At 38.9% G+C, this 288358-nt stretch overlaps 1 protein-coding gene across 2 annotated transcripts; it reads right to left on the reverse strand.

Annotated features, from left to right (window-relative positions):
* Window positions 1-19007: 19007 nt before the first annotated feature.
* Window positions 19008-224147, reverse strand: ANGPT1 (angiopoietin 1). 2 transcript variants are annotated; one of them, XM_016224274.2, is made up of 9 exons: window positions 223519-224147; window positions 107571-107726; window positions 97589-97710; window positions 87105-87334; window positions 67996-68117; window positions 59554-59655; window positions 50751-50917; window positions 30928-31058; window positions 19008-20184 (listed from the first exon to the last, which is right to left on the reverse strand). In XM_016224274.2, exons 1-9 carry the CDS (start codon window positions 223813-223815, stop codon window positions 20024-20026), a joined length of 1488 nt encoding a protein of 495 aa, XP_016079760.1. In that variant the 5' UTR covers window positions 223816-224147; the 3' UTR covers window positions 19008-20023. The 2 variants fall into 2 exon arrangements, with proteins under 2 accessions (XP_016079760.1, XP_016079759.1); XM_016224273.2 differs by having other exon boundaries at window positions 87102-87334.
* Window positions 224148-288358: the final 64211 nt, after the last annotated feature.

Genomic DNA, 288358 nt, shown 5'->3' on the forward strand with positions numbered 1-288358 from the left:
ATTGTCCTATAGAGTATTTTGCATTGGAAGATAAAAAATATATGTATAGCTTCTGTTGAGACATAGTATTGAAAAGTATAAAAAAGTTCCTTTTTTTCAAATTTTGAGACAGCATCATTGCTTTAGCATAGTAATTCAAGTCATCAGGTGGCAGGAAAACTAGGAGAAATTTTTAAAATAAGATTTTTTTCAAATTAATGATAGAATTCGAATGTTGTAAATTATAATATTATCTAATTTTTAAAAACATGTCTTTATTGACTTCAGAGAGAAGAAGGGAGAAGGAGAGAGAGAGATAGAAACATCAGTGATGAGAGAGTCACTGACTGGCGGCCTCCTGCAGGCCCCCGACTGGGGATGGAGCCCACACCCGGGCCTGTGCCCTGGCCCAGGATCAAACCTCGATCTCCTGGCTCCTAGGTCAATGCTTGACCGCTGAGCCACGCCGGCCGGGCAATATTACCTAATTTTTGAGTGCCCCCTTTGTGCCAGGCCCTGGGTGTATAGTGGGAAACAACCAGATTGGGTTCTTATCCTCATGCAGCTTCGCCTTGTGAAACAATCTTGTTCATTGCTCACAAACAAATAAATCAAGAATCAACGTGTTGAAGAAAAGAAATCTAACGTGTATTGAATACTCCCTGCACCAGGACTGAGCTAGGATTCTTTCCCTCTTATTTCAGCCTCCCGGGGACCTTGCAAGGTAGTCACCATTATCCTCACTTTGTCGCCAGGGAAACAGGCTCATGGAGGTGAGGCAACTTGTTTGGGTAAATTAGTAAGTGGCGCGGTGAGCACTTGAGCGCAGGTGTGGCTCCGCAGGTGGACACGAGCTAGTGCCATCTCTGCTTGATAGGATTTTCATTCAATAGGACAAATTGCTCTTTATTCTGCCCCACTAGGTGATTTAACTTTATCCAGAGAATTAATATATCGCAGATCACAAAATGCCAGCTGAAAAGATGGAAGTCCGCACTCCCAATATTGTTATTGGCCAGTGGAGCTCTGGTATTTTTTTCTTTGACTCTCCTCACAGGGCTGACGAAATGAACTGAGTAAATGCACCTAAAAGCTTTCAAAATTGGAAGTCCTTATAAATAGGATGCTTTTTTTAAGTTTAGGAAGGAGACCAATATTTAATAATTGCATTTCGATTGTCTTGGTTATTTGATGGTGCCACGAGGCTGAGGTCTTTGCTGGGTAAGGCGGGACTTTGTGAAAGCTGGTTTGCACTTAATTTTCTTATTTCCTCCAGACAGATACCTTCCATGGAGGCTCAAGGTCTTCCAGGCCAACTAACATAGAACTTGAAACTTATTTTTTTTCATACAATTCCTGTATTCTCTCTGTAGCCTACTTGCCAAGTGTCTTCCAGCTTTTCTTTTGAATATCTACGACGATAGAAACCTCACGACATTTTGAAAGAGCTCATTCCATCTTTGCTTAGTTGTAATAATCAGGTGATTTTCCTGCAAAATTTGACAATGCACATGTAGTTCCAGAACATATTTAATTCCTATCCTGTGGGACAATCATTCAGATCCACCCCATACAGAACACATCTTATGTCTTCTATGTGGCAGCCATTCAAATTGATAACTACTTAAAGGTAAGTATCATGATCTCTCTGTTATCTTTGTTAAATATCCCCAATTCCTTCACCTGCTCCAGAATAACAGAACTTGGAGTTTCATCACTTGAAATAAAGATGGGAACTAGAATGAAGGCCCATAGTCCTACTGTAATTTTACAAATAGTATTTCAATTTGAAACCATTTTCCCTTATGCTAATATTTCTATAAGTAAGGTCTAAGTTCACACTAGTTTATTTTGGAAGTCACTTCTTAATTTTGGCTGAAACTGAGTTTACTCACAACTCAAAACATTTTTGTTTTTTAAACGCATGCTGAGTTTCAATTCTCAGCATTATCTTGTATTGCTCTTTGGGTGTTTTCTGTCGGTCTAAGTTTCCTTCCTTTCATATTCTCTGTCTTTTCTCTCTACTTGTTTTTAAAACACATTTCTAATGTTTTGTAGTTTTATTATGATATCCATAGTTGCAGGTTGGTTGTCCTTCCTGGAGGTAAGCATTTATATCTTTCATTGGTTTTGGAACTTTCTCCGCCACTTTTCTTCACATTTTGCCTCTCCCATATTCTCGGAATTTTCTGCTTCTGACTCCAGTATGACATGTTAGACCGTTTTATCATATCCTCTGTGTATCATTACCGCTCTGTTATGTTTGTATTTTATTGTGTTCTGGGAAACTATTCAGATCTACATTTGTTTCATTGAAATTTTCCTGTTTAGCTGAGTTCAAATATGCATATTCTTAGGAATTTTCCAGTAGTTTACAGGTATTTTTATTCTTTGGTCCCAAAGTTCTACTTTTGAAAGTTCACACAATGCATAAAGAGCTGTGTATAAGGATGTTCATTTCAACATGATATATAAACCTGAATTCCAATCTATCAAAAACTAATTAAATAAATACTACTTAACATAATAGATTGTGCATATATGTGTATATATACATACACGTATGCATATATATGTATCTAATATGTATCCTTACATTCACATAGAAAATGTCTGGAAGAACAGTAAGAAGCCTTGAAGAGCGATTATATCTGAGAAGTGAGTAGGAGTCTGAAAGGATGGGAAAGAATCTTATAAATTTTATTTTATAGCCTTCAGTTTTCTCTGATATTTTAATAAAACTGGTTTTTATAATGACCATGCCCTTCTATAATTAAAATATAATTTTAAAGCATCCTATTAAATTCATCTCCTCACCTCATTTATCTTATTTTCTTTTGTGGGAGGCATACATCTGGCAGATGGTCAATAGGTTAGATAGCCTCCTCTACTTCATGCCGTCTGAAATTGCTTAAACATGAGTTCTAGAACATCATCAGTCACTGGGGAAAGTTTGGAATGCCTTTCAGAAACCTCCTTCCAGGGAGGTCTTATCAACTGGTAACCCTGGCACAAATGAAAATGATCCGAATCTATATTTCTTCTTTCCTTCCCTCTCTCTCTCTCTCTCTCTCTTTCTCTCTCTCTCTCTCTCTCTCATATGTATGTGTGTGTGTGTGTGTATGTGTGTATGAAACAGTTCACTGTCAAGCATATTTATTTCTTTTAGACAAATTTAATATAAAATATCGACACATTCATTCCTTGTGTATAAGAAAATGTACCGTCATCTTTCCTATAGTATCAAAATTACTTGGGATTACTGAATTGTAAAATCCATATTTTGGTCATTTTCCAAATCTTTTAAGCATCTCATTTTATTGTGTCAAACTACAAAAGCATTCTTGACCTACGTTTCCTTCTTGACACTCATAAACTTCAAGGTATAAGTCTACGGGAGGAGACCATCTTGAATTAAGAAGAGTTGTGGCTACAGGCCACATAAAACCTTTGGTTTGAGTCCGTGTCATAGTTCTTCAGTGTGTCATCAAGTTAAGAGTTCAAACTAAAGACAAAACCTGAACTAAATTTTGCAAAATCTGAAGGGAGAAATGAAACTGCTTGCTAAGAAACAAGAGTTTTCCGTAGGGATTTAGTTGGCCTTCCCCTTGAGCGACACTGATTCTGAATGCGCAGGGTGTCCCCCCGAAATGTAGACACACACACTGCCTTTTAATTATTCAGAGTGTGTGTATGCATTCTTGGGGGACACCCTATGTTCCTGCGAGTTAACAGGGTCGAGAAGGTGACAGTGCTCCTTTAATTACTGTCTTTTGCAGCTCTGCAGTGTCTTTTCCCAAACTCCCAAGCCCCGTGGGCCAGCGCTGAGACCGCGGGAAGGCCATGCACCCAGGAGCTCCGGGCCGCCAAGCTCTTCTATTAAATTCCTGGAGCAAAATGGGACGATTCCTCCCGGTCACTGCTCCGATTCGGCCCACTCCTAGGAGCTCCGCGAGACGTCGGCTGGAAGCCACGCATCTTTATGACATCGTAACCTCTGGGGTCCCTTCCACTCCTTCTCCACGTTTCATGAAGATTAATCATTTCGCTCATCCCAGTTGGGCTCAACTATTCTGGAAAGTCTGGTGTGAGGACACCGGACGTTGGAGTCCCCTGGATGACCTTCAGGGAACAACGAGCGTATCATTTTAGGTCACCTGTCCCGAGGAAGTCCAGGGAACTGGACTATTTTTTACAAGTGTGGTTTTATTTGCTTCATGCCTTTTAATATATATAAATTCCATAAGACATGGAAACACCTCACAAATCAAAATCACTTTTTAGGTGGGGTTAGCCAACCTGAATAGATAGGATTAGTAGAGGGCCTAAGTAAAAATTAATTTGGTATTATTTTTCTTGTAGTGATTCGAGCGTTGAAACTAAATTCAAAGTCATACCACAAATTAGAGGTCACCAATGTTTGCCAGAAGGGACCAGTTTTTTTCAGGAATACTATCTTGTGAAGTAATGAAAATTGTTGATCTGGTTATAGATCTGACCCAGTGTGTATAAATAAAACCAGCTTTCTTTTTCTTCTATAAACTGATGAGGCTGTAAAACTTATATAGTTATGTCCACTGTGTTTAAACGCTTTACAAGATTTGTTTTATTTTATCCTTGCTATGGCCGCAAGTTAGAGAAATTAATATTGCTAACTCCATTTTGCAGACGAGAAACTGAGGCTTGAAAAGGTTAACTAAGTCCCAAGGTCACCCAGCCACTAAGTGGAACATTTGTTATTCAAATCGAGGCGCTAGAGTCCAAGTTCAGAGCCATCACACCAAGTAACTTTTCCGTGTTCTTGCCTTTCACACATCACGTGAGTATTTCATCTACTGGTCTGTAAACTCCACACTAAGAAAAGTGTGTTCAATTCAATTCTAATCTATCCGATGCAGGAATTTTTTAAAAGTTAAGTGGCTGCATAACAGTGGCCCACAGCAGAACTCGCACGGGCGTGACAGGTCAGCAGTGACCGAGGAGAATTTCAGAGGTGCTTGTACGAGCTCTGGTTCTCATTAGCAGTTCATTGAGAAGCATCCTAAACACAGACAGGCACTCGGGACTAAATGGAAAAAGCAAAGGCCACTCTCTCCAATGGAAACCGTCTAAAAATCGTCCTGAATAAATTGTTGCATACCTAACAATTTTCTCCTGGTGTTTATTACAGGATGTTGCCAAAGGATGCCTAGTTGGTGCACAGCCAAAAGTTCTGCAATTTCCCTCTGATCTGAAAACATGCTTGTCAGATTTTCTTTTGCGTCATCAACTTTTCCAGACATCACACACTTGAGTCAATTAAAAGAAAGTTAATTGGTATTTTTTTCCTTTGTCAAATTAAATCATTCCATATGGAGGGGTCTGCAGATTGCTGGAGATATCTTTCGGGAAGGTGAAAGTTCAAAGGTGAAGGCCAAGAAACTATTTTACTCCTTTGGAATAAAATAAGTGATCACTTTCTAAAAATAAGGAATGTCATTTTAAAATAATCTAGATGCCAACCCTTGGAAAAATAATCTTTTGAGTTGCCTAGGGCTTTATTTCAACATGCCCAGAGAGGAAATAAGTAGAAGTGATCATCATAGAGAAGTCATCCTGAGAGCTTGCTCTCTTTCTTAACTGTTTAATCATGTTATTTTACACATTACTTTACATCCTTTATTTAACTCTTAAAATACGGGCTGGGAAATTGGGCTATTTTGTGGTGAACTTATGTAAATTTCAGTTAAAAAATATTCAAGTGTTCAAATAACTTTTTAACCTTTCTTACGAGCCCTCTCATAAGAGGGTTCTCTGCATTTCTTTAGGTGGTTCAGGGACAGAAATGGTTATAGGTTCACTATGTTGTTGTTTTTTACATCAAAATACTAGGTTGCACTGGTAATTGTTATTTTAAAGACTTATTACTAATAAAAACTACTATTTATTTTATTTACCATGTATATTTTGCTGGAATGTGAAATAAGATTATACATTTCCCCCTTAACACTTATAATAGTCTTATGAGGTAAAAATTAGTCCCATTAGGAAACTGAGGTCTAGACAGGTTAGGAAATTTGCTCAACGTCACACAGCTTTAACTGGCAGGGACTCAACCCTTTCTCTGTATGTGAAACAACTGTCTCCCAAAGCTCATCTATTTATGCTGAATATAGTTCTTAGTGTAGGCACAGAAATGATAAAAAAGTTATATTTACTGGGAATGAGAATTGGCTTGAAGTTTTGACAATTTAGAGACACAGCCAAACTACTGACCTGAATGGAAAGGAAAGAGTATGTAGAACGGGAGTTTTTAAAGGTTATTGTGCCTGTCCTGATGCAGAAGAGAGGGGTCCCTGGCTTCAGGAGGAAATGTGCATAGGAAATGTGCCCGAAAGAAGGTTCCTGAGAGAACACTGAGGAGCAGATCCTGAACCGGGAAGCGTCCTCCTCTCGCCAGAATTCTGTTCCAATGTATTATTTGGACTCTGATCATCATGTAGGAATTTTTGGCACCATTTGTTTAAAAAAAGAGAGAAGTGTACTCCACTGTTACTAGATTCTGCACCAACGGAAGAACTTGACTATCTTTGGGAAAAAAGATTTTATGCCTTGAAATTTTTTGTTCATGGAATTTATCTTTAAAATTATTTTTATTCATTTCTGTCCTAAAATTTTCCTCGGTGCAGATATCCTCTAACGAAGGTAAACCTCTGACTGGTAGAGATTTCTGGAATATTTTTGGAATATTCTTGGAATACTTAGGATATTTTTGGCACATGCTTGTGCCATAGTGGCAGCAGTGACGATAAAGGGATGTGGAGTGTCATGGACCCAGCTGTAGCTCTCATCACAATGCAAAAAAGTTAAGATCATGTTAAAGGATTAAATCAGATCACATTGCCCCCTGTTCAAAACTCTCCCCTGCTTCCCACAGGCCTAGAGCAAAACCTAAATCCTTAAAACACACCTTAAGGACCTACAGGCCGTGGCTGCCGCCAACTTCTGCAGAGTCCTGGGTCGCTCCTGGCACTGGCCCTGCCACCCGGTTCCTCTCTCCCTCCCTGGCACGCCACACACACGCCTGCTCCCTGCTGTGGGACACTGTCCCAGAGCTGCTGCCTAGCTCACGTCGTCATATGAAAGTCCCCTCACGGTCCCCTTCTCGCTGCTGTCTGACCATGTTCCCTAGGACGGCCCTCACCCCCTGCCCTTTTGCTCTCACATCCCACCCTGCTTTATTGCCTTAATAGCATCTTTAGTTATCTGAAACGAAATTAAATGATTAGATAACCATTAAATTACTGATGCATTAGGCCTTTCACAGAAAAATACAGAGTTAGCGATGCAGAGACTGTCATTCTTGTTTCCAGCCTCACGTTTACTCACTGCGTTCATTAACAAGCAAACACACACATTTCGGAAGCGGCCTCTAACCCCCTCTCCACGCTCCCAGCAGGGCTCTGGGGCTCCGTGTGTCAGGGTGAAAGGCTCAGAGAAGGGAAGAGTTGCTCCCTTATCAACCTAATCCTTGCCCCCTAAATCAGTATTTCCTCTCCAGGGTTGTTGACATGAGAACATCCTCTGCCTGCGGGAGAAACATCATCTCCAATGGGCCTTATTTATTATCCATGACATATTTTTTCTATCTTATTGCCGGGCTCCCACAGCCTCACCCTCCCCTCTGCCCTGCACTGGGCTTTGCTGTTGTTCTGCCTCGTTTATGGTCAGATTTCCAAAAATAATCCTGGGTAGTCTGCTGTTTGCCTCAGCTCCTACTAAAATGTAAATAGGATTCCCTCCTTCCCCCAGGCCGCAGATGGGAGCTCCCAGATACACACTCGCATGCAACGCCTTCTTGTAACACTGGTGCAATTATTGGCTGCGCTTTTTAGACGCACGTTTAATTGGTGCCTGGTCGCTGACGATCTTGTCTTCCTAAACCGAGCCTTCCACGACTCCTGGCACACTTGTAATAGTTGCTGCTCAGGGGGGCTTACTGGCCTCTAGCTGGGGATGACACTCTCACTTCCTCCATTTAGGGAAGCAAGAGTCAAAGAGTGGGTATCGCTGGTTATTTTCTTGATTTTTGAGGAGCCCTTCAACAAACGTTGGAAGAGTTTTCCTTTCTCCTTCCTTTTTTGGAAAATTTCAGCCTGCTCTTTGGGAACCAAGCCCCAATTCCCACTTACTGATTTATGAAGGAGAGCTAAGAGCTTCATGCAAGAGAACCCAGGGAACTTGCCTCACTGTCCCAGCAACCTGGGGTGTTAACGATGAATAAATTCGGTCCAGATGTTCGGGATGTTGCAATCAGCATTCAGGGTGGGACGGAGTCATGGACAAGACCTTAGTATTGTAGAAAAATAAAAATACTTGAGTGTGTTCACCTCTCACTGTTCATTCAATTTCATATCAGAGTGACTCGCGTGAAACTGAGGGTTTGACACCATGTTGTCCCAACCGAACTGTTCATTCCTTGTGACAAAATGCTGACTTTGTTCTCAGCTCTCCATGGCACCACCACAGCATTTTCCACACGCTCGGTGCTCCATAAATATTGACTGGTTGGAATTTCAAGTGTCATAACTTAGGGGGCTACTGGCTCCTTATAATTACATCTGTGAACTACAAATGTATCTAAAATTGGATTTCCACCCTGAAACATTTCCATTCAGCGTCTGGTCCCAGTTACACAGCAAACTCTTAAGGTAGAAATTATCCTTTTTTTTTTTTTTTAATAGCTCCAACTCTATTATTTAAGGCCAATAAATAGTGGTTAATAATGGAGAAGTCTTAAATTTCAGGCATGTTTCTACAGACTAAACCTAATAATATTATTAAGTGGACGGAAGGAGATATTTGTTTTAGCCATAGCCATTGAGTAGCCAAGAGAAGCACACATACCATGCCCAGCAATGGTTTTGTGGTTGAATTCTTGCTTCCTTTAACATAGGAAGTGGTACTTAGAATAATAATTTTTTTTCTATGGTTATAGTCTACCTTTTAAATAACAGATATTTGTAATATTTTAAATCAGGTTACAGATACTTGGGGATAGACTGTTTTTAAGAATGATGATAAATTAAAGCTCTCCTTAATGAAACTGGTACTATTGTTAAACACTGATATATCTATAATCAGTTCATTAAAAGGTGAGTGAAATGAACCTTAGACAATAAACTAAGTACAGTAAACTAGACAAATTTCTTCCTCTGAAACAATCAGAATATATATGATTTCATCAAGATATAATATTTCAGTTCCACTCAGTTCCCTAAACAGTCACTTAGCTTGTGCCAAATACTGAATTTGGATCTATGTTTACAAATATAAATAAAACCTAGTTCTTACTAGGGGGGCCTACAAGAGAAAAGTGGTTTCAGAGCGGGGTTTCTATACCAGAGGGGGTTGGTCTGCAAGACAAGCCTTTGATTATAGAAAGAAATATTGAAACTTCTGTGTCTGTTTATAAAAGAAATTAAAAAATTAAATAATAAAGAAGAAATTAGTAAAATATAAAAGTTAACCCTGGCAGGTGTGGCTCAGTTGGCTGGACATCTTCCCAAGAACCAAAAGGTTGCCAGTTTGATTCCTGGTCAGGGCACATGCCTGGGTTGCAGGCTCGATCCTGGCTGGGGGTGTGCAGGAGGCAGCCGATCAATGTTCTGCTCTCACATCAATGTTTGTTTCTCTCTCTCCCTCTTCCTTCCTCTCTCCCTCTAAAAATCAATTATAAATCTTTAAAAAATAAACCAAAGTTGTCCAATGCAAAGACATTAAGATTTGCTAACCATCCACAGGAGCCCTGGTACCTTGACTCACATGCAGCACGAGGAATTTTAAAGAAAGTGGTCAGGACATAAAAACAAATGTCTGTACCTTAGTGTAATGTTTCAAGTCCTAGGACACTCAACCAGACCTTACAAAATTTCATTAAATAAAACAATTGATGTTCAAGACACTCTTTTGAGGTTTGTTACTTAAAGATGAAAACCAGGAAGACAAGTACTTTTAGGGATAGGCTTATTCTACCTGCCACAATAAAATGGCTAAAGTAATATTCAGAAAATAATATAAAAACATTGTTACATATTTAAATGCCTTCTTTTGTCATAAAATCATTGAAAGCAGCGCAAGATTGATACAGATGAATAGACACGAGTACTAGACAGAAGCCACCCAACTTGGAAATTTCACAGTGTGGTTGGAAAAAGGCACAAATGTTATTAACATGTCTCAGCCGATGGCATTTTCTCCATTCTATCTCAGTAATGAAATACATAAAGAATTCCCTATTTTATAAACCACCACAGGAAAGATGTAGCAGAGATGATGCTTTCTCAGCAGAAAGTCATTTTGTTAATACAAACAATGTTTTGTGGAAATAACTGTGAAGTGTAACCACTGATGAAGCAGCTGCTCTTTACTGGAATATTTCACAAAGGTTCCAAAGAAATATTGAGCTGAGAACATAATTTCCTGAATCCTTCATAGGTAAGCTATTTATAAAAAAGGGTGCATAGGTCTAGAAATGCTTAGAGCGCATAAGCTCTTAAAGAATATCCTGTGTATTAAAGCAAGGCTGCTAAAGATAGTGTAGAATTTTAAAAATACTCTGAATTGAGATAATGAGAGTTATGAAAATCTTTTGTATAAACATGTCACCATTAGAGAGAGAAAACACTTTAAAGAAACTTTTAATAGTGTTGTTGGACTTGAAGCTAATCTACATACTTACGCTTCCACATAAAAGAGTATTCTAAGTTTGTTGAGGAGAAATGGATATTGCTTATATAACAAATGGATACATTTTTTTAAATTGGATAAATTTTAAACAAAATTGATATTCAAAGAGATATTTGTTATGAAAAAAATAAGTTTGAAAAAGGAAGTTAAAAGATTTTTCCAGGTTAAATTATTTTGTTTCTGAAAGTAAGTGTTTACTTTGAAACATTAATCTCAACACATTTTTAAAAGTTGGAAATATTTTTTTCACTTGTAAAAAAATCTTACAGCCCTGGCTGGGTGGCTTAGTTGGTTGGAGTGTTGTAGTTGTCCTGTATAATCTCCTGGACTGTGCATGTCATGGATTTCACTCCTGTCTCTGATCTCTCGACCCAGATTTAAAGGGCTCATGTGATTAGGTAAAGCCCATACCGACAATCTGCCCTGAGAACGGCCAGGAGCTGAATATGGTCCCCAGCTTACATCAAGCCAGAAAAAAGAACTTCAGTCCTACAACCTCAAGAACTTAATTCTACTAACAATGAGCTTGGAAGTGGATCCTGAACCCCAGGTGAGAATGAGGTCTGCTGAAGCCTTTGTTTCGGCCTTGTGAGACACTGAGCAGAAAGCTCGGTGCAATAATACAAAAGGCTAGGACAGTTTGATAAAATGTTTTTGGAACAAACAAATAAGGCTTTAATGCTAGAAAACAATAAAACACTGAAATATTTAAAGCCAAATATGTGTTTCCCACTGAAATAGTAATGCTGAGAACCAGCTTGAGTTTGCATTTAATCACTCTTAAGAACACGTGAGACTGAGTTACATGGTTTACAGGACTAAGAATGTGGTGAGTCTATATAATCGGGAGGGAGGGAGTTTGGAGTGTAGAAGGGCAGCAGGGAGAAGGGGCTGAAGCAGTGAGAGGAATGTTGAAATGGAAGCGTAGAGGGATAGTGGAGCAGCAGGGAACAGGGTCTAGGCAAATGCAACCACTCCATACAGGGTCCATGTAAGTTGTGGGGACTCTAGAAAAATCGGATGACTTTGTTAATCTGAGCTATTCTGAGGTTACGGTGTGGAAGCACCCTCTCACGCGGAAGAGCAGTATGAGTTGGCTGCTCTAATTCATTTCACTGCAGGTTTATCAGCTGCCCCTGCCCCCCAGAAAATGTCCTAGTCCCTGGGTCATCCCCAAAATCGCCCCTCAGAGAATGGTAATATTTTAACTACTCTTCTCTAGCACAGAGTGGGCACAGATCCTTCTCTCAATTATCCGTAGTATATTTGATTCTAGCCGGGCCCATTCAACAAAACTTTATAAAGGGAAGCATATTGATAACAAAAATGAACTGCAACCCACCGCTGGTATTTAGAGGACGGCTTTGAGAGACCACCAGTTCCATCGGTCCTCGCAGAGGCTTCTCTGTGACTGTTCGTATGCCACTGGCCTTCATCTTAGTGGAGACATCTCTCTTTCTTAAGGATATATCTTGATATCAGTAGCCTTATGTGGGTCTGGGTGCTGCCAGAAGTAGAGTGTGAGAAAATGACTTCAAGGCAAGAAGTTTATTTGGGAGGGGATTCCAGGAAACACTAAGTGATGAGAGATAAGACACGGAGGAGACTAAGACGATGGTGTGCTACGGAGCTCGCTGCCAACGTGAGCAACTGGAGCTCATTTCTGCTGGGAAATCTGAAAGATAGTATGGGATGCGCCTCAGGGTTACCTTGACTAAGGGGGAAAGAAGCTGAGGTATTTGTCTACAAACACCAATCATCTGTTGAAGCCTGTTTCTCGAGACATTAACTATACGGCACTTCTAGCTCACCCCACACAGATGCTGAGCTTGCTCTCCTGGCCAGAAACAAACAAACCAAACAACCAACCAACCAACAGGCACACAAAAGCCTCCTCTTGTTTGAGAATGGCAGGTTTTCCCAGTCAGTGGCCTTTGCTGTGTAGAGATAAATGCTGAGAGGCACCAATGCTGTCCCCTGTGCGACGTCTCAGAGCCTCGTGGCCTAGAGACAGCCAATCAACGCAATTTCACGGATCCCTGTCCATACACCAGGCACCCTCTTCAGGTAGCTCATCCCCCGTCTTAACCTACAGTCCCACAAAAGCAATAATATAGAAACGTTAATAGCTCAAGAGAGACTACAGTGGGGGCTTTTGTCTTTTTGCACAATAGTGGAAATTCCCAGGTGTCCCTTTCCCCATTCCACCGTCCGAAGACATGCTGTCACCCTGCCCTCTGGGTCTCAGGCCCCTCCTGGGGTGAGCTCAGGCCAGTGCTGCTGCTCTCTGAACACTTGAGTCACTGCGCTAATCACTAGTTTGGACATAGGCCACTCAAATATTATCAAACGGGTTTGTCATGCTAGGATCCAGTGCTTGTTTCTGTTTTTCCTTATACTTTACACAAAAATCTTTAATTTTGAAGAAATGTAATCCACATGATTCTCATTAGTATATAATCTGATGTTCCTTTTACATGAACTCTTTGATGTTTAAAAAATATGCCTTTGTAATCTTTCTGTTGAAAGCAGGAAGGCATTTTTCTTAAAACATAAACTCTCAGGGGGAAAAAATGACTTGGGAGATCATTTTGAGCTTCTCCTGTTTTCATTCATGTGTCATGGATCCATCCATCCATCCACCCACCCAACCAAACCTGACTTACCACCTAAGCGATCTCAGTATTATGTTGGGTCCTAGAAACATAGAGTAAAATAACACACAATAAAAACTCAAGGAGTTTATAGTCTGGAACAGAAAAAGACAGAGCAAATCACTGAGATTCAGGAATGTTATGGGCACAATATTTGGTTCTAGTAACACAAAACTAATTAAATTTGATACCTGCTCAAAATGTTCATTATCTTGAGAGGGAACAAGTATGTTAACAGTTGACTAGAATGCAAGTCAAGCTGTGAAAACCCTGTAATACAAGTAGAAGTAAAATGCTGTGGGGGGCACAGAAGAAGGGTGAGTAATTGAGTTTGGGGAAATTCGGGTGGACTTCAAAGAGGAAGCACTTTTTCCTTGGTGTGAACATTCACAGGCACACATGTTGTGGATTGAACTAGGCCCTGGATGTTGTAAAGTGACCTAGGTGTGGCAGAGGGAAGCTGCTAACCTGTGATGCTATTAATTATTCTGACACATGAAAATCACTGGAAAAAGTGGATCCGTCCATTCACATTCGTGATTTCCAATCTCAATCAAATGTTTAATAGCACTTGGTAAAGTTGGAACTCCTCTGGTCAGTCAGTTCTCCGATTACCTTAAGTGGCTATTCTGAGCCTATTTTCAAACACTATTTAATGGAACTGCCTATGGTCTCATAAAGTTCCCTTCCCTTCCACTTCCTCTATAAAATAGAGGCCCTTAGGTGGCTGCTCTTCCTATGGCAATTCATTCCCTCTTAGGTTTTTTTTTTCTTAGAGGAAGAGACGTTTCTCCTGTTCAAACGAAGGCTCCTCTCACTCCCCCCACTCTGAGTCCCGGGCCCCCAGCCACCTCAAATGCTTGCTTTGCTCCCTCATGGCCTTTCTGGCCCTGTTTTCGACCTCGGCTCTTCTAAAGGCTCATTTTCCTCAGCCTGGGGATACACTCACGCATCTCTCACCCTGCAAACCGTCCTATCCTGTCCCTGTCCCTGTCCCTCTAGGGTGCAATCTCTGCCCATTCTCAGCCACATTCTTGAAAGTATCATCTTAAACCAAAGCTTCTCAAGCTGTGATGTTCATACGAGTCATTCGAGGGTCGTGTTAAAATGAAGATTCTAATTCGACAGCCTGTCGGGGGCCCCGAGATGCTGCAGTGCTCACCAGCCCCCAGCCTAGGACGCTGTTCGAGGAATTCTCCCTAGCAAGGGCCCGTCTAACTCTCTTCATCTACTTGCTTCCCACTTACTCAGAACCCTTTTTTTATCTGGCCTCTAACACTACACCCCGAATGCTGCCTTATAAAAATCACCCATTTCCCCTTCACTTCAAAATCGGATGGCCACTCTCACCCTCTGGGCGAGTTCCCGGGCCGGTTCCTGGGCGGCCGAGGCCTACCTGTCGCCTCCGTCCTGAATTCTCCTGCTGGCCCACTCCTGACATTTTTTATGCTCCCAAGCTCTACCCACTTCTATTGCACTGTATGCTCTCCTGAAACGATCTCACCCAGTGGCTCTCATTTCTGCCCAGACGCTGCAGAGCCCAGAGCCTCCCACTCCGGTCCTGCTTGAGCGCAGGCCCACGCGTCCGATGCCACCCCGAGTCCGAGCACCTCAGGCCCAGCGTGTAAGACCGCGCTCCCCAGCCACTCCCTTCAACCTGTGCCACCTTCCAGCTAATCCGCCAAGACCCAGAAACACGGAACGACCTTGACCTCGCCCCCACCTTCCGCCCGATCATTAGGTTCCTCTGATTCTTTCTCCTTAGCCTCTCTCCAAACCCCACCATCACTGCACAGGTCAGGTCCTCGTCGTAAGGGCTTGTCAACGGCACCCCGCCGGGCTGACCCTCCCCAGCCTCGCCCCGCCGCGCAGGCTGATGGCAGCGAGCACAGCCGTTCTAAAGGGCGCACAGCCCCGCGCTGTCTCCCTCCAGCAAGAAGCTAAGGCCTGAGCTCGGGAGCGCGACCTGAAGTCCTTCGCCACCTCCAGCCTCATCTCCTGCTGCCCCTCCCTCAAATAAACTTTACGGTCCACGCGCGGGGAACGACTCGGAGGTCCCCGCAACGCCACGACTTCTGACATCTTTATGCCTTTACAGGTCCTCGTCTGTCTCCCTGCGAAGTGCCAGTAAACTTCCAAAACGAAGCTTAGATCTCATCTTCTTTGAGGTGCATGATGTAAACTGAGGGAGGCCTACATGTTTCTTTTAAATTTAAAAACGTGTATATGTAAAATGTGCTATTGGGTGGTATTACTCATCTTGACACACACCATTGTCACACACAACTACACACAACACGGCCTTCGGGGGGCTTCCTCCCTCGTCTCACGGCTCCTGCTGCAACTTCCACAGACGCACGTCAACTCCAGTAATTTAAAACTTTTCTACTGCTCATTAACATCTACTTGTTTTTCTCACGAATTGCGCATTTCTTATGCCCTAAATCATCTGCATCCCTCGTACCTTCCTAACGCTTCATCTGGATGCCAGTAATTGTTCAGTATATTCGTTAAATATAATTCACACTCTGCCATTAAAGCTATAAAAGAGTTTCCTAAAGGAAAGGCTTCTGGGACCAGAATCCCGCATCCTTTCTCCTAATGGGAACATGCGAATTAACCTGGAGCCTTAACGATGCCCCTCCCCTCTCTAACCTTTTACATTGTTTTTTGGTGTTTAGATATTGCATGAAAGTGCACACAAATGAATATTTGTTGCTTACAATATTTTATGTTAAATCCATGTTTAACTTACAACGGTTTAGCCCTTTTTAAAGTTGATTCTGGTTCCTTACACATATCTAGAAAAAAGATGCATTTAAAAATTTTTGATTTATGTAAGAGAAACTTAGGTGGAGTAGTCACAGCTCTGGTGCCCTCTAGCTCCCACCATCACATGCCCATGGACTGCCCCTGAGGGCCAAGGTAGAGCGGATGGGCGGGCGGAGGCAAACTGGTCTTATGAGTGGATGAAGCAGGAGCGGGCCTGTTACCCTTTCACATTCCGATGAGTTAATATGTCTGATTTTGAGATTGTTTTTCCTGGGTTAAAAGGCAAAGCCCTGGGAGTTAGTGAACCTCCACCATCATCCATCATTTGGGATGAGTCTGTTGCTTTCTTTTTTGAATGATGCAAGAGATGCAATGACTTGTTTAATGTCAGTTCCTAGGAATCCTTTTATTATGTTCACTGTCACAACCTCGATGGATAATTTAAAGTAAATAACCAATAAAGTCGGGAACAGAGGAATACATGAGAAAATACTGACCTTGAGTTTGAGAAAACAACTTTTATTAAAAGAGCCAAATCAATTAAAAAAAAAAAAAAAAGGCTTCAGTAGAAACTAAACACTAAAGCTGAATATAAGCTAGCCAAATATATATATATATATCTCTAGAATCAAAATCTTTCTCTTACATAATAACTGCATAATAAAATGAGTGCTATTTAATAGTACATTTCCTATATTGACATAACAACTCCCTCACTCTACACAATATATATATATGTTCCAGCAAAGTTGGTGAGGAGGTGGATTTCTGGGGTGACTGAAGTGATAAATTTGGGCACCTTTTTTTCTGGAGAATGGACTAGTTTTAAAGTGTGAAAATAAATGGTTTAAGACAGTGCTCCAATCTGTGAATGTTGGATTTACATCAACAGAAGGGAGCACTGAGGCCTCCTCGCGCGGGCGGGACCGCGAGCAGGCGGGGGGAGCTGCCTGGCGACGCGGCCGAGGCTGGCCTGGCACACTTATTTCCAGCGCAGGCGGCGGTGGGGAAACACTGAAGGGTCTCGAGCAAGGAAGACGCGTCTTCAGGAGCCTGGCTTCAAGGATCAGCTGGTGGGGACATGGGGCGAGCTGGAGCAGAGCCAACAGCAGAAAGAGCAGCTTTCCCAGCCCTGCAGGTGGGAGTCAGTGTCCGATGGGTGGCGGTGGGCGCAGAAGCAAGCCAACGGTAAGGAATGTCCTGGTAAGGACTGAGCGGCGAGGACAGGGGGCTGAGGGGCGAGTGGCACCTCCTCTCTGTTCTTTCCCTTCCATACCCAACGCAGACACTCAGCGCTCATCCTGGCCCTGGCAGGACCTAATCGCACAGTGGAGATGCGGGGCTCAGGCCCATTGCCTTGCTCCACCATCCCAATGAAGCTAAGCTTTCTTATCACATCCCACACGCAAAGTGTTTCAAAAATTGACGCTTTAGTTCATTTAGCAGGTGGTGTTTTCTTCCCCCCCAGTGATTCCATACTTCCATAGGTCTCTGATTTTAAAACATTTATTTAAAATGATATGAGGCTGCACCAATACGTTTTCAATCTTAGTTAAACCAAATAAAGCTGTGATCGATGTGAAGAAATTTGCATAGAAACCACATGAATTTTATTGAAATAAAAATTTAAAGACAAAATCCTAATACCTAATTATCCTGAAATAATTAAATGCAAAGGATATACATGTTAAACGGCCAAAACCATGTCGGCATTACATAATGCTCATAATGAAGTCATAAAACATTTTATACTGCTTTATTATAAATAATTGGAAACAATAGTTCATTTTTCAAACCCAGATAACAAAACAGTAAATAACATGCTTAATTTTTTTTTTTTGTTATTTCATTTTATTTTTGTAGTATGAATTGGGAAATAGTATTTCTTATCAAAAGACTGGTAAAAAAAAATGTGTAGAAACACAAAAGAATTAAACACTCGCTTTCAGTCTTTCAAATGAAAACAATCAAGAAGGTTTTTAGAGGGAGGGACTAAACAGTACTATGGAGGAGTCACCAAGAATAAAAAACTGTGAAATACCTGCAAATAACACGTGTAAGGCAAAACCAGGTTGTATACAGATGCATAAATATAAAGACTTGATGGTAAATTTTAAAAAATACTTTCTTAAAACTGTGAGCATCTCTTCTCTCAAATAGAGAAAAGCCAATAGGCATAATAGATCAAGTTACCAGGTTTGAAATAGGTACTGTTGCCTTGAAAAAAACATTCATTTTTCTAAAAGGACACCCAATATGTATTTCAATTTTCTTATGTTTTGATAAAACCTGTTCACTATTGTAAACTTGAACACTTAAAGACAGTAGTAACTTCAAACTGCAACAAAAATCTATGTCCCCAAATTCACTTAAGATAGATTTATACCGTAGGCATAGTTCCATGAAGAGATTTACAGCAACTAGCAGTCAGAATTTTCTTATTCGATAGGTGACTATGATTAATTTTTCTGTGTTTCCCTTATGCATAATACAGAGTTTTGCCAATTTTTATCACTAGTAATAATTTTTAAAAATCCCAAACTGCTTAAGGAAACAGAGCCTGAGGGAGAAAAATATTAAGAAATATGTATTTCATAAAGGAGTTTAGTAGATTTCTTTGAAAACTTGTGTTTATTTGCATCAATTAAGAACAATGTTGCATATTCCAGATTAAAACAGCTATCGGGTTTAGGGTGGATATAAACACACTATATACAATATAATTCTTTTATTTTTCATAGACTTCAAAGTGTATCTTTTCTAGAAACTGGAACATGGTAAATCTGGAAAGCATGTTTCAGTTAGTTAGCAAAAATTAAATTAGCATGAAATAACAGGGTGAGTGTAACTCCATTATTTTGAAAATAATGGAGTTACACTCACATGTACACATGCAAGAAAATACTGTAAAATAAACTGTTCCAGTTTACTTGGTTTGACTTCAATTTAATACACTCTAAAAAACTGCTTTCATGTATAATATCATGGGAAATATTAAATGCATGTATATTATTTTAAGAGCTTGATGATATATTTCACATTCTTTAAACTTTACTCAGGCTATAAATATATTTATATATCCGTCAGTCAGTTTTTAAAGTAAATGAAAACTGTAGCATGGGGGAATAATTTTTTACCTTAGAGGTCCATACTTGATTATGCCCTTTTTTGCTGAGAACTGTATCAGAAAAATCAGAGTAATGGAGCACGCTCCGACATCATGTTTATTCTTCACGCACTACAATTCATTATGACTTAACAAAATGGAATTTACACTTGAAGATGGGTTAACTGGAATCGATGAGTTAAGTATGATTTAGGAATTAGGCCTCTGAAACTCATTAACACTTAACCAACTCAGAGAGCAAAGCTGCTCTTCCTGAACTTATTAAAACTGTGCAACAGTATAAACTTATTGTTAGTAGGTTTGCATAGAAATAACACCACTTCCCTGGTGTGATACATCTTTTCCAAAGGATCACGGCGGGCCTGCTTCTACTTTCCATGTAATTCTGGTTGTTCACTTTCTTCTTCAGTGTTACATGAAATAAACTGTATTTATCATCCGGCTACCATAGTTCCAAAATAAGATCCAGTAGTAGTCTGAAGCGCAGTGAGCTGAGCAGTTGCTTCCCTTTTTAAAGCAGGACAGCGAGTGGCGTCCTCTACAGTCGAGCCACATGAACACAGTCACCCCAGGTAGAGACTTGCGTGAACTCAACAGGCTGCACATCCACAGTCGAGAACCCCGGTGATTTCACTTAACTGCCGCTTGTTGCTGGAAAGGGGACAGATTGTTTGACTCTAGAAGATTTCAAGCAGTTTCTCATCATCTGGGAGCTTCTCCAGCTTTCTCGGTTGCTTTTATAACTGCTGCTGACACTGTGCCTTCAAAAATCCAAAGGCCGGATCATCATGGTTGCGGAGTGTAAGGAGTAGCTGGGCCCTTTGAAGTAATGCCACTTGATCCCATTCAGTTTCCCCAGGTTCTGCCCCGCGGTGTAGAACATTCCATTTAGATTGGACGGGCCACAGGCATCAAACCACCAGCCTGAAGGATCGGTTAAAAATGAAAGAAAGAAGAAACAATTACAAAGAAATCGAACATTTGGACTTTAAGGGCATTAACTGAGGGGAAATGTATCCATACTTGTTACGACCATTTGAAAACAGGAGGCATTCAATAAATTATCTTGTCAGTAGTAGAAGTGTTTTAAGGACATCCGACTTAGGCAGTGTGTGAACAACCAGAGAGAGGAATGCTCTCAGGGAAATCAAGTCTCGGTGTCGCTCCACTGGGGCATGTTTCCCACTGAAATGATGGGAAGCTTCTAGGCTTCATGAAATGATCTCAGACAGGCCTGGATTTATTTGCAGGGCAAGTAAAATGCAGACACCCTTAAGAGGCATTCCATCTTAAGCCTATTATTGGGAATAGAACAATGAATTATTAGTGAAGAATTCCTGATGTTTAGACAACTGACATCTAAATAGAGAGAAAGAGATGTTTTCCATCTACTTTATAATCTTGCCAAGAACTGGCCCTCAGCTGCTTCTGAACACTGGGCAATGGCTATGATGCTCAATTGAATTTGAATTTCTAGCCCTCTCTGCATTTAACAGCAATATGGGGGGTGTTCGTCAATAGTGGTCATGCAGTTCCTATGTAGCAGGATTTTCCTGAGACTGAGTTCTTTCAAAACTTAGTAAGAGGAAAAACAAACAACTTGATCAGTGCCATGGGGATCCTATGCTTGCCTAGCTCTCTGGAAGGATAATTCAGTGCTTTATTTTCTTAATGAATGAAGTTCTCAGATTTTTAGATAAAACACAGTACTTTCTCTTCCTCTCCTGAAGTGACACTGCTGAAATCTTCAGGGAGAGATGGATGCCAGAGATATTCTGGCATATTTTTATTTGGATACAGCTGACCCCCCTTTGGTTGTGGAGTTATACCTAAGGGACTAATCGCTGCACAGCTGATGTTTAACAGTAACATGAGCATCGTCTTCCAGAAACTTTAGAAAAAGTTAAATGGAGAAAAGCTAGCTCTCAAGTTTTCAGTGTTGGAAGATGAATACAAAGGGGTTGTGTTTACCAGAGACATAAGAGGCTGCACTAATGACCAGTTCGACTGGGGACCAGTGAGGCATGTCGGTGAACCTGGGAGGCCGCTGTATTCAATGCTGTTCTACCAACTGTGTACAAATAACACGGATGCTACTGTGGTGAAAACACAAGTGACAAGAAGGCCCTTTGACAAGGAAGGTGAAATTCCACCTTCTTAAGAGGGATTCCCTTGGATAAGTACGAGTGGAAATATGTTATTTATATTACAAAAGACATTCTAACATTATGGGGCCTATTTACCCCGAAGGCTCGCAAAGGGGAAGGTGAAACCCAACCTGGCCGCTTGGGAGCTGTAACCTTCACCTCCTTCCCTGTGGCCTCGAGGCCCTCCCCCGTCCCGCCAACGAGCCTTTCAGTTTCTCAAATCCCCGCCACAGGCTCTGGAGCAATGCAGTCACTCTACTGTTGGGAACTAAAAGTCACAGGCCGACCCTCCAAGTTACATTAGGATACTCAGGGTAAAAGGGTGGTTTTGTTTGGTTTAGAGAACGTGGTAAGAATTCTGGAAGGTTGTGGGAAGGCAGAGATCTGTTGCAACAGCAGCCTGGCGATCGAGGGCACAGGCCAAAGGATACACGTGTTAGGAAATTTTGGATGAGCTTAAGAAAATGACAAGAAACAGTAGGGGACCATGAGAGAATCGGCTAAGCTGATCCTGCGTATCTTTCCTAATGAGTCAAGGGGGGAAATGTTTGTAGTGGGAGGAGGGCATTTAGACACTGAAAGAGGGCCGTTCCTCTCCTCTTTCAATGCCTCTAAAAAAGTAAGCAATTAAGTAAATGCAAATCATGAACAAAGAAAGAAGAAAAAAGCATTAGGGAGCCACAAAGGAGGCTGGCAGGAGATCTACTTGACTTTGCATGGTCCTGGGAGAAGCTGATGTTTACCGAGGCCTGAAGGAGAGGGGGAGGCAGCCACGTGGAGGCAGGAAAGGCTCCTGGAAGGAGGGTGCAGCACATGCCAACACCGGGGGGGGGGGGGGGGGGGGGGGGCGGGGGGGGGAGAAAGCTGCCCGCGCGCAGGGACTGAGAGCCCGTCAGCGCGGCTGGGAGGCTGAACCCGGGAGGCCCGCAGGGGAGACAGGGGAGAAGCGGGCGCTCCTGGAAGAAAGGGGAATACTGCTCACGGAGAAATTTATAGCTGATTCCGTCTACTTGTCTATCATCAGGTGAGCCAGTAAAACATTCTCTAGGAATGGGACTCAGCATTTCACCAGGGAAACTAGATCTGTCAGGTTAAATGTTTAACAAAATATTGTGCGGAGCCCTCACTCTGTAACTACAGTCTTCCAAAGTCACCCTGCGGGAAAGCGGCAGCACAGGAAGGGGGGAGAGTAAATCTAGGATCAATTAGACAAATACCAACCAGTGGGCAGACACAGGGCTCCCAGCTAAGTAAAACAAAATTCCAGACATTGGGGAGTGCACAGTTTTGTGTGGGAAAGAGACTATCAGCTGTTAAAAAATGAGATGATAGCCATCAAACAGGTTTTTGAAAAATCTTATAAACAGGCAGAAAGTCCTATTTGTGGGTCCATAAGGTCCACTCATTTACCAACCGAGCTGGGTCCTGAAGGATGAGTGTCTTTGGGCAGAAAGACTTGAAAGGTAACATCTACGTACTCTGGGAGAGCCGGAGAGGGTGGCTGCCAACAGCCTGGGTTGGCTGCAGTGCCAGTGGGTGAGGGGTTGGAGGAGAAATCGGGTTAGCAGCAAAATAAACAGGAGTGAAAACACGAAGATTTATATTATATTTTTATTTAAAAATGTTCTTGTGGGCAATGTGGAGCCTGTGAGCACCAGACCAGAAATTAGAAGACCCAGACTTTGACGCTGATTTCATCAGCTAATAACCAAGAGATGGTAGGCAATAAAATCAGTAATATGTGTCGGGGACTCTGCTAAAATATTTATATGCATTTTCACATTTTATTCCCCAAATAGCCTATGTGGTGCGGCTAGTACCACAGTGAAGGAGCTGATGCTCAGGTAGTTTAAGGAACTTTTCCAAGGACACAAACCTACTTCGCTTTTCATTCATAAGATGTGATTTATAAATGTCTGATTAACATTTTCCCCGGCACAGTTGCAGGGATCCAATAAGACAATGCACTACGAGGGCCTGTAAGATCCTCTCTCAGTGCTCTGTGGAAGTTATCTAGGAAGCAGGCCGGAAGGTTGAGAGCAGGAGCAAAAGATTCAGTTTTGTGGGGTGTCATAGTGACTCAATAATGAAGACCAGGTCGTCAGTGCCAACATAGCTCCTTATTTGTATGGTAGGGTTTATTACAGAAATATGAAAATAACTTAGGCTCAAGTGAGTATAGTTGTACAATGTTTACACTGTAAAGACATGGTATTTAATTTCCCAATATGGGTTTTGTTCAACTGTTTGTGTGATTTCATGAGGAAATCAAAGAGCTTAAGGTGTTTATCTCTTAAGACCGGCAGCCATGCACACTATGGACTATCAGGCGATAATAAAGACGATGAATCACGATGGCAGAAAGCAAAATGAAAGGGCATTATCTCTCATGACGATTTCGGTTGTAGTGTCCTTTAGAAAATACTCTGAACTTCAAGGGATCAAAAATAATTATTTCTGTGTTAAGTATTTTGTTTTTTCAGACACATGAATTTTATAAAAACATTCTTTGTATCAAATATTTCAGTTTTCCCACTTTCTACCTGTCTGAAAAAAATTAAGCATGATCAGGTCTTTCAAGCAAACCCTGAAAAGACATGGTTTTAAAGCATATTTATAGGAAACAGACAAAAGGAACAGCAGACTGCTGGTGACTCAGATGCACTTCTTGGCATCTGTAGATAATCATCAGTACTCGTGGCACCCAGGGCTCAGGTAAGTCTGCACGGAATGAAGCCGTGAACTTACAGAGGAGTATGCCTGGGCTCACGGCTCCTCTCTGATAAGGTAACAGACAGCTCGATTATATATCCTCTAGAATCCTGGGGAAATGTTCACTTTCAACTTTGATCTTTATGTGTCTGGAGTAACAAACAAGCAATATGCTAAACAAGTTAATCTAGAAAAGGCCCTTTGAGTTTGAAAGAACTCGGTGATGTAAGCGAAGGACAGACGAAAGCAGCAGCTCCCATCTGCTGCTGGGACGACTGATAAAATGTCTCGAATGTTTTAAAATTGGCAACTGCTGAGATGTACTTTGCCAAGCATTTTTCTTCATAACCTGTAACCTCATGTATATTTTAATAAGAAATCTGAGATGCATGTTTCTAATTCATTTACACTTAACTCATTAAAATTTAGTTTTGTAATAACTATCCTGGGCTTCCTAGGCCTTTAAAAATCATTCAAGTCTTTCATCTTTGAGGCAGAAAATTCACATTTTATCACCAATAAATGAAAGTTTGCCCAGAAAATAGGAATTTGATTCTAAACTTTGTACTCAGGAAGTTCACATTTATTTAAAAGTCAGGAAACCTAACTCTCAAATTCTGACCTAAACAAAATGTCTCTCAACACTTCTTTTCTAAGGTAAGAAGTATAGCAAAACAGAAAGATATATCTGTTTTTATAGATTTCGTTCATTCATTTTCAATGCATATATTCTAATCAGCAATATGCAAAAGAACTTGCACAGAAAATAAGATTTTCCTCTTTTATCGCTAAGGACGAAGCCGAACTAAACTGACTGGTACCATTGTTATCAATGGGATCCTCACCAAAAAACACCACCACAAAGAACATTTGCTGAGTTCACGTGCACAACTATGGCCCTAGGCCAAGCACTTGGCCTTTTCCCCCTGTCTTTTCTTTTTGTTCCAAAGATGAAAAGTTGTTTATCCTGGCGAGTAATCTTGAATTCATTTAAAAACCTCTAGGTATTCTCTTACTGTCTCTTCCCTCCCTTGGAGTTCAAACAGTAAAACAGAGTTAAGCTCTTGCTTTTGAATGCCATTGCTATAAACAGAGGTCGTGGACGGAGTGGACACGGTAGTGGCTTACATGAGGATTGTGCTCCAGTCCTATGTCCGACACAAATTCTGTGACCTTTGGCAAATTATCTAACTTTTCTGTATCTCAGTTCTTGCCAAGGGCATTACTTCGGTCCCTGTTTCAAAGGGCTTTTAGAAGCATCGTGTAAGTTATTAAACACAAATCACTTAGGATAATGCAAAAATGCCTCTTAGACAGTAAGACTGCAATAAATATTCACTATACCATTATTAGAGTAAAATACAAACAAAATTAGGTGTTTGATGATTTCTCATCGACAGTCAGTTACTAACCTTGCTAACAGCTTCGTGCTATAGGGCTATCAGTTCAGGTTTAACTTTTCCAAACTTATCTTTCGAAAGACATTTTCTTATATTTTTTGCTCTTTTCCAAGAAGTGAAAATTTCGCCCAGAGAAAACAAGAATATAATTCTAAACTTTGCACTTAGGATGTTAAAATTTATTTGAAAGTCAGGAACCTAACAGTCAAATTTTTCCAGTTCTGGGGTTTAGTTATTCCTAATATTTAGTTCCAATCTTCGATATTCCTCCCTTTGTTCCACATGTGCATGCAAATACTGTATGTATAAATATATTTATATTTATGTAGCTTTATGTTCACGCAAAGTTACATTCATACCCATGTTGACTTATTTTTATGTTTTCTCATCAGGATTATTTGTAATTTTGCTATGTCTTTTCAGATTCAGTGAAAACATATTCATTCATTTAACCAATATTTATTGAGCACATACTATGTGCCCAGCACTATGCCAGGCATGGGGGATCCAGTGGCAGATAGCATGAAGTCCCTGACGTCCAGTTTTGTGGCATAGGCTTACAGATTATGTGCTAAATAAGAAAGTGCCTTGAAATGAAGTAGTACAATGTAGATTTCTATGGTCAACCTTAAATTATCCACGTGGATCTTTCCTCTCAACGTTTTTGCCTTAACATTGAGGGAATGCCAGTTATCTGACAATGCTTAGCACATTCTTCCTGGGTTATTAAAAACTCTAAGATCATTCTATTTTCTCCCAAATCTTGTCACTTCAACCAGCTGGAGAAGCTACTAATTTCCTTCATTTTCTTTGTCTTCTTCAAGATTATATAGGAGGCAAGACAAGCATTTGTCAACTCTCTGCTGCTGGCATCTGCTAAGTCCTAGGGTGTACTAAGAAATGTATGTTGTATGGCTTCATCCCTTTTAGGAATGAACTGAGATATCCTTTGTTAGCTTTAGCAAAGTCTTGTCTGTCGACTGACATAGTTTATGCGTGGGAAAAGATACCGAAGTTTCTACCACGATGGATTTCTCTCTGCAGAAGATTAGGCCACATTTCCACAGAGCTTTTATATTATACGCTAAATACGGAAATTGTGTTGAAAGAAAAGTAAGGTAAGGGAAAGAATTTAAAACAATACCATGTTCTGTTTTTGTCAGCAACCTTTAGTAACTGTAGTTTCTAAGAGACTTTTAGAAAGACTTATTTTGAAGAATGCTGATGTAGTACCAAAGACCACGTTTCCTTTGAATGTACGTTTACTTTGCATGGAACAATCCAGTGATAAAAGGTTTCATTTTCATAATTTGAAAGTCAGAGGTTTTTTGTGTATTTATTTTTATATACAATAAATCGATATAAAAAGGAGTGTGTTGAATGAGATTACATTTTCCTTTCCTTAGTGTTAAGTAGTAGATAAAATGTAAGTTTATAAGAAACTGATCCCTTTCTTTGGGCTCAGGAGGGCACAATAGGCACTTTCTTGTGGGACCGAAAAATTATTTCCTAAGTCGTCTTTTAAACGTATCCTTCCTTCTACTTAAATATGCAGGTTTGTCATAATATGCTCTATAAAGGAAGAAACCTGTGGGGAAAACTTACAAACTTTCCTAAGGACGGTGGAATCACTGAGCACAGATGATTCCTGGCTTATAAATCTATGTTGACAAATCATCTCTATTCAATGGAGGGGTCACATCCACAGAAAATATGTGTGGTAATTTTGACCTCAAAGTATATAGTTCAATTCCATAAGAAATGTGTAATGAAACATAAAAATCATTTAAAATTTCAGTTGGATGGAAGGATTGCTGGCTTTCCGGTAAGGCAATAAGAACATATGTGTCTGTGAAAGGAGGGGTAAAACACTTGCTACCGTATCTATTTCTACTGATGCAAAGGTGCCTTCTCGGCCGACTCCACCGCCTCTCTGCTCAGCAACGCGCTATGAATTACAGCCCATGCACTGAACTATTACTGCAGCCACAGTGAGGACACGCGTAAGGCAATCAGAGAACCAGAAGAAAATGTAAGAGACAATCCTTTCTCGATCCACAACTACAGGGTGACGCGAAAGTAAACCTTTCAGATGAACAGCTTTATGTTCTCTTCGAGAACGTGTCTGTAACTAGAGATACACAATCCTCCCTGGCAATTCCTTCTAATCTTTGATCTCTGGACACTCCACCTAAAGTGTCCCCATTCCTCTCATAGCTCTGTCACATTATATTGTGTCCCTAGCCCTTGTGTGATTTTAAATTGTGTTATTTCTTACTTTTTGTGTGGATGGTTTCCTCAATAGAGGCGAACTCTAGTCTATCTCGCTCATTTCTCTAATAGTAGTTGACCCTTTATACTCATTAAAATCTGTTAAATTGATAGGAGAAAGTTAAGAAGTTAGGATGTTAGGAAAGAAGAAAGGTCAAAATGTTCTACCGCATGTCTAGCTGAGATACCTTCTGCTTTCAATTAAGCCCATCTCCTGTTGTTCGGTCTTGGACAGATAAGGGTAAACAACGATACCACATTCTCCAGCTAAAATCCCTCCACGGACTTGAAGAAAACTATTGAAGACAGTTAGTGGGCAATAAATCTTACTTTACCCTTAATTCCTTTTAGAAGAAACAAAGCAAAAACATAAACAAGATAAAAAAGCTTTAATTGATGATGACAGAGAACTATAAATTATTAGTTTCAAAGAGTATGGAATCTCGCTGCTTAAAAGAGACTATTTTAAATAGACAACAAGTATAAATACAAATGAAAAGAAAAAGGGAATCTTGTTAGATAAAGAAAGGGAGAGTGTGACAGAATATATAGCGGTGGTGGGGAACAGGCGTACACTCCAGGCAATGCTCACGTTACAGGGACTGTCACCGACATTCCTCCTAATGCTCTCCAGTCCTAAGCTATCTGAATTCCACACATGAGCTTTGTGGAGTGAATAGCTTTGCAAGACCTGGATTCTTTCACAAGGATATTTGATAGGGTAATGGCGTTTATTACAAAAGCATATTTACTTAGACTATTCCAGCCCAAGCAATGGAAATTTTTTCTCCCCAACACATGTGTTTATTGGTGAGTAGGAAGCAGGTCCAGGAATGATTATGGATGAAAGAACATGACAAAGTACAATCATTTGAAGCAGAAATAAAATCATAAATCTGAGCAATGAAGTTTTCACATCGACAACCAAGAGGTGCACTATCCTCTTTGCTCTATGTTTTCATTATTATGACAGAAATATGAACATATTGGATGTTCTTCTAAGGAAACATTTGAAAGGCTTTACTGTTGGTCTTTCATGTGTTGTATTTATTTGGTAAGAAAAAATTATCTGTAAAAATAGACATGAAGAAAATGAGTGTATTTCAATATTAAAACGGGCAGGAAAGTGGACAATCAAAGTCCTTTTGTCTTTGTATCAAGTTTCTGACAATTCCGTTCATGGGATCAGGAAGGTAATAAAAAGAAAAATTTTCCCTCTGGAAAAAAGTTTAAAGCCTAATCTGTCTGTGCTCGCTTTGGCAGCACATACACTAAAACCTACGATTGAAAAAAATCTAAATTTCTAACAACTGTTTGGGGGAAGGGGTCATAAAATTACATACAAAGCACTTTTAACTATGTGATGAGCTTAAATGTGATGCCAAGTGGCATGCTTCAAGCTTAAGGAGAAGGCTACGGCAGAGGCCGGATCCTAGCAGGTCGGCATTGACAGCACTAGGCCTGGTCTCACGTTGGAAAATGTTAGGATAAATGGACAGGGTGGGGCCAACGGGATGTGATTTGGTGGTGGCATTAATGGGGAGTTTGGAGGTGGGGATGAGGTAGAAAGATTTCTCCAAAACCTTGTTAATCAATGAGAATAATCGAACTAATGATTCCCTTCATTAGCTTCAAAAGTTGCAAGTGCTTTCAAGGGCTACGGATGGTGTTCATTCATTTGCGCACCGTATTTTTTACTGAGCTCCTATGTGCAACAGTCTACTGTGATGTTAAGGGCAAATGCTGAGCATTAATTTACTTTTGTTTTCCTTACGTACAAAGTGGAGATCAGACTTCCTCGCCCTGCTTATCTCGCTGAGTTGGGCTGGAGTTCAAGTAAGACAGTACAACAAATACAGTAAGACGTAATAGTAACGGTAATACTATCACATTTGGGGAAGACAGATGTTAGATTTAAACGCTTTTTTTTTTCTTACTGGAATGTAAAGGTGTTCTGTTGTAGAACAACAAGGAGAGAGAATCAGAACAGGTGCAGGCGAGAGCGAGAGCTATTCCATTAAGAGAGGGAAACAACACTAAAACCGAGGAGAAACACTGGAGAAAAAGCTTCCTTTACAACCTTGTTCGGTGCCAACTCCTACGTTGCCAGAGCCCATAACGTTCTTGAGCCACACCATTTGCTGTTGGGGTTTAGCTCAGTGCTCCACAAACTTCAGTCAATCACCTATCAACTTTGCAGTTTTTGTTGTATCCACTTAGAACTTTTATTAATACTTAATTAATAAAAATAAAAATAGGTTTTTTTAAAATCAATGATTTGTAAAATATCATGAATACATTTAAAAATGCAAAGTTTATATCAATCCTTGAAATAGAAAATCAGTACCACTTGCTATAATAAACCACTTGATATAAAGCTCAACATAATTAAAACAAAATCACTTAATTTACTTCTAGGCGGGTGACATGGCCTATTCAAGGCCTGGAGCCTGCAGACACAGCTTTTGCTCTTTCCTTGCTAAGGACAGTGGCTATTGAGAATGTGCTGAGAAGTGTTACAGGTATGCTAGCATCACACTGAAAATTTCCCTTTTACACAACCAGAATGCTGGAAAAATACTGAAAACACGCAAAAAGGATGGGCTTTCTTACTCGGAGATACAATATTATTTAATGGTATCTCTTGCACCAGCTCCAATGTCTTGCAGAGGTCAGCAGCATATGATGCAAAGTCCCAGGACGGCTGGTCTGAATCCTAGGACTTTAGATCTAACCCTTTATTCTTCTTACTCCATGTCAAGAGAGTGTCAATGAGCCCTGCCACACAGTGGGAAAACATTTGGTAACACCTTTCCCCCCAGTATGCTGAATTATCAGAATGTTGTTCGTTCTGCTATGGGTATCATCATGATTATTTGGAAAGTACAGTAACTGGGTCTTTGAGAGGCTAAGGGGTTTATTCAGGACCAAGCTTAGCACGCCCCCTCTTAGATGCTGGTGGAGGCGGCAAATGTCTTGCAGCAGACACCTGGGAAATTAGCCGGCAGAACGACTGATCTCTAGGGACTTGCTCTTACGTTTCCTGCCCAGAAGATCATAGTTCCTTCTCGTAGATAAGAAACCTCAAGCCTCAAGCCACTGAAACACGACTTAGAGAAAGGCCGCCTAGGACTCACCTCCTGTGAGCATGAGGGCGCATTTGCAGAGACAGTTGTCGTTGTCGGCATCTTTCGTGCTGAAATCGGCACCGGGGATGACCAGGCTGCTCTGTTGTCCTGCTGTCCCCGTGTGACCCTTTAAGTACAACCTGGAGTTAAAAAGAGAGAAAAAGAAAGATGAGCCCCTCAACAGAATAAGAAACCCCCGGGGACTGGTTGTTGAATGTACACATTTTCCATTATTTCCTCCCTTCTTTTCTTTCAGGGAACACATTTATTTTGATTTTTCAGAAAATATCAGGAACTATAAAAACAAAGCTCAATATTCGGCTGTACCAAAAGAAAATACAAGTAAAAATAACATTTAGACATCATGTTGAAGGTGTTTTAAAACACCAGGTTCAACACTCTTTCCTCCATAGTGCAAAACAAGTTGACTAAACCACAACGTCGAGGTGGGCTTTTTAAAACTGACATAACCTTTTAAGATAATTTTTTAAAAAAGCACTCAATTCTAATCCTGGAATCTCATCGTTTATAAAATGACATGCTCATATGTCAGGAAAATAAACAGCTGGTAAACCTGAAAACACATCTTTCACTGAATGAATTCAGATTCGGACAGAATACAGGGCTTGAGAGCTGGGGAAGGGCAGCTCTGGTCACGCTCAGGTCTCACCAGATACAAATAAATACAAAAGGAGATTAAAACAAACTACTAAACCAAAATCCTTCTGTAGAGCAGCAGCTTTCACAAAGTGAAAGGAACCCAGTTCCACGAGGTTGTATGTTCTGGAAGCATACAGGTCATTTTATTCCCAGGATCCCAGAGTCTTGCACTATGGAAATAAAAGTAATTTTCATCTTGGAGCAAGTCTAAGGAAGGCACCAAAACCCGACTCTCCATGTTCCCCCAAATGATACTTACACTGCTCTTATCACCTTTTCAAGGTGACTTCCACTTATCAAGAGTTAACATTCTAAATACGTAAAGATATGTAAGGTAGTTCCCGTTCATCTGCATTAGCAAGGCCCTGTCCGCTCTCTTAGTCCCTCCCAAATCCTTCTAGTCAGCTTTTCCAAGCAGGACCCCGAGCTGGAGGGTACAAATATACTCCCATGCTCACTAGTCGTTAGGTAAACAGCCATCGGTGCGGCAAGACTTAACATTTACGATACGGCACTTCCAAACGTTTTATAATTTAAGAATAAACCCATCTCCAAAAGCCAATGTCACAGCCCCTTCATATTATCAGTCTGGACATTTTATTTTGCAACTCTCTTTGGTGTCTGTCTTTTCTGGCTTTTTCGGTAGTTCTGCCCTGGAGGAACCCTTGAGAAAACCTTCACATTAAGGGAACTCTCACGGTATGTGAGCTGTGAGCCCTAAGTTGAAGGATGCTATTATTTCACGGAAAGCAGGACTGTCAGCCTGGGACTCTCAGAGTTCTGTCTCTTCTCTTGGACAAAATCTCAGGCTGAAGATTTAGAGACGGGGTTTCTCTCCCAGCCAAACACACGGAGGGAAATGCTGTTTAATTTGGTTTTGCAGTTCTTCAAGGACAGCTTTAGTTAAGGAGTCCATTCTTTTTTTTTAAACTTTACTTTTATTGTTGACACTATTACAGATGTCTCCAATCCCCCTGCCGTTTGTCTCCTCTCCTCCTAGCCATCACCACACTGGTCTGTGTCCAAGGATTATGCATATATGTTCTTTGGCTACTCCCTTCAGAGTCCATTTCTTTTAATCTAAGAATCTTGTCACCTTTAAGAAAAACATTTTCTCCAGGACCTTGCAGAAACTTCAGTTGTTCACAGAGTAAAACATGTCTGCAAAGCCGACCTCTTTCTGTAGTCATTCAGCAAACTTCACGGATTCAGCAAAATCTGGCCTCGCATCTTCTTGTAAGTACTCTGGTAACTCGCCTTCCAACTCAAGGATCCTGCTGAGGACTCTCCCTCTGATAAGTCACTGGGTTTCTGTGTGTAGAAAAGCTATGCGCTCTTTGTTCAGGTTTTAATTTGGCTTTTGTTTTGGGAGGCTCCGAGCAGCAGAAACACTTTCTTGAATTTCATCATCATTTGCAAATCTTGCCAACCCTATAGCATGTCAAATGTTGGTGAAATCTCTTGTCAACCCAGATAGAGAAGCTGCTGCTTTTCAGTTAATTACACAAAACTTCTTTAGCGTGATATTGACGTCAGTTTATTAAACTGGAGTAAAGTCTTTTCAATTTCTTGTACCTCTTGCCTTAGCATTTTAATGTTGCTATTACTAGATTCTTACCAATGATCTGAAATTTTCTTTTCTGGAGTAAGTTCTGTAACTAGATGATTTATTTCCTAAACCTTCTCAGTGAATGTGATTTTAAAAAAAACAAAAACAAAAGCTTTGCTGTTTTGATATTCCAAAAGCCATTTAAAATAATACACATCTCCAGTCATCCAATGGCTCTATGATTTATAGCTACAACTGCTGGACCAAATGCTAGGTTTGTAACTGCATCCCCCAGACAGAGTACAATGGAATAGGCCAGCTTGGATTATACATCCATGTGAAACCATTAGAAAGTAACTTTCGTTGTAAAGAAAGAGTTTCGCTCGGTTCCGTGTGGCACTATACAGAGGAAACTCAGAAACTGCTTCCCCATTACCCTTGCCACCAGAGCCTGCGCTCTGCCTAGCAAGGGCCTCCTCCACCGCACACCTCGCCTTCAAAGACCGCAGCACTGAGCTGTGAGATCTGCTTGTAACAAGCCAATGCTAATGAAATAGAAAAACGGGCATAATAGCCAAGTGAGAAATCACAAAACATACAAAAACGTCACAAAACAATTCACTTCTAACCTATATGACCCATGTGTTTTCAATGTTCACAACCATAGGGCAGGAGGCAGCTGAGTTACACAAAATTCCTTCCTTAGAATGAAAATTTCCCTCTGAGATTAGGTTTACACCTAGTGGGGCAGAGCACGTTTACACCTAGTTTGTATGGAAAAGAATACAATTAATAACTAATAATACAAGGATAAACTCTGCGTTTCGTGTACGCACAACCGTAAACCTACTCTGCCGAGCCCTGTAGTTGAGAGCGCTCCCGCAAGTCGGCTGGCTGTGCAGAAGGACAGGCTGGGGAAGGTAAGCAGGAGGCGGAGGCCAGCGCCACGCCCCTGCCACACTCCCCTCTGTGGGACAGCGTCACCACTGTCCACAGCTTCTCCTAGCTCAACCCCTGCACACGGCCACACAGGGCCGCGGAGTCACTGGTCCCTGCTCTGAGTACACGAAAAGTTCACAAACAGTATTTTCAGTCACGATGTTATATGGAATCCCAGCAACACCCCCCAGAATCCCAGTCGAGACGCTCACCTCCAACACAAATGATTTTTTCCCCCTAGGAGAGGTCATTTCCATTTGACTCAGACCCTCTGACTTGACCCTGCAAGTTCAAGTTTAGCCCCGCCCCCACTCGCCACCTGTGTCGGGGGTGCTGGTTCGCAGGCCCCAGCTCCTCACTACTCTCTGGTACCACCTGCTGGGCGCTTCTCCCTTCTGCTGGGTCACTGTGATCCCATCTATCACCAGAGTCCAATTTAGCCCCTTTGCCATTTCCTGCGTGCGCCGCCCGCTTCGGGTTAAGCTGTGGCAGGTCCTTAGTGCTCTTCACCACCTCCTGGAGACTATTTTTTCTGAACAACGTGTAACCTTTCACAACGCTCAGGCAACAGGCAGGTCTGATGATTTCTACTACCCTTGTGTACAGGTGTAGAAATATTCCCTGAAGGTCCTGCCCAGATTTAGGAATCCTTAAAACAAGAAGCAGAAGCAGAGGAGAGTCCCAAGATAGTACAATGTAAACATTGGCTTATGTTTGAATTGCTATGATTTGAAAGCAGAAGAAACAACATTTTGAAAACTGAGTGGAACTTGCAATCTATATATAATAGAATTCATCTTCCCCGTATCTGTGGCCTTAGCATGTCCCAGAGGAGCTGCTATGCTATTCTAGGGAACAGGCACCCCTCTGAACAGTTATTTTCCTGCACTGGGAAACAGAGATGGCGTATCGTAAAAATAGTTTTTCTTGACATTATTTTAAGAAGCTTGCAAATGAGGACAACTATGCTTCCGTGGAATCCCACAAGAATTCTGGGAGCAAGTATGCAGTCAAGGATAAATCCTCCGCACATTTCGGGGCTCAGTCTTCCAGAGCAGCTATCTAGCTAGCACAGAATTTCAATTACTGACTCAGAGCGAACACCCATGTCTGGTTATTTGATAAAGGCAAACTGGGGGCTGGCGTTTCATGGATGCCAAGTATTTTTTTTAATTAGATAAGCAGCATTTAAATTGAGGCTGGAACAGTATTATTTAGGTGGTTCTTTTTAATAGTGGCTCTGGCTCGTTTCTAAAGTCCTTATGAATATTTAACTAGCCACAGCCTTCTCTGTCTTGCTAATAGTTGTTCCAAATGGACCTTCACTTCACAAAAGAAAAGTCAATAGATAGAAAGGCCAAAGTTAGCTTTGCATCTGACTTTAGTGAAAGGGAATTTGGAGTGTGAGTCATTACAGAGAGTACGTGCCCCAAAATAATAACATGGAGGTCCTGGGCATTTATTTCTTGTCTTTAGCCAATGCAGACGTGGCTTCCATGAGGGATGATACAGAAGGAAATAAAAACCAAATGTGAGTCCAGAGCAAGTATTTGACTTAGGAACAGAAATACAGAAGACGCCAAAACACAAAAACAAAATAACAACAAAACTGTTATTAAACGTGACCAAAAGGCAGCCACCAAAAAAAAAAAAAAAAAAAAAATTACGGTTCACCCTTTTAAACCCATTTTCTCCTCATTAAGGGGGAAAACATTTACGCGTACCATCTGATCGACGCCTGTAAAGGATGTCAGGATTGTGATTTTTTTCATTAGCATCGTAAGTGGAAATGAAACAGATAAATGTGCACTGAAATTGGTCACGATTCTCCACTCATCCTCCATGAAACTATAGCTACTTCTTTTCTCTCACTTACAGAAATCCCATGAACACGGGGGTGCATGTATCTTTTTGAGTTTGTGGTCTCATTTTCTTCAGACAAACACCCAGGAGTAAACTGCTGGATCGTATGGCAGTTCTTTTTTTAATTTTTTGAGAAACCTCCATACTGGTTTCCTAGTGGCTACGTCAGTTTCTTACCCCACCAGCAGCGCTTAAGGCTTCCCTCTCAGCCACATCTCCCTGTTCCCTGCAGCTCTATTTAAAAGTCAACACATGGAAACAACAAGTATCCATCAATGAATAAACAGGTAAAGAAGATGTGGTACAAACATACAATTCATTATTATTCAGACATAAAAAAGAATAAAATCTTGCCATTTGCAACAACATGCCTAGGCCTTGAAGGTACTGTGCTAGTGAAATAAGTCAGGAAAAGACAAATACTCTATGATCTTTCTTGTATGTGGAATATTAGAACAAAACAATCCAAGATCAAGCTCGCAGATACAGAGAAGAGACCAGTGGTTGCCAGAGGTGGAACGGGGTCAGAGGTGAGAGAAATGGGTGAAGGGGGTCAAACGATTACAAAAAATAAACTTAAAAGTAAAACGTAGTTTCATATTTCTTAATAAATGTAGGATAAGAGTTTTATCATGCAAGAGCAGACTTCAAACTACACCACGTTAGTAATTCTACAGTTCTGTAGCTTTCTTTTCTTTAAAATTGGCAGCCCAATCTCATGCATCCGATTTCTCACTAATTTTGTCTGCGTAAGAGGCCGCCATGCTTCTCACATTTTTAGTCTCCACTGGATTCAGGGGAGCAAGAGTCCCTTTCATTATCCAAGGCAGTGGGAGTTGCATGTATGACAAATTGAAGTTTGGCCTCAGCTCTTTTAAACAGTAGACAGACGTTCAGATATGTGAACTTTAAGGTCTTACGTACTGACAAGCTGAGCAGATTTTATTTTGGCTCTGAGCTCTCTCCCTGCCACCATATGGAACTCGTTTGTCTTCCTAACAATCACTTGAAGAAAATGCAAAATGACCCCCTGGTTCTCTTTCAGAGCCTGGTAGTAATGACTCAATCTGACAGAGTTTCCCAAAACTGCTCTCTTTGGGATGCGGCTCCAGGGCTCTCTCTGCTTTACCCACCCACCCCTGCCCTGCCCCTGAAAAAGCTGGGCACCATTAGCAAAGATGGGTATCATAGCATGTCTTTCTGAACTAATGTAAAAGATACAGGTGGCATCTTCTGATAAAAAATAAAGACAATACTTCTCTTGTCCATCTATATTTAGAGAAAACAGTGTTTGTTTTACTGTAGACCTGGCCATATTATCATTTGTTTGGCAATATGAAGACGTCATTGGGAGGTATACAAGTAATTAGTATTCTAGGAAAAAGGTATGTATTCATGTCTTAGCCACCTCTGGAAACTACATATACTATATACATAACAGGCATTCAATAAACAGTTATTGAGTCAGTTAAGAACTAAGAATTTAAATTGCTTAGAATTTAAATTTTGGTCACGCAAGAGATGGTTTATACGTAGTAACAGTTAAACTCTAATAATATTTTACAATTCAAGTCCCATGAATAATTTTTTTCTGATTTGAAGTATTAGTGACTTAATGATCTGCTCAAATCATACTGGGGCACTGCCATAATGAGGCCACCAACAGACATATGAAGAACTAGCTCATGGAATAACCCATTAAAATAAATACTAGAGAGTTCATGTGAGAAATAAGACCATCTAGTTTTACAGAGGGACCTGTGTCTATAAATGTGTCCATTCTATTGCATAATTCCATCTGGAGCCTGGGCATTCATTAAAAAAAATGTTTCAAAAGTTTTATCTTCTTTGTTAGAGGAGAGAGGCTTTATTGCCCAATGTTGAGTCTTAGGACTGTGATCTCTGTTGGAGGAGCCTCTATTAAGTCTGTGTCATTATGTGCAACACTGCTTTTCACATGTTGTAGATATAGTCTGTTACTCTAAAGTCAGTGTGCCTATGAAAAAAATGAATGAATAAATGCCTAACAGAGATCGTTGAATGACAATGATCTATACTCATAGATATAAATCTATAAGTAGAAAAAAAAAGTTCAAAAGAAGTTAAAAAGAAGGTGTAAGTAGGAAGATTAAAAGACCTATTAATGCACAATTGACTAGTCAAGAGTTGAGGGTATGAGATTTATAAATACCTAAAAAAGACATAAAGATCAGCAGGTATAGGTGGTTTGGTACAAAATAAGAATGAAGGAAGGAAATAACTGACAATAGAGTCACTACCCAAAATGCTTCTCTTTTTCTCTCCTCTCCCCACTCCCCACAAAATAAACTAATAAGCAAAACTAGCTTCTGAAGAGTCCGGCTGAGTCTTGAGAGAAACACTAGCTTCTGAAGAGTTCGGCTGTGTGTGGAGAGGTGGTAGAACAGCACAGAGTCTGCAGCTGAGATGTCTGGGTTTGAAACCCGGCTCTTATCCTTTCTGATCCTCAGCTGCCTCATCTGTAAAATGGTTATAATAAGAGTAATGTCTTTCTGTCGTTACTGGGAAGGTTAAATGAGGCAATACATATGAAGTCTTTAAAAAGATTGTCACATATAAATACTTGATAAATATTAATAATAAACTAAAGAAACTACAGCTCCCTAACCAATAATCATAAAATATACCACAGTTCAGTAAACATGATTTATATGAACGACAATGTAAATTAAACCAGTATCAATATATATGACATTGATAGACATATGTAAACATACTGAGAGTTGATAAAAATGAGAGAAATGTAGCTAATTAAGACATACATGTAGGCAATAATCTGGAAAAATTAAATATGACAAGGACTGATTTTCTCAAATCCAGAAGGTCGCATTTCATTAGAAAATTTTTTCATTTTATATAGAGCAAGCAAATACCAAGTACAAAGAGCAAGAAACCAAAGAGCTGTTTTTGTTGCCTACTTAGATTAAGGTCTACTTTATTTTGAACCCAAGTTCCTGAATATTGTTCTTTTAATTCAAATGTTTCTTCTTTAATAAGTTAAAATTCCAATCTTTCGAGAATGCAAGTTTTTCTTGCCATACAATAGGGTGCATTACTGACTGGACCCCATATGTGTTTTTTTCCCTTTCTTTACCCATAATCGATACTGAGAAAAATCCCTGAGAAGATCACTGATGCTGACCTACCTTTAACTCTCATCTCTATTTCCTGAAAGCTTTATCACATTCCTGCTTCCTTAACTGGTGTCATTTGTTCTCAGATGAAACTGGATCATTGGGGAATCACCAGAATTTGTGTATATTAACCTAAGCATTATGCTAAGTAGGGCTACATTATCTTATTAGCTTTGTAAGTCTCAGATGCCCTGAGGCAGACATGTTATATATCTCTGAACATGTTCAGAACTTGTGCAAATGTGAAAAAAGTGCTTAGGGTAGTGACGGTCATGGAAATCTGTGCTGCTATTAAGAAAGATAAATTTTCAGAGTTACAGAAAGCATCAGTCCAAACAATAAGAAACTTCAGAAAATCCAGTTTCATTTTTTCTCTGATTCTATTATGATTATTTTATATATTACCTTTCATTATACATGCATAAATTGTACACTAATTTTTCATCCATTTAAGTTTTGAAGGTATAAACTTTAGTGTCTCTCTCTTGACTTACAAATATTAATACAATGCAGAACTTTGATAAAAATTTGGTTATCAACTACCCAGTTCTTCTTAAACTCTTGGCACTGGGAACAATGTCTCCTATTTTAAAACCCCAGTAAAATAGAGTTCTCAGTGTTTCTCAATGACATGAAGATTGCATATGTTCAAAACTCATGATACATTCTTTCTCCAAAGAAAACAGAGAACTCACATACTGCTATCTCTGAGTTCCCATTTGCATAGTGATGACAGAGTACACTCTATTCGGCAAATTAAACAAACAAACAAAAAAAACACAAAAAAACTAACCTATTGTCATGAAATCTGTGACAATGAAACCATATTTCCCAAAGTTTAGAAATACAATGTAGTGATTCTCTGTCTTTAGTTCTAAATAAAATAAAGTTCTTTCAGTCTTCCTCTCCTTTCTAAGAATACAATAAAAAAGTTAGTGCCAAAATGAATTATGTGGTACTAAGACCCTTGCAAAAAATACAAACAGTCCCTAAAACGCATTTCAATTCCCTTGGCGTCATGAGTGGCTGACAGTCAACTCGAAGTGAGTGGCTCATGGACTGGGCTCTCCTCTGGTGCCTAAAAGACCAGGCCAATGGCCATCTCAGAGAGTTTATGGGTTTGCTCTTTTACCAAAAATTAAGTCAAGACCTTGTAAAACTTGTGATCGAAATTGGTGATTTTTTTTTTTTTTTTTTTTTAGTATAAACAAGTTCAAGGGAGGAAGGCTTGTTCTCATTTTTATTTCTGTTTAAAGAGCAGCAAGAAACTTTCTTTCCAGCATCCCCGAGGGGAAGAGACAGAGAGGAAACGGTGAGTAGAATGCTGAAAACCATTGAGAGACATTGTCTGAGGTTTTGTTTTGCAAAGAGGAAATACTTTCTCTTGTTATACTTGGACAATGTGTTGCTATAAGTTCTATAAATAAGGCTCCAGCATGCATAAGCAGATTCTTCTGTTGACCAAAGTCCTCAATGTGCTTCTTTCTCTCCACGATTAGTGTTAGATAAGAGTCCAAGCTCCCTATCACGGAAAATGGCCCTCTGTTTCCTGCAGCCACGGGACCCCTACAGAACAAGATACTTGCTATTCTCTAAGGCAGGCTCTCTCCCACTTCTGGGTCTTTGTTCACATGATGCCTTCTGGCTGGAATGAGTCCTTCTTCCTTTGCCACCATCCTCCATACGAACAAACACTCCTCAAGAATACTTACTCGTATTTCACAAATCTCCAAGTTCCTCTATGAAGCCTTTCCCAGTCCCTTCAATCTGTTCCAATGTACCCTACCCCATTCAACCTCAACCCCAGTCGACTGACAACTTTTCTTTAGAGCCCAACTACAGCCTAATTACAAGGGTTCTTACCCAGGGGCTCTGAGTGTGGAGCTGAATCACACATAAATGTAAGCAAAATTTTGTATCTCTCTATTTTTTCTGGAGAGAAGACCTGTAGCTCCATTAAATTTTTTAAAAGGTCTGTGATTCCTTGATAAAAACAAAACAAAACAGGACAAAACAAAAACAACCAACCAGACATGCTAAAATATGTTGCAGCTAGAAGTTTTGTTTCAAGCCAACTATCCCGTGTTTTCTCCCTCTCCTTAACTATTAGCCCAACGAGACGACAAACATGGTGTCTCCTTTTAGTGGCATCAAAGTGTTATTTCTACATTAGCATCACCTGGGAGTACTTGGTAGGCCTGAGATATCTGGGTCCTACCCTGAGATTAGAACACCTGCATATGGGAGTCAGAAATACACACTTTAAAGAAACACTCTAGGTGACTATATGAACGCTCAAATTTGGAAATGACTGAATAGTACCAAGAAGATAGTAGCCAGGTGATGAATGAATGGCTGCTGGCTGGCTAATGAACGAACGCAGAGTATGGTTTCAAAAAAATTATAACAACTTTCAAAGAAGTAATTTTAGTGACATTATGTAGACCAAAGCAAAACTATATCCAGTTACAAGAGTTATTGTTTTATTGAACTCTGGATATTGGACAGCTACATATTTAATGATTAGTTTATTAACAAGCACAGGAAATAGTGACGTAAAGTCTCTAATCTTCAGCATATCTTCTAGGTTAGGGGTAATTAAAGAAGCCTACAATATTCAGATGTAATTCTTCTGCTAAGGACACTGTGTACTTTAAAAATCAAATTATAAATAGGTACAACTATTTGTTTGATCTTTAATCACATCTATTATTTTTAAAGCATAGTTCAGTAAAATAATTATTTTATAGCAATGATGTGACCTCTAATTGCTTATATAATGACTTATGATCTTCAGATCTAGAAAATTTTCTCTAGAATTGTTCATGTGAGAAAAACAAAGTTGTTTTTTATTTGCAGCTAAAAATGAGTAAGACTAAAATTATTCCCTATGCAGCTGTTTGAGCTTCTAACTCAGGCAGGTAATAAAACATCACTTTTAATTATTTTAATAGAGAATGCGCAGACCAGTGTAAGTACTGGCATTTGTAATGTTAATGCCACAGGAGGCATATCTGAGCACTTTGTAAATATCTGGAATGGAGTAAATGCTCAATTAATATTAGTTAAAGTTGAATGTTATGATACTGCTATCAACACAGGGTTTGCAGTTGATGCATTTAATGCTGCTACTTGTTGGTGACATAATTACTTAAAATGGTTTTATGATGTTTATGGTTGAAATGAGTAAAGGCTCTTGTAAAATAAACAAACCATCTAGAGAGGAAAAAGATTGTATTGTTTATAGAATAATCAATATTTTATATTGTTATTTTCATAACTTTACTCAAAATATATAAAACACTAATTTGAAAAAATATATGCACCCCCACATTATTTACAATAGCCAAGACATGGAAGCAACCCAAGTGCCCATCAATAGACAAGTAGATAAAAAAGTTGTGGTACATCTATACAATGGAATACTACTTGGCCATAAAATGAATGAAATCCTCCTATTTGTGACAGCATGGGTGAACTTAGAGGGTATTATGCCAAGTGAAATTAGCCAGATACAGAAAGACAAATACCATATGATTTCACTTACATGTGGACTCTAAAGAACAAAATGAACAAACTAACCAAACAGAAAGAGGCACAGAAACAGAGAACAGTCTGATGGATGCCAGAGGGCAGAGGTGTTGGGAGGCTGTGTGAAAAAGATGAAGAGATACTAATTGGTACTTACAAAACAGTCATGAGGATATAAAGTAAAGCATAGGGAATATATTCAATAATATTCTAATAACTACTCGTGGTGCTAGGAGGATACTTAAAATGTCGGGAGGAAGAACACTTTGTGAAGTATATGATTGTCTAGCCTGAAACTAATACAAAATAATGTTGAATGTAAACTATAATTGAAAAATAAAATTTAAAAATATGTAATGAACTAAATTTTGTGCTTTCTGAGAAGCTCTCAATTATTCACCCTCAGTGAGTTCTATAAAAGTCAAAGTTCGCTGTCACCTGGTGGCAGCTACCAAAATTGCAGGCAGAATACCTAGACCCTGTAACCCACAAATTACTTATCAGCGACAGTAACGAGGCATCCTTTCCCAGGATCAGTTGACCAACAGAATGAGGTATGTTGTGTGTCTATCTTATTAACATTTTACTTCATTCGCTTGTCCCCATAAAATGTAGAAATTCTTACATATCTTTTGTGAGTGAAGAAAAGGAACTGAAGAGCCAGCCGTTGAATACATTAGGGAAATGAGTTCCATCCAAGCAACAATCCAAGCAACTAAAGGCCACTATTAGAAACCTCACATGGAAACTATAATATGCTGCCATTCTATACCATAAACCTCTGGGGACAAATTTTTGACTTGCTGGCCTCTGAATTTCTGGCATCTAGATCAAAATCAGCTGTGTTTGTTGAATGCATAAAAATGACTTTGTTGATATGCCTTCACATCTTTATTAGAAAGTGCTTCCTCTCCAGACATGTGCCAAACCTTGCGGAGAGATTCCTGGGCTCCTGGATGTGGCATTCTAACAACAAGGACTAGCCTGTCAGAGCCCAGGGGGAGAGGTGAGGCCTCCACTGGAGATACGCGCAGAGCCCAGGCGGAGCGCACGGAAGGGGCTCCTTGGCCAATCTAAAAAGCAGAGCTCTCCTCTGAGGGAAGACTTAAAAGACAAAGAAAATCAAGTCAGGCAAAGAAGTTAAACTCTGAAAGGGTGGAGGCTAAATTCTGCGGGGTTTGGTTTCACACACAATGCCTTGAGCATTTGTTGTTGCTCATATTTAATGAAGAGAGTAATCAAAACACTGAGAAAAAACCTGAATGTGGTAACAGACCATTTCAGATGGGCTCTCTTCAGAGGCTACCACTAGCTGCCAGTCCAAAGTCTTCCACATATTACTAGTTGTCTGGCTCTCCTTTGCTCTTAGCATCATGCATAGTCATTACCCCCTTCCACTCTATGCTTGAAGTATTGCTTAAGAGTCCCTATAGATATATAGATATATTTTTTTTTACCTTGATCAGTCCAGGGATGCTGTAAAGAATAACTTTCCTGGTAAGACATGCTGGGTCTCATTTATAAGCCTATACATGTGCTAGTCCCAATTCTACCTCCAACTCTGAACCATTTCTCCAGCTAATTCCAATTTGCCATTTTTATGTCAATTTAGGTCACTCCTTGGAGGCCCTCCCAACTTCTCCAGATTGGTCAGATCCCCCTATTCATTAGTAAGCTGACTATGTTCGTGACATTGTAATTACCTGCCTGCCTGTGTACTATCCCACCACACATGTGTATGCACATGCATGAACATACACATACATGACTATACTGAAATCTTGTAGGATAGCACATAATTTAAAATGACGGATCTTTCATTCATTGAAGATACAGCCGTCGTCTCTTCAGTGGTGAACAGCACTGGGAAGTCCTGGGGCAAGGGATCATATGACATCTCCCTGGACTGTTTCTTGGAGGCAGTGCTAGCTGGTTCTAGCAGCCTTTGCCAACCTATAAGTTTCCAGGACAGCACTTGTCTGAGTCCCACCCAGCATTACTCATTTTGGAGAAGGAATCCTTAGACCTAAAAGCACTGGGGCATTTGTTTTTGTCAGCTTGGAAAAATAAAAGACTCTAGAGATTGACATTAATCTGCATTAATGTCAAGAGGTTTTTCTGACCCTCAGAAGACCTGAAGAAAGTACAAAGTGACTTTGTAAGACCACGCCTTTTTCCTCTTGACTATATCATTTCAGTCAAGGACTATAAATTATAACTTTGTTGAATAAGACAATTCCTTCTATGTTTTACGAAGTAACCACCACAAAAATTATAGTCTAAATAAAAATAATACACCTCCCAATTTGTATTTTATTTGAAAATACAAATAAAACTACTTAAAACTTTTGAGTTTTATATCTGGGCTAAATATTCAAAAGTGCAGAAACTGCCAGGAGATTCCCTATGTATTTTTTCTACTTTGATCAGTCCAAGAATGTTGTAAGAAATAACTTTCTTCTTAGAATTTCAACACATCTGCTACTGGTTCCAGCCAGGACCATGTAACCCAGAGGATCGCAGAAATGAAAAACATTTCACTAAAAAGAGTGAAACAAGTTTTGCAATACTTATAAAAATGCAAGTTTAAATTTACATGGGAGGCTCTAGAGAATTCTTTTCAGTCCACACTAATTTGTTTTGTCCTTGAAATACATAAATGGCATGGAACTACTTTAATAAATTTTTTTCAAAAGGATTCTGGAATTGGAAAGACTGAATCCTTACCTCCTCATTTTACTTCTGAAGACTTGGGACTTGTAAAAGTGAAGTAACTTGTCCAATGTCATTCAGAAAAGTATCTACAGATCCAAGTCTAGAGTCTGTGTCTCTTGATTCCCAATACAATGCTTTACTCATTACATCTAACTTATTCCCAGTAAAGATCTTGGCCTAAAATAAACTTTGTACAAAAATATATTTAATGGCCAAATTTTGGCAATTTTGTTTCAAACATTCTATTAATCTCTTCATGTGGAATCTCCTCCAGAACAAAGCTTTAACAGAACCATAGTCAGTTCTAACCTGAAGGTAGCCCAACAAATGATAGAGATAAAATATAAAAAATATACCAAAATTATGCAGAAATATTAAAGGAAGACTATAATTATAATATAAGATGTTCATTATAAATGGTTAAACATTATCATTCAGACTATACTAATACAAATTTTCTTTTGGCTCAAAGAAGGTGTTATCTTTAAGCCTGTCATCGTACGAAGTGTGATAAAGAATTTACTCATCAAGTTAATGCAATAAAAACATAAAGGAGTTAACTGTAGGGAAAAACCTGTAACCAAGATCTGACGGTGCAAAATCACTTTAATGAAATACATTCACTAAAACTTCCTTTCTAATGAGGCTAAACATTTTTTATATTCCTTTTCTTTTTACGCTTCAAAGTGGTACATAGTGAGCAGTTATGAGATCAAAGCTCAAATCTTGATTTCACATGAGCATCTGTGACCTTGTGGCCAAGTACAATGCCTCAGTTTTCTCATGTGAGAGCAAGGTTCTGGCACATAGTATGTATTCACCAAATACTTAGCTATTAACTATCAGTCAATAATTTGGCTAATTTAGGTATATGTCTTAAATTTTGATAAAAATGGTCCCTAACCATTTTTAGAAGCTTAGACATAGTGGAAAAAAACAGAAACACGTGCACAGACACACAGTTATTTAAAAACAAAAACAAAACACTTGTTAATGAGTTTATGATAGAATGTGGCTACTGAGTAGTTAGCGATGGACTGTTATGGATATATGAGAGCACAGAGAATCCAAATTAGCCTGAGGGTGACGGTCATGCATTGTTTGGCAAATCAGAGTAGGGACACGTACAGGGGAGTGCTCTTGGGACCAACCCACATGGCAAAGGGAAGCAAGCACACTGAGCAGAGGGAGGAGTGGGGCCCATATACAGCTACAGCGAAGACCTCAGCTAATCTCAGGTGCAATTCTCGACCTCGGATGGTCTTTCAGAACTGCCCCAAACTGGGGCAAGGGGATCTTTATAGACTCCTGTATTGACCAGTGGTTGAGTGTAATCTCTGCAGGAAAGAGCAGTGACTTTGGGTGCTGAGACTTACTTCGGCCACCAGCAATGCCCAGGTAGGGGGCCTTGGCTCTATACGCTGTTAGTCAGCAACCCAGCAAGTGGGAGGAGGGCTTCAGTTCTGAGGAGAGGCAATGGGCTAGCACATCAGTCCCTGCCATGGTAGGTATCAGGGAGGACTTCCTGGAATAAGGGAGGATCCTAAAGATTTAAAAGATGTGTCTAAAGCTGGGTTTATGCATATAGGGCAAGGTCATAGCATAAACAAAGGCATGGAAGGAAGGTTTAAGGAAATTGCAGGTAGTTGCTGGAACATAATCATAATGAAGGAGTGTCTGGGTGGGTGAGGCTGGCGGAGAGCGTGGCAGCAATAGCTGAATAAGCAGGGAGTGGCCAGGTCATGAAGAGTTTTAAATGGCAGACTATAAGCTGTAGATATTTGAACTTGCTGAAATATATGAAGGAGAGCGAAGGCCCAGTCAGACTGTTTCTTAGAAAAAACATCCCATGATAGTGTGGAAGATACATCTGAGAGAATCAAAACTGGAGGCAGGCAGGCTCTGCAACAGTCTGGGTGTTAGACAACGCGGACCTGGAAAACACTACCTCTCTAGAGGAAGTATTAATAATTTCACATTGGCCACGTGTTATTTCACACGGTGTGTTCATCGTGACACTCTTACATTACTGGTTTTTTCTTATTTACATTCTTCCAGGTTCTACAGATTTTATTTTCTATCTGAGGAAACCATTTGACATTTCCTTAGAGGGTAAAAGGAAACTGTGCACGTTTGTAAGCTTCTCTATCCACTCACAACACTTATTTTTAATCAGTATTTGCCTAGAGCATGAGATTTTTTCAAATTAGATTTATATATACGGCTAGAGTTTTTAAAATATAATTTATGTTAAGATATAAATATTAAAAAATAAAACTCTCAAAGAACTTTTGAATTTAATTTGAAAGAGGGAACAATACAGAAAATTCCAAAATATAAAATAAAAAACTTAGCATAAATTCCAGAGTTCTGATTTCAGTTGAATTTCAGCAGGTCAATTGGCCCAAAGGCTCAGTTTCTTCATCTTTAAAATGTGTCTAATAATAACTACCTCAACAAGTCATTTACAGGATTAAATGCTAAAGTGCTAAAAATCATTTCATAAATTACAAAAGACTATACAAACGTCAGTATTAATACTTTAATAATTCGTCTCAACGAGGCATCCTAATTCGGAGAGAAAAGCAGTGAGTGGGGGAGAAGCACAGGGAGGCGCGGCTGGACATCGGGAGCCCTAACTTCGGGCCACACGTGACTCACTGAGCCCGGAGAACCAGACCTGGGCACGAGTGAGTGATGATACACGTGGCGGGGGGGTCACAGGGTGCAGCTTCCCTTTCCAAGCTTCTGTCTGATTTTCTTAGTGTGCTTATTTTAACTAAGCTTATTTTAACTAAGCTTTCACCAGAAGAGGCATTATGTTTTAATGAGTTCTAATTTCCCATTTGATGCCAACATGAATCTTAATACTTAATTACATGAGAAGGTGATGATTACAGACCTATTTTCTGCTGAGTCTTGGCAGGAAAGGGGACCGGAGCCACCAGCTTCATTACAGCACCATAATAAAGTGGAACCCACGCTGAACGAGGTCGGAGTCACACATCCCACAGTGGAGTCTTTCTCCCTCCTCGGGAAAAATATTGCGTATTTCTGAACCTCAGCTTCCTTTTCATTAAGACCAGAGGTTTGGAATTAAATTATTAAGCTCCTTCTGGATTTATAGCGCTGATTCTCAAAGTTCATAATACTCTCAAGGAAAAGAACGGGGGTCCCAGAGCGTACGCCTCACTCTACCTGGGAAGGCTTATTTTTTAAAACAATTTTTATTAAATTTATTGAGATGCCATTGGTTACTAAAAGAAGATAGGTTTCAAGTATACAATTCTACAATACATCATCTGTACATTGCATTGCGTATTTACTGTCCAAAGTCAAATCTCCTTCCATAACCATATATTTGACCCCTTTTACCCATTACCTCCCCCCAACCCCTTTCCCTCTGGCAACCGCATAATGTTGTCTATGAATTCTTGTTTGTTTGTCTTGTGTGTTCATTCGTTGCTTTCAGTTTTATACCCCACACAGGAGAGAAATCATAAGGTTCTTGACTTTTTCCATCTTTTTAATAATAGAGCTGCATCATATGGGAAAAAATCAGAATCACAGTGTTGAAGGAATAAGAAATGGTCAACGAGAGCAGTGGGCACTCAAAGAGGAGCTCAATATTCTTTCCTCATGCAGATGCAGGAACGACACCCACACCACGCACCTAAGGCCGACGTCAGATGCCCACAGTCCTCCTAAACCTGCCCAAAGACTCTGTCCCCTTGATATCGCTCCAGCCTCACAAGCACACGCACGCATGGGTACCCCCCGCCACACACGAGAACTGAGAGACATTTTGGAAAGGAACCAAAGAAAATTCTTCAGGAGCCTAGAAAAAGACTACACTAATTATTTGCTAGTCCTATTGTCAGGCTGTCTGACATTAGCCAAGTTTCATATAGTTTCAAGTTTCAGGTCAAAACATTTACATAAGAGTACCCCTGATGTTTTACAGTGGTTTTCCTTGTTATGAAAATCTCGAAATATTGACCTCCTTGGAAACATTTCTTCTTACACCCCATTGCATTTTATAAATGTCTCCTCTTCGGTTTCTTGAGTTGCCGTTATGTGCACCCTCGCTCGCTCCCCCCAGGAGACGATGAACTCTTTAGATCTATTTCTCATTCTCTGTTGATGTGGTGACATCATCACTGTTTGTTAAGAAAATGATTATTATGTCTCCAAGGATCCAACCCCATACATAATCCATTAAAATAAAATGAGATGTGTGCATGAAAATGTTGTAGATTCAAAGTCCATGATATGTCTCAAGAAGACAAATAAGCAGCAGAAACAGTTGGACTACAAGGAGGGGGCCACACAAGTTGGAAAAAAGGCAGAAGGCTCTGGTTGCTTTCATTGTGCATTCTGCTTGCAGCAATGTGCCAACACTTAAATGCACACAGTCATGTTTCCCTGACCGATGCAGCACAGCCACAATATTGAGAGTTCAAATCACTGCAACTTTAATTTACTGGTTACAAAACTGAGGCGCACTCACTGGTTAAATGACCTGCTGTGTGCCAGGCATGGCATCAATGGGCAGTGATATAAAATTAATTAAAATGTATTCCCAAATGCTTAGTGATCTAGTTAGTAACAAAGCTGGATGAGGTCTGGGAGACTAGAGATCTCATTCCTGAGAGTTCCTGGAACATAGAAGTAACATGGTGAGTGTTTGTGAAATGAATTTACCACATAACATTACCTGCTTAACCATTTGAAATGTTTTTTTCTAGTATATGAGATGTTCATTGAAAAAAAAAATCAGAAATGCTAACAAGTATATAGATTGTCTATTTTTACATCTGCAATGATGGGCTGTGTATATTAATGCCGTTATTTGGATTTATTTTTGCCTTTTACATTATTTACCCCCCAAAATCTAAATTATGCCTCACCTCAATTTTTATGTCAATCATGCAAAACCATAAAATTTTACTCCTCCTCTATCACCTTCAAAATATGAAAATGATAATAATTTAAGAAAGTAAATAAACAACATATAAGTAGAAAACCTTTTGATAGAAGGGAGTATGTATTTCAAGCCACCGCATTTGAGTCAATACTCTGTCATCAGCTTTACATGTATGAATCTACTGAAACTTTATAACAGTAACGACAATAATAATAATATTGTGCTTGACTTAATTCCCTATCTTCAAAAATGTGAGCCAACATCAAGACAATCCATCTGTGAAAACTGAAATTTCAAGCTTTTAAGAAGTCTTTACAGGGTGTTTTTTGAACCTTTTTGTCCGAGGCTCAGACAAACCACCCGATTTTCAGTCTGAAGGATAACTTTCATCATTTCTTTGTTTCCCACTTTCCCGCTAAAACCAGTAAGTGGGCTGGGCCAAGGCAGTTGAACACTGCAGGGAAGGAGGGCTTACCTATAGTTTTGCTTTTCGTTTCCTATGTGGAATCTGTCGTACTGCGAGTAGGCTTGGTTTCCCTCCCAGTCCATTAACTGGATCCTTAGTGTGTACTGCCTCTGACTGGTCATGGCAAAAATAAACTCATTCCCCAGCCAGTATTCACCGGAGGGATTTCCAAAACCCTGTGAAAGAAGACCGAAATGCAGTTGTTACTTCAGAAGGAAAGATTTTTCACGTCCATTATTTAGCTATGTTCTAAATAATAATTAATATTTTTTAAAGTAAAACTTTTTTTCCACATTTTTACACACTTTTTTCAATTACTGACTCAATATTTCTCTGCTGTGTTTCCTTCCCTCCAGCAAGGGTTACATCTAATTCTTATTAGAGTAAAGCCTTATATTCATATCTCTATACATTAGATGTTTCTGGATAAATCTGATTAATAGGTTTAACCAGTAAATAGTTCTCTATCATAACTTGCTTTTGAATATGTTTATGAAATTCTAGTTAATGGAATACTTTTCACAGAAATATTTCCAATGAATTATCAGGGTACTATGAGACAATTATTTAACAATATTGTTATTGTGTTTTCATGATTGTTCAGGAGTCAAATCATGCTTAAATAATAACTTAAACAGATTATTAGAACTTTGACTTTTCTAGCTTTAACATTCTCATTTTTTTAAATTTAATTTTCAATTACAGTTGACATACAATATTATATCAGTTTCAGATGTATCACACAGTGATTAGACATTTATATACCTTACAAAGTGATCCCCCAATAAGTCGAATAGCCATCTGACACCATACATAGTTATTACAATATTACCTATACTATACTTTACATCCCCATGATAACTGGCAATTTGTATTTCTTAATCCCACACCTTTTCATCCCCCAACCCCCACTTTCATGGGGGTACTATCAATTTATTCTCTGTATCTATGAGTTTGTTCCTATTTTGTTTGTTCATTTATTTTATTTTTTAGATTCCACACATAAGGGAGATCATATAGTATTTGTCTTTCTCTGTCTGACTTATTTCAGAAGAATATTTGCCAATGATACATTCAATAGGGGAGTTAATATCCAAAATATATAAGGAAGTCATACAACTTAACTCCAAAAACTAACAATCTGATTAAAAAATGAGCCAAGGACCTGAATAGACATTTCTCCAAAGAGGACATACAGATGCCCAACAGACACATGAAAAGATGCTCCAGGTTGCTAACCATCAAGGAAATGCAAATTAAAATTAGGAAAATAAAGAGCCCTAAGTGACCGCCGGCATTCTAGTCTGTGCAGTCACAACTGTCTCCGAGGGTGCTCCTTGGTAATGCCTGAGGTTCAAGGTAATTTTTGATCTCCACGTTTGTCTTCTGACCAGACTACGGGCTCCTTGAGGACAAAGTTCTGTTGCATTTGTGGATCCTCAAAGGCTAGTGAAATGCTGGCGTACCCAGGCACACTTTGAAAGCTATTCTCCCATCTAACTCTGTTTTTCTTAGCTGAACGTCCTTCGTCGGAATGCACTGGGTATATGGTCCCCTGAAGGCCACCTGTCCACAGCTGAGTAAGGACAGAGGACCGGCTGATGTCAGCTTCCAGCGGCTCCTTTCTGCTCTGTTCTTTTTTTGTTGTTTAAAACATTACAGGTGTCCCTTTTTCTCCCCGGTGACCCCTTCCACCCCTTCTTCTCTGTTCTTACGAAGCACAAGTCACACCTGGCGAAAGTTCCAGAGAGGCAGGAGATATCAGAGCAAATTAGGACGTGCTAAGTATTTTACACATTCTTTGGACAGCTGGTGCCACACACCAGGGAGAGCGGGGGAGCTCACCTTTCCCAATGAACCAGCAAAGCGGACAGTTACAGGGAACTGAAGTCACACTTAGCATGAGCCCAGCTGCGGCAGCCCCGGGGAGGGACAGGCGGGGACGGCCCCTGCCTTTCTCAGCTCAGGCCTGTCAGACCCCCCCAGCCGCCAGGGATTGAGCAGCATGCCTGGCCCCCCCCCATCCAGGCAGGCCGGCTTGCGCCTCCCTAACCCCTTCCTCAACAGTCTGCTTTGTCCTCACTGAAAACAGAAAGAAGCAGCTGAGAAGTAAGCAACAAAATTTGTTCTGAGAAACCAAAATTCTATTTCACGCACCTTCCCGAAAAGCTATCTACACGTGCTCCATGGTGGGAGCAGAACGTTGGGCCACAATGAATCAAAGTGGCTTTGAGAGGGAGAGTGTAGGGGGGAAACTTTCCAACAGCTCAAAGTGCAGCGATGCAGAAACACTGTTTCATCATAAAGATGAAAAATAAATGAACGAAGGGGAAATGGGTTCCCACGTTAGTAAACTGTCTATTGGCTCATTTATCAGGCAGACCGAGAATCTGAGGCCCAGCAACAAAGGCTTGGCTTTGATTAAGTAACTTCTACTCCCCGTGTCTGTTCTAATTTGAAGCCTTTCTGCCACGTATTTGCTGTGGACTGTCGGACGTTATTTCTGAGCCTCAGTTTCCTTCTGCAAAATATAGATAAAAATGTTGTTTCCATATAGAGTGTTGTGAGAAGGAAATGAAATATACCCAAAGCATTTAGCTCGGTGTTGATACATGAGAAGCACTTAACAAAATTCTAGTTGTTGTTGATATAGTTGGAGGACACGTAGTAATTTTCTGTTTACTTGCCCCTCTCCCTTGAGACTGTGAGCTATTTGAGGGTAAGCAGGTTCCTTTTTACTTTGCATGAGAAAGGAAACAAAAATAATAATCCAGAGTCTTGTCTTAGCCTAAAAATTAATAAGGGGATACAGAAAAGGTTTTTAGATGTTAGGAACTGAAGTGTTCTTACAAGCTGAGCGTCGGTTTATACAACTGAGCACTATCATTTTAATCCTAGAAGCTAATTATAGAATAAGTTAAAACCAACAGGTTGTCCTGGCTGGGTGTGTCTCAGAGGTTGAGCGTTGACCTAGGATTCAGGAGATGGGGGTTCGAGTCCCGGTCAGGGCACATGCCCGAGTTGCTGGCTCCATCCAAGTGGGGGGGGCGTGCAGGAGGCAGCCGATCAATGACTCTCATCATTGATGTTTCTTTCTTTCTCTCCCTCTCCTGTCCTCTCTCTGAAATCAATAAAGGTATATTTAAAAAAACCCAACCCAACAGGTTGCATTCCGGGCTAGTGGGTGACATAAAGCAAAGCGCAGGCCGCTTTCTCATCCTTGCTGCTGCCTCCTAATGCTGAAGAGAAGCGGTTTCCTTCAGCTTTCCTCCGTTCCTGTTTATTCTAATCCGTTTCTCTTCACATCTCCTAAGTTTTAGGATCTAAAAAAGAGGTCTTGAGATGTTAAACCCATGCCAATAAGTGGGTAGTTCTGACAGCTGCTTTCAACCAGGGACGCAGCTGCGGGCTCTGTGCAAACAGGGGTGCCTGGGGGTGCCTGGGGGCTGACTCAGTGTGTGGGTGGGTTTGGAGACGCACACGAAGTGTCACAGCAGGGCCTGCTGTAGACCAAAGGTGCAGACACGCAATCCTAACGTGACAGCTATTCCGAGGGCCGAGCAGAAAGAGCACGTCAGCCAGATCCAGTGATCTGAGGGGTGCGCAGGGAAGAGAGGCACAGGACCTCATCTTCATCGCCGCGCCCACACTAGGAGGCCGGTCTTGATTCGCATTATGGACTGTCCTTTAAAACAGTCCTATTCATGCTTGAAATAGAGAGACGGCCGACGGACATTAAAAATAGGTTTACACACAACTGCATACATAACGGCTGACCACAGGTCTATATTTGACTCCAAATAGCTGATAATATCCAAACAAATAAAAACAGAAATAAAACCTTGAACAAAAATCAATGTTGATACTGAAAAGGCAGCAAGTCCTTAGTGAAGTAATAAACAATAGTGATAAAAATAGAATTTCTGCTTTTTCATAAATGAAATCTAAGAATGTAAGACCATCTTCTTTTATGAAAAATATTGCTTAGTTATGCCAATCACAATCACATGAAAGGTTTTCATACCGTCATTCAGATAGATTATTAATTCTATTTCTCCTTAGGTCTTTAATAAAAGGCAAAAAAGACACTGGAATTTAACCTAAACTAATGTTGACTTAAAATTGGCCTTAAAACCACATTTTGCTTAAAAAAAAAAAAAAAGGCACACAGAGGAAAGACCAGTATTCATTAATTTTTGCCAAAACTTGCAGAAATGTTCAGTTGTGGTTTGTATTTTTCCAAGTTGATAAAATAATTGTCTCAGATACTTGAGAGTTGTTTTGTCTGATGATGCTCATAGGAAGTATTGACTTTTTATAGCTGAACACAATTGAAACCAGACACAGTCCATGTATCCTAGGGGTTTCATCTCTTTCCATATAAATAATTAAAGAAAACAGACATGAAGTCAAGGTTACTGAGCTGTGACTTCCAAAGGTGCTTTAATTCACAATTCAATCATGTGTCTCCTCTAACTGCAGAGACACTGAGCCCAAGAAAGATCAAAAGAATGATTTCTTTCCACATTTTAAATTTCTTATAGGTTTTTTTCTTTGTAATGTGAAGATGTTAAAATGCAGTTGAAAATGTGCTCTTAATTTCTTTCCAGAAACAAAGAACCCCCAGAAGGTATGGTGCTCAGGCTGAAATATTTGTGTTAATAGGAAGCTCTGTTTATGGGGTAATTGTTTTCAATACAAAGCCAGGTTGTCTCCAAGGCATTAGTCACTACCTGCTATAAAGTTAGGCCACTAGGGTACTATTTGGAACTCCTAGCTTGATTGGGCTTTACGTGCAAAAGTACTGCTGATAAGTGTTATTGCTGGAGGCCACTAAATAGTATCCTCATGGCTTGAAGGAGTTAATATAGTTCCCTAAGTGCCTCATTAAAAGGGCCCACTGCAGACTTCCCTCTCAGCAAACATCTTTACAAATCCATAAACTACATTTTGCTGAATCTCCTCAAAAGGAAGGGTAAGTGAAAACAACGCTCAGGTAAAAGACCTTTGTAGGCTTAAAGCCAATGTTAAGAATCAAGTAAGTAGCAAATCTTCCACGATGAGAGGTTTAAAATAATAATAATTTATAATATATATTTGTAATTTCATGTGTTGATAATTTTAACATATATTTTTCTGGAAACCTTATGAGGCAAGAGGCAGCCCTTAGGTATCAGCCAGTATGAAGGGAAGGAGAGAGGAAAGGCAGGAAGAAACTTTCTCTCTACACACAGTGCAGAAGAAAAAGGTGAAGCCTCTAAGGTTGTATTACAGTAGATTAGAGAAGACTGAGAAGGAGGGAGGTGCAAGCCAAGAAGTCCTTCTTTTCCCTGAGGATGTACACACCCTGGCAGCCAGCTCTGAGCTGCAGGGTGTAGAAGCGGGTGTGACTGATAAGAACCGGTCTAAGGAGTCTACATCCATTCTTTGTGGAGTCATGTAATTTTGTCTGTAGGTGAAAGAAAAGCTCTGGAGGAAACAACTCAAACACTTTCTACCATGTGTTTTGGTGAAAGTTAACCAAGTGGTAACAGATGATGAATTCTTTTAATTAAAACCAAAAAAGTCCTCAGACTTGCCAAAATGTTTCAGAATTTTGAAGCTTATCTCACTTTCTGCCCATGCAGAATTGCCAGTCTGCTGATAAACTGTTCTAGTTTGAATAAAAAATGAGAGTCTTGCTATTTTAAAAAGGGAGAGGGGACATGTCATAAAAGCTGTGATTAGAAAATAATTCATTTTTATTTCAATGAAAAAATGCATAATATAAAATGTATATATATATATATTTAGTATATACTTATAAGACATAAATCAATACCAGACCTTATATGTCAGACTCTTACTTAATGTGACTAGTTTGTCATGGCAGCAGAGGCTTACAGCTAATAACTCACTATTCTGTAAAGTCACCATGATGGTAACTTTATATTCATTTTTCTATTATCATAAATATTCATAATAATGTATATTGCAGGTTTGCCTAAGTCTGTATGTATAGTTTGATTTTCAGATGACTGCTTTACATCCCATTCTAGTCGAGAAAGTAAGCATGAATTAAGGCTGGTTCGCGAAATAATATTTTTCGCCTAGTTAAGTAAAAATTGTGCAGTTTTGGGGTAATAATAATAACTACTGTTTAGTGAACATTTGGTGCTCCAAGTGCTTTACTTGTATCTAATCCTCCCAACATCCCTGCAAGGCAGGTGAGGTATTATTAGTACTGTTCCCTTTTAATGAGTGAGAAAGTTAGGGATGTGTCAACTGATTTGCCAGAAATCACTTCATTCATAAATGACAGAGTGGAGGCTCCAACAGTTAATATAATGCAAGGTCCGCTTTTAGAACTTTGTTCCTTGCCCGCCTATCTGCTCTTAGAATCACAGGGGCAGTAAGAAACCTTAGAATCCAACCAACATTCCAGTTCTCCACAACGATCCTGAAACTTGGTGATTTACCTTCCTCTGGGATGTTGCCGCTGATGAGGGGTCCTCGCCACTTAACAGACTGTCCATTCATGTTGGAAAGAACCATTAGAGAGTTTTGTTCTCACTTAGTCTAATTTTGCCTCTCCGTGAAGTTCCTCCATTCAGTATGGAGATTCCTTCTTTAGAACACTGTTGAAATGCAGATTCTAATTTAGGAGGTCTGGGGTGGAGCTTCAAATTCTGCATTTCTAAAAACTCCCAGACAATGCTTGTGCAGCTAGTCCCTGGACCACACTTTGAGTAGCTCAGCACCACATTCCTCTAGCCAGTCAACTGAAACAACTATCAGACAGGTTTATACCTAATTCTTTTTTCTCTAGGTTAGACACACCCAACTATTTACCTGCTCTAAATATGGTTTCTAGATTCCTCCCATCCTGCTTATACCCTCTGGGATACATTCATTTGTTGGAAAACCACCAGAATTGAAAGCACACTCTTGATGTAAGCAGACCATGGCAGACACCAGTCAGTTCTACATTTTTGCAAATAAAGACTATTATTAAGTAGAATGTATACATAAGTCTTTGTTTTTTAGTAGCCAGCAAGATAAAATGAGCTTAAGAAAATCTCTGCATATTTCAAATACTAGGTTTTTAAGCTAGTCAGTCACCTTTATCCCATATTCTCACAGTTAATTTCAAATAATTTTGGTCTAGGTAAAAAGACTTTACATTTATCTCTGTAGAATTCTATTTTGTTAGCTTCCTACCTTTCTATCTTGAGTTTATTGTTTGTTGAAGACATCAAGATTCCAAACTTTGTATAACTCCATTCAAAATGTTCAACTGAGTACCTGATAAAAATGTTGTAGACACAGAGCCACCACTAGAGACTTCCATTTATTTATTAAAATCCTTTTTTTTACTGTCACTCAACCAACTACGAACCTACTGATGAATGAACTGGGATGCTAACCAACCAGTTTTTATTTCCTCACCTGAGGAAATTTTCCATTGATTTTTTTTTTTTTAGAGAGAATGGAGGGGGGTGGAAGGGAAGAGAGAGAGAAACACATTGACGTGAGAGAGACACATCGACTGGTTTCCTCCCACACGCACCCTGGTTGGGGATCGAGCCTACAACAGAGGTACATGCCCTTGATCGGGAATCAGACCCAAGACCCTCTGGTCTGCAGGCCATGCTCTGACCACTGAGCCAAAGTGGCCAGGGCCCAACCACAGTTTTTACACATTGTTTACAAGACAGAACTTAGGCTGGTAGAGCATTTCTCTTCACCTTTTTCTTTACCTTCTTTCTGAGAGAGTAATTTGTCAAAAATTGGTCGAGAAGAATTATCCAGAAGATGTAAAAAAATGAGAATTAGTCCATAAATGAAAATCCCCTTCCATTACGGTGCTTTGACATTCTGTCAACAGATTTTAATACTTAATATTAAAGGCATTGGGTATGTGATTATTGTATTATGAATTATTTCAACCATCTACTATATTACTTTGGAAAAGTTCATCTCCCAACTTGTTCGTTTCCCTCTTAAAATGGAGACAGTATTAGCTATAATTAGCTATAGGTCTGATATAAAGAATTAGGTAAGAGTTTATGTATAGGGCTGGTCCATGTTAAGCACTGAAAGGGTAGCTGTAAACATGGTGATGATGACGATGTCTGCTGTTATTACACAGACCCCACTGAACCATGCCTCACAGTTCACACCCTTGTTACTCCTCGCACCTTGAATGTGGACTAGCCCTGTCATCAACTTTAACCAAAAAAATAAAAGAAAAAGAAAAAAACGCAGTGAAAGTGAAACCATGCTATTTCTGGGTCTAATAAACCTTTAAAAGGCCTGGAAGCTTCTATTTTTGCGCTTGAGGGATGCCAACTGCCACATAAAACGCCCGATGACCCTGGATTCCCGTACGCGGAGAAGGCCACCCCAGCCACGCGCAGGAGCTCAGCCAGCAGCCAGCACCAGCTGGCCAGCCCCGTGAGGGCGACACCGGCAGTAGCCGTCCTGCCCCGCAACCCACGGCCCGCACAGCTCCCTCGTCCTGGCTCCTGTGCCCAGCCGGGGTCTGAGTTCTAGCTTCCCCCACCCTCAGTCAACCAGGAACAAGTCCAGGCAATACATAACAGCTCACCAAAGAATTTCAGTAACACATTTTTCTTTCTAATGCACACATGGAAACAATTTACTGAAAATGATTTATGAGTGCCTTGTGTTTAATGAAAATAATGTCACTAATTTATCATTTTATTCTTAAAATAACGAAAAAATCTAAAAATACAAGAGTTTATCACATAGTGTGGTAAAGATAACCTCATGATAAAACATCAAAAACTACTAAATTCTTCCATCTTACCATTTTATATTCTTTCCAACCTCTTTGGAAATCCACACTTCCATCTTCACGATGTTGTATTATAGTCCAACCACCCCCATTAAGTTCCATATTGCAAAATACCTGACAGAAAAGGGGAAAATTAAGTCAAGTAAAAAATTATGTCTGCTTAAAAGAAACATGTATCAGATATGTATTAAAATAGAAATAGAATGGATAAACCTATAGATCAAAAAAAAATTACTATGTTAAAAAATGTTAATTTAGACATACAATTTGTTATTTGTATATATTTGAGTTACTTCTGATTAAGTTCAAAGATGCATTAGTTACTTATAAACATTTAAATCCATCACCTGAAAATTGTCTGTTTCAGACTATAAAACATTTTTTAAATCTTTGTTTTAAATGGTAATAGGTACTTGCGTATGTTCAATTTTTAAAAGTACTACTAAAGTTTCCAAAAGTACAGACCATTCTATCACCAAAACGTAAGACTTGAGATTTTTAAATCTTTAGCTAATTGAAATGGCAATATAATCATAATAAAGGTTTTAGAAAAACAATTTTTAAAAAATCATTTGTAGTTAGCTATTACATATTTCATGGCATATTAACTTCTATACATTTACATACTACAATAATTATTCTTGATGGTTCAGTGTTACATTAGAGGCAAAATTTTGTCCTTGGCATATGGAGCACACATTACTTGCATGAATTTTCATCATGAACAATAAGAGGAGAACATGACATACTGTATTCCTTCTGACTGCAACAAGCATTTCTTTCCCATGTGGAAAAGTTAACCAACTCTTTCAAAGCCTTATGCTTATTTCAGTTATTCTAAATACAATAGTATTTCCTTAGAAACCGATTCCTCTCCCTCGGAGTCCACCCACGGAGGGAAGCATCTCTGTAATGGGATCATCTTTGGAAAGCCATCACTGCAACTGATGCAGCACAAAATGTGGCAGTGTGATTACTCAAGGGCCCAGCTATAGGGAACACCATTCCCCTGGCAATTCACGATTAAAGCATTTGGAGGCTGGCGAAAGGTGTAGATATGCAGCAGCGGCAGGCAGGCTGTGTGGGCACAGAGCTCAACTCTGATTAAGGGAAAAACCTCAAGCATTTTCCCTGAGGCATTCAATTTGGGGCACAAATAGCTAAAGGGTAGGAAAAAAATGGCAAAAACTGTCATTCAAAGGACAAGTTATCCATGTACTTCTTCAGAGTGAAAGGAACTAAGAGATACATGCCTATCTGTGAGCATACAAATAGGTAAACTGCTCTCCCGAGGGCTGGCGGTCCCTCTAATTAGACAAAAGCCACCCATCAGTATGATGTCCTCATAATCCCTAGGAAGTGACTCACCTTCAAATTATAAATGTGAAATTCCCCCTCCTGGTTCCCCCTCAACAAAGCCCTCAACCCTCCTGTACCTATTTATTGTCCTTAACATAGCCTCTAGCTGGTCGTCCTTGATTCTAATTCATTCATTCAATTATTTTTCACTCAACAGGCATTTTTGGCATTGATTCTGTGTTACAAATGGAGATACTAATGACAAAATATGATTCATGTCCTGAAAAATGTCTACAATTTCAATAGTGACGACTCCTGTGGGATTAAGGAGATGCAGGAGTCCACAACCGTCAACCCCGTGGCCTGCACCTCCCGAAGGCCCACCAAGGACAGCACATGGGTAAGAAAGTAAAGGAAAGGAGGAATCGCCAATGACAACGGCTTGCTTGTCAAGTGTCAGATGACTTAAACTCTTTACATGCACTTTCTAACTTCTCTCACAACAACCCTACGATGTAGGTATGATGATTAGCCCAATTTTACAGGTAAAAAACTGAAGCTTAGAGTACTTCAATAATTTAGCAATGGTTATTATTAGTAACAAGCACTGGATCCGAGATTTGAACCCCAGGTCTACCTAATTCAAAATGGTATTGGGAGTGATATGCTTGAAAGTAGCAGCTGATAGTTTGAAGATGGATTATCTACAGATGAAAAGAAAAAAGTGGAGAGAGATGGGTGTGGGTGTGGGTGTGGGTGTGGGGAGGATCCACAGGTGGGCTTTGTAAAGCAACTGATGGAGAAAAAATACGTCAATGACCTTTAAGAGGGCAGGGACTTCATTTTATCTGCTACTGTCCCCAGTCCCTAGAGCAGTGCCTAGCCTACAGTGAGTATTAAATGAATATTTGTTGAATAAACAGAGATGAGGGGAGGAAAAAAAGAAAAACTTGATTAATGTAATGTAATACAAGAAGGGGGTGGATTTTGACATGGGGAAGTGATCAAGTTAATCAAATATTTCAGAGAAGTCAAGACAAATAAAGATTGAGAAAATATACACTCAGATTTAAAACGAAGGAGCTGTTAGTGACCTTGGGGAGAGAGAGCACAGGATTCCTGTGACAATAAAATCCAGATGGAACGGTTTAAAGAGGGCACAGGTGGTGATTCAAGACACGTGGCCAAGGTGGAACTTTCCTGGTGAAACTTAAGAGTGAGTGAGAAAGTCAAGAAAACATTTTGCTAGGGGAAACTGATGTCACCGTTTCTTAATTGAATTTTACCCTGCCTTGACTGGCTAATCCAGATTTTTCTATTCTAAAAGGACACTGATTGCCTGAGATTTTGTCAAACTATGTTTGCAAACCTATAAAGTCCACTTTACCTACTCAGGGAAATAAATAACTACACTTATAAATACGGAGTGTGTAGAGAAAACTATTCTTTATAAGTTTTTTATTACTGTTATCTATGTTGTTAAAATTCTATGCAAAGTTTTAGAATCATTCACAAAACTTAGAAAAAGACAGCTTTCCTTTTAAACATAGGTATTTAGTGACTTAAAAATGTTAAGATGTTTCGAGAGCCCTTCTTAGATAAAAAGCCAGAGCAAGTCAGAGCTGCACGGGGGATCGAAGTTACCCAGGAAGATTCCTGTGTTGGGAGCGGAGGTGCAGAGGAGTTAACAGGCTGGACACATACTCCACAGTTCCCACTAGGACTCAATGATACCAGAACTAACAGCTGCCATTTGTGGAATATGGGCATAATAAAACCAAATGGCACCTTGTTTAGGGGCATGGACTCAGATGCTAGATTACCTGTGTTCAATTCCCACCTCTGCTTTCTCTATCTCTTAGGTCTTTTGCAAGGACTAAATGAGCGAATGTATACAGAGTTTTTAGAATAGTGTTTGGGACATGTTAGTTTTTGTTATTACTCACATCACTTAAATGTATGTAACAGATGAGATAATATGTATTTATTTTATCCATTATATACTCTATTATATATCTCATATATTATAGTACAGTTTACTATTCTATAACTGCATATAATTTATTATTTATAACTTATTATAAATAACATGGAATGCACAAAGCCAAAATATGTATAAACTCAATAAATGGTCCTTATGATTACAACTACCAGCTTCTTGTTAATAATACTGGCATTACTCTTCTTTGCAAATGCTACTTTTTATTATTCAACATGTATTTAAAAAGTCAGATTCACTCTAGGAAAGAAAAAAAAAAGAGACCATGTTATTTCTAGTCAGAAGGAAAATTAAAGGCCTATGCTTAACAGATGAAGGAAGTGCAAGATAAAAGGTGGTAGGTTTAAAAAAATTTGAGACATGAAAGGACTTGAGAAGTTCATTTGCCAGTATCATGTGGTCTGTGCTATCTTCCTGCAGACCAGGGCCCGGCTACATTTACTATGCCAGTTGCATTTATTGGTCATATGACTTGGGCTTAACTCTATCCAAGAAAAGATTGAACTGGCTCCTATCCCAGGCAAGGTCAAAGCTTTCAAGCATTAAATACCTTTTAACATAATACGGAGATTTAAACCCAAACAAAAAGGGGAAATTTGATTCACATAGTTCTTATGTTTTTATGCTCCATACAAGTTGGAATGATTAGGCTCGTGGATGTTAATTATTTTTCCACAACCTTAAATAAAAAAGGCTCAAAATATTTGTTATAGTATTTTCCTAAGGATTAGGGAAATTATGAATTTAGAAACAAATTTTTAATATTTTACAATAAGGAGAGTTATTAATTTAAAGGTTTGCTTTTTTGGATGAAACTAAGCTAGGAATAGGGCATTTGGTTTTAGAAACTTACGAAATGAAAGAAAAAATCTTGTTTCCTTCTACTATGCATGGAAGGGAATCCAGGGAGGAAAATAACCACCAGCTATTAATAATATAAAAGTAAAAAAGAAATATATAAATAATCTAATTCTCATTTTCTATGTAATAGAAAAATTAAATAGTCCTAGGAAACGGCCTTTGGCTTCCACATTACATGTGAAAAGATAGCACTTTTCTAGCTTTCGCAGACGTTCTTTCTTGGCCAGGAATGATGGCAGTAAAAACGGCCACTGCAGAACAATTCTGTATGCTTGCAATTCTCACTCTGCCTAAAAGATGAATAATTCCTATTAATAGTTTTCGTCAATTGCCTACATAGCCCAATTTTACTGATTGGCCCATATTCCATATCGTACATATTTGAACTTTTTGTTTTCTTTTGTTTTTATATAGGTTTGCCTTGAGTTTCTGGCCCTTGCTAGAACTTCCGAAAGCATTACAATGAGCAAAGATTTGCTAAATATATCCCAAAGTATCACCAAACTTTATGTCTACAGAGCACAATCTACTTGGGAGGGTGAAGGCCCTATGGATGAATTTTCTAAGCACTTTTTATAGGATTGAGAGAATACCAATGATTTATATAAAAATAGAGGAATAAAATGGATTATAGGGTGAAAGGGAGAGAGGCTTATAATCAGAGCATAAATCGATTTTACATAGTTTTCTGATGATAAACTCTTTCCTTGAGTCACTCTCATGGGTTCAAATTATGAACGGTGCAGCTTCAGTCATGACTTAATCTGTAATTATCATACTAGGCCCCTGCTAAGATAGCACAATGTGCAGTTGAGTCCTTTGTTACGAAGTCTGTGTTCAATATCTACTAACTATGGGATTTGGGCAAGTTATTTTTCTAAAACAGCGATCATAGGAGCACCTACTTTGTAGGGTTATTGAAGAGCAAACAAGTGACTATCACATATAAAGTCCTTAGAACAGGACCTGGCAAACTGAAAATGATGAATGCATTTGAATGACTATATTAATCAGCTCCTAAATGACACTGGGGGAATTCACATCCTGTTTGCTCTTACTCATGCCAAGATATGTGAATATAATAAGGGATTTAAAACAAAATTTTCTACCCACAAAAAAGTGCAGATATGTCAATCTAAAATACTCATCTCCACAACAGAACACTGCTACTTGTGAGAGGATTCAGGACCACAGAGGGGCACAAAGAGAAAAAGGGAATGCACCCCTAAGTCAAGGAGTTAGCCAGAGTCTTTCTCCCTTCTCTCAGTCCATACTCTGCTACTATTTCCAATAAAACCAAATCTAGTAACAGTCCTGACCAGATGACGAGTGACAAAATCGCCTGTTCCAGGCCTGTGCTAATTTCACTGCTAATCTGTTCAGGCTACTATGTTTCCCTAGGCCCGAACCTCCGAAGTTTAATCCAGCAGATATTTGACATTCGTGGATTTAATACTTCAGGTTTTGTTTATCTAACAACACTGAAGCTCCATAATATGCAAAATTCATCACTTTTCAGAGGTGTAAATTGAAATCATGCTATCCTGGCAAAACCAACATAGGAGTCAGGCACTGAACAAATGAACTGGATCTTCCAACCTGCTCCTTTACATAAATATGAAAAGCACATTTATTCAGGTCTATGAGTTATTATTCACATTTATGAGTTGGAGCTATTCAAGATGAGTTAAGACTGGCTATTTTTCTTCCACCCTAAAAGGAGCATGGCTCTGCAATGGCCTATGCATCATTTGTGTCTCAAAACATTCTGAACTAGAAGAGAGTTGTGGTTATACATGAATTAAAGTCATGGAATGATCAAACTATATTTGTACTGTTTGTACCAAGGCCACGTGGTAGTATTGGTAATGGAGTGAAAAAATTCTAAAACTATGAATGTTAATCTAAAAACTTTTAAAATTGTTTTATTTTTATATTCATATATATCAGAATCATTAGGAGTCTAAAAGGAGGGTCACTCAATATTTTTAGTTAACTTTATTGTTATAATCAAGTTATGTTATAGCAGAGCTGACAGTACTTTAGGGGTTCCTTCAGGTCTTGGGCAGGACTGTGGGTGAGCTACAGAGAGTATTTACGTTTTACATTAGCCCCACGACTCTCCCAGAACAGTTTCTGAGCACTTTGCATGCTCTGCGTATGATGTGGGAGTGTGTGCTGTGTTTACATGCCTGCGCGTGTGTCGGAATTGAATGTAAGCTTAAGTATGACTTTAAGATAATCAGCAAGCAGAAGAGGAAGGCTTCAGGTCATACAGCCAAAGGACTGTAAAGGCTCCTCCTATATGTTTCCCTTTTTTCAGCTTTTTTTTTTTTTTTTTTAAAGCCATGGAGCACTTGATTCAGTGAAATCCTTCACTGACACCCAAAATGAAAAACAGGTGAAACCAAATTTCCCTGTAGGTCGCCCAGGTAGCAATGCACAAACCTGTGCCTGCCACCTCTTCCCTAACCCCGTCCTGCTATAGAACTACATGGAAGTCCTCTCTTTAGGGTAAAATTCTGTCCCAACAAAGGAAAAAAACCAACACTGAGCTAACTTAAACCACTATTCCTTACCGATATCAGGGTAGAGAGAACACTAATAGAGACTCTCCCCCTTAACAATTGTGGGACACCTGACTCACTGGTTTCTAAGATTCATTTCCCTCACCAATCAAAGGAACCTAACAGCAAGAAGACTAAATAAGTTAGGCTTACTGCAACACACTACATGGAAGTGTTAATATTATCATCAGAAGGCCACTCATTCATTCATTTCAGCATGTATTTATTGAAGACCTATGATGTGCCAGAAACTGTGCTGGGGCCCAGGAAATCAAAGATAGAAAGGGACATACAGTGGAATACTACTTGGCCATAAAAAAAAGAAATTTTGCCACCTGCACCATTGGATGGACCTTGAAGATACTATGCTAACTGAAGTAAGTCAGACAAATTCTTATGATTTCACTTATTTGTGGAATCTAAACAACGAAACAAACAAACAAAACTCATAGGTACAGAGAACAGATTGGTTATCAGAGGGGAAGGGGGTTAGAGGGTGGGAAAATGGGTGGAGGGGGTCAACCGTGTGGTGCTGGATGGTAAGCAGACATTGCGGAGGTAAGTTTGTACTATATACAAATATCAAATTACTGTGTTATACACCTGAAATTAATATGTTATATACCAATTTTCTCTCAATTAAAAAAGGAAAACGAAAGATTTAAAGGTACAATTCTTGGCCTCGCAGGATTGTGGTATGAGAAAGTCATGCAAGTCGTTGGAGGGAACCCGGGAAGGCCTTGCAGGAGCATCTGGAAAGTACCCAGAGGAAAGAGGGACGCGGCTGGCAGTGTAGGGGGAAGGGGTGCGGGAAGCTGGTCCCCCCGTGGATGAAGCCTTGCAGGGGCAGGCAGTCTTCCTGGGCGCCAGGGCAGCTAGCTAACCCTTTATGTTGAAGAGCAGAGCTCTCCTCAAGAGCTCCCGAAGACCCTGCTTCGGACAGACTGTCTCTATCACTACACTTCTGCGGTCCGTTATAATGATCTGTGTAACGGCCTGTCTTCAGCACACACTGGGAACTGGTGGTTCTGTATTATGTCCCTAGTCAGTGACTGAAAAATGAGTGACATACACTCACTATGTACTGAATGAGGGAAGGGACTGATGATTTAACGAATAGGGAGAAAGCGTATGTAAAAGAGATGTGACAGCCGGAAGATAGTGTTTTCCTCCAAGTTTACTTTGGATCCTGTTCAATATACTGATGAGTCCTATCCTCCAACCCATTCTTTTAGGTAAATACAAAAAGCAAATCCTTTCGCATTTAAGACAGAATATGTTTCTCTCACCTTTCGTATTTAAGACAGACTATGTTTCAACAGAAGCAGTGACTCTGGAAATCTGTCCCTAGCTTCCTCTGTAGTGTCTGGACTGTGGGTGATGTGTGCCATCTGGGTCCTTGGGACTTTCCCCCATGCACTTGAAGTATGTGTGACTTCAACATGTAATAGGAATAAGGCCAGCATTTATAAGCCATGGGGCATCCCAGAAATGAGACAGAATAAATAGAAAACTTTGTATAAAAGAGGGATGGTAGGTGTGGGAGTTGGGGGAGGTCTGTACAATAGGTTTTCATCTTTTATGGACCTGGGAAACAGAGTATTTTTGGAGAGAAAAGAGCTCAGGCATATATATTTTCAGTTTAACAAGCTCACAAATCAATCTGATTATTCAGCAATTCAACTAGGATCTGCTTTACATCTCGTAAACAAACACTTCTGGTTTTACCTTTTTGGGTTCTGGCATATTATTAATATAAATAGTGTAGATTCCACTTTTATTAAAACCAGCTTGATATACATCTGCACAGTCTCTAAATGGTTCCTCTTTTTTTCCTCCCTTTAGTAAAACTGCAAAAAAAAAAAAAAGATTGCAATATGTGAATAAAAGTATCAGTACCATTAGAACCCAAATGGACTTTAAATATAACTAAGCAAACTTTCATTTCCTCCAAACAAATGTCAATATTGCATTTACTGAAAAATCTATCATAAAGACAATACTAGATTTTGAGGTGACTCGCAAATTACAAAGCTTAAGAAATAATCTGTAGAGCAATTTTCAACTGAATACTTTTTTATATTTTGCTTAATTTCTTAAATCTTGTTTTTCTCTAAAGGTTTTCCAGATCAACTCAACTGATGTGATTATGCAATACCTCTCAGTAACAATTACATCAATATTCCTGCAAAATTTCTAAAAAGTTCTTACCTACATTTCATAGGAAAGTTTTTTAAAATGCTGCCACATTTTTAACTTTTTTTTGGAGGAGGAAAAGATGAAGATACAAATTGGAACATACAAACATAGTTTGGAGAGTTAAAACGCTAAAAGCAGGTAGTACTGTTTCTTCCATGGCTTTACACTGAAGAGGTCCTAGAGTTTTTTAATTAAAAAAAACAACTCTCAAAATAATTAGATTAGACATTAGAAAAGAATCTCTCACACAACTATCTAGAAAGACAAGGAAACTGAACTTTGTTTTTTACTTAATGTCCTAAAGTGAAACTGTTAGGTAGATGATACACAAATAAAAAAATGAAAGTAAATAAGGTTTGAATTAAGTTTTATAGGGGAAGAGCTCAGAAAAAGCTGTAAAATAAATTTAGTTAGAGAAAGTCTTCATTTTATTTACTAAGCTTCCTCTATTATTAAGTTCCTATTAAAATACAAAAATGACTCATATTTAGTAGTCTTCAGCTAAAGATATGGGTGGTATATTTATAAAACACCTATGATGCAGTATTTCCTAATAAATACAGATTATTTTAGTAATTGGTTTCATTAAACTTTTTTAGAAGATTAATAATATTTTATTATTTTACCCTTAAAGTCTCGTGTTATTTAATAAATATCTACTTTCAGCCACTTTGCATTATAATGGTCTTTTATAATAAAAATATAAGAGGTAACCTATAAATCGATGTCTTTAAATTGATTTTAAATTCTCTATCAGTCTAAACTACAAGCCTAATTTAAACTTAAGATACATGACATTACTAATTTATAGGCAATTAAAAATAAACAGTTTAATCTTGGTAGAAAAAAGGACTATCTCAATATAAACATTTCAAATTTTAAAAAATACTTATGTTCCAAGAAAATGAAATATTCACATCAGATATGTTGCCATTACAAAAATATAGAATTATTTAACAGTATCATGGCTTTTGCTAAAGCTCAAGTCTGCACTCATGGTTTTGCCCACTTGTATTAATAATTACATTTAAACACCACCACTGCAACTACAATATCAACGCAGAATAAGTAATCCCAGAATTACAGGTTTATATGATAGTGAAAATGATATTGCACAAAATGTGTGCAAATAGCAATTTAAAAATAAATAGACAAATGCATACGCGAAGCCATCTGAAATGTCACTGGGCACACCAATAAATGACATAAAGGTGTTGTTATGTCAAAAACATCTCTGCAGTTCACTCGCGCTTGCTTATTTTAAGCTAATGAGCTGTTATTTTCTTTAAAAAGAGTTTTAACTTCTAAATGCTTGATCTTCTGTTGAAAAGTTGAAAATAACCAAAGTAGATGCAAAAAGAGGGTTCTAAAGAAATACCAACTAAAATTTATGATCTCTTAAGGGGCTGAACAACACAGAGATGTGGTCAACAGAAATTCAATGGCAAACCCATTTTTCTTTCTGGGGCGAAAGACAGAGAAAGTCACTTATCTGAGGAGAAAATGCTTCTGGTGGCACATCCCCTTCCTGCCCTGCCTCAGTTAGGAAAGGGGCACACACGCCCTTCCCCCCTCCCCGCCGCCTCCCCCCTTCCTTCCCTCTTCAGGAAGGCCGGGTACAGGCCCGTGTGTGGGAGGAGGGAAGCTATTTCGCACACATGTTAAATCACCGAAAAAAAAGAGAAAGGGGTATTGTCCTGTTTTTCTGCAGACTCATTGTATAAAAATGAATGTAAGTCTTACAACTGGAAAAACGGTTTGAGGATTTTCTCCTATAAAAGGTACAACCAGTACTATGGTTATGCTAGGGATGTGTTGTTATGGCAACATATTTAATATAGATATTTCATTTTCTTGAAATGTAGCTTGGTATTTTTGAAAAACTGAAACACTTGCATTCTTCCCAGAAGTGTCTTTTCTTCTAAGAAAAATTGGGTTGCTTGTTTTTAATTAGTTATTAATTAGTAAACATTATGCTTGACAGTTAGATCCAGGCTACATTTTAGAGTACTGAAACATTTAAAATCAATTTAAAAGCTTCATTCACAGCTTACTTTTGATATTTGTATTATAGACTGTGGTTTGAAGAAGGCTCCCTCTATAAGGGTAAATTGACCTTCAGAGTTTTTCTTTCTTTTTTTAATCTATGTAGTGGGGCAGTAATATATGTATTTGGAGGCACGTGTGTAAATTATGTAACAGACCCTAGTGACTGAATTACAGTAAGTACTCAAGAAATGGTATTTATTATTGTTGTCGTTATGGTGATATAATAATATTATTAATGATAAAGTTATATTGTGTTCTCTTATGAAAGAACACTAGCAAGGTGTGGAAAGCCAGCCAGTCTAGTCAGTGGAGTGGTGCATGCTGTTCTCTTCTGCCCTCAAATACAAACACTGTAGCTGGCTAAATGCAGGGCAATTACAATTGACTGGTTACATGCAGGAGCAGAACTCTCCTTGCCAAAGCTGGCTAATTGGGTTATTTTATTCATTGACCACATCAGTTCATACCATCATGTTTAAGTCTAGAAAACCCCCACAAAAAACAGGTAATCTAATTTTGCTATATACTGTAAGCTTTTTCTGGATAGTTACGACTTGAGGATTATTTCAGTTGAAATGATATATGATGTATATACCAACATGTTGATTACAGAGGTTTTAATCTCATAACTTAAATTTGCAAGACTAATTATTTTCTTTGCAGAGTTCTGAAATTCAGTGTTATGATATTGTAAAACTGGACACATAATAAACATTTTAAAATATAGAGAGACAAGAACAAAGATGAATTCATTGAAGATTACAAGTGTCAGAACTAGGGACACATTTTTCTAGGTGATCTTGAGATTCCCTAAGATGGAAGATACACAAAATAGCATAAATGGAGCCGGAGCTGCCATCCCAGAGGAACTGCCTTGCGGGGCTCACGCCCCAAATCTTTGGAATGCTCAAACAGGGCAAAACCACCTTTGGACTGGGCCTAAAGCAACACTGTGTCCCCAACAACCGTTTGTAGAGATAACAGGAAAGCAGATGCTATGACTAGAGGAAGGGAAGGCTACCAGGCTGAAAATGAAAACATCGTTTAGAATCAGCGCCACGAGGCTGGCTTCTCTGCACCAACAGAAATTCCTCCTCCTACTGATGTAATTGTTCCCCTTTCCTTTCTCATAAATACTCTTTGCCTTTGTCTCCTAATCGGAACAGTATTTGGGTTTCTGCCTGAATCAGGGCTTCCCGAGTAGCTGCTCTTTTGGATCTCAGGTCACTGCTTATTGCCTGTCCTTTGAAAGCCTTTCAGTTTGAAGCTAACGCGGATGACGACTGGAGGGACGAATGGCAAATGACAGGGCAGACGCGAGAAACCTGACGGAGGACGCTGAAAGTGGCATCAACCGGACCCGGCTGGGGCCCTGATCTGGACCTGAGACGGTGCCTATCTGTCAAAACGGTTGGAACTCCTTGTACTAATAAACTGGGTCAAATGCATGAATGAAAACTTAGGTCTTTGCATCTGCAAGTTCCTTCTTTGACCTCACACTCTTCGCTTTCCCTCCCCACTCCCTAATTCTTAGTAAGCCTGCCTGCTCTTGAAGGGGCGGCTGCCCAGCGTTACCATCAGCCCCTCCTGCTCCACCTGCTTCTCTAACTCCGACCTCAGAGTCAGGGAGTCAGGGAGAGTCCAGAAGAGAGATCACCGAACGAGTAAAACAAGTGAAAGAGCACATACGAACTACAGTTTAAGAGTCTGGTATGCCGGCTCGAAGACTTGACCTACACCACCAGCAGCAAATAAGATCATTTTTTTCACTTAGTCTTATCTGCACCACAAACTATCCCTGATCTGAAGGGAAAGACACATGCAGGTGCATGTCTGTCTTTCACCTGCCAACATTCAGTCAATAAGCAACCTGAGACCCTGGGTCCAGCAGCTATTGACTTTATCAAACCCTTCCTTTCATTTGCCCAAACAGTTTCAATCCAGATGGCAAATCTGCCACCAGGCTGACTTCAGGGAAGAACCATGAGAGCTGAGGCAGAGGGTCACTTCAATTCAGATGAACCCTCCAGAGGAAACTTCCTGGAATGTAGGATTGGTAATTATGAGTCTCAGCAGGCCTCGCAGAAAACACAGATGGCAATTAGCCTTGCTATCGGAGACCATGCAAAAAGCCCAGGCCCCCGAATGCTACTCATTTCCTAATAGGATGCTAAAAGAAATCAATTCTTCAGGCATTCTTTTTAAACCTTAGATGTGGCTAATGGTTCATATCTCTCCGGTGTTTAGCAAACATCAGAATGGATGTGGATTGAGTTACTGGTTCAGGGGTAATTTCTGTGATACTTTTTGGCCTTCATCATCAAGGAGATCACAGTACTAGGAATTGCCCCAAATCTGTGATTTTCAGCAGGACAGGTCACTGGAGTTCATTGAGCATACGGATGGAAAAAAATGGCATATCTGACGAGGTGCAAACAAGCAAACGACTCATTAGATTCTGTACACTTGAGTCAGGTGTGTGGGCATTTCATGGAAAGCCCATTTAAAGATGCTTCCCAGAATGCTAATTTGTTGGAGAGGACTTTTAGAGGTGAAGGAAAGTAATACCTTGCATTTCAAGGGTGTGGGAAGATTAAAAGAAGGTTTGCAGGTAATATTCAATATTTCAATATTTTGTGGATAGGTGTGAGGGCGAGAGAGACTTACCAACGCTTTCATAAATACATATCACATATGTGTAGCAACACAAATACATAAAACCTTTATGCTTCTAAATTAAAAATTTCAAAGTTGATGTTTCATCTCAAATAATATATATGCATATGAACCTAAATATCTGTGGGTTGATATCTCAACATGATTGTTTTTAACCTACAAAAATGGCAATTGAATATGGTTTAATCTACTGTATATATTTTTCTCTTTTTAACTTCTTTTTTATTGAATTTATTAGGGTGACATTGTTTAATAAAATTACATAGGTTTCAGGTGTACAATTCTATAATATATCATCTTTTTAATATAACACATCATCTGTATAGCGCACTGTGTGTTCACCATCCCAAGTCAAGTCTCCTTCCATCATCATTTACCCACCTTTAACCCTCTCTCACATCCCCCTATTCCCCTTTCCCTCTGGTCATCACCATACTGTCTATCAGTTATTTTTACTTAATTCCTTCACCTTTTCACCTTGCCCCACAACCCCCTTCCCTCTGACAGCTGTCAGTCTGTTTTCTGTATCTATGAGTCTATTTTGTTTGTTTATTTTGTGCATTAGATTCCACATGTGAAATCATATACACACACACACTATCTTATGTCATAGTATAATACACACATAATATATTCTATTTGCAAATACTTTACATCTTATTTGCAAATTCTATTTGCAAATACTTACATCTGAAAATACTTTGGTTAAGTAATTAAAAACTTCCCTTTTTAAAAATCTTCTATTCCTTTTCCCAACCCTGGTACAAGGGAACACTCAAAGATCATTTACTGACTGCATTACTATTTTAATTAAATTTTTTTTTTGTAGTAAAAAAGGACTGTTTTACTTTCATTTAAATTCCTTGCGTGTTATTATTTTGCGGATAATCTGTCCAGTCCTAACTATCCACCATCTCCTTGGTGGAGCTATGATAAAAGCATGCGCATAACAAGATCAACCAGCATTAACTGAACACTAATGACGTGTGCTCAACTCTGATTTCATGTGCTAAGTATGTTTCCTACGCCTCATTGCATTTAACCCTCATAAAGACTTTTGAGGCAGGTTTGTCAATATGTTGTTTTATACATATGGAAAATGGGGCTCAGAGGTGCTCTCTGACCTCACAAAGACTTGTAAGCAGTGGACCTCTTCAGCTATGAAGCTGAGGATCTTAACTACTTCTTGCTCACGTCTGGAGAACTCAAAAAACCTCCAGTGAGTCATCGGTCACCAAGTTCCCAGCAGCACTTATCTGGGCTGACGATGTCACACCCGGAGTCGTGGGTGAATCGGGTCGGGCCTCAGTCCTGAATGGGTGCAGGCCCTTGACAGGGAAGCAGGGAGTAGGAGAGAGTAACAGGAAGCAGGCGGGACAAAGAAGAAAAATTCTGAAATGAGGGCAGAAGAGAGCCACGGGGAGCAGTTATCTGAGAGAATCACTCAGCAGAAATGGAAAATAGGACTCCAAAGGCCAACTGAGGGTTAGAAAGGAAAGGGTTCCTGAGAAGCCATCTACCGAGTTTCACAGGAGTTATGCTAGCCAGGATTTGCCTCGCTATTTTTAGATATATTTTCACAAGGTAATGATTTGATTTCCCAGCCTCTGGATGATTAGCCAGAAGCTACAAATGAAGAAAGAGGGCTGGAGGGAGGAGGCGCCAGTAGGGGTGTGTGCATCTGTGCGTGCTGATGCTCACCTGCTAGAATCAGCCTGAAAACAACCAACAACCGCTGTGAAAAGCTCTTCTGTGGGTGTGAGGAAAACACAGTTTTAAAATTTTTAAAGTAAGCAAAAATAAGAAATGATAACAGTTTGGGCACTAAGGGACAAACTATATACTCTTCCAAAGGCATTGTGGTATTATGATGCATATTATTAATTCATGCTGATAGTAAATTTTTAAAAAATTTTAAAGGTTTGATTTTATTCGATCTTCTCCTCTGAGGAAAAAGGGAAGAGAGAAAAAAAAAACAATGCAAAAAAGCTCCCCATCACTATGTTTTTACATTTTCTTAAAATTTCACTACTTAAAGCAATACACTTTACATAATTATACATTATGTATAATTATATATATTTAATAATACTGAACTATATGCATAAGGTACATAAACTGTTAGTCTATGTGGACATGCAAAGCACCCTATGTAGGTGGATTGCTAATTTAATGGTACCTTTTCTTTATTATAGAATAATGAAACATCAAGTAATTCTATACATTTATACTTTAGCTTGCTTAGTGTATTTAAATAAACTTTCTAATGTTCCTCTAATGTGAAATGACTCGTATATGACTGAAAGTATATTCGATGCATATTACACATAAAGCAAATAGATTGGAAAAGTCTGACAGTTGAAAATGGATTTGCATGCTTTGTTTAATCAAGTAATCATTCATTTTTCAGAAAATTTATCCCTGTGTTTTCCCTTTGGGCTCCCTGATGGTCAGTTATGAGTGCTCCATGACCCTTGTTACTTGTTCAGAAGGTCATTTCATTAACAAAGATGTTTCAGGTGTTTCAGGTGTGTTAATTTCTCTTGCAGTGTTTTTTGGCATGACTGGAGTATATTGATTTTGAACAAAAGATTTCCTAAGCATGTGGGAAAGCTTAAAGGGCATCTTTTGTGCCTTACTATGAGACAAATTGATTTCAGCAAGAGCCATTAAAAATGGAATGAAAGTCCTTGGGCAATGCTGTAAACGTTGAAAGTAGTTGCCAAATGCTTTTGAAAACTGACACTCATAAAAAACCTTCACTTTGAAGTTTTAAATAAAGGCTGTCACCATAGGTATGGAACTTTGTTTCTTATCCTTGTAGGGCAATACACTTGAAGGACAGTTCTTAACTATTAGCTGGGGTTCTACGTGGAGTTCTGCTCTCAGCTTAAGGTTTCCACAACCACCATGAGTGACAGAACACCGAGGGAAGATATGGAATGACTGATTCAAGCGGCAAAATGTGCAGGTCTGTCTAGGCCACCAGGCAAATTTCCAAGGTGTGTGGCACTTTCCTGCTAAGTAGCCTGGCGCAGTGCTAGGACTGGGACGCAGATGTCTTGATTCCTGGTCCTTCTAGACCACCATGCCCTGCCCTCCAAGTGACAGAGGCCATAGCTGTTCCAAATCCACCTCAAATCAAGTCCTAGTTTTAGAGATATGGGCTGAATTAATTATGGTTGAGATTTGCTTATTTGTAAGTGTGTACATAAGGCCTAAACAACTCGTAAAACCTTCTATTAGAACCAAATCTGCACTTAAAATTAAACCCAAGGTTCAAATTCATTGTTCTGAAGGAGTGCAAGCTGGTTGTGAAAACAGAATGTTCACACCTAAAAATAACTATGAGTACATGAAAGGTCACAATAAAATTAAAAGAGATCTGACTTAATTGGCATTACATTTAATAATAAATGTCATAAATTCATTGAAAAGGTAGGTTATTCTCGGTGGGTCATGTATCAACGTGATTTGCTACTGACATTGGTCCCACTCAGAATGTGAACACCTGAGCTAGCAGCAGGAGGAGACTACAGTGTACTTAGAATTAGTTGTGATGCTGGAATCTTCAGTTGAAAATAAATGATGAACTTCCATAGGAAGCTAAAAATGTTGTTTTTAATCAATAGTTTTAAAGGTTCTTTGCAGTTGACTTTAGAAAAATCTTATGCTAAAAACCAATATTTTGTTTATATGTACTTAAGCCTAACTATACAGTGGCAACATTTCTCAGGTTTTCTTTCTTTTTCTTCTCCCTCTTAAAACATAAGAAATTTCATGAGGGATTCACTCTATGGTTGATGCAATGCATATGTACTGAATGAGGCTAATAAAATGTTTTCTTACTTTCTCCCTAATTATAGGTGCCATTTGGCGTCGTGCAAAGTGCCATCACTTATCTGGAACTAATGTCCAATGTCCCATTACATGCCCGGACTTAGACAACATCTGCTGAATTTGACTTGCGTGAGGATGAGTCCAGGAGATGACTTAGTTGAAATTCTACTCAAAATATTTTGTGCTTCTTTGCTTTAGGCAACCAGGCCATGAAAGCATAAGAGAAGGAGGAATGGAGTTTACTCATAGCAATGTTGGAACATCAAGGCAACACTCTTCTGTGTGGCCTTTCACCCTGGTAACTTCCAGGCCCAGCTGGAACCAGGAGATATCCCTTTCCAGACAGTCTAGTTTCTGAAGTTGAAACTCTAATTCCAAAGGAGAATTAACCACAAAATTTCAAATCTCCCCCAAAAGATGTGGTTTAGAAATAGTTCATGGGAGAGGTCAAGGACTGTATTATTTTTTATTTTGTTATCATTCGTTTGGCTATGCACTATTCACACAATTTTTTTCCTACAAAAATGACTTTTCGAAAGGCAGATAACATGCTCCATCGAAAAAGGAGACATATACCATTTCCAAAAATAAACAGTCACTTTCCCCTTAAACCATTGGGTTTCATGAAAGGAAGTGCTAGAAAGCGTGGTTCATTTTAAGGAAATTGTAAATGTTTGACGTGTAATTTTCTGTCAAGATAAAGCATTTCCCTCATTAAATGGGAACAAGTGCTCAGTGTTGTGTTGAGCAGATGACTTCCTGTATTTTCCTTTCTCCCTCTACCTAACGCTAAATTGTGCACTGCAAGGAGTCAACGAGAAACCAAATATTTCACTCCGTCGACGAAAATGATACTTTCTAGTTTTATCAATGTTTATAGGAGTGACATTCAAAAACTTTTAATTTCCTCCCATCGTCTGTGATGTTTTTAGAGTCGTTCTTAACTCAAGGGACTTGCAGGAGGAGCTCAAACTGTCTTACCCATTGACTGCCTGATTTACTTCACAAAATCAATAGGCACTGCACAGGAGGTAAATTCCTTTCAGATGGGAGAATTATCCTGAGAACGGGCCAAATGTCTCCTCAGCACTGGGAAGGAAGCGAATGCCTCATTTCCCCCTTTCAGAGGGTGGGGGGCCTGAAATAACGATTAAACGGTCCATACACTGCAGTCGCCCCCGGGAAAGACGCTAACCAAATAACTCAGATCACTCCGTTTGCAGTCTCGGTCCCTTGTCTCTCAGATGATGTGGAAGGAGTTTTCAAAATGAACTTTGTGAGAAGCTCCTTGTGATTTTAAGTCTGAACTTCCTAACAGGGGACGAAGCATGTAAACATGCTCCTGTCTCAGTAGCTATTTTTAAGTTCCTTCAGTCGTCTGTACCTTGTGTGCCTTTCTAGCCAAAACTGTTATCTGTCCTTTCACATTTGGTGAATTATTTCAGGTTTCTGGACATTTCCTGCTTTTTCTTCCCCTTACTCATTCTAGTCTTCAACCTACGCAATGGAGCCTACACTTCACCCAAACGCTCCCTGCGGAAGGTCACCCAGCTTCCAAAATTCAGTTCTCACTCTGTTTTTTTTTTTACTTGACTTTGTTTATTTGCACTAAAAGAGACCTTCATGACAGCGTTTCCTACCTGCCGTAACACTGCTCACTACTAGTTTTTCCCCCTTGATTCTGTTTTCTTTTTGGTTCTGTTTTTATCTGTCCCTTACTGGTATTATTTTTAAATGGGTTCATAAATCTTAGTATGTCAATTCTCTGAAACTGTACATAAACCTGTGTGTGGGTACTTGCACTAGATGGAGAAGAAAGGTCGGCTAGTTTTTATCAGATTCTGAAATGGATCTATAACCCCCCAAATGGTGGCGTCATTGCTCAGACGCACCTTCAAGGACTTCACTTGCTGAATGGCTTTACCACCTGTCTCCTCTGGACACACCTATCCACATACGGCCATCCAGAAATTCACTCCTGAATTTCAAATTCCGGTTTCTCTACCTTACAGATTTCAACTGCCCTACAGTTACCTCAGTCATTGTGCCCTAAACTAAACTCATTGTCTTTTCCCCTTAAACTTATTTCTTTTCACATGTTGCTGATTTTAAGGATGTTACCAACATCCCCTCAGTTACTCAAACCTAAAACTTGGAAGCTATGTTTAACTCTACTTCGAATAAGTCATTATTCCGTATTGGTGCTTGGTTCACAAATTCCCCCTGCACCTGTCCTTCCATGTGCCCCTATTTACTCCTGGCCTCACTATCTCCCAGGAGAGCCCTCAGAGTCTGATGAAAACCACCATCAGTTCTACCTTTCCTCCCCATCACAGTACAGTGGACATGTGCAGACTCGTTCAACCCTCAGCTTGCCAGCACAGTATTGATAAATTATTTACCTCTCTGTGCTTAGGTTCCTTATCTGTCACACGAGGTTGGTAACAGCACCTAGCTTACAGAGTTGTTATTAGAATCCACAAGTTAACATATGCAAAGGGCTCAGAAGATTGGCTTCTACTCTCTAAATGCTTTTGTTAATATTGTGACAATGACAAAAACACCCTGCTCGTCTACTTTCTGATCCGTTCTTCCTACACTGTGAAGGGAATTTTTTTACAATCCAAATATCAATGACGATGACTCCTTATTGCTTCAAGGGGGAAACTCAGCTTCCCCATCCCCCTCGGGGCACCTCTTTAACTTCACCTTTCACTGCCGTCCTGCCTTTGGTTCTGAGATTTAGGCTACACCTACCTCCCCAACACCCACCCTGCTCCTGTAGCTTCTGGCAAATATCTGTGTTGCCTGAGCTCTGCGTATACTGTTTTCTTCATTTTGAAGACTCAGTCATTATCTCCCCATAAAAGCCACCCTGCCGATGTTTTAATACTCGATCAACCTTTTCCAGCCCTGTCACCTCACGCAAACTACTCAAGTTCCCTGTGAAGTTTATAAGACTGGACTAACCATAGTCGTCTCCTCATGCTGTGAGGACAAACTAAATTAACACACAACTTAACAAAATCTGTAAGAAGACCGAGATGCTGGACTGTGCCCTCACCCTCTGTCTCTGCCATGGTTTTAATGTTCCTCCTGTGATTTGCCAGGGCCCTGGCACCCTGGCCTCACCTCTAAACAGTCACAGAACATAACCGTTTGTTTACCTGTCTTTCCCCCCAACCAAACTCTAGTTTCCTTGAAACCAAAGCCTGAATTACATCCTTTCTCCCTTCCCAGTGTTCTGAACAGTATCTGGCACATTATAGGAACTCAGCAAATATCTGTTAAATAAAAATGGATGACGAATGGATGGATAAATGTATGAATCATATCTTGTACAGCAGGAGTATCCTCCAAGCTGATTTCGACAGTAAGATAATCAGCCCACATAATTTTATGGTGGGGCCGACATACCATTTTCTTTCTTAAAATGTTTCTTCCTTTTTTATGCTTCGCTAGTCATTAAATTCGTGATCACGTACTATGATGTTTGCCTTGTGTGCGCGTTATGTGATGATGTTTTAATCACCTTTGGAGATAGACAAGTGGTGATCGATAGTCACCCTCCGCGAAGACGTCCAAGCCTCGTTTCCATGCCATTATCAACGGGGACTGTTGAGTTCCCACATTAACTGTGAACTGCCAAAAGCATGAAGCAATCAGCTCAGCTCTGACGCTATGGTAACACCGAGGGCAATAGGCAATATTTCTTTAGTGGATAATGTTCCTAAGAATAAATGTGACCAAATGTTGGCAGTCAAAGGTTAGACAGAAATAAATGTGTTGCCCGAAGTCTTGCAAAGCGGATGTGATTCAGTTCAAAATGACTGTTTGCCTAAGACACGGCGATTGTCTGTTTGAAACAAGATGAAGGATCGGTGAATTATCTCAGAGAAAGTGCACATGAACTGTACTTAGCTTAAGTCTACGTGCAAGGATAGATTTATAGTTCCTGGACCGAACCCATGTTCGGGGGAAGAATAAACTTCCAGCCAACGCCTCCTAGGCAAGCTTTTATCACATAACGGTAATGAGTTATGAGCACTTCAGCGAGCATGAAAATAAAAACAACTACAGTTTTCTGAGCATTTACAGTCATACATCACTTAACGTCAGGGATGCATCCTGTGAAATGCATCCTCTAGGAGATCTTGTCACTGTGTGAACATCAGAGCGGCACTGACACAAGCCTACGTGGTAGAGCCTGCTGCACACCGAGGCTCTGTGGTCTGGCCTATCGGCCCTGGGCTACAAACCTGTACAGCATGTTACTGTACTGAATCCTGTAGCAACCAGAACACAGTGGTAAGTATTCACGTATCTAAACATATCTAAGCATGGAAAAGGTACAGTAACAATATGGTATAAAAGCTTTAGAATGGTCCCTGTACAGGGGACTTCCCGCGAATGGAGCTTGCATGACTGGGAGCGGTTCTGGGTGAGTCAGCGAGTGGTGGGTGAATGTGAAGGCCTCGGACACTACTATATACTACGGCAGACTTTATAAACACTGTACACTTAGGCTACCCTAAATTTATAAAAAAATACTTTTCGATCTTCAATAATAAATTAACCTTAGCTTACTGTAACTTTTTTACTTTATAAACTTTTAAATTTTTCTTAACTTTTCAACTCTTTTTGTAGTAACACTTAGCTGGAAACACAAACATATTGTACAGCTGAACAAAAATATTTTCTTTCTTTATACTCTTACTCTATAAGCTTTTTTCTATTTTTAAAGTTTTTTCTTCTTTTTACTTTTAAACTTTTTTTTTGTTGAAAACTAAGACACAAGCACACTGCGGTCTACACATGGTCAGGATCATCAATAGCCCTCAGTGTCTTCCAGCTCCACATCTCATCTCACTGGAAGGTCTTCAGGGGTTAGTAACATGCATGGAGCTGTCATCTACTGTGACGACAATGCCTTCCTCTGGAACACCTCCTGAAGGACCTGCCTGAGGCTCTTCTTGAGGAGGTGACACTCTTCAGAAAGACGTCTATGGAGTTTTGCTTGATCTGTTTCGTTTTTTCATCATAGATTTGTTTGTAAACAGATAATGTACCATGAACATTCCTCTCTATTAATAAAAATATTTCAGTGTTGGGTCCATTTTTTCAAACTTTTTAAGGAGCATGTTGAGGTCTGCAAAGGCTTCTGCTAAACCTTTCACTGTGAGTTTTCTTCTATTTCTTCTCCTGCAGTTTTCCTCCCCTCTTCCTCTCCCTCAGCTACTGCATTTCTGTTCCAGTTCCTACGACTCCTAATCAGCCACCTCCTCTGGAACCGCCCGCCTCTAGGAGATCCTTGATGCCACCCTCACGCACACCCAGGACAAAGTGTTTGCCATCTCAGCCACAGCCTTGTTGATTTTCACCACCTCTTCATCCATGGCAAATCCTTTGAAGTCATGGATGAATGTTTTGAGTGTCTTTTTCAGATGCCATTCATACGCTCTTTGGTGACATCACCCCGAGCCCGAGCAAGGTCCCTGATGCAGTCATAAATCCTTCCACAACTGCATCAGTGTCTTCTCAGGGTCTTCCTCAGTTGCATCAATAGCCTGGGCAAAGGTTCTTACAAGCTGCTTTAACTCCTTGATCCATTGGTTGGATCAAAGAGGTGGTGTGTAGAGGGATAAAAACCACTTTGATATTGGGGTAACAATCCTCAATAAAAGGAAAATATCTGGAAACGTTATCAGCAATAAGCGCAATCTTGAAAAGTATGTTATTCTACAAACAGTACTTCTCCATTTCCCTGGCACAGCAATCTAGGAGGACACCTTGGAAGAGGGACTAGGTCATGTATAACTTCTCATCCTCCTGTAGTAAAAGGGCAATATGTGCTTATTGATAAGCTTGGCAGCGCTGGGGCTCTCACGGTGCCTGATCACAAAGGGTGTCAATTTGTAGCCTGAAACACTATTCCCAATCAAGACTGTTAGCCTGTCCTTAGAAGCCTTGAAACCCGGCATTGGCTTGCCCTCCTTACGAATAAAAGTCCTTTTATACATCCATTTTCAGAGTAGGAAAGTTTCATCCATATTGAATATTTGCTCTGGCAAGTAATTTTCCTCCACAGTCAGCTTATCTGGAGTTTCCGAACATTCCTCAGCTGCCTTCACATCAGCACTCACAGACTCACCGCTCACTTCCACATTATTTAACAAATAATGAGTCCTGAACGATTTAAACTACCCAGAGTTAGCAGTAAATTCAATATCATAGTCAGGTCCAGCCTTTTCTTTCAACAAACTTCGTGCTTTGGCTGTGATCATCACGGTGCTTAAAGAGATGTGCTTCTGTGTCTGGTGTTCAATCCAGGTCATTAGAAGTCTCTCCATGTCTGATACAGACCCTTCTTGAATTTTTGTTAGTCTTGTTGCCTTCAATGAAGTAGATCCTTTGGTAACTTCATTTTATTCTACAATCTTCAAGATCGTAGCTACGGTGGAATCAGACGTGCCTGACTGGTGAGCATTAACTGTCACCAGTTCTCCATGTCTTTATTCACTAGCAATTTCATTTCATGTCAGTCACTCGATGTGGCCTCTTACTGGCAACACTGGCAGTGGATTTTGTAGGCTTAGAGGTTGTGATGAGCAAAACAACGTAAGATTATATCAGGCACAAAAGCAAACGATGCAATTAAGAGAATCCATAACCAAGAGATGTATGAGGCTGCTGCTGGCGTAACACGACACACTGTTTTATAGCAAACCTTTTTTATAAGTAAAAAGAGTGCACTTTAAAATAACAATAAAAAGTATAGTAGAGTAAATACATAAACCAGTAGCCTAGTCATTTATTATCATTATCAAGTATTAGGTAGTGTACATAATTGTATGCGGCATACTTTATATGACCAGTAGCACAGCAGTTTTCTTCACACCAGCATCACCACAAACATGAGTAATGGGCTGTGCTATGATGCTGCAATGGCTACACCATCACGTAGGGAACAGGAATTTCTCAGCTCCGTTATAACCTTGTATGACCACAGTCAGATACGGGGCCCACTGTTGACTGAAACATCATTATACAGCACATAACTATACCACAGATAGACACTATTCATGGATAGACAGTGTTTATACAAACCTCTTTTAACTCTTACTACAAATTCATCAGTTGTGTATTATGATCCCATTTTAGAGATAAGAAAACTGAGGTTAAAGAAGGTGCTTGGATGACAATAGTCTGACATGCTAGAGCATTGTATTCATACATTTTCCATGAAAAAAGTATACTTATAGATAGCATTTAGTAAATTTGTGTTTAATTTAATCTTGTCCCTTGGAGGGGAAGGAACTAAAGTTTAATACGTCTCTTTGCTTTTATATAGTTATCTAACTTAATCCTTTCCCTATCACTGTAAAGTAGGCCAATTTTCCTGACTATAAATGATGAAACAGCTTCATAATGGTTAAATTAGTTGCCAAGGGCAGAAAAAACTCCAAAAACATCTTCCCTTGCCTTGTATTACATTCGAGCTGTCTCCATAAATAACTGAGTCAAGTTGGAACTGAAGGACCCTTAGGGTCAATTAAAATTTTTGGCTTTTTGGATTAAAACATAGTTCATGATGTTTTTGGAAAAACTTTCAAAAGACTACTCTTTGAATTTTTAAAATACACATTTTGGAAAATTGATGCATTTATTGTGGTGTAATGATTTAGGCACACTTAACATATATTTAAATTTAAAAATAGAATATTTACATATAATCTTTTGATAAATAACAAATCCATTTGATAAATGAATTTTGGCTCATAAAGGTAGGGAAAGGTTTTACTTACGTGTTTTAGAATTAGAGTGAAATAGAAGTTAACTTTAGTAACCGATATTTAGCCAGTATTATGCTATTAGTCATTTAAAATTTTAAATTTACCATAACTAAAGACAACGGTGCCAGTGTAAACACAGATATACAGAGAATTAAAATCTCCGTGGAAACCTTAGTGAGAGACACTTTCCATTTTTGTGTCTCTTATGAGTCCTTAAATGACCAAATACTTAGTTAGAATACTTCACTGTGGGATTAAAGACAGAAAGATGAACAAGGAGCAGTAAAGCCTGTGACTATGAGAACTGGGAAGTCGGGCAGGAGGCTCACAGGGAGATCACAGTCCTGCAGCTAAATCAGAACTTATTTTAGGACTGTATCATGAAAAAGAAAATAAATATTTAGAGGCCTGAAGTCTTAGACAATTTCTGTCTCTATTATTATTATTTTTTTAACATGTTATGTCATAGAGTAGACACAGTTCCTCCTCTCACACCCTGAGTGGGCGTTATGGGTAGCATCTATCAGAAGTGCCATCATAATTGTTCAATAAATGTTTCTCGAATTGAACAGATGTTTGGTTGCCTGATTTGCATCCAAACGCCAAACCTAGCCAGGAATTTTAATTTTGAAGTCATCCCCCAGCTTCTAAAAGTTTAAAGTCACATTTATGAGACAAATACTCGGAGGAGAAGTAAAATTATGATAAGTAGGCAGACATATGAGCTCTGTGAGAATCGCCAGGGCTTGATATTTCTAACATCATGAAAAAAACAGAACTACTTAACTCCATGTGCTTTAAGTCTCAGGATGATAAGAGAAATATGTTTTCAATCTTTCCCCAAATGTATTCAGTTCAATATGAGAATAGATATGTCTCATATTAATACTTAATTTCTAAATACTCATGAGCTCTATTAAAATTCTCTGGCAAAATCCTACCATGCTTCCTTCCAGTGGACTCTAACCCAAGGTTTTGGCAGGCTTGGGCTCATTAGCAGGTTTTTTCCTTCCCAGTCTCATTTCTGAGCACACCCAAATGGAGCTCTGGGAACTCACTGTTTAAAAAATATTCTTTACAGAGAATATTAAGGGTTTGTTTTGACTATCTAAAGGGTACATAACTCAAGGTAATGGAGTATAATAGAGAAATGTGAAAAGTCTTTAAAACAAGATCACTTAATATGGAGTTATCCTCTATATTCATATCTATACATGAAAGTACAGAATTGAGCTAAAGTCCACTATTAAATTGGAGGAGCCTCCACTTTATGTCTAGTGCATACGCACACTGAACCACTACATGGATGATCACATAAGCCACAGCTTAAGGACAATCATAACTTTCAGATACAAGTGGTCCCTTTCACTCATCACCATTTACCATTCCATCTTCACCGAGAGACAGGCTGGTTAGCAAGCAAAGGACAGATGACCTTAAGCTCCAAATTTTGAAGAGCTCTCCTGAGGCTCAGGAGAGGTACTGCTTGAAGCAGATAAGCACACAGAGACACCGATTCAATAACTGTTGGGTGGATGGATGGGCAGATGGATAAATGTGTTCTCAGGAAACAAAGGCCTGCAATATTCCCACTGGTCAAATAGCTTCAGATATTCTAATGATATTAAAATTTTGTATTTTCACTGTTTCAAGACACCCCAGAATAAATATGCTTAGATGCCCTGGTTAGGTCTTTTCCACACAGAAGTAAGCATTAGTGATGTAGACTTTATAAAGTCTTAATAAAGACTTTTAATAACAATATTTATTTCCCCCTCATAATAGTTTTTGGGAACTTCTATATCTCATTTTCTTTGCAGGCAACTCTTCCCTCTCCCCCATCCATAAAAGAAACAATTAATATTAGGTTTAAAATGGGAGCCCTCCTGAAACTCTCCCGTCATTGTGAACTAATCTTTAATGCTGGCTAATTTCTGTCCTATATAATTAAGTCCCTAACACCACAACACCAAAATATTTGTCTATGGCAGTATCATAAATGTTATCTAAAGCTAAAAAGACGAAGAAAAAAATAAAGAACTGGAAGGTTCTTTTAGAAAGATATTGCAAATTCACAAATTTAAGCTTATGAAAAAATGCTCTGAAGTTAAAAATATGAGAAAACTGTCAAGTGCAAACTTCATAAGATGCTATTAAAAAAATTATTTTGCTGCTTTTACACAACAATTAATGCAGCATAGAAAGTTATAGCAAATATTTACTTGCTCCATATTAAATAAAATATTCACTACTTCAAAGTGAGAAAAAAATTCTTACCACCTTCTTTAGTGAAAAGGTTCACGAGGTTATGCACTGTATCCGTCAGCTCCAGCTGCTGCTTCTGAAGGACACTGTTGTTGGTGGTAGCTCTGTTCAGCTGCTTCCCCAGTTCCTGGATTATGTACGTCTGACGAGTAACCAAGCTTTGGAGAGTCTCTTTCTCTTCCTTCAAGGTGTCCAACTCTTCCTTGTGTTTTCCCTCCAACTCTAAGATTTTATGTTCTAATAAGCTACAAGGAAATGAAGACAAAGATTTAGTTTTTAAAAATGCCATACAAGAATTGTGATTCCACTGGTTCCTGAGTTTACTTAAAGTTAGAATTTTAGTTAGATACTTCAACATAGAAATATTTTGTGAGAGATTCAGAATATACGTGTGTGTGTGTGTGTGTGTGTATACATATATATATGTATATATGAAATAGAAGTGACAGATCACAAGTCAAATCAAGAATTATTAGACCCATTGTTGTCAGAGTGATTTTCGTTTCCTAAATATAATTTCTATTCTGGAGTGTATCTTATATCCAGGATAACTGACTTGGACCCAAACAATTACAGTCTGGACAGGTTGTAGTTTAACTATCATTAAGGCAATAGGTCTAATAAGAAGTAGAAAAAGTTCAGAAAGAAGTATGAACAAAATATAGAAACTATTTTTTATTTTCTTTGCTTCATTCATCTGGGATTCTGAAAACATTAACAGTGATTATGTTTCACAATAGTTCTTGGGGGTCAGGGAATAGTGTGTTGATGCAGAAACCCCACAACCCGAGCATAAATTGTCAAATCACAATGAATTAGATTTCTTGGGATTTTTGATGCCTGCTCCGCTATCAGTTTACTTTATCTTTCAACCTAAGCTTCACAAGGAGGCCTAAAAGCACCACAAATTCCAAAATCACTGCATAAATGGTTCCAAAAAGGAAGACCCCAGGGTGATGGCATGGTCTTACAAAAGGACTTGAGATGGTTTTGCTCAGGGCGATGCAGTCTTCAACCGAGAACCTTCTCTCAGGGCTCTTCAAAGCACACTCCCCTTGCAGATTGCACGTGAAAAATGACAGTGAATGCAGAAGCACTCCTGGATCCTAGCAACTGACTGGAAATAAAAAGCATTTACGTTTTATAGAGTGTATAATGTACTGTATTCCTTAGAGGAAAGCTTACTCAGTTTTCTCAGTTCTGTTTTCAGAAGGTTCCACCAGTTGTTAGTTTACAAGGTGCTATTCAAATGTAACATACCAGACCGGGCACTTAATTTACCTTGGAGAAATAGAGCACTGAATCATTTCTATATGTTTTCATAAAAGGGACACAAGGGAGTGTTTTAAATTTAATACTTAATAAAATAGAGCATGTTTGAAGAGCCGAATTTTCCAACTCTGTGTACTGGGAGATGAGCTGGAATATGTGATTATCTTTCACGCAGATTAAGTGTGAAGAGAACTGCTCACAGGCATTCCAGATCTCTGCCAACTAATCTGTCCTCGAAGAAAATGAGACCCAGGATATGGCAGGAAAGTTGCCTGTTGAACCAAGCCTGGAAAACACCTGGATGCTTCTGAGTGTAAGACCCCATTAATTTACAACACCTTTGGTACCATGCCCAGATTCACAGATGAAAATTCCACATTGGGCCCTGGTAAGGGCAGCTCCGTGACCTGTGCAAGATAAGCCAAGCCAAGCCTCTATTTTGAGTTGCTTCCTTCTACGGGACACCAACAGTGAAAGGAGCTCGGCCCTGTATGATCCTTAAACAAATTCAATATAGTGATCTGGGAAGAATGTGATGATCATTAAAATCTTTAAAAATGTTTTTTTTGGAAATGAAAAATTTAGGCACTGAAGTCAGAGTAAGATGAAAGACAGAATCTCTAAGGAGTAGGTGTGATTCAGCCTTGTATTTTCTTCTGCGTCAATAGCCTGCTGCTGGAGAACTTGTTGGTGAAAAAACAAAACAAAAACCTTTCTATCGGTTAAGTGATCAATGTACTTCTGTGGATGTCAGAAGAGGTTTTCTTTGTGCCCATTTATATTTTGCCTTCAGAGCTGATAATTAACCATAATTCATTCTCAGTTTATTTTTTAAATTATTTTCATTTCTCCTAGGGCAATGACAAGATACAAGGTGTCCACAATATAGAGTCAATTGACTTACATGAAAATTGTCTTTTAAATTAAAAAGTTATAGTATACTACCAAGAAGGCTCAGAATTAACTGTTCAAATGACAATACTGTAAACATCAAAATTTGGATGCTATAGTCATACAATGCTACATAAAAATTCTAAATTACTATTTTGTTCCTGAAACAAGATGAGCATTGGCCTTTGGTCTTCCTACTCAGTAGGTAACATTCTGGTTTGGAAAATAACATGCTATAGTCATAACTTGTATTTATTACTGAGTTCCAATAGTGCTCTCAGCACTATGTAAAGTGTAAAATGACACTATTATTCCTACTCTAAGGATTTATTTTTAGAGAGAAAACCTCAAATAAAACAACAGTGGCTATAAGAAGCTTCAATTTCAGACATAATACTCTAAAAAATATTTGCACCAATGTTTTCCACTTTCTACTTTGGGTGCATTCCTTGTTCATCAAGAAGACATATGGAGATGGCCACGATCTGAGATGTCAAGACAGGAGTTTTGTGTGTTTTGTTTTGTTTTCCAGGATAGTTTGGAAAGAGCTATGAGTAGAAAGTTCATCAAAGAAGTCCTGGTGCCAAAGAAAACAATTCTGGATACTGATTTGTGGAAGAAAACGCCCGCATTTCCTAAGTAAAAGGAATATACACTTGGCCTTTTGGAAGGAACATTAATTTCCATAATTCACTATACAGTCTTTAATGCACCATAACTACCAGGTATCAAAAGACATCAATGGAGCTGTCATCTTAAAACAGATATCCATGTAAAGAAGGGGGCTGCTCATCCAAGCAAGAAGCCTGCTCTGCATCATAGACATTGCACAGAATCTGGATTGAAATATATGCATAAAAAATAATATGCATGGAAACTACAAGCAAATTGGAAACCTATCACACTGTTTTCCATTTGGCAGGTCTTACCAGTTATGTATCTCTTCCCATCATTTTCTCATCTCGTCTCTTCACTTGGAATTCCTTTAGTAATTTTTGTACTCTAGTTATTCTCTACTAACCTTATTTATTAGGTATAAGCTTCGTATTAATGATAACCTTTTAGGGTTCTTCAAGCAAGACTCATCCCTTCTTGACCCTTCCATTTTCTTTGACACTACTCATCCCTCCCTCTGTCTTCACATGTGGCTCCCAAAAAACTATTCTCTTTTCTTTAATGTGTCTCATCCATTGGTTATCATCTGCTTGGGAGTCAGCCCTTCCCCTTCACTGTTTCCAAACTGGTCTGAATCCCAGACTTCCTTGCCAGAGAAATGCATATGCTCTGTCTACTTATTAATTACACTGTTGTAATATACCATTATAGTTGTGTAGCATTTTAAAACGCTTCTCTATTTTGATCCTTAAAGCAATATCGTGATATAGACTGAGCAGATATTACAAGTCCCAGTTTATTGGTAAGAATCTACACATCTTGTCCAAAGCTGTACACATATTGTGTCAGAACCAAAATAAAATGCCATGTCTTCTAACTCATCAAACAAGAAATCTACCCACAACATCCCAGTGCTGTGAAAACTAGCATTCGAGTCTCCTCTCTTTGTCTTAGGATAATATGATCTCTACCCATTTCCACCCATTTCCACTTTATGAGGAATCAAGGCATCACCTTAGCATCTCCTTAGTACTTGCTATTCTCCATTTGGTTATTCTGGGAGTTTGTCTTTCACAGTATGTCAACCTTTCTGTCTTTCACATGTCTAAGAAACAAATGTCTTAGCCAGTCAGGTTTCCTTTTTAATCTCAACTGATATTTTCTTAAACACCACTCTGCCGTAATAGCTCTACCATTAAATTTAATTTTCTTACTCAATATATCAGTCATATCCCATTTTGTCCTGAAGCCTTTTATTGGTTCCCTTACATTTTCCCTGTTCAGGTCAGTTGGGAGAGGTCACCTCACATAGGCATAAACACCTCTATATGTAAAGGTCGATCTGAAGGACATTACAGCTCCAGTGCCCTAAAATTAGATAAGCGGAGTAGGCATATTTTCCAGGATGATGGCCTTTAGCAAAAAGTTTTGTTTTGGTTTATACGCGTAATCCCAGACCTGATGCTGATTCTAAACTCCAGCGCACTGTTTTCTAGGGTGCGTCCCGTATTCTTATAGGTTAGGAAGGAGTTTCTGAGAAGCCTAGATTAAATACAGTTTTTATTAAGATGCACCTTTTCAAATCAGTGTGCCACAGGACAACATTTTAAGAAATTGTGCACGTACAACCTTAATAATCAAATTGAGCTAGAAATCCAGAGACAGTTTCTCACAGGATTCTCAGGACTTCCTGTTTCCCATCTTTCTGGAAACACTCTGAGAAGAGGCATATAGGAGACATATATAGAATTTTGGCACTCTGCTTCTAGTTTGAGGCAGAGGTACACTTTAATGAAGGATAAAATAAACAAAACGATCTCGGCCTTGGACCTCAGCAAAAGGTTCTGATTGAGTGTATACAAAGCCTTAAAGTTTTTGGTTAACTTTCCCTCCTCATTTCCACAGCCTGCCTCCTCCAACATATCTTATTGGAAATATTTCAAATCATTGAACACATCTTGAAGCTTTCACAGAAAAAGCTCCCCCTTTCCCATTGTTTCCCACAATAGAGTTCTCAACATAGCAGCTAGTGAATTCGCAGCGGTGACAGCTCCCTAAGCTCTGTGTGTGTAAATACAGCTCTCAGACAAGGAGGGAGATGTGAAAATATAGAAATCTGCTCATTTTATCTGTCTGAACCTACTTACAGATGTTCCCATTCTTAAATTTTATCTTTAATATGTAAAGTGTCAACTTGTGTTGCAAATATGGATTTTAAAAAGTGTTTTTATCCTCCCTTCATTCAAACAAGGATATATAGTAGATTTAGGTTAAATTTATACTTGTACAGAGCAAGTTTTCTCTCAGAATAAGAAGTTAAATATTTTTGTAATTCAAATGGGGACAGATAGGTAACGACAAGTGAACACTGGCAAACAAATGTTTTAAAGTTTGGGGTAAATAAGAATAAGCTAAATGTGTTGAGGCCAGAAACCAAGAAGAAAAAGGGGATACACTTCATGACGTAAAAATGTCATATGTCTATACACAGTAGGCTGGATAATAAATGACAGATTAGCGAAAATATTTGCAATATACATGAAAAACTTTTAATATTCATTTAAAAGTCTGTATGAGTTGATAAAGCAAAGATAAGGCTAGTCACAGACAAAGAGATGCGAATGGTCGTAACTGTGAAAAGATGCACAAGCTAACCACTCGGGTGGACAAGATTAATCAATGGCTAGCAAGGTCTGGGGACATCAAAGAGCCCACACACACCTGAGGAGAATTTAAAAGTATAGTACATCTACAGCAATGAATAAGGTATATCTACATATAGATACACGTGTAATAGAGCCATGATAAATTACTATGAAGTAGGAATAAACTCAGCATTTAAAAAATAGTTACAGTCTATACACATCATGTGTACATCATATAAACATGGATTTGTGTATGTGTGCAATTGCATAGTGTGTCTGTGAAAATATACACATAAATATGTACACTCTTTGTACATGTGTATATCTTAGTATTCATAGAAAAAAGTCCGCAAAGCACCAAACTGTTACTCTGTAGATGATCCTCTGCAGGGGGTAGTGGTGAAGGATATGGAGCTGGGGAGACTTTAATTTCCATTTGTTACACTTCCATCTAATTTAATGTTTCAATCGAGATTGTGCCACTTTTTTATCAAACAGAGATGTGATAAGCAGTCATGAATCGAGAATGGTCTGGGAAGAGGCTGTTTAGAGATTTTAAAACTGGACTGAATTAGTGAACCTCAGAATGTGGACTCTTAATTTTAGGTGCCATGCAATGGGCTTGTGGGGATGCAGGATAGTGGTTAAACCACCATCTCTAATTTATCTGTGCTAAGAACAATTAATATATTCATGGTGTTTAATGTAAACTATGTGATCTGTGTTTTCCATAAAAAATATTTTTTCAGCCGTGTGTGTGTGTGTGTGTACACAGAAAATGACACTGGTTGGGATAGAGCTACTGGGGCATTTACCAGTTCATCATTCATTCGACATTCAAAAAGCATTTACTACTATATATACTATCTGCAGAGAATTGTGCCTGAGAGCATGTGTTCCGGAAGTTCACATCCTAATAGCAGAGACATAGATAAACATGCACACACACGTGTTACAACGTGATGGGATAAGAGAAAGAATGGGGGAAAACAAGGCACAGCGTTATGACGTAAGTTGTCATGAATAAATTTATTTGGCAGAGTTAGAGAAGGGTTCTTAGAGGGGTAACATCTGCAATAACATCTGAGTTTTGAAGGGCGGGCAGAAATTTGTGAGTTAAATAAAGAGTTACAGGGCACTCCAGATAAGTGAGGCATCAAACGTTGAGCCTCCAGTGTGACACCAGCAACTTACTGTCGGGCACTGCCGTCAGTGCCTCACGCGCATCCACTCAATCTCTCACCAACTCCGTGCACTACTATTTTCACCACCCTATGTTACAAGCTAGGAAACTAAAGCACAGAGTTTAAGTGACTGGCTCAAAGTCACACAAATAATATGTGGCAGAGTTGGTTTTAACAGGATCAAGGAAAATTGGAATTCAGGCAGTCTGGCCTCCGAGCTCATGCTCTTAGCTACCAGACCGTACTTTGTAAAATTTAAGAAAGCCTGTGGAAGTAAGGCTGTAAAATCAGGAGCATAATGACCGTGGACTATGTTCCATGCTAAAGAACTTGAGCTCTCTTCAGTCAGGACAGAGACTCATTAGGGAGTTGGGCAGATGTTGTCTAGGGGTATAAGAGTTGGGTGGAATTAGAGTGGGGGTTACCTAAACAAGAGGGGAACGTACCGATTCGCATTTTGGAAAGAAGGTTGTGGCAGAGCCCGGGTGATAGGTTTGAGAGGCATTAAGCCTTGAGGCACAGAGGTCACTGCAGAGGCTAAGACAAGAATGAATAGGAGTTTGGCTTAAGACACAGTCAGTGGAAACAGAACAGGATAAATCGGAAAAATATTTAGGAGATGCAACTGACAGCATCAATAGTCGTTACTGAGTTGTGAGTAATCAGAGAAAGGAAAGAATTAAGAAGGCCCTTGGATTTCCAGTTTTACTGAGAATTGTTCCATTGCCACATCCCTAAGGTTAACAAAATTTAAATGAAAAAACAGTTATATGCATTAAATTCACTTTTAAAAACACAAGAGGAGAAAAACATGTTATATTCAATAGGTGTCTATAGGTGTTTCATGTACAACGTATAGAACAGAGTAGCATAAATTCAAATACTTTTCCTTGATCCCGTCTATATACAACTAACATAATTCAACCTAATTGAATGCTGGAAGTTAAAAGACTTTAGTATTTTGTAAAGAACCTATCAAATGAAAGATAGCTTTAATTAATAATACTGTGATTTAACTTTTCATTTCTTTGGTCAGATTAAGTACTAAAACAAAATCAATATTTTATTATGCCATTACAATATTTTGTTTGTAAGGTCTTATTCAGTATCTTGAAATTACACACACTTCAATCACTTAAAATTAATTAGCATAATAACTTTCCATAAACTCCAGCTAGAAGATAGATGAGGCTTGTCAAAGAAGTTCAGTAAATTCCCAAGGTAAAATAAATAGTTTATATTTCCTACTCCAGTATTAGGAGGAATAAATAATGATCTATATAGGAATAGGCCAAAAACAACTGGCCTACTCCTTTCCTCAAATTTATATTTGTTTGTGTTAAGAGGATAACTTGACAACCACATCAATTAATCTTGAAGCTGCATCACGTTGGAAAAATATTTTTATAATAATTAAGACAGAGAGTCATCATGTACTTGAACCCTAACGTTACCATACACTGGCTGTCTGGTCAAAAGCAAGTTACTTGACCTCTGTGAACCTCAGTTTCTTTAAATATAAAATGGAAATAATAATACGTACTTTGAAGAATTAGTTGGAGGATTAACACAGTGTAAAGCATGCTCTATGTTAACACACCTGGCCCAGATGTTCACCTGGTATTAGAAAGCCAGGCAATATCACATAGTTTTGCTAAAACTATGTCAGAATGACCATCACATCACAGAGTGGTGGCTTCACATCACTATGGATGGTCTTACTAGATATTTCCCTAACCTTCACTCTGCATATTCAACACAAGTATCCAGAAAACAAGTGCTCCATCTTCGCCTACATGGAATGTTGGTTTCCCTTCCTGTATATCCCAGTGAGGCGGAAGAATTTCTTCCGGAATATTTTTTCACCTGGCTGTGTTCCCACACTGGAAGAAGTTGGGGTTAAGATAGAGATGGACAGGTGACCAAACCTTTAGACCAAAATATCTATTTACATATTTGGTCCATCTGAAGGAATTTGCATTATGACATCTTTCCCTGTTCATTTCTACTGTTTTGAGCAGAAGTAGCAGGAAACACACTGGAGGAATTGAATAGAAGTTGACAATTACGTGTCACATCAACCCCCTATGTGCAAGGTAAATATTAATGTTTTCCATTTCTTGGGTTCTTGGTTGAATAATTTCAGTTATATGGGCCAGCTACTCATCTCTTACTTCCAAGTGCTGTTTCCTTGAGGTAAGAAACAAACCCAAGTTTTGAGATTAGGACAGCATCCAACAAAAGAAAAAATATCCTAAAGAAAACAAACTGGAAGCTTCTTGGTGTTACTCCCACTAGATTGTTAGGAAAACGAATATTAGAGAAAAATGTTGTTAAATGTATCCCTGCTTTGTGCCTTTTTTCATTTAGGGGATAAAGAAGTGAATCTAATGAGGCCAAAAACCCATTTTCAACCTTACAAGCGATGCATTTAATTTGTTACGATGCAAGTCAGCAGGCCCTCTCAGCATGAGTGTGCAGTATAACCTGTTCGTAAACTATCCCTCCTTGTTCTGCCAAGGCCATGGAGAACCTTCCTAACGGGCCCACTCACCCAAACGGCAGTAAGGCCCATCATACTCAAACTGGTAAGTCACACACCCAGACACAACCGGGAATTCCCTGGGGAGGAAGCGAAGCTTAATTTAGATAATCCCCTTCACAAAGTGTATTAGCTGATCCAAACCAGACCTGGCTGTCTAAAAGCGTGTTGTTCCTACATTTCAGAAATGCCTCAATGTACAAATAGCTTCTTTTTCATTTGGAGGATTAAACTTCATTTATGGAATAGGTAGGGATGATCAATAAGCTATTCTAAAATATAGAAAACAGCTTCATGGTTGACTTTGACCTTCTATCCACCTAAATGGGCTGGGGTCCCACATTTCTTTGTTGCTCTAGAAAGTGCTTGGCAGAGTTCCTCTAATTCTATGTCACATATGAAAATAAACAACAACAATAAACAGAATAGGGGAAGTCTGCCATGTATCACAAATGGGTACTTCATAGTTTCTACAAAGACAAACACTTTTTCTAAGGGGTTCACGGCAGAACATGCCTGGTTTAAGAACAGATGCCCCTCTCTCCCCCAGCACTCCATCACACACACCGAATCCCTCAACAGAAGACACGGCCAACCACAGAGACAGGGCGCTGTCGGGAGGTACAGCACACCGAAAGAGAGACACACACTCCCAGGAGCCCACGTGGGGCAATGTCATGACTGAGGGTCAAAACAGAGAGGGCTCAGAGCAGGAGTAAGAGATACATGTGTCTGTCAGCAGGAGCACAGGATTGAGTTTCAAATTAAAACACAAATCCCCAAATTTGTTGTGAAATACTTCTGTTGCTGGAAAATGGAATTGTTATAGTTCTGAGAAAATATCATTAGCAATAAATGGTGTGACTGATACGCGTAGGAAAACTTGAATTTTCCTTAGAAATTAGCTTTCAATGAAGGAAAAGGCTCATTGGCAGGAGCCAGGAGTGGGCTTGGGATGGGAGTCCCAGCGGAGCTGGCACCGAGACTTAGCTTTACTGATGGAACAGAAAACACTTGTAAGCAGCTGCCCTTAAAAAAGGGCATCCCACGGTGAGAATTCCCTAGTAGGAAAGGATACCAAGATGGAAAGACAAAAAGTCCAAAACCACCTACAATTAGGGTGGAAGGGATATATTTTTTTAAAAGAAGAAAAAAAAAGTATGAATATGAGGAGGAGGGAGGGAAGAGAGAGGCATCTCTCCTCTGATTCTATAGTCAAAATTAATCTGGCTCTACATTTTTCTTTTCTTTTTTTCCAAACCACTTCTTTTTTTTTTTTTTTTTTTAAGAGCAGAGAGGTAGATATAAAAAAGTCATGTTTAGATATTTCAGGGATACAGCAATCCTCACCTGTTTTTCTCGTGAATCTTTAGGATTTCGTTTGTCTGTTGAAGAAGCTGCTTCTCCAGCTTGTATGTTGATAATGAATTCTCCAGCAGTTGTATTTCAAGTCGAGATGTTTGATTTAGCATCTGAAGTTAAAAGATAAAAACATTTCAAACTTCCATCACATAGTATAAAAACAATTATTTTGTTTTTTTAATTTAGTTGTATTTTCTTTTAAATTTTGTCTTCCAGAATATTTTATTAAATGGCCTACAGTATAAATTAATGCTTTACTTGTCTCTTAAACATTACATTCCTTTGAGATGGAGGTTGCAACTGAATGAGAAAATTGGGCTGTTAAATCCATTTTTATATTTAAATTTTTGTGTCCTGAATCCCTAAGATATTTCACTGTGCTAGTTGCTTTATACGTGTTACCACCAATATTTACAAGTGAAAAGTATTAGTACAAGGTCTCAGACATTGTGTATAATTAAGAATCATTAAAAGCAATGTAATATATGCCTGCCTGGATCCATCACCTTACATAAACCAATTAGAAGTGATCTATGACCTTGTTTAGTCATGTTCTTGATCACATTTATTGCACACCTATGCCAGGTCATGTCAGCCCTTCCACATGTCATATCATTTCATACACATGTGCACCTGTAGGAAGAAGAGTTATTGTCACTTTACAAATGAGGAAACAGGTTCAGCAAGAGGCTAAAATCCACACAGGAACCAAGGGAAGAGCTGGGTTTCAAACCCAGATTGTGTGACTCTAATTCTAATGCTCTCTACAGAAAACTAAGAAGAGGGAGAGTCCGACTACCCTATGCTGGGGCTTAACCTGAAGAGACGAGGTGACCAGGAACCCAGATCACAATGAAGATAGATTGTAGTTTTCAACCCCACTATACTGGGTTCTCTAAAAACTAAATATTTGACTCATCTGAAATCATGAAGACTCATGTTGCTAGCTGAGCTTTACTATAACATGAGTCTGTGAGTCCTGAACCCAAACACATTCTCTGAGCATCACGTACTCCAGTCATAGAAGATGTCTTCAAACTGCCAATGTCCTTGTCCCTCCCCATCTCTGTCCTGCCCCTACCCTCTTCTTCCTTCAGGGGGGTAAAAAGGGCAAGGAGGAGGTAGAATTAGTTTTTAAATCTCTTATGTCACTTGAAAACTTTTGCAACCATCATATTTTTGCTACAGCTACTTATTGGAAAAGCACCTGGGAAATCTTCTGGAGGGTCAATATCAATTTAAAGGCTTTTCCTCTGAAAATGACACCATTAGAGCTTTCTTCTTTTTTGGTAGCAGATCTAAACCTATGTAAGATGCACACAGAAAACCTTTTAAAAATAGACTGAGATGACCAGGGCTGTACTTGAGCTACAGAAGTTGTCGAGGAAGGAGACATATTTTTAGGAGAGCAGGACAGAGACTAGGGTGATGAGAGGCAATACTTCAGTTGCAAAATTTAAGGAGGTGTCAAAAAACTCAGTAATCAAGATAAATAATATTTTAATACATTTTAAAAGAGCAAAATTAAAGCAAAAAAAAATCCATGTTGAACACAGTATAATTTTTAAATAAATATATGTTTATATAGTATCCTGAATGTTTGCCTCAGTTTTGCATAACTTGTTCTCACTCCCCTCACCCTAGTCCCAGTGCTGCTGGGTGCGGGGGCGCAGGATGAGGGTGGCGTGGGTGGAGAAGAGAACAGGGAGATGGGGCATTTGTGCTTTAAAAAAATTTTAAGGGCCATCATTCATTTACACAATTGTCATGAATATGAATCTGAAAGCCAATCTAAAAGTTACTACAACCTATCAAATTTATATTTGTGGGCTGTTTTAGAGTTTTTAAAAATATTTTACTATTCTGAGTCATTTCACTTGAGGGAAAACAGGAGCAAGAGGACCTGGGATCTGAAGACAGTTAGAAGCAGTCCAGAGGGGGGAAAATGGTAGAGACTATAAATATTGTGAATACACGATATATAACTTTCAACTGGTAAACGTATTTTTGTACAGGCAAGTTTTTTGTTTGTTTATTAACTAGAATGACAATTTATCAAATAATTAAATAGGGGATGAGACAGCTCTATCTTTTGGAGACGGTGCTTGGCACAGAGAAGACAGTATTTATTGAATAAACAAAAGGTTCATTGTCTCACTGCATCAGTGTATCTCAAGCCATTAAATATTTTTTCTCATATTCACCATACTCTCTCATCACACTTCCTGATACTCTGAAATACCCAAATTTTTATTTTACAAAGGACAGAATTGCTCTTCTCCATGTTTGAGAGCACGTGAGAACACTGAGAAAAGAATGGGACCATCCAAGTTCAAAATGAAGCTGCCTATATCTAAGTCTGAAGACTACTATGGCTCCTGATTTTTCTATACTTTGTCCTAACTCTAATTCATTTGCTACAGAGCAACCAGAGTGATATTTGTAAAAACATAAATCAGACCATGCCACGTCTTATGCTAAATCTGCTAATGGCTTCCCTTTGCAATCAGAATAAATTCCCAAGTTCTTAGGCTGGCCTACAAGGCTCTATATGATTGGGACCCTGCTCCCTTCTCAGATCCCTCTCCAACAGGCGAATTAATTTCCACCTCAGGCCCTTTGCGCTTGCAGTTTCGCCTGCCTGAACGCCCACCCTTCCCAGATGCATGTCCACTTTCTTCTCAGCATTCTGGTCTTGCTCAGGGAGGCCCTCCTGGCCACTCTCGGTGAAGCAACTCCCCCATCCTCATCAGGAGGCCGTTTCATTTTCTTTCTGGAATCACCACTATTTGAAATCATCCTGTCCATTCACTCATTCGTCGTCTTTCTTCCCATGAGGATGTCAGCTGTACAAAGGCAGGACTACTCTGCCTGGAGCCCTCCAAACATCCAGAGCCCAGCGTGGGCCTGGCACCCTGGGGGGCTCAGAGCTATTTGCTGAATGATATGCTAGACAACAGACAGTGAGTTGTTCAGGTTGGGTAATGGTCAAACAGTAGGTAACAGGGCACGTGAATATCGAGCTGGACTTCAATAACAACAGCCCAAATCTAAGGCAGCATCTGAATGGGAAGGAGGGGGAACAATCTCTGAAGTCCAGGCTCGGTGTCAGGTCACCTCAGGCCAGTTTTGAGCACAAACGCCACTCCCTTCTCTTCCTTCCCCATCACCTTGACCCAATAGCTGCGTTATTTCAGCTCTGTCCACTGATGTATTAAAACAGGCCTGAAGTTCAAAAGCGAGCAGCTGAGAGAACTGTACAGGAAACTATGATAAATTGACCACTTTCTCGCCATGTGTCTATGGAACTTGCTGCTTAGCAATAATCTAAGTGTTCCATTAAAATGACAAAAGACATTTCCTTCTTTAGCTTAAACACATTCCAAAAGCACAGCTCTGCAAAAGAGAATGAAGAAAGAACCGGAGGAAAGGAGGGGAAAAGAGATGAGTATGTGAAACAAGCCCTCACTAAACAATTTCAAAGCTTAAATATTCCAGAGTATACCAGACAGTAAGGAAGACTTAAGACTTAAAACTGAGGATTTATGGACCATAAAATTTTATTTCTTTTAAAAATAAACAGACATTTAAAATAAAAATTTCTAGTTCCTCAATGAAAGTGAACTAGAGAATTTCAGCCAGCTTCCATTTAACACTTTTAAAAGTCTTTCTTAAAAAGAAAATCTCCCCCACAAAAAAAAAAATTTCTTTCCCTAGCATATTAACTTTGAAATCAGCCGTGTTTGTAGGTTTGTGTTTTCTTTTACTTTAATGATGTTTTTCAAATGAAAAAATATAACACGTTAAATGCCTCGGAAATTAGATTTTTACAGAAGAATAAAGGCTGATACATGTACAAGGAATGAGAGTTAGTAGATCTCCGTTTTACAAAATCGATGATATAAATTTACTTGGTCAGTGATGGGCAATGTGACAAAGTACCATCCTATAGGTTATTTGTTCATTTCCAAGGGGAAACGGGACGATTGGGATGAAGGGATATGGAGGCGTCTACTCTAACTAACCAAGTTGGAATAGCATCACTGAGAGTGTGGCAAGCTAGTATGTGAGATGTAATAAGAAGTGACCGGCAATTCTATAGGGCACTCCCGCCACAATGTTCCACTCAATCTAACTGAGCCTATAGACTGAATTCCCAGCTTAAAGAAACCATGAGACATGGACAAGTAAATTAAAAACATCTTTAAGAAATATTCAGACAAATTCAGAATATGGGGCAGTTTAAAAAACACTTGACCCAGTTTCTTAAAAATCTCACAAAAAAAAGAAAAAAAATCAGAAGATTGCTCCAAAAGAAAACAGACTATTAAATCTTAAAAAATAAAATGCCTATAAATTTTTGGCAGAACTGAGGAAATCTGAATATGAAAATTTGTTAATTTTACAGAATAAGCATTAATTCTTGTCATGAAAATATAATAATATATAATTAATGCTATATATTATTTCATATATTTTATATTTTTATTTATATCATCAATAAGTATATATTATATTTATAACATAATGATAACCTCAGTGGGTAGTGAAGTTTAGTAGAGATAGTACTTACACTACTATCTTATATGCAGACATTGTGGGTAGAAGAAGCTTGCCCAGCAGTAGAGTAGGAATGTATTCCACCTCCAGGGTGTGAGTTCTCTGCCACAGGCTCAGGTAGCTATGCACAAGCAGCTTCCCTCTGGCTAAGAAAGGCACCTCTCCTCAGTCCATAACAACTGCTATCGAAATGGTTTCTTTCAAATTACCATGAGATCTTCTGCTTGTCTTAGCTGGTGGCATCTGATTTCTTCCCTCTCCCCACCCCACTAACTAGCACTTTTAAGGCAGGAAGGTGGACAAATCTGTCATGCTTCTCAGAGTACAGACAGAATATATTCATCCAACGTTCTCAGTTAAAACATCTTTGCAGTAGACTGCTTCTGTTAGAAGTCCTATGGTGACCTATCACCTATCTGTGAATATATCTCACTATCCACACACAACCCTGAGGACATTGCCTTTGGGCTTGGGAACACTGGGCTGAAATCTAGAGAAATTAAAGGACTAATATTAGTTAATATAAGCACTTGACAAATATTTATTGAGAGCCTACTGTGTACCAAGTACTGTTCTAAATCCTAAGAATAGAACAGTGAATAAGACAGACAAACTCCATGACCTCTAGGTGTTTGGATGCTAGTGCAGGGGTTGGCCAGCTTTTTCTGTAAAGAGTCAGATAGTAAAATATCTTAGTCTTGGAGAGCCAGATGTTCTCTGCTCCAACTATGCAACTCTGCAGTTGTGTTGAGGAAGCAGCCATATACAACACATAAAGGAACGAGTGTAGTTGTGTTCAATAAAACTTTATTTTAAAAAAAGAGATGGCCACTCGAATTTGATCTGTGCGTTATAGTTCACTGAGCCCACTCCTTTTCCAGACCTTGTGAGAAAATTGATTACCAGGATATTTTCCTTGGATGACCAACCATTAGCAAATTTATTTTATTGCCATTTCAGTTTGGCCAAAGCTAAATGTTTATTTGACTAGTCTCTCATCAAGTTAAAGAGATCCAGTGGTTCAATTCTGAAAGTTGCCCTTTCAAATCTATTTCTGCCTAGAGATTCATTCTCGTTGATTAAACTGTTCCCAAACTGTCTTAAATTTGTAACTATACAATTGAAGTCCAAACAACAGGTGCAACAGTTCGTGAATTCTGAGGAGCAAATGATAAAAGGAAATTAGGTACGCAGGAAATTTATTAGGGAAAATTGAGAGATGCCAGAGCTGTAGCAGTGCCTTCTGCCTGGGATGCAGGTGTAACCGCACTGAAGAGGAGAGAGAAAGAAGGGTTTCAGAGCACCGCCCCTCGAGCCACTGGGCAGTTCCACTGCTCGGAGTAGAAGGGTGTGTTTTTATGACTGTAAGGAAAGGCTCTGTAGCTAATTCATTCAATGCTAAGTTAAAAAAGAAACAGTTTAGAAAAGCTTGCCATATTAACTCAGTTAAACCCACTGAGGATAAGAACTGCTTTACTTGTTGGTGTATCCTACATAACACCTATTAAAATATTGTGCATCAAGGAGGTACTCAAAATATATCTCTGTAAATTTGGTTAAATTCTATTTCTAATACTATGGGTCCCCTACAAATCACTGGAAATTGGAGGAAACTTAGGCTCAGTATCTAAGGAACTTCCCTACGGTTACACAGCCAGCAAGGACACCACCGGCGCGGGACTGAGTGAGGTGTTCTGCAGTCCCACGGGGGAATGCCCGTCAGCAGCTGCAGAGAAGCAGGAGCATCTTCGTCACGTATAGAAAACACTCAGTGGCTACTATTAGGTTTACTCTAATTTTGCTCTATCTGATTCCCACCTTACCCTCTGCTTAAATCCATTTCGCGTCCACCACCTTAGAGAGGGAAAGGACTCACGGGTGAGAAGCAGTATCTGAGAGCTGATGAAGCATCTAGGCTCTGACGCCGGGCTTCTGGGTTCAAATCTCCGCTCTAACATTTACCACTTCTTTCATCTGGGGCAAGGTGCTTCACCTCCCTGGGTTCCAGTTTCCACATCTTTAAACAAGAGATGGTAATAGTACCTGCCTCATAGAATTTTTAAAAATTATTGAATAGGTAATATATATGTAAAGTTTCTTAGAACAGAGCTCAGCACAGATCATGAGAGGTGGATTTTAATATTGTTTGTCTTACTGTGCCTCTGATCAAAACTGGCCAAGTCAAAAACAGACTCTCGCTACAGGAAGGGACATAAGTAATGTTTGAAATAAACCCCTTCACATTGCAACTTGGAAAGAGGAACTGGAAGGAGAGGAGATATTGGTACAATCTGATAACAGAGTGAGAAAAACACTGCGAGCTAGAATAGAGAGGAGGAAGCGGGCATGGTGTTGGTTCCTGACTCTCACCACCGCGGCCAGCAGGGTTATTCAAATATGTTCATTATCTGTCTCCTTCCTGATCACGATGTTTATTGAGCACAAGGGTATTTTTAAAACCACTGCAGTAAAACCATGGCTCCAACACCTTTTGCTAAGTTCAAGCCTAGAAGGTCAGCAGAGGGCCGGGAAGCAATGTTATCTCTAGGACATCGTCAATGAAAGGCTAGGACACTAATATTTGCTGCAAAACCATTGGCGTGAGCTCCTGAAAGAACTGGGGACCTGAAGTCAGCTTAGGAAAAGCGGCATTCACCAACCATGAGACCAAGTAGTCATAATACGGGAGCAAAACCTGGGAGCACACCTGGAGAGCACAAAAGGATTCACTGGTTTATAGGTGCTTACTCTTAAATAATAGGGTATGTGGAGATTAGGGAATAATTCAGGATCCGTCGAGTAACACGGGCTGTGCATCAGGACGTGAGCACGCTTGAACAGTTAGGCCTAAGTAGAATATGCTGTGCCACAAAGGTTCAAATGAGCACCGCATAGCAGTACATTCACACGAAGAGGGCTTGGAGCCTCCCTCTCATTGCGAGTTGTGATGGATTTTAGGTTTTTGAGATGCTTTCAAGGTTTCAGCTATCCTAAAATTCTTGGTGTGTCTAAAACTTTCACTGGCCTTTAATAACTACTTAGTTTTAGCTGCTCAACATAGGAAGGAGGTTTTTACCCTATGAATTTTTTGTACTATTTTCCATAAAGTATATGTCCCTTAGCCTTAAGGATGTAGAACAAGTTGTTATTTCTTAAAATTTTACATAGTATGTATCTCAACAGTGATTGCTATGCTGACAATGGGAATTTCCCCCCAAAACTCCAATTCCTAGGTAGAAAGAGAAGAAAAACAATTCGAGATGGAAAAAATAAAAACAAAATCCTGCCATGTTTGTCATCAAACTTATTATAATATTATAACAGAAATGCACACAAATTTCAAATGTTCAGTCAAGTAGGGTAATATTACTTCCATTTTTCAATACATAGAATACTTTATAAGAGATGGTGAGCATCCTGCTCTAATGAAAATGGTGACAATATACTTACATTATTGATACAAGAAGCCCATGTTCATGGACCACCAAGCTTACTTCCTGCGATGATAAATGACTATATAAAGTCTCATACATTTTAGTTATAATATGTAGTGTTCCCTTCCCCATCCCCCATGGTTTTCTAACGGTAGTGTGTTATCATCAAAAATATTTCCCAAAGCCTATGTGACTTATTGCTCCAATGTAATCCACACTTAAGTTCTTATTCAGTTAGTTAATTGTGAGTATTACTAACCAAGGGAGACAGGAAAGGAAAGAAATGAGTATGCCTCAGTTGGAGTCCCGGATTTGATTCACTAGCTGTATCAATGTGAGAAAATCATTCAAACTTTCTGACCTCCTACCTGCTCTAAATGGTTTTCAAAAAAGTCATTTGTGGCCCTGGTTAGCATGGCTCAGTGGGTAGAGCGTCAGCCCATGCACAGAAGAGTTGAGGGTTCCACTCCAGGTCAAGGGCATGCATCTGGGTGGTGGGTTCACTCCCCACCCCAGGTCAGAGCAAGTGAGGAGGGCAGCCAGTAGCAACCAGTCCATGTGCCTCTCTCACATCAACGTTTCTCTCTCTTTTCCTCTCTCTCTTCCCCTTCCCCCCTCCCTTCCACTCTCTCTGAAAAGCCATGGAAAAAATAGCCTCAGGTGAAGATTAACAACAACAAAAGTCATCTGTGCATGGGAAATTGGTCTGTGTAATATAAAATGCTCTATCCGTATAAATTATTATTATTATTTCTCTTTAAATATCAACAATGTAATGCCATTAACACAAACGAAATAAAACAGAAATAAGGTTGCATCTTGCTTTTAAATTTATCTTGCTAAAATAATTAAGCAAGGAGGCCATTAGACTGGGGTGGCCCTGACGCTCTAAAACCTACAGAAGCAAACCAAAACCTGAGCCAGAGTCAACGCAACTGAATGCAAGAAAGTGAAATTTAAGAACAGCCGGCAAGGCTGTCCCAAATAAGGCAGATACTTAAGCTACAGCCAATCATATCATCGCTTTGCTTCCGCACCTTCTCTGTTAAAGCCTTTCCCTGGGGGCTCCGCGCTAGGGCACCCCCTAACGGCTTTCAGTCAGCCCTGCCCAATTCTAACCAGTGTCTGCTCAAACAAAGTCTTGAAACTTTTAATAGGCCTCAGTTTATCTTTTAATAGTATTATCTCAGCTTTGATTCCAGAAATGAATTATACCGGGTTTCGGAATGGTAACGGAAATAACTATTTTCATGGTTCAAGCAGACCAACAGATCATCTTCTAGTCATCAAAAGTGATATTTTCACTAAACTGTAATAAGAGGTTAGTGACAGTGATGATTAAAGGGTATTTTACTGATCTGGACATAGTTAAGTATGATTGTCCATAAATAGGTATGTCATTGCCCGTGGTAGGATAAATATATGTACATATGTATGTCCATGCACATATAAGTACATAAGTGTATCTATGGAGAAAGAGTTTTCATTGACTCCTCATTATAAAATCTTGCTGAATAAAAAAACCCAAAAAACTACACATTTCTGATTAGTTCATTTGGGGTTTTCCTTCTTACTCACTGAATGCCCAAAACCTCTTCAGAGCCATTATGGCTAAAGAACTACAAGAACAGGTAAAAAATGTACATAAAAGGTACAAATTTGACCCAAATGGTTATTTTGTTTGACACATATCATATCACAGTTGGTAGCTACAGTGTTTATTTGAACTGAAACACTGATTAAGTCCTTTGCCAGTCCTGTTTTTACAAACACATACAAAGCTAAATATACCAACCCTCATTTAATCAGGAGAAACATGCCTAGCATGTCAGGCAGTCATTGTTGTTATTACCAATAAACAAAAAAGTATATGTTTCCCCAGTCCCAGTGCTGAAATGTGCTCTGTGTTTATGGAGTAAGCTAGAGAAAAAAAACCCTTCCCGGTTAAGAGCTGGTCAAGTGGCCTAGGGATATACCTGGGTCTCCACATCTGTCAGCTTTCTGGTCTGCTCTGCGGTCTGAGAGAGGAGGCTGGTTCCTATCTCGAGCATGGTGGCCGTGTGGTTCTGAACTGCATTCTGCTGTATCTGGGCCATTTCCGACTTCATATTTTCCACAACGTAATTCTCAATCTGCAAAAGATAAAGGAGAAAATATACTCCATTATAAGCAAAGCCTCTCAGTTGGAGCAAGTAATATTTACAATGACAAAACGAGACACAGCTGGCAAATCAGCCATCTGGCGGGGACCCTCTGCATCTCTGGGAGTCAGGGAAATTGGAGCAGAGCACGCAGAAATCCAGTTGTTAACAAACTGCTAATAGACTGATACGTACATGTAATCATCACAGTCATAATGAAAATTTGCACTTGGATAGTGCTTTCTTGTTTTCAGCATCATCTCAACCCTCAGAGCAAAGATGTGAGAGTTAGGCAGGGATTGCCTCATTGTTATTTTTATTTTATACTTCAGAAAACAGAGTAAGAGAAACTCAATAATGAGCCCAAGGTCACCCAACAGGAGGAACGCAGCAGAGTTAGCGTTAGTTAGATCATTTAAACCTAGATCTTGGTTCTCCGGCCTTTCCACTACACCCTACTGACCACTCATCTCAGAAAAATTCAGCCTTCTTCCATTTCTGTAATGAAAAGTAAAGGCCATGCTGAGTTAGGGAAATGGAGCAAGGGGTGGGAAGAGGGCAGATGCCCAAAACACAGGCTTTTAAAGGAATATTAAAGTATAGGAAGCACATATGAAATGAGCTGCAGAGCCCCAGAGCTAGGCAAAATCACTCTCGTTGCTCCTTTGCAAGTTAAAAAAAAATAATAATAAGGCACTGAAAGTAGCCAATAAAGCTGCATTTGCCCTTCTCGCCTTGGGTAGTATTTAGTCCTATTTATGGTGCCATCTTAGAGAATACTATGGTTATAAAATAAATGGTATACCACCGGGGCCAAGAAGAATCACTAAGTGACTTACTATGAGGGAGTCTGGTAGGCATCTGGGAGAAATACAGCTAAGCAGATGCACTGCTCGAAAAACAGAGAGGAAGCCTGCGCCTCCCTGTCAGAGCACTTAATTCCCCCACCCCCACCCCGTGCGGTGACTACATTTTATTACCCAATTACACATATGGGGAAATTGCATCCCAGAGAAGTCAGGTCCAAGGCCACACACCACAAAAACAGCCAGACTTGGATGTGAGTGCTGAAGTCCTTAACTTTCATACCAACACTTTTAACCACTTGAGAGCTCTGCCAAGTCGTGCTTCACAATCTCGATTCCAAATCATTAGCAGCTACGTGACTTTTACTGATTTAGTGATCCATAACGCATCCGTTACTTTATAATCCATAGTGACGTTACTGTCATGTAACAGATATAGTCGAAAACTAAATTCCTCTTTGTGAAACTTTGGCAGTTTACTTTCTAACACCATCACTTGCTTATTTCTATTTATGAAATATGAATGAATCTGCCTCAAGCTAAAGAAAAGGCAAGGTAAGAACCAAACTCATATTGTTTTTAATAAATCCTTTGGTCCTTGGTCAATATAAGGTAACTGCCCTTCCCCTTTTATTCCCAAATTAGAAGTGGGGGGGTTCAATCTATAAAAATTGATTATAAAGCAAATAAAAAGTAGATTAAAATAAATATCTGGAAATCATCTTAACCAAATGTAAGGTCCCTAAGCCAAATCTTGGCATTATTCCAATTGAACTAACACATTTAAACAGCAATGGAAGGAACTGTAAAGGAGGGCAGGTCAGAGTATCAAACATCTGATGGTGTGGGTTCCGCATTGTATGCGCCCCTTTTCCTAATCACATTCCTTCCATTTCTTTTGGGACACAATCAGTTCCACCTTCAAAACAAATGCTTCAGGTGGAGTTGCCCCCCAACCCCCCCGAGTCAGGAGCAGGTACATGTTTGAGCCTGAAAACCAGAATGTCCTGCTCTTACTTAGAGAGAGTGAACAGTTCATGAATAGACAAATATTCTAAGCAAGGCCACTAAGGCTCTAGAATTTTGTCCAACAAATTGCCAAAAGAAATTTCCTTTACCTCTGTGGTTAGTAGGCTGGTGATACATATGCCTGAGACTTCACCACAAAACCAGAGCCAGCCTAAGAATGAAGCCAACTCAGAAAGACAGACAGACAGACACAGACAGAGAGACAGACAGACAGACAGAGAGATAGACACAGATAGGCAGACAGAGAGACAGACAGATAGATAATATTTTTTAAATACTTTTTTAATCCTCAGCTGAGGATACATTTTTATTGATTTTTAGAGAGTAGGGGAGAGAGAGAGACAGAGAGAAACATCAACGTGAGAGAGAAACATCAATGATGAGAGAGTCACTGATCGGATGCCTCCTGCACGGCCCCCGACTGGGGATCGAGCCCACAACCCGGGCATGTGCCCTGACCGGGAATCGAACCCCGATCGCCTGGGTCCTGGGTCGATGCTCAACCGCTGAACCACGCCCAGCCGGGCTATTGTGCTTTTTTAAACTGTAAAAGTTAATACCAGCAAAGCAAAATAACTGCTTTATGCCAGCATTCATCACAAGCAACTTCCCAATTCTGCTGGCTCTGTTGTACAAATCAAGTAGGTCTCCGACCTATACTGAAATCCTCATTTGGGCTGCCATGATGAGTAACATGAATATAACTCGAGTTAATTATTTTTTAATAAAACGGGGCTGCTTTCTTTAGCAGTAACTGCCTTTTAATGCAAAAGGTAATGGCACATGTAAGTAGCAGAACCCAGATGTAGCTGATTTAAAGGCTAAGGAGAGAGACAGAAGTCAAATAATACAACGTGTGATTAATAAGGAGCACTACTTCCACCTTATCTCCAAACATTCCTCCGTAGATGCATAACTATGAAATCCATCTTGATGTGCCCTATCAGCTGGGTTCAGGAAAGTTTTGCAAGAAATTTGTCTTCATGCATTACCTACTGGTTTTTAAAATGTTTACAGAATATGATGGCTCCATCAAGGTTCAATATTTTATAAATATCTAAGATGTGAATTTTAAGCTTTGAAGTTACAGAGCACAAGAGCCAATGGGTTATAAAGTAGGAGATGCCTAATCTGAATCATACAATTATCTGACTACACTGCCACTCTCAGTGTTTGACTACAGAGTCTTATAAGTATTGGCCAAAATACTTATCAATAATATGCAGGATGTGATCTGAAATGAGATAATGAATAAGTGATCGTTTTTAAGGAAATAATGTTACATTTCTAAAGTGATTTAGTGTTTACAAAGAGCTTTCACACACACTGACTCTTATACCAACCCTATGGGGGAGTATTGACTCCATTTCATGGTTTAAGAAATGGATGCTCAGAGACCTCACGTGATTTGATAGAGATGATCTATCTTCTGATGTTCCACCAACCTCAGAGCTGTGGGAAATGCTCTGTTGATGGACTGGTTGGCTGGTTGATTGACTGATTGGCTAATTTCATTTTTTAGCTAGCTGATTGAGAATTCACTGACTTATTCCTTTGAGAAAAACATGCATCATTAGAGGGTGATTCCTTCACTCTGCCTGACCATGTTGGAGGCTAAGTTAATTTGAGGTGAGGGGAGAGGCTCTAGGGCCAGGTATATGAAATTTACTTTGCCAGCATTTTTAATACCATGGGTCCTTTAAAATCCTCTCATTGGTTCCTACCTTTTTATCTTAGTATGTAGTTTTTAACGTTTTTTTATGTCTGCTGATTCTATTTCTATAAGCCGCTGTAAAATATAACAAAGGGATAACAACAACGACAATACACTCAGCCTCTACTAAGGCTGGTACATACCAGGTTTTACAAATGTGTAGCTTATTGACTCCTCATACCAACCTAGGCACTGAATTCACTTTCCTCATTTCACTGATAAGAAAACAGGCTCAGGGAAGTTAAACAAATTGTCTATGATCACACAGTGAGTCAGTGAAAGAGCTGGTATGTTACTTTGAAAGTAGCTAGATGGCCGCACAGGCTTGTACTCCATTCTAAAGGATAGTCACCCATCACACACAAGCACACTACCACCAATGTCACAGGCAAATTCTGGTAACACAATATTTATGCAGGAAATACATAAAATGAAGGCTACGGAACTGATGAGATAAAACTTGTTCAAAGATATAATTTCTCAGTTTTTTATTTAATCACTTTCACACTGATTGATAGCTATACTATCTTGGGAAATGGTATAGGTAATGAGAAAAAATATATACGGTCAACTGTATTACAAATAGCATTATTAATTAGACAAATAATATTTTTAAGATGTCAAGATGATCACCCATTCACAGTTTACTCATATATTGCCTGCCCATGTCTTTCTTTTGCCCACCAACTAATAGAGAATCAATGCTACCATTTTCTTTTATAAGAAAGTTTTTGAAGAACTCTCTTACTGGGCCCTCAAACTTTTTGCTGCTTCATGTTCCTGAGAACCAAAATCTGTGTGAGGTTATGACATGTCTTTGCCTGTGAAATGCATTCTCTATCATTTCACTTCAAGAGATAACTTCAAGGGATCTCTTAAATGAGAGCATATCTTAAAGCACAAAGAATAGAATTTCTCCATGTAATTCTTATGAAAATAACATTTTAAGCCCTATAAAAATTGACAAACATTGTTCACTTAAAATATGTTGTAGATTAAGTGGACTCTTGATGAATGTTGGCGCATATGGTATTACTCAGTTATGGCAAAACAGCCATGAAATAAAGTAAAAGGGTAAATATGGGAAAGCAATAAAAAGGTAAAACAATGCAAAAAATGCCTTATCATTGTTTCATAAATCAGTGGCAATATTGAAAAGCTAGGTTTATGGTTTTATAAAAATAAAATGGCTGAAGCCAAATATATTATTTGCAGGAATTTCTATTATTAGATTCCTCAGTATACTGCTTCTTTTACCAAAAGAAGTAGAATTGTCTCTTTAGACAACAGATCTATTGAACTGACATTAGAAATAGTTCCTGTACTGATATGTGTGACATGAATCCCATTTCTCATTTCCGTATCTGAAGGAACACTTGCTATTTATAGAAGAAAGAACCATCTGAATAAGTGAGCTGGAAGAGACATTAAATATTATGAGCTCTAAGGATCTTGTTTTCTAGACATGGAGACTGAGGTCAGAGCATATATGCTACAGAAAGCAAGGTGGAAAAACTAATTAATGTCAGATGTTGGGCTGCGGCCACTCAGTGTGTGGGGAACTCAGACTTACATCACGCAAGGCCAACACCAATGGCTGCCAGTATTGTTGGCCCACCCCCTGGTTCTTACCCAATTCCTTGCTTCTTACTACTTGCTTTACTTCTGCTGGCTCCTAATTTGAAGCTCTCCTTTCACAATACCAATTCACCACCATCAGTTTTGGGGGTGTTGACTTTGCTTCCTGCACTTGATCCTTGCTTCCTAGTCCTGATGCCCACCAACTGTTCCTCCAACACTGAGTCTCAGCATCCCCCTGATTTTATTCTTCCTATGTTTCACCCCACAAAGTGGCAACAAACCAGGACCAGACTCTAAAACTAGTTCAGGCTTACTAACCCTGCACCAGTTCAATTTACTCCTGGCAAATATGGGATAAATACATCCTACACCTAGTGCCAGATATTACAAGTACAAAGGGCTGTCTTGTAGAAAACAGACAATATATCCATGGGTCGTTTCAAAAGAATTGGTAAATACTCTGATGGAGTTTACCTCTAACTGCCTTTCTTCCTATAAATATACTTATCTCTGTTTGATAGGGAGAAGCTCTCAGCTACTGATATTAATAATGTGAGAGGACATTTGTTACATCACCTCCAATGGAGTAGTAGCAACACCTCCATTGAGGCATATGGAGCAGCTAAGCTACCGAAGACACGCCAGAAAACCCCATATGAACAAAATCTTCTGCAATCATTTTTCTTGGTTATGATTCTTTTAAGACCACATTTTTGTGGCTTCTGAAAGTTGCCAGTCACATATAGTGTCCCAGGTTTGGGCGAGGATCCAAGCCATTCTCTCCTCATATGAACAAAAGACACGTTTCCAGTGCCAAAACACATTTTACGAGCCTGGCACCTCTCTTTTACACCCATCTTCTCACACCCAGAAAGAGTCAGAGTCATGAAACTTTGAAAATATTTCTAAGTGTCTGTTTAATTTTTTCCTTTGCATTTTTTAAAAATGGCAGATGGTATATAAAAAGCACACTCAGCCAGGAGTCAGGTTATCTGGACTCTAATCTAGGTACTATTGTTGATTTACTCCATGAACTTGGGCAAGTCACTTAAGCAATTTGGGTTTCAGATCTTCATCTATGAAGTGAAGGGCTGGCTTAGGTTATTTAAAATGTTTCTCTTGAAGCTCTCAAATTACTTGATTTAAAACTTCTTTTATAAAGTACAAAAGTCCACAAATTTTTAATTTTTATTTATTATAGAAAATTAAAATATGAATGTACACGTCTATGTTTATAAAATGTATAATACACACCCTTAATGGCAGTTAGGAAACAATGATATAGGAACACAGCAGAAAAGCCCTGGATCAAGTCTCTAGAGCAGGCACATCTGTTTTAAGATAAAGAGCTAGAATTTCTGATTCCCTTAATCCCCAGGCACCATTCTGTCCAAAATATATCCCTTGTCATTCATCAACACAACCTGGCTTTCTTCCTATGTTTTTTTTATCAACGAAGGGCACCACCACCTACCCATTTGTCCAAGCCACAGAAGTCCTCTTTACTACTCCTTGCCTTCATTTTCTGCACTCAGTTGGCCCCAGACTGCGTTGCTCCTGTTTCTTGAAGGACGCCTAGATCTATCCCTCTCCCCCTCCCTTTCTCCCTACCACATCTCTTCATCTTCACTGGCACTGACTTAGATCAGATTCTCGTCATTTTTCTTCTGGATTTGTTAATGGCCCCAGAACTGGTCTCCTGACTCCAGCCTTGCTTCCTCCAATCCATCATCCATGGCATAACCAAAGGGATCTGTTTAAAACATAAATATGGCCTCATCATGGCACTGCTTAAACCCGTTCAGTGGCTTCCACTACCTGCAGATCAAGTCACAACTCCTTAATCGGCACAGAAGAATCATTACGATCTGGACTCAGCTTCCCTCTCCCTAGGCATGCCCTATGCTTCAGATGTACCAAATTATTTGCATTTTTCCAAACATGCATCAGTTTCTTTTGCTTCCATGCTTTTGCACATGGCTTTGCTCTGCCTGGAATGTTGCTTTTCTACCTCACCTTCCCCTTTCCTGCTTTTTAATATTCAGTTCAGGCTTTTCCTCCTCAACAGAACATTTCGCGCCTCCCCCCCCCCCCATAATACTCTTCCTCTGAACTTCTAGAGCACCCTGTGCCTCTTTTTCTCACCACCCCCGTATACCATTAGCTCCTTGAAGGCAAGCACTCTCTTGCTCAGCTTGGTATCACTGAGTGCATGGCACATGTGGGTCCTCGGTAATATTTAGATAAGTAAATTAATGCATGAATGAATAAACTGTGTATGAAAATACTAACAGCCTCCAACTGTGCACTTAGCCTAGTTACAGTTCTTCCTGAAAGTACAAAAGGTCATGTTACCAACTATTAATGATGCCTTTTTGAATGTCAATGGGACCAATGGAAATGATGCAAAAGAAGACAGGTATGAAGACAAATATCCTCCCTCCTGGGCCACCACCTTGTCTTACTGTATCTTCTCTCTTTTTCCCCCACTTATCTCTATTATGGGTAATTATTTAAATTAAGTAAAATCCAACAAACACATTGAACATGAATCAAGTTTTCATCACTGTGCTTTATTACAAAATTCCAGCAAAAGAACAACTAAAACTTGATTTTGACGACCAAGACTGTTCACAATGCGAGTGTGTTGCAAGTGCTGGGATGAAGGCCCCAATGCCCTGCCTGCCTGGGCAGGACGAGGAACAGAATGAAGCTTCTAAATGAGTGAATGAAGGAAGTCTTCCCGGAGGAGGGGAAGTCCCAAATGAGTCTGCCATGGAGGGCATAAAGTTCTTAAGTCTGCTTAATACGCAGAAATGTGGCCTGGGAAACCTGGAGGATGGGGGAGATGGAAGGAAGCGGGGGGAAACTGTGACTGCATGAAAGGGGTGTGCTTGCTTAGGAACGATGACTTGGGTGGCCACCTCCTGGAATATGCTGCTCCGGAAATGGAGAAATCAGTCACAAACAAGGGCATGTCATTGAGGTCACACATACAGGACTATTAATTTTTTAAAAATATACATCTTTATTGATTTCAGAGAGAGGAAAAGAGAGGGAGAAAGGGAGACGGAGAGAGAAACATGAATCATGAGAGAGAATCATTGACTGGCTGCCTCCTGCACAAACCCTACTGGGGATGGAGAGCCTGCAACCCAGGCATGTGCCCAACTGGAAATCGAACTTTGATCTCCTGGATCCTAGGTCGATGCTCAACCCTGAGCCACGTCCGTCCAGGCAGGACTATTAATTTTTAGTATGAAACTGATATAAAAGACTTAGGTATATAATTTCTTTACCATATTTTCAAACGTTAAACACCTTTAATAACATATGTAAGTGCATGTGTGTGTATACGAGTGTATATTTACTTGCACGTATATGCTCTCTCACACTCATATATTCCCACACTCCCAACCTATGTGTGTCAGGTTCTCTATTCAGATCTTCTGGCTTTGTTCATTTAATTGTAGTTTCATTAAAGGCCCATATAAAATAACCAATGCATTACTTTCCTTTTGATCAAGTGTATTTTATGTCACATTTAATCACTATAGATCAGTGATTTTCAACCTTTTCATCTCTTGGCACATAAACTAATTACTAAAATTCCGTGGCACAACAAAAAATGTATTTTTTGCTGACCTGACAAAAAAAGTAGGTATAATTTTGATTTATTCACACCAGAGGGCTATTGTGTTGGCTGTTGTCATTTTTTTATTTGATAGTCTAAGGGAAAAGAGGTCAGTGCCCCTAACTAACAGTCAGGTATTAAATGTAAAAATTCTAGCCGCACATCAGTTGAAAATCGCTGCTATAGACAATGCCTATTAAACAGCCATGGCAGTATTCTGCCTAACAACTGAGGAACATTTTCCCCAAATTCTGAATTTATACTCTGATGACAGAAAAATGGGAAGAACCACAAAGCAATTTTGTACACATTGCTTTTATATCAATGAAAGTGATAATTTTTAAATAAAAAAGAAATTGTTCCCAACAGAAAATTGGAAACATACCTTCCTTTAATTTAATGCTTTTTAGCTTCTTGCTTATGTTCTGGAATGAAATTTAACCCCTGAATGCTGCATATAAATACATTCTGGTTCATTTACAAAAAGAAGCCTTTGCCATCTGAACTAGAGACCACCCAGCAGACAGTAGATTGTACGGATTGATGCAGTAAAAGAGAATCTCCACTGAATAATTCTAAGAAACATCTTTGCAAACTACTTTTTTTCCCCTCATATGACAGATGACAGTGATGCAAATGATTAGCTTATGATGTTTAACTTAAAAAACACACCACCCTACATTAAATGAAACACTGCAGGACAAATCATGCAATTTAAATGCTCAACAGATGATATAAGGGACTCAGTTGCAGAAATTCAAAAGCCTTAATAATTAAGGGATTTATAGATTTTTCAGGAATACTATTACTAGATAGAAAATTGCAGTCATTTTACTCTGGTATTTCATATGAAATTGCAAGGTATTAGCACTTAAAATCTAACCTCATTCCAACAAATGTCGTCTGTTCAACATTCTGACTTTTTGGGTGCTTACTTTTCCATATATGCTGTTTCTTTTCATGAAATAAAGTTGCTCTATTAGTCTTCCTTCTCTTCTGTAACATTTCTAAAGATCACGGTTGCTTTTTTAAATTAACTTTCCTTTGCTTAAACATGGCAAAATTAATGGTAAAAGTGTGTGTGTGTGTTTTCTGTACAATATGGGATTACTCAGTGGAACATACATAAATTTGTACAGGCATAAAACTGTCAACGTCACTGTATAATAAACATTCCAAAGCATGATGTGTGAGGTCTAACTAATTTTTCTTGAATATTTGTTGAGTAGTTCTTATTTAAATTACCCTTGGTCCAACTACTGGAAAGATTGCTAGGGTGAAAATGGTCAAAGTATGAGAGGGACAATGACTGCTGACATCTTATAAAAGAAATGAAATCCCTGTTTTTCCTCACTTTGATCAAAGGACTACAAACACTGGGCATTGTTTCTTCTTTCACAAAGACCAGTTTGGTACCCTGGTGATACTTGTTATATTTCAAGTGCTACTGGAGGAGAGCCCAAATTAACATGACAATGAATTGGTCTCTTAGAATTAACCATACACAAGAGAGAAGGAAACTAAGCATGAATAACTGCTAAAATACCTGCTCCCCTTACCACATGTACTGCCAGGGGAATTTTGTAAAAGTCCATCTTAAAGAGACAAATCTAGTTTCGGGAGCTGTAGATCATCACCTCACAGTGTTCCTTCTGATTTCATCCTGTCCTCAACAAGCAAAGACCCCTCAAAACCTCATCTTTTTCACTAACTGAAGGAAGACTGGTAATTTATTGGAAAGTCTAAATCTTGGGATCTTAGAAATATTTTTAAAATCATGAAACATTGATAATAGAGACCATGACACTAGCATTAAGATTTAGCAGATGTCATTTTTGACATATTTACTTTGAACTTATTTCTTTTGTAGTAAGAAATAAAATGTAGCACAGAGAGCAAAGCACCCTCTCCACGCACATGCTGGAATCAACGATTATCCAGAATTTGATGCGGACTTACACTACACAGGTATATAACCAAAACAATAGCTGCACCATGGAGTGTATTTTCGAGACTTACAAAAACATTTCCATGTTGCAGAGATTTTCAACCTTTTTCATCTCATGGCACACATAAACTAACTACTAAAATTCCGTGGCACACCAAAAATATGTATTTTTTGCCGATCTGACCAAAAAAAGGTATAATTTTTATTCATTCACACCAAAGGGCTAGTGTTGTGTTGGCTGCTATCATTTTAAATTTTTTATTTTGTTAACATTTTTATTAACCTCCCATTATTTGTGGGCATTTTCCCAACTCAAAAAGTCTTTGTGTAATTGTTTTAATGGCTATATATACCAAAATTTAAGTCCAATGAACAAACAAGACATTTCAAGAACCAAGTAACTAAATAAGTTTGGCAATAATCATTTTAAGTGACTTCTGATGTCAGCAGTAAGAAACTTTCAAGTAATACAATTCTGGATTACCGTTATTAAATTATGATATGATAGTAAAGCATTAACAACTCACAGTCAGTCTGCTCATTCATTCATTAAGCAAACACTGAGTATCTACTGTTTCATAGGCATTATGCTAGGCTGCATTAATATCAATATTAAGAGACTTCTTTGTAAGAGCCTTAAAAATATTGTAGCAGCATTTAACACATTTTAACAAATGAAAAAAATTCACCCCAAATCCTACTATACCTTCTCCACTCATTATACTTACTACTTAGTGTCTGTCTCTCCCACTAAACTGTGAACAACTTGAGAACAAAGACTGTTACCGCCCCTGTATCTCCTCTATAAAACAAGTTCAACACTGGTTTGCTGGATGACTTTACCTTTACAATCTAAACTTTTTTTGGCTGTACATTTACACAATGGAATACTACTTGGCTGTAAAAAAGAAGGAATCTTACCCTTTGTAACAGCATGAATGGACCTGGAAAGCATTACGCTAAGTGAAATAAGCCAGTCAGAGGAAGACATGCACCATATGATTTCACTCATATGTGGAATCGAATGAACAAAATGAACTAACAAGCAAAACAGAGACAGGTTTATAAATAGAGAGCAGGCTGACAGCTGTTGTGAGAGGGGCTTGGGTGAGGGGCTGGGGGGATTGTGCCAAAAAAAGAGAGAAAAAAACTCATTTTTAAATTTGACAATCTAAGGGAAAAGAGATCAGTGTCCCTGACTAAATAGTCAGGTACTGCATGTTTTAAAAATTCTTGTGGCACATGGTTGAAAATCACTGCCTTATTGTATGGTTCCTTCAACACTTTCATTTTTTAAATTATGGTTATGTTTTTGAGACTTAGACATATTAGCAGTGTAGTTTTATTACAAATTATGGGACAGAGTTAGTAAAGTTAACTGCTAATAAAATAGTCTTGTACCCAAAGGCCTGACTTACTCTGCAGAGAAGAGTATAAACTAGTTAGACCCATTACCCAGAGTTCTAGCTCTGTGACTAGAAGGAACAAATATTCCTCAGCTTCTCACAAAGCCCCTGGGAATTCTCTAAGGAGCAGAGGGAAAGCTGTGTGATGCATCTCCCCCCATTTATAGACTCTACCTCAAGAATCCATAGGAACAGTTTTTATCTTTGGCAAATAGTTGTCTCCCAAAATAAATTGAGAAAGCAATTAGGGGGTTGAGAAAAAAAGGGAAACAGGAAACAGTTAACAAAACTAAAACTGAATTCCACAGTCCTTCTCATGAGTTACTACATTAAGATTTTTAAATAAAAATGACCACAATTATAAAGACACAACTTTCAGCTTCCAGGCAGCATTCCACTGAGTAGATTGCGTAGTCTACATTTTAAGGTACAAAGTGACTAAAAAGTACCAGTTGTACATGGCTTAAAAAAACTTTCTGTTCAACATAATAAGTAGTATACAAAATGATATATTTAGAACGTTCTCAATTATGGGTAAGTGTACTCAGACACATTTGTGTGCACTGGAAAAAGAAAGGAAAAAATCACTGAATTGTGAACAGTGCCTGTCTCTGGCTGATGGGAAATAGAGGTGAATTTTACCTTCTTCTTGAAATGATTAGAAATGTTCCACTTCAAGAAAAATGAGGATTTCATTTTATATCCAGAAACAAACACCATAGGAATAAAAGAAAGACAGAAATGTGCTTAGAACACATTCACTGAGTGGGACACTGGTGAATATCTGGCAGTATAGTGGCAGCCTGGTCAGAGCGAGCCTGGAGAACAGCACCGTGACCCATAGATGCGCCCCCAGGTTCTGCTGGTTTTCTCCATCCAATGCTGTCCCGTTTTGTCAAGTCTGTAACAATAGCCGTTGTTTATTGAGCACCTCCTATCTGCCAGCCAAGGAGCTAAGGTTCCATGTACTTCCTCCAGCTATTCCTCACGGCAGCCCTTTGGAATATCGTTGCCGTCTTATGCCAATGCGATGGTCGGGTTCGGAGCAATTAAGGAACGTGGCCACTGAGCCCCGAGGCTGGCGCTGGCATTCAAACTCGTCTGTCTCATGCCCAAGTACATTCTCTTCCCCCTCCAGCCGGCGTCGGCTCCTCGGTTAGGGCCGGATCACAAACAGGCCGCTCCCTGCCCAAATCTGTCCAGTGGAAGTGTTTTGTTTGGCATGTTATTTTTAAGTAGTGTCAAGCCTTTAGCCAGGAAACACAGTCTCCAATTAGCCACTGTCCCTACCTCTCTCTGACACAAGACTCCTGGCCCTTTTAGTTATTGAGATAAGCTGCCCAAGAAAAAGACATTTGAGTTGCCACCAGCTGGGGGAGGGGGAGCGGAAGAAAGGCACCAAGCATTTGACTATCACTTTCCAATGTTAAAAGAAAAAAAAACCCTCTTCATTCACTTGTTCCCTCTTTTTTAAACACAATGAAAAATCCCCTTCACCCTATCATGCTTAGGAATATTAAAAGGGTGACTGGGTCAGTAAGTAGTGGGCCCTTTGCGGTCCTCTTAAACCAAGCATAAAGTAACTATTTTATAATATGACAAGGTGACTTGTTCTTTCCTCAGTTCCTCGATGATATGCTATTTATGGCCTCATTATTTATCCTTGCTGAAAAGTATTAGTATTTTCTTTCATTTACTCAACCAGAACAGTGATACCATCTTCATATGGCATATGGGTTAGTGCCATGCTTGCTCTCCTGTTCATTACAACATCATACCTTCAAATAAAATTTCCAGTAAATACTTATAATGTTCATATACACACTAAAAACTTTTTCTCATAGAGTGTACTCTACTATTATGATTTTTTATGATTTTTTAAAAGCTTACTCAAAAAGGTCATCAATAGCCTTCAAACAATCCTTCTTTCTTTTGGAAATAAATGTTTTCTAGGTTACTAAATTAAAACACACTAAAACTATGTCTAAATTAAAACTACTAATCTAAAATATTTTTTTAATGTTGCACTCTTTTTAAAAAATTGATTTTTAGAGAGAAAGGAAGAGAGAGGGATAGAGAGATAGAAATATTGGTGAGAGAGAAACATCATCGACTGGCTGCCTCTTGCACGCCCCCTAATGGGGATCGAGCCTGCAACCCGGGCATGTGCCCTGACTGGGAATCGAACCAGTGACTTCTTGCTTCCTGGGTAGAAACCTCTGAGCCCCACCAGCCAGGCTGAACTAAAATAATTTTTGCTCAAAATTTTTTAATTGTTAAAAAAGTAAAGCTGTGCTTACAGTTAAATATACTTACAGAAATTTGCAGATTCGTGTATTTATATAGAATACATAATATGATAAAGTAATAGACTATAACTGTTTCCCTTTGGAAAGGCCGTGACTTATCAATAGGTATAAGATTACAGAATAAATTAGATATTGTCAAAGACATACAGGCACATACACAGATGTGGGTGTGTAATTATGTACATTTATATAATATATACATTTATATACTTTTTATATCAGATAAGCACAGTTCAATAAACATCTACTGAGTCACTTTTATATGTTTTCTATGTTAATGGGCCTTGTTGTCATGGAGATATAAAAATGCAAAAAATAACAGTTCTTGCCTAGTCCCAGTCTAGTGGGAAAGATAAGTATATAAATAGATAACATTATAATGTTGTAACTGTTAGAACAGAAATAGCCTGTACAAGATTATAAAATGTATACCCCAAGTTTATAAAACCTGTGAGAATTTTATTCCCTATACTCACAGAGAAGAAATGAAGAGTTTGGTAGGTCTTCTCAATTAACTCAATGTGACTGAGCACAAATATAGTCACATTGATTTGGAGGAAGCACATACTTAATCAGCCTCTTTTCTGTACTGATGTGCATTCCCACCCAGGCTGGTTCCTCTCAGAATTCAGTTTCATCGTGACTTTTTATATTAAAGTTATATCAGCATCATTATTTCCAGTAACCCATGAAGCCCAAACACTATATATCCGAGGACTTCATTGAGGCCTGTTCCATTCTTGACCTCTTAAAGCCAAGGATTCTCATGCTAGAGCCTGAGCTATATTCTGCTAGGTGAGTTTGCTGGGAAAGCACCATCATATCAGGAAATCACATTTGTTTTCTCACAGCTTATTCATCTATAAAAGAACGTAGTCAAAGAAAAGACCTAATTTCCCCAAAGGCACACAGTTAAATAGAGCCCACCACAGAACCAGAACTCTCACCCGCCTTGCCTAAAGGCTGAGTCCGCGACTGTGACCGTGCTAATGCGCACCGTGCCTACCAGCCCAGTTGTAAGGGTCTCTCACAGCCAAAGCAGAGCTTCCTCACGGCCCACCTGATTTCCACCAAAGTGGGAGCAAGGACATGGTGAACTCGCACGGCCCGTGGAGCTGAGCGCGACGGGCCATCGTCAGGGCAGTGCTGGGGAGAGCTCCTGGCACGTGGCATCAGGAGGCCTGAGCGATTTGTTCCTTCACTTAGCAGCCATGCGAACGTCACAGCCTTCTACTTCTCTGAGATAAATATTTCTCATCAGCAAAATCATCCAGTTGTAGGTATTTCAGAAGCCTGTTGTAATGATCAAACGAAATGTGTGCAAACACCCGGTCAGCTACAGGATGCTATCTATGCAAATGACAGAGACTTGTACACTGGTCTGGAGTCAAATTGGGACAAGCAGTTTGAAAATCTATTAGGAGTGTGAATTCTCTGGTATAAATGCAAATACACAATGAGAAGGCAATTAACAGTTAAAGTTAGCATCATATTAGTCTTTTTACCAAATTCAAATTGATAGGCACATGAGAAGTAGCATATGAGCCCTGGCCAGTGTGGCTCAGTCGTGGGAGCGTCAGCCCATGCACCAAAGGGTCATGGGTTCGATTTCTGGTCAAAGGAGAGTACCTGGGTTGCAGATCCGATCCCAGCCGTGGCAGGCCAGGTCAGGGTGCATGCAGGAGGCGTCCAATCGATGTGTCTCTCTCACATTGATGTTTCTGTCTCCCCCTTTCTCCCTCCCTCCTTTCCACTCTCTCTATAAATCAATGGAAAAAATATCCTCAGGTAAGGATTAACAACAGCAGCAGCGTATGAGAAGAGGTATATGAGACAGGCCTTGATCTCTGACAGCTTTAGACTGGTGACTAATTCTATGACTTTGAGCAAGTTGCTTTCCCTCTCTGTGTTCTACCATCTGCATCTAGAAACTGGGAAAATTTATGTGGCTACATCAAAGTATTGCTTGAGGACTAACAAGGAAAAATCAGGAACATACCTACATTGAAAACTAAAATCAGCTTCTAATGGAAAGGAACAGGGTTTGAACTTCCTCATTAGCTGTTGCATAAGAGGCGATAGGGGACAGTGACAAATACATTAATGAGGGATTCATTCTTGGAGGCCTATCTTACTAACGCGTATCAGCATTATGACTATGAAGAAGGCGCTCAACTATTCTAAGCCTTGGTTTCCTCATCGGTAACGTAAATGCAGTAAAACTTATGTCAAAGCAGTTTTTAAAGTTAAAATAGAACTATTTTGTAAACTATACAAAGATAAAGGATTTATTGTGGCGTATTGTTGAGTCCCGGTACTACTGTCTGCCTGATGCTAAAGAGTTTTGTAAATCTTCATTCTTAAAGAATTGTATCTTTCCTGTTTACACTAACTCAGGAATCTATGTGCTGTAGGGGTGGCCAAAATGTCTGGGAACAGATAATAATATTTTATTGTACTTTAATGTAATGTCAGAGCCATTTATTATATATAGTCACTAATTCTTGCAGACTTTATGGCCACAGGGTATAAAAAAACCTCTTGTACAACATGTGCTAGTTGTTTCAAACCTTCAGAGGGAACATTCTCCTTGACCAATTTTAACACAGAAATACCTACAATTATGATTTTGGTGATGACTAGACTCTGAATCGCTAGACCAGCAATGAATAAAGTTCCCAGATGTCCTTCATAAAAATACCGTGGAGCGGGGGAGGAGAGAGCAGGATTGGAGGAGTGTAAAAGGGGGGAAAATACCATTTTAAACATTATAGTTAAATACAATTAGCTGAACATCTCACTTAACAGCTGATAAATTAAAGTATAAAATTAATCACATTATAAAAGTATTCATCACTTTACCTAAGATAGCGGGGAACCTGGAAATGCACAATCCTGCAAGTGTTTAAGTTTTGTTTCGTTTTCTAATAAAATGACTGATAAATTGAAGATGAAGCATTTCAAGTCACTGATAGTAACTATCAATAAAAATTTAAGACAAAGTAAACATGACATTAAAACAATAAAAAGAGCACTGACGTATATGGTCCACTACTGGACATTTGACAAATTGGCAATGAAAGGCCTCAAATGGTTCTTCCTTCCATGAGAAGCAGTGCCTCTGTTAAGATAGATTGATTTTTAGAATTTCATAAACCTCAGGGGCTTAGCACGTCTTCATTTAACCACACAACTTAAAAAATCCTTGTGGATGGGTTGCTATATAAAAGATTCCAAACAATTCAGTCCATTGAGATCTCTGAGCTCCTCTGATGCTTACCACGAATGCGTTTGCAACCGCCTAATTACTGGGCAGGAAGCAATGAGCCTTGTCCTCACCCGGTGCGCGTCTAACGCTGTAACATGGGAAGGTCATGGCACTGTGCACGTTGGGATTTCATCTTTCTATGGGATTCTAAACAGGAAGAGCCTCTCCAACAAAGAGGCATTAAAATACCCAACTTCAAAACATTCAGGGAGACACAATCACTAAAACACAATCAGGTTTGTTCTCCGCAGGAGAAAACACTAGTATAACAAAGTCAGGTTAGAGTGGCGGCACTCTCTCTCTCTCTCTCTCTCTCTCTCTCTCGTTTCTGTTTTTGTTTTTTTACTGTGACCCACAGAGGAATCGTTTTAATCAGGACAAGGAACTAATACGCACGCACGCACGCAGGCACTCACACACACATCAGCGTGTGTGTACATACACAAAAAAAGCCAAAAGTTTTGTGAAACAATATTTACTCCACTGACACAGTAAATAAAACCCAGGTCTCTGACCCTATGAGATTTCGATATTTTATTTCATTTGTACAAGATTTGACTCAAGCAATATTTTAGCATCACAACCTTACACTAAAGGTTACTACATTCAGCTTAAGAACACTGGATTGGAAGCTATATTGGGTTCTTGGCCAACAAGCAATTCTCAGACAGCAGCAGGGTGTCCAAGAATTCAACTCGATTCTGAAACCTACCGAGTCGTATCATCAGATTCCATAGGGTAAAGAAAGACTCAGTCCTCTAAGACTGCATCCCCCAAATACACACAAGTCATACGTTAGTCACAGCCCCAGCTCTTTGTGCTTCTGAATAACTGGCTAAAGATTGGAGGTTCCAACAACGCCCTCCAACTCACAATGCCAATCTCTGAGTTCTGTGCATAGTTCTAGCTAATTAATTGAATCCAAAGAGGGGGTTGTGTGAATCTCTTGTGGACAAAAACGGTGCCACATACTAAACCCGACAAGCTCAAGGGGAGGCCTGCATGGCAAACTCAGAGACCCAGAGACCAAAAGCAACCAAGTAAGATGCTGAACATAAAAATTCCTAGGTGGGCCAAAACTGCAATTCCTAGAAAAAACATTTTTAACTTGTTTTACGTTATTAGGATTGTCATTCAATTATCTATAAATTTAAATAGGGTTTCTCTATTTCAGCACTACTGACATTTAGGGCAAGATAATGCTTTGTTGTGTGTGGGTGTGTGGAAGGGCATCTGTAGCTTACAGGATGTTTAGTAGCATCACTGGCCTCCACCCCCTAGATGCCAGTAGCACCCCCAAAGTGTAATAACTAAAAATGTCTCTAGACATTGCCAAATGTCCACTGGGACTCAAGATCATGTCCAGTTGAGAACCACTAATATAAACAATTGCTACATTTTTTAGCAAGTATGTGTGTATATTTAAGGATATAAGAAAATAATTTCAGGAAATGTTGTGGGGTTATTTAGGAGGTGACACTCTCCCGGTACTCTTAAAATTACAATCATATCAAGGAACCAAATGTGTTTGTCTCTTATCCTGCATTCTAATAAAAGGCAGAGATTGAAACTACTAATTTTATTTTAACTCTATTATTTAACTTATCAGATAACTGAAATCTGGCCATATTTACACAATTCGAGGGCTGGAGAGGATCATGGCTGCTATCTCCTGAAATTCCCTGTCCTTTAAAGACCATGGACCAAGAAAAGAAGGTCTCACAGAGATTCAATCATCCAGTAAGTATCTGGCCTTTAGAAGACGCTTTCCTCTTGGTTAGTAGCTCACCAGCACTATACATAATATATTTTTCTCTGGATTTGCATGTTATGCATGTTCTGCACTTATCCAGGGGCACCGAGAGAAGGCATGAGCTTGACAGTGAACTCTGCTGGGTGTTTGCATGACCTAGGGGTAAAGCTCAATTTCTCAGCCTCAGTTTCCTCACCTTTAATATGGGGAAAACCATCATACGTGATTAAAATGTGCATTAGCTTCTTTTCATGCTAAAGTGTTTGAGACATTTATACAAAGAGTGCAAACATACTCAAGTTTACCTCAGATACAAAGAGTGATAAGCCCAAAGCTGTCAAAACTGAATCTACAAAGAGCTTTGTTGTTGTTGTGATAAGGTGCTAAAATTGGCCCCTTTGACAGAGTGTAAATCCATTTCCATTTCCTAACTGTTCTCTTCAACATCTCAATGTCCTACTCTCTTAAGTGGGAATTAACTTCAACTCTATTTTTAGTCAAGTACACTATAGATTTTCTTCATGAACAGAACATCTTTGAAAAGATATGAAGAAAATATACAAATTTGTCTTTTTGCCAGTGTGCTCCTAAGTCACAACATCGTATGGAAAATTCAGAGGATGAATTTTAAAATATGCCAGAACATGAAAAACAAACAATTGAGCACTTTGGGAATTGGAGAGCAGATGCAGGGACAGTGTTTCTGGGTATGAGTATGTTTGCCGTGTTGGAAGATGCAATGACATAGAGATTTAATGGGTGAAATGATGTTTGTTGTCCACGAGAGATCCTTCATAGAAGCATTTCCTCTCCAAAAAGGTAACTATTTACAACTTGAGCCTGAAAAAAAAGTTTGATATGTTCTACCCTGAAAGAAGTTGTTTCTTCCAGACCCGCTCTTGCAAATCTTTAGTGCATCATTAATTTCTGATGGGCTGAAAGATCTGCTAGATTTCTCTATATGCTTCACTTTCCCCTAAGGAATAGCCGAGGCTTTCAGGCAAAGTCTGATTTACTGTACTTATAAAGGAGTAGATGGGCCTAATTAGGAATAAAGAATTAATAAATGAATATAGTGATTTTTTTATGGTCTCTCATTCTTTTAGAAGAGATGACCTCATTAAAGAAAAATGACTTGGGAAGACACCACCAGTGCTGAGCACCTAACTCCTGAAATGCCTTTTTCTCTACTGAAAGTCAGCTGTTTGGTTTCCCTTCCAAAGAATTTCTGAACTTAGCACCACTTCAGCTGGCTGCTTTCAGAATGCTGACCTTGATTCCCATTTAAGAAAGTGAAGGGTTAGGATTAATGTTTCATTTTTATATATGCTGCCTTGCAAAACCCTTCCCATTTACTCATAAAACAAGTTTGCCAACCTCATTTTTATTGAAAGGATTAAGACAAGGTTATTTCCATCCTGAAAGTGTGATCAAATATAGTTGTGGTAAGCAAAGAGGAGACCAGGAGAGCCAACTGCAACAGACTGAAATACAATGCTACACACTAGTTTATTGAGTATATTTATCAAGAAATTATTATAAGATTATAAAGAATAATATTTACATTTTGTTATAATTTACACAATGTCAGTTCTCATGAGGAAATAGACTTTTTAAAAAGGCAAATTAAACCAACATGCTCAAATGCACTCTATATCCTGGCCCAAGATCACCACAGTAGTTGTGCAGGTTCTGTCCTGGCCAAGGGCACCCAGCCATGGTGTGAATAGAGGCTGAAATCAGTCCACTTTTAGCTCTCTGAGCCTTGGTGATGGGTGCAGGACTGGGGCATTTTTCTAATTCTCTCAAAGCATTATATGGGTGGTCACTTCTGGACTATTAGAGGTCCCTAACTGCCTTCCATCTAACGGTCCAGATGCAATCTTTCCCTTCTATCAACACCCCATCAGAGAAAAAGGGAGCACATGGCTATAGGCCATGACTTGCATTTCCCAACCTGACATGATCCCACACTCAGTCCCCAAAAGGGACCAGGGAAATCTAGTCTTCACTGTCAGAAATTCTGCTAGAAATTGGGATGGTATCAGATGATATGTAGCCAGAGGAATAAAAAAAAATGCTTAAATCCTTCTTTTTTTCCCGTCAAAACCCTGTCCCCTTGAGGAACCTTAGGAAAATACAACCCAAGGGACAGTGGCAAAAAGAAAGAAAGCTAAGCTCCAAATTATTATTAGTTGGGCTTTGTTGCCAAATTCCAACACAGAGTTCTTAGATTAACTGTACCAGAGCACAAAGCTTGGCAAGCAGGCACAGGAAGCGAGCCCATCCCCTGCTGAACCTCACACTCGAACCTGCCCAGGTGGAGCACAGCCCTGCAACGCCGCCTCCCCTTCCACACCTACATCCTGCGCCCGTTTCTGCAGACACCGTGCTGAGTACCCTGAGAAAGTTAAAGTCATACTTCTTGTCCCACGCTGTGCACCATGTGGCTGTAATGACACGATCTATGTCCATGGTAAAGTATAGAGCATTTTTAAGAAATAATTTCAGTATACATTATGTGAACCCTGTGAGTTTATTGCAGGAGAGAATACCGTGATTTAGAGGGGAGAAGAAAGTTTTCCCGGGAAATGTAGAAGCTAAACTTAAACCTGATGAATGTCTGGGGAGCTTAGAGGGGAACATTAGTAGAATGAACAGCTCTTACAAAGGCGTGAAGCCGTGCAAATGCATCGTCACTTCGAGGCAGCTGGGATGCCTACCCACTCCAGCCGCGTGGAGGCTGGGCGAGGGAGGCACTGAGCAGCCGGGGGGCCCAGGCGCGCTGCGGTGGGCGGTCAACGTCAGGCTAAAGGGGATGTGAGATGCGTCCCACGGAGAAAGGAGAAAACCTGAGGACATGGGCCTTCAAGGCTGACTCTGGGTTCTCACTCAATTCTAAAAGTTTTAACAATCTGAGGTAACAAATGGAAACTATTTCCAAGCCTATCAAAGTGTGATTTCTGGGTCAGTGCATTGGTGAAATACAGTATTTCTAAAAATTTTGAACTTGAAGTTTAGGAAATTTCCAATTTCGAAGCAAATACTCTTTAATGTTCCAAAAGATCAAGTACGATTTTCTTTCTTTTTTTGCTTCTAGTGCCTAATCTGCAGCACTCCATTTCAAAGCACAGCTCGTCATTGATTATACAAATACTTAGAAGCAGGGCTCATTTTTAGTAGGTAATGAAGTGTAAGGATGAAGCTTAAATGATGCAATATACCCAAAGACTAGCCTTACATAAATAAATAAAGCACCATTTGTTTCATTTCACTTCGATACACACTTTTGCAAGGGAATGTTCTATTTCTTTTGGCACACGTGAAAAATTCAAAGCATACATCAACATCTTTTTTATGTTGAAATATAGCTTTTGTTTGTCCTTTATTCAAAAATAACTCTATCATAAACATACTGGATAATTTTGGGTGCCTTGTTCAAAAGTGAACAGGCTGAATTTCCTCACAAGATGCCTCCTGCCATTGGCATAACATAGCAAGACGCTGACAGACTCCCAGTCATATCCCATCTGGACGGACCTACTATGCGTGCCAGCCAGGCTAGACCTCACCTGCAGATACTGAAATTCAATCCACCTTCAACCCTTGGTGGGGGCTTCCTACAGCTAGTAGCCCACAGGAGGAGAAGGCTGCTGCTCCATGGGACTATTTTATTATCTGCCTCCGTGGACTCAATAACCCCAGATTGAAAACAGAATTTTCGATCCATGGTCGGAAATCCACAGATGTGGAGGGCCAACTGTATGCATTGTTCCATGCCATTTTACACAAGGGACTTGAACATCTATGGATTTTGGTATCTGTGGGGGGTGGTTCTGGACCAAATTCCCTCTCAGACACGGAGAGATGAGTGCATTTTGGTCTTTGGAAGTGGAAGCAGCAGGAAGATGTGAGGGGAGAAACTAACAGCTTTGGGCACTAGTCATATAAGCAGGGACAAAGCGGGGCTTTATCAATTCAATCCATTGACTCTTCAGGGCACACCTTGCCGCGTTAGAATTGGTCTGCTTGTTTCCACAGTAGGAAACTGAAGCTCACATGTGTGACAGCGCGTGTTACATAACACATGGTAGAGGTGAAATCTGAACCTGAGAAATCCTGAGATTTCAAAGCCCAAAGATTTCAGTTACACAATCTCGTCAAGATTTTAAAACCAGACAGATTCCACAGAACAAAAAATGACCCAAGGATTGATATTTGTAAACCCAAACTAATATTTTTGTTAAGCTGACTTAATCCTTAGAGGGTACATCCATCCAAAATAAGCTTTGATATTGTCATTTTAAAAAATTGCATCAGTTGCCAAAATTAATTCCATTACATTGGTATATGCTGCTCAACATGTCCCCACTGACCAGGCAGCTTGGCAAGCGAACAATTGAAAAATTATTCATTGGACCTCTAACTGCAACTAGTCAGTCCTGACAATCTGCATCATAAAATATGACTTTTCCATATGACACTTGAAGCTGAATTTAGAGTCACTACTCGATTAAATCAGCTTTTATACGGCTTAACGCACCCTGGAATTTTTTTTTGTTTTAAAAAATAATGCAAGGAAATATTCCTTAATTCTGTTTTTTTGTTTTGTTTTGCTTTTTGTTATCAGTATTGTTTTAGGAACTATATGTTTTCATCTGCAACTTCCTCTGAAAATGTCTACTTACATATTTGAATAAGAAGTATTCAAGAGAGATATGAGAAAAGTACATTTGAAAATTTTAACAAAATTCCAATCTCCAATGAACATCCTGAGTATAGTATAAAGCAAAATGCAGATGCTATTCATATGCTAATTATCCTCAGAGAAAAGGTATACAAACTCATTCAACACTATCTGTAATCCTAGAATCTATTCATGTTTTTGGGAAATCTTCAAAAGTTTTACAAGTTCTGTAACTTAACTTTTCTTATTTTAATTATGAAAGCAATGTTACAATTACTGAGGGCAGTGGATACGTAGGGATGAAGGATGGGGGTTATCTGTCCCAAGCGGAATAATATTTTATAACTGGCATTGTTTTGAGTTGCTGTTTCCTGCTGATTATGAAACACAAGCCAACTTTTAGTTGGTTTTGTAATTACTTTTATAATTTTATCTACTAAAAGACACCTGGAGTGGACCACCTCCACTGACCTTGGTATGCCACTGACTGAGGAGCCTTCTAGGTGAAAATCACGTTTAAATGTCGTTTCCTATCTTTAAAGTGGAACTAGAAATGCAGTGGATTTTTGTACATTGACTTTGTATCCTGCAACTTGACTGTATTTGATATTGTTTCTAATAGTTTTTGGTGGAGTCTTTAGAGTTTTCTATATAAAGAATCATGTCATCTGCAAAAAATAACAGTTTTCCGTCTTCCTCCCCAAGCTGGATGCCTTTTTTCCCCTTTCTCCTGCCTGACTGCTCCGGCTAGAACTTCTAGTATTACGTTGAACAAGAGGGGGGAGAAAGGGCATCCTTGTCTTGTTCCTGACCTTAGAGGAAAAGCGTTCAGTTTCTCACCACTGATTATGCTGTTAGCTGAGGGTCTGTCATATGTGGCCTTCATTACATCGAGGTACCTTCCTTCTCTTCCTATCTTAGTGAGTATTTTAATAAGTGGATGTTGCATCTTATCAAATGCTTTTTCCACATCTATTGATAAGATCATATGGTTTTGTCCTATGTTTGTTACTGTGGTGTGTTACACTGATCGACTTGCCCCTGGAATGAACCCCACTTGATTGTGATGTATTATTTTTGATGTATTATTGTATTAGATTTGCTAGCATTTTGTTTAGGATTTTTGCATCTATATTCATCAGAGATATTAGCCTGTAGTTTGCTTTTTTTGTGTTGTTCTTGCCGGGTTTGGTATCAGAAACCTAAATATTATACCTGAAACAATAAATTACATAGAAGAAAACCTAAGTACTTTTAGAGAAGATTTTATATAAACAACTCGTACAACTCAACACCAAACAAACAAGCAATCCAATTAAAAATGACAGAGGACCTGAACAGACACTTCTCCCAAGAAGACACACAAATGACCAACAAGCAGATGAGAAGATGCTCAGCTTCACTAGGTATTAGGGAAATGCAAATCAAAGCTACAATAAGATACCACCTCACACCTGTCAGAATGGCTACTGGCAATAGGACAACTAATAACAAGTGTTGGAGAGGTTGTGGAGGAAAGGAACATCTTTCACTGCTGGTGGGAATGTAACCTGGTACAGCCACCATGAAAAGCGGTATGGAGATTCCTCAAATAAGTAAGAGAGTTACCATACTATCCAGCAATCCCTCTTCTGTGTATCTAACCGAAAAATCTGAAAACATATATTCGCAGAGATATATGCCCCCCCTATGTTCACTGCAGCATTATTCACAATGGCCATGACGCGGAAACAGTCAAAGTTTCCTTCCCTGTATGACTGGCTGAAGAAGATATGGACATGTACACAATGCAATACCACTCAGCCATAAGGAAAGATGAAACACTGCCATTTGCAGCAACACGATGGACCTTGAGACTATCATGCTAAGTGAAATAAGTCAGTCAGGAAAAGTTAAGACCCATATGATTTCACTCATGTGAGATATAAAATGGAAACTCATAGACACAGACAACTGTGTGGTGGTTAGCAGGGGGAAGGGGGGGGGTAGTAAATAGGGGGCCGAATATATGGTGACAGAAGATGATCTGACTTTGGGTGGTGGGCACACAATGCAATATACAGATCATGTATCCTAGAAATGTGCATTTTGAAACCTATAAAATCTTTTTTTTTTTTTTTAATATATCTTTATTGATTTCAGAGAGAGGAAAGGAGACGGAGAGAGAGAGACAGAAACATCAATGATGAGAGAGTCATTGATCGAGTCCACAACCTGGGCATGTGCCCTGACCGGGAATCGAACCCTGACCGCCTGGATCCCAGGTTGACGCTCAACCTCTGAGCCACGCCTGGCCGCGTAAACCTATAAAATCTTATTAACCAATGTCACCCCAATAAACTTAACTAGAAAAGAAAAATAAAGTGGAAGCAGAAGTGACTGCTCCATAAGGCTGCCATGAAAATTAAATACATTACAACTTGGGAAGCACTTAGAAGGGTGCCTGGCACATGGTAAGCATTACGGGGCTGTTCATTTGAATTTTAAAAAATAAATAATATTTATGAAAAGCCTGAGATATGAATCTACCAATTTTATAGATTAGAAAACTGAGTCTTAAAGGGGGTTAAAAAATTTCTCAAATGTCACAGTCATGAAATCAGGGTTTGAATTTAAGTGTATCCACACTAAACCTGTACCTACTCTTCTTTTTCCACACACAAGTGCTGTATGTCACCCATGTGCCTACCATCATTTCTCTAGCTTTCATTGAGGATTCCAAATATTTCTGTATTTTGCATATTAACTTACCAAATTATTTATCTGCATGCATACTCTTTACCTAAATTTTCACATTCTTTCAGAAGAAGTACCTTGAAGTATAAGGTAAAGGTTGATATTTATTAAGGAAAAGTTAATTTTGTTTAATATTTTAAGCTACTAAAAGCATGCAAATTAGGTTGTTATTGTTATTTTAAGAAAAAGAACATTTTGTATTGAAAAACTGTGCCTTTCCAAGAAACCACTAACCAGATGTCTGTGTCTTGAGATATCCCAAAGGGATACTGGTAGAAGAAAAATGATGAAAGGTCTCCTTCCACACAAAATCCAAAAAAGTACACACATATTTTATAATCGTGAGTATAGTATGAAAAAAAAATTAGCCAATGTGCTTTATCATCAGACATGAGAGCCCTGGAATATCCTAGTTCTGAAAATGTGGCTTAACAGAGAAGGAAAGCACAAATAGCTAAGAAAAATTACTGGAAAAGTGTTAATGCAACAATTAAGTGGACTATAGAGTGGAAATGCCAAATATCTGAAGTTTACTACACACAGATGCCAGGGACTTAAAATCTGTATGTGGTAATGAACGGTTCAGTCTTTGATTCTATTTACAAAGGCAGGATTTGAAGGCCACATGATATATTCATCAGCCAGTTTTCTGGTATCAAATGTTTACTGAGTGTTTATTATGAGCACTTGACTGTATACATACATATAAACACATACATATATGTGTGTATGTATAAGGAGAGAAAGAGACACACATTAAACTAGAGGTTATCTTTAGTTTTGTTGTTTTCACTCAACTTGTTGTTTTTTATGTCACTTCTTAAGGTGATTGTTTTTCATTTTTTGTTTATTTTGTTCATTTTGGCTTGGTTTGCTGTACATTAGGTCTCCAGGACCTATTGGGTGATGGGGTGCTTTCTTTTTTAAAAAAATTATCTTTATTGTTGAAAGAATTACAGATGTCCTTTTTTTCCCCCATTGACCCCTCCACCCCGCACCCACTCCTCACCCCAGGCCTTCCCCACACTATTGTCTGTGCCCATAGTTTATGCATTTATGCGTATAAATTCTTTGGTTAATCTCTCCCCACCCACTCACCCCCTTTCCCTCTGAGATCCCTCAGTCTGCTCCAAGCTTCTATGTCACTGAATCTATTTTGTTCATCAGTTTATTTTGTTTTTTAGATTCCACACATGAGTGAGATCGTGTGATATTTGTCTTTCTCTGTCTGGCTCATTTCCCTTAGCATAATACTCTCCAGGTCCCTCCATGCTGTCCCAAAGGGTAAGAGATCCTTCCTCTTTACAGCTGCGTAGTATTCCACGGTGAAAATGAACCACAGCTGTTTTACCCACTCATCTCCTGATGGGCACTTGGGCTGTTCCCACATCTTAGCTATTGTCAATTGCTTGCTATGAACATAGGGGTGCATTAAGTTCTTTCTGATAAGTGTTTCGGGTTTTGTAGGATATATCCCTAGAAGTGGGATCATTGGGTCAAAAGGCATTTCCATTTTTAATTTTTTGAGGCTTTTTTTTTTTTGACTGGTGAAATGGACACACCCAGTGTCAGTTCACCCTCTGAACTGTAGCTCCCTTTATGAAGATTATCTTTTTAACCAACTCATCTGGTGGCATGCCAATCCTTTCTCATTTTATCAAAAAGAAAATGTATCTCAAAAATGAACGTATTATTCTGAAAGAAAATTTTTTCCCACCCCATTTTACCCTATCTTATCTATGTATCCTCTCTACTAACGTTGGGTAGAGTCACAGTGCAAAAAACTGGCCTCAACTTGGTGATCACTGTGTGGGGCAAAGTGCCTAAAAGACCCCATCATTTGCTCATTTGTGTTTGTAAAGGACCCCATCATTTGCTCATTTGTGTTTGTTTATGAGGTTGTGTGTGTGTGTCTGTGTGTTTAATACTTTGTCACTGGCAAAATAAGTTCCTCTCTGTTGGGAAATGTACCGTGCACTCTTCCAGATGGACTGCACTAATGCTTGGGAAGGCCTGAAGTTTAGATAAGTGGAGACTGGAAACGTTGTATTCTTCCTGTTCCTGGTTTCCTTAGTGTTTTAATTTCATCTCCTAGTGGGCAGCTTTTTGTTTTATGTCACTGGGCAGATGGCCATTGGCTCTCTTTCTGGTTTTATTGGAAGTTTCTTCAAATGATTGTGGTAAATTTCAATGAACTTTTTTATCATGCTCATTTCATTTAATTTGGTAGTTTGGGGAGTTCCAAGTCAAACAGAAATTTCAGGCAAAATGCTAAAAGGGAAAAAGTTAAATCCAAATCAGCAGGACTTAAAAGCAACACTGTGTGTGCCGGGAACTCGCCCAGAGATCAACGCTGTTGGATAGTGACAGGCAGCTGTGACATTACCTGTCAATGTTTGCTTCTCCAGAGGTTCCCAAGAACCACTTCATGCTTACTGGAGCCCTACTTCATAGCTTGGAGCCTGGGTAACTGGATATCTTTGAAAGAGAAGGCTAGATGCCCTCATGAAGGCACCTTGCTGGGTCTTGGCAGGAGTACGAGGGGAGTCCTGAAGAGGAATTACACTCACGGAGTCTCCTGAATTCTCTCTTTGTGAAACCCCATCCCCTTTGTTGCTTGCTTCTGGCAAACTGAGAGCATCCTGAGAATGGGTCAAAGATCTCTCAGAGGAATCCCTGCCAGCAAGAGTGAATCACACTTCCAAAAGCAAACTGGAACATTTTTTCACATCAGACTGGGACGTTATGACAACTGGGTACTGAGACTGTGGGTATGACAGGAACGGGAGATAGAAAGGTACTTTTTCCAAAAGACAAAGTATGTTCTACAGGGCATTAATTTTTAAAGATAGATAACGCCTCTTGGTTGATTAGAATAATGCTGCTTCTCTGTCCGTTCCACCACTTTTTCCTCGTCTTTGCCTATTTTTCGTCTCTATCTGGGGGGTAAAAATAGTTTTTTAAGTTACAAAGGGTAGACATTTAGGAGTTCTGGTAAGAGAGCCAGACTTGATTTATGTCAGGGATTGTTACTCTAAATTATTGACTCCATTATTTATTTCTGCCTCTATATTCTGAACTGGCCCAAAAAGTAGGTCAGTTTATTATTTCAGACACACCAAAGGAACTTAATTTTTAAATTGTATAAAATGAAAAAAATATATGAACAGGTCATAAATCTGAAAAATAAAATAAAAATGAATTTTGGCATATGTTTATAAAACCTTCACTTCCCTATAGCGTTTTTTATTCTTTTTTCCCCAAAGTAAATTATAGGTAGATAGGATAGTTTAGGTAAACTACATAGGATAATTAGGAAAATTCATCCCAAGTCCAGCTGAAACATGAGTGAATCCCATACTTGTCACAAGATCTAATATGTTTTCCGTGAGGTGGGCACTACAGTTAAGTTTCCAGTTTTATGTGTGTGCTGTGCTGGTAAGTTGATCCTTCCAAAAAATATGATCCTATTTATAGTGCTTGCCATTTTCTGTGGTGTAAATGCTCCCACCATGGCAGATTTCAATCTAACAACTGATGCCACTAAACAGAGTTGGGGAAAGAGGTGAAGAATTGACTTTGAGCCTATAATAGCAACTTCAGCAAATTACGTATAGACATACTTGGAGCTAGGAGGCAACTTACCTCCAAACCCCTAATTTTTAAAAGCAGGAAATGGGGCTTAAAGGTGGAGTGATTCAAGCCAAGCAAAAAATGGCAAAGCTGGGAATGGATGCTTTCCATTTTTTCTAGTTCAGGGCCCTTTCTACTACACTAAAATATAATGAATGGGTCTGCCTGTGCATCGTCATATTTCAATCTGTACAATAAAAAGAAATGAGTGGTTATATTTTTAAAATAGAGATAATAGAAGCTAATATACTGAGTCAGTCACTGATGGCTGCAGAAAACTATCCTTGCTTCTTGCCAAAATGTAAAACAGAGCCACCCTTCTCACTGAAAGCTTTTGTTTTAGAAATATCTTTATTTTCATTTAATCATGTTATTTATGTTTGTGAGTAGCTTTATCCTTTCTAATTTTAAGTAAATATTTTTAAACTGTCTCCATTTTAGTTTCTAATATAATAAATATTAATAGGTAAAGACCATACAGACAAAAGGGCCTCAATATTTTTTAAGATAGTGAAGGGGCTCTATTATCAAAAAACTGCAGAACCTCTGGTCTAGACTTACCATTCCAAAGAGATGTAATTTAGGGGTTAAAAAGGGAATGTGGTGAATGCATGACATTCATTGATGGTTTCCATTAGTCCCTTCCCCCCCTCTAAGTGCACACTGCTCCTAACATCAAGAGGTAGAGTCTGTTCCCCTTCTCTTTAATCTGGGATGGCCTTTTGACCTGGCTTTACTGATACAACCTGGCGGAATTGACATTCTGGGATTCAGGTCTCAAGAAGACTTGCAGCTTCTACCTGGGTATCTTGGAATGTTCATTCCTGGGACACTAGGAAACCAGCCACCTGGAGAGGACATGCGTAGTTTCTCTGGTCATTGACCTAGGTGAGTCCCCAACCAATAACCAAGGTCAACTCCCAGTCATTTGAAAAGGTCCTCTTGGATGTCTGGCCCATGTGATGACACCAGCCCTGTGTGCCATCTGACTGCAACTGTATATAAGAAGCCCAAGCAAGAACCTCTAAGCTGATCATGGTTAACTTCTGAGAACAATAAGATACAATAATTTATTTTAAGCCACGAAGTTTAGGGGTAGTTTGTTATGCACCAGTAGATAACCAGAACAGGGAGGGAAATGACAAGACTATTAGCTACAGAGTGTAGCTATAGAGGTGGCAATGATTTCAAGTGATCATACACTTATCTAGTTTAGGTTAAGATCCTAAACCAGGCCTCGGGAGACAAAGTCAGGGAGTAAGTAGGTCAGCTCCAGAGGTAGTCAGTGATTATCAGGCTGGTTGTAGAGGTCCAGCAAAGAAAAAAGTGATTCAAGTCAGAGCTCCAAGAAAGAAATGAGCATCCAGCTGAGATTGCAAGAAACAGAGAGAACTGGCATGTTGATCATAGCCAAAGCTGAAGTCCAGCCTCAGGAACTGAACAAACACAGCTGTGTCAGAGAACAGCTTCAGCTGGGTTTATCTATGTCCATTTCTCACTCTTGTCAGACCCAATCCCAGGTTTAGCACAGCAGCAACAGCAGTAGGAGCAAGTCATATTTCAAGTCCCTTTGCTGCAGAGGGAAGGTGCTGCCTGCCACAGTCAGAGTCGCTCAGAATTACTCCAGGGGTAGCACTCAGTAACTCACAACACCTCTAGAACCCAAAGACACCCTGGGTATTTTCAGCCTGAAGAGATACCTGAGAGATAATCCAACATCAAAACTTTGATAGGAAGTGTTAGTCTATGAGGGGAAACTCAAGAATTTTATATATGAGAGGTTGAAGGGCCACAAACTCGGAAAGGGGGCTAGAATTCTCTTCAAGGGATGTTGCAGCATGTTTTACATAGACTGTCTAGTTGGGAAGCTGTGCAGGAGCTGATAGAGATTTCAGTGTGTGTTGTATTTCCCACAAACCTCCCTATGGCACTTGGTCTTTCTATAATCTAAATGAGATTTTCAGAAGGTTAGGCCATCAGTAATTGCTATTGTGCATCCAAATTTACTCTTAAGAATGAAGAATCTTCCAGTGCACACATGGCAATGTAATTAAGGGTGCCAGTAAGCCTCAGGAAAAGACACCCAAAGCGATTTGTGTTGGAGGTGGAGCGGCCGACACAGCCTGCGCAGCCAGAAGTCCTGGACGCCGGGCTCAGCTTGCGGGCTGTGGGTGATTCACTGGCCCCAGTGCTGCTCAGCCTCACTGCACATGAGAATCACCTCAGGGTGCTTAATGCCAATGTCTTGGTCCGGCCCAGAGGTTCTAGATTAATGTGTCTTGAGTGGGCTCCCAGGTGTCAGTTTGTTTTTATTTTGGTTTAAGACACCCAGGTGATTTAATATGCATCCAGAGCTGAGAACCTCTGGTTAACCGCACTAAATCTCAGAAACCTTCTGTGTTAAACAGGAATAACATCTATCTCCCCAGAAATGTAGGAAAGAGTTTCGCAGACATTGTGTGTGAAAGCTCTTCATCATCAGGTTGGACACTATATAAATACATGTTATTATCTGGGTTAACTGTAAAGATAAACAAGAAATGATGTGATTTTTTTACACTGTAATAGTGAGACTTCTTGATTAATAAATACATAGTTCTATTCTATAGATAATTTTTTTCTTTAGTAGCGGCAAGTTTCAATGTTTTGTTGTATTTTGCTGGGAATTAGGACAAGAGAAGGGGCAACAGGAAGAAATATTGCCTTGAAATGTAAAGTCATTCACAGCTGCTGTTACCCATTATGTGGAGCATCGGACAGGCAGTGTTTCGGTAGCGTATCTGTTAGAAATCAGCTTGGTCTGGGGGGTAAGAACAATGACTCTGAAACAGCTTGCCTGGCGTTGAATGTCCCTAAATTATGTAACTTCGGTGAGGTATTAATGGTGTTAATAATTATATCTGAGAATTTGAGAGAAGATCAATACATGCAAAGTGCTCTTAATAGTGCCAGGCAGACAGTAAACTCTCAGCAAATTCAGCTATTATTATGCTCTAACAGTCTTACAAGTCAATAACTGGTTAATATGCATGTGCAGAATTTTTTTCTGTTGCACTTAAATTAATATGTAGTAGAAACTGAGTAATCTAAGGGCCACATGACATTATTATTCTGTTTTTATATGGGAATTCCTTCTTTTAAAATCACCAGACCCCAGTTGTGTGCCAAGTACTGTACTAAATGCTAGTTTACAAAAGTTAATGAGATTCCTTCAAGAATAATTGGTTTGGTGGACTGAATAGACATGAAATACAGGGACTCACAACTGAAGGGTGCGCACAGCAGTGCGGGAAAAGAAGAGGTAAGACACGATGGCTTGTTGGTAAAGCCTCTACAAAGAGGGTGAGTTTTGAGTTAAGCCTTGAATAAGGTTGCAGAAGAGAAAGGAACACCTTACGGACCAAAGGTGCTGAACGAACATCAGCAACACTGATGCGATGACCTAAAGATGCTGTCCAAGCTCAGATTCCTGTTTGCACCAGCCTCTGCTTTACTGAGATGACTTGGAGTTGCTAACATCTTACCGGGAGGGAGGTCCTTCTCTGTCAGGCCCACTGTTAAGGCATTATTGACATAAGATACTGCACCAAAAGGCTAGCAAACGCCTCCCCCTATGCACCGCAAAATCCGAGGGGCAACAGGACTTTCATACAGATATTCTTAAACTGAAAGCACATTTTACACTTCATAATCATTTGGGGGAACTGTAATATTATCAGTAATCAATTATTTACAATCTTAAATTTTGAAAAACCTTTAACAAAAAAAAAAATGGTAGAAAAAGTTGAAAGATTTCAGGTCCTGGATGGGGGTGCTATTTAAAGACTTGTTTCCAATGACTGTTAAAAAAAAACAAAAACATTTGTTCCCAAGCAACACTGTAATATCTACCTAGGTTAATTTTTAAGATGAAACTTTATCCTGTATAAAGAACTACTGAAACTCTACTTTTTCCCACAGCTCAAAAAATAAATTTCTAACTTTCAAATAAATTATTAAGCTGTCTAGATCCCAACTCCTAAGTTTCCGGGGTCTTCGAGAATATTTCAGAAACTGCCATATATTTCTTGGTTTTGGTCTACTATTTAATAGTATGAATAACTTGGACAATTACTAGTGAAATACACTATTTCTTAAGAGGCTTCTCAACATGTAATGACAAATTGAAGGTTTTCTATGAAAGAATTAATTTTATTTTTATAACCTGGTTTCTAATATCAACTGCATAAAAATCATAATTGTGAAGAATGACCTTGACAACTTTGGCAAAGGTTCTTGAAAGAAAATATTATGCAAAATATGTTGATCAATGACCAATACACCCAAAGGAGTCAAGTTCCATTTTGGAAACAGAAATTTATTCTGAGCCTTCCTTCCCAAAGACTCCTTAGTCAACCATCATTTGAATGAACAAAACTGCCTGACGGCACAATCCTGTACATCACCCTGATGGACTTTATAAAGCATGGTCTCTCGAGTGGGCCCCCTTTATTGCAGAATTTTCAGTGCACATCCCTGAATCTGTAAAGAGGCAGTAACCTTCGTGCCCTAGCAGGAATTGATGGTACAACTGAGTTAGTTGATCGGCTGATAGTGTGAAGCATCTGCCAAGGACTCTTTCTGAATTGTATGGATTATAGTAATACTAGAAAGTGCTCTTTAGAATACTAGAAAAGAGCTAGAAAGTTCCCACATGATTTAACAAAGAGATAAAATGAAAAGTGATAAATGCTTCCTCTTTATAAGTCACTGGAGCCCAGTAACTCCTTGAAGTGGTGCACAAAACGAGTGCATTTTTACAGGAAAGAGGGAGAGATAAAAATGGAAAGGCAAAGATTGTACTGTTACCCTAAGAGGTACAAGGAGGAAGAAACAAACCATGAGAAACACGATGGGCGAGGAGGAGCAGGAGTGGGAAGGGGATATTCACTGAGTTCTTACAACGTCTAGACACGGCTTCTAGCACCTTACTGACATCACTGTGTATAATCCTAGCTTTATGAGGTAGGTACTATTATTTTTCCTGTTTTAAGAGACACTGAAATGAGCTAAATTTTGGTGGAGCTGACATATATTCCAGGTACAAAGAAAAAATAAAAGAAAGTACATCTTTGGTATGTGACATATTGAAGCATCACTTGGAGCATTTTCAAAAGTCACTATAGAGCAGCTCAGAGGAAACTGCAATATTCGGTTGTTCAATTTGCAGATATACATCTACATGGTTGCACACATTGGTAATACATCCACTCACACAATTAAGATAGTCTCTGGGCTCAGCCGGGCATGGCTCAGCGGCTGAGCATCGACCTAGGATCCAGGCAATCAGGGTTCGATTCCCGGTCAGGGCACATGCCCGGGTTGTGGGCTCTATCAATGACCCTCTCATCATTGATGTTTCTACCTCTCTCTCTCCCTCTCCTTTCCTCTCTCTGAAATCAATAAAGATATTTTTTTTTAAAAAATAGTCTCTGGGATTCAGATAGGCCAAATGGACCTAATGTTTGAATTCCATGTTGTCTACTGTCATGATGACCCCGATATTCCTATGACTCTAGAACAAAAATGTGGTGATATGAAAATGGAGAATTACTGAGCCTGCAAAGCTGGGTTCTAATCACGCCTTTGCCACTACCTAGTTCTATGGCTTTGGGGATCACTGTATAAAATGGGGAAAGCACGTCTTCTACCTGCCTCATGGATTTGTTCTCAACATGGCAGGGGATCTATGTGGTCTGACTGCCAAGCATCCAGTCCTTGGATTTCTATGGGAATGTCTAAATCTACAATGCAAAACATGGTGGAGTTCAATTATCCCAAATCAGGTTAGTTTGGGAATTGAAGAGATGGCTAATTCTGCAGAGGTCTGGGAGAGGTAAATTTGATATGTAAAGCAATTACATTTCATTATAATGGATGTGGCAGAACTTTGACAGGATAGCAAATTAAAGAGGATCCTTAGTCTCTGTTAGTTCCATTGCAAATCCTCCCCTAGGGACTCTTCCATTTCCAGATTTGAGAACTGGCTTAATTTTCCTGGACATCCTTTGTCTCTTTTAGTTAACAGTAAGGCCAAACAGAGGATAACATATAATAAAAACAATTACATACTGCCAAAGTAAACCTCTGTGCAAAAGAGAGGGTTTGTAACTCTTTAGAAACATTTAAAATATAATTAGGAATATATATAATGCATAGAGTAAATCCAAACAACAGAGCTGTAGAAAATAGTTGTGGCTACTCCCTCCATCTAAAAATAATTTCGACCCAGGCAATGTGGTAAGGGTGCTGTAATATCCTTCTGCACATTCTTACAAGCTAGAAATATTAAAACAGGCTTTTTTCCTTAAAAAAAAAAAAAAAGGTCATGTTGCAGCAACAAGCACTTTGAGAGTTGTACAAATCAGCATCTCGTGATTCCTACTTACTTTCCAAAACGTGTGGTCAACGACAAATTTCACAGGCTTCAAACCTAAACTCAGTAAGTGCATTCCCTTTAAGGCCAATAGGCCAAATACACCATAAGGAAAACTACCCATAATAATTTCACCACATCATTCACTCCTTTATTTATTCATTTTTTGAGCCAAGAACTGTGCTAGGTATTATACGCTGGGAGGGCTAAAGAAGTATATAAGATGTAGCTTAACTGCATTTCCTTTATTTATTTTATATTTGTTCCAAGTGTACAGCATCACATCCCTCACTCTTCAATGATTTCAAGAGTTCCTTGTTTTAAATCTTATGCTCAAAAGACTTATTTCCATTATCAACCCATCCACTTAATATGTATATGGCTATTGGAGAGATGACTACACGTATACACTTGGGTTTTATTAAACAGCACACTGGATTCTAACATTGATACTACAATAAACAAGAATATACACTTGTTTATGATTGGAAAGCAGGACCTAATTGATTATGACCAAGAGAACTGACCATTCAGTTCAGTATGGTTCATACCATTGAACCGAATGCTCTGAAGCTTGTCCTATGCTTACTACAGAGATAGATTAGTGACAGTTCCTTAACCCCACGAAGGTCATAAAATGGTTGACACTGTCATTGTCCAAAGGGTGTAACCAACAGCATGATGTGGGAATAAGTCATCAAGGACTCTACAGTTTGAAGATCTTGCGGGGATCCAGAATAAATCCCCAAAGGATTACTTAGGAAATGGTACAGGATGGTCAAAAATAAATAAAAGGTCTTTACTATTCATTTGTTTAATAAACACATGCACAGCACTTCCTGTTTGGCATTATTTCAAATGTTTTACAGATAACTCATATAATTCTTAGAGCAACCCTCTGAGGTGGGCCCATAATAACCCTCAATTATTATGCTCACCTTGCAGATGGAGGGACTGAGGCACGGAGAGGCTCAGCAATTTGTCCACGATCACAGATCTAGAAGAGACCAAGCTAGGGCCTGAATCCAGAAAGCCTGGCGCCAGAATGCACGCTCTGATGCCTCTGCCACTTATTCTCTCCCCTAGTAAAGCACGAGACATAACAAAAAGTCCTTTGACCCAGAATCTCAATGTCTAATATTTGCTATCATTAATTTTTTTAAAAGGCCGCATACTCAAATTGGCATATCGGTTACCAGGTACCACTGCAATAAAAAAATGTTAATTAAGAATTAATTACTAATCAAGAACTACTTTTACTCACAAACCTAGTCACCCAAGCTCCAGCCCAGATTTCCGTCTGTGACTATGGACTCGGATGATGTGTCTTCACACCTCTGGCTCCCACCATGATGTGGGCTTGGTCTCCTGAGCACAGTGGAGCAAGTTTCTCAGCGTGTGTGAAAGTCTATTTATTGACTCTGGCCCTAGTTCACTTGGAAGCCTGGCTCAGTCATTTTATTTTCCCATTTACTTTTTTATTAATTTCAAATTCTTTATGTGTTCATTATAATAGGAGCAATAATCTAAAGATCTATTTTCTAAAACTAATAATCTCCTCTGCCACTCTTGGGACAGCAGCCTGACACTCTGGTCATTCTGATGTGTATAACTTCACAACCTTTTCTATGCTCATGCATAAAATATATGTATATGTACTTGTTTTAAAACATATGCATACTGTTTTACAAAAACGAGATCACACTAGACGCATTCCTGTGCAGTGTGCTTTCTCAAAAAGACACAACAAACATACGAGTCAACCAATAAATATAATTCATCTGTGTTTTGTTATATTTCCAAACTATAAGAGAAATTTTATTTAGAAAGTTACAAAGGTAGGAGAAGTGAGCCAACTGGGCTGAGTAAGCTCAGGAAACAAGTTACAGAAGCAAAGGAAGGGTCCTTGGAACTCAGAAGAGAGAAGGGCACAGGTAACCACCTGGGGGTGAAGAGACGGGAGGGACAGGCTGGGCACGCTCCCCAGAGCGAGAGGGCGCCAAATCCGTTTGCTTTAAGAGCTACACGGTATTTCCAAATGCGCATCTGTCATAATATATTCAAATATTTCACTCTTGAAAGAACTTCAGCTTGTCTCCTGCCTCTTAGAAAATAACGCAGTAAGTACCTCTGAAAACAGTCTTGCATAGGATGGTTTGAGTGCTGGTGCGAGTGTTGCGATGGGAGAGGGTCCGCAGTGGTATGTAGACTTTCAACAGGGCCACTTCCCTTCAGAATGACAGAGCAATGTGACCCACTCCAATGCGTTGGGGTACCTGTTTCCCCACATCCTCATGAAGCACTGGCTATTACCCCGCCTTAAGATTTTGCCAACCTTATGAACTAAAATAGAATTTACGGTCATGTTAATTTTTATTTTTACCAATACTGAAGATGAACACCTTCATACACATCAGCCATTGGGGTTACAAATTTACTGAGATAATGCTCTTCTTATCTTCCGATTACTCTCATCAGTTTTCAGGAAATTTTTGTATATGAAAGGTGTTTACTCTTTGACATAAATCAATCTTTTTTTACCTAGTTTATATCCCTTTTTGCCATGCAAATGTCTGTTTGATGTGTGGGGCTGTGGGGTTTCTGTTTCTCTAGGAATGTCTTCTCTACTTCTGTCCTTCGCCTAAGTTATTTTCTAATATTTTAATAGCATTATTCACATTAAAATTTTTCAGTCTATTTGGAATTAATTCCATGTGTGGTATGAGATAACTTTATGGCCCTCAAGAAGGAGAGCTGCTTTGCCAAACTGTACACGAAATAAAATGATCTTTTTCATTTGAGTTGCAATGCCAGCTGTGCCATATGTTAAGTCCCCATATATGCCTAGATTTATTTCTGGCCTCTATTCCATTCCATTGAGCTCTTGGTCAAGTCCTAAACTGAACTGGATTATTTTGATTATGGTGGCAGCTTCATTCTTACTGTTCACTGAGTAGGGACTAACACTGGGTAACAAATGAATGTTTGAACAAGATGTGGAAGGAAAAAAAGTTAGTGCTCATATTAGACACTATGAACTGAAATTTTCATATCAATCATGTTACTTTTTTATTAATTTTCTGAGTGTGAATCTTATGTAAATGGAAAAACTATAAAGACTAAAAAATAGATCAATGGATGCTCAGGGTTTAGGATGCAAAAAGGGGATTGACTACAAAGGGTCAGAATGGTACAGGACCATGAAAATGTGTACATTTTTATAGTGGTGGTGTTTAGACAAACACATACACTTGTTGGAGCTCATCAAATAGCACACTTTTAAAAAACATGTATGGGTGCAAAATGTCATTTTTTTCTATATTTTAGGGATAAAACCTGATCTACCTTCTGCAACAGAGCTGCAATCCAATCTTTGTTTTAATCCCCTGAAACAAAACAAGAGCAGAATCTTAAGTGAAATTCTGTGGGGTCTCCTGCTACTGACTCATTTTGCCCTTCCATCTTGTTTTAACTACACAACAATTCACACTTGCTTACACAGGTTCATAAATTTTCTTACAGCTCCCACGCATGCTATGAACTGTGGAAGATACTGACACTTTCCTAAAGCTAGAAGTTACACCTGGTGGTCTGCTCCTCAGCAGCATCTAAGCTGCAATTTTCCACCTAAGGGAACTGAGGCTTTATGAGGTTAAGACTGGCAGAGCCATGAAGCTGCAATGTTCTCCTACCCGATTTCTCTACTTCTGTCAGAGCATTTTAAGGAAAACCCTTCTCCTTGCTGACTCTTACTAGAATACACAAGCAAGAAACTAGACCCTCTCTCAGAAACCAGAGGCCAAAGGCAAGGGAAGATTGATGAGCGTTTCTGCAAAAAGCCAGCGCCAGTCTCGGTCCCAGACATAAGGCCAGGAGGTTCCGCAGGGTAACCCACCGACACAGCCCCGATGGTAACTCCAGATCTAACGTTATCAGGGTTTATCCCTGAGAGGCTCGTTTTCAGAGTCTGAACGGGGAGGCGGCGGGGGAGCGGGCTGGTTCAAAAGATACCACGACAACATGCCTGCTTTTCCTCACTTGTGAAAATGTGGGCTATCTGGGGGTAAACTGATAGGAGTCATCTTGAATGAACAGATTACACTAATACCTTTTAGCCACTTACACTGAACTGCAGAATAAACTTGTGGGACTTTTATTCCCAATACCATTTTGTCTTCAGACGATTTTCCTAGGCTTTCCCCTTCTACATTCAAATTTACTTTTTATTGCATTTATTTTTGTATTTCATTTGGACAGGATAACTCAGCATATTAAAACAATACAGAATATTAAGAAGCCATTAGATGGCTCTTCCTAGAGCTTCCTTATGGATCTTTTTTCCCTTAAAAAGGCCAAGGGTGATAAAGTTTGGCACAGTAGTCCTGGCATTTCTTTCAACTGGGATATCTCCTTGTATAGATTAGAGACTACCAATGTGGTAGTCAGTGCTCAACGTCTTATTTCCTTCTGAATATTCTATGAGATAAACTAAAAGGAGGCAGAATTGGTTGACTGGCAGGTCAGCAACTCTCCTCTTTACTCTCTAGCAAGTCCTGTGATATGGGAGGTGGGCAGATGAGGACAGACAGAAGGAAAGAACAGTGAGTAGGGAACTACAGAGCTGTCCTTAGGAACCACTACAGCAATGCTGTACTTGAAAGAGGACTTAAAAGCTCAATTAGGTAGTTTTCATCACTTGCTTTCAACTTTTTCGAAAATAGCCTTTGTTACTTATAGAAAGAACATGTGACATATATTTTTGAACTTAGCAGGGGTGTACTACGAATGCCTCTCCCATAGAGGAAATACACGTGTATTTATTTAAGTGTTTCTCACCTCCCCCTCCTCTTGGAAATAAAGGACAACAGGCCGGGGGCGTCTGAAGAGCCAATGGCAAGCAATACAAAGCTGATGCCAGCTGGAAAATTTTAGGCTCAAACAAAACAAAGCCAGATGCTTCTGACCCATACAAACATTTCCTTTTTCTTATGGTGACATGAGGACTCGCCTCCTTTAAAAAAAAAAGGTCTCTTTATTTCCCTCTTTATACAAGTCACAAGTCTGTGATAAGTCCCCAAATTCCAGGTGTTTCATGAACATAACTTCGTTGTTAAAATGGTTCCCAAGGACCACTTCTTTTATAGTTTCCAGATCATGGAAGCTAGGCCACAGTCACACAGCAGTGCTTTCTTCCAGCCTAAAGTCATGTCTGGAAATACTGAGGGAGGTGATGGAAAGAACCAGCCAGGTCTCAGAACCAACCATGCACGCCGGAAGCACGTTTTCATTTGCCTTCACTGGCCTCCCCCACTCCAGTCCCATAATCTTGCTTTGGGTTCTGCTGAGGTCGTATGATCGGTTCTCAATGGCCACATGGAAACCCAGTTAGAAGAGTTGTATGTTCACACTCAAAACATTTCATTCTGTTCAACAATCCACCAAATGCCCTCAAAGGCCAACTTGCCCATACAGGGAAGGGCTTGGCTCCCTACGATTCAAACACCAAAGCTGGAATAAAACGAAATAGAATTATCAGATTATCAGGGTTTGGCTGACTCTCTGCCCTTCATCATGAGGCAGATGAATCCTGAACTGGCTGCCTCCCAATTGCTGACAGTAAGTACCTCTGAGGAAATGACGGGAGGGATAGAAGTGGTAAGTACCCCTGGAGGATCTGTGGGTATTACAAGCATGCAGCTACCTGAGTACCCACAGCCCACTAATATGCCCAAAGGAGTAGAAATACTTTTCACAGATTTCGTTCTTATTTGTGTCAAAGCACTGATTCCATTGAAGGTAAGTTTTGCATTTGTTAGCTGATCATAAGACATGTTGAACACAAAAATACCACCTAACATACTAATAAGTTGTGACAACTTTAACAGTCCATGTCATTTTCTCATGAACCGCCTGAATCTGAGATAGCAATGGAAAATTCTTACTTTGTCCAAGTAAATAATTTTAGATTGCCTCTTCGTAGTCCTGCAAAGTGTCACTTGGCTCATTTTATTAGTTGTTGAAACTGGGCAATTGGCACATGAATATTCATTATGCTGTGTGTTCTATTTTTGTGTGTTTGCAAATTTCCATCAGATAAACTTTAAAAATATAGTGTAAATTTAAAATTTAAAAAAACTGCTCTTAAGCCCAATTATTTCAAAGGAAGCATTAGAATTTTACTCAAAGATTTGCTTGATTGCAAAGGCAAATCATCTATAAACTTCAAAATTCTTTACAAGTTTTACATTTCCTGCCAAGTAGAAAAATTCCCTGTGAGTTAGAGTTAAAGATGTTGTATTTTTTGCAGTACTCACAACTATGAAAGGTCTCTATTGAAGGTTCATATAATCAATCCATTTACTAGTCTAAAAGCAAACTGAACTCAAACTGTTCCGAAGAGAGTGGTACCTAGCTTTATATATATTTTTAAATCTCTAGAGAAAGCTAAATATAATTAATGTATCATTATAAAAACCACTGTTTCCTATTCTGTTTTTCAAGTCTACTTCTGCAGGGGTGGGATGGGAAAAGAGGGGAAGAGAGAAGATTAGCATTAAGAGGAAGAGTAATCATCATTCCACTAGGAAAGAGCCTGAGAAGACACGGGGACATTTTCAGTATTCCATAATTCTAGCTATTCTGCGAGAATCGAGAATCGTGAGAAAGATTCTTTCAGAGTTATTTTAGTAGCTGTGGCACTTAACTAAATTAGGAAGTAACAAGTTCAGATAAAATGTAAAAGAAATTAGAATATGTGTTTAAAACATAAACAAATGAAAAACCACACACTTTTCAAAGTTTCCACTGGTGTTCCAAAATATCCAAGTCAATTTTAGTTGGAATTAAATTAATTAAATATTTTGACAAATATATGAGTATATTAATGCCATATTTAGTAGTGACTATAACTAGAAACCAACATTTGTACAAAACACAGACAAGAGTGTGGTCAGAGGGAAGGGGGCAGAGGCTGGGTGGAGGTGGGCAAAGGTGGAGAAAATGGGGATATCTGTAATAGTGTCAAAAATTAAAATAAAGTTTTAAAAAAACAGTAATTACTGGAAAGAAAGTGAGACAATTTCATGGGTTAAGCTTTCATTCCATCTTCCATTCTGGAAGCTTCTCTTTGTGTTCTTTCTCTCTTTCTGACCTATACCTTTCCGATCACCAATATCGGCCTCTTCAAAGGTCAGTGAGGGTAAGTCAAGGACTATAATAGACTTAGGGGAAAAATTAAAAAGAGGGAGAAAGTTGGTTTTTTTTTTTTTTTTTTTTTGGTTTTCCCTGAAAACAGAATTGATCTGAATGTTATAATGTGTTAAGTAAATAACTTATCGAAACAAGTGGTTGCCATTTTTATTGTACTATCAAAAGCTGCTGCTTTAATATTAGTCAGCATTAAGAAATATGTACTTCTCTTCCAAAATTATTTGTGTTTATCAGGCTCTTAATTTTGTACCATTAAAAAGCGCACCATACTCTTTAAATACAGGTGCCTCATTGACTCACAGCGATGAAACAGTAAAGGCCTTTCCAGATCCTTTGCTGGCAAGGAGGGTGTAGCTGGCCTGAGCGCTTGTCACAGGCGAGTGGCAGAGGGGCTGAGCCAGGCTCCAGCCTCACAGAGTCTCCCTCCCGGGACGCTCAGGGCTGCCAGTTCCAAACCCTTTCCACTCCACCATCACGAGACCATGGCCCTGACATACCACTAGGCAAGGTGACACGACTTAAGAGTTGATACGGTGGTCAGACGCAGCAGCGACCGCCACCACGGCTTTGAGACACGACCTCACTGATCACCGAAGGAGTCGAGTACCGCTCCTGTGGGGTAGAAAGGGCTTAGAAAACGTTGGGATAGCTAAGATGCTGCTACACCAACACTGGCCCGCGTCGGAGAAGGGCCAGCCTATGAAGCAGGCACTGGAGCAGGAGGTCTTCTCTCCCTTTCCAACTCCGCTTTGCCAGAAACAGAGTAGAGCCATCATTAGAAAGGGGATGGGAGCCTTTTCTAAAACATGCACACATTTACTAACTAAACACCTACCAACTACTGTTCATCTACTATCTTTCTAGTTTATCTGTACTTTGTTCGAAGCCCTTTTCTGACATGACACTGATTTCCTAATTCCCATTTGTAGGATATCAGATCCAGAAAGAGGGGAGTTAGTTCCTTTCAAATTGCTTATGCAAATACATTCAAAACTATATTCATAATTCAACCCTCATCCCCAAAAGCATACTGCACAGTATTATAGAAAACATTCTGATTCCTCAGCCAAATTGATCAATTCAACAGTACTTTTTTTGTTAATGCTCCATGAGAGCAAGATGTTTTGTCTGATTTATTCCCTGCTATATTCCAAATGCTGAGAACAGTGCCTAGCACATAGTAAGTCCTCACTAAACAACTGATGAATAAATGAACGGAAGTTTTTTTACAGCAGTAGACATCAAGCATTACAGCTGTCTGGAAAACAGTAACTGTCAGCTACAAAATACAGGGAGATAAGTCAGAGCTTTCTAAGCAGGGCTCTTGTCACTTAAACACTTATTAAAAAATAACTCGAAATTATACAGATTTACACTAGATCCTGATAGGAAATGGCAGATCTTTTAAAAAAAAAAAAAAATGAATGCACACACCCTACCACCACCAACACACCGATGATTGATTTAACATAAAAATGCCAGTTTCTAACCTTTAATCCTGTTGTATATGTTACATTTTGAAGTGTGTGTCTGGTGCCCCTGCGAACTGTTTTGTAGCTTGCTGATTGGCACAGTCTTTTGAGTCCATAAACTTTGCTTCTGGGGACCACAACTTAGATAATATATCGAACATGGTCTTTATTTTAAGCCCTTGTGTTTCGTTTGCAGCTTTTCTACTGTTCAGCAGTTCATTCTGGGTAATCTATTAATATTAACTGACCATCTGTCACCAGAGTAAATGTGGAATATGCATTTCTTTTCCTTTTCCTGTCATATTTTAAAAGATTAATATTCAGATAAAACCTTTCCTTTAATTTTTTTCTTTTTCCAAATTAAACTTCTCTCACGAACCAATAAAATGCAAGAGTTATCAAAGAACCACTGTAACAATCTTGGCTGTTTCTACAGGTTGAACAGTCATTTCATTTTGGTAGTCTTGCTGAGCAGATTAGAGATGACATAATGCACTAAAGATCTGAAGCGACCTTCTTTTAAATCCTCAAAAGGATAATACATAACTGAGGGCAATGAGTGGGTTTGATTGATAGTCATTAGCCAAAGGGTAAGATAGTTGGATGTCACATAAAACTTCCATTAAGTTCAATAGTTCTTTGATGCAGGATTACTCTATTTGCACTTAATAATATGGTAAAACTTATTGTAGAAAACAGATTTGTATGTTCACATACACTGTAACATATATACATGTTTATATGTACATAAAATGTCATTATTTTATGCTCTCACTGTTCACTTTGTGGATTCTATTTCTCTGAAAAATTAGTGTGAAAAGAGTTTTCAAAAGCAATCTAAAGTTAATGCTTAAAACCACAATATCTAGGAGATGCGATGTGTCTGTTTTGCTGTAATGCTTATGTTGGATAAAACAGCATTTTATCAACGGTCCTCTTCACCAGCCTCTGGGATTTTAAAGTAACAACGGAAAGGTTCAATCAGACACTGAGACCCTGGGCGATTACCTGTGTGGAATAACTATGGAACCAACTGCTCCACTGGCTGAAAGACAGGACTGCACAAATTACTGAAACCCTTCTCTTCTCAACACCAGTGCTTCCTCGCTACTTTGATTTCCAAAGATCAAGTGGGTTTTGCGGAGGAGCAAACTCATATTTTTTGTCACACAGTGTGCCCATCCTAAAGATGTCTCACATTTGAGCATCTTCTGTGTTAAAAATCTGCACTGACTCTCAACAGTAATATCACAATCCAGCTCAATTTATGGTATCAAAAGAAAAGACAGATAACAGAGGCAAAAGCAAACAGAATGGATTCTAGAAACGCTTAGATATGAGAAAACAGTAGTTCAGGTAGCAATCTCAGACATATTCTTCTTTCCTTTACTTATTTGATAAATATTTATTAAGCAACTTAAAAATATCAATTACTGGGCTAGGATATGGGTCTACACAGAGAAATAAAGAACACTTACACTGAAGTAGACAGTTCTAATAGTTTAGCAGGCACTAACTAACCTAATCCTCATATAAAAACACACAAATAAAGTTAGTAACATTTTTATCCCCATATTTCAGATGAGCAAACTAAGGAAGAGACAAGTTCGGTAACATATCTAAAATCAACCAAGTAGTAAGTAATGTAGGCAGGAACCTATGTATCTCCTTAGTTCATGACATTACTCTCTAAATTAAACCAATGTAACAATTAGAAAATATAAAAACAAGAAATAGAATACTAATGGCTAAAAGGCCCTTAAAATATTTTAAATTTTATTTAACGTGAGCCTAACCTTTGAGCCAGGAATTCCATTACTAAGAATATCCCAGGAATACACTCAGACAGAGTTACAAAATTGTTCATTTAACAATGAACATTCAGCTTTGTTTGAGATAGTGGAAAACTGGAAACAACTCTGTATCAGTTGGCATGCACTGAGCTGCAGGTGACAGAATATGTGATTAAGGTGAATTAAATAACAGTACTTTATTAGCCCATAAGAATTCCTGACAGGATGGTTCTAGCATTAGTTGAGTAGTTCAGGAAAGTTATCGAAGGTTCGGAATCTTAATCTTCACACCTGTTTATTACCCTTGGTGTTGTTTTGTTCTCTGGCTTCCTTCCTCAGAATCACAAGAAGGCCCCTATAGCTCCAGGCATCACACCTTCCACAGTAACATTAAAGCGAGGAAGAGGGCAGTTTCTCCAAGCATTTCTATTTTTTATCTAGGAGGAAAATCTACTCCAAAAACTTTCCTTGGTCCCTTTGACCAGGTTTGGGCCTCGTGCCCTATGCCAGAGCTGCAGGGCAGGCTGAGCAAGTGGTTAACTGGCATTTCTAGACTCTGTTCTGGGAGGTGAGATCTGCCCAGATGCAGATGGAGAGGCTGGTGCACTGACAGGCAGGCGGGCCTGCCCGGAACCTCCCTGTCTTAACAACAGAATGTAGCATCACCCACGGGTGCTGCTTTATAAGAGAAAACATGGTAAGGGGTAGGTTACATAAGGAAAATAAGATGCAAGAAATCTGATCTATACAAGAGATATTTCCAAAATGCTAACTGGTTATCTCTTTGTGATCGGATTAAAGGGGTGTTTTCACTGTATTTATATTCTTATATATTATCTAACATTTTAAAATTAACATAAATTACTTTCTCATAAAAAAAGACTGTTTCAGCTTTGAAAAACAATATAATTCAAAGAGAAAAATTATTTCCTATCAAAATATTAATGTTCTTTGGCTGAGCTTGGAAGCAGAGAGTTGAGCAGTCAAAAAATGAACAAGACATTTTAATCAAAATTTGTTTTGCATTACTGTCATGAAGAAATAAAAGAAAGACAAAAGAGAAATCAAGCAAAATGGTCACTGGAGGATTTTAAAACTGGAAAAATAAAAATATTTTTTTAGGACATGATGATACAACCAAAAGCCTTAAAGAAAGGCTGTTGCAACTTAATATATTGGAGGCACGGCTCTATGGATTTCTCCTCTTGTGAGAACGCCTTTCACTCTTGCCAAGATCAGCTTTATGCTGGCCACAAAAATTAAAACAGTTTAAGGGAAGAAAGAAAATACTTTTATTTTGGGGAAAGTAATTCACAGTTTTAACAGCATGATGATATCTGCCAGTATATTAGTGTTTGTTTAAAATAAATGGCTAACACTTTTCTTGGTTCATTTAACATTTTAAATCATTTTAATTATAGATTATACATGAATACTTCTCACTGCAAACACCAGCAAAGAATAAAAGTAAAAAATAAAATGTATGTTTCATTGCTTCCAAAAATCCTTGGCTCATTTCCCTCCAAAGAGATAACCACTGTTAAACGTAGGACTTATCAAAATTTTCCTATATATTCACATTTTTTAAAACCTCAGTTAAATCATACTATACACATTGTGCCATGCGCTTTTTTAAACAAAATATCCCTTGTCTATCTGCATATCTACATCATTACATACAGATCTCTCAAAAAATTTTAGCAGCTACAAAACCTACATTCTCTTCTTTTGATGGACATTTTGATTGTCCCTAATAATTTGCTTTTATAAAAAAATGCTTCGATGAACATTTCATACATCCAATATCGTTCGCTTGGGTGGAGAGTTCAGTAGTATCAATTCTTAGAAGTGAAACTGCTAACTAAATGTGTGTACATTTTAAATGTTGCTAGACTGGGACACACTGCCCTCCAAAAAGGCTGTACCAACGCCACACTCCAGCCAGCGGACTGCAATGACTGTTCCTCCTCAGCAGCACTCAACACCAACCGGGGTAGGGAAATCCTGGACCTGTTCTAATTCGGATTGCAGTGAGAAACAGCGAGGCTGAACTTCTTTCATGTATTTACTCAAATAAACATTTACACCAACAGCAGTATCTGGGGTTTATGGTGGGTTCTTATTTCCTGAGGACACCATTATTCTTTCAGCCTTATTATTTTAACCATATTTATCTTTATTTTAGTAAAGATTTTATAAAAATGTTAATTGTAATAAATAAACATCACCTATAATTCTATGTTTGGATAACGGATATTAATATTTTAATACTCTATTATATATATATATGTAATATATAATATAGCTATATTATACATATACCTATATAGAAGACATTTATTTTAAAAACTGAGACCATACAATATATATTCATTTCATATCCTTAGTCTCGTAACAGTATATTGTAAATGCTATATTGTTTTTAAATTAATTAGTCTTTAAAGTATGGCCGTCATATGGCTGTATCATAAATTTGTTAGCTAAGCTTTCATGTTGTGTTGAACTTTTAAATTATTTAATATTTTAAAGTTAAGATTTGCTAAATATCTTTATAGGTAAAATTTTATATTCCTCGTATATGCTTCATATAAATTATTATAAGCAAAATTATTGGCTCGAAGTCTATAAACACTTTCAAGTCCTTGAAAATCTGTATTTTAACTATGTGTATGTGTACATGTTTTAATAATTTATATTCCCACATGTGATGTTTCAGAGTGCTCATATTTCTATATCCTTAAAACGATATGAAATATAGTTTTTAATCTTTTATACACTAATAAAGTATTAAATTGCTTTTCATTCCTAGAATTACAATCAATATTGAACATTTTATCATATGTGTTCAACCATCTGTGTTCATCCTTCACTGAATTTCCTAGACATATTCTCTATTTTTCAATTTAGTTGTCTATCTTTGCATATTTATTCATAAAAGATCTTTATATAGTAAAGATATTAATATATATGTCTGGTTTCTTTTACTTTTTAACATTTACTTCTTTAATAAATCTACCATATATATAATATACAGATTTAACTTAAGCAAAACTATGTGGCAATAGAAACAGAAAACAAATATTGAAAACAACTAGCCTAGGTTTGGAAACCTTGGAATACACACAGGCAGTGCGCATGCTTCAGATATGCATTCCACTGACATTTTCAAGCTATTAGAAATGACCTTCAACAGTCAAAAACAGATGAAATTTCTTTTTTAACCATCCCAGAATCAAACTACATGAGTATTAGTGGGCTCTTCAAGAAAGTTTTCAGTATATAAATGAAATATACAGGTATATATTCTTTCAAGCCTAATGCTTAAGTTTTGGAGTAAGATAAAGGCAATTCAAATCCTAATGCTCGGTGAACTTCAGCAAGTTACTAAACTTCTCTGTGCTTCCTTTCCTCACTTATAGTAATACAGACAAGTAATAATATTAGCTCTCTTACAAGGCATTGAAAATAAATTATACGATTTATAGAAAGCACTTAGCATTGTGTTAAATAGGAACAAAATTGTTACTCCTTGGATTATAATAATGACTTTTTAGAAATATTTTTAATACAAAGAAATTCCCTCTACCCTTAAATTCTGCAGCAAACAATAAGCAGTTTTACTTAAAGTCTGTCTCCTTTGGGAAACTCCTTTAAGTCAGCCTGTGCCTGCTGAAAGCCCGCAGTGTGTTGGTCTTTAGAGAAAAAGTGTGTATCTTTGAAGTGCTGGGGACTCAGATTGATGTGTTCCTTCCTCTGCGGAGCTCACTCTTAGCCCTTGGACAATTGAAACAGAAAAGACATGGCCCGAGGGCATTCTTTTCACAATGGCGCTTCCACAGATTTGACCCAGGCCATGCCTATGGCTCCCAGTAGGCGGATTTTATTTAAATGAGTGAGACTGACTATGTTTAATTCATGACCTAAGAATTTAAAAGCACACTGATAGAGACGGGAGATCAAAACATAACTCAATGGGGATCGTATTTTTATAAACCACAGGCTGCCCCTTATAAAATACCAAGCTGCATAATTCAAGAAGTGTCCCCATAGTTAGAGCTGTATGTAAATACTAAAGACTGATGAACTGCTTTTGAATTTCTGCTACTACGTTGAGACTTTCATTTCTGTTGCTCACTAACAAGGCTCCATGCACCACTTAAAAGGCCATTTTCAGGAGAGAGTGTGGAAACGCTGTGCTATATATAATATCCTGAGGATCTGGCAGCCTACCTGGGCCTCGTTCAAGCGCTCTGCTCCCTTGCATGGAAAAAGGGGGTTAGCTCTGAGAGAGGAAAGGAAACACAACATGAAAGTCATCTAAAAAAACCAAAGCACATCTGAGAAAGCTCAAATGAGTGAATAACAGAGAGTGGCCAACATTCAGCCGCTGGGGGTTGATCACTTGGTTCCTGCTTCTTTCCTCTCTTCCACCGCCTGCCTTTCTGCTGCTTCACTGCTTCTTGGCACCTGGGGGGGGGGGGGGTGTTGCAGGGTCAGACAGGGGAAGGGAGAAGATCATCAGTCAGTTTTGCATCTTGCTAGTCATTCTAGAGAAAGGCTGGGCTGAAACAGAAGACAATGAGGATTAGGGATTATCTGTGACTTTCAAAGACCATAGCTCCTCCATTATCATGAAAACTCAGCAGTGGGCTGCAGGCTCACTCTTATTTATTAATGCACATGGAGACAGAGAATTCAGAAAGCATTCCCATGTCGTCCAGAACTCACAGCTCTGAAAGTAAGAGAAATATATGGAAACACCATTCTCTTTTTTTTTTAAAAAAAAAAAAAAGAAAGAAAAAAAAAAGCGATTTGGGGCAGACACAACTAGAGAAAGCCAAAGTCCAGCTGTTTTCAGGATTTATCCAGTATTAGTAACATTGTGGTTTTGCAATAACAATATAAAATGTGCTTTCAGAGGTGTTTTTCCATTTAATTCACTAACTTCTAACTGTTTGCTATTTTATCCATATGTTTCTAGTTTGTGTACATTGAATATTTTTAAAATGTCACTTTGCAAGAGCTATTTGATGTTCAAGACGACTTTTTGGTTATTGTTAGAAAGCAGAAATCATGATTTGTAGAGGGGAATTTTACAAGTTTCAAAAGACTGCTTTTGAGGTTTTACTTCATTCATTTCATTTCCCCTGATGTCTCTGCGAGAGAAAAATTTATTCCTCTGTCTGATACTAAAGACAGTCTTCATGCTGCAAATAGAAAAACAGAGCAGGAGGTAGGGTTGCGAGGTGAGGGCTCTGCTGTCTTTATGAACTGCTACTGTTCAAAATCAACCCATCTAACTCCTTGAAAGTACAGCTCCAGCAATGAAAGATGTTTAAATAGTGATAATGGATTGCAAATAAAGGGCCTCTTATCTCTGGAATTTTGAAGTAGACCCCAGGAAGCAGCGCACATTTAGTTTAGGGCTTACCCCCGAAGCTGAACTTCCATCTTTTATACGTCACTCTGTGCTCGGGGGCTTCAGGAATACGGAATGGAACTTTAGAAGGCCGGCTGATCACATATATAAGCAAAACTTAGAACGCTTTATATAAAATCCCAGAATTTGAGGTAAGACTATTTTTTCTTTTCCTAGGAGCGCAGTGGCAGACGAAGGAAGGAAAGATGTGAGAATAGCACATAAATGGGTCATGGACAGCGGAATAATAAATCTCACTCTGTCATTCATTTATTTCACCCATTCACCACTCATTCATTTACTCACTCGTCAGTTATTATTTTACTACTGACAGCTGCTCCTCAAATTTAGAAAGATAAATATAATCATAGATAAAGCTCATGTTTATTATGATTCATGCAACTCCTCTCTCTGGTTAATCCAAAGGCAGTTGATAAACAAAAAATCAAATCGCTTCAGAAATGGCAAAAAAAAGATTCTAACCGGGAGCAAATGAATCTTTAAAATAAGGCCCAGGTTTTCCTCTTAACCGCTCCTGAACCAGTAGCCCCAAAGCCAATTCTTTCATCTCTGATTGATAAAATGTCTCAACTTCCAATCAAAAGGTAATAATAAGCACTCTCTCACAAAGTTTTCACCGTTTCTTTCAGTCAGATTTTGCCCCTGAAGCCCATCCGTTCAGCTTGGATTCCTGGGATGCATCATCCCATCAGGTCTGCGAATGGGACTCTGGCTGCTTGGTCCTGGACACCTTCCTCCAGGCTCCTCAGTGCCCTGGCCAGGGCTCTGCTCAGAGGCTCCGTCCTGGCCTGCCCAGGCCCTCCTTGTCGCCGTCTCCACTCAGCCCAGGGCTGTATGGACAGCAACCAGGAACTCAGTTTTCCTTTCTGTGAAATGGTTTCCCTCCATCAAAGTTGCTGATTCTCTTTGTACTCTACTCTTCCTCTTCCATTGATGAATTCTCTAAGCACATATACAGGGCCACTAGGATTATAATATTTCTTCCTGACAGTATCTTTGCCTTTCACCGGGGGTCATTTTTCATATCTGATATGCCTTCTTTGGGAGAACTTTTTAATGTCCCTTTCCCATAGCACCCTGTTCATTTCTTTCTAAACTTTCAGAACCCCCCACTTATAATTGTTGTTATTTATTTTACCTTCTTTTCTGCCTAACTAGATTTGGGGCCTCATGAAAGGGGGAAACGTATTGAATGTGTTTACTTTTGAATCCTCTGAATTTTGCAAACTACCTGGCATGCAATAACTAGTAAATACGTATGTGCTGAGTAATTTCATCCATCCATCCATCCATCCATCCATCCATCCATCCATCCATCCATCCAAGATTTATTGAGCCAGATGTTGTGCTAGGTAATCAGTAAATGTGACAGACCCAGGGGAAAATCACTAGGGCCAAGTAGGCCTCTTGATGCCCTTCAGATCACACTCCACTGGCAGCTGCTTACACCACTTGCGCAGGCCAGCCCTGGACAAAGGTTAGAGGGTGAAACACAAGCAAGGACAGACCTCACAAATCATGGGCTCCTGACACTTGCAACAACTTTGGAAGCATTTAAACTGTTACCTTCAACTTCAAGGCTCTAGTACTCACCCTGCTAAGAAGCCTTTTGACACACTCTAACCCCATAACTTCCTCCCCCACCACTGACTCACATTGGCAGGTCTCAGGATTGATGGTCTAGGAACTGGAGAAAGTCCCTAGGTCAGGGTCCCGAGGCTGTGGAATTTGCTCGCTCTCAAGCTCTGCTCCCCTCTACTTAGGGCAATGTGACAAAAGAGGCCGGCCCTCTTACTCCTGGTCTTCAAGGGACGGGTGAATGTCAAAAACTTCCTTTCTGAACTTCTCTATCCCTGATGCTGCAGCTGGGCCTGCACTGTGTGGACAGCTGAGAAGGTCCCGTCCAAAACAGCGAGGTGCTTACCTGGCCCTCTTCTCACGCTGTTTATTATACGCAACGCAGCTTTCAGAGTATGTCGAAGGTATGAGCATATCAAGTGACTTGACACCGGGCACAAACAGAAAATGGGGAGTTTCCACTGTCAGCAAAAGTATATAGTCAGCATAAACTAAGCTTAACCATTACATAGTAATCAAAGTGATACCTAAGTTGCTGTTTTTTAGTGAAACTATAGTAATTTTTGGTTATATTTCTCAAAAACTTGCCCAGTTATCATTGATCTCTTATAATGCATTATTAAGCTTTCAGCTTTATAAAATGTTATATAGTTGCTTGTGCCGATTAATTCTCATTTTAATTTTTTGTAGGCCTCTACAGCCATTCTCATTTTAGAGATATAATGAAAGAAACAAAACTTTCAATGGATTTGAACAAAATTACAGAATATAAAATTGTTAAACAAGGGTTAAGAACTCAAACTCCTGAAGTCTTGATTCAACTATTCGGCAAATACTTAAAGATCTATTTTAATAATGCATCTAAGAAATATGAGAAAATTCACATAATTCTACCTATTGTTTGGGCAAAATTTTCCTTTTGCCCAAGGAAAGAATGGCTAGACCTGCCAGTGGTAAAAAGAACAGAGACTGATCTATAGATTTCAGTCCCTTAAAACAATGGCTTAGAGATGATGTTTTGATTCCTATGTTGTCTCCAAGTTGTCTCAAGTGCTGTTGTACAATTTTCAAAAACCAACTAAATATAAGGAATATTAATATTGAAAAAAAGGACTGTTTGGTACATTTATTCTTTTTTTAAAAATTTATCTTTATTGTTGGAAGTATTACAGATGTCACCCCCCCTTTTTTTTTTGATACATTTATTCTTAATCCCATAAGTATTTCTTTTGTCCTTATTGTGATCTATTGTTCAATAAAACCTATATTATTTAATAAAACTGATAAAGAATATGCATATATACATAGCCCATGGACAAATGATAGTGTGGGGTAGGCTTGGGGAGGCAGGAGGTGGGAACAGGGTAGAGGGGGCCAACAGGGGGGAAAAAGGAGGACATCTGTAATACTTTCAACAATAAAGAGTAAACCTATTTTTTAAAAAAAGAATACTTTCAAATATATGTATTACACATGTTCAATGCAAAATATTTAAATCGAAATAAAAGGCTATGTAGGAAATCTGAATGCACATATGCAGGTGAAAAAATTCTATAGTTATTAAGATTAGAACAATCTTTTGGTTGAAAAACAGAGCAAAATGAAACCAGCAACTGGATTCTTATTGTTTAAAAATATATAGCCAGTTATATAGGTTAGAATGCTTTTAATGGCTATTTAAAAATAATCTAGCTCAAACTGGCCTAAGCAATTAGGAAAAGCACTGGATCAGATAACTGAAACCCAAAGCCAAGGCCAGAGTCAAGATTACTTGCTACAGCTACTTAAAGAGGTAATCAAGCACCCACGATCACTTATGCTTCCTTCTAACATCTACAGCACTGAGGTTCATCCTAAAGCTAGTTTTCCTGTGGCTGTCTCATGGCAGGAGCCATCGGAGAGAGCTACATGCTTCCTTGTTTGCGTTAGATGGGGATTTCTCCACCTCTACACTACTGATACTAGTGACATTCTGGGACAAAGAATTCTCTATTGTGCTGTCCTGGATAGTGTAGGATACGAAGCATTATGTTTGGCCTCTTCCCACTAAATGCCAGTCGTACCCCAAGTTGTGACAATCAAAAATGTCTCCATATATTGCTAAATGTCCCCTGGGAGGCAAGATCACCCACAGTTGAGAACAACTGAAGAAAGACTCTCAGGCAAAGAAGGGGAAATTGTCTAAGAAGGCCTTATAAAACATCTCAGATTAAACTGACCTAAATTGGTTGGCCATACCTAAACCAATCATGGCCAACAAGATTAAATACTTACATTAGGACTAAATGGGCCAAATTCCTGGCAACAGAAAAAGAGTCATCATCCCTTGAACCTTAGGGACCACATAGGGGAGGGTGAACAAAATCAGAGTTCTATTAGAAAGAAACAAAGGTGTAATGGATTCAGAGTAAATAACCAACAACACTGACATAACAGTTTCTCAGAATAAACAAGAATAACTCTGACATTTATATTTAAAAGAAATTACTCAGGTAGGTCTTCATAGAGGAAATACTAAGAAATGTGATTCATTCATTCATTCAGTATATTTTTACTGATTGCTCCAGGAATTGTTCTAGATGCCAGGAATACAATGATAAACCAGACAGACAAGGCGTAAGATCCTTCCCATCTTTAAGTTCTCTGTTCTGTGATGAATTATTAGTTCACTAAGTGACATACTGTTCTATGGGACATCAGCATGACTGAAGATAACACAGACCAAAAATAACAAGGGCATAAACAACATGAAAGGTTATTTTTCTTACTCAGAAATGTCAAGACTCAACTGCTTAGATCTGTAAAGGAAGCGCTGCTCAACAAAGTCCTAAGAATCCAGATTGCTTCCAGCTTTCTGCCTGGTCATCCCTGGAAATTACCCTCTTTTTCTATGTCCTACTAAAACTTGAACTATAACATATAAATTCCAAGGAGTAAGTTGGAAGAGGAAAGAAGAAACAGAAAGCGCAAATTTTAGGTTTTTGAAGGCAATTCGCAGACGCTGCTGCATAGTGTTTTTGCAAGCATCTCATTTACCAGAAATTAGCTATGTGGCTTCACTCGTTTGAAAGAGAGACTGAAAATGTAATTTTTTGTTTGTTTTGTATTTTCTTATGAGGCAGCCACAGACCCAGCAAAAATAAAAATAAAAATAAAAATAATGATGGTCGTAATTCAGAGTAAAAAGGTATCGGGGTAGAAAACTAGCAGCTTCATCCAAACTGGACGACCCTAATATCACCTTTACATATACCTCTATGGTCTAGTACAATGCTTCCCATCTCCAAATGCCTGTTTGAGCACTGAATTCCCAATGAAGCATAAGAAAACTACACACATATATATATATACTTAAAGCTTTAAAATTTTGTATGTCCCATTTGTCTGTTAAAGGAAATCTATTAATAGCCACTGGATATGAGAGGAAGTTTGAAGAAAGGAAAGGTTATAAGAGTCACCTTCCACAGAGCTGCCACTCTTTAAATTTTGTCAAACTGTTTACACTATTATTATTAGAAACTGCTTTGAACACACAGAAGAGATAATCATAGCATGCAGGCCTAAAACATACCGCTTGCTGTAAGTTTAATTCTGAGGGGTTGCTGAACAAGGTGGTTGCCAAATCCAGTTTTCACTGCCCTGAGGAGGAATGTGGATTGCATCATTCTAAACCATCAAGATTTAAAGACATCTTGTTCAAAGGCAGTAGTGCTAAAATTAGTTGCTTGCCCGTGATTCTGTTCACCATGATTATATGGTAAAGTGTATGGGGACATTTCCTACAGCAGAGGGCATGTCTAAGTGGAAGGATTTTCTCATAGAGTAAAAGTTTAGAGCAAGACTATTCATTTTGAATGATCTGGAATGAAAGACCCAATAACTTCTAACATTATCTAGGCTTGTGTGTAAACTAAAGATTTCTTCTAGTGACATTCTAGCCTAAGTGAAAACCACTGATAATTTTATAAAATGAATCTGAAACCTTTCAAAGGCCATACTCAAATTTCCCATCATAGAGCTTTGTATGTCAGACTGAGTATGTGAGTTTATTAAGGTATTCCCCGTTGCCAGGAAAGGTTTATTTTACCCATTAAACCTCACTCAAACGGATATCAAGTATCTCTTGTGTCCTGTTACATGATGTAATTTAAGTCTGAAAATGTCCATGCTTTGCTTTAACCAGAATGTTAAAATATTTCTCAATGGGAGCAATAGAGTATATCACTGATAAGGTGAAGGTGATCCAGTAAAGGGTCATGACTTAGCCCTTTCTGGACAAACAATGAAAAGAGACTCACCTGCTCCTATGTTACGTGGCATCAATAACCCGGTCCACTTTAACACATCAAATCCCTTCCATGCTTTGGTGCCAACCCTTCCATATACCTAGGTGGCCACAGCGGGCTCCCCCTTACAATGTAATCATCATAGAGCTATAAAACAATAGTGTGCAACAATGGACTAACCACTGAGGGAGTCAAATAAATGAATAAAATATAATCCCTCTTTTTAAAGAGTTAACGATTCAGGAGGAGAAGGAATTTGACTAGAAAATATAGGGATTCTGATTCAAGATCCCTATGACCAATGTCATGAGAGAAATAAAAAGATAAACGAGGGAAAGATCACATTGGTCTGAATAAGAAAAACTGTAAGGTGAAGGTGGCATCTGAAAAACATCTTGACCAGTAGGCAGACACAGAGAGCGCTCTGGGGAGGGGCGGCGAGATGGGGAAAGGAGGGCTATGTTTAAGGTACAGTAGTCAACTGCTTGGCGCATCCAGTAAGAGCAGGAGCCAAGCGAAGAAGGTGGACACATGAAGGTCGCCGTACTGTGGTTACCGTACGCACCTATGAGGGAGTGAAGAAAGTTTTTTTTAAATGTATCTTTATTGATTTCAGAAAGAGGAAGGAAGAGGGAGAGAGAGAAGCATCAATGATGAGAGTCATCAATCGGCTGCCTCCTGCACGCCCCTGGCTGGGGATCGAACCCGCAACCCGGGCCTGTGCCCTGACCAGGAATCAAACCCCGACCTCCTGGATCCTAGGTCGATGCTCAACCGCTGAGTCACGCCGGCCAAGAACATTTCTTAATTTATAAGCATGCAGGTAGCCACGATGAGCTTTGCCTAGAGGAGGCCATGACCGAGCTGTACTTTGGGAGAATGATCTGACATCAGGGTGTCAGGCAGGGTGGGTGGGAAGGCCATCAGAGGCCACTGCCACTGTTCTCGCAGGCTACACCACCAGGAGCATCCCGGCTGTTTATGCAGAGCTGAGCTATGTGAGGAAAGGGCAATATGAGCTTTTGCCAAATCTCTTAGGAAGAAAGGCTTCCAAGCTTGGCCTTCTAATTCAAGTCATCTTTGATCAAGAAACCTCTCTCCAGATCAACCCCTTTCCTCCCCCCTCATCTTCACACCTGGGACGAGAATTTCGCACCTGTCCCCCTTTAAATGTCACACTTTCCTCACCCGGACTGAACGTGCTCAGAGCAATTAAGGTGAAGGGAGCTGCTGGCAGCGAGCGCATCCTCTCATTCAATGGGCCGCGTGTCAGACGGGACGGGCACATCTGGCCAGGAAACATCTGACGGGCGTGCGACTCTCTCTGAAAGAAAAGAGGGGTCGGGAGACGGAGCTGGCATGCTCTGTCACTGAATCTGATCTGCTCGTTTCAACCCCAAGCTACTGAAGCACAAGCTGTTTAAACAACAGCAGCATTTTTAGATTGTGTAATTCTCCAGCAGGAAAGGAAGACCTCAGGGAATGGGGCTTTTCCCAGAGTCCTATAAAAACGATAAATGCCTCGAGGAAGGCAAACAGGACTGCTCTGTCGCTGTGACTGCCATGCACATTTACCTCCTGTACCATGTTAAGGCCTCAGGTCATTTACTAGAAATTATAACTTCATAGCGTCTTCAAGAGATGTTTCCTTCATTGTGAAGCAGGTGCTTGTTTTTGATATAAGAAGAAAGATTTAGACTTTTTTTTTAAAAAAAAAAAAAGTCAGAGAACATAAGGCAAAATAAGCAGCAAAGATTACTGAATCAAATCTCACGGAAAATAGTGATTTACTTTTATCTTCTCCAGACAACCCCCCTTCCACTTTTTATCACTTTCCATGACAACTGTATTTAGTTGAGTGTAATATAAGCTTTTCAGTCCAAAGGCATTATAGTTGGCTTTTCCTTGGACAACACCAACAAAATCCAAGGAAAGAATCTTAGAAAAAAGGAGCACATGAGTGTACGTTTTTTTGTTTGTGATGACACCAAACTGCTCAGTAATTACATGACATTGATCTGACTTTGATATTGGTCTGTGGTGAGCCAACGGATTTGATAAGATCTGGGTTGGCAATTCCCATCCCTCCTCATTTTGTTATTTGGAAAAAAAAAATCATAAGGATACAGTGCAATGTTTGCTGATATAAGCCAAAACTACTTGAAAAATCCAGCAAGAAAGATGGTGAAATTAAAAAGGCTGATGGCTTTTGAAGGTGTAAGTGAAGTAGCAATTCGTCTGTGAATGACAAGAAAAGGCAGAAGGACATCTGGCTCATGCAAAATAGGAGCTTTGGCTCCAATTGCGAAGTTTGCATTTTGTTCACATAATGAGAGCCAGCTGAGGCCAGGCAGGGATAAAATATCCAACTCTCACCAGCCATAAAGTGCTCCAGTGCTTCCTTCATTGTTCCCGAATTAATAGCGGTTTGTTTCTATTCAAAGTTGTAGAACAGCCTGAAGATAGCAGTTTTCTCACAATGAAGAGAAGAGAGTCCTGCCTCTGGAATTACTTGATGTTTCAAAGGCAAATATGTATCTTTTGCTTCTCTTCTGACATGGAAAATAAAATAAGTATCCTAAACCAAGAATTAATTCATAAAGTTATCAATAATATATTTTCTAGGTCTAAAATCAATCATCACCCTCGCACCCCCCCACCCCGCATCCTGTCATGCACACAGGTGAGAGAAAGAGAGAGAAAAATCATGCAAATTGACCTAGAACAAACTTCCACCAAGCCAAAGCTCTAGGTTATTTCAAAGCTTCTCTTGTGAATGGAAAAGATCAGATATCTACATTTAGCTACTTTCATAGGGCTTCGCAGGATAAGGCTTCTTAGTTGTCACTATACATGTCTCATGTATTGCAGTCGTATTCTACGTCAACCACTGTGCTAAGTACATTACACTCGTGACATCATTTAACTGCCACAAGAACCTTATGAGGTTTAATCACAAACGATAGATGACAGAGCCCACTAGTTCTTACAAACAAAAACTCTGCCACGGTTTTGTTTCAAGTAGGAATCAGCAATATTTAATACTAGGATTGCCTGTGTTCAAGCAAACATCACAGGTTCAATGTTAGTCATTAGTATCTCTTCCATTTACTTCACTTTTCCATTCCTAAACTTTTTAAAGTTATATACATTCCCAACCAGGTGGAGAACAGCCTGAGGTTTCACACCCTCTACAGTCCTTTTGTCAACGCTGGAGGAATTAGGAATTGGCCCCAAACTTTTGTTATCAATCTGTCGCTTAGGTCATCATTCATGTATGGTCCACGGAGAATGCATCACTAGGTATCTGGCTTAGGAATGTACTTTCATTACATGAGAACACACAGGCAGTTCAAAAATTAAAAATAAAGGTTTTTACTGTCCTAATGCTTTTTAGCTCTAAAAATACACCATCAATGTAAAAACATACAGATTTGTATCAAGTTTGCACAGTACCAATCATTAAAAGAATTGATCTCACATGGAAATGATATTTCGTCATTAATATCCCTTTTAACATGTTTATGTGTTGATCAATACATAAATTAGAACATGTGTGAAAAAAATTATCTTTGAGAATGTTTAATTCATTACATTTCACCAGACTATTTCTTCCATCTGGAATTTTCCTAAAGATAGTCATAAATTCTGACACTCTGATTTTATTAGTTCTTGTAGAAACAGCAAGACAATATTTTATTTTGACAGGGACAATACAATATTACATATTACCAGATATAATTTCTAAAATTTTTCTCTTACATAGCAAGAATTTTGGAAACACAGGGAAAGGTAGAGTATATCCTTTATCTAGTAGCTGCTGGCGTTTCCCATTGTGAGTGAAAATTTGTCTTTTCTTCTCTTGTCAAATAACAATGAAAGCAGTATTAGTCACAGTTTTCATGGAAATCTGCCAGTAAAAGAAAATTAAGTAACATTTCTCTCCAAGCCTCATAAAAATGTCCCGTAGCCTTTTGTGGGGATATAAAGTATGACTCAAGATACCAGCCAAAACAAAGTAAAACTGGAGAAATGAAAAGAAAAATAGTCTCACTTTTTCCGTACCACTTACAAGTATCCTAAAAAAACACGTTGAAGCGTAAGAGAAATGCGACTTCAGTGTCTCTTTCAATCCTCTCCTGAGCTACGAAAAGGAAAGAAAACCTCCTTCCCCATCAGAAGTGTACAAAAGAGGAGTCTTGCTGGTAAGGTTAGCATCTGTCAGTATCAGGCCTGGTACAAAAGCAAAGCCGCTCTTTGAATTGTTTGCTTAATGAGATCCCCCCATGAATGGAGTGTATCTGCAGCTTGGGCTTTCACAAGGAATCAATATTGCATGTGGGTTATTTCGTGTAGGAAGGAGGTTAGTTTCAGTAAAGCAAGTGAGAAATAGTAAGCTTGTCATTTTGAATGTCTGCACTGAAAACTAGGAAAACAGTTTTTCTATGCATTGTCCATAAGCATGATAATGCATGTATTTCACCCCAGCCACCTGATTTTCCTCGGTGGCATTCTTATTGGCGCTGGCTTCCATTCATCGTCTGTTCCATCTGTGGACCACTGCTATAGAATTTTAATGAGTTCTATGTTAAACACCCATTAGGATTCCTTCTTCAGAGTCATCCTATAGGGAGCAGCCCATACACACTCCTTGAGTTTACGAATATGTTCTACTGCAAATGAAAGTAATGTATTCAGATTTTGAAGGGTAATTCCGATAAACTTTATACAATCACTTTGTTCTACTGAAAACTCCATATTCAGTTAAAATGCTCAGTCTCTGGCATTAATTACACCTGTTATAACTTACTATACACTTGTATGCAGGCAATCAGATGCCCCATTTAAACTTGTCAACAACATGCAAGAAAGGTACTCCTTTCCCTTAAACAGAGGAAAAAACTGGGGATCACAGAATTTGAGCATTTGCCCAAGACATGCATTTATAATTCCAACCTGAATCTCTTGTTCTATAAAACTCAGGCTCTCTTATTATGTACACTACACTGTAGTTGTTCCACTACATTCATTAAATAACTTCAGCTTTCTTTTTTCTTGACTTCTTTAAGAGCAGTTTTAGATTCACAGCTAAATTAAGAGGAAGGTTCAGAAATTTCCCATATACCCCCCCACCCCCACACAGGCATGGCCTCCCCCACTATCAGTATCCTCAAACCACAGGGGTGCATTTGTTTCCCTTGATGAGCTTGCAGTGACACATCACCACCCGGAGTCCACAGTTTATATTAGGGCCCATTCTTAGTGCTGCACATTCCTATGGGCTTGGACAAGTGTATCTATCATTATAGTACCATACAGAGTATTTTCATTGCCCTAAAAACCCACTTTGGCTTTTTAAAATAACCTTGTACATAAGCCTAAACATACTTCTAAGACCCATTAAACATACCATGGCTAAATTCAGAGCACAGCTGATACTGATCCTGTTTTCTTGGTTAGGCCTTAAAACTCTTGGTTCACCCATCCAGAGTGTCTTCTGGTAGCTTCTTATAAAAGTTTTAAGCACGATCACCTGCATTTGTTAATTTGCTCGTAGTCTCAAACATTCAGAAACCTCTATCACACTTGGAACACAAAGACCTGGAGTTTATGACATAAATTTTACATCTAGAATTTAATTAGCATTCAGTCCAATTTAAATTTTTATTTAGACTAAAGAAATCACTATATTAACTCCCCAAATGAGTATTTAGATGTTGCTTGGAAAATTTAAAAAGCATGGTTTTACTAAATACAAGAAACTGAATATGTGCAGGCAGGTATAAATGTCACTGTGAAAAACTCTATAGTAAATACTTTCTGCAGGGAAGTTTGCAGTTATATATACAGAAGAATTGAGAATATATTTCTTATATGTTCTATTTCACAAATGGAAATATTTTTACCAAGGTTTAATGATTAAAGTGGATGTTCGGGAGACTGCTTATACTTCTGTGAGCGGATTGTGCACACCTCTCCCCAACTTTGTGTTCCCTGTCAGGTTGATAACTTGAAATTGGCCATGGTGGGAGAATTTACACCATGGAAATTGGCAAAGACTACAAATCAAGCCTCCCTCTGCCTGCCCCTGTGCTGAGCCAGTTGGTAAACATTTATCAGCACAATGATGAAGTGAGATAATACCTTACAGAGGATATATGAAGTGTGGCTGGATTCCTTCAGGTGCAGGGAGTGCTGGCTGTTGATGGCTTTCAGATGCACCCCTCTGTGAATTGCCCTTAGCTAAAGGGACTTTTCCTGCCCAATATTATGCCCCTTCCTCTTTGGATAGCCTAGTTGATGTGGGGGTCTAAAAACCTGGGCCTCCCAAAAGCCATACCATCTCCAGAGTTTTTTGTGGGATCAGTTAAGGTCTCTGTTTCAATTGCATCACAATTTAACTACTCCCTTTGCCCAGTCTAGCTTCTCTCTCTCCTTTACAGGTGTTACTCCTGAGAACAGGATCCCCAAAACTCCACAAAAATCTCAGTTTCTGCTTCCCAGGGAAACTGACCTAAGACATACATGTAATATTACCTGGCACATAGTATGTGCTCAATGAATGTTACTTGTGAAGATATTTGTAACCATTCTTTCACTGTACCTTAGTTTCTAATCTAGTTGTTAGATATAGAGGGAAATGGTTTTAAGTACCTTTACTTCTTTATAAGTTAAAAAAAAAAGATTCTGTTATGGACAAAAACAAAATAACTGTTGTCTATCATCATAGTCAACTCTTCAAAATGCTGGGCCTGAATGAAGTATATAGTTGGACCAAGTTAACACCTACTGACTGGATTCCTAGGGGATTTTATGTAGTTAAAACCCCTTCAAGAGTCAGAAAAAAAAAAAAGGTAAAATCTGACTAAAGTAATAAAAGAATTTTAAGAGTTTGTCAAATTTTATTGCTGAATCTTAAGCAAATATAATTTCTAACTAAGACACCCCACTCAGGAGTCTTTAATTATAATATGAATGTCAATTTGATAACATCACAGTCCTGAAAAGACTAGGAGGATGTTTCCTCAATAATCTCATTAGTTGATAAAAACATTTTTTTTTTTGGTCATTTTAAAAGAAATTGATTATGGGCACAGGACCTAAGCATAATGCATCCCTAGGGAAGATTGGACACAAACCACAGCTGAAAACACATTAGGCAGCCATCCTGTAAAACAATATTATGTGTACATTCTTGGTTATGCATGAACATCATGACTGCTACTAAGGGATTAATTACTTTACTTGGAGTCATAATATTTCTTAGAACCCTGTGAAGAACTTAACAAAACTAAGTCATAATAATTCACATATTGGTCATATATTAAAATAAAGCATCTCTGACACATTTGAAAGACCACTTTTAAAACATCCCATGCATTGGAAAATCTCATTAAGGGAACAGCTTGGTATCTGATTTCTAGTATGGAATTCAGGCTCAGTTAACAAAACAGCGTCTATATGCTGTTACGGGAGGAAGGATGCTACCTTCATGTTTTCCTATTCACTTGCTTATTAGTTTATTCAGGCAACGCTCCTAGACAAGACATTACAGGTGGCACTGAGGATGAGAAATGAGAAAGATTACCCCTCTTACCGAGCCCATAGTTTTATGTTAAGAGACACACATGAAAAGGAAGAAATTCAATTCCAAGGAGAGGGAATTTGGTAGCTATCACCTCAGCACATTTTACTTGCTTTTGTAGATAACATCACGCTACCCCTCCACATCCTTTATCTCCACTATCCTTTCCGTGTGGCTCTGTTGGGGGCTACCAGTCACAGAAACTAAATCCCTGGACACATCAGTCTCAAGCTGAGCCTCTTAGAGGCCTAACCTGAGAGTGGCCCAGCCAAGGTTTCCTGCCTTCTGGATGTGGAAGGATGTGAATGCAAGGCTGCAGGCTCTTATTTTTCGACCACTCGAATAAGAAAGTTAAGGTAAAGAACCATGAAATGGTCCCAAGCTCTCTTTCATAATAAACCGAGAGCTGGCCTCTATCATTGATCCTGGAAACAATCTGGGGGTCTTTCCAGTACAGGTCTGGGTCAAGTGTCTCCGCCTCTCAACAGGGAGCGCTCACTGCTATGCAGGTGCCAGGAGCGGCTCCAGGTTTTGTGGGGTCTGAAGCTTACACTATTTGGGAGTCCTCTAAAAAAAGAACACAAAATTATGAAGGCACAGCCAGATACAAATGTGATTATTTTGAAAGAGAAAAGAAAATACAAGTTCCTGGACCCTTGGAGGCTACTTCTTTGGTAATTCAGGAGACTTTGCTCACACAGAATCACATCCTGGCTGCACACTGGCCCCTTTTCACACAGAACTCTGCGCAGCAACCAGCAGCTCCCATGGCACAGGCCGGTGGCTGCAAGCGAGGGGCCCTGAAGCTCAGGCTTCACCAGCTTCAAGGTAAACCTGCTCCCAGTGGCACGTGTCTAAAGCACAGTGGGACAACTGAGAGAGGAGGGCCCCTGGGTACCGGGAAAGCGTTCTCAGAGGGGTGAGCCTAAGGGATTAATCTAATCTGCTTTTAAGAAAGCAGGTGGCGCCCAGGAATGTGTGAGTTCTTTCCACTAGAGAAAGCTGCTTTTAAACGTGAAGAAAAGGTGACTTCAGGGTGGCCAGTTAGAAAACCCCTGGTCCTATACCCTGGAACATGCCTGTTAAGTATGTATGTGGTTTTCCTCCCTTCCCTGCTCTTCCTTCTTTTCACTTTCTGGGCCTTTGAGGGAGGGCACTTGAAAGCTTTGCTTGCAGGAATTCCGTGTGCAGCATATGCTTGTGATTTTCGGGATCTCTCACCAAATCCCAATATTCTGCCCTTGTCCTTAAAATAAACACAGCACTCAGAAAAGGGGAGGAAGGAGCAGCTTAACAGGAACAAGTGCTACCCTTTTCCATATAGAAGCCATGTCACCAAAAGTGGTGCCAAATGGAGTGGGTGGAAAACCAGAGGAGAGTTTTTAAGTAGACAAAAACGACACTCCATATTTCAAAAAATTAAAATCAAATAAATTCAACTTTTCACAGAATGCACAAAAGAATGTGGGTCCAAACTCTGCTTTCTATACACTCCCTTTTCCTAATTCAGATAAAAAACCCTGGATATGGTGAGTTTGGTGAATTCTGCTAACTATACGCAGGGCCAGCCTGCTTTAGTCAATAATACAGTCAAAACCAGAGAGGAAATCTTGGTCCCTGGTTCCTAGCATTACAAAGGGTAATTCTGTGTGTATTCTGTAAGGTCCAGGGCTGATCTTACTTTGGAAATTTCTGTAGCAGGAGAATTTAGGATCCTGTAAAGACTCCTGCATCATCCCACAGTTAGACTGTAAGTACCTGACCAGGTATCCTGCCCAAACTGTGACCCCAACTCATGCACCAGAAAGCCAGCTCTGAGCCACTTGTGAAGCAGATGCTGATGTTTGCAGGCTGCCTGAAGTATCTACTCAACAAGTAGATCAAGGCAAAGGGATCCCCATAAGCAGAATAAAGAAGCCACATTTTGAAAGCCAATGTGTCCAATAGGTGAATTTTCAGGGACTAGGCAGGACTATACTTTTCATTTCTCCTTTCATGCAGCTTTTCTTCACTTACTGCCAACCATGAAGCACTAGACTCGATGTGTTTGGGAGCAGGCATGTTTCCTTGCAAGCTATAAACAATGATATATGATATACAGGTTTCCTTCCCAGGTGACATTCAGCTTTTATGTGGTCACCTATTAACTATATCTCAGTATACATGCAGGCCGTTGGTATGTGTGGAACGTCTCTTATGTGTCCAGCCCATGCTAGGAAACCCTGAGAGGTTACAGAGGCTATAGAAGGTCTAGGGCCTGCCATGTTGGAAATAGGTTTAACTTCCATGAGACTTTTTAATGCAACAACAGGCTTTTGCAAACTATGATATCCTGTAATAAAGGGCCAATGAAAATAAAAACAAACAAAATGGTCACGTGTCAGCGAAATCGTCTGCCCAAGGTTCTATCTTCAGCCCCTCTTCTTTGATGATCTTACACTCTCATTCTTAACCATGTCATAGTTCCTAGGGCAGGTCTCTCTGGGTCTTTCTGTTGTGGTGTCCTTGGAGGCTGTTTCGTTTTGCTTTTCCTACTGCTGATATTGAACAAATGCAATTACAGGTATTTGCCAGGTGCTTTCTTAAGCATGGGCACACATTTTGACAGTGATTGGGGATAGCAATGGCTAAAGTTACCAGTAGTGACTTTATAAGAATCGCACCTGTTATTTTGACCTCTTAGCTCATTCTTTAACCAAGCTGGCAAAATCCCCAACCTACACAGAGACATTTAAAAAGCACTCCTCATATGAAGTGCTGTCCCCTAAATCCTCAGGTTAAGTGAAAGAAAAGCTATCATTCAATATTGCCTTTCATGCACTTTGAAAACTTGACTTCAGCCCGGCCAGGCATGGCTCGGTGGCTGAGCATCCACCAGGAGATCGCAGTTCGATTCCTCGTCAGGGCACATGCCCGGGCTGCGGGCCCGATCCCAGCTGGGGGCGTGCAGGAGGCAGCCGATCAATGACTCCCTCATCACTGATGTTTCTATCTCTCTCTCCCCCTCTCCCTTCCTCTTTCTGAAATCAATAAAGATTTTTTTTTTTAAAAGTTGAATTCATTTCCAAATACACTAGAAGAAAATTCTGACATAACAGAATTTTGCCACTTTAAGTCATACATATCATATCATATCACATGGTCTGAGAATTCTTAAAAAACAAAATCAAATAAAAGGCAAAAAAAATGGTAGCATGAAAGCTGTTTAAGAGAATGGATAAGCGGGTTAGTTAAGGATAACTGGCTATATATCACCCTAATTAATAGATGTTTGCATGTTACAACTTCGAGCTGTGAGATGCTATGAACCCCTTGCAGAGGCAAGCGAGAAATAGGGAAGAATCACTTAAAGCGTGAAGAGGCCACACATAAGGCAGGACTGGCTGCTGCAGTGAGTGAAACCAGGACTTCCCAGGGAGGCTCTCTAATCAGCATCTCATCACTTAACAGTTCAGTTAACAAATTTGAACAAAAAAGCAACTGAAAACTTCATCTCTAATTATCAACCCCCCTTGAAGCTTAAGTTTCCAAAGGCTTTTCTAAGAGAATGGGTGTCACTGGTCAATAAGGACACTGAGTGAGACGCTCTCGAGGAGCTCTCTTTCTTAGCGATGTTTGTTAACCCAGCAGGAAGAGTCTGCAGTGAAATGCTTTTTACTTCAGGGTTAATTATTTGTTTTCTCTCCCCAAAGCCAATGGGAGCTTGAAGAAAGTATGAAAGCCTACTGCTGAATTCTAGGAAGGCCAAAAGAATCAACTCTGCTGGATTCCCAGCAACCAGTTGGTCTTTCGATTGCTTTTTTCTTGATGAGGGAGAAATTCCTGGAGCTTTTTTAATAGTATAAAGGTGTTTCTTCTAGACTCCTGTCACTTTAGAAATGCAGGCTTGGTTACGTGTCACTTGTTGCTTTGCCCATTACATCTCTCTCACACCGAGCTTGACACAAAGCATATGTGAGGAAGGATTTTTGGAGTGTTCAATTTTCTGACAGGCTGGGTAACTGAGGACAGATCCAGGAAACACCGTGACTCAGGCCTGGATGAATCCAGCTTTATTCTGGCAATGCTGGAGTTTTACCTACAGCTTTCTTTACATAGCATGTTCTCCCGGGCCTCCAGGGTCTTCAGCATGTTACGTGCCACATGCCCTCTGCCAGGAGTGCCCTCCTGGTACAACACCAACACCCTGTTCCCTTACCAACAATCTACAATCTCTAGGAAGCCTTTCTTGCCCTCTCAAGCTCCCAGTTACGAACTTTCAATTCTCTCAACATACTTTCACAAGAATCCCCTTAGTGTTTGCATCTACCTCCCTATCAGTTCTTCAGGGAAATTGCTTTGTCTTTTCTTAAATCTCCAAGTATCATATTAGGCACTGAGAATATAATTCAAGAAATTCAAAGACTAGATTAGCTGATAAATCAGTCTTTGAGGGTGATATAGTGGTAAAGTTACTTTAAACCTATATACCCCTCCACAATTATACACCATTATCTCATAATAAATTTACATCTTAGAATAAGATTTCTTGCCCCAACATTTTAATCTAGAAGAATAATTGTACTGGTACATATTTCAGTCAACTATGGCAAATCAACTGAACACAGATGTTGGCATGAAAACCATTCTTGATACCTCCCAAATTGTACAGTGAATTATAGAAACAGAATAAAATTGAAAACTGTTTTACTATGTAACAGAGGTAAAGATGTTTAAGGTTTTTGTTGTTTTAAAAATATTTACAAGGTTATGCAATTAAAATAACTGAACTATGAAATTCTTTCAAAATAGAAATTCAATTTCACGTTTCTCTAGAGACATTATAGTAAGATATAAATTAAACCTATTCTAAATTAATTGTTTTGGGAGTATGCCCATTCTATAATGATGCTATAATTGAAGTCAGGTGAGACAACCAGAATTATTTTTCCTGCTAAATTTTCTGAAATATGGCTTTCTAAGGAAAGCAAGGGCTAGCTGCATGACTGTTTAACCCACATGTCAGATTTTAAATAAAGTGTTTAATATGCATTAGACATATCACAATGCTGTTAGTAACAGTTATTTCTTTAAAGGGAGATATATAAATATATATATATAAATAATCATACCTTGGTTCATTTGAACAGGTAATTGAGATCATCAGGACAATATAAGAGTAACTGCTGTGTCTCGCTGTCTATGTGTTTTATAGAACCTCCTGCTTTAATTGTACTTTTTCCTCAGATATTTATTGCTGTAGGCATTCCTTCCCATTTGCAATTTATAATTCTTGGACTTAGAAAGAAAGGTCTTAAGAAAACAATAACGTCTTGATTTGTTAAAAAAAAAAAACCTCAATTTAATAAACATTCATATTTCACATTCATGTGGAATAGTTGTGTGTTTTGTCCTCTCCATTTTTTTTCTTAAGATACTTTTAAAGCATTAAACTTTCTTAAATAGTGGTTGAGATTATTGCCCAGTTAATGGGGGTGTAAGTGAACCTGAGGTGTTCTTTTTTATGATTCCCAAATACAGAGTTGATACATCATGGAGAAAAAAAGCCAGAAATAAATTTCAGACCCTTCCTTTGATGCCACATAATTAAACACAGAGCCCAATGGCTACCAAGTGGCAAATAAATGTTAGGGAAGGAACATTCTATTGCAAGCAGGTTGGAGCGGTGAGCCCTTCCGCAGGAAACCAGACCTGCCATGCGAAAATGTGCTGTGGCTTTCAAAATCCTGTGCCGAGAAAGGGCATTCCAGGCACTGCATTTCATTCGGTTATTAAACAGTAGATATTGAGTCAAGGATTAGAAACAAAACCCGAAGCCCTGCCACGCAAGATGAAAAAGTAAATGGCACAAATAAAGGTGCTGGGCAGTATTTTGCTCATCTGGAAAATTTGTGGATTGAAAAAAATTATCCTTCAATTCCTTCCAGCTAGTAGACTTTATGGATTTCAATTGGCTGAAACAGGATATTAACTTCCAGCATAAGCCAGGCTTCTAGAACCAATTCTACAAAAATCCCGTTAATGCTTTCCCTTATCTCAAACAGGAAGTTTAAAAGTTCCAGTAGATACCTTTGTACGGAAGGGACAAACACAAAAAAGCACAAAGTACTCTCAACTGGAGAGTTGGAAGTGTACGTATCATCCAGATGTCAGAGCTATTCCAGGTCCAACAATCTTCAAAGGCAGGATTTCAAAGAGTCCCTCATCCATTCACAAATTTATACATTCTGTATTAAGCTCCTACTATAGGTGGTAAAAGCACATGATTAACTGGCATGGTCTTCATCCTTCTATGCAATAAATTTGAGTTAAAAATACAACGTTAACTGAGTACAAGTCAAAAGAGGCAATTTTGATTGAGGAAAGCAGTAAATATTGGAGAAGGGGCTACAGAAGCATGTGCTGTGGTCTAAATAATAAGATTTCAGTATCTGAGAAGGGAGGAAAAGGGATGGCATTCCACAGGGCAGGAAACGCCTAAGCAGAGACAGGGAGAGTGTGGGATGGACTTGGCAGGTTTTAGAACAGTGAAGAGTGTAGCGTGTCTAATAGGCCGGGTGGGAATGTGAGAGCAGCAGGCAGTGAGGGGGGGAAAGGCTGGACTAAACGCGTGGTAGGAAGTTTAGGCTTCATTATGTGGGCAATTTGAAATCAGGGAAGGTTTTAGAGCAGAGGATGTGAATTGCCTCCTGCTGGGCTTGGGAGAGGAGAGTGCAGGGATAAGTAGAATGACTGGAGCCAATGAGATCATTTATTGGACTTCTTGTAATGTCCAGGGGAAAGATCTTAAGAATCTGAATTCAGTAGAAAAGTCCAACGAGCAAAGAGACTTTCCCCCAAGAAAGTCAGTCTCAGCTAACACAAACTTCTCAAGAAACGCAAAACTTCAAATAGCACCCGAAGTTGAAGGCTCTGGGCTGGCCTACCACGGCCTGATTAGATAGCAACAATCTGTAATTTGCGTATTGAAGGAGAAGACTAAACTCTGACGGCTTCTGTTTTTGTTAGACTGATAGTGTTTGCTTGTAAATGTGTGCCCAGTAAGTTTAGAAAATAAACTATTTGAAAATGTCTTGTTCCCTCGAAGTGGTAAACATTCTACTTGAGTCACATTGGAATACTTAGTTGTTTCGCAAATCCATTTAGATGTGGTTAATGCCAAGTTAAACCGCAGGGAAACTCATTCAAGAATCCCTTATTTACTACAGTGCAAATGTAAGAGATACATTTGTTCTTTCATTATTTTCTATCTAAAATGGAGACAACATTACTATATGAGAGGGGTTGGGGCTGGGGCTGGAAATGGGGAATGATTACAGAAGGGCACAGGGGAGCTCTGGAGTGATGAAAATGCTCTGAAATTGGATTGTGGTGCTGGTTGGATAACTCTGTAAATTTACTAAAAGTCATTGGATTGTACACTTGAAATGGGTGAATTTCATGGTATTAAATTATACTTCATTACAGCTGTCAAAGCATTATTGATGTACATGTATTTAGGATTCTAAATCTGCTAAATGTGGTACATAACTTGCAGTCATTTATCCAATAACAGTTTATACAGAAATATACTAGGGACAATGCTTCTAAGAATTTAATGTGTTTAAGAATTATCAGTGAATAGTAAATGTTGATTCTAATTCAGTAAGTCTTGGTCTGGGTCCATAATTCTATGATTTAAACAAACTTCCACATGATGCCATGAGCAGGTTGAAAAACCATATTTGAATGTCAAAGTTATAGGCATAGGGGATATAGCACGGAACAAGAGGGTAATTTTCTTGCTCCTACAGAGTTGACTTCCTAGACAGAGAGGTGGGCAATAATAAAGTAAACAAATAAAAGCTCATGATAGATAGTTTCTCCTACATATTATATAACCTTCAAAACAACCCTATAATTCAACAGTCTTCCAAAATATTTGATTCATTGCCCACATCAGGCATCATGATAGGCAATGGGGACACAATTGCGAGCAGGCCACCATCTCTGATCTCATGGAATTTAAAATCTACTGCTAGACTCACTTTACTCTCAAAACAACTCTATGAGGTATGTAATATAATTCTTTTTATTTTACGGAAGCAGAAGGCCATGCAGCTCGTATCAGTGCTGATTCTCAAACTGAAGACCACCTCAACACTATGCTAGACTCTACTTTCCTCAATTTCATTGTTACATTTAAGAAGTGAGAAATTTGGATTGCATCTATCATCACAGAATACTATGTTCCTTTGGGCTTTGGTGCCCTTAGCAAATTGTTCTGTCTGTTTGTACTGCCCTTTAGCTTGGCTCTTTCCTCTTCCTGGGTTTCATGTTATTAAAACACTCATGTGCTTACATGGAAGATCGTTACTTAGGTCCACATTTCTTTCTCTTTTTTGCTACCAATCTCAGCAACCTTCTGAGGATCTATTTATACTCCCCTCTCCTGGGAATTCGAAATTCATCTTCATTTATTGTCTGCAGATGTACTTCCCATGCCACATACTTCCTTTTTTCAGCTCACTAATGATGCAGTTAAACAACATAGAATCCAACACTGACCCATGAGGACAGCTCCTCAGATTCTGGCTCATTTTATGTCAATAAGCCATTCCTTCAACAATGCCGTAGCTCAAAGTGCTCACACTGGGGCAAGGACAAACCACCAGTTTACAAAATAATGTAAATTCCTAGATACGTACAGGGGAAATCTTTGAAGATCAACAACTTATCTGCATGAATATGAACAATGATGGAAATATAAATGGGAAATTATATCCCAGTATATTTGAATAATTAACAGTAACTCACATTTACTGAACAGAAACATGTCAATCAATTACATTATCAGTATGCCTAATTTTAAAAATTATCTTTTGATATAGTTCCACTGTCCATCACTACCATTATTTTGCAAGCCAGAAACTGAGAGCTGGTATTTTATATTGTTATTGTGTTAATAAATTAATACTTATATTTACTGTTGTTATTTTAATTGACCTATTAAGAAACTAACCATACTACCTTCTAATTTGAAGTATGAAACTTGTCGGTACTCTCCCAAAGAATACTTGATTTGGAGAATTTGAACAAGAGTATGTCTCCCCAAGGAACAGTTGACTCTATAAGAACCAATCGTCTGATCTGGCTTGTTGTAGAGAGAGTTGTTACCAGTTACCTTGAATTAAGTTTTGTGAAACAAATTCCAATTTTTATAAAGCTGCAAGAGAATAGAGAATTAACTAAAAAGTCAAGTATGTAAACCACGTATAGTATGGTTTCAAGACTATTATATTAAGTACACAAATCTGGTTTTAATGGCATGCTTAGAAGATGGGCAGAGTGCTAAATGTGTAAGTAATTATGAACTTGGCACAGTAGCTCTGTTTATTTTAAGCTCTCTTCTGCTGCTTTGGTTGAGAATGTTTACTTAACCAGACTCTATTAAACATGCTAAAAACATTATTGCAGATTTTGTCTCTGTGAGCACTTTCAATTGACAAGCTCCAGAAGCAATAAATCACCAGGCATGGTAGACGATGGCAGATGGGCTAAAGCAGACACAAAGTGGACAGGCAGGTATCTCTTTATCTTGGACTAAAAAACTAAAATTCAGTTGAATTAAGTGTTTCTGAAAAGCAACGGGCTGATAGTGCTGGGGCCTGCAGTCTTGCTTCCCAGGCGCCGGGCTCTGGGCAGGGGACTGCTGCAGGGAGCTCCTCTCTCGCTTGCCCTGACCTGCAGGAAGTCGCTGAGCAGCCCTCTGGTGTCAGGAAAATCCCACGCTAGTGACTCCTGCATGGAATTCAGCCTCTAAGGCTACACATAATGCAGCTCCTCTAAGAGCGTGATGGGTACATAGCACTTCAACCGCCCACCATGCTACCTAAGCCCGGGAGGGAAGGAAACTCAGGTGTGTTCCTCGATGCAGGCACGAGGGGCTGAGAAACCACAGAACTTCAGGCAACCAGGACCCATGTGGGAACCCAGTTCTGAGCTTTATTATTTCTTTTCCTTCCCGTCTTCTCTTCCTCCTTCTGTCTTTCCTCTCTGTCACTGCCTTCCTCTGTGTTGTTTCTCTCTTAACTTTATTGGGGAGGCGGCTTCGTGCTTCCATTTTATATAATCCCAAGAATATTTCCTGATAAAGGTTGTTTAGCCACATACAAACATATTTGAACTAATTATTAAAAATAATTTGATCATTTCTATGTAAAATTGTAAAATATTGGGTTCTCACAAAATAAGCTCACAGTAGAGAGGCAGTGATTTTATTCCAAACAAGGAAACTGAAGAATTTTTGCCAAACACTGTAATTATTTATCGCAGTGATCTTGAAAGGCAGTGAACTGGCAGGCAGGAAAAAAAAACATCTGTTTATCTTTACAATTTACATAAATCTCAACCTGAAAGAGATTTCAGACCACGGTTATCACAGAAATTATCTGATATGTTTTTTCTGAAGTTTATTGACAAAAACCACTCTGGTCACAAATCCACTTTATGTGGTGTGTGGTCTTGGAGGAAAAGTATATTCATCTTATTTAGCTAAAGATGGGCGTCCTAAAATAGTCCTAACAAGTTTTATAGATGGGCAGGATTAAAAAAAATAAAATATTTAACATGAGAGAATGATTATATGCTGCATTATTTTCAAAAAGTAGCATGTGATATTTAATTAACAAAAACATACATTTTGAAATGAATTCAAAAATGAAATTTGTTTTTGAGACCCAAATATAATGTATTATCATTGTATAAAGCTGTTTACATATATAGGGTCTCTTCTGTACCACAGAATACTGCTTAAAATAGAGTTTATGATCTAAGTAATAAACTTATGTCAATAACCACAGCACCACTTATTTATGGGGGGAAAAATCTAAATGTATATTAATCACTTGAACTTATAGAAAACCATTTAGAAAACTGCTAAGCTGTTATAATACCAGAATTAATGTGAATAAGTTAAGAACCATTAAATTCCAGTACAGGCCAGTGGAACTAAAGACAAGGGCTACAGAGTCAGATAAGCCTTGGGTAAGCTACTTAACCTTTCTAACTCTACTGTCTTCATCTGTAAAATGGGGATAAAAATTTCATTAGTACAAAGTTTTCAAAAAGATTACCATTAACAATATTGAAAGTGCTAAAAGAGATCCTTAAAAGTTCTCACCACACATGAAAAAATTATAACTATGTGGTGATGGGTGTGTTAACTATCCTTATTTGTGATAATCATTTCGCAATATATACATATGTCAAAACACTGTGTTGCATGTCTCAAACTTACCCAATTTTATAAGTCAATTATATCTCAATAACGCTGAGGAAAAAAGTTTTCAAGAAGACTTAAATAAGATAACTTATGTCATGGCCTATGCCTAGTGCCTAAACATACTCAACTAATTTCAGTTTCCTTTACTTTAGAAAGTGGGGGTCCTCTTTCTAAGGTTAAGAGCCATGTTTCACTTATATTTGTAGTTGTCAGAGTGCTTGGAAGAGCACCTTACATTAGAGGATAGTCAGTAAATCTACAGAAGAAAAGGGAGAAGAGAGGGGATGACCTAGTTCCAATCCTAAACTAACTCCTGATCTAGTATGAGACAGAACTTGCACAAGTCAACATTTATGTTTGAAATTTCCATATACAATAAACACTACCCTAGGCTGTTAAATTATTAGAGTTAGGAAAGGAGTTTGTCTTGTTGCTCAAAAGGCATTTTAATCTAAGAATTCGGTGTCTCCTCATAGTGTCCATAAAAATAAGGAACACTTATTTTTAGGAAGGCAGGATCACCAGGAGACCCTTAGACTAACCTGGGCATATAGGGTGTGGACCTGGCTGAGGCTGTGGAGATGCAGAAGCACAGGAATGAAAAAGCACTGGGTAGGCAGCTGCAGAACTCGGGGCCAGCGGGGACGCAGAGCGGATGGGATCGGGCGGGGAACCCCGGAGCCTCTGCCTGGCCGCGAGGATGCGGGGGAAGCAGGAGAGACGGGCTAAGGGGAGACCATGAGTTCCATCCCCCCCTTTTTTCCATGTTTAGATTTAGGTGACAGCAGAACATCTAAGTCAAGATGTTCCATAAACAGAAAGAAATCTGTGACTGGGCAGAATATAAAAGGTCAGGGCAGAGGAGGAAGCTCTGGAAATCGTCTGCATAGAGGTGGGTAATAAGTGATATTGGGGCTCAAGCATCCTTGTTCAGAGGACTTGAGTTGCAAACCAATGAGACTGTGATACATGTAATTAAAATAGGAAGTATTTGCTAAGTATTTCTGGATTCTCTCTGGGGGTCCATATATTACCAAATTTTTCATTCTTACCCATTTACTGTCAGAGGACAACTTGAGAGATTTCTGCTCCAAGTCCCTCCCTTTATAAAAAGGCAGAAGACCAGAGGTGTGAAGTGACACGTGCAAGGTTACTGAGCAAATAAATTTCCATTTGCTCACTCATTCATTAAGTACAAATATGCAGATACAGATGAGCACAAATACGGGATGATTTAAAATTCTATACTGACGTGCATTTCTATTTACAAATGCTCAATCCTTCTGTGACTGCAACTTAGTCATATTTGTGTTGAGTAAAGTGACTGACTCAAAGCCATATACGATACCATAATTGGGATACCAAAGGTTTTCTACAAATATTAGTATGTCCTTTAAAAACCAATAGGGTGGTGGTAGCAAAACAAATTCACATTTAGAAACAACTGCTCTTTTTAGTTGGATTGAGTCAGAATAGCCTATAAGCAATATAGGATGTTTTCTAAACCTCAATTTGACAACATATGAGATTCTTAAAGCTAGTCCCAGCCATGTTATATGTTTAGCTTGAAATGTATAATGCGGACACTTGAAACTAGAAAAAAAGAGGTATATCTTCCAAGTCACCTTTATATACTTGAGGAAAACCAAAGGAAAAATATAAATAAATCTAGCAGTAGCCCAGCATGATTGTAATCTAGGGGGTCAGCTTTCAGTTGTTTACTTGGAAAATCACTCCATTACTGTCTTGGTACTCATCCTAACTGCACAATTTACTCAACTGACAGTAGTCAGAATTTTTTAAAGATGAAAATTCATTAAACTACAAGTTTTACATTTGGTAACAGATTCTTTAATGGTTACACAGCCTATGAATGAATATGTCCAGTGACAGAAAACTGATCAGCTTCGAAGCAAGTACAATTTATCTTTATCTCTTTGGAAAATTCTTGCATATGATGATGTTTCCCTGCAACTTATACATATTGTTTCATACTCTGCCCCTAGGGATCCTGAAAAGCAATCACTATAGCTCCTTAGGCCTGGTGATCTTTTCCGTATTTGAAGGAAGCTACCGGTTCCCTTTGGGTCTCCTTGGACCCTTCATTCCTCCTGTGACTTGCCCTCAGTGCCTTGCTCTCCTGGTTTTCCCCACAGCACTGGCCCCTCTTCCTTTCAGACTCTGTGATGTGTAGAGCATCGTAGAATAGACAGAAGTCAGCTCAGGAGTCGCACAGACCTTTTTGTGAGTCTCTAACAGTCTGTTTGATCTTACACAACTTACTTAAGCTCCCTGGGCCTCAGTTTTCTTACCTGTCAAATTTGAAATAAGAATAATGCCCTCCGAGCCCCGTTGCAGTGACACAATGAAATCGTATATGGTCCGGTGGCTGTTCTAGCTCTCGTGAAACCCTCACCTCTTACAGGGGTCAGATCTGTCTGTGCAGGTGAAAAAGGGGGTCCCGTCACCTTTTAAGTGTCAGGTATTATGTAGAACCCACGGAGAACTGAAAGTTTACTTAAATGTTTGCACGTTTCCCACGTGCACACACACCCTCCAGGAAGAGCTCTCGAGCGCAACTTCACAAAATGTGTCCGCACTGACTGTCCCTGGCAGTAGAAATGGGCAAAAAGGCAAAAGGGAGAAGAAATATATTTTGGCAAAAGGTAGTAGAGGCCGATGAAGACAAACTGATGTCAGTCGTGTTGCACTCTTAAAATTTTTTATGTCACCATCTAATCTACTTTGGTACTTTTCTTCCTATTCTAATTTCTGTTTATTTTTAAGGTTTTACAAATGCCACGTCTGCATCTCATTACCAGGTAATATATTTGTCAAGGAAAAAGTGTAAGAACAAGCAAACCAAACCCCCTGCAATACTGTCGCAGGGTGAGCTGCCTCTCCTCTGAAAGGATTTCCTTCGTAGACGGGATCTGTTCTCGAGTGAACCTCCTATTACTTACACCATCGCCCTCAAGCACATCTTCTGGCTTCCTTCTGGCTTCCTTCCTTCCTACTCCCAAACAAGGTCGTTTCAGCTGACTGCTCTGAGAGATGGCAATGGCTGCATTTACAAATTTATACACACTCACACACAGCCCTGTGCAGCAGAGAAGAACTGCTGAAACTGTGCCTCAGTTTCGCCCTGTCCCCCGAGTCTTAGTAACCGAGCCTGTTAAGCATCTGCCAGTAAGAAGGTGCCACGTTTTTTCTGCACAGAGCAAATAAGAAAGCATTCTTTCAGCTCCACTCCTATTTCTGGTAACATCTGCACAATGTCTTCGTGTCAGAGATCAGGATTAAATATTCTTCCCCTGATGTGGAATGCCCAGCCCAGTCTTGCTTTCAATATCCTCCAGGCTCACTCTCTATTAAGCATGTTCCAGTCACCTACGAGCATATTAATTTCCTTTTCGTGCTCCCATTTTCTACTGAATGCACTTCAGTCAGAGTCTCTATAGAACATAAAGGCTCTAACTTGTTTATTTAGCTGTCTCCCTCTTTAGACCATAAGCTTTCTGAGAGGGGAAAAAATGTCCCACTCATCCCAAAGGCCTGGGACATTACCGAGCTCAACATATTTCCCCTCTCCAGTGAATCTCTTAGGTTCAATAATTAAGTTCTGTAGTGAAATGACTGGCACTGGAATTTAGGAGGCCTGGGTCTCAGTCCTAGTTCTAACCCAGTTATTAATCGATGTCTTTGGGAAAGTTAGTTAACCTCTAGGAGCACCTTAAATAAGGAGGTTCAGCTAAGTCATTTCAGTCACCTTCCTTGGATTGAAAATTCTGACTCTCAGTACTCAAGTATCTATAATATACATCATAATGTAGTGGAAGCAATGAAACATTTTTGAAAGTGGATTAGTACACCATTCTAACCAAAAAGCTCAAGTGCGAATGGGTCATCAGTATTGCTGAACATGAAGTTACCATGCAGACGAACACAAAATAAGCTCTGGTTAAAGTCTCCTCTCAAATTTTAAGTACAGATTCAGGCTATTTGGGTATGATCTACTAAACTTCATGGCTATGACATTAGGATCAATGTCCTTCCAGAACTATCTAAACTGTGTTCAGAATGTGTCTGTGAGGAGAGAATCTGGCTCGACATGTGCGTGGGTATGTGTGGGTGCACCAAGGCTGAATCACTGGCAGCAGGGCCTACTGCCAAACATGAAACCCCTAAACCTCAAACTATGAAGTGTTGAGCAAGATATGTAGCAACCCTGGGAGCTCTGAAAGTACATCTTATTTTGGCTTAGAATGCTTAGGGGAAAGGAAGGGTTTCAGGTTTAAATGGAACGTTGAGCATCATCAGCTTCCACATGGAAGCCAGACTGTTAATGAGGGGGAAAGCACGTCGCTCACTTTTCAAGGACGCAGTTACACATCGAGGTAACGGGCCCACCTCCTTCTGGCAGCTGGTCCAAGTGTTTATTGAACTGAGCACCCCAGTGAGGTCAACACTCTAGCATCAGGTCTTCCCCCTAATCTCAGTGAAATGACATAGCTCTGCCAACATATAAGAAGATTTTGAATACAGAGGTCAAACTTTATGTGGCTGCCATCAATAACGTCTAGGAGAATCCCTAAGTTAAATCTGTTTGAGTCAAGCTGATCTGGAAGAGACCAACAGCCTGGGTTTGTGAAGGATTTCCTAAATATTTATGAGTTTCAGCAGGGAGTCCCTTTGGTCTCCTACTCAGGCATCAATTTTATTACTTTCTAATAGTTATGAGACTGAAAAATCCTTTAGCCCCACCAAGCACACAGGTGATTTGTAGATCAGGTGATGGCTGTTAACTTATCATGGAAGAGAAATCGTGCTTCCTTTCCTGAAGGGCAGAGCACTCCTGAGACCAAAGAACAAGCCCAAACCCTGTGGAGTGAACCATGGAGGAGAAATTCAGGTGCCGGAGGGAGATCCACACCCAATGGACATATTTGAGATCTTATTATTTCTCCCACGGGGGGCATTTCTGTCTAGAGACCTAAGGATAGTCATTAAAGTCAATGCACTTCACCCTGAACGGGGCTGACGATACGCAACGAGCCCGCACCCTCCAGCTCTGCTCTTTCTACGACAGCATGTCCCTGGCACAGGCTCCCTCCAGCGAGACACGGCCATCCCGTCACATCAGAACCTTGTCCCTCAGACAGGCAGCGTCGGCAAGCATCTTACTGCCCTTCCCATTGGACTGTCCCTGTGATGGCTGCTGGTCTCATCAGTGCTCAGAGGATATTTTTAAATTTCCTTTCCAAAACCATAAGGGGTATGTGTATACAATGGGAAGAAGGAAGGAAAGTGATGGGAACAACAAACGGATACTCTTTATCCCTTGGAAATGTTCCTGGTCCCTAGAACTCCTTCAAAATGTATAATGCTAGTTTATATGAAGTTACATATTATTATATTTTACTTCTTTCACAATCAATTAAAAAATAATTGAGTTTCTTAATGTGTAAATGTCATTAAAATCAATGTCATAAGTTATTTGCAAATTTGAAGTCAGAAAGAAACCAGAATACTAATTTCTTTGTGAAAATTAATTTGAAGAATTTAGCTATAAAATTATGTGACCATTAATTTTTACTACAAACAATATACTATTTTAACTTGTAATTTGATCTTGAATGTATTACTTTTAGAAAAGAGGTTGAAATGATACAAATAGTGACCAGCTGAAATGTGGGCTGACTTTGGCAAAGCACTTGGGTTTCTGAAATATTTATTATGGACCGGCTATGAATGACTCTTTTCAAATTGTGTTTATACTATTGGCAATCTGACCACCACAGATTGGTGTCGGAGGACAAGCCTCAATCAAAAACCAATAAACTTCCAATGAACTTTTATTGATCTTCTAGTCAAAATCCTAGTGGGTCTTGGAAAGAGGAATCAAACATAATTCCTGCTTCCAAATATTCAGAATCTTACAGAAAAACAGATAGGATTCGGCCAACAGATATGTAGTGACACGGTGTTCCGCGTGCTCCAACGCAGCACCGTCCAATAGAAATAAAGCGCAAGCCACAAATGAAGTTTCTAGCAGGCCACATTTAAAAAATAAAAATTAAACCGAGGAAATTAATACGTTTTATTTAACCTAATATATCCAAAATGTTATCATTTCGTAAGTATACAGAATTACCAATGGTAAATTTTATATATTTCGTACTAATTCTTGGAATGAGATGTGGATTTGACGTTGGCAGCCCACCGCATTTGGCCTGGGCACCTCGCAAGTGCACAACAGCTGGGCGAGCAGAAAGGAGCATTACGAGCTCCGGCTGGAGGTGGGAGGGAAAGATGACCCTCTCCAGCCACTAGGAAACCTGAACGAAGGAGCAGACACTTGAGGTTAAGTGAGAATAGACTGTGCCCGGATTATAAAGCTCTACATTAAGTTGGAGTTTTGTCTTTTAAGCTCTGGCTAGGTTTTTAGGCAGGGAGTAACAGGATCGGAGACTGGCTTTCAAAACACAGGTGCTGGAAGAAAAAAAAGATGCGCTGGAAAATGAGACACACAGAACCAAAGATGTGGTTGTGGCTGAGTAGGGGGTAGGGATTTAAACACCATCTACAGGCTTCGGGCTCCCACATTCAGCACTTCAACCTGGGCCTCTCCCCTAAACTCCAGACCTGGCAATTTCATACTGGGTCCCTCCCCGCAGGTACACAGTGGCAACTCAGACATAAAATAACAAACACTCAGCTCCTAGTCTCCCACTGGGACCTGTTCTACACACGGCTCTGTCCCATCTCAGCTGGTGTCCCCCAAAACGTGGAGTTAGTTATCTTGCTGTTGGTGGGTGTGTTTTTTTAGGTTGACCTACTAGATGGTGACGCTGACTAAGCTGGGGAACAGTCGCTAATCACGGGCAATCCCTGTTTCAGGAATCAGGCCGGCGGCCTCCAGCATTAACGGGCACACTTCGCCCCCATCGTCTGCCCCAGTGTGCTACGGGCAGCACCCCTCCCGGGGCAGGCAAGTGGGCTGCCTGAGGTTGGTCTACACCGGAACCAAATATCCAGGTGTCGCATAAACCGGTGTGAGCTGGAGCGCTCCTGGCCCTTCCTGAGGATGCTCGGGGGCTTCCAGGGGGCCTACACGAGCGCGCAATAAAAACAAAACAGTATTCCTTCCCCGCAGGGAGCTGTAAACGGAAAAGAGGGGAGGAGTGGATATGTCCAAGTGCCACGTGAATATATAACCCTTTGTGCTGCTATGATTTTATGAAATGTTTTTGTTTAATGGTAGTGCTGCTCAGTGTGACAATAAAACTGTCAGTGATAATTACTATCTACTTATAATGTCACCACAGACTCCCTCTCCTGGGCGATGCCTTTAGTCTATTATTTGACTATATGACACAAAGTAACAATATATTTCAATCTAGAGTGTAGGTAGAGGGTTTTTTTGCTGATTTTATAAGTCCCTTATTAATGAGGCAAAAGAAAATAGAATTTTTGATGTTCTTAAGGAGAATGTATCGGAGGAGCAGGACCTCAAATCGAGGCTTTCACTTGAGATTCTGGGCCATAAAGGCGACAGAACAGGTAAGCAGTTGTGTTTGGATACTGGTGCCCAAGCAAAATGTACTCAAATGGAGATGTACTTGACCTGTTACACAGTGAAAATGGGTCCTATTTCTCGTTAAATCCTGTAAGCAGACGTACTTTAGCTTGGAATCAACATGTTTACAACTTTTGCATGACTTCTTGCTTTAGGGAAAAAAATGTTTTGAATTTAGGCCATGTTGTAATATTTATCGAATTCTTAGTTTGTGCAAAGCACTTTTCTTAGTTCTTTATATGTATTAGTTCACGTAAGTCTAGTGATACTAGGTGTATCTTTTTGCATATTTATCCTAGATGATTAGATATATAGTTTTCTTTGGGTTGGGCTTCCCTTGTTTCAATCTGTTAGAATGTGGATACACTTACAAAGTTTAAAAGGCAGTAAATATCTGACTTTAAGATTCAGGCTTTAAGAGTGAATCCAACAAATAATAATTGTTAAAATCCTTAAAATATGACAATGCATTAGATTAATTCATGTTTTAATTAAAAGCACCAAATTAAACAACAGAGTGTGGCAAAAGTGTCCCTATCTGAAGCCAAGTAAAGTTGACAGAGAATTAAAAATGACTTGAGTTCTCAGAGGAACCATATGGTATATTAGATATTGTTTAAAATATTTCCATTTTTTAAAGTGACCTTAAAGCCACTGCACCAGATATACTATCTGTATCATTTCTTGTTAGTGTCCAAATTCCATGGTTTCTACAGCTAGTTACACTTTCTGAGCATCTGCTAAAGCTCAAGTTCTGCTCAAGCTTCCTGTAGAGGAGTTAAGGATTATTTGCTTTTATATGGTTCATTTATGTCTGTGGTATGTGATAAAGGTGGTGATTTCTTGACACAGCAATACAGATGGGTTTTCCCCAATAAAAGCTCTATGGGGGGGAGGGAACCCTTATAAATCACTGTGTGGTCTTGTAAATCATGCAGTGTTGTGAGATATTTTCTTCCCAGGTTTGGATCAGGATAATAAGCTCGCATGAAATTGCCAAGAGCACCCAAAAAGAAAGCAAAACCACCCCAAAACAAACAAAATATGGTCTGATATTATTTTAAGGGAAAATGCCGTAAAATTGTTTGACCCAAATAAAATATTTTCAAGGGTGTTGCCAAGAATATGAAAATGGGAATAGGTATATATATGCACTCCTATTTTAAATCAAGAAATTATAGAAAGATATTAAAGTTATAATAATGCCAGCAACACTAGGATAAATCATATTTATTGAGCACTAACTCTGCTTGACACTCTACTAATTGCTTTCCCTTGATTTACTTTGTTTCAACCCCACAATCACACCAAGCAGTTACTATCATGTTACCAATGAGAAAATTTATGGCTGCCTTCTGCTTATTTACTAGAATATTCCATAAATGCACCATGGTACTTTCATTTCAAGTCACGTATCACTTAGGTAAAAATTATTTGACAAGATGTACTCTCCTTCCTCCCTTTTCATGGATACACCACAGAAAGTGTCTTCATATGTACATTTCTTAAGTTAAAAAAATACACTTCTAGGATTTGCATGAACTCTTTCTTATCATGTTTCCTAAATGATTACCAACAGTAGACATCAACTGAACATTGACTGTCTACCAAGTCCAGATATAGGAAAGAGATTAAAAGTGAAAGAAAGTGCTCTCCCCAAACTTACATGTATACAACAAATACACACACACAATTTTTTTTTAACCTACGATAGTTGGTGCACTACCTTCTAAAGAGTGCCCTGGCTCCAAAGGAGTTAAGCTTTAATGGATATTGAGCTTTACTTGTAATGAGGAAAGAGTTTCTATCAATGGAAGATTCTGGCTCATTGTTAACTTTGAAAATACCTTAGTACAATAGAAACAGGTGTGCATTAAATAGGGACATTTATTCATTTCGCATTTTCCCAAAATGACTGAAATGGGTGACTCCTTTAAACACTGAACTTGTTATTTCACACATCTTTTGAACAGTGATTTGTGAGAGGCCCTAACTCTGTCATTCTACTGGGAAATAGACGTGAGACCTCACTATAACAAGGGTGCTCCTGGGGACGTCAGCCTGTGCCCACAGTGATCTTTGGCTGAGCAACAGGAAGATCTTTCTTTTGAGATCACTGACCTGAGAGTATCGGGGAACATGTGTTTCTCCTGAATTCCTAAATTCTGATGCGTTTTCTTTTGACCACCAGGAAATTTAGTCTAATTTTTGATTCTCCACTAGCAATTTTAAAGGACTATATAGCGTGTATTTCATCATGCTAATTCTATTTCCTTATCTTTATCTTCTCGTTACCTAATCCCCAAATGTGTATTTTATACTTCATATGTGTATGTTTGTGAACTTATATACACACATGTGTATGCATGTGAGTGTGTACGTATGTACCTTAGCTACACCAAGTTCTCTACAGAATGAACAGAGTAAGACAGGGCAGTAACATTTAGAAAAATAAAATCAACAAGCATTCTGACACTATGCTTAACACAATGCATTAGACTTTACGTAATATATATTCTACTAATTCCTTGGACAGAGATGTGTTCCAAGTTTTCTTGCCTCTAAGTAAAAAAATGAAATGAAAGACAACGTCAGCAATGAAACTTGTTCCTTTCCTTCATGATTAGGGCCCATGAGAAGACCATGGAGCATTAAGCCAAACAGACGTGCATTCCCAGCCCACCTTGGCTGGGGCTGCTTGTGTGAACTTGCATGAACTGCCCAGCCTCCAAGAGCTTTGGCTTCCTCATCTTGAAAATGGAGAGAATATTTTTCATTCGCCAGATGCCCCTAAGGATTAATAAGCACACAGTACAGGCCCATGTCCTCAGTCGCCTTCCTCACAGAAGTCTCTACTTGCTGGATCTTCTGCACACACTAGACATTCTGCAAATTTTAGCAAATGAATTATGAGGAGGAATTTAGAGAGACGTGTTTTCCCTTGCTGGAATTGGCCGCAGAGATAGAAATTTACTCTAACTTTACATCCAAAGGGGACAAGTGCTTAATGAATTTGTTAAAGGATGGTGCCCAGTGTAAAAATGGATGTGGTGTGCGTTGCTGCTGGCCGAGGAGTGGTCATAATGCTATGTGAGTATATATTCATATGCCACAGATCGTCTGAAGAGGTATTTGGACTTCTGTACATGTCCTCTGATTCAGAAATTCGACTTCTAATAATTTTGGTGGAGAATAATTAACGACAGCTACAGAAATGTATTTACAAAGATGTTCATGGAATACTATTTATCATAGAAAACTTGGCTAGAAATCTGTACATTCAAGAGTAGATAACTGGGTAAAAGTGGAATCCCTTTAAACTGAATTTTAACTGGCCATTATAATGAGGTGGCAAAGTACATTTCTTGACATAAAAAATGTACATAGTATATTGTTGTGATTTAAAAAAAAACACAACACAGAATCTGGAACACCATATATAGAATGGCCCTATTTTTTTTTTTTTAATTAATCTGTACTTCTGTAAAGAAAAAAACTTGAGAGTGTATTTTCAAAATGTGAAGGGTGGCTATGTCATTGCTGCAAATGGCCGGTGGCCTGTATGGCTTTCGGAGGACCCGTATCTTCTGATCTCTTCGGTAGTGAAGCCCTGCTACCTATGGAACAGGAGTCAATAACTGAGAGACAGTAACTGCTGGAAGGCCCTGCTCTTTGCTTGGCTAGTGCTATATTCTAAGGCAGATGGTCTAGAAAAGAATTACGCATCATATGCTGCTTTTACAAGGGGACCCACATTCCCACTGGATTACTTTTAATACATGTAATCGATTTGACCTCAAGCAGCCTAAATAGACAACAGCTGAGATGTCTGGGGGGTGAGCAGGCTTGTGCGATGTTCTCCACACTATGTCCTTTCTATTACTCCGACATGTTGCTAGTTGACGAAACCGGCGATCCTATTTGTTACAACAGAAATCAATTTGCAGACAAGTCACTTAGTGGAAGTTTTGAGCAGTTTGCTGCCTTCTTTGAGTGTCCGGTAGAGCTATGGACACCTTGATATAAACCTTCAACTGCTATTATTTTTAGTTATTAGAGTAAACTGATATCTAGAAATCCTGCATGTATCAAAATAAACTATAGGAGGACACTCTAAGTAGGAAGCAGTACATTTTCTACTCAAAAGGACTATTAGGTATTTCGTTGGCCAACCTAAACAACACGCCATTAGGCTGAGATACAGTACACAGTCTTGGGTATCTAACTTACTACTCCGGAAGGGCTGGGACTCGAGATGGGATGTCAGGTTTCTCTGACAGATGTCACCTGCCTAATGCTGTTTCTGGCTCTTTAATTCAATCTAATAATCATTTTCCTGTCTTAAAAAATAAATAAATGAATACATCTGCACTAGGGTTAAAGTGGTCTGTCAAATGCATTTGTATGTTCTTGTTGAGAAGGCAAAAACACACACAATAGGAATGACTAGGGTGTCCTTTCCCAAAACGTCGCCTGTACTTATAAAATGAAGTGGTTTGGAAATAGGTTCCACCCTCTTCCACTGACCTTTGGCTCCCATAAGTCTTCCTCTCTACCCACCTTCTCAAAATATTCCCTTGGAAGCCTTTTACTCAACCTAAAAATAGCTCCCAGATGTCTTGCTACCTCGCTGTGTGTAGCCTCTCTCCTTTACTGAGATTGTATGATTAGGGAAGATAGCAGGAGTCTCTAACAACAGGACTTTTTTTGGTTCAAAATAAGTTCATTGCATAGCAGGTCCTTTAACTTTTCATGAATATTTCAGAGATGTATAAAACTGTTTTCTGCAACTTTACTTATAAATAAGGTTCGGAAGTTTTAGTACACTTCTTTGGCTTATATTTTAAATTTACATGTCACTGTCTAATTTTAGGTAGAGCTGTCTCATATATTAAGCTAACAAGTGACTTCAACTCTAACCATCAAGCCATTTGCTAAATGTCTTAATTGAATTCTCTACTTACATTTCCAGCAAGTATCGCCTGTTTTCCCACATCCTGTGATTAATAACTATCGCCGAATTCCCTGGCAATGCGGTGGGTCAGTGGTTTTACCCTGAACTTCCATTCTAGGAATAAAAGTCAAGTAAATTCAAAAGCCTCTGCATCACACACCTTGGTGAGCCAACATGTTTTGAATGGGGCACAATGTTTCAAAGGAGAGTCAGTTAATAAGAAAATAGGTATCTGTGGTAGTTCCTGTCCTCTCCTCATGAGTCACTGTGGGTAAAGTTTGCAATTTTGCTGTGGTTGTTACAAAATATCCCTTACCTATGGCCAAACCTGCAATAAAATATCTCCAATAAGAAGGGCAGTGGGGCCTGACTACATTCACAAGCAAGGCATTCGTCTTCAAGAAAGAATCTGGTTGGAGAACCTCCCTCCTTGTTAGTCTCTTTTGTCAACATTTTCAAGCATGGAAACAGACTTAGAAAGACCCAAAGTGCATGACTTTGGGGTTGTAATGAAGCTGTAAAAAGCATGTTTTCATAAGGAGAAGTCAGAAAGTTGATCTTCATTGGTTTTCTGCCTACCATGCCGAATGTACCCCAGAGACCCATGTGTGCATCAATCAGCACATCAGCTGACAGTGAAGCAGCATGGTCATATTAAAAATGGGGTTCACTGTGCCTTTCATTCAAACAAACAAAGTTTAGAAAAAGCTTACAGGTTTGAATATGTTCTGTGTGCTGTTATAAGTAGGTCAACAGAAGAGTATTTGGTCAACATTAAAACAGAAAGCTGGGTAGCAGTTGAAGTCACAAATAGTTTTCTGTGAACTTGGATGTCTTGAGAAAAGGCTGAGATGTTTGCATAATCTTTTCTGTAGCAACAACATTCCACAGGCATATTTCTCTTTAAAAAGAAACTCCATGCTCACTGGTATTCTGGGTTCAAGGCCTGAATAAAAAGCATCTCAAGTCAAAAGTCCTGCTCTAAGAATTGAGATGTAGAGAAGGTCTTAATTTTTTTGACTTTTAAATCATTTATGGAGGACTAAAAAGTCACACTGATTAAAGTACAAATTTACTTAAATCTGTGAACTTGAACTTTTAGCTATCTAACTCAATTTCTTCCCCCAAACCTTCCCAAGTGTTTGAGGTTTCTACAAACAAGATAAATCACTCTACACAAAACTGAGCAGAGGAGAAGGTGAAATGCACAATAACTTGCTTGCATAATTTTTCTCAAGGCCTTGAAATAGGAATGTTAAATGTACCCTACCACTTTTGTGGCATTTTTCCAAAGTACAAGTCTCAAAGTGTATATGCTATAACACTTATTTTTAAAAAAAATAGAAATATAAAACTTAAGAGATCCAAACCTAAAAAACAAAATGCAAATCTCAGAATTATACTTATTCCCAGGAGTTTGATCCAAACAACATTTAATGAAGCAACACTCTTATGATGAAATTACTTTGCTTTCTGCATTGTGCCAATGGGAGGCATACCCTAAATTATAATGTTTCCTCAGTACAGTAGAGTTGTATCACATGCTCTTTTCATTTTATGAATCCAACTATGTGATTAGTATAACTTTACTAGTATGATGAAACTTTTTTTTAAAAAATTCTATTACACACATTCTTTATTATAGTCTTCATATTCATTAGATGATTATGCATTAATACATACATATCACTGCACAGAGTTGCACACACAAGTCTAAAGCCCCTGGGCAAGATGCTCCTAATAATCTAATGTAAAAGAGAGATGGCAAAAGAAAGTAATTGCTGCATGCTTCCTTTTTGGAAATCATCATCATCATCATCATGATTATGCTGTAACATCATAGCCAACAAAGTTATGATAAGGGGAGGGGTGGGGTAATCAACCAACTAACCAAGGTGTCATTTTTATTTTTAGGAGAATTAAACATCCCTGGAATAAATGGTAATAAGATTCTCAGGTTAACTCAGATTTCTACATGAGACTTCTTTTGTGGTTGTTGAGGTAAAAATTTATCCTAATCACTCCAAATTAGGGCCAGTAAGCAAAATTTAAAATGAATACATCTTTGCTGATCCCAGCCTTTCTTTTCTGAGAGGTAAATAGCAAAGTATAACTTCCGGCTCCACCACTAAACCTGAAACCAGCCGGCTGAGTTGTTTACATCTCATAATCTTAGTCAACTAAAACTATTAATTTGTGGGTAAGGCTCTTTACCAGAAGCAAGTAATCTATTTCACTGTCTGAAATTTAAACCACTCACTATGCTCCCAAGAAGTTTATTTAGGAAATCACATACACACAATACACATGGACACAACACACACACACACACACACACACACACACAAAGAGGGGGGGAAACCTAAGGGAATTTTTTTTAGGACACTGACTCTGTGGATAAAAGTCAATTAGTAAGTAAATCTATTTTAGTTCCTTGTTTATCTAAAAAAGCTATTCTTTACAGAAAATTATATTCATACTGAATGTGAAACCAAAAATAAAATAGAAGAACATCTGATTTCTGTTCTATCCAATAATTACTTTCAAGTTTCTGCAACTGAGGGCCAAGTTGGGATTAGAACAGTTCTTGCCCATGAGTAGTTAAAACTGCAGTATGCACTGATAAACAGGATTTGCCTAGTGTTTCTGATATCAGTTATAATGCTCCGCTCATTGGCCTTTTAGACTTGAGTATTTTATGATCATACTGTAACATGCAGGAGATATACAATAAGCAATGAGTTTATCTTTGAGATTCCAATAACTGCTGTTTCTCTATTTGAATGTATTACAGAAAAACTGCTAATGGAAAATATGACTTGTGAACTTGACTTGTGACATTAATAAACTTAAGCTCATCAAAGCTCTTAGACTGTCCATGTAAAAAGAAAGTCTGGGTTCTTTGACCTAATTATAGGTTGGAAATGCTTCTAATAAAAAAGTAGATGTATTATAAAGTATAAAATATTTTATAAGCTGAAACAAAGAAAAATAATCTTAAAACATTTTGAACAAGGCTTTGCAACTGTATCTGGTAGGTAACCTCTATTTTGGTGAATGAAAATAATTGTATCTAAGGAGTGAGAAAGTATTAAAAGAAAAATCCAAATGCATCAAAATGATATATTATGTTTGGTGCGGATATACAGCTCTTATTACCAAAGAAAGAAGGTAAGTTCTTTTTAATAAAATATCAGTGTCACTAAATGAATACTGAACAATGCGCATTGGCCATGGGTTTAGGAGGTCTAATATCACGTTAGTTGCCATGCATCTATTATTTCACTTAACCCTCCTGATACCCTATGAATAAACTCTAATATTCTCCCTTTATGTATGACATATGGCAAAATTAAGGCGCAAAAGGATTAAGTAACTCGTAGAAAATCACAGTTAGCAAGTTCAAACCTGGGACAGTCAAACTTCAAACCAGTGCTTATAACTCGAAGGCAATTGGAGCTCTGTTCTGCAAACGCCTATGTATTGGAATGCTCAGTTTATTCTAGGAGCTCGAGATATGTGTATCTCCGCATCCCAGTACTTTGTTCTCTCTCTCTCTTTTTTAACTTCCCATGGAATAATCTTTGGCTTCATTTTATATTCAAGGAGCAAACTTGTCCATGTGCCCAGAAACTACATGGGATACAGTATAAAACACTTTAATTAAAGAAAACTTTTCAATCAATAAAACAAATGAGACGTTGATTAGAATTCAACACATAGTATATGAGAACAGGGCACAAATAAGAAAACCCACTCTGCCCTTCTATCAATATTTACAACAGTTTCAGTTTTCACAACTCAGAAATGACCACTTTCACTTTACATTAATCAATAAAAGTTTTAGGCTACTTGGATACATGGTCAAACCAGTTTGCATAAAACAATTTCTTGTATACAGTCTCAGACCTTTTAAACCATGCTTGATTGCTTTTCCAGAATGTCACTGGGATAGGAAAAATCGTAGGCCCCAAAGACACATCAAATAAATAATACAGGGAATTGAATGAAAATGTAAATTAACTCTAAAACAAATCTTCAATTTTCTGCCCTTTGCCTTAGAAATAAATGAAAGGGCTGTTTTGGTGACTAAGTGCCAAAAACTTCTGTCATAGAGTGTCATGAACTCCAAGTGGTTTTCAGCAGATCTGACATGCACTGTGAAAACAGGCAGGAAGCTTCACCATCTTTTCACTACTTTGTTTTGGACGATCATGTCACCATGTTATGCTTCCGTTCAAGGGACAAGGAAGGATACGTGTATCTGAGTCTTTCACAGTATAAATCTAGTGAAACATTACAGGAATCCTCCAAGCAGAATTGTTCAGTAATTCCAAAATATGGTAAAGTGTTTATTTTTAATTATGTATCTATAAACATATTCTACAGCATGCAAAGGTTCACCCCCCCCCTTTTTTTGTGAGGGGTAAGGTTGAAGAGTGGGGATCAGGGTTGAGGTGAGAAAGTTTAAGCAGGAGATGTACGCACAGACCGTGTCTTTGGATGTATAAAAAAGGGCTACTGGCTGCCTATTTGGATAATGTGAATAATAGGATTAATAGCTCATAAAGTAGATTAAACTAGTGAATTATAACACAAACATTTGTGCATGAATGAGTGAGCACTTTTCTGCTGTTGGACAAATGAACAACTGCAGACCTTAGTATAACTCTGCTACAATGTTTTTATCTAGGATTTATCTCAGTTTAAATCCTTGCTGGAAAATGAAAGGCTTTCTAAAGAAATATTTCTGCAACACACACACTTAAAAGATACACAGAGAACACTATGTGCCGGTCCACTTGCTGCCTGATTAATGCACATGGGGGTAAGGAGGAAAACTAGCATTTGATTCAATTACAGATTTTTTAGGATCAAGCAAGGCCATCCCAGGCTTCTCTCATTTAATTTTCAGTTAAATCCTAATAGACCTGACTCTTCACAAGAAGGTATTGCCTGGGTGCAATTCAATGTTAATACTCTTCAATGAGGCTAAGAAATTCACTTTCGGCCTTTTGTCAGAGTTTTCTGAGCCATGAGAAATCATGAAGATCCTCTGCTAAGTCTATATACCGCCTCTGGTTACCTGAGTCTCCAAGGGCACCTGGACTTCAGAGGCATGCTTCAGTGCCCCGGGACACACAAAGCCACGGGAAACATGGAACATCTTTTTCAAAGTTAATTTCATTTTAAAAGATGTGTAAATGGAAGCGTTATTTTATATTAAAATAAACTGACAGTTTAACATATCTCTCACCCTCACGTTACTATTCATCAATTCTGTGTCAGGCTAGATTCCTTCAGGCTATTCCTCCCCACTGGGGGCTTCGTTCTCCCCCTTTTAAGGAGCATTTCAGTGGGAAGTTTGAGAAAGCGCGTGATTAATTACACTAGGGAAAACCTACATGAAATTCTAGTGAAAGACGATGTGCTATTAAAACCTTAAGCATCAGGCTGCAGGTCAGTATTCATGACAGGCCCTTAAACCAGACAACTCCGTGTCCTTCATCTCTGAATGACCGCTGTTGACCAGCCTGGGATTTAGGCGCAGCTCTGTCATTTAAGGTGGAACTGACCGAAGTCTGTGAAGACCAGAGGGAGAGGCAAAGCATGCATAACTGTGCCCCCCAAAAAGTTAGGGAGGAAAATAACCACACGACAGCAACACCACCGTAACTGCAACACTGATCAAGCAGTGCTACGTGCTAGAGACACTTCAACGTCACCTGCTCTGACTCCTGGGAGGTAATGGTATTAGCTCCCCCTTTTCAGGGGAGGAATCTGATGTTGGGAAAGTAATTTGTCTAAGATTACGTTCGTACTAAGTATTTGAAGGCATTTGTGTAGAAGAAAGACGTGTTCTCTCAGAGGGAAAGGAATGGAGGCTACAACGTAATACAAAAGGAAAATTCCTACTAATTCATAACTGCATTAGAGTAGGATTGTCTGCCGGCTTAGTAGCGAGGTCTCCTTTGCTACATGGGATCAAGCTGAGGTGAACTACCAGGAATAACATTTGTAGGGGGAAAAAGCACTCCCGTGCTGGCTGAGAGGTGAGGTTAGGCAACCTTCAGGTTCTTCCAACATTTGAGTCTGCTGCGATTCTGAGAAACGGTACCTTTTGTCGCCTAGGTATTATACACTACTTAGGTCAAACAAAAATAAATAAGAAGAGTCATCCAAACCAGTTGTTATGGTGATCTAACAGGTCTCCTCAATCAAAATAGTTGTTCCATTTAACCTGTGTAGACCATTCTTTAATCTATTTCTGTGATCGGTCACATTTCATATGGATTTGCTATTTTTTAAAGGCTATTTTATGAATATCACCTATACATCATATTGTAGCAAGCGTGATAACAAGGTCTTTACCCCCAGGTTAAAGAACACACTTCAAAATTTCTCACTGCCCACCCTGGGCATCTGCGGCTGAATGGGGTGAGCCCCTCACAAGCTGCTTCTGAATATGTATTGAGGTGATAACTAAAAGAGAGTTTCCGCCAACGCTTGGCAATGGAAAATAAGAGTCCTTTACCATTTCTTGAACCTGCACTCTCTCTGAAATGTCAACTCAAATACTATCGAGGCCTGTTGTAAGTGAAGGGAAACCCTCCAACTGAGATCAAGTTGCAAGGTATTCCTAAGAGGACTGGCCCGCATGGGCTAGTGAGCACAACCAGTTTCCTCTGCCCCCTAGTTCTCGTCAGCTGTTTAAAAGGCAAACGCATGTGGTAAAAAAAGAAATAAAAAGGATAGTAACTACGGATTGTGTGCATGATAGTAGAGCAACTGGGAGAACCCACAGCAAACATTTGGTACTTGGGGAAGTAGAATCACAAAACTCTAGGGTCTCCCTTATATAGACACACAGACAGATACAGAATATAGACAAATTGGGCTCCTTCGTTTAGTTCTTTCTTCCTGCTTTTTTTAAATATAAACTTTCATAGTGTCTGTAGCACGTCCATAGCTGCAGAATTTAAACCCTACCAAAGTCCAATCTTTTATTTTATACTCTCACTATCCAATGTGTCTCTCTCTTCTTTATTGTGTTAACTTAAACTAGTGTGACCATTTCATGAATATCAATTTCCTCACTAAATTGTACACCCTGTGAGAATAGGGATGTCTGTTTTTGGTCTCTTTGTACCCAGTGTTTCAGTATAATGCTTGTCACACATGGTCAATAAATACTCAATGAATGACAAAATTAAGAACACAACCTTGAAGAACAAATTGTGATTAACCACAGGCTTTATAAACCATGTGCACAACAAGCTCCAGGACAGGCTTATCATATACAAAAAATGTCTTTACAAAAAAGTTGGAGGCAAAAGCATTCTCACACTGTTGGGAGAACACTACCATTAGTCGTGTCATTTCTGAAAACTAAAAAGGGCAATAACAGCCCACAGATCAATGCTAAATTGGCCAAAGTCTAGAATGTTTTTCCATCCCTAATTTATGCAATTTTATCACTGCGATCTATCAACTTTTTTATTTTTATTTTTTGGAGAGCCAAGCCAGAGTCCTGGCTTTTCAAACTGTACTTCGTGGTCTCCTAGCTAACACACAACAGGGTTGTCATGAGTTAGCAATGAGATTTGCCATCAGGCAATACTCGTAACACCACACCACATCTTAAACACACCTCTCCAGGCAGCATGGGAAGGAGAAGCTGGTGCAGATTTTTGCCAGCTTGCTTGAGTGGCGCCATTAACCACTTTCTATGAGCTGAATGAGCAGAGAATATTTCAGAGTTGATCTGTGTACATGTTGTGTAATGCTCATTACAGCTGTTACAGGACAGAGAGATCAAAACCATACCCATATTCACAAACTATAAATACTTCACAGATCTGCTGTAATAGAATAGAAATTTAAGAATATTTTGTTTTACAATAAATATTTCAATAAGATGATACAGTTCTGATTTCTTGTTTTGTTACAACTCGTAGGCCTTTTAATGATAGACAAAGGAAATTAATATACTTTTTTGGAAGAAAAATTATATCTTAAGCTTTCTTACTCAAGGTATAAATCTGCAGCCTCCAGGGCCTGGAAGAAAGACATTTATAGAGGCTGTAATGTTAATGTTAAGTACCTGCTATTAGCAAACTTACCGATTTTTTTCATTTGCATTATTGCAGGAGGGTAATAAAATACATCAGGTTGCACTTAATGCATCCTCAGTGACCTGGCAAATTCATTTTTATATGCTCATGTAGGACTTTGTTTTTCAAAAGTACAATCTCTTCTGCATATAACTATCCTATCACCCATAAACATTAGGATGTGTTCCAGGTTTTTTATGCCAGGTAGGAAGAGCCTTATCACTCTTATTTCAGGAAGCTTTTAAAGGATTCTTCAGATCTAAAAATCTGAAATCTATTCTTCTGCAGGTCTTTTCCTTTTCAAATAACTCTCTAAAAGGAGCAAGCCCTACCCAGCAGAGCTGTTTCTCAGGTTCTCTGAATTATTCATTTTACACCAGAATCAGCTAACAAGTCTTCACACCTAGAAAAACCATTCATTTCATACTGTGACCATGCGTGTCTATCAAATCCAAGCAGGACACATTTTCACCAGGATCCTGTGTGTGTTTCTTTCTTTGTTTATGCACTTCATTAACTAAATTCCATAATTTGTTCAGATTTCCTTAGTTTTACCTTTTTTTTCTTTTTTTTTTGGTCCAGGATCCCATCCAGGATAAAACATGACATTTGCTCATGTCTCCTTAGGCTCCCCTTGCTTTTTTTGATGATCTTTACATTTTTTTAAATTAATTTTGAGAGAGAGAGAGGGAAGGAGGGGGACAGAGATAGAAAGAAACATCAATGAAAGACTGCGCCATCCCTCGGCTGCTTCCTGCAAGTCCCCCACCAGGGTCTGAGCCTGCAACCCAGGCATGTGCCCCGGCGAGGAATCAAACCTACAACCTTTGAGTGCAAACCAACTGAGCCACAACACCCAGGGCTATGACTTTGACATTTGTGAGGAGTGTTTGTCAGGTGTTTTCTAGAATAACCCTAAATGGAGATTTTTCTGTGTTTTTGTCATGATCAGACAGGGGTTTGAGGAGAACATAGGAGAAGGTGCCAGTCTGTGCTACTCCCATAACACGGATAAGCGGACACACTGTGTGCATGACTGATCACCGCTGATACTGACTTTCATCGCCCGACTGAGGCTGTGTTTGTAGGGTTTCTGCACTGTATGGTTGCTTTCTTTTCCCCCTTTCAATACTGCGCCCTTTGGAAAGCAGACACCAGGTGCAGCCCACACTTAAGGAGTGGGGAGTTGTGCTCCACCTCCTTGAGGGTGGGACATCTATACAAATCACTTTAAATGCTTCTGTGCAAGAGATTTGTTCACTGGGATTTGAACAGGGCATCTTACGGCAATCCTTGTCTGATTACTAACAAGCCATGTAGCCCTAATAAAGTCACTTAGCTCTGTTGGACATGTTTGTAAAGAAAATGTTTGACAATTTAAAAAATAGTTGTAATCTGCTAAACATATGCTACGTGCCAGACTACGTTATGAGGCGCTTAGAGAATCTCATCTCCTATAATCACCATAACAACCTTATGAGGAAGGCACTACTACTCTCATCTCATAGACGCAGAAACTTGAAGCTCAGAGAGGTAAAGCAGCCTCCTACAACCCATCACATGCTGAAAGCTAAACTACATGCATGTACCTGCATGCACACACACACACACACACACACAGAGTCACTGTATGCCATGAAATAGCACTTTCCCATATATCACAAAGGCAGGAAGCATGTTGAATATATGGTTGGTTTGTCTTTTACAAAGAAGATAAAATGACTTCATGGAGATTTTTAATTTTGCCCCATTCATTTTCTTTTTTTCTTATTTTTTTAATTTATCTTATTGTTGAAAGCATTACAGATGTCCTTTTTCCCCACTGACCCTCTTCACCGCCCCCACCCCCAGGCCTTCACCACACTATTGTCTGTGTCCCTGGGTTATGCACATATGCATATGAGTTCTTAGGTTAATGTCTTCCCCTTCCCCCCTCCCCCCTTCCCTCTGAGATCCCTCAGTCTGTTCCATGCTTCTATGTCTCTGGATCTATTTTATTCATCAGCTTATCTTGTTCATTAGATTCCACATGAGTGAGGTCATGTGGTACTTGTCTTTCTCTGACTGGCTTATTTCGCTTAGCATAATACAGCATGAAGGGAGCTGGAGAGTATTATGCCCCATTCATTTTCTGTCATGAAGAATATAAACAGCTTCTCCATTTCTATTACCACCAGAACTAGTCATCACCCGGTTTGAGGTGCCCAATTCTCCATGGGCTGTGGTGGTTTTAGTGAACAAGACTCCATGATACAAAGTCATGAGAATGTAACCCAAGTATTTTTAAGAGGACATGAATTTCCCTGTGAGCATATTTTATTTCTAGGCCTAAATATGTGTTTGCTTAAATATCCACATGTTCCATGCTACAAGACCATTATTCTTACTCAGCAAACATGGAATTTTATGTTTTTACAGAACCAGATTTCTACTCAAATATTTTACCTGAAACGCGAATGACTACAGGGCATGGATATCCCTGACATCACCCAGGAATCTCTCAGTGCTGTACAAAATCACAAAATACATCATAGAGCATGGTCCACTTGATAAGTACTAAAGAGCATTTTGCATTACATTATTAGAAAATGCACATGCTTACAAATGGATAATTACCCATCTGAAAACACAAGGTTAAACTCAGGTCATTTAAAACAAACAAAAAATGCCACAGAAGACATATAAGTCAGCAAATATCACTTCTTGTTCCTTAATGTCTTTCTGAATAGAGGGGGCTCCTGGTACTTAACAGATTCTTCACTGAAATGCTTAATGCCTTTATTTTCAAAATGAAACCGCAGAGCATTCTTTTTCCAGTGGAATTTACTTAATTTGTAAGCATCAGACAGACTTCAGAAGAATCGAATCGTTCCTCTATGTAAGTGTGTGTTTAATACAAATAGAACAGCAGCACCTGTCTCGCCCGATGTGTATTCTTACGTGGCTGAAAGCCCGTATGTAAAGCTTATTAACCCCAGACTTAAAAGTAACCTGATTCAACTCCCTAACATATTCTGCATCACACTCTGTCAATGTGTGTGTCACAAAGGAAAGGGGGACAGAACAGAGCTCTTTACTTCTATCTGAATTAAGAGATTTTAAAGCACCTTAGGATTGTACTTTCCTCTCATTTCAAAAGATAGGAATAGGGTCAATCTTATCTTATATAATATTGAGAATCAGTCCTAAAGTCAATGAAAAATAACAGCTCCAAATGACACAATACAGAAATAGTTCCATAATTTTACATTTTTTCACGGTACTTATTACCTGAGTAAAGCACTTGCAATGGCCTCAAGTTCTAAAAGAGCAGTGTTATCTTGAAGGAATACTTTGTTTTATTTTTAAGTACCTAAGTGCTGTTATGATTTTCCCCTCAGAAACTCCCCACTTACCTAATTCTCTAGCTGCCCTCCCCAACCTTTCATCTATCCACCTGAATTCTCTATTTCTTTAGGTGAGTGCAGGCCACTCTTCCTACCGTCCAGCTTCCCGTCATAATGAACTGCAGAATCCAAAACCATTTCTCACCATTATTACTGTTTATGTTCATGTCCTTTAAAAATGTGACAGCAGGTGTCCCTCATCTTTGTTAGCTACCTTTCCTATCACCTCCTATTGCTCCAGAGTGAGTTGCGGAACCTGTAACCCACCCACTTATGAATCAGTCCAATCACCCATCTCCCCACCCATCCATTTATTTAACATTATATGGAGGAAGGGACAGGAAAGATGAAAGGAATTTGCTGCAGCGCAGAATGAACAAAGTTAAGGAAGAAAAATCAATCATGATATTTTCATAGGACTGCCGGGATTTAGGTATGTCTAAAACACGAACCATGGGGAAGACTGTGAGCAATGAGACTGGAGACGTGAGCAAGGGCCAGCTTAGTACATGGAGTCTGAACTTCATTCTGAGGGTATCTTGGGGTCACTGATAGCTAACTAGGAAAATGACATGATTAGATTTTGACTTTTGGAAAAGCTCTGGTTGTCCAACGTAGTTTGCACTGGGATAGATACTGAGATCTTGCAAAGTAGTTTCATATATATTGTGCTATATAATCATAACTTCCTTAACCTCTCTCCCATATGCCCTCCTGCTCTCTTTGCTACATCAAATCCTGGAGCATTTAATCCTGGTTTTATAATCTACAAATCTAGGTTTGTAGATCATAAAACCCATTCACTTTGTTTCATAACTTACCTTTCTGTAAGTTTTAAATAAAATACTTTAAATGTATTTCTTCCTTCTAATAAAAACAATAAAATCAGCTGAGGATTATGGTCTACCCCAATCTAATTTGTCTGTAATTCACCATTTTCAGAGCTTTCAACATCAACTTATCCACAAAAGTAGAGAAAAAGAGATGAAATATAAATTGGTATGAAATGAATAAATGATTGCCTCGTGATAAAAGTGGACTTAGAACTGGTCATAAGGAAGACAGCTACTTGGGTGATAAAATGTGACTTACCAAAGGAAAAACCCTGGTCCAAAGTATTTCTTCTGGGTTTCTTTTACCTGCAAATTCTGTTCCTATTTTTGAAGGCCCCTCCATATGTACCTTGCCCTGAGAACACTTATTTTGAAAAGTGATGGAAATTTTAACACAGTCAAGTTCCCATCATCTCTACTTCACTCCTGCTTCTTTTTATTTGGCCTCAGAGTAGACAGAACCTATTTTTCTTTAATAAAATAAAGCTTACATTATGTCAATAATAAAAGTGGCACATGCTCATATTGTAAAATAAATACAATAGGCATAAAAGATAAAATGCAAAAAACAGTCTTCAATTCCACCACTAAAACTGAACCCTGTGAATGTTATGGGTGTGTTTCCTCTCGATGGTTTTATGCATGTTCTTACAAATACACACCCACCCCTCCGCCACCCACTATCCTCACACAAAGTCAGGGGTGTAATATATGTAGAGCTTTTCTAAAATGTGGACAAGGACACTATCTATGTACAGAGTTGCGAGGATCAAATAAAATAACACCTTTAAAGTGTCTGTCCCAGCCCTGGCCGGTGTGGCCCAGTTAGCTGCGTGTTATCCAGTGCACTGAAAGGTGGCAGGTTAGATTCCCGGTCAGAGCACATGCCCAGGTTGTGGGCTCCATCCCCAGCAGGGGGTGTACAGGAGGCAGCCGATCCATGTTTCTCTCTCATCAGTGTTTCCCTCTCTCCCTCTCCCTTCCTCTCTCTAAAAAAATCAATAAAAACATATATATATTTTTTAAAAGTAAAGTGTCTGTCCCATATTTAGTACATATTAAATGCTCAAAATGTTTAGCTATTATTTTTTATTGCCATAATTATTTAGGTATAGAAATGTATTCACTCAACATCTTATGGGCATTTCTCTTGTGAAAATATGGTTTTTAACAGCTGCAGCTGTGGTGTCACTGAAGACATGGCCTTTCATCAGACAATCCTGGGTTGGAATGTCTGCTGGTTCTATAGTTTACCACTTGTGGGAGCTTGTGTGTGGTTCACTCATTCAAAGCTATGGAAAATATCATTTATCTTTTAGAGGTTTTTTTAGAATTAGAGAGCATGTGTGCAAAGTATCATAGTAAATACCAAATAAATAATATCTATCATCTCCAATGTTCCTGCTATGATAGTTACAATGAACGTGTATATTGCTTTTTCCTTCTTCTGGATTATTTCCTTGGAAATGATTTCCAGAAGTAACATCGCCGAGTCCAGGGTTATAAAAAATAGTTATGTTCTTTGTATTTACTGTTATGTTGTTTTCCAATATGTTTCAACCAATACATAATATAATACGCAAAGCACCTCATATATTTAAGTAATGTTCCTATACTTGATTCATTCAAGTCCAAATCCTATGCTCATCAATTAAGAAGGGGAGAACCTGGGATGGGTTTTATTGTAGGAATTCCAAACTGCTGGGAATTGAACAGATGCTGCTAACTCATTTTACATTTGGGAGACCACCAGTCAGCCATGCTCAGTAACAGCTTTCAGAAACATCTGGAGTTAAACTTACAGTCTAAACATGACAGGTTAAGTAGTACATGTATAGTTAAAAATAGTTTCATGTCTTGATTCTAGAAAATCTGAATTCACTGAGGCTTTTACCATTTTTAAATGACTGAAAAAAACACAAACAATATAAGCATTAAGACTCACAGGAACTATATAGCATATCATTTTGTAAGGGACTTCTGGTGGAGATGGAGTGTGGGAAGGCTTAGAGGATTTTTACAAATTCTATTTTGAAGGTAGAAAAACCCTTACTGGTAACTATTTTACTCAAAGGAGTAAATGTAGTTTTCAAGTTCATTAAATTTTCATTTATGTGAAACTGAAACTCAATAGTTAAGTTAGAAAAGTAGAGAAAGGTAGTAAATGTATTGGCTTAAAAACCAGCACTCATGACACTCTACCCATGTCATAAGCCTGACTAGAATGCTAGCTCCTGGAAGGCAGGGCTCACATCTAATGTATTGCTCTTCAGTGACTAGTACAGTGATAGGTACCATAGTAGGCCTGCACCTATGCTTAAGTAAATGGTGACTTCCATTTACTGGTCTCTATTGTTGCATTAATATACTATCTCCAAATTTAGTGGCTTATTACAACCATTCAATTGTGCTTATGAGGCTCACACACTTTATATATCAGGATTTCAGACAAGGTGCAGTGGAGGTCACTTGTTTCTACTCCAAGATGTCTGGGACTTTACATCTGGAGATAATGAAGGGCGTGGGGGCAGGAATCATCTGAAGGCTCATTCACTCATTTGTCTAGAGCCTGGGCTAGAATGGCTCAAAAATGAGGACTCACCTACCAGAGCACCTGCCTTCCCAACACATGTACTCTCTGTGGGGCTTGACTTCCTCACTGCACGGAGGCCTCAAGCAGATGGACTTCTGCATGGTGGGTCCAAGCACGGGTATTGCAGTGAACAAGAGGCAAATGAGGCGCCTTTTATGACCCAGAAAGACTTAAAGGGAAGGGCATTTTTTATGGGGTGACGGTATGTAAGACATAATATTATTTATGACATAGATGATAGATGATAAATAGACACATAATACTATTATAACCATCTTTAGAAAATATAACCAACAATTTAATTAGCTATGAAGGTAAGCAACCCTCAGAACCTAGGCATCTGAGTGGTGAGGCCTCTGAGATCAGGAAAAAAGAGAGCAAGAGCTATCACTATTGCCTGCAAGTAGCAGTGTTTTGGCCTTGGACCAAGATACCAGAAATATTTTAATTAATAGGGACAATGATAGATAAAATAGGAAGTGAGATAAGAGGTCATTGCCTGAGGAAACAAGGCGTTTCTTCTCATTTTTACAACTCTCTGAATGACCCACAAAAGAAAGTGCATGCAAATAATATTTTAAGTTCCAGGATGTGCTTTTGCTTTTCCAAGAAGGATTGCCCACAGATAAATCCAAGGGGGAGGTCATTAAACTGAACGGAAGACATTTAAAATAGGCTGCTTCACCCCATGTAAAGCAATTGTAAGCTTTTCTTTGTGTTTTTAGAAGTTTTTAGATAAATAGTCAGATTCAATTAAGCTCTGTAACTTCAAGAGATGGCACTTCTAAGGAGACGGGGGAGGGGCCGCCGAGGAGGGACTGCAGACTCGGGATTCCTCTATTTGTTAACAGACCTGTGGGAGGGCAGAGAGAATTGGGCTATTGTGCTTCAGTCAGCAGCATAACCTGCGTGTCACAGTCCATTTAACCATGGAGCTTTGGAGTTGGGATGCGGACAAATGGTTGTCTGAAGCAGAACTTGGGAAAGGGGCAACTCATTTAGCATGAAAGAATTAAGGGTTTAGATGCAATGACTACTATAGAAAAAAATTTGAGTAGACTCAAGGTCTGAAGATTGACAACAGGGGACATAGGAAAAGTTGCTGTAGCTAATCCCATGCTTGGTTAAGAGCATCGGCCATGGAGCCAGACTGGTGGGGACCAGGTGCTGGCCCTGCCACTTAGTTACAGGGTAATACTGGGCAAGTCACTTTCCCTCTCTCTGCCTCAGATGCCTCATTTTCCATGTGGAAAAATTATACTACTACCTACCTCACATTGACTTTTGAAAGTATTTAATAAATTAACATATGTAAAGTCTTCCCAAAAGCCTGAGAGTTGGTAAAAGTGCTCAACATTTCACTAGTACTGTAACCCAGAGCTGCCCCAAAGAATAACTGATATTTACTTGACATTTTCTATGTGACGGAACTCACACAAAGTAATTTACATGGATCACGCTTACTCTTAACAATCACCGTATGATGTAAGTGCTATTACTACCTCGGTTTCACCAGCAATGAAGGTGAAGCACTGAGAAGTTAAGGAATTTGCCCAAGATCATACGGCAAGGAAGCGGTGCTGGCAAGGTTCAAATCCAGGCGGTCTGGCTCTAGGTACCACACACTGTGTCACTATTTGGCACTGTCCGTAGACTGCACACAGCAAACAGTGGACACAATGCATTTGCTGACCCGTCTCTCTGTTTCAGTGGGTTTAAGTTTCTCAACAAGAGGCCGTAAGTGGATTTATCACCCCCCCCCAGCACCCAGCAGCCCACCTTGTCTGTCGTACACATTTAATTAGATAACCGGCTAACCGGCTGCCTGTCCTTTGTTCATGGCAGATGCTCAGCTCGATGGCTTGTGCCCGAATCCCACAGTCCGACAGAACTCGCTGCCCTCTCTCCTGACACTGCTATGATCCCACGGCCCCTCGCTGTGCCCACCCCAGCCTCCGAGAAAGGGACAGTCGCCGGTCTCCCTGTTCCTTCGCCTTCCCTCCTGTCTGTCGTCTTTCTGACGCTTCCACTCCATGGACAGCGGGAGGAGGGTCACTAGGACTGTGCCAAACACAAAACCAGAGAGAAGAGCAAGGAAACGGACAGCCTGCCCGGAAACATGCTGAGGAGCCCCGCCGCCTCTTCCCTGCTCGCGGCCCCCAAGTCTCCGGAGTGCAGGACGGGCGAACTAGCTCCGAAAAAGGCAGGCCACTGGGAAGCCAGGGACATGTATTACCACTTTCCTTTCTAAAATAATAAGAAAGGTATGCCCGGCCGGGCGTGGCTCAGCGGCTGAGCATCGACCTAGGATCCAGGCGATCGGGGTTCGATTCCCGGTCAGGGCACAGGCCCGGGTTGGGGGCTCGATCAATGACCCTCTCATCATTGATGTTTCTCTCTCTCCCCCTCTCCTTTCCTCTCTCTGAAATCAATAAAGATATATTTAAAAAATAAATAAAATAAAATAAAATAAAATAAAATAAAATAAAATAAAATAAAATAAAATAAAATAAAATAAAAAGAAAGTGAATAGGCAATCCATGTCAGCCCTGACTGGAGCCTTCGCCACCAGCCATGGTCACTCGTGTCCTGGAGAGGGGAGGGACTGCACAGCGCTGAGCACTGAGGCGGCAACGTGCCTGTCTGTCTAGCGTGCTGTGAAATTTCCAAAGCCTAGGTGGGTTCAGGAGCGGATTCAAGGATGATTTTATCTAGTCTTAACTAAATTAACCCTCACAGTTTATTCTTAGAATATTATTTATTAATTAGTGTATTATTTTCCATACAAACCGTAAACCTACATTTGCCCCACCCTGTATATTAAACCTTCAATGTTTTATTAACATTTTAAAGTTATTAAGTATTCAATGGATTCAGTACATTATTCATTTATTGCACAAATATTAACGCTACTGTTTCTGTTCTTGTTATTTAAAATTGAGTAAACTTGGAAAATAAAAAAAAATACTGGTAATGTAAGTAATAAGGATACAGTTCTCACCTCTTATCTGTGCAACTGAGATAAAGTGGATGCAAGTTCTGCTGGGTGCAGTAAATCTTTAGTTGCAATAAATACTCCTTGGACCTTAGTCATCTGTACGTGGACAGTGAAGACGAGAACACTGTTAGAATGTTTTATAAAATCTTGGGGCTATCTTTAAAGGGTTAGAAGTGAAATGTTAATTTAGGATTTTAAAATAGTGGTAGGTTTTTCTTGAAATAGAAACCCTCCAATAACCTGTAGGGTCTAGTATTATAATTCAACTCATTCAGTTTTCATTAACAAAATAGAAGCTATCTATAAAGTATATCTACCTAATCAGTTAAACTACAGATGTCACTAAACTTTAAAATATACTCTTGTCCAAAGTTATCATTAGCCATTCCATAGAAATGTACGATGGGTTTACCTATTTGATACCAGTGAGCTTGGTGCTTTACATTATTAAGAATTCATGATGTTCAAATTACACTTACATTTCCTTAATATTTCAGCTACTGGTTTACTTTAGACACAGCTTTGATGCTTGAGCTAATCTGCATGCTCTTTCAATAGTTCAACACGAACTTAGAAAACGCATGCCAATGTAGACCTGTAATAACTGACTGCACAGTCGCACAGCATATATAAAAACAAGTAACATTTATTACATTTATTTTACTCTACATTCTTACTTACTGCCAAAGGAAAAGATCTACATATGCCCAAATATATCACTGATGAAATTATTAGCTACCAGGTTATATCTGGCTTTACATGATTTGCATCACTTTCTCTGTTAAATATTACCTTTTCAATTACTTGAAGGAAGAAAGCAGATCACTTGGAAAGGCAACTAAGACCAAACAAGTCTGCAAACCTCTCACCTCTACTATTTCTATGTATAAATTAGAAAAGACTGCTTAGGTACAGCACCTCCAAATATAAAAAAAGATAATCTATAGAGTGTTTCATTCTTTAGAAAGCTCTTTGATAAGGGAGGGGGCACATCTTTTGTACATTCTGTAAAGAGATTTAAACACTAAGAGGCCCTTCCTCTTTCCCTCAGACTGTGGGGCCAGGACCAAAGGGGGTTTGGAACTTCCGAATGTCAGAGCAAAAGATAATCTTGTATCGGAACAATAGGCAAGGATGACTCAGAATGTAATTGGGGTTGTGCATCTACGCAAATGACACAATATAACTTGTGGCATTTTTAAAAGAAAAGAACACAAGACCCAGGGAAAGACTGCTGATGTTTCCACAAAGAGACAAGGTCCTGGCAGAATAAAAACAAAACCTCCTTAATTAGCAAATTATATAGCACAGGGGCTCGTAAAGCTCTGTATTTTGTAGCTGAGCAACCCACTTGTTGCTCCTCCCCTCTTCTCATCTACACAAGTGGGAATACTTGTAATGTTTATATCTAAACAAATGAGAGAGGAAGAAAAAAATTCTAAATAGACTGAAAGTAAAAGGCTGAGCCCAAGTCCAATTCCTGTGAAAACAGAATGCCTCCGATGTTTTGTCAACATTCCTGCTGATGCCACAACCAACGAATGAAACAGGTTCATAAAGCAGAGAACCCTGGCACCCATCCTTGCTTATCCAGGGGCTGCTGATCAGTCCTGTTATTCAGGTGCTTTTCCTTTTTAACATGTATCTGCTTTGGGAATATTTCTGTGTTCACAGGATGTGATGGACAGGGGAAAGAAAAGACATGAAATTTCCCTGCCCGCACCACTCTAAAATGTCACCTCACAGCATGTCTCAATACCAAGCCAAGGAATAGCTTAGTCAGGCTCTCTGCCAACTGGCACGGACCTGAAGATTACTTGGCCTCCTGGATGGTGATCTTTTTTCCCACACAACAAACCTCACAATTTACCTTGCAATGGTCCTAATATTAATACCATGTACCTTTTGTGATATAGAACCAGGGTGAGCAAACATTTTCTGTAAAAGGCTAGATATTAAATTTTAGCCTCTGTGGGCCACTTGGTCTCTGTTGCAGCAATTCAACTCTGCCTCTTAGGAAGAAAGCAGCCATATACAGTATCTAAGAAAATGGGTGTGGCTGTTTCAATAAAACTTTATTTACATACACAGGTGGCTGGCAGGATTTAGCTAAAGGGCCACAGTCTGCTGACCCTTGACATAAAGGATAGAAACTCAAAAGCAAATTAAAATTTCTCTAATTACAGTTTTCAGGATAATATACAAAATATAGTTAGGTCTCATTTTCATACACATATTTAATTATAGTCCAAATTTGCCCGTGGAAGTCATTCATTTCTCTGTTCATTAAAAAAAGTATTTTTTTCCAACTATGTTCCAGGCATTGTGCTAGAAAAGCTGATCTGATATAAAAAATAAAATAATAAATAAAAACTGGTGAACAAGAGAGGCACAGTCTCTACCTCATAGATTGCAGGGTCTGGGAGAATATACTCTGCAAGTGTTTAATGGGGTCCTATTTGTGTCACACACTCTTCTAGGAGTGAGGCATACTGTAGGGAACGACACAGGCAAGGAACTCTTGCGGTATTTAATAATAAATAATGTGATAAACACTGAGCCATAGAGGTCACACAGTGGTAAATGTGACAAAAAAATAATACAGTATAATATGATAGAAAGTCACTTAGCAGAGTGGGGGGAGGTGGTAGGTAATGGTGCCTAGAAGGGACTTTCTGAGAGGGCTTCTGAGCAAAGACCTGAAATGAAGAGAGAGAACCATCTATGCCAAGTTCGGGGGGGAAGGATCTTCTGAGCTAAGTGAACAGCATGTAAAGTCCCTGAGACAGGAATGAACTGGTCTGTTGGAGAAATAACAAGAAGGCAATTGTCTCTGAAGTGTCTGGAATGAAGGAAAGGTGGTAGACGATGAATCCGGAGAGAAGTGTGGGAACAGATCCTATAGGGCCTTATGGTTAAGAAATTTGGATTTTATTTTCACATAATGAAAAACTGTAGGGGGATCTTAAGGAAAGAAGGACACATTCTTATTCATTTTAAATTACACTGAACCCATAATTACTTATGAGATAAGTGCTGGTAAAACAAGGCTCAATGTGAAATGGCAGTGTCAGAGCTAAGGGAGGGCTGCAGTCACCCATAGTAAAGGGCCTACTTGCCACGGTCTTAAAACCGGAGATCCACCAATGGAGATAGTTTGGGGAGAGGCTTGCTCCTTCCTACAGAGAATTTCAAAAGGCCTTTATAGCTCCAATTGCCCAACTTCTCGGGCCCAAAAAGTTTTTATGCCTTCTTGGATCTTTTGATTCTAGTATATTACAGGCAAACAATAACACCCAACTATTTGCTGAGAAGTTAATATAGGGTTATTAACTAAAGGGCTCCTACTTGGCTTGAGAATCAGGCGTTAGTTTTTAAATAAAGCTGGTTGAGTACATTTCTACACCTGGATTTAAAAGATAATTACTCCTATTAACCTTTCTTGCAACTGTCATTTTTCCTACCTCTATTCATAAATCACGTATGTATATTTTCTTCAAGTTTAGTGATAAATTTTTTAAAACATACGAATCAACTGTCTGCTCATTTCACACATTCAGGAAGTCTTCCCACACGTGCAAATAAGATACAGAGCATTCTCTCTGGCTCAGTGTTGAACAGTCAGCAGCCACCAAAACAATGCACAGATGAGAAGTCCGTCCGAGTTACTTAGATTCACATGTGAACCTATGATGTGTAAGTACGTGCCAATGTTGTACACAGTGAATGACTGCCTTCTGGGCTGGAAGCACAAAATTCTTTTCCTCCCAAGAGAAGATCGAGCTGTACTTCAAGTAACTTACCACCAAAGAACAAAGCAACGTTAGCATCTGAAAGCAGTTACAAGGTCCCTTAACTTGCATTATTTTATACCCAGGACTATACACTTGAACACTTGATGTTTTGGTTTTTGTTAATTTTTAGATGATGATGATAACAGAGATAATTGTTCAGACACTTAATAAACAAACATCTTAGGCGATATAAAAATGGATAAAGAGACATTCACTACACTATTGTCCGAGTGGAAAAACAGGACTTAAAACGAATACTAAAAATGACGACAACCACACAGCATGGAAGTGCAGTGCTAACAGGGTACCTGCAATGCACTGTAACAACACTGGGAGGGGAAGTGAAGTGTGGGCAGCTTTCCTGAAGAAACTGGCAACAAAGCTAATCCTTAAAGAATAATTAAGAGGACAAGCTGGGGCGACTGTGGACTTCTCTGAGAGCCTAGATCACTGGATAAGTACAATTAGAATAATTAATAACCACTTACTCTAAACCCAAGTATTGCTTTAATTACTATTAGGACAAAAATAATAATAGGATGTAGCCCTTGCCCCACTGACGCCTTACAATCTATTTAGGGAGGTAGGTGTATAGCCAAAACAAAATGTTAATAGTACATAGTAAAGTGTACACTGCAACACATAAACAATGCATTCATTTGCTCATTCAACAAACATGTATTGTCTACCTACCATGGACTATATACTGTTCTAGAACCGGGGATATGGCAATGGACAAAAACAAGGTCACTGGCCTCATGGAGGTCACATTCTAGTGGACAGTAGTATGGCTTAATATATATAATACATGATTTTTAAAAGATCATCATCATCATTTGTAATTACTATCCTGATAATCTGGTCACTCTCAGGTATTGAGTGTGGTTTGCTATAATTCTGAAAAAAGCTGTATGATAGACAAGAGTCAAACCTAGACATATAGCCCAGGTATTTCATCCAATAAAATGGAGATTTTAAAATTTTTTTCTAAGTTTATTGATTTGAGAGAGCGAGAGAAAAAAACATCAATTGCTGTTCCACTTATTTATGGATTCATCGGCTGATTCTTATATGTGCCCTAACTAGGGATCGAACCCACAACCTTGGTGTACCAGGACGATGCTCTAACCAACTGAGCTACCCAGCCAGGGCTAAAATGGTGATTTTTGAGCGTATCATTTATTGTTCCTCCCCATCTGACAAATGAGGATAATGCTATTAACCTACCTTATATTGGCATTAATCAACAAGTTAGCATGGAAAGTTGAGCTCTGTGAATGAAACCCATCACATCAAGAGCCCAGTCCTAACAGGTCACAGTTCCAGTCCTTACAGTGACCGGACATCTCTGCCCCTTGCGTACCCTGCTGCTCATCTTGTTCAGGTGCAAGACCAGAAAAGTTGAGGAATGAGATCTGAGAGTGTATCAGAGGGGACTTTTAGTGACAGCCAGTGTCTTGTGAAGAACATTGAAAAGAATCCTGTCCATCAAATTTCAAGGAAGTACTAGATTAACATAAATTACCATCTGGCTGCATCTAGCATTGATAACACACATTCTACATCAGACACTCTCCTGATAGTGATTCCATGAGTGGCATAACATTCACAGCGCTTTGATTAATTATTCTGCTGAATAAATGGATGAATTAATTGCACTTACACACTGACAGTCTCGGTTTCTGCAGTGCACTGCTTCTTATCCTAACACAACTACTTGGAATCGAAATAGTAGTACAAATTCCAGTACTAATAGTACCAAGTGGTTACAGTAAAAAGATTTCCATTTGAATTATCAAAATAAATACATTACATAAAATTTAGAACTTGAAGTGAAGGCCTCTAATTAAGGGAAACTTATGAGAGCCCTTAGCAAGTTCTTTGCTGAATGCAATTATTTGGTTTCTTGATCCTCAGACCAATTGCATTAACAATGACAAAAGATATGCAAATTTAAACAGACAATAGTCAGGCCAGACGCTCTGACTCATACCCACAGGGATCTTTTCAGCATATATTCAGTTGGATGCAAGCTAGCAAAGATTAGTGTAATAGTTATGCTTGGCTACAATCTGAAAACTATACAATAATCATTGACCAGGAACAATACAAACAAAAATCAAATTTATTTCACACACTAAGCTAACATCGGAAACATGTGAATGATTTAAGCCCAGTAAAGTCATGTATTTACCCTGTCACTGATGAATAATTGCATAGCAACAAAAAATATGCATTACTATGTTTAACTCACCATTTTAATTGTATATTTTAAACAAACAAGATATTACATTTTTGGTAGAATAGCTCATTTAAGACAATTAGGGACTAAATTTCCTTCCCTAACCCCCTCAAAGAATCCAGACTCATTTAAGATGATTGAATGCTCATTAAAAACTATATGGACAGTATACTGAGAACAGTAACAAGCAATTCAACCAAGTTTGTTTCCTATGGAAATAAGTTTTCCAAAGAAAAAACAGATATACTGTTATAAACAGCTGCTGTAATTAGTGTCTAAAATTTAAGTTACAATCGGCAAGAGTGCAGAATTCTGCTTGCTTTATATACTTCCACCTAGCTATAGATTTTTTTTTTTTTTTTTTTTACGTGTAGTCCACAATGGAAAGATTAACTACAATTCTGGGTTTGGAAACTGTAAAACTACTGAGTTTCAGTTAACATGTCAAATAAAATAACAGTGATCTTAGTTCAGTCCCTAGTGGACAAAAGTAGAATAACTCTTACTCGGCATGATTCAGCAGGCGGTGGTCTGAGGGAGTGTGGCCACACAGGAACAAAAAGAAAACTTATCCTTTCCTACCCTTTATCTTCTTTAAAGGTTTGCTCTGTTAATTGACTAACTTGAAGACTGGACTGGCTGCACTCCTATCTATAAGCGCTAAGTGGGTTTTCTGCAAAGACCCTGGGGGGTGGAGGGGAGGCTTTTCACAAATAGGGGTATTTGCCCCTTATAGTAACAAGCTGAACACATTTATCTCCTGTTCACCTGTTACTCGATTAAACAGGGCAAAGCGAGGATGAACTGCAGGAACTGTTTCACATTTTAGCAGGCATATTTTCAATAAAGATTTTAAATGGTTTATCGTGAAATACTGCATAAAATATTCCATTTAATTTCTATAAATTGGGATTATATGCATACTCAGCATTAGCATTGGTCTGCATACGTACACTCCTACATGGCACAGTCTATAACTACCATACCCTGAGGGGGGAAAAAAGGCACCTCAGAAAAATAGCTGAGATACAGCCAAGCCTACATGTTGAGCTCAGCCCAAATCTGCAGGTGCAGGACTTTGGGAGCAGCCACCACCAGCTCTAGTTCTCCTTTCACAGGGTCAAACAACCTCTTCCTGATGCAGTCACATTAAAATGTGTCCTGACTTTTTCCCCTCAAGGACAGAAGAAAATATGACAGAAATAAAGAAAAACCAGTCCTCTACTGTTGTACTATTTGCTAAAATTTAGTTTACATTACAAATTGATACAATTTCTCCAACCAAATACCACACTTCATATTTACTCTCATTTCATGTTAACTTTATTAGTGGTTGAAAAATAAGCATTTAGTGATAATTTCCCATCCTGGCTGCACAAACTTTCCTGTTGTCAAATCTATTTGATCCTAAATCAGTATCGTGATTATTATTGCCAACTTGCTCGAAATGCACTTTTTTTCCAAAGTTGGGTTTTGACAGTCAGGAAACTCAAGCTAAATTTTAAGAGAAAAACAGCTGTCACAAATGGGGAGCCACCATCCCTCCCTAAGCTGGCACCAACCTAAAACCCTTGGCTCCCCCGCGAAGTCGCAGGGCGCGAGCCCCCCTGCATTTGCAAACACGGCGCCCCCCCCCCCGGAGCAAAAGGTAAACACACAAACGCTCCCCTAAGGATCTCTGCCTCTGCTCCGCTGCAAGAACGGAAAAGGCTCCCTGCAATTAGAAACCGAAAGCAATCGCTTACTTTTTGCAGCCACTGAGTGTAGTTTTCCAGCACATGCTCCAGATGCTGAAGTTTCTGGGAAGAGAAGTCGGGCTCCACGTGTGGCGCATCCCTCTGCAGAGCGTTGGCGCTGTACTGGTCCGTCCTGCTCTCACGACAGTTGCCGTCGTGTTCTGGAAGGATGAAAGTGTAGGCACACTGCCCATACTGAATCCGGCTGTATCTTCTCCCGCCGTTTTCTGGGCTCCGGCGCTGGCTGCTGCACCCCCCGGGAGTCAGCACGGCAGCGAGGAAAGCTAAGGAGAGGAAAACTGTCATTGTACGGCCAGCGCTCCGTCCGTGCCTCTCGCAAAGCTCGCTCCTTTCTTCTGACCTTTACGCTACTTCTTTATTTCAGGTAAAACTGCTGGTCTCTGACTTTCTCCCGGTCAAAGAAAGCTTTTGAAGAAGGATCACAGAAAACTAGCCATTTGTTAGCTTTGTCCTAAAATGTTATTTCTGATTTCACCGTGATGATAGTTTCCTTAGTTAAAACTGGAGATATTTATTGCATAGGAGCTGAGATTTATTGTTTCCTCTCTGTGTGACCGGTCGGCGCGGAGCCTGCCTGAGTCAGCTGCGGGTACATATTCTAGACCCTTTCCTCTAGCCTATCTGCTGCAGATCTGCTATTTTCTCCCAGACCTCAGTGAGTTTTATTAAGGTTGCACATCCAAGCCAAGCTGGAGGCAGGCAGCCTTTCAGGAGATGACTTGACAGGAATGCATGAGGGTGCCCCTTCGCAGGACTGCTGATGGCTTGGAGGAGCGGGATCGTCTTACAAATTGGCTAGATGCGCGTGACCTCGATCCTGCAGGGCCCTCCCGCCCCGCCCAAACACAATCGTCTGGGGCCTTTAGCAGACTCAAGGCAAATCAATAAATAGAGCAGTCCACCTTAATACACTTTTCGTGTGCATGCTGACCTACTAACTAGCAAAGGAGCAGCATGTTTTTAAAGTCTCTATTGAGCTGGGGAACGCTAAGAAGAAAATTGGCATAGTGTCCAGTGAAATTATTTTTTATTTATGAATGATAAATCTGTATAATTATTAATATTTTTAAAAAATGTATTCTTGACTCTGGAGAAAAAGATATTAAAAACCATTTATGAAGAGGGTATTCTTTCACTGCATTCACTTAGACTTTCAGGAGTTGCAGAAAATTATCAGGGAACGTCAAGTTAGCAAAAATGTTTCATAACGTATCACTCAAAGGAATATAGCATGTGCATATTAACTAGTATAATATGAGTACTTTCTGAGATATGGATTTTAAATAAAACTAGTTCCTGGTTAGAATGCAGCCCTGTGTGTTCTGTGTATATAAATTGAGCAACTTCCTTACAAAAACAGTGTGGTAACAATTTAAGACAGTGGCTTGAGAATTATTAATTCCTGTGGTATATCCTAATCATCTATGTCACAAGGACCTCTTTGGTGTTGCTGTAGCTATCTTTACTACTGGTATGAAAGTTCATAAATTCTCCTGTGGCTGCATAGAAAAACTATCTGAGGGAATAAAAACATGTATCAGGTGTGCCAATGGGCCAGGAAAGGGCCATCTAGGAGAAATCTCTGTGCTTCTCCTATTAAGTAAAAGAACAAACATTATCAGAAGGTAGTTTCCCAAATCTAGGGTGTACACATTTGAACAAAGGGATTAGTAAAATATAAAAAACAGGTGATAATTATAGAATTAAGGTTACAGCACTGAGATCTTTACTAAGTATGTGCAGAAAACATGAATTATGAGCAGTGGCTCTCATCAAGAACTGGGAGGGATTTTATGGAACGGAGCTTCTCAACTGTAGTCATGGTGTGAAAACAGAAGCCAGAGATGTTGACTGTCATGTCCTGGAAAGGTGGGGGGTTAGAGGTTAGAGGTTGGCATGTTGGGAGAAGTTAGAGGCGAGAGCCAAACACATTCCAGAAACAATGTGATTTACTCTGAACTAAAATGTGCTGAGATTTATCAGTCCTTTCCACACCAAAGAACAAATTTCTGATCTGACAGATTCAGATGCACATGATACCAAACATAGCAATAAAGTCTTCGAACAGCTTCTGCAGTTTCATCCTGACATTGCATGCCTCCTGCTGCTGACATGTCGCTCACATAAATAATAACAACATTTATTAAGAGCTTCCTATTTTCCAGGCTTGTGCTAAGCACTCCTTACAACCTCGTTTAATTATCCGAACAAACCTAAGACATGGATATTATGTCTGAGCCCATTCTACTGATGGGAAAATTGAGCCGCAGAAAGGCTAACTGGTCAAAGCTCACATAAGTGATGGTGCCAGTATGTGAACTCCGCCCAACTGAACCGAGCTTCCGCTCTGACCGCCAAGCCGGCCAAAAGGCTTCCAAAAGGGCTCCCGCTGCACAGACGCACAGTTCGAAAGCAGGTTAACTGATGGTACTCAGAAGAAAATGAACTGATTAAAAACCAGATTATGCTGCCAAAGTGATTTAATCTTTTCTCTGTACCCAAAAAACACACAAAAAGAATGACAGGTAACCCATATAATCGAGTTTTCAAGGGCCCACAACCATGAAGTGGACTGGCAAAGCATAGATTTGACTAAGAACACTTTCTGACATTGCTTGCTTTGAAAACTATCCCTGGAAAGAAGCTAGTCCAAAACCAACACCTATAAGTGCTTTGTTAAGAACTAAATACAGCCGACAATCGGCAGAAGACACACGGGTGAGCAGTGAGGGCTCTATTAAAGTGCTCCTGTGTTTATCAGCCAAGATTGTTAGAAATCTGTTCCTCTGTGTGTGTGTGTTTGTGTGTGTATCTATGTGTGCTTGTTCATGTAAACTTTTCCAATATGAAAAATGAAAAGAAGGAATGCACAATTCCTGAGAGAAAAGTAGACAAACTAAGATAGAGAAGCCTGAAATATAAGTAAAAAAAGGAGAGGGGACACAGACACCGTGACAGAAAAGAGAGAGAGATGGATTGATTTCTTTTCCAGAAAAAAACACACACACAAAACCATGACACTAAAAGTGTCAATCTAGGGGGAAAAGTCTCAAGATCAATTCAAAGCAACTAGAAAACACAGGGACATGGGGAATGGACTCATATGCTTTGGGACGCCAGCTGAGGAAACACTGGGTGCCTCCCAGGATCCTAATCTATATGCTAAACACCATAGGCTTTCAGGGACCTGACCCTAACCAACACCAAGACTGTTGCTGATTATTCAGAAATGGTACAGTTTAGCAGACTTTAGAATTTAGTAAGCAGTATAAAGTACAGGCCATATATATATATTTAAATTCCTCTATCACACCTCCAAAAAAGGTTAAAAAATGTTCTAAAGAAGTAAATCATTCCATTCAATTGTATACTGAGGGAGCTTGATCTTAAAAGCTTTGTATCTTTGTATTTTACTTTCATTAGCAGAGCTCTGGAATAAGGAGGCATATGCTCTGAGACTCTGATCTTGGCCCTGGCTGAGTGGCTCAGTAGGTTAGAGCGTCGTCCCAACACACCAAGGCTTCAGGTTCGATCCCCCATCAGGATCAACCAAATGAACGCATAAATGAGTGGAACAACAAATCAATGTTTCTCTCTCTCTCTCTCGCAAATCAATAAAAAAAAAAAGCTTCTGATCTCGTATTTATAATAGCCCTGGTAAACACAGGCTCACCCTGAAATTCCCAGAGGGACAGAGAACAGCATTTCCATGGGAACCTGATGGCCATAAATCTGTCCTAAGACTGAGTCTGTCACTTCTTCTGTGAAGCTTAGTCCAGGCCCAGTAAGTGGCTCTCTGTGACGTATTTCAATAACCCTTTCTTCATATCTTCATAACGGCACTTCTCAAACTGCTCTCTCTATATTTCTGTTTCAGTCTCCCCCTTTAGCTATGAGTCCACAAAGTGATATCCTCTCTTTAATCATCGATTTCCCAGCACTTACTACACACTTTGAAGGAATGAAAGAAGAAATAGGTGAGTGAATGAGCTAACTACCTTAGTATCAATTACATGACTGGCCACATCTATAGCAATATTGGGGTGAGTGTGCCTAGAATTAGAATGAAGTCAAATTTATTCTAAAGAGGAGGGGGAGTGAGCTGGGTCCTTCATCCTAAGGGTTTTAAGGGTGGAGATTTTAAGGGAGGTCCCAGGGGAAGACCTCAAACCTTTCCACTGCTCACTTTATATTGGGGCCAGGCCGTGTTGCAAAGGATTAGCCTCCTTTTCTTGAGGGACTCAGAGTTATATTTCTCCCAGTTGGTGAGTATACATCCCAAAGGGGTATCTCGAGGTATTGTGATCTGGTTCCCCATCTACAGAGACAGATATGTTCCAAGCTGAGAGTTAGAGGTGTCCCTGATAGTCTGGCTGTTTTGGGCCACCCTGCAGGCACCTGGCACCCCAAATCCTTCCGGCACCTATTCAAGCAAGGCATCCCTCACTTAATGACCTCCAGTCTTAGCTAGCCTTAATGGGGAGCCCCTTTATTGTGTTTGTCCATACAAGGGGTGCCTAGTACCTTTGTCAACTTGAACAGAAAACTCACCCTACAGCTCTGTCTCCAGTAGTTGGGCTAGTGATGTGTTTCCCTGTCTTTCACGCTCCCAAGAGCCCTGGTCTTTTAAGAGGCCTATTAGGGAGAGGGAAGCTGCTTATTTTCAGAGCCAAGAGAGTTTAGGTTCTCATTTATCCAGCAAAAGGTTTTGTTCAGACCCTCAGAACGCAATTTCAATTGAAAAGCCCAAGTTAAAAAGCAGCCATCCTTTCTTTTTTTTTTTTTTTCACTCCTGTCTTTAGTTTTCTCAATTCTTATCTTTAGCCTAGGGTCTCTCAACCCTTAACCTTTAGCTCCGCTATGAGGATTTAAAAAAAAAAAAAAAAAAAAAACAACTGCTCAAAGAAAGTCAGCTTCTTACCTTAAAACTAAGAGGTCTAGAATTCCAAGCAGCTCACCCAAGTCCACCCCATGCAAAGCAAGGAGCTTGTGGGGCACAATGGGTTCCTGCTGGTACCTAGCAAGAGTCTGGGTCTATAAGGTGGTCCTGGGTGGGCTTCTCTGGAATCCAGCCACATAATCCAAGTCACGGCACCATAATGTTGGGGGCAGAGGGAACAGCACCAGGTGTTATAACAGTGGGGTCAGACCGGACCTGGGTTCACCAACCTTGGTACTTGAGCTCTGGCTGGGAGAGAATTCAGAGCCAAGACCCAAACTATAAGAGAAAATCGCAGAGGTAGAAAAAGTAATTCATAGAAGAAATGGGCTGAGGAAACAATCTGTAGAGCCAAAGGAAGGGACCTAGGAGCTTGGGAGTGAGGGAGGTAATAGTAATGTGCCTGGGGGGAGAGGGAGGAAAGGTCACCCTGGGGCAGGTCCTACCCTACAATTGTCCTTTCCTAGGCACCTGGGGCTTTCCACCCTGGTGACCTTCTGTACCTGGCCCATTGCACGTCTAACTTCCTACCACATCACGACCTTCAAAACAGAGCTAATCTTAAGCAGTATGGTTGTTGCAACTGCTAACCAACATCCGATCTAATTTTTCGGTTATGCTTTGGGTCCATTCTAAATGGTTAGTCTGTGCCATATCTCCCATTACAGATCTTTATTATCACCCAGGATCTAAAATAAAATTAGACAATATAAAATAAAACAACTTATTTCTCAAAAACACCATCAGGCACTCCCCTGGTATTCAGATGACACCCTATGATGGATGGCAAAGGGGTGGGAGAGTGCTCTCTTCCCTTGCACACTGAACACAACAGCGTTCAGCACATATTCTATAAATATATTCTTAGAATATGCCCTATCTTCTAAGGGCACCATAGCATAGTCTATAGTTCTGCTCTGGCACTTGTAGGAATCAAAAATATTAGCAGGGCTGTGGTCATGACAGCTGTGTACAAAAGGAGGGCACTGGCTGGAATCCTTGGAGGCAAGGCCAAGACTCTGTCACTCAACTATGTAGGCAATAAAGGTGCCCACACCAGACGGGAACACCAAAGGGGGCTAAAGAGAACAGCAAGCAGATAGAGGCTGTCACCTAGTAACAGAGCATTTCGTGAGTACATATGAAATATCCATTGGGAACTCCCAAAACAATCAGAAAGACTTTTGCAAAGAGCTGGTAACATTGCAGTGTGTGGAGACATAGAGGTAGGTGACGAAAATAAAAATATATATATTATATAAATATCCCCCTGCCTTCTAATGAGAGAAACTTAGTATTATGTCTTGCGTGCCAAGTCAGTTTTTAATTATAGCTAGGCACATTAAAAAAAGATGAGACAGGACTCACTTGTTCCACCTAAGAAAGAAGTGAAGGGACTCAAAGATCTGCAAACAGAGGACTGGAGCTAGAGAGGTTTAGAGAAGAGTCAGAAGAAACAGGAAAGTTGTGGCTGTGTGGTTATGAGAAACTTGTGAAGATATATCAAGTACGGAGGTTTAGAGTGAAATGGTGTTTCCTGTGAGATAAAATCCCTCATATTTTTTTCAGTAAAATAGATGCTTTGGGGCAATTAACTTCTTTAGGATAAATGAGAAGACTTGTTGGTCTTTGCTCCAAACATGGGAACAGCTAACATCTGGGTTACACAGACTGTTAATGCGAATATAATTAAAGTCATTTATTTCACGTTGGTCTTTCATACTAGATTAGAGCCTCTCTAGGACTGGGACTGTCTGTCACTCTATCCCTTTTCCTGGCACACAAGAGGCAACTGATAAATATCTGTGATCCAGCTGACTGACTGACAGAATCATTCACTTTAATATTTTTAAATTTATTTTTATTGTTGAAAGTATTACAGATGTCCCCCCTTTTCCCCACTGATCTCCTCCACCCTGCATCCGCACCCCCCCCCAGGCCAGGCCTTCCCCACACTATTGTGTGTGTCCATGGGTTATGGATATATGCATATAAGTGTGTGTGTTTTTTATTTTTATTCCCTCCACCACACATCCACCCCCACCCCCAGGCCTTCCTCACACTATTGTCTGTGTCCAGGGGTTATGCATTTATGCATATAAGTTTTTTGATTAATCTCTCCCCACCTACTCTCCCACCCCTGCCTTCCCTCTGAGATTCATCTTTATGATGAGATCTGAAGACACAGAAGCATCACACTCGAGTGAGTGGAGGTTTTTCATTCACTTATACTGCTTAGACCCCAAGACTTCACATTCTGGAGAGTCATGTAAGAGACTCAGAGTTCACAGATTCCAAAGCAAATCCGAGAAGTGGCAATCGCATGGTATCTAACACTCCCAGCTACCCACAGACATTGTCCTGGTTGAAGAACCATTTAAGAAACATCATAGAAATACTTTCCAGTGTGAGGTTACTTGTTAATTCTACAACACAGATAGGTCTACAAGTACCCACAGAAAAGAAAACACCTGGAGACTGCCAAATAGAAATACAGATGCCAACATTCCCCTCGTACCAGAATAAAGGAAGATTTCCATTAGAGACCTAGTGAGATGAAATTTTATTACAGGGAAAAAGCATATAAACCACTTTGCAATTCACTAAGTATCTCCTCCTTTCTTCTTTTCCCCTACAAACATCTTGATTCCTAGATAGAAAAAAAATGCAAAGGTCTCTTTGTCTCAATTTTTCCAACTTCAGAAAGAACATTCATTTGAAAGGAATGGCTGGAGTCAATATTTGATGAATTACGCATGCAATGGCACTTGGATGGTGGCTAATCATTGCAGCCAAAGCTGATACCTGCCCTTGATTAGGCGATGACTCAAAGATCCAGGAATTTTTGTGATTTTGTTTGTTAGAGAGTTGTGACAACATCTGCGCACCAGAGGTATCAAAAAGGATCACTCACCAGTATTGCAAATTTAATATAGAAATAAGATCCCTGAATTTTTCTAAAATCTGTCATTCTTTTTCAGTCTCATTTTCATCTGTTAATGTAATCTTACTCTCCTCTTTCTTATCAGTTGGATGAACTGCTTCGTAGTGGTTAAGGTGGGAGACAGATTGCTTCATTTTTGTTTTTTGTTTATTTCTTGTTTATACTATTAAATCAGATTGGACTGCAATGGACAAAACATTTAATTATTCTAAGCTCATTTTCCTCACCCATTAAGTGAGGATGATGATTCTGTGCTGTTTTATGGGGGCAATGTGAAGATTAAATAAAATAATGGATATGAAGTACCGAGCACAGTGTCTCGAGCATATCAAGGGCTCTGAACATCAGTTGTTTCTAAGTGTGAATTCTCCTTCTTGTACTCAAAAATGGCCCTACTTTTAAAGTTGTTTGTTTTATGATTATGTTCACCTAACTCAATTCGTTATCATTTTTCCTCTTAATTGTTTAAAATCACTTCTGAACCTCTTTTAAAAATCACAATATTTAAGCAGCACATTTTAACACGGATGGTGACCATGTTCACAATGATAGTTCACATAAACAGCTCTGGTTCCCTTGAGGGGAGGGACTTCGATGTCCTCCTCACTGCTGCATCCCTCGCACCTGGAACACAGAGTGCCTGACACATAGTAGGTGCTCAATAAATGTGCTGAATGAATGAAAAAGATTGGAAACAATTTAGTGGGAACACACTATCCACAGGCACATTTAGGAGGGCAGACAAATCACATTTGGTGTGTAACACAAATGTTATCCCCTGGAACCATGGCAGCAACGTGGATGCCATTTATGGCTGTCACCGTGACTTGTTATCGGAGTCATTTCCGGCCAATTCAATTAAATGACCTTATTTTCAAGAGCTTCTTTTATAACTAGACTTGCGGCATATACCACCCCATTCTGTTTCCTGGGATGGGGAGATACAGTAGCAAGTGTTTGCCTCTGATAAAATGAAAAAGAATTGAAGTGCTTTACTATTAATCTTATAAGAAATATACAGCTTGACATGACTTGCACATAAGCAAAGGAAACTTTATTTATTTTTTCTCTAAAACTAATTTTGTTTCCCCTCAGGCTCTAATCAGACTAGGAATTTAGCAATTAAATTAAAAAATAAATTCTACTGGTATATAAAACATGTGAAAATACAATGGCTTAACTAGGTTCTTAGTTCATAAATTCACAGGCAAAGACCAGTCTTTTTAATGGTAAACTTAAATGAAGTACCCATTAAGTCTGAAAAGTTTATACTTTTTGTTTTCACTAAGTATGTGTCGTGGTTCTTTCCTCTTTATCTTTGTCTTGCAAAAATCATTAAAGGAAAGAATTGTGACAAGTAAAGCTAGGATAGAAGACGACCATAAATGACAAAAATATTGGAAAAGATTATCATAGTCTTTTCATTTTCTATAGTTAAATGTTCCTTCTACTTGTGATATACACAGATAGATCACTGTTAGCTCCAGAGGCACCAAAAAGCCTGCATAATTTGCAAATGCTTCCTAAATCTGTGTCACATTTACCTTCAGTGTATTTATCAAAACATGCCCCCTGTCCTGTTATTTAACTAACAGTTTCCTTAACTCAAATTTCAGGCTTTCTACATATCTCAGATTTACCTTACACAGGAGCATCTGAGAAACCAAGCACTTGTGCTTTTTACTAATGTACATTAAAATACATACAGAATATTAAGATGAATATCTGTCCACATGCCACCCACCAACTATTTCATGTCCCCATGCAACATGTACCACACTTTGGGAAACATGACTTGGTGCAATCAACAACTGAGTCATCCTCTCTTGCAAAATAAACAAAACAATACCTCCTGCCAACATCTGTGGAAAAGACTATTGTAGCCGCAGTTCTTCAAGATAAGTCTGCATCATGTCCAAAGTGCTTGGGATTGTTTCCACTCTGTAGTCAAATGAGAAATACTAAAAAAAACAAAAACAAAAAAACTCAAAAAACAAAAACGTCTGAAACAGAGGCTTCCACACTTACGCTGCCAGAGAGCACCTGAAGGATTTCCCTACGTCTCAGCTGGGGAAATGGTGGGGGCTGGCAGCAGCCCTATTTATAATGCTGTCCATTGATGGGAATGCCCAACTGAAGGCCTGAAATTGAAACTAATGATTGACCAGGAATTTCAACAGCTCTTTTCTTGATTCTGGCAACTGGAAGACTAGTGAAGTATGTAGTATCTGAAGAGTAAATCTTCACTCCATTTAGTCTTGTATTTGGAAGTGTTAGGGAAACAGTAAATAAATTTCTTCTCAAGAGTTGCATTCCCCTTGGTGAATTTACATTCCTTCTTGACATCCCTCAAAGAGCCATAAAAACAAAACAGTTCAAAAAAAGTGAAAGGAGAGTTAATATTTAAAGGAAAAGTTAGGAATCAATCACTCTCAGTTTAATAATAGCTAACATTTATTGAGTACCTGTGATATGTTCAGAACTGCTAGTCACTGCACCTGCATTATCTGTTCTGTTACAATCACAGTAACCTAATATGTAAGAACTTTTAGTGTCATGATTTTTACAGAGAAAAAATAAACTTAGAGGAGTTTCAGGCAGGACACAAACCAGAGTGTTCTGATCCCAGAGTTGAAGCTTTTACCCATTACATATTTCCAAAGCCTCAGTCAGTCCTTTGAAAGCACCTGCTCATTTAGATTCACAAATTATCTTCCTGATTTCAGTATGCATTTTCTTATATGTTAAACCAATAAAGAAAGAGAACTTGGTAGCCAATTAGACAAAGGAATACTGTAGGAGTTGCAACTGAAAGCTACCAAGAAAATTTAACCATTACAGCCTATTTACTGTATATCAATCACTTTATATACATTACCAAATTAAACTCTTAAAACAAAATCATACCCATTCCACAGAAGAAGGAACTGTATCCTTAGAAAATAAGGACCTTGATCAATGACCTTAGCCATACAAATGGCTAAGAGACATATGAAAAAATGCTCAAAGTCACTAATCATCAGAGACATGCAAATTAAAACCACAATGAGGTATCACTTCCCACCTGTCGGAATGGCTCCATCAACAAATCAACAAACCACAGTGCTGGCAAAGGCTGTGGCGAAAAGGGGAGCCTAGTACACTGCTGGTGGGAATGCAGACTGCGGCAGCCACTATGGAAAACAGTATGGAGTTTCCTCAAAAGATTAAAAATGGACCTGCCATTTGACCCAGTGATCCCACTTCTATCCTAAGGAACCCGAAACACCAATCACAAAGAACTTATGCACCCCTATGTTCATAGCAGCACCATTTACAATAGCTAAGATCTGGAAACAGCCCAAGTGTCCATCAGTAGATGAGTAAATATAAAAGCTGTGGGACATTCACACCATGGAATACTATGCAGCCATAAAGAGGAAGGACCTTTTATCCTTTGGCACAGCATGGAGGGAACTAGAATGTATTATGCTAAGTGAAATAACCCAGTCAGAGAAAGACAAGTACCACATGATCTCACTTATATGTGGAATATAATAAACAAAATAAACTGATGAACAAAGTGAATCCAGAGACAGAAGCATGGAACAGACTGAGGGATCTCAGCGGGAAGGCGGGAGGGGGGTGTGGGCGGGGAGCGATTAATCAAAGAACTTACATGTTTATAAGCATAACCCATGGACACAGACATTGGCTGGGGAAGGCCTGGGGTTGGGATGGATGTGGGTTGGAGGCGATCAATGGGGTTTGTAAAAAGAGGACATCTGTAATAGTCTCAACAATAAAGATAAAGAATTAAAAAAAAAAGATTATATGAAAGAAATGGAGTTTAAGCAAGCCATCTCACTTTAGGGACCGGTCATTGTAATACGCTGAAGAAAACAGAAGACAACCATTTTCACGGTGTGTGCTTGACGGACACGAGCCAGCTGCACCCTCACCTTCAGCACGAAGAGGGCGGAGGGAAAAGACCCTGGAGGGCCTCGCAGCCTGTGTAACAGCGCTGGCTTTTAGTCTGAGACGGAAAGCAATTATGAACTTTAAACAAATGGATGTGACTTGTCTTGCATCTTAAAGGGGCAGTTTCTCTGTAGAAACTCAAGGACAAGAGCCTAGAGCCCAGTGAGGAGGCTCTTTCAATGACCCAGATGATGGTGGCTTCCATGAAGGCAGCGGTTGTGGAGAGATGAAATCGGGTAACCTGGTGGTGGTGGTTGTTAACCCTCACCCAAGGGTATTTTTTCCATTGATTTTTAGAGAGGATGGAAGGGAGAGAGAGAGGGGGAGAGGGAGGGAATAAGAAAGGAACAGAGAAGAGCTACAAAAATAATCAGAAAACAATAAATAAAATGGCAATAGCTACATACCTATCAATAATTACTTTAAATGTAAATGGATTATGCTCTGATCTAAAGACAAATAGATAAAAAGAAGTGGTACATATATACAGTGGAATATTACTCAGCCAGGAAAAAGAACGAAATCTTACCATTTGCAACTACATGGATGGACCTAGAGGGTCTTACGCTAAATGAAATAGGTCCAACAGAAAAAGACAAATACCATATGATTTCACTTATATGTGGAATCTAGAAAACTAAATGAACAAACAAAATAGAAACAAACTCATAGATACAGAGAACAAACTGATGACTTCCAGATAGGTGAGGGGTTAGGGGGTGGATGAAAAAGGTGAAGGGTTTGAGAAGTACAAATCAGCAGTTACATAATAGTGACCAGGATGTACAGCTTAGGGAATACAGTCAATAATATCATAATAACTATATACAATGTCAGGTAGGTGCAAGACTTATTGGGGGGAATCACTTTGTAAGTTATATAAATGTCTCACCATTCTGCTGTACACCTGAAACTATTACAATATTGAATATCAAGTGTAATGGAAAAATTTTTTAAAATTTATAGTAATATGAGGACTCAGAATTAACCAATGGTTTAAGCAATGTGGAGGTGGTGAGTGCCTTGAAAAGAACAGTGTTATAAAAACAGTGAGGATGTGGGATGCTGACCCTGATCAGAGTTGATTTTAAAAAGACTGAACGGTTAGGAACTGATATCAGCAAAGGGTGACAACCTTCTTAAGGAGTCTGCTGTAAATGGCAACATCTGTCTCAAAGCAGGAGACACCTATAAAAACATGTGAAAAGGTTCTGCACTGCATTTTCTGCTAACATTATGGGAAAATGGGGACACAAGATCTAAACCCCCCCGTCCTGGTGTGAAATGTGCTAACCTGGAGTTACTGAGGTTATAGATATTGGCTTTGGTCTTATTTTTATACTTTGTTATGCCAGTAGAGTTACTGAAACACCATCTCTGAACTTGCCAATAAAGTATCCTAAAGTCTCTTGCACAAATAAGCAAGCTTTATTCTAAGAAGTATTGCTGCCAGAAAATAAGTCTAACTATAGACATACGATTGCAATGTTACCCTTTTACTTGGCTTGATAAAATTTCTGATGTGAATTACTTTTCTCTTTTATGGCAAAAGCCTTGTAGTTTCCTATTAAAAGGGACAATGACTTGCAACAGGAAATTTACGCTTACAGACGTATAATACGTTCATTTTTTCCCCCTTAAGTATTGTGGATTTTTCCCCTTTTGACCATTTACAGGAGAAGACCTCCTGAGTGGTATGAAATGACTTGGCGATATCTTTAGAAATAAAAGGAAAACCTAGTGTTGGGGGATTTTCTAGCAATAATATCCAGAGAATTATTTTTCTTCTGGGTTTATACATGGCTTTCCCTAAAATTATTTCCTTTATATGGGAGATAATCACATATCCTGACTGATGAATTTCAGAGGGAAGGGGGGACGGCAGGAAGAGATTAACCAAAGAATTTATATGCATAACCCATGGACAGACAATAGTGTGGTGAGGCCTGGGGTGGGGTGGAGAGTGTCAATGAGGGGAAAAAAGGGAGCATCTGTAACACTTTCAGCAATTAAGATAATTTTTTCTAAATGTTGCATGAAAAGCTATTGATAAATAAGTCAAACGAGAAGTGTGATAAAAGGAAAACATAACTGGACTTTGTATTTTAGAAAATCTGGTTTAAAAAAATATTTCTAAATACCTAGACCAAAGTAACATCTCAAATCAGTGGGCAAAGGATTTTAAAAAAATAAATGGTGTTAGTACAACTGGGTGACCATTTGAAAGAAGATAAAGTTGGCTTCATAAACTCCATGTCAATTATTTTTTAATATAAAACTTAATCAGATGAAAGCATATCCTTAGGTTAAGAAGGCCTTTCTAACTTAAAATCTGCAAAACATTTTTTTTAATTGATCATTTTGATTACCAAGAAATATAAAAAGTATGAATACCAAATAAAAAGAAACTTTTAATGAGCAAAACCAAAATACAAATGGCAGAGAAAAAATTAATTGTAATTCATAGAATATGAGAAAAATGCAAATTAAAACTTGGTGTTTAAACTGAACACCAAGCAATCATTCTAAACAATCATATTGGCAAAAATTCAAATGTTAGACAAAAACAATTTGTTGCCTAGCTTATGGGGAAACTGACAGTCTTATACATTACAGACGAAAAATAGTACAGTCTTATGAAGAGGAATTGGGCAATTTTTATTTAATTACAAATGCATTTATCCTTTGACCCAGAATTTTGCTTTTGGGAATTATCCTACAGAAGCATATGCATGAAATGACATATGTTCAACTATTTACTAAAACCTTGTTTGCAATAGCAATAAAACCAAGTGTCATCAAACTCAAACTTGTAATATATACTGTGGAACATCCACCCAAGAGAGTACTATACAGTTATAAAAAGCAAGGAGTAAGCTGGACATGGAAAGAGCTCCAGGATATATTACTGAGTTTTTTTAAAAAAGTCATAAAATAGGATAAACAGTATATCTTTTGTTTACAAAAGGGTGTGACTAAAGTAGACAGGGACAGGGATTGGGAAGGGACTTCTTAATGCTGTTACAACTGAATTTTTGAGTCATATGACTGTATAAACACTCTAAACCAAAAAGAAATTGAATAAAATAAAAACAAAAAAGAACTGGGGTCAAATCCTGATCCACTTACAGATTATGTAACCTTGACTAGTAATTTAACCATCCTGAGATTTCTTAGTCTATGAATGTGGAAAAACAAATCTTGCTTATCTCATATTTTTTTCTTTATTATAACTGATATAAAACACACGAAAGTGCTCTTGAACCATGAAATGGCATGGAAGACATATCTTTTATTTTAGTTTTCTTAAAAATGACTTGCTGGCAAACAAACAAAGTAGGCAGAGTCCGGGCAGGTAAGCACATGATCAGAGGCACATCTAACATCCAGGGCCAGCTCTTTACTCCTCCATTCCTTCTCAGCCTTCAAAGCTTTTCTGCAGGCCCCGTTGTAGCAGAGAACAGAGAGTGGGGACAAGAGAGCGGAATCACTGAAATGGTGGCCCCCCAAGTCCTCCCCTTGGGTACTCCTCAGCTGCCACCCTTCCTCTGGTGGCCAGGAGGTATGGGGACACCTCTGGTCTGCTGCTGCTAACCAGAGAATCCACCGCTACCCACGGTAGCACCATATTCTTATTTCTGTCTGCTACTTTGGCCATCCCTGCTGTCCCCTCTTCCACCAAAGCTGCTACTTCTGAGGCTCCGGCCTCTGGGGAAGGCAGGCAGGTACAGGGACGGGGCGAGGGACAAGTCATGGGAGCGCCTCCTGGGAGTCACCGCCCCCAGGCCGCAGCCTCCCTCTCCACTGCTCCCGTGTGCAGTGGGAGCTCCTGGGGCTCCTGCCCTCGTGCCCGCAGGGAGCTGCACGTGCATTCCCGAGGGAGCAATGTCTACCCTTCCCCTTCCCTCATCTTCGCTGAGCAGTGAGGGGGGCTGGCATCCTGGCTCCTGAGCTCCTCCCCCTCAACCCCTCTCCCTGCCCCTCCACCTGGGGGCAGTCTAGTCTCCCTGAAGAGGGAGTCAGGCCTCCCTGTTCTCCTCCCCCCAAGTATCGCTGGCCTGTGGGGTTTTCTCTACAGTCACGCTTCTCAGTTCTGGCCAGTTATTCATTTATAAAAAGGGATTCTGGAGCAGTTATAAACACTAAAGATCTTCCCTGAGTTCAGTGCTCAGAAAAATTACAATTTTAGAACAGTAATCCCCAGCCTTGTTTGATGAGTGTCAGATTTCCCAAAAGATAACAAACCCAACTTTACCAAAATTCCCTCTAAAAATATTTTTAAAGTTAATTCATTTTAGTAATGACTGTCTTATGACACTCTGAGGCCAACTATAAGTAAAGTGGCAATGTCCCTCAAATCCCACCAAATATACTCTTATGTAAACTGCCCAGTTTATGAGGTCAGTCGGAAGGGATTAAGAATGTTCATAAAAGTTTTAAAATCTCAAACCAAGAAAATCAAGTTTTTAACATCAAAGTTATTTGATGTTAAATCTTTAAAGGGAAAGGTCATCAAAACCATAAGATAAACAAATTTCTAAACAGAAGTTAAAGAAATATGTACATTATTTTGGTGAATTCTGTATTTAAAAAGGGGAAAGGCATAGATATACCTTACCAGACTGCAGAGGCTATGGAAATGTAAAGCCTGCATCTCTAGGACCAATGAATATGCTGGATAATGGTGCCATGTTCATAACACTTGAGAGTCCAGGAAAGCAGAGCCATCTGTTGAATTACATGTTGCTCCTCTGGGGCTCAGTCTGGTAGCAATGTCGTCTGTTTCTCATGCACACCCAAAGTCCCCACTTACAGCTGAGACCACAGAATTACTGAGGTTTCACTACAAAGTCTCAGTGACTTCCACAGAACATTTCTTGATTACACTGGAAATCGTTATAAACACTTCTCTTTGCCTCTGTCCTCCACTCACCTGACACGCTCTCTTTAGCCATTGCTGAAGTGCTACCTATCTGCTCTTGTGCTTCCTGGCTGCCATGTCCTGTCACCTTGTGCAGTGACCTCAGCATGGCAGCTGTGCCAATGGTTTTGGCTGAGGCTGTTGCAGTCACTCACCAAACGAGCCTAGTGTTTGGCTCCTCACACCTACTGTACGCCGGCTGCCCCGGCTGTCGGCCTCCTGACAGGTTGCTCCGTCAGCTTTACTAGGTAAAAGGTCCTAAGAGAGCTTGTTTTACAAGATGGGGGAATAATGTTAATGACATCTCCTCGGCAAGACAGCAAATATTACTGCCCTAAATCTCCAAACTGCATGCTTACAACCCTTAAATGGGTCCATTCTTCACAAATACCCATGGTGCAGTGAGTATAATTAAATTCATGTGATTGTAGGTGAATTAGGCACACAGAATACAGGGTAGGACCTCTTGTACAATTAGTCTAGCATTCAGGTAGTTATTAAATAAAAAAAATAAAATATTCTGAATATTAAAATATGATTTATTGCAGTCATTTTTGGAGGCTCAAAAATATGATTAATTTTAAATGAGGAAAATTTTAAAAGATCATAAAATTCTGGCACTATAAAATAATTTTTTTTAAAACCCTTTTTCTTTTGCAGATAAGAAAACTATAACTCAAAGGTTTGTCCCAGGTTACAATGGCTTTCAACTAGAAGTTGATTGACACATTCCCATATTTTCACCACATCTTTCATTATTTGTAACCTGAAAGACAAACTCCAAATTAGGAATTCAGTATCAAAGCACCAAACACAAATTTCACTTTTCACTTTTAATCGTTTCTCTCTTCCCTTTCTTCACAGTCTTACCTGATTTTCATAAAAAATAAACCTTCCAATCCCATGGGAGGGTTATTTGACAGAGGCAAGGGAGTCAGAGATCTTCGGGATAAATTCTTACATGGCTATAAATAATCACGGCCATAAAAACTGGCTTACTTGATCAGGGTCTAAGAGGAATCAGAGCACTAAAAAGAAATTAGGCAGAAGATCGAGCGGTATGGTGCTAGGCAAAGGAGAAAGACACATCACCTGTGTCTCTATATCAAAGTGGGGGGAGTAGTCTGTGATGGGGAGGAGGGTGACTCTATTTTCACTCGTCACTACTATACTTGTAATTTCTCACCTGAATGATTTGACACCAGTTAAAGGGCATAATGAATTCATGGACTGTCTGTGGTCCCAGAGATCTGGGTTCAAATCCCTATTCTGACAATCAGCTGCTGTGCGCTTTATGGAAAGTACTGAATTGCTTCAGACTTGGGTTTCTTCCTTGGTGACAGGGAAGTAACGACGTCTCCCTCCCAGGGATCATGGTGAGGTTGAAATGAGATAGCACAAGCAGAACACTTGGTATTCACAGAGGCCCAATTAGTGCAGTTGTCATTTGTTTTTATAAAGTAAGACTGTATTAATAAATAGGAAGGAAAATGCAAACAGTAAAAAGCAAATAGAATTGTTGGTTTTGTTTTTTTTGCGGAGTAGTGATATTTAAAAACCCTTTCCAAGCATACCATGAATTCCTCCAGCTCCAAGGGGCATTCTTCCTAATGCCATCTGAAAGCTCACTGGGTTTGAGAAACTCTATCTGCAGATGCCATGTTTGATACAAAAGCCTGGTGAAACATTTTCTGGGCTTGGTTCACACTTTTGATCCCCCTGAGATTTATTTTTTTCCTCTGTCCCTCTTCCCTTTTCTCTCTCTCTCCGTTTTTCTTCCTGGACTGCCCCTGAGCAAAAATCCAGTTTTTCATTTTACTACTATGTGTCCTCCTACAACAGGTTTAGTAAGAACTGACAGGGGTGAGGCATAAATAGAGGAGAGAACATAACCCGCACACACTCCCACTTCCCAGTCCCAAAGAGCACCCTTCAGTAACCTCTGTTGTGACCCTGCTTTCCTTTCTGGTTCAGTTTGTTCATCTGTTCAGGGCAAGGGTGAAAGGTCACTGGGCAGAGTCACACTGATTGCACGAGGAAATCTCCCAGTAATGCAAGGACAACGGGGAAAACCAAGAAATAAAAAATAGAAGCACGAAGGAGAAAACTGCTGCCAAAAAATTATTACTGAATCCCTTTGGATTTATTTAGAGCATACTGCTCTGCATATAAATACAAAACCTAATAAATCCCTAAGCCAGCCTGTGTAGACCAATCTGACATTTCACTGGATACTAAAGCTGTGCCTCTGTGATGCCAAAATATCTGGATGAAAAGTGAAAAACTCTGTCAATAAACAAATATCTGTTAAGCCTATTAGCCAAGTCCACCCAGTACTCAGGCACTGCTGAGGGGTAAGAGAAGTAAAACAACAGGGCCTTCTCTTCTAGGAGACAGAAATGTGGCAGCAGCCGATGGCTAAGAGGGACAGAGCATTCCAGATATGGACACAGCATGACCCAAGGTGCCAGGGCTGGATCAGCACAGCACACAGAATGCGCAGGACACCCATGACTGGCTGCCTGGATTTACACAGATAAAATATGAGAATTACTATATTTATTTAATTCACAGACGTTAAGATCATCCAAACATGGTGTCCAAGTATTTGTCTTATCTTTGTAGGAGCCTGGAACCAAGGATCTTTATTCCAGGAAGGAATCACTGTTTATCAGGATAACTGAAACCCAACCTTTAGGGAATTCAAAAGAAGAGCAGCTACTGTTGACGCCTAGTTTGCCCTCCCATGATTTCTTCCCATTTGCTCTCTCATCCCTTGTTCACTTACAGCCACTTACAATGGATTGTACTCAGTATATGCTCCTATCCCCTTTTCACTGAAACCAATTTAACGTTTGCTTGGATATGACAACATGGCTGAAGCTTGATGACATTAGTGCTAAGTAAAACAAGCTGGCCATGGAAGGACAATTATGGCATGATCCCACTTAAATGAGGTATCTAAAATAGTCTGACTCATAAAATCAGAGATTTACAGTACAACACTGTCCCCATAATTCACAATACTGTATTGTACACTTAAACATTTGTTACAAAGGTAAGTCTCATGTTGTGTTCTTACCACAATAAAACAACATTAAAAATAAAAATAATACACAAACCCTGAAGGTTGTTCTGCTAGCCGCACAGCACCACACATACACATGAGGTCACACACTCATTCTTCGGTAATGAACCAAGATCCTAGGAATGGTTCCTTGCACAGCAGGAGCTATATATGAGACAGTTAATTCTGAAGATAACTGATCATTGCTGAAGAAACCCACGAGTTTATTAGAGTCCAAAATTAGAATCCAACAATCATAGTCATTTCTTATTTAGGCAAGATACCTCAAAAATAAAGTAGTTGTGTTGTCTCCATCTTTAACCATGTTGGCTGCTATTAGTTCTATGTGTGTAATGTGTCCAGCTATGTATGGCCATGACTATTACAAGCAGTGAGGTCCAGGTTTAGTTTGAGCTATGTTAAAAATACACAATAGCAATGGGTGACATGCGTAATAGTGGACTGTTGATAGAAATAAAGAAGTTCAGTTAATCCTGACCTTAGAGCCCTTAAGCACATTACAGAACACGTCTTCCCAGCAATCCTGCAACTTCCTTTGGTATTAATTCTTCTGTTGAGGTAGTCATTGCCTTATAAATATTTGTTTGGCAATATAAATTGTCATACTGGTAAAAATATGGTTGCATTCTCAGCCTTTCATCTCTCTTTTACGAGCTTCTTTTTTTTCTGCTGTCTCTTAATTCAGGTTCATCTTTATCCTGAATTCCTTTCCTGTTGTATAGTTTTCTTGGTGGCTTTAGGTCAGTTGGCCTACAGCCAAAAGGTAATTTCCTAAAATGACTAATTCACTGAAAGCAATTCCCTAAAAGGGATGTCTTTTTGCAAATTGCTTTTTGGTAAAATGGTCCATGTTCCTCCTTGGATGAGTGACCTTATCTACTCACAGGGACTGAACTGTATACTTCTGTCTCCCACATCCATATCACATAAATATTCAACTTATGTTCCCTTGACCTGCTAAAATTTGTATGTCAAAAGTCCCCTTCTCAGTTCTGAGTTCCAAATTGTCCCTCCAGTGTTTCAGATCTCAACACAAAGTATCACCTGTCACCCACTTTCCCAAGTAGGAACCTGGGTCTTTATGATGGATTCATTCATCCCCTCCCCAACCTCCATATGCAATCAATTGTCTACTCCTGAAGACTTTAACCTCCTAATTAAAATAATGAAGTCATCAGATCTGTGTTTCCCATAGAGTTCTAAGCGCTTCTCAGTCTCACCTTCTCTTCATCATGGTTGTCTACTTGTCTACTAATGAAAGTCAGGTCTACCCATCTCTTTCTAAGCCACTCCAGGACTATTAAAGTGACATCATTAATCTGCCTCAATCTAGTTTTTCCCCTTTTACATTCCTCCTTTACTCTGCTACTAAAATAAACTATACTCCCATATTTAAAATTATTTACAAACTCTCCGTTGTCTATAGCAGCAGTTCCCATAAGTGTGTTCCATGAAACACAAATCCTGCAAGATGGTCTGTATTCAAATACATTTAGAAAATCCTGCAAATCCTGCAAGATGAAACACAAACACTACAAGATGGTCTGTGTAGAAATAAGTACAGAAAATTCTGCATACTATATCTTCCTCTTACAAAATCACAAGAGCTAGTAACATAATAAAGGCCCCGGGAAAACTTGATTACATAACACTAACGCATTTCCCACATGCATTTGACTCATAATCTCTTCTTTTCCACTAACATCCACTAGCAAGCAGTGGAACACACTTTGAAAATGCTAGCATGCAGCGATTTAATCCTGCTAAGGAAGTGAAGTAAATGGCCTGACCCAGTCCACTGTCCCTGTCTTACTTCGTTTCCACTCCACCTCCACCTTGCTGTCCGGTCACAGGTATACACAAGTCTCTGTGTCTGAGTGTTGGTGACCGGTCACAAGATAATTCGTGTCTGCACTTCCATTAATTTAAGTAACTCTAAACACCTTGCTGACCGGTTATGATGGAAAAGTAGCCTGCCACACAGGCGAGTTCTGGCTCGAAATAGTCAGCAAGGTGTTTTAACGCTTTGGGAATCCCGTATGACTTGCAGTTCTTCCTGAGCAGTATGTTCTTTCGCACGTGTACGGAGGTTGCTTCCTATGCCTGAAATGCCCTATTCTAAACCCACCACCCACTTCCACCTTCTGATTAACTCCGATTCATCTTTCAAACCACGTCACAAGTTTCATCTGCTCTAGAAACTTTTACTGACCTACCTTTGGTTTCTCTCATAATGTCTTTCTACTCATCAGAGCACTTACCATCTTCTAATTAAAACTAGGTTTATTTCCCCCATTTTTGCAGTCTCCTCAAGGACCAAATCATGAGTACATAGTAAGTGCTCAAGAAATAGCTGTTGAACTGAAATAGACCAGCCTACGATAAAGATAATAATGTAGTAAAAATTTAATGTATAAAGTATCATAGCCCCTCAATATTTCAGAAATATATTTTTGAAACTTTTCCTTTTAGAAAAGCAGTTTATAGCACGCATCTGGTTTAATTAATGTCATTCGTTTATTAATTTTGTTAGGACTTGTAAAGAAATTTTCCTTCTCACTGGCATCTGCATGTTTCAATCGCTTTATATCAGATATTCAAATGGTTTTTCTTCTTTACCAAGAATGAGGAAGAAAAAAAAAATTGCTGGGAATATTCACTACACAACTTTCTACTGCAGAAACTGGCAGCACCACTTTGGATCTGGAAATATAAACACTACCTAGAACCAATGTAAGGACATTGAATCCATGTCTTTGCTCGACCTTATTTAAGCAACAGCTGTTCTTCGTTTTATTTGCCTCAAACTTACCAAACCTGTTTGGGCCATAAAGCGGATCTGAACCAAGCCTCTTATGTTTAGCTGTACATAAAAGATGACAGCTTTTCTTCTGGGTAAAATTACCTCATGCCACATTTCCCCCTGAACCTCAATGCCCTTGTATTCCAGATCTAGGTTTTCAAGGGTGGGCCCATAGGTGTGTAATATAGTAAATGTTTTGAACTGAATATCCATTGATCTTCATTGACCTACCCCATGTTAAAGAAGATATCCTCTTCATTTATTCATTCACTCACTTAAATAAGCATCTGTTAAGTACCATACTGTCACAAAAGCCAAAGTGGGATAATAATAATGTTATAAATAGTATCTGCATGTATTAAGCAAATACAATGTGTAAGGCCATGCTGGGTCGTGTATGTGTATTATCTCATTTGATCTTTCTAACAAGCTTGTGAAGTCTGTGCTATCCCTTTTTATATATCAGGACACTGAGACTTAAGAGACGCTGGTATAGGACTCGAGGTCACAGAGCTAGCAAACAGCAGAGCCCCATTTGGACCCAGACAGCCTGTCTCCTGAGAAGCCCCTGTGCTTAGTTACCAGGCAAAACAGCCCATCAGTGGTCACACAATAGCACTCTACCATCAAACTTTCCACAGACATGTTCTTTGCCTGACCACTGTCACGCTGCATCTTAAAAAGCACTGAGCAGGAACCACTTCAGGGAATTTTAAAGTGACAAAGGCTTAGAAAATCAAATTAAAATGTGTATTTTTTAATCTAACAACTTTGGAACATATGGTGTTGGCAAGTGTTTGATGAATATTAACTGATTATGGTTAATGTTAAACTGTAGTTAATGTGATTGCACTGCATGACCTTTGAGGTACCTTTCAACCAGGAGATTCTGTGATTAAAGTGGTGGCTCAATCTAGTTGCTTCTAGATTCCATCTCCAGACTATCTCTTGAAAATCACATTTAATTCAAACTACTTTCAAAGGAATGGACTGGACTAAGCAAGACAATTATTCTTATTTATATCAAATTAAGGTGGTCACCTGTAGAGGAGTGGCCAGTTAGACACCTATTTTGTTTCAACTATATCCTGAGAGAAAGGAACTCAAAACAAAAAACACAACTAATGTGTCAAATGGCATCATGGAAGGACAGTTGGGAAGAAATGTTAATTCATCCAAATGTGTAACAAATGACTTTCTAGGTAACTAAGCTATTCTAAAATACTGATAAATGTGTTCTATAGATCCAATATACTAGAAGTTGCTTTACAGAAATTTGATCAGTGCAATATATTATGGTGGATCCTGAATACAAAGAATGTAATTCCCCAAAGTTCATCATGTAAATTTCCTGCCTTACCCCACCCCCTGGCTCACTTAGCCATATAGTCTCCCCATAGGCCAAAAAACAAGATTGCTTGAACAGTGTATTTCCTGACTAATTTATTAAGATGGTTTCTTGAGTTATACAATATTCCCAACCCAAAGGCCACTCACTGGCAAAAGAAAATAATCCCCTTTTTAATTAACACGGAAAAAATATCACACTGAATCTCAAGCTATTTGACCAGTCTGACCTGGTCTTAGGCCTTACTCACATTTCCATGGGCTCAGAGGTGAACTTCAAATCCCACCTTGGGTTTAAATTTTGTTTAAAGTATTTTTTAGTGGAAAAAAGTCATTTTTCTAGCAGTCCTGGAATTTGAATGTCAATGCCTAGGTGATTACCAGGCGCCAAGGTGATGGGCTATAACAATGACATGATACAAAGTCCGTTTATGCACCCAAGCTCAGGGCTTCATGGCAAGCACTGAAATGTTGTGCATGGATTCCTACATTCTAAATGTATCTTTTCCTCTTGAGAAGCAACATTTTCACAAGAATTTCAGAGCTGGGTCAACCAGTGACCTGAAATTACATTTAAGTCCAGGGTCTCTAAGTTCCTTAAGGAGACATTTATAGCAAACCAAATAAAATACCTTAGATAAGCCAGTAAAACTTGTAGCAACAATATAACCATGCTATAATCATTGCCATTTTAAAAAAATTAAGTTTGTGTGAAGAGAACAAGCAAGTACACCAACAATTGAGCTCCTAATGGAAACACTCCAACTTTAATCTGCTTTAAGGCAGCATATCCTAGTGATTAAAAGCACCATGCCTGAGAAACATAGATCTTGTTTCAAATCCTGTCTCCCTCACTCACTGGGTGACCTTGCGTATATAACAAGCCTCAGTTTCTACAACTGTGCCTCACAGAATTATTCTGTGGTTTAACTGTGATAAGGCAGTTAGAAGTTCTCACTATACTGTATGACCCAGAGAAAGCACTCAGTAAACACTGGCTTCCAGATTATACCCATTCAACCAACAAGCAGAAACTACGCTATTGGAAACAAAACAGAACTAAAAGCAGGATGAAAGCAAGGATTAAAAAGTGTTTTTAAGGGTTTTTGTGTGTGTTTTTTTAATTTTTGTGTTCTTGGGTATTTTTCCATTGGTCGTGTTTCTTCCACTGGCTTGTAAGCGCCTCCAACACTACCCGTCCTATCTGCAGTTTCTTCTCAGTAGCTTCTAGTATACAATGATTACTTTGTGGTTGGCTAATTTTCTCTGCCACAGGCTAATTCTGAAAGTTTATGAGGTATAAACTCAAGCAATATTTAAGGCTCGGTCACATTTTCTTACATTGAGTCCCAGCATTGCTGAGATCATATCGTGGACATCTGAAGAGATTGAGAGGATTAGAGGAGCTTTATGAAAGCAGAACCTCTAAAAACTAGCCTGTCTTCCCACTGAGGTGCCTTCACCCCAACAGACACTTGACTTTTTCAGAACTGCTCAAGATATCAGAGGTCAGGATCTCATCAGGATTCAGCCGCTAGACCGTCCTCACTTTGCCACTGTGATTCTAAGTACATGGCAAAAGTAACATGGATTGCTTTAAAAACCATGTGTGCATGCAGGCATGTGTTTCGAAATGTACCTCCAGAAAGTCCATCTGCAAATGACAGAAGCCACACAAAAAATTTTATTTAGAAAATTGCTGGCCTAATTAAAATGAACAATATACATATATAGCTAAAATTAGTGGTTTAGTATAGAAAACCAATGACATATGCACATTGTCTTCTGAATTTGGTATTTTAATACTCATTGCATGGTTCAACTTGCTGTTTTACCCAAATGAAATCTCTGAAAATTCTATTGTCTTTGGCTTATGAATTTAATCTCGAAATAATTTTGAAACTAATTTTATTAAATTTTGAGATATAAATCAATTTTATTTTTTAAACTTTGCATAAAACTTACCTTAATTTTAATTTTCGCATCGTGAGTGCAATTCAGCATTAATCTTATGAAAATGACTTTAACTTGCTAAACTCCATATCAGGTTATGACCCAGGTTATGACTTGAGGACTAAATCTGTTTCTAATAAAATTCATCTTAAATTTTTTTTGAAACAGGGTAGAGAAATGCTGCTTTCCTGGGTTAGAGTAGTAGCTCTGTGTTGTCACTAACTAATGATGGGAAATGGGCCATGTCATGATTTCTCTAAGTCTCAGTTTTCTCACAAATAAGAGAATCAGGCTAAATGAGTACTAAGGCCCATTCCAGTTTTTAAACTCTGTAAGTCTTTGTTTCAATTAATGTTTCGATTTTCTGATAAATAGAAAACCATAATTTTAATTAAAATTTAATATATGCATATATGCACATCAAGAAACTTAACTGTGAATGAATATTTGAGCAGAGGGTTAAAAGGTTTTTAAAAATATACTGTGAACAAATGCAATTAACAACCTGAGAAACTTTTTTATTTTTGAGGACCTGTTTGGAAGAAATAATTGTGTAAGTAGAGGCAGGATGACAATGAAGATTTGGAAACCAAAAATCTAGATTCAAATTCTGGTTTCATGGTATTATCTTGGGTAAACTATACAATCTCCTGAGTCTCAATATTTCCATCTGCGAAGTGGGAATAGTACGTGCCTTCTAGCACTGCTATAAAGATTAAACAAGACATTAAAGGCATCTAACATTGTTACCAGTTCATGATAAAAATTCAAATACTATTCATTTTTTTTCCTTTCTAGAAGTCTTTGCACTAAAGGCTAGAAATTCGTGTTTCAATAGAAGCAAGAGTGAAATCAACAGACTGTGAACCTCTTGTGTCTAAGAAGGAAGTATTTCATAGTGGTTACCAATGTGTGCCTTAGGATCTTATACACTTGTATTCAAATTCAAGCTCTGTCACTTACTACCTTTGGGATCACAGGCAATTTATCTAAGTTCCCTGATTTGCCATTTTTCATCTGTAAATTGAGTTATTATAAGACTTAGTAGAGAAAATGTAGCACAGTATATCATGTCTTAAGAACTCAATAAATGGTAGTTATTTTTATTATGCTTATGTTCTCCAAACTTGAAACAGAGATGGAAAACAATGAATATTTCTGAAGAAATGACTGAGTAAATAATTGTTCCTCGGTTGATGAACAGCACCCAAGATCTCTTCTGGGAGCAAGGCAGGCCCTGGAATCCCACAGCTTCCTAGGGAAGGCTTGTCATTTTCCAAAGACATCTTTCTTGATATGAAAAGAATGTCCTCTAAACCACTTGCGTTCTTTTTTATGAAACCAGCTAGGGATTCCTCATGCTTTTTGTCCTCAGTTAAAAAACTATTCCATGACATTTTTTCATGGGTGTGACCTGGTTGTCTGTAGCCAAAAATGTTGGGGGAGGGGAGGTGTATCTGAGGAAGTGGATATGGCTAAAAACTCTGGGAAATCTGAAATAAAAATCGTATCAGCCCCATTGGGAATTCTTGAATTGGTTGCACAAATAGATCTAAACACTGTTTACTCATGTAAATATAAACATAAATTAAGAAATACTGGCACTTCATTAGATTTAAACATCAACAATAATAAAATGACATTAAAGTATTTATACTTTGCTGGGTAGATATCTCTAGAATCCAAAAATATCAAGAGTTCTTTTAGTAGAACATATAAAATAAAATAACATCATTTTAGACTGACATTTAAAAAACAACAATAATGTCTGGGCTCCCTCTGCTGGATCTTCAGACTGTGAATGCCAGAAAGAGGTTCATTACCGTATAGTTACCTAATCAACTGGATTAGTCATAGTGATAAAATTAACACAAAAAAAGGTCTGCTTGGAATGATCTATCTTAAGATCCACAGTAAAAACTGTTTGCCAAATAAAGAAGCTAAAATGGGTTGGGAGTCATTTTTTCTTTAGTGTTAAAAAGCAGGAATTTTATTTTGTTTTAAGTAGGAAACAGCAGAGTTTTGGTCTGTTTTATGTTTTTAAAAGGAGACATAGACTTTCTCTCACGAGGGGTCACATGTGGTCCATGGTGCCTGCTGCCAGGGTAACCATGTCCTCTGTCTATACATGTCAAGGCCAGTTGCTTCATTTGGAGACAATAAGACTATCAGGTCAAAGGAAACAGAAAATGCAAATTATGATGCTCATGCTGCTTCAGAAAAACTACAAGGTGAATATCCTGCAACCAAACTCAGGGAAGTTTTCACTTTAATGATGAATTTCTTTTAATATTACTAATGCTATTGTCTCCTTGAAATAATTACGTTCTGGTGCCTATGTGGCCACCACATGCCTTTACACTGGGGGCTTTTCCTGTTTATTAAGCTCGGAAGGAGAAGTGAGGACAAAATGTCCTTTAATAAAACTAGAACTTTTCCAAAATTCATAAAACACTTATTCAAAACTCTATAAAAACACTACTCCTTTCAGCTTATGGAGCATTTCTGATTAAGGTTTTCCTTTTTGTTTTCTTTTTTGTTAATGCCCAATTAGCCTGAATTCAGACGCTGTGTTTAAAAACTGTTTGCTAAAGAAAGGTTACAATTGGTAAGAGGAATACTGAGCTCCACTTTGAGAATGGCAAGTTATTGGTTGTTTTTGTTTGTTTATAGAAAGAACAAAAATAAAACTTTCTGCACAACACTGGAGCTTTATCCCTCAGTTTGGTTAAGATTTGTATAGTAAGATGCATAAAATTTAAGTATACAAGTGAGTTCTCATATATTCATGAAAAAGCACAATTTATTTTGAGTTTCACAAATTTTGCATTATTATTATAAAATTTTCAAACCCATAAAAAGTGTTTTTAAAAACTTTACTTCATAGACATTGATAGTGATCCCTACGTGAAACATCCTCACAAATTCATCCATGTATCTAAAATTACCTCTCTCATATCATCTCTGGAAAGGTAACCCAACAATTCCTTCAGTTGAAAAGTCTAAGTCACTTCAGGATGATACAGTTCTTTATTTGCTTGAAAAGGGTAAGCACATATTTCCTCCAAGTTATCATTTTTAATTTTCTCTCTTATGGTACATTATGTTACTAAAGATTTTGACAGATCTTCAGCCAAGTGGAGAAAATAGCTATTACTTCCTTTTATGCAGGTTTCCCCTTCGACCCATCTCCCAAGGGACCTGGAAAAACTAAGATAATGTATGTGGGGAAGATAATACGCAATGAACTATGGCAAGAGGGTCTAGAGAGACCATATGTTCCAATTTACTGGGGACAATCTTGGTTGATGCCTGTTTTCCTGGCAGAATTACTGGCAGTGCCATTTCATTCTCAAAAATATATGCTTGCAGCCCTGCCGGTGTGGCTCAGCGGTTGAGCACTGACCTATGATCCAGGGGATCGCGGTTTGATTCCGGTCAGGGCACATCCCCAGGTTTCAGGCTCGATCCCCAGTAGGGGGCGTGCAGGAGGCATCCGATCAAAGACTCTCATCATTGATGTTTCTATTTCTCTCCCTCTCCCTTCCTCACTCTGAAATCAATAAAGATATATTTAAAATATATATATCTGCTTGCAATGATAAAGGATATGACCTTCCTATTTCCAGTCTAAGCTCTTCTGACTGCATTAGCATGTTTTCTAGAACATCATTTCCAAATGTGCATTTGCCTGAACTCTTATCCTTGCATATATCAGGAGTTCTATGCTTAACTAAGGTTGAGAAACGATACATATTAAGTGCATTAGTCATCTTGGAAAGTCTAAGATATATACACATATTTGAGGCTGCTCAACTTTGCTTACTCCAAAAACTCCACTGTTTTTGGATGACCAGCCCCCCTTTTGGGGTAATACTTAATATAACATGGAGCTGTAACTATTCATAGTTACATGAGTGCTCAATTCCAATTAGCACAGAATCCAGACCTCATACCTGTACTTAATTCACTGCACTCCATCTGAAAAACTAACTGTGGGAGGAGTCAGGGGTACCCATTAGAATGCCAGCTTCAAAAACTGTTAGAGAATATCAAGGGGGCTCCAATTTAAAATAAAAAGTGTTCATAAGCCTCTTGTCTAAATTGTTTAGAGTAAAATTAGAAATAATTTCTCCACACATTCCCACTGAATTCAGTTGCTCTTTATTTAGTGCTTATTATGTTCAAAGTACTAGTTATACACTATTTGAGAAACTGCTGTATCCAGGGACTTAAAGTGGGTAACAGACTCCTCTCTACTCCTGATCTCACTTAACTCTATTCTATTTTTCCCCCAGAACACTGATAGATTTTCACCACATTACATAATTTTCTAATTGATTATACTTACTCTTTATTTTCTATCTTCCCACAGAAAAGGTAAATCCTCAAGAGTAAATGTTTTGTGTGTTTTCTTCAGTAATTTATCTCAAGCGTCTAAAAAGTAGCTAGCACAAATTCTACATTGAATCAATTTCTGGTGGATGGACAAATGAATGAATGAATGAACTCTTTAAGGAAAGTTTTAGTCATGGTGCTTAGCTCACAGCAGAATTGGTTTTTGAAGAATGAAGGAATGAAGGTTAGATGCATGAGACTATAGGTACGCGGCTAGATTCAGAGTAGAAGTAAGACTGGAAAGGTGTATTAGAATTAGATCACAGAGAACCGTGGATGTCATGTTAATGGCCTAGTTATCATTTATTGTGCTATCATTATAGGTGATGAACTGTGTGAAGAATAACATCTTCCTATAACAAACCCAAAAAGTAAGAATTACTGTCCCCTGCTTTAGGTGAGAAAAATGAATCTCATAAAGGCTAAGCCACTGTCCCAAATCACTGCAAGTCAGCAGTGAAGCCAGGATTGAAATCTAATTTTCTGTGACTCCAAGACATATGCCCATCATGCCACCTTTCATTAGGCAGGAAAGAGCCAAAAAGGTATGTGGGCAATAAAGTAAAATCTTTGTGTTGTGTTTTCACAGAGAAGTGCCACCACTATGAGTGATAGATTGCTCAAGTAAGATGTCTAATGTGAGATCCTAGTAGGAGTTGGAAGTCTAGCTCTGGAACTCAGAGTTCAGGATCGGTTCCTAGATTTCAGAGCTGTGGTGGCCAAGACATGGGTATTAGCCTCATAAATGACTGAGCACTTGAAATGGGACTAGTCCAATGATCTGTGCTCTACTGTGAAGTACATTCTGGATATTAAAGACATGGTAAAAAAAAAAAAAAAAAGGATATAAAACATTTTATTAAGGAGAAAAGGGTGTGGGGAGGGCAAGTGGGTAAAGGGGCCAAAATATATGGTAATGGGAGGAAATTAGTTTTTGGGTGGGGGACCTGCAATAAAGTACTCAGATGTCGAATTATAACTTTACACCTGAAAATAAATAATGTTATTAACCAATGTTATTCCAATAAATTTAATAAAAATATTTCATTAACAATTTTAATTGATTACATGTTAAAATGAAAATGTAGATATAATGAATTAAAGCATATTAAAATTAATCTGGTTTTTTGTAAGGTGGCTACTAGGAAAATTAAAAGTGCATTTGTGGTGCATTTTATCTCTGTTGTACAGGGCTATTCTAGTTTATCGTAAAGGAGCAATTCGAATTCTTAAAAAAGCACAGAAGAAACAGCTTAGAGTAAGGAGACCAAGGTGACAATCTTGAGAAGCCTCCATCTGGGGGCTGGGTAAAGAGGAGGAGACAGCAAATAAGATTAGGGAGGAATTCAAGACGACGGCGGCAAGAAGAAAACTGGCCACATTTGCAGAAAGGCCAGGGAGGTAGTAACAGAGAAGAGACTGCTAGGTTTGCTAATTTGGAAGTTATCTGTTTTTAGGACTTTTCACAGAGTGGTTGTGGTGGAAGCTGGTTTCAAGAGCTGGGCAGCGGTGGGACTAAAGACGCACACATCTTCAGGGGAATGACGCTGAGGCCGCGTTGGTGAGCTGAGTGACGGGGCGAGGCTAAAGATTCAAGAGGAGGAGGAGGTCACCGTGGTGACAGGGCCCACCACCAGTTCTAGGAGCGCAGCCCACCTAGGAAAGGATTTGGGATGCTTTTCCAGGAAAGAAAAGGAAATTCAGAGATTTCACTTCCTATATTCTCTGAGATGGAAAAGTTGAGCTTATAGTATAAAAGAAGGTTGAGGCTGAATTTGAGAGCTAGAAAAGTGTGAGAAAGGCTTGGAAAAGACACAGCAGTATGTCATCACTGTGGAATAACAAGAGATTGGGAACAGAGCAGCGAAGAGCCAGTGGAGCTTGGAGAGCATAAGTATTCAGGAGCATCTGCTGACACAATGCTGTTGCTTTCTCCAGCAGAGCGAAGCTTTCTGAGGCTTACCCCAGATTAGAATTTGACCTATTGTGATCGACAGGCAAAGGGCCTCTTCAGCTGTTCGTGAAGAATAATAAAATTGTAGAACACAAAGGCCGTACTGGATAAAAAGGCTTGCAAAGCCAGTAGGGGAGGTTTTGGAGGATGGAGGAAGGCAGCAGCCATTGTGTAGCACATACACTTTGGCAGTCTCCTGAGTGACCTTAGTGACACGAAGCTGCAGCTGGTTCAGGTGTACGTGTGTGGCTCTGTGAGGAAGTGCCTCAGCTTCTCAGGTTACCTGCATCACCACGTCAGAGGCAGCAGAACGTCGCATATTTCAGTCCATCCTTCTAAAGTTCCAGCCCACCCTGCGGAGTCCAGCCTGCTGGGGATCTCTTCCCGCCTTCCTGGCCCGTGCGCCTCAGGCCAGCCCCAGACACGGACGGGACTCTCTGTGCAGCCCGTGCACATCAATTCCCTGTAATTAATCCTCTCGTTCAATCCTGACTGATACAGAGCTAAAAGCCTAGGGAAAAGATGGCAAACTCTGAAGTTCAGGAAGAAAAGATTTCGTTTATTTATTCAGTTATCCATTTATTCTAGGTGCCAAAATCATACATCATACAAGATACAGATCTTGAGAAGTTTTCATTAAAACAAGCAAGTGAAATAAAACTGTCTGCATGAAGTAGAGAGGGGTTCAAGGCAGGGATGGTCGTTTTGCCCGGTTTGGATTTCAAAAGAATGCTGACTTGAGATTGTGGCCCATTGTCTAGAAAGCACATTAGAGAACAAGAAGAAAGCCAATCTCTCCTCTGGGCCCCAGGATACCGAACAAGCAAAAAGAGAGGCTGATGCTTAGAAGAGATTTTCAGGAAATGATGTAGACTCCTGAGTTTTAAAACTGTAATCCCACTTCAAACATCACTTATTCATTATCCGTCACTCCCAGTCAGTTCATTCTCTCATATTCCATGGCAATAATGTCCCAAGCTCCTCAAATACAAGTCTCCGCAATTTACTCCCCCCCACCCCCCCGCATTTCATCCAGCACCATTACCCACTCTGCCCCTGCCACTGTCTCCCCAACCGGCCATCAAATCCTGTCATTCTACTTCAACACAATCTCCTACACATGGAGTAAAATACAGCGTGACAAAGAGAGACTATTTCTGCCCTCCTGGAGCTTATATGCCAGCAGGGGAAATGTGTATAATAATAATAATGTGACTGACATATTCAATGATTGTGTGAGTTAAAGTATTTTAGAAGCAGAGAGAGGCAGCTTCTAATCCAGATAAACGCAAGTGAAAAGGGCAGTTGTGGTGAACAAATTAAAAAATGAGCCCCGATTATTCTTACTTTTCGGTATTCATCTTTGTGTAATACTCTCCCTTTCAGTGTGAGTGGGATCTGTGAGTTGCTTCTAACAGAATATGGCAAAACTGATGGGATGTCCCCTTCATGATTATATTACCCAAGATTGTGGCTTCCACCTTCCTAGTAGGCTCTCTATTGCCTTCTTGGCTTGTACTCTTTGATGACGAAGTAAGAAGCCATGCTAGAGAGAGCCATGTATCAAGGAACTGAGAGTTGCCTCTCACCAACAGCAATCTAAGAACTAAGGGTGCCTCCAGCCAACAACTGAAAAATAAATGGGCACACTCTCTAACGGGCCTCAGGGAACTGAATCCTGCCAACATCCTATAAGTTTGGAAGTGGGTACTTCCCAAGTCGAGTATTAGGATGAGACCTCAGCCCTGGTTGACACCTTGGCTGAAGCCTCCTGAGACACGGAAGATTCACCTATGCAATCAATCAATAAATACCTGGATTCTTGACCCACAGAAACCATAAGTAATAATAATAATAATGATAAAAGTAACAATGATAAAAAGCATAAATACAAGGTTTTAAGCCACAAAGTCTGTGGTAGTACTGTTTCACAGCAATATGTAATAGGTACAGCAAGTAAGATTTAATGAAGAAGGGGCTGCTACAGTGACAAAGCAGGAAGAACAAGAGAGGGATGAGAAGAGCATTAAAAGCTTATTAGAAAATTCATCTTATATTTAAGAAACTCCCTTTATAGAATTTGCTCTGGCTGATTTGCATTTGAGCAGACTTGGGTGAGTTTATATGAAACTTTTCCTTCATCTCCCTTTTCTTCTCCACCTACTTGTCATATTCCTCCCGAATCAAATGATTTTCTATACTTTCTTATTTAAAATGGCACCAACTATTAACAGAGGTCATTGGACCTAAGGTTAATTCTGGAAGAGATTCTGATACAATGGAATATGTCCTGGGAATAATAACAATTTGCCATCAAGGAAACTGCTTTGGCTGCTGGAAATAGAGATTAAGGGCAGAGGACCACGGAGAAATCATTTTCAGAAAGGAGTTCAATGTTATATTTTTGGGGAGAATTTATTTATAGAGAAACAGACTGATATAACAGAACACTGAGGTGAAAGTAAGAATTCTTTCTTGGTAGGGTTACAAGAATATTAAAGGGCCAAGACTGGGAATGGGGTAGCAGGGATAGAAAAGAGAAACACTTTGTGTGAAAACATGGCAGAATTCTGTGACGCCCTTTGTGGGGTGGGGGTGAGGAGGAGATAAAAGAGAGCTGCTACTTGAATATTTCGAAATCTGTGCTGTGATAATGCTGATGTGATTACTGAGTGGGGACAAGGCAGCAGGAAACAAAGCCAGTTTCCTAAAAATTTACAAAATAGTTTTATACATGGTTTGTCTGAGCTAATGGTGAGGCCTATAATAGAAATTTATCATGCATATCAGAGATAATGGGCAAGCAGTGAGATGAGAGGGTGGAGTGAGTGAAAGGCACCTGAGGTGAACCTGGAGGGAGGCACGGTGGGAGCCCTTAGCATTGAAAACACATTAAGAGTTAGAAAAGCACAGGGTATTTTGGAAACCAGAAGAGGGAAATGAAAGAAAGAGAAAAGCCGTGCTTCTAGAGGTAAAGGGAAACTGGGATTATATAGTTGGATAAAGAGGCTTGTTCATCCTTTTGTGCCCCTTATCTGTTTTCTGACAAAAGAGACATGATTTAGAGTAGATGTCTCATTGCTCACTTCACACAGAACACTGAAGCTATTTCAGTTCACTAGAGGACACAGAACACAAATGTAACACCAATAAGAGAAGTGATGATAGATTTGAACATGAATTCCCACATGTTACAAGTAAATATCCTTTTGAGTCCAAATCATGGTGTCTGGTTACAGGAGAAGATTTACTGGCAGCAGTGTAAACTCCTAGAAGGTTACTGTCTTACTCAGCTATTAGCAGTAAACACAGGGGCTGTATTCTTAGTTAGACATGATGGATTTTAAGCCACAAAAACTAATCCCGCAAGTTCCTCAAACTAAGCAAGACAAGAAATTTATTATGTGACTGTTACCAAAGAGAGTACAAGCTCAAGTCATTTTACTTGTAAAATTAACTTTTAATTTTAATGAAGTAATTTTTATTGGGAAGTGACTTTTCAGAATATTACACTATAACTCTATCAGAAAAATATATATAATTGTCTACATGATTTGGTTTGACATTTTTCAAAAAATATAAATTGGTATCACCTGTTTGTATCAGTGAAACAAATTTAGATTCCAGGGTTCCAATAGTCTCTAAACCTTTAAAACATTCTCGCCCAGCTGGCATGGTGCAGCAGTTGAGCATCGACCTAGGATCCAGGGGATCAAGGTTCGATTCCCAGTCAGGGCACATGCCAGATAGCTGGCTCGATCCCCAGTCAGGGTGTGCAGGAGGCAGCTGATCAATGCCTCTCTCATCATTGATGTTTCTCTCTCTCTCCTCCCTTCCTCTCTCTGAAATAAATATATATTAAAAATAAATAAATAAATAATAAATACATTCTCAGTTTCCAGGTCCCTATACTCTGCTGGACTAAGCTGTCTTGACAAAACACCTCTATTCACTAAAATGTGCCAGTTAATCACAATGGTTTCTATAGCTAATGAACAAAAATTCCCTCATCTTATTTCTAATACTCATCACAAAAGTATCATGTCTAAAAAAAAAAGTGCTTGTAATTCAGTTTAAGAGATCAACTCAAGGCATATTATTGTATCCTAAAACTAATATTTAGATGGAGTTAGGAAATGATTCTAGTCCAAACACACCTTTGTTGAGTTAAAATATAGGTTCCTCAATCACTGAGATAGATAATATCCTGGACTAGAATAACAATTAAATGGTTAGAATTCCAAAAATCCCTATAAGATCATGATTAATCTGACAACTGTAATGTTAACATTCAGATAAATCTGGCCTTTACAGCAACATTTACAAACTATCAATTAGGAAGTCATATAAAAATGAAAGTCCCTTTACCATCCTTTTAGTACACTGTGAAATTCGATGGCTCTTGGAAAATACAAACATTGGCAAGGGCTTCAATTTAGTCTTCCTATCTTGAATCTGTGTATTACTGGGGTATTAATACCCCTAAAATGCTTGGGATGGTCCCTTGCATAGAGTAGTAAATATTCATTAAAATGTGGTGAAAGTATCAATTAGTGGATTTATATTCACTTAGCTACATCCTGGATGTCTAATGCTGTTACTGTGCATCTTAGGCATTTAGTAAACATTGCAGATTGGGTTTTGAATAAATAGGCATTCATACTGCTAATTAATTCAAGGAACATAAACTATGTAATTCAAGCTTAGTCTTAAACATGACCATGTCACTTGTAATATGATAGCTTTTGGATATTTTTCTCTGCTGTTCCCTTTAACACTTTGTTAGATATACTAACAATGCAATACACATAGGAGTCAGTGATTTCTGAGCTGTGCCAAAATTAAATATAATTTTCTACAACTATAAACATTTCAAAAGAACTTATTTTCATAAGAGTAAAAATTGAAAATTTTAAACGTTTAGAAATGTGTCAAAACAAATGGTGTTGAGAAACTGCTCTTCATTAGGAAATAAAATCATAGTCATACAAATGACTTTTTTAAAAGCTCTGATGATATATTTATATAGATTATATTTATCCTAGTAAACCTTATTTACAGTCATTCTCGACAACAGGTTCTCTTTAAAGATATCAGAATTTTTCCAAGGAAAATGTAAGGCAAACTCACAATGCAATTCCATTAAGCCAACATCTATGCATATGTGTGCTTAGTTTGTGATTTATAAATAATTAGGGAATCACTGAATTGCATCAAAAATCAACAGAATTATTCTTAATTTTTTCAATCTTTAAGCAGTCCTGAATTTTCCCTTTCAAATGGAGTTAATAGCAAAGAAAAAAGGAAGACATTAGCACAATTAAGCATGCCTTTTACAAAGGTATTTTAATTGTACTTGCCAATATACCAAAAATATGTGTAATTTAGTTCATGTAAGCTTATTTCACAGTAAAGATCTAATTCAATTTGATGAGCTATGATAATGAGTTATAATTCTCAACTTTTTATAACAGACTTATAATGCCAGTTATAATGTTATAGTGGAACACACATAAAACTGTTTAAATTACATTAAATTTCAAATGGCAAGTCTGTATTTAAAAAATTTAAATAGCATGTGTGTTTAAGGAGTATAAATTTGACCTAATAAAAGGACAGAACAGATTTTCTAGTCTAAGTTCTCAAATATGAAATGCTGCAGAGAAAGTTGAGAGATATGTACAATCCAAAGGGCAACAAAAACTGGTGTTCCATCTTCAAGTTTTATAATTAAGTAGATTCAAAAAACATTAAAAACAGGTATGCAATATTTTGGTGTGACTCAAGAGCCATCAAAACTAAATTTAAAATGTAAATCTAAGACATAAATCAGGAGAATCATATTTAACTTTTCATTTGAGGTGTTCACATGAAGAGGTTTAAAATTTTATTACTTTTGGAGAAGTTTATTATCAAAACTAGGTGGAGCATGAAAGAAATGAAACATAATTACACATAAAAAACTAATATGCAGAAAAATATCAGCCAGATAATTGCTATATCTAATTCTCACAGTTTGAAATAGAATTTATCATGAAACTAAGTGCAGTCCACTGCTTGTATGGAATGAAAAAATCCCATCACAAATTTTTTAAATGTTATGAAAAATAATGAATATTTTTGGATTCCTTAAAATGTTTATAATAAGACTACCTTTAGGGCTGCTTATGTAAAAGTGACTAATATATATATATGCATGGTGTTCATTATAAAGCCACAAATAGTAAAAGTCAGATTTGTAGTAATTTACTTTTTCCAAGCATGACCTAATAGAAAAGGCAAAAGAAAGAACTCTTAATTAATTAAGAGTTAATTAAGAAACAAGGGAAGGAGGGGGGCAGGGAGGGACTTTTACCAAAGCTGCAAATATGAACCAAAAGGGACCAAAGGGGAACATGGGTCCTCTATTAAAAAAAAAAAAAAAAAATCAATGTTTCAAAATCAAAATTGTTAATTTTATCAGATAGGTCACTTCCGAATTTAACTGGCTTATGGATTCATTACCAGTCAAATTCAGTATACACACACCACACACACATTCACAAGCTGTTCTTGGCTACTCTGAAGAGTCCTAGACATCTCCACTCTAAGTCTGGTGCTGCAGCTACGATGGCTGGAACAGTAAGGTCAGCTGGGGCTGGATCACCCGCACACAGCTTCTCCAGCATGAAGGTGAAATACAGTGGGACTTGTAGATATGGCAGCTCAAGGACCCCAAAGGGAGTGTTCCAAGTGAGCCCACCCAGGTGAAGGCCGCAAAGCTTCCTATGACCTAACTTCAGGTGTCTGAGAAGGTCACTTCTGAATTCTTCTATCAGGCAAGCCAGACATGAGGCAAGACCAGACACAAGAGGGGACTCTGACATCATGTTTTAGTGGGAGAAGGAGCATGGAATGTGTGGCCACTGTAAGTACAGTAATCCACACAGGTTCACACTGGAAGATGCACAGAAGCACATCTACAAGGAAGATCCACAGTTCAAAGGTACATGTTGTGTTGATGCTTTCCCGATATTTTTTGGGGGGAAAATAGTTTCTAGTTATATCCTCTTTAAAATTGTTTAGGTTTAAATTATTGTAACTAATTTTTATGACATGTAACTACTAGAGCCTAAAGCTCTTTTATTGATTTACTTTTTTGGGTTGTTTTATTCTGGTTTTTGGTTATTTTTTTAAGAGAGAATTATTTTCCCATTCCAAGGGGCCTGCATCACTCAAGTATCAGGCAGATGTGAGATGACTTCCTATTCAAGCACACTGCCTTGGGAGGCCACTTAAATTCTGAAGTCTACTAATCCTCCCAATGTGGTAGGCTGTTAAGAATATGATTACCAAAACAACTGGTAGCATAAAGTACATACATTCTGGGTACTACATTTTTTAATTTTTTAATTAAATTTATTGGGGTAACATTAATTAATTAATAATATATAGGTTTCAAGTGTACATTTCTAGGACACATGATCTATTGCATTGTGTGCCCACCACCCAGTCAAATCATTGTCCATCACCATGTATTTGGCCCCCCTTACACTTTACTACCCCCACCCCTTCCATCTGGTAACCACGGGTGCTTCCTAGAGAATATAACTTTTCCCTCATAGGCACTCACACCTTAGCGAAGATCAGCTGAAACAAGTGTTAGTATAGTGAATTCCTGATGTGATGCGGTCCTTGCAGTCCTCCAGTCCTATCTGCCCTTGGATTTGTGCAGGGCAGCAGAATTTACCGTTTTATTCTTTCACTAAACTGAACTTTGATGTTACACCACCACCACCTCACGTAGACGGCCTTTATGAGACACTGCCTTTTAAAGAGCATCATTGTGTCTGTTACTGTGTGAATGGAGCTGAAGCTGTGCCTCCTGACACAACTCTCCTTTAGTAGAGTCTCTGTTAGGAAACCCTGCAGGTAAAATTTCTCCAGGTAAAATTTCTCCAGGCTCAGTACCATAAATAGTTGACCTTCTCTGGAGCAACTCATTTGCCTTTATTTTGAGACCTTGAATCATGTAACTGGTTATGGTTCCCTCTGTGCCATGTCTGCTAAAAGTCAAACTTGTTGCCTAACCTTGGCAACTGAAAGAACGTGAACTTGAGTGTTGACCTTATGCCACAAGTCAACTCATTTTTCATAGCCGTGCTTTCCCTTTTTCTTGAATAACACATTTCTTTATCTGCTTATACTCTATTTTTTTGAAACCTACCTTTAATCTTTCCTAGAAAAAAAACAGTAATTGATTAAATAAAAATATCCAACAAATTGTTCAGTGAGCATCCACTATGTTTTATAAAGAGCTTATATGTGGGATGCTATCTTGTTATGCCTTTGACTCATGTTTTCCAGCTATGGAAAACAGGAACATGTATTTAATGAGTGATCTCAGCTGAGTCTAACCATATATCGGTTATGTGAGACTTGATCTATATCTCCTTGAATCCATTTGAATTGAGGGGGCTTCGAGAATAATTCAGAATAGTTAGAATTCAGAAATTTTCAGGCCTGTAGGGTTACCATGGTTGCTGAGAAAGGAATGATATTCTCAGGAGAAAATTTCACTCTGAAGAAAGACTTTAACATTTGCTAATACCTTAAATGGTCAATCTAAAAGAGCCATAAATAGTAAATTACATGTTTTAGTTCCTTAGACATGCATATTACTGTCACTTAATGGGGCCCAATATCTTGCAACTCATAAAATATAATGCTCAGCTCAAACTGTTGAGAAGATTTTTGTTATTGTTCTTATGTTTGTCTTGTTTGGAATAAACATAAAAGCACTTGCTCTAAAATATTTTCAGGTTAAGTAAGTGGTTCTCAACTAAGGGTGATGCCCGAAGATGCTTTTGGTTGTCACAACTGGAGACAGTGGCAGTACTGATGTCTAACTGGTAGAGGTTAGGAATGCTGCTGAACACCCTACAATGCACAGGACAGCGCCCCACAACAAAGAACTGTCCAATCCAAAATGTCGTTAGTGCCAAGACTGAGAAATCCTGGGTTAAGTCACATGCTGTGATGTAAAACTGTCAGTTCTTAAGCAATAACTAGTGTAAGAGGTTAAAACCATGTAAAATTTTGGGGTGGGTGGGACAGAATTGTTGTCTTTCAATAATAATGGAGGCTTTTTGCAATTATGTCATATTTATTTTTGGATATCCAACATTAGCACAAGGCCCCACCTATAAAGGCTTGTTGAAAAAAGGAGCGTATGAATGATCAACAGCCATTATGAAAGGTTACTACTGAAATCCCTACTGAAGGGAGTTGGTTTTTTTTCTCCGAAGGAAGCAGTCTGGCTGTTCAACTTTTCCCTGAGAAGGTCCCTTTGCCTCTCTCTTACTTGGTTCTTACAGTAATCAGAAATGTAGAATACCTGTAATTAAGGTATTTACCAGATTTGCTTGAAAATTCACTGAGATCCAGCACCTGTGAAATCTTAAGACATCTGATATTTGAGAGACAGTCTAATGGATCCTGTCTGCTATCTCATCATCTGGACGGGCCCAGTTCAATCCTCCTATTACGTAAGCTCAAGGAGCAAAGGGCCTGGATGTGATGGCCTCTGCCTGTTTGAAGTGTTAATATAAGAACCATGCGGTTAGGGACCTGGTCAGAGCGCCATCCCAATATTCCAAGGCTGTGGGTTCAATCCCCAGTCAGGGCACATACAAGAATCAACCAATGCATGCATAAATAAGTGGAACAACAAATCTCTCTCCTGTCCCGTTCCCCTCTCTCTTCCCCTTCCCCTCCCTCTCTCTCAAATCAATTACTAATTTTTTTTTTAAAAAAGAACTATTTGGCTAAGCAGTATTTCTGTATCTCCTATGATATTAGAGTTAAAGCCATTGTCCAATGTGTCACATAATATATTCTAGGCAAACCACACGCTATTAACTCAGACTCAAGATTTTTTCCAGGAAAACAAAATGCCTCAGCCTATTATTTCTCTTGTCAAAAACACAAAACTATAAATATAACTATTTTTCTTTTTCACCTTAGCTACAAGAAAAATAAGCTGCCTGAAATCATTTGCTATTTCTGAGGCTGTATCATAAGTGGCTAAAATGACACATCCTGGAATCAAGCTTCCTGGATTAAAAACCTAGAGCCACCAATTACTAGCTGAGGACTTCACTTCTCTCTGCACCTCAGTTTCCTCGTAGACAAAATGAAGACAATAATTACACTGACTTAAGGATATTGTTAGGATTAAAATATGTTAACTGTTAGATACTTAAAACAGTACCTAGCACATAGGAAGCCCTTGGTAAGTACCATCTATTATTAATTCTGCTTTCTTTAGACAATTCCAAGTGTGCTGTATTTCCTAGTAGTCCTTTGACATGTAGGCTTTATAAGGCCACAGCCTTTTGTAGGTTGCTCACCAATGAACTGTCAATCTCTAGAAGAATATCTAACATAAAGCATGCCTTTTTAAAATGTGAACTGAATAAAAGAATAGAGGCTTCCACTTTATCAAGATAAACAAAAAAAGCTTGACCCTCCAATGAGGAATATGTCCAGAGAACAAAGATGAACCTTGTTTGAGACTGAGAAAGTCTAGACTATAAATTTCACTGCAGGTAGTACAGACACTGATGCTAATACAAAAATTTTTGCATTCTACATAAAGGATGCAAAGAAAAGTGGGCCAGAAACTCTTTCCTGCAGGAATGTATTGTCCAGTGTCTATGAGGAATGCAGTCTAGTTACTGGAGAATTCAGGTGCTTTTCTGTAATTATGTGATAAATACACAATATTGAACACATTCTTTTTCTCTTAAGAATTTGCTCATGTCAGTTTAGAAGCATTTTTATTTAAACATAAGAGAGCATATATCCTATTTGAATTTTAGCTTTTTGATATAATCCTGTCAGTGAGAACCAATCTATGGGATTTCCAGGGTGCAAAGGAAAAGTCAACTACCTCAAACTGCACATTGTCTTAGAGATTTGACATGAGAATTAAATTGTCCAAAAAACCCCTGATTTTTCAAAAACCATTCTTCTATAATTATCCAGACACCATATAAATTACATTTTGCCAAGTATTGGAAAAAAAGTTTTTGATCCTGTCATAAATATATCTAAAAAACCATATAGTGTTAAATTCATTGAAAAAACAAATCTCACCTGCTGCCCATCACTTAACCAATAAGGGGAGCAATGTGCTTTGCTGAAGGTTTATTTGCAGAGGTGAATCTCTACTCAGTGGAAATGTGATAGTAAGGTACTGATGGCAAAGCCATCTGAAAGGATTGCACTCCTACCGTTAGCTCTCCAAACATCCCAGAATTTGAAGGAAGCCAACATTTGAAGGAAGACAACAGGATGGACACTTTCAGCTCTGTAAGAGGTACTGCAGAAATCTAAACAATTCCAATAATGTCTCTCAAATGTTTTATGACACTGTGAAACTTGATTACTTGCTGTGTTACCGTGCCCATGTCATGTATTAATTTCATGTCTTGAATCACTCTCTCTTGATCATTTCACAAAATTACAGGGCTGGAAGAGAAGCTGATTTACCAGTTATCATGCCCAACTATTATGTGATTTTCAGAATCATTCCAAAGTGATACACCCATCATCTGACAGCTTTAGATATCCAAAGTTGACAAAATGTACGATATTTGTACTTGTTTAACATGCAACGAGAATAGCTGACTGTCCTTGTGAATTATTTTCCTGATGAGCTTCCTTTTCCTGTCCCTTAAGTAGTTAAGGGAAAATTTCTCCTCCCTCCCTGCCCCCTTTTTTGGCTTTATTTGTTCTCTGAAGAACCTAGATTGCTTTAAAACATCTTGAGACTTAAATCATAGGAGGAAGGGAAAGAACAGGGATATGTAGTAAGATCTGGTTGAACGTCAGGCACCATGCTAGGTTCTTTGTAATATACCAGGTTATCTAATTTCCACAACCACCTTGAGTGGTTTGTATTATTATCTCTGTTTTATAGGTAGATACATGGGGATTCAGAAACATTAGGTAATTTATTCAAAGTCGTACAGCTAACGAGTGGAAGAAGCAGGCTTTCCCTTCCCAATCCCTGTCTAGTGCCTTGCCCACTACATCAGACATGCACACACAGGTCACCTGGAGAGCCGCGTCCTGACTACATTGTGCTAATCTAGCACTTACCCCAAGGAAGTGGTCGGGACTTGTCTCACTCTAAATTCGTCATTACGCATAATTCTTGCTTACTCTGTCTTTGAGAGCATCCAAATTGGGCTGCCTAAAAGAAGTTCACGTAAGAAAAGTGCTACCAGAAAACAGAAGGCATATGAAAAATAATCATGTATAAAAATTCTCTGATTAGAGATCTATGATCAAACAGGAATTACAGCAACACCTCTTAACTAAGAACCGAACCAGAAGAATTCAGTATCTTGCCATACATCTCATTCCCAGGTTCAACTTGATCTATAGGCAGAATGAGCAAACATTATTAAATTTAATCCTTTTGAAAGACATATGAAATAAGTACATTATGATTTTTCTGCATTTTTAAGACTATCTCAAGAAATCAGCATTTTAGAAAACTAAGTGTCCTTTCCAAGATCATGCAGCTAAACCCCTGCACTGTATATGACATCAAAATACTTCTGTTCAAGTTGTCCTTTCCTTCTCTCCCTCAGCTCATTCCACACTGTCACTCCTCTGGGTCCTTCACCACACTCTGCTACATGGCAGCAAACCTCATCAACTCCACTTACTTAAATTCTTCCTCCTGCTCCTAGATCTTCTCTCAGTCTGCTCACTGATTCCACAGAATATTTCCACTAGTAGTACTGTCTAATTAAAAAACTCCTCAAATTCTTCTCTCCATAAACATTTTTCATGCACTTGAAATCAAAAGAGGTACTACATTTCATTTACTGTAATGTGACATTTTGACTCATTCTCATACTAATATCCACACAAAATGACAGTTATGTTTTTATGTATTAATCTAATAAGTCTCTTTAATATTTGAACACTTCAGCCACTTTTTTATTTTTGACATCACAGCTTCTAGAAGCCAATAACTGTGTCTGATAAGGCAACTGGTACAAAGACCATCATTAGGCCCCTAATAAATATACCAAATGGAAAACTAGAGCACATTTATCTGATAGGTAGAGTCCCAAAGACATTTATCTATTCATTAAACAAGCATTTCTTTGGTACCTAATATGTTTAAGATTTTGTACTTAAGTAAGTATTCATGTGCTCAAAAGTGTAACATCAATAAAACACCACCTAACTTATTTGGTTTGGCTCCTTCCTAAGTTGAGTGTGACTGCAGGTATATAGGGTAACCGCTCTGCTCCTCAGTTTCTTCTTTATGAGGGGATTAGTTGATTTTGAAAGTCCCTTACAGTTGGTGTAGGTCTATGATTCAATGTCATTGTGCCACTCCCTAAACTGAGAAGCCATCTCTCAACTTTCCAAATTAGGAATGGTTTAGTCTTCATAGTTATACAACTTAAAGAAAACTTCTTTTAAAATGATATGCGAATGACAAGAACTACCCTTGGATGTATTGTGGGTTTATCTTAGCAGAATATTGATTTAAGTATAAGTGAATCATAAACATAAGGATCATATTTCTCCTAAAATATCAGATGATATTTTCTTGGCAAAATGCACTTAGGATTTTATTAAGCCCAAGACATTTGAAAATCAGATGATATACTGAGAACAGGAATTCACGCAGGATCTATACCTATAAAATGAAGTAAATTGAAGCAATTTGTTGGTTATTACAGGCTAAGGAGCCCTGTTGCTTTTACTCCCTTGATATTAAAGTAAAAGTAAGTTTGAAACTTAATAGTCTATTTAAAGGCCCAAACCACAAATACCCATTGTATGGTCTTCTTTGTCCAACAGTTAAACAAATCCCCTACAACACTTGCCTCTCTACTGATTTCTTTCAGACTGGCGACACTGGACACTGGCTCTTTCCATAAGTTCTCCGTCTTCTCAAATATAGGGGCTCTTTTTCTCAAACACTACATATTCAGGGTTTTTAAACAACTTTCAGCTCATGACGCTCCCATTTTCATATAAACACACATATACACATATATGGCTCCCTTTAAGTTCTTGGCAATTGACTATACATTTTTTTCTTATTTTCTGATATTATGTTCTATTATCTTCCTGGTCACTTGCCTTGAGTCAATATAATCTTGGGGACCTGTTCAAACCATTTATTTCCTGCTATTCGGAGTAATGTTGTCATGTCCTGGGCGACTAACCCAAATGTGAACATAATCATTTGTGAACTTGAACTCTGCTTTATTCCACTTGTTATCCTTCTCATGGACCCACCAGAGATGCTCTACTTCTGAGATTAGAAAAGCCTTCTCTGCTCTGAGACCACAGTTTTCTACCTTTCCCACAAATCTCTTCAATTTCATTAGATTCTAATTCACAGGTCTTTCTACTTTCTCCCCAATTAGCAACTGCTTCCTTCTCTCCCTTCTACATCTAGAATCCATTGCTTCAAAACTTCTTCCTTGACGCTATCCCTGCAAACATCTCAATTCTGCATGAAATCGACTAGGTTGAGAATGCTGTGTAGTAAACCATACAACTAGGCAATGAACCAATAGTTGAGTTCTCTCTTCCCTTACCTAACTGCTAGTAAGAAAAAAAGTAATTCAGTCATATGGCAATATTAACCATTCCTTCTTAAAGCCTTATACCTCAACTCCTAATCTATTTTCTCAACAGAGAAAATGCAATCCATCAGAGAGGCAGTCCCTCAAATTTTAGAGAAAAGGCAAAGAAAAACCATATAAGACCAGATGATCGTTTTATGCTTTACATCCTTTGAGTGGACTTGAAGTCCCCTCTCCTCCACAGAGAGTTGAGGAGTGGCATTTATTACCACCCATCAATCTCCTCAGGAGGTGAAGGGCAAGATTCCTGTTCTCCTTTGTAAACTTAGGACACCACACAGTAGGGGTTTGAACAATATTCACTGAATGTATGATTAAATGACTGGGTAATGATCAGGGAATTTCTGACAAATATATTGGTAACTTCAAACCTCCAGTTAATTGCTTCAGTTACATGCTTGTTATAAGTGAAGACCTGGCTTTTGTTTCAGCAAAGTATCTCAAACCATTTTCATGTGTCTTTGGTTTTAATATAGCTCAAAATATACTCTGCCAAGGATATTTCTCCATAGATTTTAAACACAAAATTTTTTCAGGGGAAATTTAATCCTAATGGTTAACATTCATTTACACTTAAATCATCAAAACATCACTTAAGAATCCCACTTGGCTATCTAATTTTGTTATTCCCTAACTGGATAATTGTTTGTATATTTAAGACAAAATTATTATTTGCCCTTAATTTATTTAGATACTTGTCTCAATTATACACTTTGTGTCTTGTGTGTAACAAGTCAAAATAAAATTAAAATATACTCTGATTTAAGGATACTTCAGTCTTTATATTTAGGGATACAGTTTTTGTATAACAGGATTGAAACAAGAAATGAGAAGTTAAAAAGTGTTCTTTTAAATAAAGGCCTATTTAGTGCTTAATGTATAACAGAAGTCATTCTTAATACAGAAAAATCCTTTGATCAGTTTAGCATTATTTTTTTCATTATTTCTGGTCATTTTAAAATAAATCAGTTGTCAATATCATGAAAAAATGAGTCCAGTGTTGTAAATAGAAAATTAAGTTTGGATGCTAAAAGCAATAAAGACTTTAAATAGATGGAGAACTAGAGAAAGGAACATCAGCTTCCTGGAATTCAGTTCCTGTCTCAAAGCACTGGTCCATGACGCTCTGACCTTCTCTCTCTCCTTACTCCTCCTCACTCACTCTGCTCTAGCCACGCTGGCCATGACAATTCAAACTCATTTCTTTCTCAGGACCTATGCCTATTCTATTCTATCTCCTGGAGACTCTGTAACATGGCTCACTCCAATGAAGTTTCTATTCCAAAGTCACCTCTTAACAGAGGCCTTTCCTAGTCACTCTGGACAAAGTGGCCACACTTTGTCATTCTCTTTTTATCCTGCCTTAGTCTAACCATAGTCATTATTGTAGTAAGATTACTACCCTGATTTATAAAATATACTTATTAATTTAGGTATCTATGTCAAATTCTCCCCAAAAGGCAGAGAGGCAGGGACTTTGATTTCTAAAGGTGGTCAAATACATGGTGACAGAAGGAGATCTGAATTTAGATGTTGAACACAATGCAACATGTAGATGATGTACTACAGAATTGTACATTGAAAGCTATATAATTTTATTAACCAACATCATCTCAATACATTTAACTTAAAAATTTTTTTAAAGGGTTGTGGCTAATGAATTAATGTCTGTGCCCACTAAGCTTTGTTGATAGATCCATTTTGTTCTACCAATTTATCAATCATTTTAACCAGACCAAAGTCATGTACTTATTAAATTTATGATCAACAAAAACCTGAGAAAGAAAATGTACTTGATATACTACATATCTAAAGTAGATCCAAAGGCTGAATAATTGTCCAATGTTAAACAAAAATTTAAAATGATATATAAGAAGAGATTAATTTGTATCAAAGCCAACCAGCCTACCAACAAACAAATAATAGCACAAACTTAAAATAGAGGTGTTAATGGCAGCACTATAATAAATATTTAGAAAGTATATTTTTATGTGTGTGCCTATCTGTAATCTACTATTCTCTTCACTTGAGTTTTTATTGATTCTTAGATTTTTTTAAATGAGCTACAAACCTAGGTTGCAGTAACAGAAACAGTGTTAAAATAAGAGGATTCTTCCCAATCCTGTGATTTTATAACTTTTGTACCCTGTAATCAAGAAATAATTTTATAATTTAGTTTCTATATATAGTTTTAGAAAGTGATGGAAGATAGTAATGAGCCAATTGTTAAATGCATTTCTCTTCATTTATATTGGTTTCGTAAGATTTTTAACATACTATACATAATATATACACATATGTAAAAATATATAATCACACACATATATTTGCAGAGTTGCATATTAGATTTAATTTCTAGGTCTAAACTTAATTCACTAGTCAGTCCAATGATCACAGTGATTATAATTTTATAACTGAGCTTCAGCAAAAAAATTCATCTGTGACTTTCTTAAGTGAACCTTTTAGGATCAAATGTTTATGACTCAATCTGGAAAAAGCATGCATACACAGTATGTGTGATTAGAATCCTCCAACTATGTTGGAAAATAAGGCTTAAAACATTGAAATTCTGTGATACAAAGATGAGAAACAACCCCTAGAAGGAGAAATCATTTGTCCTCCTGACATATGCTCTAGTTTATAGTGATTCTTACACCCCAAAGCATTACCTCATTACCATCTGCTCCCAACTTTCAACTCCCACCTCTGACATTTTTAAGTGAGGCAATGGGAACAGGCATGGACTGCCCAGATCCTGTGAAACTATTACAGAACTGAATCTTGTTTGCAGACGTATATTCCAGAGCTCAAATCTCACTGGGAAAAGACATCAATTCAGAATAGATCTTTGGCAGGGTTTAAAGAAAAGTCTGGGTGAACAGAAGGTCAAAGAGATAGCTACATATGTTAAGTAACAGGGTCTGAAAATGAATATGAAATTAAATATTACAATGAAACATGAGAGACATAGTCAAGGAATGATAATAAGTGAAATAATTTGAAAAAGTAAAATGTAGACAGTGTAATAAGGATTAAGTGCTAATGAAGGAATGAGATACCTGAGTACAAGTATGATTGGGCATTGTTATTAATTGATAAAAGTTGAGAAGATAACATTAGACTGTGAAAAGACATAATCTCTTCTGAAATTTCTTCTGTGTTCATTATAAAATGTGAATGTGATGCACTCATTCATCACTGACTCAATGCATAAGCATTTAGAGTGCACCTACTGGGTATATGAAACTATGCCAGAAACTTTATAGGAAGCAAAAGCAATACAAGACATAGTCCACATATTCTACAATATCCTACAATCTGCCATATACATGAAATAAATAATAGTGTAAGATATTATTAGTATAAACACCAAAATGAGAAAGACAGACAATAGATCCTTTGGGAGTTCAAAAAAAGGGCATCATTGTGAACTTGAGCAGTTGAGAAAGGCACCTTAGGTACTTAGGATGTGAGTTTGCTCTCAAAGGATGAATAGAACTTGAATTTGTAGTGGAACAGGGGTCAAACCTTCCAGGGGAGGCTTCCAAAGGGGTGTAAGTGCTGTTTGTTTGTTGAGGGGGACTGCTCCCTGACTCCTTGCTACCTCACATCTCCACATCTACTCAAATTCAAAGTTCTATTGAGTTTATATGATGAACATATCTGTATCCACTTGCCTCCACACCCACTGTTGCCCTAATCCACGCCACCATCTTATCTGAATCACTGAACCAGCCCCCTAACTGTTCATTCTCCCAGTTGAAACTGAGTTAATGATGGAGGTTGAATATGTCCTCTGGTCAAAAGGGATATAGAATCAGAGGTAGAGATTTAAAATATCACGATAAAAGTGACACTTTATAGCAGAGGTCAGCAAATTAAGATCAAATGTTGGCCTACTACTGCATGTTTTTGTAAATGAAGTTTTATTGGAGCACAGCCATGCCTATTCATTTGCACACTGTCTATGGCTGCTGCTTGCATGTGGTATATCTAAGGAACAGTAGAAGACGGAGATAAAACTTAAAACACTAATAATATTTTTACAAAAAGATGTGGAATTCTTATTCTCACAGGGTATTATCATTGTTATGCTCCTTAAAGAAAGCAAATGGCATTTTCCTCTATTTAAGAAATTAATGGTTGCAAAAATAACAAACTGGAATCTAAACTGTCTCTAACTATAATTGTGTTTATAATTTTTGTCTGCTTCACAGTTTAAGTCAGCAAGGCCTTTTGGAGGTGCAGCAAGTCCATGAGTTTACCTCATCATCTGAGTTTTGCATACTGGATGGCTATGTACCAGAAAAAGCTAGTTTTTGACTTCCATGGAACTCCTGCTGTCACTAAATCCACCATGACAAAAATCAAGCCTAGCACTCAGCCTTTAAAATACATCAGGTATGTCCCAATGGCCTAGATAAGGAAAAATAGGAAGAAGAAACAGTAGTATGTCTTGAGCATATTGAAAATATTCATTAGTTTCTTTGGGGCAATTCATTTGGATATGACTACTATGCACGCACGTGTTCAGTAAGATGGAGGAAGGCATTCAATCACATCAGTAGTGTGTCAGGACACTTTGGCTACAAGTGACAGATATGCAAGTTGAGCTAGGGTGTGCCAAAAAGGAGAGTTTATTGGAAAAAATAATAAAATTTCAGAAAGACAAGTGTGGAACCCACCTCAGAGATGATAGACCTAGCTGTTAAAACCTGTAGGACCATTGATCCCTCTCTCTCTTTCCACTATTTTCTCATTTTGGCTTCATTTCACAGAGTACTTTCTCCAAAAGGAATTTCACACCTTTATGGGTGTGGGTTATGGAGTAAAAATGTGTTCTCCCATACCCAGTTCCAGCCTGGAAAATCCTGGGATCTTAATTATTCTTTGGACCAAGACAAGTGGCTCTGCTGGGCTGTGGCCAATGGTGGGAGATGGGGATTTGACGTATTACTTTATGAGGAGAGGGATGTAAGTGCGAAACACACTCACAAAAATCATTTTAACTACCAAGTATCAATTATCCTCTTAGGTTAAGGCAAATATGGTAGGCTGCATAATCACCCCCAAAGATGACCACATCCAAATTCCCAAATATGTTACCTTACATGGCAAAACGAATTTATAGATCTTGAGATGGGGAAATTATCCTGGATTGTCTCAGTGAGTCCAATGTAATCACAATGGTCCTTATAAAACAGAGGCAGGAGGGTCAGAGTCAGAGAAAAAGATTTAATGACAGAAGCAGAGGTGGAATGGTATGTCCAGGAACCAAGGAATGTGGGCAGACTCTAGAAACTGGAAAATGCAAGGAATGGATTTCTCCAAGAGCCTCCAGAAAGAATTGCAGCTCTGCTGACACCTTGATCTCTACACTGTCAGACCCATTTTAGACTTGACCACCAGAATCGTTAGGTAATAAATTTGTATTGGTTTAAGCCGCTAAGTTTGTGGTAATTTGTTACAGCACAATAAGAAACTAATATAGCTAAAAGAAAATAATATGTAACTTTTTTACTGAACTGATGTTATATTTATCCCACTACAGTATATCTACTTTTTAGAGTTGCTCAAGAGAAATATTTTTCAGATATCAGTACACAGGTAACTGTGTTCTCTTGCATTACTAAAATCTGTGGACTATTCTTTCTCATGTGGTCTTCACTCTAAGAAATTCCAACGCAATTCATTTTTACAAACGTTAACTTTATCTCTGATTCAGTTTTACTTTTGTTTTTGTTTTCTCTCTACTCTCTCATTTACCTATCTTACATCTTCTTGACTTATATATAAGCCACTTCAAAGTATTTTTTGAAGATGAGTATAAATATATCAGTTATTAAACAAATATTTTATTAAGAAAGATCTTCCTCATGCTAACTGAAGTGCTCCCCATTGTAAATTAATCTCATTGAAAATTTGGCCTGCAAAGAGAGGAAATTTGGAAGAGAGCTATTTTGACACCCCACCCCCCCCACAAAAAAGACTTCAAAGTTTTTTTCTTGCTTTCAACTTAGACAAATGACATTTTCACTCTGAAACTCTTTTTAAAGATCCAGAAATAGAGTCATTGATTACATTTCTCAAATAATGTAATGAACAACTGTATTCCTTTTCTATATTTATACATTTATAACTTTTATTTTTCTTTGTATGTGATGACAGACTGATATTGGCCACATCTGAATAGAGATCTGATGAAGACTGGTAACTGTGTTTTTAAAAAATTGTCCTTTGACTTTTGATAACAGTCGCTCACTCTTTGGTTAAGCCTTTACATTCTGTAACATTGGCCTTCCATGTTTGAAGGGCTCTTGTGTAAAGACGAAGAGCTGGCTTTCTCTGCTCTTTACCCAGTGACACAACACTGACACAATCTAACTTGTCTGCATTGTGACTGAAATGTTCTCATTTAATAGTTGTCACAGACCATAGCTCATTTGATGAGCTCTACTTAGCTGTACCCCTGCAAATACATTTCCTATAGTTGGTGCTGATATTGGAGAATTAACCTTTCATGCCTCTTTCCATTTGATCTTACCTGTTGACATTTGTATGCCAAAAAAAGAAAATGTCAGTGGCAGGAGAAAGAGTAGATATGAAGTTCCAAAGTGCTTGTCTGCCAAGTAGACAGGTTTAACTGAGGAAGGTGATTGGGAAAAGTGTGAAGATCATGCCAGACATTGGGATATATGTTTAGAAACAGGAAAAAAACTGACCAGCAGGAAAAGCTTGTGGGAACAAAACCTGTGGGAAGCAAGCAGATGATGGAAGGTGACAAAGTGGACCACAAAGAGGTGAATAGAAGAGGACAATTTGCAGAGATACATGAGGCACTCAACATGGAAATTGGGCAGTCAAAGACACATCAGCCTTGACTGGACAAAAGCACATTTTGATTTGACTGTTCACATCCTGTTGAGAGAGAATTTCCTTGATCATGTGGAAGGTAGGAAAGATCAGCATCCAAAACATTCATAAAGGCTTATGGAGAGAATGAGGGTGACAGAAAAATGGTGGATTACAATTATAACACTGCAGGGCCACATAATAAAATGTTCACTCTAGGTAATAACATTTATGATTTTTATAGAAGGAGTAGGAAAAATGCTTCTAAATCTGCCTGTATAGGATGACAGGGGTTTATATTCATCATGCTTATTATTTTCTAGCTTTCTGTAATTAAGTTTCCTTTCTTTGTGTTTCGTGGCTGTTAAATAGGCTATAAGCTACAAGGGAGCAGGAATCACATATATTTTGTTCACTATTCAGCATTCAGGAGCAAGTTCAGTGTCTGTCACACACAAGGCATTGAATATTATTTATTGCATAAATAAATTAGCATATGAATGACAAAACTCAGTTTACCCAGATGCTTACTGTTATGTGGCTGACTTGTAAAACTATGACTATCCAAAACTAGATTTTTTTTCTATGTCAATAAAATATCAGCACATTTGAAACATCTAAATGAGCATTTCTGTGTTTAACTAAATATTTATCATTTTCTAGAAATTGTATTAAAGAAATAGGATTTAGTAATACTTTCAGTCTTTTCTGGTTCTGGATGAGTGCAAACCACCATAAATAGAACTAGAGCCTGTTTTGGTTTGGGGTTTTTGTTTTTAATTTCTGGAATCTATGGAAACCACTAAAAATACTAAATATTTAAAAGATGAAGAATTTAGATTAGTTTTAGGATTAAACAATAGGTCGAGTCTTTCCTCCACTTGTTTGCCAATCTCTGTACTCATATTAAGATGTTTGAATCTATTTGTCACCCCTATCTGTTTACATGTATATTTGAAAACTAGACAGCACTTGGATGATACAATGACTCAATTTAGACATTGCCATATTTTAACGTGACACACAAACACACAAACTCACACCTCCCAGAGCTGGAACAACCTCAGTATATCTAATCTCTAACTTCTTTTCCTAGAAGAAAATCTAAACAAAATCTATTTTGTAATGTTTTAGGAAGCAGCATGTTCCCCAATGATACTGGTAACATCACAGGAAAAACAGGTACCTGTACATAAGGGTCTCTGAGTTCACGGGGTCCTGCTAAACTGTTACCCTTTCATTTACAATCCGTATGTAGTCCCTATTGCAAGAGGTAGATTTTGTGAAAGAACACCCATCTTCAAACTCAGGAGTAATAAAATATCAGTGGCATAAATAAACCTAATTATACACCCATGAGGTACAGTTAAGGAAAAATGGAGAAAAGGAGCAACCATGTAGGCACTGGCAACTCTACAGTTTCCTTATGGCAATCTTGTGCTGAAACTCTCACTGTAATTTACTTTTAAGATCATGAAACTAGACTTCAATTCATTAAAGCTTGCATGAGGATCTTATTTTCAGAAATCTTCTATTACAATTGATAAATCTTGAAGAGTCTTACCAAAGCCAAGATTCCTCTGTATAGATTATTACTTTGTGTGGTAGGAAAAAATGGAGAGGAGCCTGCAGGAAAGAAATGTTCTTTCCTGAAGAAGCATGCCCTTGAGGACAATAACCAACTTCGGAATCAGAGCTTATAATTTAGAAGGCATCTACTTTATTAGATAAAAGTGCCTGCTGGAAACTCATCTCCACTTCATTTATTCTTGGTTTTGCTCTTTTTTTTTTTTTAAAGAAAATAAAAGGTCATATCTATAAACAGTAAAATTATTTAAATATGTAAGCTGGAGAAGCAGCAGCATAAAAATATTGTGTAGATTGGTGTAGTGCTGTCAAATCTCTTTGTAAAGTCTCTGGAAATACAAAGATATGAGATTAAACTTCAGGCAAATAGTTAATGTTGCTTTGTTCTATTGCCTGGAATATATAGAAAGTTTAAATCAAAGGAAAAGATGTATGTTACTACCTTGTCATCCTCCACTCCACTTGGCTTTGTGTTGGAAGAAAGGTTTTGTTGTTAGAGGCCAAACCAGAGGCACAGAGTCCCAGACAACTTGTTATATGGCTTGCTGAATGCAGACCGGCGCTTAAGATGCTCAGCTCCTAAGTCAGAGTACTAGAATCTGGGTTCCAGACCCACCAAATAATAGTTGCTGATATGAGCAAGCTATTTAGCTTTTCTAAGTTTTATCTTAAAATGAGGACCTACTTATCACATAAGTGTTTAATATGACTAGCATGTGGCTCAGCATCAAAAATGTTAACTATGAGCCCTGGCCGGGTAGCTCAGTTTGTTAGAGAGTCGTCCAATGTCAAGGCTGTAGATTCAATCTCTGGTGAGGGCACATACAAGAAGCCATAAATGAATGCAGAGATAAGTGGATCAACAAGTATCTCTCTCTCTCTTTCTCTCTCTCTCTCTCTCTATTCAATTTAAAAATGTCAGCTATGATTATGATATTGATTTCCCATGAGTGTGTGTGTGTTTTAAAATTCAGCAGCAGAGTGTAAAGGAAGAGGTATATGAATGCTTTCTCATGTTTTTTGTTTTCTAAACACACTCATTTTTAGAGCAGTTTTAGGTTCAAAGCAAAATCAAGGGGAAGGTACAGAGAGTTACCTTATACTCTCTACCCCACACATGCACAGCCTCCCCCATTATCAACATCCCCCACCAGAGTGGAATACTTGTTACAACTGAATCTACATTGACACATCACTCAAAGTACATAGTTTACATTAGGGTTTACTTTTGATGTTGTAACACACTATAGGTTTTGACGTAAATGATTTTTTCATTTACAAAAATGCTGAAGAATAGTCCATTACCAATATATTTAGTAACTCCATGACTATTAATGAAACAAATCTTATTTCATTAAAACTGTAGTTGACTGGGATATAACAAAATAATACTAAAAGATATACCTTTGCAAGAAAAAAATATTCTGCTCAGTAAGCCTTTTATTCTTGTAAGCTTTAAGTTTAGTAAAATAGCTTGCAACAAGAGGGGGAAGGATCTGTCTATTAAATTCCCAGCTCTATTCTGCAGAACCTGAGATTTTTTCAAATATTGCCAACAGGATAGATTACAAAAGTAACAGAGAAATATACAGGGTGGGACAAAAGTAGGTTTACAGTTGTTCATATGGAAAATACTACAATAATTAATAAATAATAATAAATTGTTTCGCATGCATACTCACAACTGTAAACCTACGTTTGCCCCACCCTCCAAGTGTCTCAAATTACTAGACTAAAACACATTACCTTACAACAACCATTTTGAGTGCACAAGAAAACTAGAAAACACACATATACACACAGTACACAAATACACACACAAACACATACGTGCTCACACATAAATACACAATCACACTACAGACTCCACTGAGGAATATTAAGAAATAAAGGATTTGATTGGTGCCCAGGTATTTTCTATATAATCTGCCCCTACCCACCCACCCACATACACCTTTTTCTTTCCTTTGACAGCCTTCTCTTCTAAGAATAAAGAAATATAAAGTACAGGATCTCAACTCAGGCGATCCTGGGAGCAGATTTCACCACTTACGTTCTATTTCCTTAGGCATTTTATTTATTCTGAGCTCAGTTTTCTCATCTGTAAATGGGACTAACAATAACATCTACCTCTAGATTCTAGTGTCCCTTCAATGAAATCATACAGGTAAATGCTCACAATTACAATTAATAAGCAATCAATAAGTCATTAGGTATTTTGTTGTCATTGTCATTATTATTAAACCTCTTGGATAAAGGCAGCCACATAATTAAAAGGCACAATTCCTTGGACATATAATGCAGCTGAAATCCCAACATGTGCCAGCAGGTCTTGAAAGTGCAAACTCACTTAAAACCCAGGAGTCCTAGGGCAGCTACTATCACCTCTAAGAGTGATACAACTCCAAAACTTAAAATAGCTCTGAAGTGTTGGCAAAGATATCCTTGTTGTGAAGGTACAATAAGTGCCCTTTGTGAATTTCACTCCCTGAGTGTTAACTGACATACAGCATGCAACACTTGACAGTCTCGCTCAAAAGCAGTTTAAAAGAAAGTGCCTGAAATACAGAGAATTTGGCTGCTCATTATAGACACCACTTTGGCAAACGTCATATTGAGGCATCAAAGCTTTTCAAACATTGGAGGACCTACCAGACTAAGATAAGAAAGCTGATAAACAAATTGTCCCTGATTCCGGGGTATATCTGTTTAATATAATTGTTCTTACCAGCTGAAATTACAGGCTTGGTATAATTTAATTTAAACTGTTCAAATGGAAAACTATTTTTAAAATTTGTATGTGGTTTCTCTTACTCCTGATTTTTCTGGAGTAGCAAGCATGGGGATGGCAAGTATTCATGTACAGATCCTAACCTTTCCCTCACTGAGTCTAACTTTCTTAAGTGTCCCTTAACATCTCAACCTACTTAAGAAGTCATCTCTAGTACTGTGATGAGACGAGGGCTCATTCCTCTCCCTGGAATGATCCATGCTCTGTCTCTACTACTAAAACAAGTACAAGTTTTTAAAAGAAATTTAGAACTACATGTAAGAAATGCCTTATAGTTGCTTATCCATTTTGCAAATATTGGATACATAAGTTGTGACACATTCATATTTCAGGTATAAAGAGCTATAAAATGTGCATCATTTTATGGGTTGGTACGTTGTACCTTTGCCTTTGTAAGAGCTTACCAGTATGTCTATCAGGAGTATAATTGTTGTGTTAGAATAGAGATAGCTGTACAGACTATCAATCAAAACATTTATGGCTGCTTGTTTCATGACTAGTTTCAGGAGGGAGTTTCCCCCTTTGTAAATAATTCCATTACCTTTAGTTTGTGAATTTAAGTATATCAATTCAGAAAACATTTCATGAGCATGGGCTATATACCAACAGCACCATGTTGTGCACCGATACAAAACCATCATGAAAGTACAAATAAATTGTTTCATGCAGTATGACAGATGTTAGCATAAAGATCAGTTGAGCTGGAGGTGAAATTAAGGTTGCAAAAAGTATCCAGATCCCAATTTCAATTCGTGGCATGGAAGGGTTCCCCCTTGCCCTCCACCAAGCAACCCTCTGGACACCCATGGGGTGTCCTATAATTCATCTCAATTCTGACACTACCTGCCCAGAGACAGTGTCAGATTGCACAGGTCAGGGGTACAGTCCTACAAGACTGCCCTCGACCCCAACTTCAAGACACCAGTCACAAGCCTGGGTTGTTACCTGTATTTCTGTCCAACTGGCTATAAGTCAGAGGTTCCTAAAATACCACCCCCCCTTTGGTTTGATTAATTTGCTAGAACGACTCATAGAACTCAGAAAACCATTTACTTAAGATCACCAGTTTATTATAAAAGGAAGAGGCCAAAGGGAAGAAATGCACAGGGCAAAGTGTAGGGAAAGAATGAGAAGCTTCCATGCTATCTCAAAACACACCAAACCTCCATATGTGACTTGGCTGGGGATGGGTGGGAGGGGGAAGGGAGGAACATGCATGGATTGGAAGTTCTAACACTATCATCACCAATCATGATTGTTCTCCTGGCAACCAGCGCCCCTACCTTAGGTCACCTTTCCAAATTCACCTTATTAACATAATAAAAGGCAACTTTATTGCCCTTATCAGGGAAATGCACGGAGTTTAGGAGCTGTAAGCCTAGAATGCTGGCCAAAGATCAAATATATATGAGAAATACATTTTGATCATCTCAGTGACCAAATATATATTCTTATAAGTCACAGCATCACAAAGAGCATAAAAGAGAGTGCTTCTTTAGAAATAGAACAGTACTGGGAACCCTTCCTACAGGAATGAAACCACAGCTGACTATGAGTATTGATTTAGCCTGGCTGCAGTAAATTATGGGTGGATTTGGGGTTGAGGTAAGAGATGACATGAGAATAGGGAAGAATGTACAGCCAGAGGCAGGAAAATGAAACGCCAGAATACAGAGAAAGCAAGGATTTATACAAGCCAAACCTGAGCAGTGGAGAGTAGAGTATAAAGCATGGAGTCCAGATGTGAGGCAAGAGAGTTGAACAAATTCAAATCTTGAATTGGCAAGGCTGAGGATTTTGGATTTTATTCCAATTGCATGTGGAAGCTGAATTTGTCTCCCATTGCCACTGTAACAAATTACCATGGACTTACTGGCTTAAAACAACACAAATTTATTACCTTATAGTTCTTGAGTTCAGAAGTCCAAAATAGGTTATCAGTGCTCAGTTCCTCCTGGAGGCTCTAGGAAAAAATGTTTCCCTTTCTTTTCCAGTGCACACGGACCCCTACAGAACTCCACCACTTCAATGTCACGTTTCCATCATTCTGATTCTTGTGGACGGAAGAAAGGGGCCATATACTAAACTGGAGAAGCTCAAGGAAGGCCTTAGGCAGGCCCCACACACTCAGAGACCAAAACGAACCACGCACAATGACATGACCACAAAAATTCCTAACTACAGAGGGTCATGGTGGGTAGTCACGTCCTAGCCCTTTAGCTTCCTTGACAAAAGTCAATCTTTAAGTGAGCCTGCATCTAAGATAACATACCTCTGAAATGTGAGAGTAATCATCTCTTCCACACCCCTCAAGGCACAACCACCGCCAGAGCCAGAGAACACAGAACCTCATAGTTATCTTGTTGCCCGTATACCACCTCTATACACTATAAAATGTTAACTATCCTGTACACACCGATGTAAAAAAAGTATGTATTACTCTATTTTGCCTTTTATCCAGTCCCAGAGATTTTCCCATTTTGCTTTGTCCTGCCCCATTAATCTACCGCCAATGGATTTCATGTAACCCTCCTTATGTCTCCTCCTTTACTCTAATGTATAAAATAAGCTGCATAACTGCCATTCTCCAGAGCATTTTCTCAATCCATTCAGATTTTGCTTCCTGGCAATTGTCATCAGTTTAGTTCAAATAAATTCATAAAAATTCTCTACAGGTTTGGATGTTTCTTGCTTTGACTCTCTTCTACCTCCCTCTTTCAATTTTAAAAAGTGATTACGTTGGGCTCACCAGGATAATTTCCCCATCTTAAGATCCTCATTTGAATCACATCCGTGAAGTTTCTTTTGCGATAAAAGGTAACATTTTCACAGGATCCTAGAATTAGAATGTGGACATCATTCGAGAGCCATTATTCTGCCTACCACAGAAGCTATTTCAGGTTTTAAGCCAAGCGCAGAGCTGAAAGATCTAAGTTAATATAAAGTTAACTGAGAATCAAGGACATTTTATAATTCATGAGTTTCTGCATTTTTACAATATCGGGTGATCGTATTAAAAAATATCTCTTAGGCTCTTACTATCTTATATCCAGTATTTCTCCTTTCTTGCTCTCTTCCCTAGTCAGGGGTATGTGGGAATGTGTGCATATATAATTTAAAGGGTCAGTAAGAAGTATACAGAAAATATGTGGGAATGAGGGCTTCTAAAAAAATAAAACTACTTATGTTAATTACCCACATATAGTTTCTTAGTTTGAATTTATAACCACACAGCAATCAACACTTTATGGCCATGAGAAGACAAGGGCATCTGGATATAAGCCCTAGCTTTGCTACTTGCAGGTGGGTGTTCCTTGTGTCTCGTGTTCCTCATTTATTAAAGGGACACAACAATGTCTACCCAGCAGTTTTGGTGTAAGAGTTAAATAATATAATATTGGCATTAACATTAGGCTTTTATAATGGAGAGGGCACCACATATCCATACCTATGTTCTACAGCACCTTATTTCTCAAATACAGAAATTAGACATGAATAACAGAAGCCAGATATTGCACGTGAAAAAAATACTGGACTCTCTCACATTTAGTCTAATCTGACAAAACAGTGTTAAAAAAAAACAAACAGTAGTCAATATAACTATTATAAGTATCCATCTATTCAAACACAAAAACAAATTGTGAAATATGTTCATTGAGTATATATTTTTTAATTGCCTCCAAATCAACATCTTTGCAGGAGCCACTATTGGCCTGAAGCTCCCCAGTGCATTTCCTCCAGCACAAGCTGGCAGCCTTACTCTTTTTTTTAGTATCATTATTCACAGCTGCTGAAGACCGGAAACCAGTAACATTTGTGCTCCCAGAGATCCAAAGTAATTTCCAATCTTTTTGTCTTTCTCCAAATATAGTCACTCCAAGGGTGTTGAGTGCACAAGATATTCAGAAATCTGAAAATGGCTTAAAAATCACACTGTCTGAAATACTGAAAAGGTCCTCAGGCCACTTCAGCATTCAGTCCATTTAAGGATGTGTATATAAACTAATGCTAGACAGGCAAAGGAAGGCTCCAACTGATGATATGTGTTTGTGGATGCTCATCCAAGCCAGTATCAGGGCACAGACATAAACGAATTAGCCTTCAGATGAGAAACTTTGTATAATGGGAAACATATTGAGCCTGAAAAAGCCTTCATTTTAATCCTGAAGCTGGAAGGGCACGTACAAATCATTCATTCCAACTCCTTCATATTGTTGACTCATTTACTCTGAAAATATTTATCCAAGCCCTATCATGTGCCAGGCACTGTTTTAGACACTAGGGATAAAATGAGCAAAAGAGACAGTAGACATGAAGCTAAGAGGGTACAGAAAGTACAAGGACATTTGTAACATATATGAATTACTTTCTCCTTTTTATTAGATATTCCATTTCCAGGTTTGTGGGAAATTAAGAGAAAGGTAAAGCCCTGCCGGCCGTGGCTCAGCAGTTGAGCATCGACCTAGGATCCAGGCGATCGGGATTCAATTCCCGGTCAGGGCACATGCCCGGGTTGTGGGCTAGGCAGCCGATCAATGACTCTCTCATCAATGATGTTTCTATCTCTCTCTCTCCCCCTCCTTTCCTCTCTCTAAAATCAATAAAGATATGTTAGAAAAAAAAAAAGAGAAAGGTAAAGCATTTGTAGAAATGGATAATTACTCAGTATTATTTGAGTGTTTCTCTCTTATTTTTGTTTCTCTCTTATTTTTATTTAAAAAAGTCCTTGGTGATCCTAAGTTCAATTAAATATTCATAGGTAACTTCTTTTTCTTTTAACATTTAATTTTTTACCTTAACTCTTTAATCCATTTAAATGAATTCTGTTCAAAGGGGGGAAAGCCCAATACTGTCCTACTCAATGAATAATCTATAAATTAATAGGTAATTGTCAATTCTTTAAAAAGCACCATTTAGTCTGCTCTAGCCTTTCCTATTATTATACTATGCCTGTTGACTCTAAAACAGTACCACACTCTTATAAATATCTCAAATTTTTAACAAATTTTCACTTGGTAAGATGAAATCTGTCTTTTTGCTCAATTTTCCTACATTATATTAGCATTTGGATGCTATGTTGGCCTTCCTAAGATACTTTCAAGGGGTTATTTTGATTACATGTAATTTTTATTTTAAATACTGATCTTAGAATCAAATGGCCAATGTTTCTTTTAATTTGTTGTTTCTCACTATATAAAAGCTATGAGCAGGTTTTCTAAAAAAACAACTGATATCAGGACCAACACAGGGTAATAACAAGATGAGCCTGGAACATCTTGTAATGCCAGAAAGTAAAGAAAAGAAATAAAAAAGAAAAGTGTGTCATAAAAACACAGGAACCAGATCAAAGAGGTTCTCACTGGCCAAATACTAGACAACTGGAGCACCAAAATAATTAAGTTCAGTAATGAATTATAAACCATGGGGGGGGGGGGGAGGAATTTATGAATCCAAACTGGTAAAAACCAGATAAATAAACAAGTGAAGAAGAAGGGAGGTCTGTTTTAGGAGGGAGCAGTAGAGATAGAAAAACCATTATATTGCAATTAAAAGTGGCTGAACCAGGAGTAAAGATTGAATCAGGAAAGATGTGTAATTTTATGCTAAATCCAGAAAAATATTTTGCTGAGGAGAAGGATAATTTTCCTGGTCTTAAGATGTTGTCCTGTAGATTGCTTATTAGTTTATAAGGGGAGGAAACAGTAATTACAAAGTGGAGAAATCATCTCCACAAGTAGTCAAAATTAGTATCCCACAGAGGGTAGGTGCACAGAGGGTGCCTCTAGATGCAATAGCCTGTGAAGGACACAACATCACCTAGGAAATATTCTGAGAATGCATAATCTGAATCTAAGCATGAGGAAACATCAGACAAACTCGAAGTAAAGGATGTTCCATAAAAAGTGGAGGAATGGGATTGTCATCTTCAAAAATGACAATGTCACAAAAGATAAAGAAAAGATAAAAAGCCGTGTCAACTAAATGCACTATGAGCCTAGAGGCTGGATTCTATACTGAAAAATGAAAGGAAAATGCTACATTGGGCAGTATCAGGTCGATTGACAAAATAGGAATAGAAATGCTAATTTAGATAAAACTGTTTCATCAATGTGAATTGTACTCCAAGTTGATAACTATACTGTGGTTATATAAGGGAATATTCTTCTTGGGAAATACACACTAAACTATTCAAATGACTCAGAAAAACAAATTATGTAGCTGGATAGAGAGAGATGAATGGATAGACAGATAGATAGATGATAGATAGATAAACTGATTTAGAGTACAAATGGTAAGAACGGTATAAAATACTGGCACTATGCAAATCTGCCTTCCCCTCTCTCTCTCTCTAATCAATGAAAATACAGCCTTGGGTGAAGATTTTTTTTAAAAGTGATACCTGCATACAAAGGGCTTAAAATTTAGTAAAGAATAAAGCATATTTTAAAAATTTTATTATGCTCTCTAGATTTCAAAACTGTAGCCTAAAGATTATACAGTACTTATTAATATCAATGAATGAAGAGTAGTCTGAAGTAAAATAAAACTTGTGAAAATACTTCTGGCCTAGTATCCATATCCATGTATGTGGATTTTGGAGCAAAATCATATAATA

The sequence above is a fragment of the Miniopterus natalensis genome, chromosome 16 (assembly GCF_054644295.1).
Source record: "Miniopterus natalensis isolate mMinNat1 chromosome 16, mMinNat1.hap1, whole genome shotgun sequence".
Taxonomy (NCBI): domain Eukaryota; kingdom Metazoa; phylum Chordata; class Mammalia; order Chiroptera; family Miniopteridae; genus Miniopterus; species Miniopterus natalensis.

Coding starts and splice junctions, on each gene's coding strand:
- ANGPT1 (XM_016224273.2), bottom strand. CDS start 223,815: ATGACAGTTTTCCTCTCCTTAGCTTTCCTCGCTGCCGTGCTGACTCCC. Junction 97,711..107,570: donor TGACAGATGTGGAGACCCAG/GTATATCCCTAG, acceptor TTTTAACTTCAG/ATGCTAAATCAAACATCTCG. Junction 68,118..87,101: donor CCTTTTCACTAAAGAAGGTG/GTAAGAATTTTT, acceptor TTTTTTTTGCAG/TTTTACTAAAGGGAGGAAAA.